The sequence below is a fragment of the Ursus arctos genome, unplaced genomic scaffold (assembly GCF_023065955.2).
Source record: "Ursus arctos isolate Adak ecotype North America unplaced genomic scaffold, UrsArc2.0 scaffold_28, whole genome shotgun sequence".
NCBI lineage: Eukaryota > Metazoa > Chordata > Mammalia > Carnivora > Ursidae > Ursus > Ursus arctos.
Window position 1 is genome coordinate 8,002,955 of NW_026622963.1, and position 288,358 is coordinate 8,291,312.

Here is a 288,358-nt window from a genome sequence, read left to right on the forward strand (position 1 = left end):
TTCTGAAACTAGAATTTGACTGCCAATCTTAGACTTTGAAAGTGATAGTGTTAGCCAAGTGCATACATCCTCAACACGGCCAATACTGACCCTAAGAGGGCAAAATTGGTTTTGGGTGTGTGTGTGAAAAAAGTAATCTTTTTACGTGTGAAGCACTGATACACATACAGTACATAGATATACAGTCTATCTGTGGTAGTAAAATTTCATTGGTGGTAAGTGACTAAGATGGAAAGGTTTAAAAAGGTTCCTTAGGGGCTGAAAATGAAAAAAAAAAGTTGAGAAATACTGCTCTCGTGCTAAGCTTAAAAGACAGCTGGTAGATGAGCTGTCTTGCAATAGATTATTTCCTGTATCACTTCCTGTATTAGACTGTAAGTTTCTTAAGGATAGGAAGTGGAACCTGTTTTGTATTTTCAGTAACACCTACTACAATGGTTTATGTTCAATTGCATTCAGCAAATATATATTTAATTGAATTAATATGGAACATATCTTACCCTCCTTGTACCCAAGCTACTGCCCCATAAAACCTAAATGCAATGATCAAAATTAGTTTAGTAAAAGCAAGCAACCTGACATAGTCGCCCTCACAAAAATCTTAGGAAAAAATACATAACAAACTTCATATAAAGAGTGAAAAATCTTAGCATAGTAAGAGAAGCACAGATCCTGGAAACAGAAAGACTGATCAGGGCTTGATTTCTAGCTCTACCATTTGAAAGTTGTGAAATCTTTAGCCAAGTTACCTGAGGAGGAAGGAGGAAGGAGAAAGGAGGAAGGAGAAAGAAAACCAAAAAGAATGGGCAAAAGGAAAGAAATATAGAAAGAATACAGAAAAGAGACAAGGGCATTGCTAAAAGTCTTCTATACACCCTAAATTTCAGGTATGTTGACCTACTGGCAGTTCCCCAAACAGGTCATGGCTCCAATATTCCATATCTTTCACACTGATACATACTCCCTATTTCCAGAACATTATTTTTCCACCAATATTCAGTTCAAGCCACACCCTCCCCAGGAGGCCCTCCATGACACCCTTGTTTGCCTTCCACACTGAGATGCCTATCTTCTTGCTCCCCTAACATTCAGATCATACTTTATTATAGTGCTTATCATATTGTAATGTAATTAATGGTTTACATGTCTGTTTCCCTCACTAGTCTGTGAGCATCTTGGGAACTGAAATGGTTTTATCTTCTTATTCTCAACATCTAGCAGTGCCTAACATACTTGGTGAATGAACACTGGGTTTGTTGAATTAACTAGTAAAAATATAGGCATGCAAGAGAAGCACAGCCACATTTTTTCAACAACTTGATAAGGGCCTGTGCTCTTCAAAGAGCCATCGCTTTAAAATTGACTGAATAAATTCTACTTCGGAAAACAATACTGCACCATATGTTCGCTAACTAAAATTTAAATTAAAAAAAAATAAAATTGGCTGAATAATCATCTTTGTGTACATTCTCAGGTCTAAAATGAAACATTGTACATTTCTCTGTCCAATAATGATAAACGTAATGAGTCTTTCACATTGTCAGTTGTTACAATCCAGTGAGAAAATCCTACTATTATTCCTATCTTTTTAGATGGGAAAACAGGCTCTGAAGTGGTTATGTAACTTGCCTACGGTCATATACTTAAGCGAGGTTTCTTCTTCTGGAGCCTATGGTGCTGTCACCCTATAGCGCCTCTCAAAGTTAGCTGGGTGAGAACGTTCACCTGCGTACAACATTCCTCTGCCTGACCCTCTCCACCTGCAAACTCCTACACACACTCACCTAGAAGAAAACAAAGGCTCAAGATCATACATGCAGTTTGTTATTGTTCAACAAAAAAATATGTCTGCATATACCCAGCTCAGTAACTATGAAATAACACTTTGGGACTATTCCATTTTAATAACATTTTGATAGAATGCTATGATTTTCATTATTTTATTGACCTTCCAGATTCTTTAAAATGGGAATTCTGTTCAGTGCTTCAGCATTTGAGTGTGTTAAACCACACATGCAACATGTGAAATTATCTTTTCATGAAAGCAAAACGTGAAGCTGCTTATAAAGACTTCTGGGTGAGAAGTCATGTACCACAGCCCTCCATTACTACCTTACTGATGCTGTCTGTGAAGGTATAGTTGGAAAGACAGAATTGAAAAACCGGTTCCTGCCACATTGCAAAATAACCATAAGGAGTGGTGTCTGGTTCCTGGAGCTAGAAGAGGTGACTCTGCCTTTTAAATCATGGTTATTGCCTCAAACAAAACAGATGGGAAAAAAACCCAAACCAAGTGAGAACCCCCCGCCCCCATCCCAGAAAGGAAAACTTTTCAAAATGAAAAGCTTTTTCATTTCTGAAAGCTTTGGGGCCAGGTGGGCCTGTCAGGTGCTGCTGTTCCGGGGTCCCCTGGTCACTCCGATCTTTAGGTCCTTGAGGCATTTCCCTTTGGCTCCCTGCTGTAGTCCTTTACCCATTCATAACCTGGCAGCGTTGTGTCAGTTGCGTCCAATTTGCTGAATGCCAACATCAAGCCTCTCTTGCCATAAAGTGTGAGAAACTGAGGTACCTCTGAGGATGGTATTGCCCTAGAGAAACCCTAGATCAGGAGAGCTGTGGGAAACATGCACAGTGGGCCCCCTCCTCCTCCTCCACACAACTTTCATGCTTTCATAGAGACCTAGAATTAACAGGTAAGAACACCAACGATGATATAATGTTGACAAGATTCAACACATTTGCGGTAAGAAGCCAATTGGCCTACAGCTTTTGGGTACTATTAATTCATTACAACATTATCAAAAACTTGGAAGTTTGTTAGGAATGGGAGATACATAGATTACTCATGTTCTGGGCATCAAGTGCCAGGTTTGGAATGGCTTGGAAAAACAGCAGCCTCTAAACATGTGGATTAGGTGCTGGTAAAGAGTGGCTAGGAAGGACGTCAGGCAGAGGGAACAGCAGATGCAAAGGCATAAAGGTATGAGAAAGTCCGGCATACAATGCTTTCTTAGAACACCCCCGTCTAGTGACGTCTGTCTTCTTTAAACTGCTTTAGCATTTACCACCTGCAACATTCTTCTTGGTCTGTGATCTCTCATTGATGCACGGTTACCATTTTTATAGTTAACCTGTTCATTTAAGTCTCTTCCCTTTAAGTAATTTGATTTCTTAAGCGGCAGCCTTCTTTTTTTTAATCTCTCCAGAATGCCATTGAAAGGTACTTTGCACTTGGTAAACACTAATAAATAACTATTGATTCATCGACTAAAAAAAATCATGACTTACATATTTTGTTTTCATTAAAAATGCTAAAAATTGTATCTATAAGAATAAAGCAGAACTATGTACATAGAGGATAACACATCTACTTATTCACTATTCTATTTTTATGACCTATTTCCAAGTAGGAACAAACATCGCATACAGTCAATGTTTACACTGACAATCTGGACAACTATAGGCTTGATAAGTAATTACTCCATTATAACAAATACAAAGGCACGTTTTAGAACAGGAATAAGATCTTATTACAGTTACTGAGAATTACATGGTAAAAACAGTGGACTTGAACTCTGAAAACCTGGATGTGAATCAAACCTCTGTATCCATTGTGAACTTCATTTTTATTATTTTTCATATTTGAGCCTTTTTCTTTATTAAACAAAGTTAAGAATTCCAACTTCACAAGATCGTAAGGACCAAATTAAAAACATACACACATCTACTCTGGCATAGAGACTTAATAATATATTTGTTCACTTTCTGCCCATTCTTCGTCCATTCATTCAAATACATCCATAAGGCAACACAACAAACTAGAAATACTGCAAACCACAGAGAAGCATTTCTTTGGAAAACTTTTGTTATAAACCCACTTTTTTTGGGTGCCTGGGTGGCTCAGTTGGTTAAGCATCTTCCTTCAGCTCAGGTTATGATCCCAGGGTTCTGGGATTGAGTCTCACTCAGGCTCCCTGCTCCACAGGAAGTCTGCTTCTCCTTCTGCCCCTCCTCCCACTTTTTCTCTCAATCTCTCTCTCTCTCTCTCTCTCTCAAATAATAAAATCTTTTAAAAAATAAACCCACTTTTTTCTTCAAGTGGTTAAGTCATTAGGACAAACATGTTTCCTTTTGGGGGATGATCATTTGCTATTTTTTGCTGGAGTATAAGCACACATTAAGGCCAAATTAACGTGTCTTGCAATTACAGGGAACACAGACACTATGGTACATTTTGTATACTTGCCTAATTGCACGAGGGCATGTACTCTCCTTCTAGTTCCAGCATTATCTTACTACCTGTTGTAGATAATTACTTTCATAAAATCTTGAGTTCAATAAAGAGTCCTTAAAGCGTTATTCCGGAAGAAAGATAGGGTAGAGAAAGGGTTGCAGTCAGGAATCTCAGGTTCTATTTTGGTTATTAATATCTCTACCAGACTTCTAATGAAGCATATAACCTCAGTTTCTCTAAGCCTTATTTTTACCACATAGAACTGGTATGATAAGGGGCACCTGGGCGGCTCAGTTGGTTGAACGTCTATCTGCCTTCAGCTAAATTCATGATACCAGGGTCCTGTGATTGAGCCCTGTGTCAGGCTCCCTGCTCTGCAGGGAGTCTGCTTCTCCCCCTCCCTTGGCCCCTCTCCCTGCTTGTGCTCTCTTTCTTAAATAAATAAATAAATAAATAAAATCTTAAAAAAAAAGAACTGCTATGATAAGATCTACCTCTCAACAATGATGTAACGCTTAATTGTGGTTTGTAAGTACACAGACAGATGTTTTTAACAAAACGTAAGATACTCAATCAGCTTATTAGTATCTGCACTTTTGCTAAAATTTAATCTTAAATTTATATTAAAGTTAAAATTGAATTTTTTTAATACCTGCCTGGTAAAGCACAAGAACAACTAAAACATTTTTTAAAAAGGCAAAAAATGCTGCATTAAAACAAACTTTATAAACAACATGATAAAAGTAATTTTTCTATTTATTTTTGGAAATAGTGTTTTAATTACTTTATGGAAAAATATTTGGAGAGATGCCAGGTAAGGTGACCAACCATCCCAGTTTACCTTATATTTCCCAGTTTTAGCACTGAAAATTCCACATCCCAGGAAACCCCTGTTCTGTACCTGTTGGTGTTGGTTCGCCCTAGTGCCCTGCCATTACTAGAGGCCAAAGCTCACAGCTCTGTGTATCTACCCTCAGAAAAATTCCAGGATGATTTTAATTTCTATGTATCTGAAAAGCATTTGTATATTCTTCTTATTGGAATTTCATTCGTACTATTTGGTAAGCATATCAGTATTTATGGAGTTTTGCTCTGAGTAGACATTTAATAAAGTATACTAACATCTTTTGACCTTATTAGGACATGGGGGTAACAGGAGTACCTAATTACCAATAGCTATTCTTTTGGCATCAAGAAAGTATTAACTTGTCTATTTTTTTTTTTCAAGGACCTTGTCTTGTTGTTTACAATTACAGTACTTCTACCCAGCAATCACCACAGCTGAGAAATTAGTATACCGACAATACCTTTAAGATCAAGTCATTTAAAAAAACATTGTATGTGGGTCATCCCTTGGACAATTTGGGGCCAGAGAGAAGTTGTTATACTGGTTTCCTTAAATAGCACTATAACCTAACCTGATTCCAAGATAATCTCCAAAATATCAATGGAATGAGTGTCGCTGAAAATCTCGTTATGAAGGTTTATCCATGAATAAGAGGCCCCAAGATTCAGAAGCCCTATGAGGTTGCCCATGATATTGACCAAAAAAGAAGGTATGACACTATGGAGAAGATTTCTGAGAAAAAAGCAAACCAATATTCTTCCTCAGAAAAGGAGGATGATTGAGGCCATGTGCATACTTGTATAACTCAAAAAAAATCAATTAAAAGGTTATAAATCCAACTGGCTGTAGTTTTTCCCACAAGATGCAAGGTGACTTATGACACTTTTTTAAAGTTCTAATTTTGTGAGCCTGTAACTATGAGTCAGGGACTGTGTCAAGTGCTTTAAATACATTATTCATTTGATACTCACAAATAATCCTATGAGAATAGGAATTATAATCCTTCAAATCAAGCTCAGAGAAGTTCCGTAATTTGGTCAAGGTTATAGACAGCAACTGAAGGGGCATAGGCAAATTCAGGTCTGTTTCCTCCAAAGCCAAAGCTCTTAACCTTTAGCCTATGCTGCTTATCAACATTGTTGACATAAACTCAGAAACTTCTATCTTCAGCCCTGCCTCCCCTGATGACCTTCTGTCTTGTACACTAGTAGGTATAACTGCCTATTCAATATCTCTACTTGGATGTCTAACAAGCACTTCAAATTTAACATGTTTCAGTAAATGGTACCTCCATTCACCCAGTTCCTCAAGCCCCAAATCTAACAGGCATCCTTGATTCCTCTATCAACCCCACAGTCAAGCCATCAGCAAATCTATAGACTTTACTTTCAGATTACACCTGAAACTACTTCTCATCCTCTCTACTGTCACAACTCTGGCCCAAGCCGTTGTCATTATTCACCTAGACTACTGAGATAGCCTCATAATTGGTCTCTGCTTTCATAGTCCATTCTCCACAAAGCAGCCATAGTTCTTATTTTATTTTAGCCACAGTTATTTTTTTAAATGCATATTATATTGTTTCATTCTTCTCCTTAAAACCTGGTAATGCCTCCCTTTGCAATAATGTAAACTTAAGCTACAAAGCCCTGCTGGCCCCCTGCCTTGATAGGCCTTCTCTGATTTTATCCGTTAACATTCTCTTCTTTGCTCAGCGTGCTTGTCACATTGGTCCTTATGATTTCAAATTTCTCTGTGATGTGAAGTTATCTACTTTGAGAGGATTTGGAAGGTCAGCAGTGGGGGTTTGAGAAAACTGGTGAAGGTTTGCAAGAGTTGTCTAGAGAGGGAAGACAATTCAGAAAAATTTAACAGGATTGCTGAATGGTATTGATGGTTCAGTGTGCTTGATTGGAATTTAATGATAGAATGCACATGATTATGCAAATACCTCCAGTAGTGGTCAGCTGCTCTAGTACCAAAGGGGACAATAAGGATGGTAGGATTTATTCAAGGTAGGGCTAGGATGAAAAGAAAAATGGGGCAAAGGACTTGAGTGTACTCACAAGTGTTACTGAATTTCCCCCCAAATATGTACAATGGGGGTGGGGTAGAGAGAAGGGTTGCTAGTGTCCTCACCTTACCCCAGCTGTGACAATAACCTAGAACTGCTATGTAGAAACAGAATCAAAGGACCAAAACCTACCAGCATTGATGTTAAAAGCTTTAAATGATAAATTCTGATTATTTTAGGAAATCTGATTATTTAAGCATTTACAAAATTGACAAACTGGTAGAAGCTTATTTACATTATAAAGGCATTTTTCCATTAAAAAAAGCAATTTCCAAAGGGAATCTGTCGTTTTAACAGTAAGATTTGTCAGTAAATTAGGGATTCAGATTTTTAAAAATGTCTAATCTGGCCAATCCTTCAGGGTATCCCAAAAGGGTGCTTTCTTAGGCCTCTTCCCCCTTCAGGACACTTCTTTGGTTCTCCTGACTTACTTACAAAGATTAAAGTCCACTCTTAGATTGGCATACAATACTCTTACTGTCCTGGCCCCTAAATTGCCTAATATTTTCCCATTTACCCTCCTGGCACTACAAGCTGCTGAAACGAAAACACTTTACACATACTGTGCTTTTGCTTCTGTTATTCTCTCAGGCTAGGTCATCTTCCCTACCTTCTCTGTTGAACTCCTAGCCATCAATCAACATGCAGCTCACACAGTACATTTCTAGTTAAGAGACAAACAGTGTCTCTCTGCTATATTTGGTCCTTGTAGAGATTTCTATTACTGCTTGTCTTGGGTTATATTACAATGCATTTTATATACTCTGTAGTACCTAATCCATATTATGCATTATAAAGCATTTTTTATAATTGATGTTTTAGGTCATCCAGCCGCTGAAACAGGGCGTGTTCTGTGGTCTTGGTCAAGTCCCTTCTCCTTTGAGCCTCAGAAACACAATGGGTACTGTGGCTCCGTGAAGATGAGAGAATGTACGCAGAGCCCTTACACGATGCTCCATTAAGGAAAGCCATGACTGTTTACACTGTTTAGGGCCCTCAATAGGTACGTTGCTGCTGAGCTGAGTTCAGGAAACGCTTCTCTAAAATGACGTCACTATCAGCGACTTAAAAACCACGGCACGTCTGTACCGATGTACAGAAGCAGAACTACTTAAAACGAGGTTCACCTGTCACCCAGTTCACAGGTTCCGCATGAAACGGATTTCCATTTAGTAGCTCGGGCAACAGGAATTTTAGCTCAACAGCCAAGGACTTCCCCGAATTACTCCAGGGCGGGCGGGAAGTGCCTCTACCGCCCGGTGGAAAGGCCACCTTCGCTGGATTCAGTGAGGGCGCTGCATCCCTATGGCCTGCGTTAAAAACCACCACCGGGTCCAGGGGCCCTTCTCTCGGTGACCAGGAGGCCGCACCCTTCTCAGGAACAGGATTCACTGGTGTCGGTCCCCCGAGAGACCGCAGCCGGAACCGAAAAGGCGATTCCCGCGGTGCCGCGCTCCCGGGGACAGGCCGGGCCGTGGGGTCTCCCCGCTCTCCACGCAGGGGCGGCGGGGCGGGGCGCAGTGACGCCAGGAGGAGTGACGCGACGACGCAGCGCGACGCGGTGACGCACGCCCCTTTGTTGGCTCAGTAGCGGTAGCGGCGGCCGTGGAGGTGGCGCTGGGGACTGTTTTCTCTCGGAGGCCGGAGCGGAGCCGCGTCTGACTGAGGCGGGCGGCAAGCGGCCCCCTCGCTCCCTCCCTCCCTCCTCCGCGCCCTCCCCGCCGCCGCCAGCCGCCAACCGCCAACCGCCGCGCCCGGGGAGGAGCCGCGGCCCGCGGGGCCGGAGCCAGGCCTGCGTCCGGACATCAGCCGGAGCCGGAGCGAGAGCCGGGGCCTCGGCGTCCCCGCCCTCTCCCCGCCTCAGGGCCAGCGTCCGCCGGGCCCTCGCGTGTCGCGCCATGGACTCGGACGAGGGCTACAACTACGAGTTCGACGAGGACGAAGAGTGCAGCGAAGAGGACAGCGGCGCCGAGGAGGAGGAAGACGAGGACGACGATGAGCCGGACGATGATAACCTGGATCTGGGCGAGGTGGAGCTGGTGGAGCCCGGGCTGGGCGTCGGCGGGGAGCGGGACGGACTGCTGTGCGGGGAGACGGGCGGCGGTGGCGGCAGCGCTCTGGGGCCCGGCGGTGGCGGTGGCGGCGGCGGCGGCGGCGGCGGGCCAGGGCACGAGCAGGAGGAGGATTATCGCTACGAGGTGCTCACGGCCGAGCAGATTCTGCAACACATGGTGGAATGTATCCGGGAGGTCAACGAGGTCATCCAGGTGAGGGTGGCCGCCGCGCTGGGTTGACCTGGCCGGACCGGGGAGCAGATTCGGCTGCCCGAGGGGCAGGCCCGGGCCTGGTGCGCAGCCCAGCCGGGTGCCTCCCGGCCCTGTCTCCTCCGCTGCCTCTGCTGGGGATAGAGGGTGTCGAAAGCAGACATTCGCCGGTTAGCCGGGTGTGGGGAGGTGCGCTGGGGGCGGTGCTTTCCAGGTCCTGCTATGGCGGAGGCCTCCGGCCGCCTAAGACTTCTCTTGCGGGCAATTCCTGCCCGTCCCTGGGCCCGGTGTCCTTCCTCTGGCCCGAGGAGCGCCTACAGGGGCGGGGCGGGACGGAGGTGGGGTGGAGAAGAGCAGGAAGAACGCGGCCCCTGAGAGGGTTACCCCGGCCTTCAGTCTCGGTTGAGCACTTTTGGAAGAGGTTGGAGTAGGCCTAAGAGCAGTTTGGTGTACGGTTGCCCCAAGTGGGCACCAGTTAATAAAGAAATGGATCTTCTTGGCAGTCTTAAGTGCCTACTTAACGGTGGGGGAAGGGAACTGTTTCTCGGAAGAGGTGCTGATGGGCCGCCTTTTCCGATGGTGAGGCTTCTGCTCTTGTCTTTTTTGTCTTTGCTGTTTGGGACCTAATGCTACTTTTTCATTGGTAGTGTATGACTTACTTGAAGCTGTTGGAATAGTTACTGCAGATTGCATACCCAGCCTTGCAGCTAAAACAACAAAACGCAGTGTTACTGTCTAATATTAGACAAGACTCTATTGTGAGTGAGAAAGTAGGGGCTTTCTGCTTCTGGACTCTTTTCTCTGATAAATTTTATTTCTTGGTGAGTTAGGCTTGGCTTAAGTTAATAACCACAACTTATTTAACCTCGTGGGCCAGATTTTGCATTTTTGAGCTTTAGGAAGTCCAAAGTTTACATTTGGGGAAAAAAACAGTTATGATGAGGGGTCAGGGATACGATTGAAGAATAAAAATGGAGTCTTGATTCAGTGCAACTTTTAGAAAACAGTAGTTACATGTGAGTAAACGATATACAGGAGCAAGTTACTATTGCCTTCTTGCATGTTAGTCATTACTTTTTCCCCCCCTTGAAATTAATTGGCTAATACTGGCAAATTGGCAGTAGTATGTCACTGCCTACTTGTTCAGTTTGCATGATTAACAGATTTTTACAGTATTGTCTAGTAAGGAACACTTCCAATTGAGCCATCTATTTTGGCTCCTTTGGAGACCCTGTTTTGAATAATAGTAAAAAAAAATAACTGTGATATATAGTGGTACTACTAAACAGTGGATGTCTCAAACTTTCATAGGGATACTGCAGTGTAAGGAGGAAATTGAAGGGATGTAAAAGGAAGATAAGTTTTATTGCCCTTTTTTCTGATTCTAAAAATAAGACAGTTCTTAGGCCACAAAGTTGAGACTTTTTTCCTTTTTTGAGGAAACTTTATTAAGAGTTTAGAGTAAAACCTTGAATTCTCTTTGTTTACCACTACAGTATATAAAATCGGATGTTTTCAAACTTACCTAGTTTATTGATATGTTAATTAGGTTTTTAAAAACTCATGGATAATGACTATTTATTATTTAACTTCTTTGTTTTCATGTAGTAGATCTCATCCACCTTTCTCAGATCTTAGGTGTGTCTTAAGCACTGAGGCCAATCTTACAAGTTCTTTATGTCACTTCTGGAACAGAGATGTAGCTAATACATATGACATCATTCTTTCTTTCTTAGTTTAGGGGAGAAAGAATAAACGCAGATGAACTGAGCTAATAAGGACCACAAAATACCAGGGTTTTTTTTTTTTTTTTTAGGTGTGTCCATGCCTGATTTTTGAAAACTGTCTTTTCCTAGTTGACTTCATGTTAAGGATGCTCTTAAATGGAATTCCTGAATATATAAATATTATTCCTTGTTAAGTTTCTGTTTCGAACTACCAGTAAATCAAAGAATAGGATTTATCCCAGGTCGTCTTTTCTCCAAATCGTGTGCTTCCTGGACCTAAACTAGGCTTTGGTCATGGTATGGTTTTTTTTATGTTAGTAGATTTGAACTTAAAAAGTTAAATTGGTGATACATGCATACTCTAAGAAAAAACTGACCAGGCAAGGGGAAAAAAAAAAGATGAGATCTACACCAAGAGAGAGACACAAAATTTGAATTGTAGTTATCTTTCCAGACCTCTGGGTGAGCTATACATAACATTTTAATAACAACAGAGTCATACTATAGATTCTCTCTCTGTTTTCAGTAGATAAAAGCAGGTTACAAAAACAGAAGGCATCTCAACTTTGTCTTGTTAATACCTCTTTCCATTTCCAGTGTTTACATGATTATAAATCTAAACTAATTTGTTTAATCAGTCCATTTTTATTGGCCTTCCTTTTTATTTTCTAGTTTCTGGCTTTTAACTTTGTTGGGAATATCCTCATAGATAAATCTTTGAATGTTTTATTTTCTTAGGATAAATTGAATTGCTGAGTCAAATGATGTGCTTATTTTCAAGGCATTTGATCCGTACTGCCTACCACATTGCTTTCAGAAAGGTTGTGTTAGTTTTCCCCCACCAGTCAGTGCTTGATTAGGATAAAATAATCATCATTTTAAAAATTTGCTTCTTAAAAAAAGGATGAAATAGAACTTTTATTAACATGTTTCTTGGAGATTGGTATTTCTTTTGTAAATTGCCCTTTGCTTTTGCTCATTTTGCACCCTTTTTGGGATTTTCATCTTTTATTGATTTATAAGACCTCTTTATATTCATTGAGGTTTTAAAGATCAGTTGTCTAGGTTTTTCAGTTTAAAAAATTAATGTTTAATGTGGCAATAAATTTTAAGTTTATCAAGTTAAAAATCCTTGTTTTACTTCACATTAGAGAACTTACTCTTAATTCTAAAACATTTAAATCCCATGCTCCCCAGGGTTACTTTCCAGTGTGAAATCAAGTATGTTACTAGTGAATTTGAAAATAAATTTGCAGGAGAAAAAGATTGATATGTGAAAAGATTGCCAGGTTAATTTTTCCTTGGGAATTGATTACTACTTTGGGGAGAGTAGTTCTGGGCAACAGTAGATTAATATTGTTACTTGTAGATATCTGCAGATTAGTTTTAGCTTTCAAATGAGTTAACACTTTTTGTTTTAGAAGACTCTTGGTTTTCTAGCTTTCTGTAACTCTCTTGTTATAGTTTGTTTAATTTGGCTTTGTTATATTTAAATCCTTGTGGCTACCTAGATTATCTTGTGAACTTTCAAGAAAAAATCAGGGGTTTTCTTTAACCTATACCAATGTTAGAGAAGTGCTTAAAGCCCTTAACTCACCCAACTGTATTTACTTAACTAGTAATATTAAACAGTGGCTTTCTAATGGAATTGCTTTAGCAGCTTGGTAATTTATTAAACACCACACAACTCTGCAATTGAGGGACGTTTAAACTTGCTATTTTGTGTTTCCACGTTATTCAGCTAATGTTAGTTGTGCTTGTGTATGTATGCCAGTCACTGTGTTAAGTAGATTAGAGGGCATGGTTCTTGCCTAAGGAGCATATAAAGGTGGGGAACATAGAGGTCCTTGGGCTTCATTCCCAGGGATTGTTGTTCATTGGTAAAGTCTGAGTTGGAGCCTGAACATTTATATATTTTTAGCCACTCCAATGATAGTTCTCAACCACTGGAATAGTCATAGTTCATCTACTGTCATGATTTTGACTCAGGGAGAATGAGTAGAGTGAGAAGGGCAGTAACCCTTAGGAATACCACTTTTATTTATTTTATTTTTTAAGATTTTATTTATTTATTTGAGAGAGAAAGAGCGAGCACAAGCAGGGGGAGCTGCAGAGGGAGAGGGAGAAGCAGGCTCCCCGCTGAGCAGAAAGCCTGATGCGGCTCGATCCAGGACCCCAAGATCATGACCTGAGCTGAAGGCAAACGCTTAACCTACTGAGCCACCCAGGTGCCCCGGGAATACCACTTTTAAAGGATGTGCGGAAGAAGAGGAGCGTGAGCTGATGGGTGTGAGTGGTCATGTGGGTGGGTGTCATGCTACTGTAAGATTTATTATGCTAAATAACCTGTTTTAAAGACAACAGATATCTCATCCTTACAGGGGAAATAATCTGGTGGCTGTTGAAGTTTCTAATTTCATTTCACCTGTTTATTTAGTTGAAAGACTTAAAGAACTTCTAAGGTGAGGTTTCAAGCATAAATTGAGAGGCAGTATATGCCAGCATATTGGCTTAGGAGTCAGTTCTAGCCCTGGCTTTTCCTCCAATTGGCAAGTTTTGTTTACATCTCAGAGCCTTCAGTTTTTTTTTTTTTTTTTTTTTTTTTTAATTTGGGAAGTAGTTAAGAGAGTTGAACTACTAGATTGGCCTTTTTTTTTTTTTTTACATTGATGTTTGTTTATCTAACATCCTTTTAAAACCTTAGTAAATTGGAGATGCTCATTGTTTCCAAGAAATGAATTCAAGTATGCAAATCAAGATGAACTTAAATTGGTTAACTTATTTGAGTAGGGGGTGGAAGAGAGACAGGAAGGGGGGAAGAGTGTGTATCTTGAAGTTGTTAAAAGTGTTCGGTATGGTTTATTTCTCTTGAACTTCTGTCTCTTTCCACCTGATCTCCTTGAACTTAACTTGAGCTATAAGTTTTAAATTATATTAATTTTGGTTAAATCGCTTATGGTATAGTCCTGTGAATCAAACTCTGGGGGTGGGGTCCAGTAGTCTGTTTAAATGAGCATTCCAGGTGATGCTGATGCAAGCTAAAGTTTGAGAACCACTGCCCTAGTTGAAATTTAACAGTGTTTCTCCATGTGTTATCACTGGTGATACAACAGAAGTGGGCTAATGGTGGAAGGCAGGTTGTTTAATGAAACTAATAAAAGGAAAGTTTCAAGAGCTTGGATAGCACTTGCTGGGCTAATAGAGTTGGAGAAGATTTGTCCAGCAGAAATAACTTTACTCAGTTATTTCAAATATGCAAACCAAGCTAAGTGGCATCTTACATTCTAGGTTGGAGCACTTGGTTTTCCTTCCACTTCTTTTTCCACTTCCTTCCTTCCTTCTTTTTTTTTTTAAACAAAAATATTTGAGTTTCTTTATTTAATATGTTGGACAAAGTACAAGGTTTTGGATACTGTAAATGCCCCTGCTCAGTACTGTACTAAATAGTGAAGAGAACATGAGAAGACATTCTCAAGGAGTTGATGATCTCTTTGAATTTAGACACTCAAAGCTATTAGGTCAGAAAGTCGTTTCAAATGCTGAGTGGATAGTAATGTATTCATGGAAGAGAAATCTGTGGGTGTTATCTGGAAGATGGCTAGGATTTGGAGAGATAGGAAAGAGGGATAGAAAGCCATTTTAAGAAATTGAATAAAGTGAGAACAAGGAAGGTATCTGGATAATGGTGAGGTCCGCTAAAGTAGAAGAGAGTTTATAAATTGTGGGTGATAGTGTTGCAGAAGCTGGGAGGTTTGATACTCTGAAGAAAGGTAGGCAGAAACTATCAGATTAGATTCCTTTATTTTGGGTTTTGACCTGTGATAGCTGTATTAGTTACCTTTAACCCTGCATTTCCAAAACTTAGTGGCTTAAACATAACACTATCTTACAGTTTCCATGGATCATGATTCTGGCTACAGCTGAGCTAGGTACCTCTGGGTCAGAGTCTCTTGTTAACCCTGTTAAGACTGCAGCCAAGGTATCAGCTAAATTGCAGTTCTCAAAACTTGAGGAGGGGAGGATCCCCTTCGAAGCTCAGTCATTTGGCTATTGTCAGGCCTCAGATTTTCACTGGCTGCTGTTGGCCAGAGACACAAGTTCCTTGCCATGTGGGCTTCTCCAGAAAATGGCTTATAACACAGTTTCTTTCCCTCAGAATGAGGAATCTGAGAGCCCCCAAGATAGAAGCCAGTCTTTTTATAATTTCATCTCAATTGACATCCCTTCGCTTTGTCCTATTCTACTTGTTATAAGTGATTAACTGTATCCACATACTCAAGAGGCAGAGGTTACACAAGTGTGAAGACTAAGAGATGAAGGGATCCTTGGGGCCATCTTAGAGGCTCTACCATCACATATATATCATTTGGCTTCGTCAAGAGGTGAATGACAACCATTGTATAATGCTTATCTATCCATTTAATTTATATACAAATGAGAGGCGTAGTTTGGATTTTTAATTATGAATTAACTATAAATTATTTGTATTTGGCTTTGCAGAGTGTTATAACTTTAAATGATAAGCATTCCTAATTTTCAATGGCTAAGATTAAAAGAATAGTTGCAGTCTTTTAGAATTGGCAGGAATTTGAGATTCTTCAGTCCACTAATTTTTTTTTTAACTTTAGCTACATCATGCAATCACCTGGGGATTTTTTCACATTTTTAATTGGGGTTGCAAGAAATAATGCATAGCATAGCGATCCCACATAGCCTTTGCTGATTTTTCTACAATGATACCATCTTGGAAAGCTGTCACAGTCAGTATATTGATATTGATGTGGTCTTATTCAGATTTCTTTCCCTGAGTTTTTTTTTTAAACGTAGGCACTTAGGCCCCACCCCAGACTAAGCAGTGGGTCTCTGGCAGTTTGGACCAGGCATTGTCATTAAACAGAAATTTTCCCTGGATTATTTTAATGCACACCCAGGGTTGAGAGCCCTTGTTCTTGGTCGTTGTCTCTAAGAATCCTCTCAGTAACATTCCAATCTCTGCTTAACTACAAATAAATGACAGTGAGCTATTTTGTGATGTAGATCATTTCAGATTTAACTCTTGATTTTTTTTTTAATAATTTCTTTTTTTTAAAAAAGATTTTATTTATTTATTTGACAGAGCTAGAGATAGCCAGCGAGAGAGGGAACACAAGCAGGGGGAGTGGGAGAGGAAGAAGCAGGCTCCTAGCGGAGGAGCCTGATGTGGGGCTCGATCCCAGAACGCCGGGATCACGCCCTGAGCCGAAGGCAGCCGCTTAACCGCTGTGCCACCCAGGCGCCCCTCTTGATTTTTTTTTTTAATGTAATTAAAATCTGCTGCTATTGTAACTTTCATCCATTGTTCCTAGGGTCACCCTTTGGGTAAAGTTGATTTTGTTTTTTAACATACTTTCTGTTTTGGAAGCTTTTCTCCCTAAAGTTAATCAGACCCTCTTCTTTCTTCCTACAACAGTGAGCCTATATTTTTGAAAAAATGTACATTGCCTGCTTTTCTATTTTCTGTTAGCCACTTTCTTTTAATAGGCATAGTATCACAGACCATAACTTGGCTAGGACCTCAGCAATATACAGGTCATCCTTTGTATGTCATCTTACTATTACTGTGTAGCTTTGTTAAATAGCTTAATTATTCCTATTAAATGATGGGATAAGTATAAGAATGAGAATTTATTTGGGCTGACATTCGATGATCACTTGTGTGAGAATGATCTATAAGCAGAGGCTTCTAACCTGGGACGGCTGTATCTTTTGGGGCCTATGGAGATGGTAGTGGCAGTTTTTTGCCTTATTTTCCCCCAGTGCTTAAAAAAACCTAATATATTTAAAACAGAGCAAAACAAAACTGCCCAAGTGAATTAAAATGTGGGCCATTGTTGAGTTTTCGTTCTAAAAGAATAGCACATTTTATAGTCATTAGAGTTGTACAGTCATATGTAGGAATCTGAATCTTTGCTTTATTACTAAATTTTCATTTAATCAGTGATTGGAGGTCATCTGACTTTATCTTGAATAATGTCTCATTTCTTGATGTATCTTGGTGAATAGTAGATGCCCAGTTGGTATTTGAGTTAAACTGATAGGTAGTTTGTATCTCAGAAGGCAGTTTAAGAAGTTCTTACTGAAATAGCAGCTGCTCTGTCAGATTAACTTTTCAGAGCTCTACTTTTTTTCATTTTTAAAAGTGAGAATGCTAGTATTAAGGTCAAAAGGTTGTGAGGATTTGAATGAGAAATGCCAAATACTGTACTGGAAGTTTTTCCATGTAATTTTTTTCTTAATGTAAACATCATTCAATAGCAGTTTTCATTTTTGCTACGTTCCATTTAAAGGAAGTGTCAGAAGTGACCTGACACTTAATACATTTTGGCAAAAAGTACAGAAGATAATGAAGTATTAGGTAACATTTCCTTATTACTAAGACATTTGTTTAGACAAAGCTAAGAATAGCTATAATCCCAGACACTTCTCCCCAGGCTTACTTTGCAATCTCCTTTGAAACTGTCATACTTCTAATTCAAATGTTAACAGATTCCAATTACTTGGTAATATATCCTTTCTCTTAATCACAATTGTACATTTTTTTAAGGGATTAAGTATAAGCTAGAGACTAGGAAGTATTTTCTGATTCTTAGCAAGTATTTACATGTAAAAACCTGTAAAGTGTGACATTTTGAACAGGTATTTCTCTGAAACCCATTTGAAACCCAAATTTACTACATTCTGTCCTCAAGGCTCTTCTTTCTTTGACTAATTTACAAGTTAACTGTTCTTGGAATTTGAGAGTCACCCTTAATTCCGTCCCCCCCCCACCGCGCCGCATTTCCCATATCCAGTTAGCCCTGATCAAGTTACCTGTAAAATTTGTTATTCCTGTTCTTTTTACTAACTAATCCTAATCTAGGGCCTCTTTTTATTTGCCTCATTGTCTCCAGGGTCCAGTCTATGTCATACTACCAAATACAAATGTTGTAGTCATTTTCCTGCTAAAAAAAAACTTCATTGTTCACCCCTCCCTCCACCCCTTACTATTATAAGTCTAGTCCAGATTCCTTTATATGGCATTCATGGCTTCCTCATCTTGTTGTCAGCTGATTTGAGTGTCAGCTGCTGCTGTTCCTGATTCTCCTTTCTCCCCCAACTGCACCACTTAGAATTTCTTTCTTTTTAATGCTCTGTGTTGGGGTTATAATTTCCTAATATATAAAACACATTTGTGTTTTCTTAGATTTGCTCATGGTCCTCCCTCTTCTCCCCTCGACTGCATGATGTACTCCTATTCACACCCTGCTTAGATATTACCATATCTCTTGCCAGGTCCCTCTTCTCTACCTTTCTAGTGCTTCCTTATCTTTGTTTGCGTGGCACTTCATGTGGATGTTGGCATAGCCTGCATGAGGTTGTAATATAGCCATCCCAGTACCCAGGTCTCTCCAGTTAGCTGGATATGAGGGTTTTGAGAATGAGAGCTGAATCTTCTGCATCCATAGCATGTAGCACACTAACAGCCTTTGCCATAGTAGGAACTCAGTAAATACTTGAAGTTTGTCCTTGCCTAGTGAATGTTTGCTTCCTCAGTTTCCTTTATCATAAACCAAAGGGAGCCAGGTATGATTTTCTTCTGGTGCTAATAAGTTATTCTATGATTTGTAGGTAATGCCCAGTGATAGTGTAAGAAGCAAGAAGAAAAGTGTTTAAATTCCAAGAGGACAAGCTTTTTAAGCTCTCTGAATATATACTGACACTTCTGAAGTTTATTGTTTGCATGTAGTTCCCTGGCACTTTATATGAACTGACAGTGATTTAAAAACAATGGAGTCACGAATGCTGTAGTTCTCAAAGAATGGTCCATGAAAGCAAAACTGTTGTATGATAATGCTAAGACTTTTGCCTTTTTTAATGTGCTGACCTTTGTACTGATGGTGCAGAAAGCAGTGGGTAGGTAAAACCATGGGAATCCTAGCACAAATCAGATCAGTGGCACTCAACCATACAAGCAGTCATTGTATGCTTCACCTCTACACACGGTGAAAAAAATACCATTTTCACTTGTTCTGGATGAAGTAGTAAAAGTTACTAGTTTTATTATATCTTATCCCTTAAATACACATCTTTTTCATAGCGTAGGTGGCAAAATAGGCTTAGGTGGAGATATGCATGAAGCACTTGGGCATACCAAAGTTATGGTGGTTGTCTTGAAGATAAACATTCGTGCAGTTTGATTTGTGAGCGGAAGAAGCTGCTTGTTTGATGGAACACCATTTTTTCTTGAAAGAATGACTTAACTGGTTTTTTTAGGCAAATGGCAAACATATGGTGAATGTCTCCAAATGAATGAAATACACCTGTTATTTCTAGGAAAACTGCTTACAGTATATTGCCAATGATAACTTTTTTTAAGTTTTTAAGTGAAAATTAGAATTTTGGAAAACTTCTGTTTGCCACTGTGAGACTGACTGCATCCTAATACTTAAAAACTTCTGATGAAATATTGTGTAAGAAAACATAACAATATTTGGAAGATCATTTTAACTTAATGAACCTGTATTTTCCAGATGATCAATTTTCCATTGACCAATTATGGTACTTCACAATCATGCATTGGTAAGTGATCCAGTCACAGTACAAGATAGACCACTAGATTTTAATATAAGAATATGAAAAGTTCTTTGACATGGTTTAAAATTCTTCCTTGAAAACAGCCTTTAAGAAACAACCACTTTTTGAATTTTGGTGTAATATCAAAAAGAATATCCATAGTTAACTGAAAAGCCAATGAAAGTACTCCTCTTCTTAAAAAAAATTATTTTTTAAAGTAATCTCTATACCCACTGTGGGGCTCAAACTTAAAACCGCGAAATCAAAGTTGTAGGTTCAATCCACTAAACCAGCTGGGAGCCCCTAGTGCTCCTCTTTTTTCAAACTACTTATTTTTATGAAGGCACATTTCCTTTATTCTTCAAATAAAACAACATAGCCAAGAGGTGCACCTGGGTGGTGCAGTCAGTTGACTGTTGGGTTTCGGCTCAGGTTGGGACCTTGAGGTCTGGCCCTGCCTTGGGCTCAGTGCTCAGGACAGAGTCTGCTTGGGATTCTCTCTCTCTCCCTCTGCCCCTCCCGCTCGTGCTCTCTCTCTCAAAAAAAAAAAGCAAACAAACAAACAAAAACACATCCAAGAGACTGAATGCGGAAGCAGATATGAGAATCCAGCTATTTTCTATTTAGCTAATAAAGAGACTTTGAAACATGTGAAATAGTGCATTCTTCTCACCATCTTTTTTGTGTCAGAACATATAATTTTCATTAAAGTGTTTTTTGTATTAATCTACAATGGGATCTATTACTGTTAATGAGTTAATATTTTAAAAATTCTGTTTTACTAGCTAACATGATAAATATTGATAGTTACAACTCACATAAACAAAACTCTTTGGTGTCCTTAATAATATTGAAGGTGAAAGTAGTTTTTGAGACCAAACAGGTTGAGAATTGCTGCTCTGATCTTCTGAAATATTTCCGGATCGTTAAGAAAACTTCATTTAGGCTTGCAAACAGGAGATAGAACTAACCACACTATTTGAATTTATTATAAATTAGCAATGGTTTATAAATTACATATTAAGTATTACTGATTAATCAGAAACTTTTTTTTATAAGCTATGTTAGATGCCCTGGGGGGTATTAACAGAATATTAGCCCCTGTTCTTAAAATCTAGGAAGTGTGAATCGTAAAATATGACTAGTAGGGGAAAGATGTTGGAAGTGGGATGAGAGGCTTAATTTTTTCAAGGAGGAGCCAGTAGGTATACCACTCAACATATTCCATTTGTTAGTTTGTTTATGTTTTGATTTCTTACGTTAGAATGGAAGCTGTGTGAGAGCAGGACTTGTTTTATTCATTGCCGCAGTCCCAGCGCCCAGAACACTACCTGGCCCATATTGGGTACTTAGTAAATATTTCTTATGTACTTTTATTTCAGTTCCATTTTTGAAGAATATTTTGCTAAGTATATAATTTTAGGTTGTAGTTACTTTCTTTCAGTACCTTAAAGAGTCTGCTGTTTTCTGGCTTCTGTTGTTTGTGGTGGGAGGAAACTTAATGAAGTCTTTAATCTGAGTGTTTGTGAGATTTTTTTTTTTACTTTATGTCTAGTGGTTTTCTTTGTGTTTATCTCCTTTTGGGTTTTCAGATCCTTTTGAATCTGGGGGGATGATGTCTTTTTATCAATTCTGGAAATTCTCAGCTCTGCCTTCATCGCCTTTCCTTCTGAGACTCCAGTTACACATATATTAGAGCTTTTTGTTATGTGCCAGATGTGTTCAGTGCTCTTTTGTGTATCTTACATTCTCTTTTCTCTGCTTCAGTTTGGATGATTTCTGTTGATTTATCTTCTGGGTCTCTAAATCTGTCTTTTCCTTTGTCTGATCTGCTATTAAACACCTAATTAGTTCTTAATTGCCAATATTGTATTTTTTAATTCTAGAGTTTCCATTTGATTCTTTTTTGTAAGTGCTAATTTTCTGGTGACTACTTTTTCGTCTGTTTTCTCCAGCATAATGATCATTTATTCTAACAAGGTTTGTCACCAAACTCCAGTAACTGTTAGTCTCTTCATATATTTTTCCCCCTCCTAGTTTTCAGTCATGTGTTTCCATCATTTGACATACTTTTGATTGCATGCCATATGTTGGGTATAAAGTATTTTAGAGATTCTGGATGACGATAGATTTCTCCAGAGAGGATTTTCATTTTTCCTTCTGTTTGGTGGTTAAAGTGGTGAATGATGATCTTATCCAGTCAGGCTGAGTTCTTAGCCCTGTTTAGTGTCAGTCTGTCTCTGATCTGCCTCTGGCCCTTGAGAATCTCCAACTAAGAACCTGCTGTATTCTCAGCAGTCCCTTCCCTAGGGATCTCAGACTTCAATCATTGACTCCCAGCCAAGACTGCTGGAAGCACCACTCTGATTTCAGAGACTTTACCTTTAGGTTTTTAGTCTTGGCCCCGTTTTTAGTCCAGGGATTCAGCAGATGTCCTGAGGAAAAGACCAACCATTCCTCCATTTTTTGAGATATCCCTCAAGTTCTCAGCGTTAGTTTCCCTTTTTGGCTGTAATAAGTTCCCACAAACCTAGTGACTTAAAACACAAATGCATTATTTTACAGTTCTGAAAGTTAGAAGTCCAAAGTGAATTTCACTGGGCTATCTCACCCACTTTTTCACTTCTGGAGGCTACCTGCATTCCTTAGCTTGTGACCCCTTACTGGATCTTCAAAGCCAGCAGCATAGCATCTTTAAATCTCTCTTTGACTCTTATACTTTTGTCCCCTTCTTCTACTTTAAAAATCTCACATGCGTTTCTTTCACTTTATTTTATTTTAAAATTTTTATTTATTTTTAAGTAAGCTCTACTCCCAACATGGGGCTTGAACTCATGACCCTGAGGTCAAGAGTCCGCAAGCTCTACCAACTGAGCCAATCAGGCTCCCTGTACTTTCTTCACTTTGAATGTGACTTTTTGATTATACTGGGTTAACCTGGATAACCTAGAATAATCTCTTTATTTCAGGGTCAGCTGATGACCAGTTTTAGTTCCCATCTGCAACATTAATTAATTTCCTCTCACCCGTAACTTAACATTCATAGATTACAGGTATTAGGATGTGAACATCTTAGGGGGAACCACTATTGTGCTTGTTTCCACAATTTATAAGTGCTCCCAGGTAAAAGCCACCAGATTTATAAAATCGCTAGTTCCTTTAGCTCTCTATTGCCTTCAGACAGATGATATCTGGACATTATCTGGCTTTTCAAGTTCTGGGTGGGAGTGCTGGTTTACCTCTTGGCTATTCTGTCCTACCTGGAAAGGGAACAATAAATATTTAAAAACTCAGTGAATATATTCTTAGTCTATGAGATTTGTCTTGAGGATTTTGGAAGCCTGCATTCCATGGGAGCAAGCAACTACTTTGTGGACTGTAGAATACACTTTTTTTATTTAATGATTTTTTATCGTATTATGTTAGTCACCATACAGTACATCCCCGGTTTCCGATGTAAAGCTCAATGATTCATTAGTTGCGTATAACACCCAGTGCACCATGCAATACGTGCCGTCCTTACTACCCATCACTGGTCTATCCTGTTCCCCCACCCCCCTCCCCTCTGAGGCCCTCAGTTTGTTTCTCATAGTCCATAGTCTCTCATGTTTCATTCCCCCTTCGGATTATCCCCCCTTTCTTTATCCCTTTCTTCCCCTACCGATCATCCTAGTTCTTATGTTCCATAGATGAGAGAAATCATATGATAGTTGTCTTTCTCTGCTTGACTTATTTCACTTAGCATTATCTCCTCCAGTGCCGTCCATGTTGCAGCAAATGTTGAGAATTCGTTCTTTCTGATAGCTGAGTAATATTCCATTGTATATATGGACCACAACTTCTTTTTTTTTTTTTTTAAAGATTTTATTTATTTATTTATTCGACAGAGATAGAGACAGCCAGCGAGAGAGGGAACACAAGCAGGGGGAGTGGGAGAGGAAGAAGCAGGCTCACAGTGGAAGAGCCTGATGTGGGGCTCGATCCCGGATCGCCAGGATCACGCCCTGAGCTGAAGGCAGACGCTTAACCGCTGTGCCACCCAGGCGCCCCTGGACCACAACTTCTTAATCCAGTCATCTGTTGAAGGGCATCTCGGCTCCTTCCACGGTTTAGCTATTGTGGACATTGCTGCTATGAACATTGGGGTGCATATGGCCCTTCTCTTCACTACGTCTGTATCTTTGGGGTAAATACCCAGTAGTGCAATGGCTGGATCATAGGGTAGCTCAATTTTTAACTTTTTAAGGGACCTCCACACTGTTTTCCAGAGTGGCTGTACCAACTTGCATTCCCACCAACAGTGTAGGAGGGATCCCCTTTCTCCACATCCTCTCCAACAACAATTGTTGTTTCTTGCCGTGTTTATTTTTGCCATTCTAACTGGTGTAAGGTGGTATCTCAGTGTGGTTTTGATTTGAATTTCCCTGATGGCTAATGATTTTGAACATTTTTTCATGTGTCTGTTAGCCATTTGTATGTCTTCATTGGAAAAGTGTCTGTTCATATCTTCTGCCCATTTTTTGATTTGTTTGTTTCTTGTGTATTGAGTTTGAGAAGTTTTTTGTAGATCTTGGATACCAGTCCTTTATCTGTAGTGTCATTTGCAAATATATTCTCCCATGTAGAATGCACTTTTGAACTTGGATTCCAGCCAGAAAGTGTGACATTTTCTTTTTATTTTTTTCATTTTATATATATACACAATTTTTTTTTTCAGGAAGTATGACATTTTGAAGATTGGAGTAAGGAATCTGTCTGAGATGTGTGAAAATAACAGTATGGAGGGGATAAAAGACCTGACTCACTAATTTTTATGTAAGGGGAGATTCACATAGACAAAAGTGGTAATAGCTGACATTTGTGGAATGCGTTAGGTGTTTTCACATGTATTAATTTGTTATAAATCCCAGGGAAATAGCATTATTTCCATTATACAGATGAGTAATTTGAAGTTAGAGAAGCTGAGAAATGGATTTCTCTGTCAGAGACTGGTGGGGGTCCTTGAAACTGGGTCTCCTTGACTTTTAAGCTTTTTCTTTTTTATTCTTTCTTGAGATTTTATTTATTTATTTGAGAGAGAGAGTGCAAGCAAGCACAGGTGGGAGGGGCAGAGGAAGAGAGAGAGAGAGAGAGAGAGAGAGAGAGAATCCCAAGCAGGATTCTCAGGGCTCTGAGATCATGACCTGAGCAGAAACCAAGAGTCAGTCACCCTACCCACTGCACCACCCAGGTGCCCCACCTTTTAAGCTCTTTCTGCTATACTATTTTCAGATTTTAGTTGGACTATTTGAGCCAAATTCTTGTACTGTTTTCTTTGTATTTGTGTACAGAAACTTTATAGTACTAAAATGATTTTTCATTGTAGCTAGTGACTCTGATTTTAGATGAATCACTTATATTAGTTATCTATTGCTGCATAACAAATTACCCCAACACTTAGTGGCTTAAAACAACAAACATTTATTATCTCATAGTTTTGAGTGGCTCAGGGTCTCTAATGAGGTTGTAATTATCTTGTCAGCTGAGGCTGCAGGCTTGGTTTGTGCTGAAGTGCTTTCGGGACGGCTCCCTCAGTGACTGTTGGTACATGGGTCTCTCCATAGGGCTATTTTAGTGTCCTCCCTCCTCCAGAACAAGTAATCAAAGAAAGCAAGACAGATGCTGTGATGTCTTCTATAACCTAGCCTTGGAACCCACTGTAGGAGGGGTCTAAAATGCCAGGAGGAAAGGATCATTCAGGGCATCTTGGAGGCTAGTTACCACAGATACCATGTGGAAAGGAAGGGTAAAATATAGGAATACGGCTCTAAGGCTAGATTTTAGTTCTGGGATTATGAGATTTAAAAAAATTGATGCTACTTTTTTTGTTGTTGTTGCTACCTTTAATGAGTAATAAAAAGTGAACTTGAAAGCTCTCCAAACCTGGGTATAGAGCAGCCAGCCTCCTTTGGTGTAATACAGTAGATTTACCAAAATCCATATCTAAAAACTTCTTCAATATGTGAGACAAGTATTTCTAAAACTCTTTTTTATTTGTTTTATTTTATTTATTTATTTGGAAAGAGAGAGAGATAGCAACAGAGGGTGCAAGCCAGGAGGAGAGGGAGCAGCAGACTCCCTGCTGAGCAGGGAGCCTGATGTGGGCCTCCATCCCAGGACCCTTTTAAGTACATGATAATTTTGTCTATTTAATTCACATTTTGTAAAATTCTTGTACCTTATAGTCTAGGACTAGAGTCTAGTCCTCCTATCTATATTATTGTGTGACCTTAGACTAAATCAGGCTCTGGTCTGAATCTTCCCTTACATAAGAAAAGATTTGGATTTGATGATTTCTGAAGTTCTTACCCAGTTATCAAATTCAAGTGCAAGTGGAAAAAGGTAATTGGTGTGGATGCTTTCAAGATAGGAAGCTAAAAGACCAAACCTCCTTTCCATCTGCTCTAATGCCACTGTCCATCTTGAACTTGTTCCTCTTAGATTTTACTATTTCTAAGACTATTATACATCTCCCTGTCACCGTAATGTGCCAAATCAGTACTTACCTTTTACATCTATATGCCTCCCCTCAGTACATGTGCTTTACAATAGGTGTATAAAGATGAGCGGAGAACATTTCTTTCCAGGGCTCCTAATCTAGGAAGGGCAGACATGTACGTAAGTACTTGATTATAAAGGCAATAACTCAGGACCCTTCATGTTCACTTTTATCCATCTGTAGCCTGATCTCAATGATCTTCTGTTTCTGGACTTGCCCTGGCCTGGTTTTCAAAGTTGAGGTTCTTAGTATATTGCCATTACTCAGAAATCCCACAACTTACCAGTTTGTCTTTTGAAGTATTATTTTTATACTGGTAAACCCTGCTGTGTTTCACTGTGTTTGTGTCAACCCACTTTTGCTGCTTGGATAAGGAAAGCCCTTCCTTCCAAAGAGATTTGTTGGTTTTTAGGAGAGAAGCAGAGTAGTGACTTCTGTGTGGACAAATAGAGTCTTGTTATAACTATTAGAAGTTATTAGAAGCCTCTCTCTGGCAAAATAGAAAAACCCAAAGAACATGAAAAGGGTGATAGTGATAGAAAGTGGGGCTTTGTGACAGTATTATGGTCACCACAGATTTCTCAGGAAATGCTTCATATTTCCTTTTTTTTTTTTTTTTTAACAGGGTGGTCATCCTTTTCAGTTTATGACAATGTCAAAAATGTTCATACTTGGCCTTAGTTTATAGTCTGAGAAAGCATACCAGATCTTTTTCATTTATGATAAGCAATGGCGTGGAACTGGGATAGGAAATCATGCTTATGAGAAACCTTTTTTTTTTTTAAAGATTTTATTTATTTATTTGGCAGAGCTAGAGACAGCCAGCGAGAGAGGGAACACAAGCAGGGGGAGTGGGAGAGGAAGAAGCAGGCTCCTAGTGGAGGAGCCTGATGTGGGGCTCGATCCCATAACGCCGGGATTACGCCCTGGGCCGAAGGCAGACTCTTAACCACTGTGCCACCCAGGCGCCCCTATGAGAAACCTTCTTAAGCCGAGGGGTTGCATTGACTAGGTTACAAGAGGACACGTATTACAGTGAAAGATTCCTCAGCATGATAGATTAGGCTTTTCATAACTCTTGGTTTCCCTGTGCGCCTTATCTGCCATTTCTTCATACTCACCCTGGCATAGCAAAGTAATGATGTGAAGTTTTTTCTTTTTGCCTTTCTATAAGTCTTTTCCTTTGCTTTTGATGCTTTCCCCTGATAAACTCTTTCATACTTTTAAGACCCACTTTAAACATCATTTCTTCTTTGAATGCTTACCTGTGAGTGGGTCTCAAAATTTTGTACATATTTTTATTTAAAAATCTCTTATCTCTATTGTTTATTCTTCTACTAAATAGATTCTGCAGTCCTTGAGGGTAGGATCATTGTATTAATTTTGGCATTCCCATTGACCAGCACAGTTCCTGGAACATAGCTGTTAAACAAACATTGACTGAATAGTCAAAATTAAATATGAATGAATTTTCTTATTGATTTTATTATTGATAAAAATTAGTCTTGGTACTATTCCTTTTTTTTTTTTGGTCAGTTCACATTCCTCTTGACTTCACTGACTTAACTCTTCTCATTCTCCAATATGCTTTCCATTTTTTGTTCCTAACCAGTTATTTAAGAGAATGTTAGTCATCACAACTGTTCTCTGAAGTAGATGATATTTTTGCTGTCTTATGGGTAAGGAAGTTTAGAGGAATTGAATAACTTGCCAAGGTTTTTATAGCTGGGGTTGAAACTCAATATTTTATATGATTAAATATAAAACATGTATAAATGTAGGGGCGCCTGGGTGGCACAGTCGTTAAGCGTCTGCCTTCGGCTCAGGGTGTGATCCTGGCGTTCCAGGATCGAGCCCCACATCAGGCTCCTCGGCTAGGAGCCTCCTTCTTCCTCTCCCACTCCCCTTGCTTGTGTTCCCTCTCTCGCTGGCTGTCTCTGTCAAATAAATAAATAAATAAATCTTAAAAAAAAATGTATAAATGTAAAACATGTGAATGTTATTGTCTTGTGTGCTGTGTATTTTCTGTTTGTCTCTCTAGATCACTATACTTTTCTCCATCCAGCTCTGTGCTCCAGGAGACTGACTTGTACAGACTGAGTCCGATGGGCTCTGACTTGTGACTTCATTGCTAGGGCCTGTGAATTCAAATAAATAATAAAGAATGGAATAGAGTCAGAAGTCTACTACATGCCCCATTTAAACTTTACAACTTACATATGTACCATCCTCAAAATATCAAGCCATAATTGCTGTTACAACATTTACTATTTTGTAGTCCAGTGTAAGCATTTAAAAACACAGGTTTAACATCAAATAATTCTTTTTTTTTTTTTAAAGATTTTATTTATTTATTCAACAGATATAGAGACAGCCAGCGAGAGAGGGAACACAAGCAGGGGGAGTGGGAGAGGAAGAAGCAGGCTCGTAGCGGAAGAGCCTCGTGTGGGGCTCGAACCCATAACGCCGGGATCACGCCCTGAGCCGAAGGCAGACGCTTAACCGCTGTGCCACCCAGGTGCCCCTAACATCAAATAATTCTGCTACTTGACCTACGTTACAGAATGCATTTATACTATGCAAAATGCATTCATGATTTACGTATGAAATTACAAACTGAGACCAGTGGTCTGCAAAGCCAAACATTTGGAAGAATAACATTGTGAAATTGTTACAGATGCACAAGATAGCAAGTGCTTGATATGTTTAAAGGGAGAATAACTGACTTGACTCATTTTGCTCAATAATAAGATAGTTCTTTTGTGAAGTTCTCAGAGGAGCTTATTACTGAAGCTATTTAAACGCATGTAAGGAAATGTCTGTCTTTCAACCTACTGTTCATCACTTCAGTTCTTAGGAAGTGAAAACTTGAGTGGGCCTCAGATTGTTATTTAATGTGGAAAGGAAAGTGTGTATATAATTTTATTCACCGGTTTAACTGACTTTTTTAAAGTTTATTTATTTTAGTAATCTCTATACCCAGTGTGTGGTTCAGGCCCACAACCTGAGATCAAGAGTTGTACGCTCTTCCAGCTGAGCCAGCCAGGTGCCCCTTAACTGACTTTTTAAATGTAATAATTTCATTTCACTGGACCTAAATGTTTTATCTGTTTTTTGTTGTAATCATCTCAATGTGTATTGCATTACTATAGTTAGTAGCTGGGTCCTTGGAATATATGGCAGTGTCTGAAGATTGATTTATAATGTTGCATTCTACCCTACTATAAAGCCTAAAGGGTGAAAGTAAGACTGTAAAATTCACAAAGATTTTGTAGTCATCCTTAGGAATAAAAGTATAACAAATGAACAATAGCTAAAGAATAATGGGGGTGCCTGGGTGGCTCGGTTGGTTAGGCATCCCTACTCTTGTTCTCAGCTCAGGTCTTGATCTCAGGGTCTGAGTTCAAGCCCTGCATTGGGCTCCATCCGTGGAGCCTACTTAAAACGAACAAACAAAAAGAATTAAGGATGGCAGTAAATTTACCTAATCTTTGTCTCATACCAGAGTCAACACTGTTTTTGATTCACACAGAGTCAGATTGACAAGGATGAAAAGGGATCTTAAAGGTTGTTGTGGCCAACCACTTACTAAGCACTAGCTCCCTGTTAAGTGGTCCCTCACCCTGTTCTTACAGTGACTTAAACACTCACAGCCACTTCTAGAAGTGAGTGCATTTCATATTTGAACAGCTGTGATTTCCATTTTCTCCATATGTTAATAGTCTCTCTGTAGCTTTTTTTTATTTGAAGCTACCTGGTTCTTACCCTTCCTCCTGATAGCATATCAGAGACTACCAGTGCATTAAACTATATCCAGACTAACATTTTTTTGTGTGTAGAATCCAGAATAAAGCTTCTGCTTTACTTCTTATGGATTGTTGATTAGGAATATTACTATGCACTGGTATTTTGGATTCAGAGTTGTGCGTGTCTGCTCAAGAAAGTTACATAAGGTGGAATACTACAGCAGCACATGTACCCTGTTCAGTTAAATAAATGCCAGAGAAGGCAAAGACAGATGTGTTTATTCATACCCTCATTGTAGACATTGGAAGGTTTTGTAGTAACAAGTTCATCTTTTCATCTTAATGTTACCATATAATTAATCGTGTTCTATACATTTATTCTGACTCTGCATATATAAAAATAAAGGCAGTTGCTAGACAGTGTTAACTAGTTAGCCCTGAATAAAATGTTTTCTACTCCCTTTTTTAAGCTCCTGGGTCAGATTAAGTGAAAAATATCCTGAAATTGCAATGCAGACTTATCTTTATAATTATAATCAGGATTTTCTTCATTCTGTGTAACCAGCACAAAATACAGAAGTAAGTTGCAAGCTGAGGTCAATGTGACTGAACTCAACTCCATAACCTTTGATTTAAAAAAAAAATTCTTTTAAAGATTTTATTTATTTGAGAGAGAGAGCGCGTGAGCGAGCGCTCGAGAAGGGGGAGGGTCACAGGGAGAAACAGACTCCCTGCTGAGCAGGGAGCCTGATGTGGGGCTCCATGACATGGGGCTCCATCCTGTCCTGGGACTCTGGGATCATGACCTGAGCCGAAGGCAGACACCTAACCAACTGAGCCACTCAGGTGCCCCTAAAAAAAAATTTTAAACAACCTCGGTATTCTAAGATAGTTGATAAGACTTTCTTTAGGATTTAAAAAAAATATATTGTTTGACTATACATGTATTTTCTTGGCTTAAAATTCAAAAAGTACTAAAGATAAAGTAAAGAATCTCCTACCTTAATATCTTCACTACCTGGTTTACACCCACAGAGGCAATCACTGTTATTAATATCTTCATTTTTAATACTTTTCTCTTAAAAGTAGAACCTCCACCCTTCTAACTTGATGTTTATCCTCCTCTTGAGACCCTAAATATCTTGTTAGGATTATTTTATGAATTTCTGAGGCTGATTTTTTTTTTCTCCCTGTCTACAAAGTTGTTCTATTAATTTAGGAACAAAAAAAAGCACTGTGTATTCTATGACATCTCTTTTAATAATCACTTTGGAATATTTAGATCTGCAAAAGCCTGTGAAAACTGAAACAGTGGTCTGGGTAAAAGCTCATCTCCTACCCATCTTTTTCTGGTAATAAGAAGAACTGGAAGGATATGATGCTTTCCCCCTGAATATTCACTTTCTCCATTTTCTCCTATTGGAACAGGTCCACATTCTTTTATTTTTTTTGAAGGTGTGTGTGTGTGTTTGTGTGTGTTTGTGCATGTGTGTTTGTGCATGTGTAGCTACCCAGCTAGCCAGGGCCTCTTGTGTTCCACTTCCTTGCATTCTCATTCGACTATACTTTTGAGGAAAATGTAATGTATAAAAATGAGTCACACATATAGACTGTTCAATGTCCTACAATTGTAGAATATTTCTTATTCTGATTGTATAGTTTAGTCATTTAGTGAATGAATTTAATCAATTTAATTTTTATTAAAATGAAGTGTCAAAGATTAGACACCTTTCCCCTAGCTCACTTGTGTGTCAAAGCTTGACAGTTCCAGTGTATGCTAACCAATCTTTGAAGAGAGATTTAAAAAGTAGTCTCTCTAGGTCTGACTGACTTCCTAGGGAGGCTGCCAGTGCTCTGGCTACCCCATGCTTCCTGATTGAGAGAGGGCTGCCTACAATTGTTTTAAGAAGGGATTAGTATGGGGGCGCCTGGGCGACTCAGTTGGTTAAGTGTCGTACTCTTCGATTTTGGCTCAGGTCATGATTTCCGGGTTGTGAGATGGAGCTGGGCGTTGGGCGTGGAGCCTGCTTAGGATTCTCTCTCTCTCCTCCCTCTGCCCCTGCCCCTCTCCATCTCTTTAAAAAAAAAAAAAAAAAGGATTAGCACCACCAGAACTACTCATTTCTATAGTGTGACATAAACCACATAGATGAAATTGGTTTTCCAAATTACTATATTATGATAAAAGTTGAAGAACCACAATAGAGTTGTGATAAGTATGTGCATGCAGCCATAAGCTAAGGAAAAAGTTCATCCAGTCTGAGAATGGACCTTCAGATTCTTGCTGCTGTGTCTTTTAAGGTTATTTGCTCAATTAAAATGCCTTCAGAACCCTAGGATATTTGGGAGTGGGGGCATTTGTTTTTCTAAATTATGGGATTACAGTGGATGGGAAGGAATGCTGCGTGCTGAGAATGGATTTTTCAGGAATGCCCAGGTGTTTCTTGACTGCTAAAGGCCTCACACGTATTTTTTTTTAAGATTTTATTTACTTATTTGGGGGGGGGAGTGACAGAGAGAAGCAGACTCTCTGCTGACCAGAGAGCCTGATGTGGGACTCAGTCCCAGAACCCTGGGATCATGACCTGAGCTGAAGGCAGATGCTTAACTGAGCCTTCCAGGCGCCCTCTCACATGTACTTTTTAAAAAATTTTTTTGTTAGGTTTATTTTAATTTCAGTATTTCAGTACAGTTAACATACAGTGTTATATTAGTTTTAGATATACAATATAGTGGTTCAACAGTTCTATACATTACTCAGTGCTCATCATGATAAGTGTACTCTTTAATCCCCTTTACCTATTTTACCTAATCCTCTACCCACCTCCTTTCTGGAACCATCAAGTTTGCTCTCTGTAGTTAAGAGTCTGCTTCTTCGTTTATCTTTCTCTCTTTTTTTTTTCTTTGGTTTTCCTTTTTTGTTTTGTTTTTTAAATTCCACACATGAGTGAAATCATATGGTATTTGCCTTTTTCTGACTGGCTGTTTCACTTAGCATAATTCTCTTTACCTCCATCCATGTTGCAAATGGCAAGATTTCATTCTTTTTTATGGCTGAATAACATTCATGTGTGTGTGTGTGTGTGTGTGTGTGTGTGTGTGTGTATCACATCTTTATCCTTTCACCTATCAGTGGATACTTGGGCTGTTTCCGTAACTTGGCTGTTAACAAATACTGCTGCAATAAACATAAGGGTACATGTATCCCTTTGAATGAGTGTTTTTGGCTGTGGGGGGTATATATCCAGTAGTGTGATTACTGGATCATAAGGTAGTTCTATTTTTAACTTTTTAAGGAAATTCCATACTGTTTTCCAGAGTGGCTGCACTAGTTTGCACTCCATCAGTAGTGCACTAGGTAGGGTTCCTCTTTGTCCACATCCTCTGCAACACCTGTTGTTTCTTTTGTTTTCAATTTTAGCCGTTCTGATAGATGCGAGGTGATATCTCATTATATTTTGATTTGTATTTCCCTTATGATGAGTGATGTTGAGCATCTTTTCGTGTGTCTCTTGGCCATCTGTATTTCTTTCTTGGAGAAATGTCTGTTCATGTCTTCTGCCCATTTTTAATTGGATTATTTAGTTTTTGGGTGTTGAGTTGTGTAAGTTCTTTATATACTTTGGATATTAACCCTTCATAGGATATGTCATTTGCTGATATCTTCTCCCATTCTGTAGGTTTATCTTTTAGTTTTGTTGATTGCTTCCTTTGCTGTGCAGAAGCTTTCTGTTTTGATGTGGTCCCAATAGTTCAGTTTTACTTTTGTTTCTCTTGCCTCAGGAGACCTATCTAGAAAAAAGTTGCTACGTGCAATGTCGGAGAAATTACTGCCTGTGTTTCTCTTCTAGGATTTTTATGGTTTCAGGTCTCGCATTTAGGTCTTTAATCCATTTTAAATTTATCTTTGTTGTGTATGGTGTAAGCCAGTGGTCATTATTTTGCATGTAGCCATCCAGTCTCCCAGCCCCATTTGTTGAAGAGGCTGTCTTTCTCATTGCATATTCTCTGAGGCTAAAGGGATCTTAAACATAATACTTCACTTTAATTGTGAACATTAAATAAGTTGAGTACTTGATTTTTTGCCAATTGATATTTCTTTAGCTGCTACACTATACTGGGTGAAAAAAAATATTGGACAACTCTTTAAAGAGGCATGTATAAATAAGTTAAAATACAGTCATATGTGCGGCATATCACTGACATATATCTGTCATACAAGGTCAGAGAAGGAATGCTTAATTTTTTTTTTTTCTGGGAAGGACTGATAATTCCTGGTGGAAATGGATCTGAAGCTAGGTTTTGAAAAACGAATAATCATAGCTCACTAGGCAGGTGGGATAGGAGAAGCCATCCAGCCAGAGGAAGAGAAGGAATAGAATGTACAAAGGCAGAGGCTGCTAATGGTCTGGTGTGGGAAGTAGTTTGGTAGGAGCTGAGGCTAGACAGGTAGGCAGTTTATGAAAGATTTTAACGTAGTACTAAATGAGATGCATTTATCCCCTAGGACCTAGTGAAACAAATTAATGTAAGATTAGTGTTTAGAAAGACCACTTTGATGGCAGTATAGGGAATAAATGAGAATAGGATGAGATTAGGAAGCAAGGAGAGTAGCGAGAAGTCTATTACAATAATTTGAGGAAGAAATATTTGATGATGTTAGCAAGGCTGGAATAGAGAGAAGGCATTCAAGCAATTAGGAGGTAGAATCAGTGAGAATTGGTGAATTTCATTAAGAGACAAAATAGCTTAGTGGTTAAGTCTTTGGCATCGTATATAGAGCTAAATTCAGGTCCAGCTTTGCTTTTTATCAGTTTTATGATTTTGTGTCAGTTATTTAATTCTCTTATTAATAAATTCTCTTTCCTCATCTGTAAAATGTGTAGTTAAAAAGTAGTTTAGCTGAAACTTTAAGCAGCCTTCATTTAACTGACTTCCAGATTAATTATTCCTCTCCATTCCCTCAATAAAACATTTATTTGATGTCCATGGGAAGCCCTCAGCTTGTTGACCTTCCTAGATAAGCAAGAGTAAATAAAAAAGGAACCAGTCACAGTAGGCCTCATACTTTATGATGCTCCCCTCCTTTTTTTAAGATTTTATTTATTTAGAGATAGAGAGTGCACTTGCGCAAGCAGAAGGAGAGGTAGAGGGAGAGAGACAGTCTCCAGCAGACTCTGCCCTGAGCGCAGAGCCCAACATGGCACTCGACTACACAACCCTGAGATAATGACCTGAGCTGAAATCAAGAGTTGGACTCTTAACCAACTGAGCCACCCAGGTGTCCCAAGGCCACTTTTATGAAATGTCCCAAATAGGTAAAGCCACAGAGACAAAAAGATGAGTGTTTGTCAGAGGCTGGGTAGAGAAAGGGAGAATGGCGAGTGGCTGCTAATGGGTATAAGGTTTCTTTTTGGGCTGATGAAATGTTCTAAAATTAATGGTTGACAGAACTGTGTGTCACAGCTCTGAATATAATCAAAACTACTGATGTACATACATACTTCATAAAAGTGAATTTTATGGTATGTGAATTATATTTGAATAATGTTATCAGAGAAAATACTAATATACATACCACATTCACATTTCTGCAATTTTTTTTTTTAAGATTTTATTTATTTATTTGACAGAGAGGCAGCCAGCGAGAGAGGGAACACAAGCAGGGGGAGTGAGAGAGGAAGAAGCAGGCTCTCAGTGGAGGAGCCTGATGCGGGGCTCGATCCCATAATGCCAGGATCACGCCCTGAGCCGCTTATCGACTGAGCCACCCAGGCGCCCCCACATTTCTGCCATTGTCCAATATGTCATTTTATAGTTTTTCTTCTTCTAGTCTAGGATTCCATCCAGGATCATGCATTACATTTGATTATCATGTCTAATTATCTGCTTATGTTTTTGAGAGGTTACAAGAAATGTATAGATCCCTTGGAAATGAAAGGGGAAATGTTTCTCCTCAGTCTTTCTTAAACATGGAGAAAGAATCTACATTATCTTAGATGCATGCATGATAAAATGTTTGATTAAATTAAAATGACTTACACAGATCTAAGCTTTTAATGAAGCTTAAGCAAGCTAGCATTTTGAGATATTAAGGTGTGTTTTAAAAATAACTCAGAAATTTCTTGAAGTGTGAATACTTGTTTGAATGTATTTGAAGTAACAGGAGGACTCTATAAGTAGATTTTAGAGATACTGTTGGTAATTTTGTGTGTGTTTTACTGTATCTTGGTAACTGGCCTAAATGATACTAATGTATTCCTTTAAGCCCCCAAAGTTGTGGTGCTAGCAACCATTTTTACATAGAAAGACAGGGAAATGTAGAATGGTAAAATGCCGAAATATTACTTTTACTTTGTGATTCCAAGTATACTTTAATCACATAGACCTTGGTATTATAGAAGTTTTCTGCATGTAATAATTGCCTTATTAATTTTGGCATAGAAAGTCTTTGGATGTGAAAAATTATTTTGTGTTAAGTAGTGACTACCTCTGAAGAAATTGTGTGGCATGGTTACAGAAATGCCTGCTCTGTAACTGTTGATGGTATTAAAAATACTGATTATTTTGCCTATTGCAGTGGAACTATTTCTACTTGAAAGAGGGAGCGATATGGAAATCAAAAATAGTTTATTTGGGTATGTGTATGGGATGATTGTAGGCCTGAAGTTCAGGTATTTTGCTTATAGAATATAGGTAGATATGTTCTCTTCTGGTTTCCCCCTTCCCTTTATATACCTTGATTTTAATTTTTATCAAGTCTGTCTATCTGGCCTTTGCCGCTGTGGCCCATTGATCTGTCCATCTGTCTGTTACAGTGCATATTGGGTACTTCCAGAAGTATGAATTCAGTGATGCAAAGGACAGGCGGGCTGCAGCAGCAAAGGTAGGACAGAATCATTCCAAAGACAAGTCATTAAAGGACCATTAAACACATATATGTGCAAGCACATTTTGACAGCACATACCTCATTATTTAAGGGCACACTGTTTATCCTGTAAATCTTGATGACAAGCGTGTTCTGACATGACAAATTTGATATATCCACTTATAAAGGGCACAGTTTTATTTTTATTTTTTAAACCAGAATCTTACTTGGCATTTAGGCAACAAAGTAAATTGGTGTTTGCCACTATCTTTAAAAAAAAAAAAATGCTGAATAATAGAAGAAATGGTTAAATGGAGGATATTAATGTTACTTGCTTGATTCATGGACCTGATTGATTTTCAGAAACTATGATGACAGAGGACCCATTGGTAAAACTGTGGGAGAAAAAGGAGAAGGAAAGCTAGATTGATCTGGCCATGTGTGTATATTTTATATGTCCAAATCTGGAAAATTTTTTTGGAAATAATCTAAATTTTCCAGATTGTTTAACTTCTATGAGGAAGTTTAAGGATTTCTGTTTAAATATTTGTACCATTTGCTTAGATATTTGTATCCATTTGCTTGCAAAATGATAGCGGTTACAATACCAATACCTGGCTTCTTTCTTTTTTAAATGCTGTGTTAGAATGAGAGAATAACAGCATTTTTTTATACTGAATTCTAAGACTAAATCAGAGGCAAGCTTTAAGAACTCAGGCAGTACAATGCAAATGTTTGAAGAAAAAGAAATGGAAAGCTTACATATAAGGTAAAGTATGAGGTTGCTTATTTATATTATTCTAGTATTGGCTGACAAAGTGAGCTTCTAGGGATAGCCGAATGATACAGATATTTGCGTCATTTTCTTTGTTGATATGCTTCTAGAAGGAAGGGGCTATGTTTTTCTAAATAGGTTAATATAGCACTTTTCAAGGCTTCTCAAGTGAAAAGGGAGACACAGGTTTGTATTTGGTTTTCAGTGAAGATTGCTGGATTTTCAAAATGACTATAAAACCTAAGATCTCAAGTAGCCACTGCTTAAATTCTGACCCCAAAGGCTGAGGTTAGTAGTTAATACTATAATGAGCTGTATCCTACATTGAGAAGAAGTAGTCTGCTTTCTCTTAAATGTGGAAATGGATTTTGAAGTTTCATGGTATACCATAGTAGAGGTTTTTTGAATCAATTGTGTTGATGTGTTTTGGGGTTTGAGAGCCCCCTTTTTTTTTTGGTCTTGGAAACCTTTTTGGTTACCTTTTTTACTTTCCTATTTTCATATTAGCCCCTTCTTCCAAATGTATTTTATGTATTTCATAGTCTAGATTGTAAATCATTGTTTACCTTGTATAGTATGTCAGTATTAAAATGAGTATTTGTCACATTGTATAATTTCTTTAAAATTGTCCAATCTAGATCAATATAAAGCAAAATAATTCTGAATTTTAGAGACCTGGCTTTCTTCTAATCCTGACTCTGCCACTATTTCAGAAAGAACTTCTACTTTTCAGTTGTTTTCCCTTTTAAAATGGATGCTGGTGGTACCTCTACAAAATTTGGTTAATGTCTTTTTGAAAAGGGATTCTTAGGGTGTGAAGTTGGGAACTGTTAACTGGATATATCATTGCTAAGATTTGATTTTTTAAAAAAAAATAGTGTACTTATGTCAATAAATGTCAATCTACAATTGAAATATTTTAGAAGAAAAATAAATGGGTTTTATTGATGCTCTTTCCTGCTTCCTGCTCCAGTTCCACTTTATTCTGTAAGTTGCAATTTTTTTCCTTCAGTATTACTGTGGATTTAAATATTGTTTGTACAGTATTTTCTGATATGAACATATCAGTTTGGCATTTTTTCCACCCTGTATTGTGTGTCTCCTTCCTATTGTTCCCTTCCTTTTCCTTTCTTGACCTAACCTAACCTTGGAAGTGGGTTTGCTGGACTTTGGGTAAAGACATTTACAGTTTTTATAAATACGATGGAACGTTTTCAAAGGTTACTGAGTTTATCTTTACACCAATAGTGTGTGAACTGTCATTTTCTTTGCACGTTTGCTGACACTATTAAGAATCTTAAAATTTTCATTAGCCTGATAAAATATTGCTTGGTTTTATTTAACATTTTTCTAAACTGTCTTTTCATATCCTTTGCACCTTTTCTTAATGAGTTCTTAATGAATGATTGTTACTGTAGCTCTTTTCTCCAGCTTGTTGTTTTAAACATGCATGTGGTAACAAATGAAAAAGTTATTATCATCTCCAAATGATTACATTTATAACTTTAATATACCTCTTTCTTTTCCATTACCTTTTGACATTTTCTTCTTCCTTTCTTCTCTCACCTTTGATAACCCGCTCTGTGCCACCTATATTTTTGTTATCAAAGTCCTTTTGATTTGTGATCGTAGCCAAGTCTTAATTTGCTAATAGCTTGATTTTTTTTTAAGTGACACTATTGAACAATGTTCGTTTTATGACAGTCCAAGCAGTATATTAGGATTATTACTTTTTTTCTTTTTTAAACAGGCTTAATGCCAAATGCTCTGGACCTTCCAGAGAACAGTGCTTCCGGTGTGAAGGTCATTTGGATTGTATTGACACTCTCCTGGAGCCCTCCCTCCTGCTCTTCTAATCAGGATGCCCTTCCCGCTAAGCCTCTTACTGTACTCTTGAGTTGGAGCCTCTGTTTCTTAGATCTGTGTCTTTTTCTTGATTTAATCTCATTTGAGGGGCTACATCCTTAATTTAACTCCCATGTAACTTTTCCTATGATACTATTTGTTGTGGCCCTGATGGTGTCTTTAATTTGCCTTCAGATTTGGTCGGTGGATGATTCAGCTGAGAAAGTCTAGATTGGAATGTTTATGAAAGATAACTGCCTTCTGCACTTAACTGTTGCTGTTAAGTCCAGTACCAGTCTGCTTCTTGTTTCTTGATGACTTTTTAAAGTTTCAGCCTTTTCTCTTTATCCTTGGTTGTCTGAAGAGATGTGTTAAGCGTGAATCTTCTCATTTTGTTGGGCCTTGGTAGACACTTTCAACTGGAAGACTTGTGTCCTTCTAAAGCTTAGGGAAATGAATTTTAATACTGCTTTGGTAATTTTCTTCTTTGTCCTCTCTGGAATTCCTGTTATGATTGTTAGAAACAATGGATAGTGGCTTAAATAAAAATGATGATAAAATTATATAAGAAAGATTGGAGGGAAGGTGAATGTTAAGTGCTGAATCTTCATCATTTACAAGGATGGTAATAGTTAATATCTAAAAGAGAAAGAGTAACTATCTGAACAAAAGCATATTATTTAGGATAAAAGTAGTAAATACCAGAAGAAACAGGAAAAATAATTTAAAATGCTTGCCTCAGAGGTTTGGAAATCAGTAGTGACTGAGATGTGGCAGGGAGGATTGTTAAACCTTGATGTTATAATTAACATCTAAAACTATGCACATACACTAAATTAAAAAAAATGTTTAAACAGAGGTGCCTGGATGACTCGGTTAACTGTCTACCTTCGGCTCAGGTCATGATCTTAGGGTCCTGGGATAAAGTCCCATGTCTGGCTTCCTGCTAAGTGGCCCCGGGGGGGGGGGGGGAGTCCTGCTTATCCCTCCCCCCTGACACTCCCCCTGCTCATGCACATGCGTGTACTCTCTCAAATAAATATACACATTTTAAAAAATGTGTTTTTTAGAAAAATTATTTATTTATTCATGAGAGGCAGAGGGAGAAGCAGGCTCCCCACGGAGCAGGGAGCCCGATGCGGGACTCATCCCAGTTTCCTGGGGTCATGGCCTGAGCTGAAGGCAGACGCTTAACTGACTGAGCCATCCGGGCGCCCTAAAAAATGTTTAAACAGTGAATCAATGCAACTCCATTATCAAAGGTCCACATTTAGTGATATCGTTCTTCTTCCCTTCCCCCCCCTTTACTTTTTTGTTGTTTTATTATGCACTATGTTAATATACTGTGTAAACTTCTAGCAGGGGTAGATGAGCATAACCAAGTCATTTTTCAACAATCAAGAAAATTCTTGCTTAATTGATGTTCTCCAAACTCACACAAAAATATGGAGCACTTCCTGAATTTGCATGTCATCCTTGCACAGAGGCTCTTTTGTTTCAATTTTTGTATATGTGCTGCTGAAGTGAGCACTGCTATCTGCGTTCTTTAAAATCCTCTCAGCAAATATATGTAGAAGTGTTCTCAGTCTGGGCATTATAAACTTCATGAAGGGAGGAAGGTTCCAGTTGTATATGCCACATGTTACTTTTTCATGATTCTTAGTCATTGAGCCTGTGTATTTTGAGAACAATTGGAAGGAGAACGTACTGGAGATGTACATGGCCTGTTACAGCTTGGTTATAAAACTTCGTTTAAATGGTACAGAAGTATATTTGTGTACCTCTGTATATAGAATAGAAATGGTCTATTTGTTTTTTTTTTTTTTTAAAGATTTTATTTATTTATTCGACAGAGATAGAGACAGCCAGCGAGAGAGGGAACACAAGCAGGGGGAGTGGGAGAGGAAGAAGCAGGCTCATAGTGGAAGAGCCTGATGTGGGGCTCGATCCCATCACCCCGGGATCACGCCCTGAGCAGAAGGCAGACGCTTAACCACTGTGCCACCCAGGCGCCCCTTTTTGTTTTTTTTTTAATTTATTTTTTTATTATGTTCAGTTAGCCACTGTATAGCACATAATTAGTTTTTGAGATAGCGTTCAGTGATTCACGAGTTAAGTGTAACATCCAGTGCTCATCACAGCATGTGCCCTCCTCAATACTCATCACCCTGTTACCCCCTCCCCCCACCCTCCTCCCCTCCGAAACCCTCAGATTGTTTCCTGGGGTCCATAATCTCTCATGGTTCATCTCCCTCTCTTATTTCTCCCCCTTTGGATTTCCCTCCCTTCCCCTATGGTCCTCCATGCTATTGCTTATGTTCCACATATGAGTGAAACTATATAATTGTCTTTCTCTGTTAGACTTACTTCACTTAACATAATTCCCTCTAGTTCCATCCATTTCGTTGCAAATGGTGGGTATTTATCATTTCTGATGGCTGAATAATATTCCATTGTATGTAGGTACCACATCATCGTTATCCATTCATCTGTTGAAGGGCATCTCGGCTCCTTCCACAGTTTGGCTATTGTGGACATTGCTGCTATGAACATTAGGGTGTATGTGCCCTTTCTTTTCACTGCATCTGTATCTTTGGGGTAAATACCTAGTAGTGCAGTTGTTGGGTCATAGGGTAGCTCTATTCTTAACATCTTGAGGAACCTCCATACTGTTTTCCAGAGTGACTGTACCAGCTTGCATTCCCACCAACAGTGTAAGAGGGTTCCCCTTTCTCCACATCCTCGCCAACATTTGTTATTTCCTGTTTTGTTAATTTTTGCCGTTCTAACTGGTGTAAGGTGGTATCTCATTGTGGTTTTGATTTGTAAGAAGTGGTCTATTTCAAGGTCATTTGGATTTATGGCTACTTTTTGAGCTCGAAAGAAATGTACAGTGGCTTTTTTTAATAGGGTCTTTCTGAGATACAAATTAAAACTTTCTATATTCCTTTAAATAAGCATTATGATTTTCAAAGAATCTCACTTATGGTTATATTTTACAAATTCTCGTGTACCATATACACATATGTAGAGTGTAAGTAAGAAATAGTGAATTACTAATCAGAATCCTACCACGTACCAATAGGTATTTTGATTTGCTATGATGAGAAAGGAGGAAGTACTAGTTCAAATACTGTACTGTTAAAATTTGCTATTAAGAAGTAGTTGGGGATGTGTATGTATCTATTTTTTTTGAAGTGCTTCCAGAAGAAGAGATAACATTATACAACACTCAATATTCATTTCACTTTGCGGAACTAATTCAATTTGGTATGCCATCTTTAGGTAGTTTGGAGATGGCTAGTGTTTGTGTCAAGTGAAGTGCAGTACCCTGAGGTCGCTCAAATGTTTTGGTTGTGTGTTTGTGGAACTTTGTCAGTGTGTGCCACAATAGCTATGTATAGAATGCTAATACTTCGGGCTTGACAATTGGAACCCAGAGGTGAGCTTATGAATAGATAACTAAGAAGATTCTTAAATAATTCTCTAATAGTTCTGAACTACTGCAAAAATAGTAAAGTAACATAAGGTGGTCTATATAGAATCTTCATTTATAGTTTAAATTAACTCCATTATGCCAAAGTAATTTGGACTTGGTAGTTACCTGGTTCTTGGCCTTTCCTTTTGGTTCTTATGCTTTTATCTATAGGATTTTTTTCTCCCCTCGAAAGAGTACGTGGAACTTTTTCACCCTTAGGAGACTGAGACCCAAGAAAATCTTACCTTGCATGGGGCCTCATGTAATGGTACATGTTTAAAACCAGGGTTATGTTTGTTGGAGGTGACTTGGCTCTTGATCAACTAGATGCTGAAGCATACAGTGCTATGTAAAGACAGTGTTTTCTGATGAAAAGTAGTTTTACCCACCCTTCATATTAATGTATCCCTTTCATCACACGTCCCTGTTTGGTTTGCAGTTGAATTTTTACAGAATAAACCAAATGATTACACACAATGATAGGATCCTTTCTTCTTTTTACAGAAACATTTTATTAAATTCTGATTAAATTCTTGACATTCTTACAGAGGTGAAATCTTGACTCTCCAAATTTGAGATGACATAGAAGGAAGTAATTGCCTTCATAAAATGCATGTACAAGGGCAAGTGGAGAAAGCAAAGCCAAATTTGAGATGTTATTGATGGTAGTTCACTAAATGCATTCATTAACAAGTTTTGGTACATCAGGATTACATTTGTACTTCAAATGCATACCTCAGCAAAATTTCAAGTTAAGTACCATGGATCTACAGAATTATATTTGGTCAAAGCTTGTCAGTGTTAAATTTTCATTTTAATGAATCTCCAGGGGTAGTGAGTTAAACTGAAATTTTTGCCGAAGTAATCTTCCGAGAAGCATTTCCAGTGGGAAAGTCTCTTAACAACATTACCTTCAACAAATTCCCCCTCTCTTTTGCCTTCCTTCTTAAGGGTAGCTTAGAAGTACATATTTGAAGCGGGAAACTTTGAGGATTAGTGTTCTTTAGTTGTAAATTTGTTTTAAATGCATATAGCTTTTAAGCCATTTGGGAATTTTGTGATTATTTTCCTCAATTCTCCAAAGTACCTTTCTGTGCCGTGTTAGGTTAGGAAGCCAAAAACTATTTCTCTTTTCTGCCACTGTCCCCCCCCGCCCCGCCTTTTTTTTGTTGGGTTGTAAGAATGTGAGATTTTTCTGCAGTAGCAGAAATGTAGCAGTGCATTGTCCGTTCTTCATCTTTCTGCAGTATCAAGAGGTATTTGTGGCAAAGGCAGCAGCTAGACTGTTTTGTTGTGTACGTCACCTGGCTTCCTGGGTATCTAGAGGCAATTGTGGCAGTGGTAGTGATGACTTCCTGATTCCTGCTTTCTAATCCTTGGATCACAATCATCTGCTATACTTAAATTTAGTGGTTCCATTGGTGGCTTAAGTAGGGAGAGCTCCTTGTCATTCAGTGTGTTGCGTTCTGGTGTCATTCATTATAGACATAGCCTTACAGCCCCACTGCTCAGTCCTTCTACCGATTAAGCATGAATTCCTTTTATTAACTCCCCCTTTGTTCAAGATACCTAGTTTGCGTTTTTGTACTCTTTACCAAACCCTGAATGATCAAAGTCAAGAAGAGCATCTTTTGGTGACAAATACTGTTCTATTTTGTATATGGTTCTGTATGAACTTTGGGTACATAAAGAATTTATTCTGTTGAATGTCATTGACTAGGCATTAATTATATTGCAGTTTTTAGTGACTCTTAGTGTAAAGCTCTCAACATACTTACATACCTTTTAAGAGAAGAAAAATTATACCTGAATTATACATGATAATTTCTTAAAGAAATTAAGTATTTAATTAAATCTACAAAATTGGAAATGAAACCTTTCATAGTATAACCAACTCTCAGAACTTTCTGCAGTTTGTATCAATGCTTGTCAGTTTCACTGTACGTGTACATCACCTCAGGAACTTTTGAGAGTCTGGTTGAAATGATTCAGTAGATGTGGATTGGGACTTAGGATTCTGAATTTCTTTCTTTCTTTCTTTTTTTTTTTTTTTTAAAGATTTTGTTTATTTATTTGACAGAGATAGAGACAGCCAGCGAGAGAGGGAACACAAGCAGGGGGAGCAGGAGAGGAAGAAGCAGGCTCATAGCTGAAGAGCCTGATGTGGGGCTCGATCCCATAACGCCAGGATCACGCCCTGAGCCGAAGGCAGGCGCTTAACCGCTGTGCCACCCAGGCGCCCCAGGATTCTGAATTTCTAACAGACTCAGGTGATTGTGATTTTGTGAACTACAGTTTGAGAAGCAAGGCCTTATACTGTTTATAGTTGGTTATTATAAAAGTAATAAATACTCTAAATTTCTGTTCATATCATTATAAAGTATAAAAAAAAACCCCACATTTTTTCACCCCATTCCCAGACCAGCCTCCAGGGATGGTAACTCCAGAGCAGCTTTAATGTAAGTCCTTCTAAACATTTTATTACCTATTGAGTATGTCATAGAACTTTACCCAGGGGTGCCGGGGTGGCTCATTCTGTTAAGCAACTGCCTTCTGCTCGGGTCATCTCAGGGTCCTGGGATGGAGTCCGGCATTGGGCTCCCAGCTTAAGGGGAGTGTGCTTCTTCCTCTCCCTCTGCTCCTCCCCTCCGCTCATGTTTCCCTCTCTCAAATAAAATCTTTAAAAAAAAAAAAAAAGGACTTATTTTAACTAAAAAATGGAATATTGTACATTGCTCAGTAACTTCCTTTTTTCACTCAGTGAAGTCTCGTGGATATCCTCCCATGTCAGTGCTTACAGATCTTTTTTTTTTTTTTAAAGATTTTATTTATTTATTCGACAGAGATAGAGACAGCCAGCGAGAGAGGGAACACAAGCAGGGGGAGTGGGAGAGGAAGAAGCAGGCTCATAGCGGAGGAGCCTGATGTGGGGCTTGATCCGAGATCGCCGGGATCACACCCTGAGCTGAAGGCAGACGCTTAACCGCTGTGCCACCCAGGCGCCCCTGTTTGTTTGTTTTTTATTGCATAATATTCTAAGTATGGATGGCATAATTTATAGGCAGTCCCCCTTTGGAGAGATGTAGGTTATCTTTGCTTTATTGCTTTTCCAAATAATGTGCACGTGAAATTTCTTACTCTTCCCTTCTACACTTAACATATTTTTTAAAAATATTTTATTTATTGGGGCACCTGGGTGGCTCACGATGGTTAAGCATCTGCCTTTGGCTCAGGTCATGATCTCCAGGTCCTGGGATTGAGCTCCACTTCTGACTCCCAGCTCAGTGGGGAGTCTGCTTCTCCCTCTGCCTCTGCCTCTCCCCCTGCTTTTGTCTCTGTGTCTCTCTCCCTTTCAAATGAATAAATAAAATCTTAAAAAAAGGAAAGAAAGAAATTATAAAAAAGATTTTATTTATTCGACAGAGAGAGCGCAAGAGTGTGAGTGAGCACAGGAATGGGGAGTGGCATGGGGAGAGGGAGCCTGATGTGGGGCTTGATCCTAGAACCCTGGGATCATGACCAGGGTCAAAGGCAGATGCCTAACAGACTGAGCCACCCAGGTGCCCCCCTCCCCCACTTGCATATTTCTGCAGAGTAGGTTTCTGGAAGTGGAATCTTTAGATCCTTTCCTAGGTCATGTGGGTTTTTAATTTTGATCAGTTCTGCCAAACTACTCTCAAAAGTTGGATTTCCCTAACATGAAATATTTCCCTTACTTTGTCCCTGGATATTATAAATTTTTAAGATCTTAGCCATTGTGGTAGATTAAAAACACTTGTTGTAATTAAGGAGATTGAATATTTTCTTCTTTTTCAGCCAATTGTATTATTAAAATTCATAAACCATCCATTTGTGTTGGATTGTTTTTTATATAGACTTGTATGTTTGCTTATTTACTGTTTATTGTAGGTGTTGCAAATACTTCTTTCTATACAGAAGTTTTTATTTTTTCTGGCTTTTTGGTTTCTAATATTAAGGCATTACAAAGCAAGTGTGTAAAATTTGGATCATCAGCAGCTCTCAAGGAGCTCTTATAGATTAAACTAGATGGAAACATAATGTAAAAATGAGGCCATTTTTTTTAAGTTTTTATTTAAATTCCAGCATAGGTAACATAGTGTTATATTAGTTTCAGGTGTACAGTATAGTGATTCAGCATTTCCGTACATCACCTGGTGCTCATCACAGCAGGTGCACTCTTTAATCCCCCCCATAACCATCATTTTGTTCTCTATCGTTAAGAGTCTGTTTCTTGGTTTGCATTTCTCCCTTTTTATTCCTTTTGCTTGTTTTGTTTCTTAAATTCCACATAGGCATGAAGTCGTACCACGTATTTGCCTTTCTCTTACTGTCTTATTTTGCTTAGCATAGTACTCTCTAGTTTCATTCGTGTCATTGCAAATGGCAAGATTTCATTCTTTTTTTATGAGCCCATTTTTGTGTAGGAATATTGTCAAACTGAGTGTTGAAAAGTATAGCCTGTTAATTCCATTGCAGATCAAATTCTGAGATAAATGAAAAGCTGGACTCTTGACACTTTTCTGTGAATATTAATTGGGTTAAAAAGTGGTTTTTTGCTGTTTCATCTTAGACTACTCTTTTATATTATGAAACCCATTCATTTAATATTGAACTTTCTCCTAAAATAAGAAGGTTGTATATTGAGACCTTTCAAAAAATAGTTGCCTCCCCACAATACTAATCATAGGAATGTCATTGAATAACTTGATTAATTCTACCAGGAGATTCTGTCACGCTTTTATTTTTATTTATTTATTTTGTAAACACACTCTCAAACGTGGGCATCTGCATACATGTGTACGTCTAGAATTGTAGTTCTTCACCTTGGCTATGTAATGAAATTGCCAGGGAGCGTTCAGAAAATTGCCAGTGCCCAGGTTCTTCCCTCACCCTCATCCTCTGATGTATTTGGTGTGGGATGTGGCCTGCCAGTTGGGTTTTTAAAAGTTCCTCATGTGATTCTAATGTGCTACCAAAGTTGAGAACCGCTTGATTGAAGGATGGAGGATGATAGTGCTTTGATATTAAGGCCTCAGCTGGGAGAGTTGCCATATTCACACCCACTTTTTAAAAACAGAACTTTGTAGTTACTTTCAAACCATATACTGCTGCTATAACCTTAGAATGTAATTTTCTTCAAATTACTACAGTATTACCCTGCTGTGTTCATATTGGAGATCTATATATACACTTTACTTTTTCGCAGCTCCCATAGTTGGAAACTATTTAGAGCAGTAGTTCCTGATTCTGGCTGCATATTACTATCATCTGGGGAATTTTAGGTACAAACGTTGGGTAGGGGTGCATGGGTAGCTCAGTCATTTAAGCATCTGACTCTTGATTTTCCCTCAGGTCCTGAGGACTCTGCTTGAGATTCTCTCTCTCCCTCTCCCTCTGCCCTTCCCCCCTGCACGTGTTTATTCTCTGTCTCCAAAATAAATGCATCTTAAAAAAAAAACAAAACACCTTTGGGCGAGAAATTCACATACCCATGTCCCATTCTAAACAATTGAATCAGAATTGCTGTGGCGAGGTCCAAGTATTTAAAGTTCCTCAAGAGATTTTAATATGTAGCCCAAATGAGGGACCATTGTTTTAGAGTTTACCACTAGAGAATATGAGAGATTTCAAATTGTTTCATTGCCGTAAAAGTTAAATGTGCTCCTTCTAGTACGAATTTTCTAATTATATTGATTTTGCTCGTAACTTTTTAAATCTTTTTGTTTGTTTATATCTTAAAAAATGAGGACCGCCAGTAAGAATAGGATGAAGAGTTATTTCAACCAAGAGTTTGAATTGACTTTCTACTCAATTAATCAAGAATTTTGGTAGCATGCATAGATGATTCCTCTCCTTTGATTGGGCCCCAGCCTAAAGCAGTTAAATCAGAATCTTTAAGGGTGGTACTACAGCATAAATTTTTTTTTTTTTTTTTTTTTTAAGATTTTATTTATTTATGTGACAGAGAGACAGCCAGCGAGAGAGGGAACACAGCAGGGGGAGTGGGAGAGGAAGAAGCAGGCTCCCAGCGGAGGAGCCTGATGTGGGACTCGATCCCAGATCGCCAGGATCACGCCCTGAGCCGAAGGCAGACGCTTTAACGACTGCGCTACCCAGGCGCCCCTACAGCATAAATTTTTATAAAATTTTTCTAATATTCAGATTTTACTAATCTGTTTCATCGTGTGTCAAATGACATAATCTCTCTAAACCTCATCTGTAAAATGTAAATAATGCCTACCTTGTATAAAGTATTGGTGTGAAGATTAAATGAAATATGATGTATATAGAGTGCCTGGCACTGGATAATTTCATGTCTGTGTTCCTTCTATTCAACATCGTTGTTTTGACACTTAACTGTACTTTAAACAGTCAGAACTCCATTATAGATGATCCAGTGTAGGTTAAATTACTTTTATAACAATATTTTAAATTTATATTTTAATTTATATAAAATTTATACTTTCGGGTGTACAGTTCCATGAATTTTGATCAGGGCCTGCAGTTCTGTATCTGCTACCACAATCGACATATAGAACAGTTCCATAATGGCCTTCTTAAAAATTCCCTCCTGCTACCCCATTTGTTCAAAGCCTCTCCTGCTCTTAATTCCTGGCATCCAGGGATTTATACACCATCCCTGTAGTTTTGTTTCTTCCATGGTGTCATATAAATGGAACCATACAATATGTAGCCTCTTGAATCTGGCTTCTTTCACTTAGAATTTGCATGTTAAATTTATTCATATTGTTGTATGTATCAGTAATTCTTTTTGTTGCTGAGTAGATTATGGATATACCACAGTTTCTTTAACCATTCCCCAGTTGTGGGATATTTGGGTGTTTTCAGTTTTTGCCAGGTAGGCATAAACCTATATAACTTTGTTATATAGGTTTTTGAGTGAAGATAAGTTTTCAGGTAAATTCTTAATAATGAGTTTTGGGGCTTGTAGTAAGTATATGTTTAACCTCATAAGAAGCTGCTGAATTTTGTCCTGTGGCTATATTATTATGCATTCCCATCAGCAGTGTATGAAGTTTCCGCTTATACCATGTATTCTGCATCACTGGGGTTTGTCTCATAGGTTGCCTCCCCCCCACACACACACATTCTGGTAGGCTTGTAGTGGTGACATTGTGGCTTCAATTCCTGTGTTCAAATAACTAATAATGTTGAGCATCTTTTCTTGTTCTTTTTCCTGCCTCTGTGTAGATTTTCTTTGGTGAAGTGTCTGTTCAAAGCTTTTGCCTATTTTTAAGATTGGATTTTTGTTTTCTTATTAGGTTTTAAGAGATTTTAAAAATATGTATTCTAAATACAAGTCCTTTGTAAGATATAATTTGCATATACTTTCTCCCAGTCTCTGGCTTTTCTTTCCATTTTCTTAACAATGTCCTTTTCATTTTGGTGAATTCCAATTTATCAGTTTTTCTTATGGATTGTGCTATTGTTATCTAAGAACTCTTTGCCCAAACCGAGGCCACAAAGATTTTCCTCTAGAAGTTTTATAGTCTTGTGTTTTATATTTAGGTCTGATCCGTTATTAATTTTGTGTAAAGTCTGAGGTTTAGGTTAAAGTTGATTTTTTTTTTTGGTATATAGATGTCTTGATTATTCTAGTGCTGTTTTTAGAAAAAGCTCTTTTCCTTCCTTTGAATTGTAGCATCTTTGTAAAAAGTCACTTTGCCATATTTGTGTGGATCTATTTCTGGCTTCTGTTCCTTTGATTGGTATATCTATCCTTTTGCCAGTACTATAGCTTTATAGTATATTTTGAGATCAGGTGGTGTTCTGTTCTTTTCTTAATAATAACAATTTATTTGTTTTTCAAGTTTTTGTTTAAATTCCAGTTAGTTAACCTACAGTGTAACATTAGTTTCAGGTTTACAATCTGCTGATTCATCTCTTCCATACAACACCCAGTGCTCATCACAAGTGCCCTCCTTAATACCCATCACCCATTTAACCCACCTCCCCGCCAGCAGCCCTCAGTTTGTTTTCTGTAGTTAAGAGTCTGTTTTCTGCTTTGCCTCTCTTTCCCCCCTACCATGTCCATCTGTTTTGTTTCTTAAATTTGACATATGAGTGAAACCATATGGTATTTGTCTTTCTCTGACTGGCTTACTTCTCTTAGCATAATACTCTTTAACTCCATCTAGGTAGTTGCAAATGGTAAGATTTCATTCCTTTTTGTGGCTGAGTAATATTTGTGTGTGTGTGTGTGTATGTGTGTACACCACATTTTCTTTATCCATTCATCAGTCAGTGGACATTTGGGCTCTTTTTTCATAATTTGGCTATTGTTAATAATACTGCTGTAAATATTGGGGTGCATGTATCCCTTTGAATCATTATTTTTGTATCCTTTAGGTAAGTACCTAGTAGTACAATTGCTGGATCATAGGGTAGTTCTACTTTTAACTTTTTGAGGAACTGTCATACTGTTTTCCAGAGTGGCTGCACCAGTTTGCATTCCCACCAACCTTGCAAGAGGATTCCCCTTTCTCTGCATCCTCACCAACACCTTTTGTTTCCTGTGCTGTTAACTTTAGCTGTTCTGACAGTTGTGAGGTGATACCTCATTGTAGTTTTGTTTTGTATTTACCTGATGATGAGTGATGTGGACCATCTTTTCAGCCATCTGTATGTCTCCTTTGGAAAGATACCTATTCATGTCTTCTACCCATTTTTTAAAACTGGATTATTTGTTTTTTGGGTGTTGAGTTTGGTAAGTTTTTTAATAGCTTTTGGATACTAGCCCTTTATCATATATGTCTTTTGCAAATAACCTTTTCCCATTCTGTAGGTTGCCTTTTAGTTTTGTTGATTGTCTCCTTTGCTCTGCAGAAGCTTTTTTTTTCCCCCCAAGATTTTATTTGATAGAGAGCACAAGCAGGGGGAGCAGTGGAGGGAGAGGGAGAAGCAGGCTCCCCAGGGAGCAGGGAGCCCAAGGTCCCAGGACTCTGGGACCATGACCTGAGCTGAAAGCAGCTGCTCAACCAACTGATCCACCCAGGTGCCCCCAGAAGCTTTTCATCTTGGTGAAGCCCCAGTAGTTCATTTTTGCTTTTGTTCCCCTTGCCTCAGGAGACAGATCTAGTAAGAAGTTGCTATGACTGATGTCAAAGAGGTTGCTACCTGTGTTCTCTAGGATTTTGATGGTTTCCTGTCTCACATTTAGGTCTTTCACCCATTTTGATTTTATTTTTGTGTATGGTGTAAGAAAGTGGTTCAGTTTCATTCTTATGCATATTGCTGTACAGTTTTCCCAACACCATTTGTTGAAGAGACAGTCTTTTTTTCCATTGGTATTCTTTCCTGCTTTATTGGAGATTAGTTGACCATATAGTTGTGGGTCTGTTTCTGACTTTTCTGTTCCATTGATCTGTGTGTTTGTTTTTTACCAGTACCATACTGTCTTGATCAGTTGGTGTTCTTTTCAAAATTATTTTGGCTATTCTAGTTTCCTTGCTATTCCATATAAGCTTTAGAATCATTTTGTTGATACCTACCAAAAAATCCTACTGGGATTTTGATTGGTATTGAGTTGAATCTATAGATAATTTGGAAAGAAGTGATATTTTAATTATATTGAGTTTCTCAAACCCATGAAGATAGTATCTATCCATTTATCTAGGTCTTTTTTTATTTCCTTCATCAGTATTTTGCAGTTTTCACCATATGTTGTTATATTTCTATCTAAATATTTCAAATTTCAGTGCTATTGTAAGTGGTTCTTTAAAATTTTTTTGATTTCTAGTTATTCATTGGTTGCTGCAGGGATTATAATATAAATATTTTAACTCTTCACATTCTACTTAGAATTAATATTCTACCACTCCAAGTAACACATAGAAGCTTCAAATCTATATAGATTACTTTTCTCCCAATGCCTTTTTATTATAGTTGTCATATGTGTCACATCCTATACCTTTAACCCTTTCCCCCACCATTACATGTTATAATTTTTGGTCTCAGTAATTTTATATGTTTTCAAGAACATAAGAGGAGAAAAATAGTCCCTAATATTTACCCATTTACCATTTCTCTTGCTCTTTTTCCCCAAAATTCCATGTTCCCCCCGGGATCATTTCCATTGCACCTGAAGAACTTAGCATTTCATTTAGAGCAGGTCTGCTGGCAATGAATTCTCTTAGCTTTTTTTTTTTTTTTTTTTTTTTAAGATTTTATGTATTTATTTGACAGAGAGAGACAGCCAGCGAGAGAGGGAACACAGGCAGGGGGAGTGGGAGAGGAAGAAGCAGGCTCATAGCGGAGGAGCCTGATGTAGGGCTCTGGGATCATGCCCTGAGCCCAAGGCAGATGCTTAACAACCGAGCCACTCAGGCGCCCCCCTTTTTTGTTTGGTTTTTGTTTTTGTTTTTTGTCAGAGAATATCTTTGTCTTCATTCCTGAAGTATACTTTCACTGAATATGGCATCCTAGGCTGACAGCTTTTAGTATTATCCCACAGGGCCCTGAGAGACTTTTTTTCCCCCCAAGATTTTATTTATTTATTTGACAGAGTGAGAGAGCACAGAGGGAGTGGGAGAGGGAGAGGGAGAAGCAGGCTCCCCACCGAGCAGGGAGCCCAGTGTGGGGTTCCATCCCAGGACCCTGCCTGAAGGCAGATGCAGTTAGCCACCCAGGTGCCCCGAGAGAGACTGTTCTTTAAAAAAAAAAAAAAGAAAAAGAAAAAAGAAAGATTTTCTATTAAGTTTGGATAATTTTTTATTGATATATCTTCAAGTTCAGTGACTTCTCTGTCATCTCCTTTCTGCTATTGAGCCTGTCCAGTAAACTTCGTGTTTTTTATTTCTAAAGTTTCCTTTTGATTCTTTTTTTTTTTTTTATAACTTCTTTCCTAAGAATTTGTGTCATTGATTTTAAGGTGTTCCATTCTCACCTAGCGGATCATGTTTTTAATAGTTGCTTTAAAAATCTTTGGTTTTTCTAATATCTGGGTCATCTTGGGGTTGGCATCTATTAATTATCTTCTCCCTTGAGAATTGGTCAGATTTTTGTTGTTCTTGAGATGTGTGTTAATTTTTGGATTCTGTCCTGGACATTTTGAATATTATCTTGTGAAACTCTCCATCCTGTTAAATTCTTTAGAGAGGGGAGGATGTTTTGTTTCAGTAAACAAGTCAATCTAGTTAGGTTATAACTGTGCATGTTCTTTCTCACTTTATATAGGTAGTGGTTCCATTATCTGTTCAGTTTTCAAAGCCTTTGCTGTGTTGAGTTGCCCTTCCATTCCCACATACATTGATCTAGAATTTGGGCAGTGATTTGTATTATAGTTCTATTCTGAAAGCCTCTCCTGTACTTTAGCCACGTTCCACATGTGCATAGCTTGCAGGTGACCCCAGGTTCGTATGCAGAATTAGGGGTCTACTCCTCCATCTTTCTCTTCTCAGTGATTTCCCCATCTTTCTCTGACTCCTAGAGGCCCTTTTCTTTATTCCTCTAGCCAGAAGCATGGAGTTCTCTAGGTTTTAGTTTCCAACCTGTCATGCCTTGAGGTGAAGTGGCAAGAGAAAAAAGAAAAGAATAGGGATTCCCCCAATTTTTTTTTTCACAGCAGGGCCCTCTTCCTGATTCTTCTATTCAGAGCAGTGGATTTTCTCTTGTCATTCTGAAGCAGCGTAGTTTCATGGATGAGGCTGGCCTCAGGCAAGACTTAGGGAAACAGGAGAAGAAAAAAAAAAGTATTTCTCCTACATCGTTAGGAGCCTTTTGCCATAATCCTCTAGCAAAAAAGATGCTCTCCTTTCAGTTTTAGGTGCTCATACGCCTGCTACAACAGTTTCCCTGTTTGGCCCATTCATGGGTCAAAACCAGGAAATAAGAGATAAAAAACAGGATGCTCACCACCACCTTATTTGTTGTTCTTCACTTCCCTCCCCAGTCTGCCTGCTGTTTAATTTTAAGAGTATTTTGTCCAGTTTTTAGTTGTAATCAGTGGGAGAGAGAGCCACTGCAGTGAGCTTATTACTCCATCTTGGCCAGGACCGTAAGTCATATTGTTTTGTTTTTAAGTAAATTAACATTATTGGTGTATGACTATATGACTAAATATACCCTTTTAAAGTATATAGTTTTGAGAAATGTTTTCCCTCATATAACCAACCATCACATTCAAGAAATAGAACATTCTCAGAAAGCTCCCTTCTGTCTCTTAGCTTTCTGCCATCCCCTCATCCTGTCCTGATACATCCTTTGGTGGAGGATGTAAAGGATATTTAGACATACGATTGGTAGTTAAATGAGATCTTTAATATTCCTTTAGGTTCTACTACAAGGAGTACGTGAAAGAATATTAGATCCAGATTGTCTTAGGCTAAAATTCACTTTTTCACTTAATTAACTGGATAGTATTGGGTAATTTTTATAACCTCCAAGAGTCTAGTCATGGTTTTCTCATATTTAAAATGGCAGGTAAGTGCTGTCTTACAGAGAGCTTTGAGAATTATTGGGGTATATAAAATACCTTTCACAGGGCTTGGAATACAGTAGATTCACATTATGTGTTATTCCCCCATTACCTTTCCTTATATGCAGTGCACATAAATGACTTGAGCCAGCTACATTGAAATAGTGACCCAAATACACTTACTTAGTTAGTATTGTGAAATATCTCCTGCCCCATAGCATAGACCCTGGCAGAATATAAGTATTTTGGCATTATCATTTCAGTGTGGTTTAGATGAATTTTTTTCAGTCTATCCTATTGGGAAAAACTTTTGAGCATCTACCTTTGATGTAATATGTGCATGAGCCACATACACCTACACAGGAGTTTTTGAAGGATGAGATAAAAAAGTAGAAAAATTGTCATGTTTTCTTCATCCTGAGGGAATGCTGGTTTAATTTTCTGAATCCCTTGGGTCATGATCACATTTGAGGATGCCCTACCCCAAACCTATTAAGTAGAACTATGGGGGTGGACCCTAGTAATCTGTGTTTTAACTGAACTTTCCATAATAATTTTTGATGAGCCAGTAACAGGTTTGGGAACCTCTAGATAGGACCAATTTTTGATACTAGAACTCAAGCACAGAAAAGACACTACAGCAACATCAAAGGGCATCAGAGGGCATTTGTCCTCTTCTGCCTTTTTACTCTTTGCAAGTTGAGACTCAGCAACTCCTGAAACATTTTTCCCAAGCACTCTGTCTACTGGCAGAGAACACAGTGTGTTTGGGTGCCACAGAGTTACAGTCACACAATTCTCATGGGTACTACTGGACTTAATTCTCCCAATTGGTAGGCTTATTGCCTTTATTTTACATATGACTAAACCTAAATGAATTTCAATTGCCGGCAAGTCCTGTTGTGAAAACCTGTTTGCAAACAGAGTTGGGTTGGGTTGAGGGGGTTGGGGTGTTAATAAATTGTTGAACCACATTTCTGAGAAAGAGCTGGACAAAACAGTGTCTGTATATTCTTTACAAATAAACCTAAAACAGGATCAGTTAATAGGGTTTTTTGGGGGGGTTTTGTTTGTTTGTTTCACATATTAACTCTTGTAAAGTGGTGGTGTCTGCCAAATGCTATGTTGAAGGAGGATTCTTTACAGAGTCTGGGCCCAAGAAGCAAGGAGTACCTAAATGGATTAGCAAAATGTGTCTAGAGTGGATGAATGAGAGTTACCATGTTTGCATCTTTAAAGATTTTTGGGGAGGTATTCAGTGTATGTGATTTTTTTCTGTGACGAATTGTATTGTTCCATGACATTATTTTTATACAAGATTACTTTTTAATTAAATCAGTTGTTAACTCATACTGTGGTCTAACTGTGGTGACACAAAAGTAGTTTTATACAGAGATCCTGTTTGAAATGTTATTTGATGTAATAAAATTATACATGACCTACAAATAAGCAGATTCAGGTTTGAGTTCCACCTCTGACATTGTAACTAGCGTTTAAGTTAAAATTCTGTACCCAGATAGTAACCTGGCTAGTTTCATGAGAAATGGAAATAAATACTAATGAAATTAAATGAAAGCAAACAATAGGACAGTTAAGTTTAGGTTCATTTCATGCTGTCAGCCTTTCCTTCTAGAAATGAAACTGCAACCTCAGATTATACTCTGTAAATTATTACCTGGTAAAAATACTTTGGATTTTTCATTAAATATCTCTGAAGGACCTTATGGCTTATAAATGGTTTAGACGCATTTGAACCATTTAATACAATAAGGTATTAGAAATTTTATTGATTAGAAATTTTGTTGATTAACAGTGACAGTCTGCTAAATCTTAATTGTAAAATAGTTAATTTTAATTAGTGCTGGATTTAATAAGTAAGTTTTCATTAAATTTCTTTTTGGTTTATTAAAATTTTTTTTTTATTTTCAGTTAGCTAGCATTTAGTACGTTGTTAGTTTTTGATGTAGTGTTCAATGATTCATTAGTTGCATATAATACCCGGTGCTCCTGACCACACTTGCCTGCCCCCCTTAATACCCATCACCTGGTTACCCCATCTCCCCACTCCCCTCCCTTCTCTAACCCTCAGTTTGTTTCCTGGAGTCCAGAGTCTCTCATGATTTGTCTCCCTCTCTGATTTCTTTCCATTCAGTTTTCCCTCCCTTCCCCTGTGGTCCTCCGCCCTATTCCTTAGTTTGAGTAAAACCATATGATAATTGTCTTTCTCTGATTGATTTACTTCATTTAGCATAATCCCCTCCAGTTCCATCCCTGCTGTTGCAAATGGTGGGTATTCATCCTTTCTGATGGCTGAGTAAATATTCCATTGTATATATGAACCACATCTTCTTTATCCATTCTTTTTGGCTTATTTTGAATTCTGCTTTAGAATCCTATAGAAACCTGACAAATTAGTATGGCAGGCTATTTTTACATAGTCTTGATCTTACAATTAAATTTTGTATTTTCTTTGTAGAACAAAGAAATAACAGGAAAGGAAATTTGGGTGGGATGAAATTAAATTCAACCTAAAATTCACTAAATGTCAATGAAGTACTATTACCTTAAAATAACTTTTTTTCCCCCCTTCTTTAGAATCCAGCAACTATCACAAGAATACTCCTTAGCCACTTCAATTGGGATAAAGAGAAGCTAATGGAAAGGTAAGGAACTATATTGTCAGCTTTGTACTTAGAAGTAACCGAGAAAGCCTGTTGAACTGAATTTATAAGAAGCATATAAGGAATTGATTTATAGACAAGTATGTGAAAAAAAAACCAGTGTGCAAGTAGTATGTGCTGTAATTTCTTATATTCCTCATCTGTAAATTTTGCAATAAACTTAGTGTTAAGGGAACTCAGGCTTATTGTTCCTTTTATTGTGGAGCTAAGATGGGGGCTCTCCTTCAATATCTTCAAAATTACATCCTCTTGAGTACTGAGAACTAAAAATGTGTTTTGAAAAAGTGGTTGAGGGCACCTGACTGGCTCAGTTGGTGGAAAGTGCAGCTCTTGATCTCAGGGTCCTGAGTTCAAGCCCCATGTTGGGTGTGGAGCCTACTTAAAAGAAGAAGATAAAATACATTTTAAAAAGTGCTTGATACAGTCTTCAAACATATGAATAATATCTTTGATTAATTACTTAAGATTTTCTTGCCCATAAAACTTAAAACCTATGTTAAGCATATTAATGACATTTATTCAGTAAAAATAAGTTGCTCAGGGTATCCTGACGAACACAATAGCAGTATGGACTGGTTCTCTGGTTTCAAGATTATATTCCATTGAGTATTTTTTCTATTTTCTCTCTGAAAATGTTTCTAGTTCTAAAAGGGAAGAAATTACAGGACTAGTGAAGGACGATATTAATGCCATTCTTAATTTTTTTTTTTCTTCTGTAGATTGGGAATACTTGTTAAGGTGGTAGGGTGACAGCCTATATTTATTCTATCAGCCGTATTCTTTAGTCTAAAGTTAGCAATCCTAATTTTAATAAAGAATAACACTAGTTGTTGAGAATTGAAAACCCAAATATTATGAGAAATAAATGGAAAATACTTCCCATTTGATTTTAAAATTGAAAGAACTTTGCAAAACAGATATTAAATAATACCAAGAAGATTGCTCAATTTTTTTTAAAAAAGATTTTATTTATTAATGTGTCAGAGAGAGAGAGAGAGCACAAGCAGGGGGAGCAACAGGGAGAGGGAAAAGTAAGCTCCCAAGACTGTGGGATCATGACCTGAACCGAAGGCAGACGCTTAACCCACTGAGCCACCCAGGCATCTTCATTGCTCGATTTCTCACACATTGCACACCAAATACAACTTAATAGTAACAAAAAATAGTTCTTAGTTATTGAGCCCTTTGTGTCAGGCATTATTTCATTTAATCCTCCTTATAGCTTTATAGTGTTAGAAACTATTATCCCCACTTAATTGATATGGACAGTAAGGCTTAGGGCTTAATATATTTATCTCAGTTTTGTAACACAAGGAGTTAGCACTCAAACTCAGGTTTGTTGGACTCCAGAGCTTATGTTCTTAAACATATATAGCTTTCCCAGGGTTCATGCAGAATAAAATGCTCCTGAGATTGCCCCCACCGCCCCCTGTGGATCTGACCACCTTTTTTGAAGTCAGTGGTATTTCTTAATTTTGGTAACATTTATTTTCTGGCTTATTTTATGACACTTCTGTTAGGAAAGGGAGTTTTCATTATTTATATCTGATATTCTTCTAGTGAACTTAACAGTTTGTTTCTTATTAATGTATTTCTCCAAAGAAAATTTTCTCCTATAACACTGTTGACACTGCTGAAAGCATTTTCAATTAAATACTGTACTTAGATGTGGTAAGTATGATTAAAAAATAAGCTTGGAAACTTTTATGTGTGTGTGAACTTTTCAGTTTCTTTTTGTAATTTCAGGTTTTTATATATTCTGGAGGTATGTTATTGGGTACCTTTAAATCTTTAAATAGTGTTTTAAATGAGTTTCACATTATACGCTACATTTGAAATTAGCACTGCCATACTATGATTACTAATATGTTTAGATTTAATTATTGCCACTGTAAGTTGTGCTTTATATTTATTATGTTTTCTGTTTGGTTTTTCTGTTTGCTTGAGATCAAGTTCTCTTTCTCTCCCCCCCCCCCTAATTTCAGAGTTACATGTTTTATTTCAGTTTTTCTAGCAGTCACCTTTATAAACATTTTTACTAGCATATATTTAACTTTTTTTTTCTTTTGACTAGTCTCTTGCATCCCACTGTATTCTCCAAATTTATCTTTTTCTCTCCAAAATATATCTTTAGTCATTTAAGTCATATGTATTAAATTTTTAAGGGCTCTAAGAGAAATCCTTAATATTCTGAAATTTTGGGTAGTGTTTGAAAGCATATTCAGTTGGGCCCTTTAAGTCTGAGAACTAATATTTTTGGTTTGGGGAAATTCTTAGCTATTATTTCTTCTCCTTTTCTTGATTCTCTTAATGCTTTCTGGAATCCCTGTTAGTCACATGTTGAAATTTCTGGATCCCTTTTGGAAGTTAATTTTAACTTTTTTCAAAATGTTTTTTCTACTTGTCATCTTTGTCTTTCTCCTCTGGTCTGTGAAGTTCCTCAGGTTTATCTTTAATTCACTAACTTGCATTTCTTTTTTGCACCCATTCTGCTATTTAGCCATCTTGATTGTTTAGTTCAACAGTATCCATTTTATTTATTTTGATAACTCAGTTCTTGTTTTGTGGATGCTCTCTTTCCCTTATCTCCCTTGGCACATAATTCTTCTCACCCTAATGTGTTTTTTTCTAGACTATTTATCAGTAAATAGGATTTAAAATTTGTATTGATATATGGTGCCTTTCAGAGTATGTTATTTTCAAACTGGTCAAATTTAGGATATAATGAATTCCAGTAAAAATCAATATGCGTTCTATTTTCGCACTTTCAAGTAACTCTTATTATCCAAAAATGAATTATAACTAAACAGTGACAGTACAAATGTAGGATATGGCTAAAGAGATACAGGGGAATTTGTAGGCTTAGGGTCATTATAAGAAAAAGAGGTAGAAAACAAAGCCTGTGAAACAGGAACTTAGAAAAACACAAAATAAACCCAAAGACAGTAGAATAGGTATTTAAGATAAAAGCAACATAAATGAAATAGAGAGCAAAAATACCTGAAACAAAAACATCTTTGAAAAGGTTTTTTTTAAAGGGAAATTATCAAGAGAATGAGAAACAAGCCACAGACCTGGAGAAAATATTTGCAAAAGATATCTGATAAAGACTGTTATCCAAAATATACAAAGAACTCCTAAAACTCACTAATAAAAAAAACCCTGTGGGCAAAAATTTGAATAGACACTGCATTAAAGAAGATATGCAGATGTTAAATAAGCGTATGAAGAATACTCAACATCAGATATTATCAGGGCATTGCTGATTAAAACAAGGTACCACTGCATTCCTCTTAGAATGTTTAAAATCCAGAACACTGACACCCCCAAATACTAACGAGGCTGCCAAGCAACAAGAGCTCTCTCATTGCTGGTGGGGATGCAAAATGGCATAGCTGCTTTGCTTCCAGTTTGTCAGTTTCTTACAAAACTAAACATACTCTTACCATAGGATCCAGCAGTCACACTTTTTGATATTTACCCAAATGAGTTGAAAGCTTGCGTCTGCACAAAAACCTGCACATGAATATTGATAGCATTTTTATTCATAATTGCTAAAACTTGGAAGCAATCACGATGTCCTTCAGTTGGTGGGTGGACGAATAAACTGTGGTACGTCCAGACACTCGAATGTTATTTAGTGCTAAAAAGAAATGAGCTATGAAGTCATGAGAAGAAATGGAGAAACCTTATTACTAAGTGAAGGAAGCCAATCTGAAAAGGCTACATACCATATGATTCCAACTATATGACATTTGGAAAAGGCAAAACTACAGAGACAGATCAGTGGTTGCCAGGGGTTAGGTAGAGGGAAGGATGAATATGTGGAGCTGAAAGGATTTTTAGGGCAGTGAAACTATTCTGTATAAAACTGTTATGTTGCATATATATCACTGTACATTTGTCCAAACCCATAAAATGTACAACACAAAAGTGAACCCTAATATAATCTCTGGACTTTGGGTGATAATGATGTGTCAATGTAGATTCGTTGATTCTATCAGATGTGCCGCTCTGGTATGAGATGTTGATAGTGGGTCAGATTGTGTGTGGGGGGGTGTGGCAAAGGGTAAATGGGAATGCTCTGTACTTTCTGCTCAGTTTTGTTGTCAGCTAAGACTGCTTCTAAAAAGTAAAAGCTATGTTGAAATGGGTGAGGAAATAAACCATTGGCAGATATGATGGGGGTAAGGGAGAAAGGCACAAATAAACAACATTGGAAATAATGCATAATTATAGATAGGAAAAATATTTCAGAATTATAAATGAATACTGAGTATCACTTTTACCAATATATTTGAAAGCTTAGAAATAGAAATTACTTGTCCCCCAAGAAGTAGAAAAATAACCATGGAAAAATGTAGTAAGTGTACCAAAAGATCCCTCTCCTTCTCCAAAAACCACTAGATGATTTTATGGTCAAGTTTATCAATAAGCCATCAAGGAGCTGGAAGTTTCTATTGAAAATTATTTCAGAACATAGAAAAAGAGAAGTCATCTTTAATTCCTGTTAGCCAGATCAGAATACTCCTTGTTACAAAATTTGAGAAAGACTGCATAAGATATAAATCACCTTTATTATGAACATAGCTGTTGAATTCATAAATAATATTTAATAAAATGAAAGAATTAATGGTCTCGTAGGATTTCTCCTAGGAATGCAAGAATGGACACCATTAGGAAAAAAATAATTCATCTATAGTATTTACTACTTTTTAACAGGGTAGTGATACCCATGATTTAGAAAAAACAATTTTTAGCAAACTAAGAAGGTAATTTCTCAAAGTTTCATGAAGGGTATCAACTAATAATCTACAGCAGAATTACCCTTAATTTTGAAACGTTGGAAGGATGTTCAATAAAATCAAACAGGGTACTGGCTGTCACCAGCATATAAATGTACTAGAAGTTCTGGTAAGTAAAATAATACACAGAAAATGAAATAAGTGGTATAAAAATCATTCGGCGATGGGAGGATTATGGATATTATGAGATTTTTCTTTATACTTTTATGTATTCTGTGAACTTTCTTCAGTAATCCCAGAAAAGTGTTACAATAACACATTAACTATGTAATTCAGAAAACAAGCACTCATTTGTAATGAAAGCTTTTATTTAAAAAAGGAAGAGAAATTTTTGTAGACCATATAATATCTACCTAGGAAACCCCAGAGAATCAACTGATAAACTATTAAAGGGGTTGCACATTAGAATCACCTGAGAACTTTAAAACACACCAATGCCGAGGCCCCTTTCCGTTCTTTCTCCTTCCTCCTCCCTTAATATAATACCCTTGGAAAATGAGAAGAAACCCAGAATGTAAGGAGGCTTAGCTTCAGTGACACTGTGTATGCATCTTCCTGTCCTTGAGTATAAATATGAAGGTGACTCGTATGACAATCTTGTAACAATTTAGGATCCCAAGAATCATAAGAAAAGTTAGGCAGTGTGGCCAATAATTTTGTTACATAGCTTGCTTTGTTTATTGATTGATTGATTTAAAGATTTAAAGATTTATTTATTTGAGAGAGAGAGAGCACAAGCAGGGGGAGAGGTAGGGGGAGAAGCAGGCTCCCCGCTGAGCAAGGAGACCGAGGACGCAGGGCTCAATCCCAGGACCCCAGGACCAGGACCCAAGCTGAAGGTGGACATTTAACTAACTGAGCCACTGAAGCGCCCCTACATAGCATTTTTTAAAAAATCGTACTTCTCAGTTGGTAATACAATATGTTCAAATATCATTTTCTTTTCATTTTGACATACTTAAAGAGAAATCTTATCCTAGGCAAAATTGCGAAGTACTTCAAATTCTGTCCTGTCTCTCTACTGTCTTTCCTCATTTCCATATACCAGGCATATTAATTTTTTGTTTGTTTATTCATTACAGAGCCCTAGTCCCTGCCATGGAGGAGGAGCTTACGATCTAGTGAGGGCCATAGAGTTATAAGTAAGATTTTTGCCAGTAATTCTTATTTGCCCCCAGACTTCTAGTCCATGGTTTAAGCCAATTTGTCCTGACCACCCAAACAAGTAATTTATTCTTTTAAAAATACATTTTGGTGAAGGCGGTGAGGGGCTAATGGGGAAGGGACTATTTAAATTTTTTGGTGTTTTCTCTTTCATAGCAGCTTTCCAGACCTTTGCCATTTTCTTTACTACCCAGCCTTCTACATTTTTACTCTGTAAGTTAATTTCTTTTCTGTTGTCTAAATTAAATGGAGTTTTCTCTATTCACTGGATTTCTTCCCGTGCTCCTCTACATGAAGCAAAACGCAACAACTCTATCCGCCCTTTTCCTTCTAAACTTTAAAGGCTGATCTTTCCATCTGGGCTTTGAGCTTATGATTTTTGTGGGATGTTGCTTCCATTATTTCATCTGTCTTATCTTGAGCCCTCTCCTTTCCTGGTATATCAGGGTTTTTAGTTGTAAATATACTTGAAGAGGATGGGTGAAAACAACAGTAAAGACTGAGAATCATCCACTAAATGAAGGCTATGCGTCCAGGGAAAGTGCCCAAATCATAGTGTCAGCCTATTTGAGTAAATGTGCTATTGCTGTTGCCATTGGGCACAGGCATCACAGCTCATATCGATATTGGGCATGTGACGTCACAACTAGTATTTCTGCTGTTTTGGCCTCTGAAAGCTAAATGTATCCTACCCTTTTGACAGAATGAATTCCTCATCAAATCTTCTTTAAGTACTGTGCTTTTCATAAACTGTAGGTTACCCTGCTCCTGCTAGGCCAGAATCCTTTCAGCAGGAGAGACTGGGAAAGTGAGTTGTCCTTTTTTCCCTTTCTTTTTACGACAAGACTTTTTTTTTATTTTAGATTTTTTAATTATTACTATTGAAATACAGTTGACGTACAATGTTATGTTAGTTTAAGGTGTACAACATAATGATTCAGCAATTCTATACATCACTTAGTGCTTACCATGATAAATGTAGTTACCCTCTGTCACCATATAATGTTATTATGATATTACTGACTATATTCCCTGTGCTGTACTTTTTCATCTCTATGACTTAACTCATTTTATAACTGGAAATTTGTACCTATTTTGCCCATTCTTCCCACCCACCTCCCCTGACAAGACATTTTAAAAAATCCAGTTTCTGGGCGCCTGAGTGGCTCAATCGGTTAAGCTTCTGACTCTTGATTTCGGCTCAGGTCGTGATCTCATGGGGAAGTCTGCTTCTCTCATTCTCCCTCGCCCCCTGCTCATGCTCTCTCTCTCAAATAAGTAAATCTCTAAAAATCCAGCTTCTGTCTGCCTTTCTATTATCTTTATTTCTGTTCTTATATTTCAGTAGTACACAACTTTTAAGATGTCACCAAATTCATTTTTGTGTTGACTCAACTTTGCAACTGTTTTCTTTGTCTGACATTAGATATTCTGTGGATATCTATGTAGGCTGTTAGCTACAAAGCCCTAGGGAGCACTTCTGGAACTGTACTGTCATTGGCCCGTGCCTGGCATGCCTTCCATATTTTCCCTTTTCCTAATTGTTCTTTAAAACCCAACTTATGGGGCGCCTGGGTGGCACAGCGGTTAAGCGTCTGCCTTCGGCTCAGGGCGTGATCCCGCCGTTGTGGGATCGAGCCCCACATCAGGCTCCTCCGCTATGAGCCTGCTTCTTCCTCTCCCACTCCCCCTGCTTGTGTTCCCTCTCTCGCTGGCTGTCTCTATCTCTGTCGAATAAATAAATAAATAAATCTTTAAAAAAAAAATAAAATAAAACCCAACTTACACTTTACTTCTAAGATGGCTATTCTTATTTCTCAAGACAGTTAATCACTCTTCATTGGCCTTTTTATATGTATTTAATATTTCAACACTTCTGTTAGAGTTGTTTGTGCGTAAGAACTATCTTACTCATCTTTCATTGCTAGTACATAACACAATTCCTAATATGTAGTCAGTGTTTAGTAAATATTTTAGTTCAACCATTTCTAGGCTTTACTTTTTGTAATATGCATGTAATTTCTGTAAATCATGACAAGCTTGTAAATCAGATTTCAGTATGTCAGGAACTAGAGAGAACCCCCCCCCCCGTCAAGCTTTTTTAGTTGATAACAAGTAAAAAAAGAAAATCAGTATGTTCTCTATAAGGTGGGTGTGATAATTGGTATATTTGAAGTGAGGAGAAATATATAGGTGGTTGATGACTCACTGCTTTTCATGGATAGGTGTAATCAAAGAACCTTGAAGATTGATTTCAATGCAGACTATGTTGCAAATAGCTTTCCAGCTTCCATTCTGAAGCCACCATTTAGTGAATAGTTACTAGAAACAGTACTTGTATGTTATGATGGTATGGGACTTTTCTCAGGAACATCACTAATAATACATTATTTCACAGTTAACTTCTGGGATGTGAAGAGTAAATTTGGTTTGTCAGAAACCAGGCTTTTGTCATGGCATTCATCAGTCTTCTCTAGTGTAGTGGGTTTTTATTGTTTAAACAGTTTAGGTGTCATCAGGGAACATGTATGGAAAGCAGCAAACGTGCCTTCTTACTAATATTATGGTGGTTAAGAACATGGGATCTCTGCTCCACTACCTCCTAGCTGTATGAACTTGGAGCAATATTCTCCATTAGTTACTTCATCTGAAGTTATTTGTTGTCCTTAGTATCCCTGCTGTCTTACTACTTCATAAATTTCAAGAATGTTTTTGAATATCAGCTGTGTAAAAGACATTGAGCAGAGGTTTGGTGATGAACAGGTACACAGAACAATGTATCATACACCATTTTACCCTTAAGGTACTTAGAGATAAAGCTTTAAGGGAATACATAAAAGGTTATTTCTGGCTCAGGTAGGAAAGGATTTGTTGATGAGATGGCATTTGATTGGGCTTCGGAGGGCAGGCAAAGTGGGAACCTGGGCATTTCAGGTTCAGGAAACAAGTTGGGGGAAGGGGGTAGTTTAAGGAACATATGTTGAGTGGTAATGAGATTTAGAGCAACTGGAGTACGTGAAAGATAGAAGGAAGATGATGGGGCATGTTTAATAGGAAGCACACTATGGACCTTGAATTCTAAGCAAGTGAATTTGACTTTTCTTTTCCTATTAAGTGGAAAGGTTTGAAGGTGGTTTTATGGAGAAATGTGGTATAAGGGCATTATTGCAGGAAAAAGTTTAGTGATAATATGAGCTGATTCTCTATTGGCAGGATGTCCCATTGGAAAACTTTTTTAATAATCCAGGTGAAAGGAAAATGTTGGCTTGACTTAGGATGGTGATGGTTAATTGAAAGCAGAGTATAGGTGGAAGAGATGTTAAGGTGAACTGTGACAGAGAAAATATGAGACTCTGGGAAACTTCTGGTAATTTGGACCATTCTATCCACTAAATACAGTAGAGAAATCTATGTGATATTGAAACATCTTTTAAAAATCAAGAATATCTGGAGCACCTGGATGGCTCAGTCAGTTAAGTGTCTGCTTTCAGCTCAGGTCGTGATCCTGGGGTCCTGGGATGGAGCCACGCATCAGGTTCCTTGCTCACTGGGGAGCCTGCTTCTCCCTCTCCCTCTGCTCCTTCCCCCCTGCTCATGCTCTCTTCATGCTCTATCTCAAATAAATAAAATCTTTTTTAAAAATTAAGAATATCGAAGAATTAGTAGAATAGGAATTAGAGGGTTAAAGCCTAAAAGAGGGGCGCCTGGGTGGCTCAGTCGTTAAGCGTCTGCCTTCGGCTCAGGGCGTGATCCCGGCGTTCTGGGATCGAGCCCCAAATCAGGCTCCTTGGCTGGGAGCCTGCTTCTTCCTTTCCCACTCCCCCTGCTTGTGTTCCCTCTCTTGCTGGCTGTTTCTCTCTCTGTCAAATAAATAAATAAAATCTTAAAAAAAAAAAAAAAAAAGCCTAAAAGAATATGGAAATCTAGTGAGATGAGCCAAGCATTCCAGTCTGCTTTGCACTGGAAGTATATTCTGATCTAGGAGAGGTAGCTAAGAGTAGCTAAGGTAGCTGTGATTTTTATTGGCCCTTCGGTTAGTGGGGGGAAAAGTTGGAGTCTTAGGCACACCAAGAATGAGGATTAGGTAAACTAGCTCTTCTAAAGATTAAAGATAATATTCATGTCATCTGGGTGCCCCAGAAAACCTTAAGCCTTAAATGTAGATTAAGATGGTCCTAGACTGTTAATGTATCCAGGCACTTGACAAACAAATAAAAACCTCTTCTAGGAAAAGAACATTAAGGCCTCAAACTACTTCTCCAAATTATTTTTTTTTAATTAAAACATAACAAATTGGTACTCCAGATATTAAAATTGTCAGAACTGGATCAAATGGGTATACCATCAACAGGGAACTAAAAAGTATGAGCTGTCTTAAAGGTATGAAAAAGAATTTTTTCTTCTTATTTATTTTTAATTTATTGTATTTTATTTTTTCAATTCATAGTTCCATTTCTATCTGTGCAGTTCATATGGGTATGGAACCAGTGTCAAGTTAAACATTAAAAGCAGCTATTGAAATAAGTCAAGTGTTAAGTGTTGAAACTGTTTGTTAGGAGGCATGATCTGGTTCCAGCAAGGTTAGGAAAACAACTCGAAAAAGACAGAATTTCTGTAACTAAACAAAATAAACAATATTAACTGAGTGAATTAATTTAACAGCAGATTGGACAAAGCTAAAGAGAGGCTTAGTATACTAGAAGATCAAAACAAACCACTATCTAAATTACGTACTTACACTAAAAGATGGAAAATGCAGAAGAGAAGTTAAGAAATGTAGAGGACATAATGAGAAGATCTTACTGAGTTTTAGGAGAAAATGAGCCAAAGGTAGTATTTGAAGATATAATGGCTGATAATTTTCCAGATTGATGAAAGAAGAAAATGCCACTGAATTTAAGAAGCCCAACAGTTAACCATGCATAATAAATACTATTTCATTGATTCTAAGGTCTTTTATTGTGCTAAAAATTTGAATGCATCTTTCAATCGATGGCACCTTGCAGTCCAACAAGATTGAAATACTGACTTATGTGAAAATTTTCCCATTTCACTTTCTGGTAAGATCATGAAATTTCAGTACCAAAGCATTTTAGATTTCATGAAGTATGGTAAAAAGAAATCCACATTTTTTTTGAAATCCACATTTTAAAACATAGTACAACTACAGAAACAACAGCAAAAATAGGCAATCATAAAAGCAAGATACAAGGAGTAAAAATTTGTGTACATCTATTATGTATATAGAGAAAAATATATAGAAAGTGTATATTATACTTACATATTCTTTTTAGAGAACAGCTGACTTAACAGCAACAGTGGAAGATGATACCTCAGTAGATTGAAAGACAAATGTCAATTTAGAATACTGTGTTCTTGGAAAATGTTTTCATAAACAGTACCGTCTTTTAATTAATATAAACACCTTTATGTTGTAACTAACCTTTGTATTCTTTTAAGTCAACATTCTAAGTTCTGTTAGTGTTGTTGAAGTATCAAATATGCCTAATGTTATTTAAGCAACTATTTGAATATTAAGGAGGAAATTGTGGAATGCAGTCTAAGTTGTGCTTAAGAAGTAGAGTTTATAAATGAATCATCGAACTTTACATCAAAAACCAGGGATGTACTGTATGGTGACTAACATAATATAATAAAAAAACATTAAAAAAAAAGAAGTAGAGTTTATAACTTTAAATGCATATATAAGGAAAGTAATGAACTAAGCTTTCATCTTAAGTCTCAACTAATGAGCTAGACGTGTCACAGTAGAAGACGAGCGATACAGTAAATTCAGAGAAATTACAAGAAGAAATAAGAGCAGAATTTAATAAAACAGGAAAGAAACATACAGTGTTTCTTTGGCTGAAGGAGCCAAAAGATTTTTTTTAAAAGACTGATTAACATTGATACCCAGATGAGATTAATCAAGGAAAAAAAGGTACAAATAACTAGTATCAGGAATGAAAAAGAATGTCACTTTGAATCCCGCAGATATTTTTAAGAAACTTCTAAGGTATTATGGATAATTGTGTCAGAATTTGAAATTTTACATGAAATGGATAAATTCTTAGAAATTTGCAATTTACTGAAATTGACTTGAGAAATAAATAGAAAACCTATATGAGCTATCACTATAAAGTGAAATTTTCTGTAAAGAAAATAAGTCCAGATGGATATACTGGAAAATTCTACCAACACTTCATGAGATAATAACTCCAACCTTACATTCTCTAACCTTGGATTCTTTTAGAAGACAAAATGAGGATTCCGCATCTTCATAAGGCTGTCATAACTTTGATTTCAAAACCCAACTAAAACATTACTTGTCAGTTTCTTTCACTTACACAGATGCAAAAAACAAAGCCCACAATATTTGTGAATTGAGTTCAGCAATAGATAAAAAGGATAATAACCCAGCCTGAACAACTCTGATTTATCCCAGGAATCCTAGGTTGGTTTAACCTGGAATAATTCAATATGGTCACTTGAACAAATTTTAATAAGAAAAAACGTATCAGTAGATACAGAGGAGCAGTTCCAAAAAATCAGTCATCATTCATGATTTTAAAAAGAAGCCGTTAGGAAAATAGGCACAAAAGGGAAGTATGTTAATCTAGTAAATTTATAAAAACACCTGTAGGAGATAATCATAGTTCATGCTGAAATGTTGAAAAGATTTCAGAGTTTAAGACATGGGTATCTGTTATTTTCACCTCTGTTCAGCATAATGCTGAGGATGATCCTAGCCAGCAGTGTAAAGTATCATAGTTGTAAGGGAGATGATAAACAGTTAATATTCACTGATGATATGAATTGTGTACGTAGGAAATCCAAAGGAGTCTACAGATAAGTTAATTTAGAAAGACCTGTAAAAATGTTTTACTATTTTTTTTGTTAGTATTTACACATATATCTTTGACCCAGTAATTCCACTCCCAGGTATATACGTAGTAGAAAGAAATATGCACATCTAAATTAAGTGTGCTCATAGCAGCATTATTCATAATAGCTCCCTCCAACCTACAAAACAACTCAAATGTCTATAGATAGGTGTATAGTTACGGTATATTTCTGTAATAACTTCAGCAACAAAAAATAAATTAGAGCTGCAAGTGACTACATAGATGAATCTTTAAAAAAAATCATATTTAGTGAAAGGAAGAGCTCTAAATACCTATGTCCTATATGATTTTTGTTTATATGCAATTTACAAACAGGCAAAACTAAGCCATATTGTTTAAGGATGCATATTAGGCGGTTAAACTATAAAGAAAAAATAGGATAGTGATTATGTCTTGGAGAAAGAAGAGTTTGTTAATGAGAAGGGATGTTTGGAGTGTTTCTGAAGCACTAGCAGTATTCTAGTTCTTGTCCTGGGTTGGTTATACACAAGTATTTGCTTTATAACAATTTGTAAGCTGTCCGTTGATATATATGTGCTTTTCTAGAATTGTGTTATATCCCGATAAAAATAACTTTAAAACACACACGTACGCATAGGAAAAGGAACAGCCTTAAAAGGGAAGGTCCAGTTTGCTTTCTGGATTGTTTTAGGATTAATAGTACCTTTGCTTACCTGTAAGTAAATCAACATTTTGCCAAGACAGTTTCCTCACTGCCTTCCTGGCCTCTGGTATCACATCCGTCCTAAACTTTGACCATATCAACTCATTTTATGAACATCCACTACCTTTCTGGTTCCTACCACATCAAAGCTATACCCTCTGACTTTTGAAAACCTTTCATACTTTCACTCTGTTCTGTATGTCTATACTTACTCCTCTACACTCTCTTAGGACACCCTTGACTATTCAGGCCCCAGTTTTCTCAAGAGCTATATTTTAAACTCAGAGAGCACCAATAATATTTCATTCTGGGGTTGTACTAACAGACATCATGTACAATTTGTATCATGTGCAACTCATCTGATGCCCCTAGGACACCTTAATCTCCGAATTGAAGTTAGTTGCTATTTTCTATACTTAACTAGCATTCTCCTCCCACCTCTTGTACACTTAGTGTGTCATATTGAAATAGCTGTCCCATCTCTTTCCTTCACAGCCGTAAACACTGCCACTGACCAGCACAGTTCCCACATACCGTTACTTAATATGTGAGGGAACTATGTAAAAATGGATATTAGGGGCGCCTGGGTGGCACAGCGGTTAAGCGTCTGCCTTCAGCTCAGGGAGTGATCCCGGCATTGTGGGATCGAGCCCCACATCAGGCTTCTCTGCTATGAGCCTGCTTCTTCCTCTCTCACTCCCCCTGCTTGTCTTCCCTCTCTCGCTGGCTGTCTCTATCTCTGTCAAGTAAATAAATAAAATCTTTAAAAAAATGGATATTAAATATATACTGTCTTGTATTTTGATGCCTTATTCTTAGTTTTAGCATAGCTAGATTTTAAATACACTTTTTTGGTTTATAGGTGCTCAACATTTACAACCTGAGGACTTCCATTAAATATATTGAGACATCGTTATCAAAATAATAAAATGATATCATTTTAAAATATCTTGTATATATTTTTCATATTTATCTTCAGTTGGAATCAGATCCACTATTGCATGAAACAAGTAGCTTGTTTCGTTTTACTAAGTTGTGCTGCTGTTGTGTGGCAGGAGGAAAGAACATTGAGCAGAGCAGAGGGTGTAGACGTTTCCCTTACATGCACATATTTGGGCAGAGGGCACAGAAGCCACTGTCTTTGTTTTCTTTGAAGTAAACAAATCATTTTAGAAAATAATATTGGTTCTTGTCATTTTGGGGGCCATAGTCTCTTTTCAGAAAATAATAAAAGCTTCGAAGCTTTTCTTCAGGTGGAGGTGTGGAGAGTACACATGTGTAAATAAGTTACAAAGTCTTGGATACCGTAATGTTCTTGAAGTTTCCGAGGCTTTAGGTTAGAATTTGGTAAATTGAAATAATCCTAATCAAGCCACGAACGCAGACAACTACCTGTGAGGGGAATAGTCATTAGTTTTTTCTTAAAATGTCTGGCATAGTTTCATAGTTTGTGTAAGAATAAAATTGTATTTCTCAGAAAAGCCTTTTGATTAGCAAAATGTTGGTAATGGTTAAAGCTGGATGATGGGTATGTGGGAGTTCAATTTACTGTTCTTTTGGCTTTAGTATATTTAATTTTTTTTGGTAACGGAGTGGGAGCCTTTTGGGAAGATGACATAGATTATTGTGTTTCTGTTACAATTGTGCTAATTCAGGCCTAGAAGGAGTTATCTTACATCTGTTTCACTGAGGTTCATTTCTTAATATATTTGCTTTCATCGTGGCTCAGAACCAAAAAGGATAAGGTATGAAGAAACAAATGGCAGAAAGTTTCTCAAAAATGATGCAGTGAGATAAAAAACAATGAAACCTTGCCATTTGCAGCAACATGGATAGAGCTAGAGAGTATAAGTCAGTCAGAGAAAGATAAATACATATGATTTCACTCATGTGTGGAATTAAGAAACAAAACAAAAGGAGCAAAGGGAAGGGGGGCAAACCAAGAAACAGACGCTTAACTCTAGAGAACAAACTGGTAATTACCAGGGGGGAGGTGAATGGGGGATTGGGTGAAATAGGTGATGGGTATTAAGAGGGCACTTGTGATAAGCACCGGGTGTTGGATGGAAGTGTTAAATCACTATATTGTACACCTGAAACTAAATTACACTGTATGTTAACTGGAACTTAAATAAAAACTTTTAAAAATTATGTAATAATGGGGCACCTGGCTTGGCTCAGTAAAACACGTGACTCTGGATCTCGGGGTTGCGAGTTCAAGTCCCATGTTGGGTGTAGAGACTTTAAAAATGGAATCTTTTTTAAAAATAATACACACTACAATTTTTGTACTGCAACTTAAACTGTTTAGTAGCTTCTTTGTCAAGTGCTCTTTTGCTCAGCAGTAAGCAAGCTCAGGAACGTGCTGGTTTTTTTATTAGGTTGATTTTCTCATAGAAGAGTCTTAGAATCTCAAAAAGTATTTTTAAAAAATACATGACCAGTATGTTTATTTAGCTGTAAACCACATATAATACATTAATATTAAAATGAGAACTAAACTTATTTTTTAGATTAGCATTAAAAAAAACCCCACAAAACTTTAAAACAAGTTCTTATAGATATGTGTAAGTCCTCATTAGATCTTTTTTCTTATGAGGGCCAAAAGTCTTCCTTAGAAAAAAGATTTTCTATCCCTAAGTCCTTACTTTTCTATCCATAAGTTTTAGTTTTCTGGAATTCTGAACTTTACCTGGTAGAGGTTCATATGTGTCTCAGTCATTTTACATTCTAACTTTATTCCTTCTTTTGAGAAAATACCATTAAAAACCACATTCTACTTCAAGAGCCCTTTTTTAAATTTAAATTTTTATCAAAGTAACACAGTTTTTTAAAAGTCTAATAGTTTTAAGGATTTTAAGTGAAAACTGTTACTCCAGATCTTCAGTTTTAGTCTCATTCCCTAGAAGAGGAAGAACTGTTGACTTTACTGTATCTTAACAGTGTGCTTATACTACTCTACTTTACTGCATCCACTGGCTTCTTTCTATGGAATATGAGGATTAAGCTTTGAAACTAACGTTTATATGTGGGAAAGCCTTCTCTCAGTGTATTTTTTTACTCTGTGGTTCAGTTGTACTGTTCTAAGACTCCTTTTCCTACCCTATCTATTATTTTTGCTTTTCATAAGTATGATCACAGTTCTTACTCATCCATATGATTTAAACAAACTTAAGCTGTTCCTTTGCTCCTTTGACATTTTTGCCCAAGTATACCTTTTCTAAAAGTAGAAATATTACACCATTAGAAGCAGGTTAATAGGACCTAAATAGTAGTTGAAATTGCAATTCCTGGAAGAGATCTCGGTGTCACAGACCTTTTTAGTGCTTTATCAGAACTATAATTAAAGGTATAGGATAATTGTGACTGTTCTGTTGCCTTTTGAAATTGAAATCTGGTACCCATAAAATGCCATACGAGAATACTTTAACAAAAATGATTTGGTTATTTGGAAATAAAAGTGTGTGTACATGCATGTTTATACATGGACATATATAACGCATTTTTATAGGTTTTCGTGTGTGTGTTTGTTTCCTCTCAGACTATAGCAATAGATAATCGACTTGTTATAAATACGTAATGGGAACATTAAAAATCTGTAAGGAGGTTTGAACTCTGAACAGCTAGGAATATACAGTACAAAAGCACACTATATAACTTTGAATTAGCTTAACCTTTTTGCTTTTCTGATTCTGTTGTGAAAATAAGTACTTCTTCAACAGTGGTCTTTTTATGAAGTGTGAAGCTGTAGAGGCGCGTTTAAGATAAACTCCTAGTGGCAAAATTAAATATTGAAGTGGCAAACAGTGATGCCACCATCATTCAGAATTCAGAAAGAAACAATAGCCAGCTATGTACCCTACCAGCCATGTCTCCTCCCCCCCACAATTACACACAGTTCTTAGGCCGTAACTGTTAGTGCCTTAAAATTTAATTAAAATTGTTCGGTATATTTCTGTCTAGAAGTCAAGTAAAATGAAAAATTAAGATCTAGATATTCTGGAAAATTGACTAATTAAGTGCCAGTTTGCTTACCCGTATTTTGGTGAACATGCTGAATGAGCAGAAAACCCTAGAGAGAGAAGAGGATTTAAAATCTCTACTGAGAAACCTCTCCAGTTGCCCTTCTAACAATCTTAATCTAGAGAAATCTAGGCTGTGTGGTAGATGAGGTGGGGTTACTCTAATTCTTCCCTTCCCCGATTGAGGAAAGACTGCACTAAAGGAAAAACCACACTGCTATTCTTATTTTTATTTTCACTTCATTTTTATTTTCATCAAACGAATAGTTTTCTCAAAAGGGTGGGTGGCAAGAGTTGCAGGAAAGGAGGGAAGCAATAAACTTTGCAGTTATTTAGTAAAGTCACTGAAGCAGAGAAATATGTCTTAACTGATTAAACTAGATACCTGAACAGCAGTGCTTCACACTGAATCAGTCTCTTCATTTTGGCCTGTTTCACATGAGGGAGGATGTAACTAAAGGAACTTTCAAATAGTGAGCAGGTAAACAAAGTATGGGAGTTAAGAATCCACCCATATTCCTTGAAACTTGACCACTATCTCACACCATACACAAAAATAAACTCCAAATGGATGAAAGACCTCGATGTGAGACAGGAATCCAAAAATCCTAGAGGAGAACATAGGCAGCAACCTCTACGACATCAGCCAAAGCAACCTTTTTCATGACACATCCCCAAAGGCAAGAGAAACAAAAGATAAAATGAATTTATGGGACTTCATCAAGATTAAAAGTTTCTGTACAGCCAAGGAAACAGTCAGAAAAACTAAGAGGCAGCCCACGGAATGGGAGAATATATTTGCAAATGACATTACAGATAAAGGACTGGTATCCAAGATCTACAAAGAACTTCTCAAACTCAATACACGAGAAACAAATAAACAAATCAAAAAATGGGCAGAAGATATGAACAGACACTTTTCCAATGAAGACATACAAATGGCTAACAGACACATGAAAAAATGTTCAAAATCATTAGCCATCAAGGAAATTCAAATCAAAACCACACTGAGATACCATCTTACGCCAGTTAGAATGGCAAAAATAGACAAGACAAGAAACAACAATTGTTGGAGAGGATGTGGAGAAAGGGGATCCCTCCTACATTGTTGGTGGGAATGCAAGTTGGTACAGCCACTCTGGAAAACAGTGTGGAGGTCCCTTAAAAAGTTAAAAATTGAGCTACCCTATGATCCAGCCATTGCACTACTGGGTGTTTACCCCAAAGATACAGACGTAGTGAAGAGAAGGGCCATATGCACCCCAGTGTTCATAGCAGCAATGTCCACAATAGCTAAATCGTGGAAGGAGCCGAGATGCCCTTCAACAGATGACTGGATTAAGAAGTTGTGGTCCATATATACAATGGAATATTACTCAGCAATCAGAAAGAATGAGTTCTCAACATTTGCTACAACATGGACGGCACTGGAGGAGATAATGCTTAGTGAAATAAGTCAAGCAGAGAAAGACAACTATCATATGATTTCTCTCATCTATGGAACATAAGAACTAGAATGATCAGTAGGGGAAGAAAGGGATAAAGAAAGGGGGGGTAATCAGAAGGGGGAATGAAACATGAGAGACTATGGACTATGAGAAACAAACTGAGGGCTACAGAGGGGAGGGGGGTGGGGGAATGGGATAGACCGGTGATGGGTAGTAAGGAGGGCACATATTGCATGGTGCACTGGGTGTTATACACAACTAATGAATCATCGAGCCTTACATCGAAAACCGGGGATGTACTGTATGGTGACTAACATAATATAATAAAAAATCATTATTAAAAAAAAAAAAGTTGTGGTCCATATATACAATGGAATATTACTCAGCTATCAGAAAGAATGAGTTCTCAACATTTGCTACAACATGGACGGCACTGCAGGAGATAATGCTAAGTGAAGTAAGTCAAGCAGAGAAAGACAACTATCATATGATTTCTCTCATCTATGGAACATAAGAACTAGGATGATCGGTAGGGGAAGAAAGGGATAAAGAAAGGGGGGGTAATCAGAAGGGGGAATGAAACATGAGAGACTATGGACTATGAGAAACAAACTGAGGGCCTCAGAGGGGAGGGGGGTGGGGGAATGGGATAGGCTGGTGATGGGTAGTAGTGAGGGCACGTATTGTATGGTGCACTGGGTGTTATACACAACTAATGAATCATCGAGCCTTACATCGGAAACCGGGGATGTACTGTATGGTGACTAACATAATATAAAAAAAAAAAAGAATCCACCCATATTCTTGAGCATGGTAGTCCTTAATTAAACTATCATAATTAGAAGGAAAAAGCTTCTTTGTTCTTTTAAGGAAATTAAAATAAACATAGACGTGAGATGAGAGATCAAAGATGAATTGGTAAAGCAATAGAACAAGATAAAAAGGAAGTTGATGAAACTAAGAAAAGAGGGATAAGTAGTAACTTAAAACCACATTGGCAACAGCAAGAAACAGAGCAGATACTATGGAAAATAAGGTCATAAATCGGGAAAAGGACGAAGAAGGAATTAGCAGATGGTAGACACGGAAGACAAATTAACAAAGACTAGTTACAAATCCAGCAGGGCACAGTCTTTTTTTTTTTTTTTTTAATATTTTTTTTTATTATGTTAGTCACCATACAGTGCATCCCTGGTTTTTGATGTAAAGTTCGATGACTCATTAGTTGCGTGTAACACCCAGTGCACCATGCAATACGTGCCCTCCTTACTACCCATCACCAGCCTATCCTATTCCCCCACCCCCCTCCCCTCTGAAGCCCACAGTTTGTTATATGTGGTTTCTCTCATCTATGGAACATAAGAACTAGGAAGATGGGTAGGAGAAGAAAGGGATAAAGAAAGGGGGGGTAATCAGAAGGGGGAACGAAGCATGAGAGACTATGGACTCTGAGAAACAAACGGCAGGGCACAGTCTTAATAACTAAAAAGGATCTTGAAGTGATTGAGACCTGAATGGCATTTCGAAAAAAAAGTTGAATGCTAAGATAAAGCCTACAGAGCTACTAAATTTCAAGAATGAAGAAAGAAAACAAAATTATATATATGCCAGTTGAAAAAGGGTTTGAATTATAAAATGAGAAAAATTAATTTTGACCACAGACTTCAATAACAACAGGTACCAGAAGGAAATGGATGCTGTCAATATAAAGAAAATTGGGGTGGGGGGGTGGCACATTTTGGCCAAAGTAAGCGTTTGAATCATGTCTGAGTAATTAGGTAATCAGGTTAAGGAACAAAAAAGCAGTTTTAACCATTCTTGAGAGGAAAGCTATATGATTTAAAAACAATGTATGTAATTAGTGAAACAATTACATAAAATGACTATCAACTAGGAAGAGCTTTACCTGTTCGTATTTAGTGTTAGCTTCATATGCTTTCTACTTTTCAAATAAAACTTGACATCTTAGGTTTTCTGAGAGATAATTAGGAGGAAAGCGTTTGATTTTCTGCTCTATATGTTTTGATTAGCTGAATCATCAGTGACTTTAACCTTATATGAGTCCCACTTTTATAATACGTTGACATTTTGATTAATAATTTGATCATTTCATTGAAACATTCTGTAGTTATTTATAAATAGATATTAGTCTTAGAGAGTGATGTGATTTGTTCTCATTTGAGTGTTTTCCTGGAGATACAGTAAGTGCTTTGACACAAAATCTGAACAAGACCTGCATTAAAAATAATTGGAAATCTCCTTTGAGTATCACTTATTTTTTAACTTGAGAACCTCTTGTTTTTATGTAAAGAACATTGTAGTTATTGAAACCTAGGCTTTATATTGAAACCAAAGTATTTGACCAGATTTTTCATTAATACTTTTGCTAGTTATATTGATTCACAAATTGAAAGTTTTTGTATCTTTTGCTTTTCCCTTTAGAATGTTAAGATATTTTAGGAGGCCAGCAACCATGTCTCATCTGGATTAATGGGAAATACTGTGCTAAGTATTTGCCACTGTCTTCTGTCAAGAAATTTGCAAACACTTGAAACTCTATGGATAGTATTTGGCATACCATGTTCTTGATATCTTAGATAGTGAACTACTTCTGTATCTTTAGAAACGTTTTATGAAAAGCTAAGTATATAGATTATTTGATATATGAACATTTTAAGATACACTTTTTTGTTTCCTCCTTCCTCCCCTTTACTAGTAAATTAAAAATTATTTTGAAAGAATATTTAGAAATGAAATCTGTTTCGTAGAATGAGACACATGTAAGTGATTTGTGGGGTAAGGTACACTTTGTAGGTAGTTTACTTGCTAATATATTTAAGCTGGTGTAACTAAAATTATTAATAAAATAATTTGTATAAAATATTAGTCTAGCCTTTTAAAATACCATTACTTTTCATTAAGGTACCACTAGCGATAGTACAACTTTCATTCTTAAGTTCTAGTTGTAGTACTGTTAAAATACTAATAGATTAACTTCCCGGGACAAAAACAAAGTAAAAAAATACCAAAATAGCAACAAAATTTTAATCTGCTTTCACACACACACACACACACACACACACACACACCCTCTATTTTGCTACAGTTTGTAGCCATACACCTCCTTTCCTCCGAGCAAAAAAGGTTATGATCTGGGTTTATTTTAATTCAGTTCATTGCTGTTCCCTATAGGAAATCAGATTTTTGGAGAGCTCTAACAGTGTGCTATTGCTGGGCTCTCATCCTTTCTGTTTAAATAATGCAGGTACTTTGATGGAAACCTGGAGAAGCTCTTTGCTGAGTGTCATGTAATTAATCCAAGTAAAAAGTCTCGAACACGCCAGATGAATACAAGGTCATCAGCACAGGATATGCCTTGTCAGATCTGCTACTTGAACTACCCTAACTCGGTGAGTATCTGGTAGTTTAAGGCTAGCACTGACTCTCTGTTTCAGAGGGTAAATCAGCTTAAATTTATTTAAACAAAGGAAGATCTGGGAGTCTGGGATTGTATTGTAGTAAAACAGTAACCTATCAGAATATTAGGATAAAGGAAAGGAAGAGAAAAAATAGAGCTTGTTCTTTCCTCCTCCTCCCGTTTGCTTTTTAAAGCAGCAGCTTATCATTACACACCTAAATTTATTCTGAGTTTATTTTACTATCATGGGGGAATTGTTTAATAGGTGGGCAGTGAGTAGAATTACTTTTCATCCAAAATAAGATAGATTTAAAACTAACATTTTAAAATAAATATCCAAAACACTAATAAAATGTCTTTAATAATATTTTACTAGGGAGCTTTCAGGATTTTTCATAACAGAAGAGTTTCACTTATACAGATCAATTCTAATGGAGATTCTTAAATATAGCAAGTGGTGACAGAGTTGGAACAGATACTGGGACCAGTTAATTGAGTGAAAGTATCCCCCTTAAAACCTATTGAATTTAGACGATTTATTTTGGTGTGTCTAGTGAAGAATTTTAGGCTTAGACATGATATTCCTATGAAGGCCTTACTTTATTAGTAACTACAAGAAAATATTATTTGTGGCATAAATGTATTTAGTCACTTGGAATTCACCTCTTTAAGATGTTTCAAGATAGCTAAGAAATAACTTCATTCTCTTAATAACTATCTTATTCGTGTTCTCTGCTTTAATAGTTAAGCAGCTCTTTCTAATTAATTACTATATACAAAGTCTTTGTCACCAGTATTATATATATTAACACATTGAAGGTTTGTCATTGTTTTTCTTAGAAGTCTATATATGTATCTGTAGAGGCCCATTTCAGTGGAACTAATTTGTTCACGTCCAAGTGCTTAGAAAAGAGGTTTTTAAGGAAAGTTAATTAAGTGAGAAATAGAACAATGAGTTAAAATAACTTTGTAGGTAAAGTGTTGAGTTGAATTTCCAAATTCTCAAGTTTTGATTGTAGTTCGGATGCTAACTATTTGGCTTTGTGTAATTATTAAATCTCACTGGGTCTGAGTTATTTTTATCTTTCAAATGAGTTAAGTAAGATACTCTTTCAAATCTGTACTATTCTGAGAATTGTATAACTTGCCTCTCCTTTAAATCACAATCTTGAGTTGAGTATTTAAAAAAACAATTAACATTACTATTAAAAATACATTAAATTCATGTTTTGACCATTTTATTTTCTGTCTTTAACAAATTCTCTATGCCAGGTGACATTTGTATAGTTCATAAAAGTTTCTGTGAAGTAATCCTGAGACCCAAAGAATTTGTCCCAGATTATATGGGGTTTCCTTATTCCCAGGCATTTCTCTGCTCTATTATAACCAGCTCCTCCCTCATTTAAATCTTAAATGTAATTTGAGTACTGAAGCTAGCTGCTTACAAATATCCCCTATAACTTTCTCAGTGCCCTTGGTATTGTCTAAAAGTCTTAACAAATTAGAATTAAAAATCACAACTGGAGATTTTCATTGTAAATTTTGCTTGCACTGTAACTGATGGTAGAGAGCCTACTATTCATTAATTCAATGCACCAGCCCTATTCTAAGTGTTAGAAACATAATGGAGAATAAAGGCATAATGCCTGCTTCAGATAATTTACAGATTAGCTGGGTAGATAAGTAAAATGACATATTCAGAAAGAAAGGTAAGCACTTTGATAGGGCATGATGCTGTGGGAACATGTTAGACACCTAACCCAGTTTTAGGTCGGGGAGAATTTCCCACAGAAATTGACCTGTGAAATAACCTCTGAAAGTGTGGTAGTTAGGTGAACCAGGAAAATAGAGCAATACAGAAGCCAGAGGAAGACAATGTACCTCCAAGAATGGTTAAAAAAAAAAAAAAAAAAAAAAAAAACTGCAAAAAACCTTAAAAGAATTGAAAAGTGAATTTGGAATTAACAACATGAAGTTTACCAATGATATTGGAAAGTTGATTTAAGTAGTGTGGTAAGATGAGAAACCACACTGCATGTGCTAAAGAATCATTGACTTGAAGATGGGAAAGGAAATGGAGACAATAAAGATGAACAAATTGCTCTTTAAAGGAAGGTTGGCTATGTAAAGAATGACAGGACAAGAAAGCAAACAGCAACATGGGTTGGAAAGTAAGTTAAAGAGTTACGGAAACTGTGCCAAGCGTTATAAAAAATGTAGTGTGATAAAACTAGGACTTCTTTTCTCATGGTTTTTAGACTAATACAGAAAGATAATTTTAATCTCTTCAGTTTTGCAAGTAAATGTCACCTGAGACTCCATTAAAGCTTTAATTGGATGAGTTTTTTTTTTTACCTTTGTTAATACAATTCCCATGTTTCAATTTCCACCACTCTCTTCAAACACTCATACTTGCCTTTTATTAATGTATATCTTCAATACCTTTATCCTTCCAGAAAGCAACTTTAGCTTTATACAGTACCACATGCAAACAAATTTTTTAAATAAATGGTTTGATAGCTTAGTTTGTAACACTTTGGAGTTCACTATTGTGGGTGATCTCTTCATTAAAAACAATTTCCTGAGACTTTGGGGGCACTTTTAAAGTTCATAAATTCCCCACCCCCACTCCCTTGTGTTGAGGCCAATTCAGGAGTTTCTTAGCCCTGGCAACAGTCATTCACTTTATAATAATGTTGTTTCGAATTAAAGCATAAGATCTAGCTTTGCTAACCACCCTCTCCCCACTTTGCTAGGGAATGCGGTACCTCATTTTTATGAAGTAAGTAATTTGTACAGTCTAAGAATCAGATATGTTACATAAAGGCAACTTTGAAGATTGTGAGGCTGGTCCACCCTCCCATCCCTCACCCCTTAGGCACTTCTGAATCTTTGTGCTGGGAATCTAAGTCCGATCCTGTATTCCTTTTTAACTCATTTCATTTTACGGATGAGGGAACTGATGCCCTGATTATTCAGTTTTTATAAACGAAATGGCTTTAACTTAAGAGATTATATGAGCAACTTCTGATGGAGGAAAGATACTTCTTAACGTTCTTACTGCTGTTTGACATGAGTTGCTGTGTATGTAAAATGGCAGGGATAGATGAACGCTTTAAGAGTGTTTATTCTTTCAGTTCTTTTTTTAAAGGACCATTTCTGTTTTAGGTAATATTTCATGTATTTTTAGTGTGTTCTGTGTCAGATTTGTTTATGAATAAGTTTGTTGATAAGTAATCCAATCCCTTGAGTCAGGGACCCAAGTAGGTAAGCGCAAGGTAGTAAGGGAACAGGTATGTGAAAGGAGGAGGGAAAGGGAAATGGAACGGGATGGTGATACCCAGATAAGTCCATGATAATGACACCATTCTTGAGCACAACAAATGTGTTTATACCACAGGTTAGTTTTTGCTTTATCTTTAGATATACGTGTGTGATTTATTGTTCTAATTTATCTTATTTGGTATTGTTATCTATCTAATTAGAAGAATTATTGAAAAAGAAGCCTTTAAAGAATAAAAAGCTTTGTTTTTTTTCTTATAATGATCGCTGATCCAGAAGTTCCAAAGGTAGAGGTGTTACTTGCAGTGATCATTTGGTAACCATTGTGACCTCTAATCTCTCAATCTCAAGGATTCTTATTTGAAAAAAAGCACATGAGGATGCATATGTGTTTTTAAGTTGTGAATAAAACATTTTAGAATTATTGATCTTTTACGCTGCTCTAATTGTCCTTTGTTTTTTTTCTTATAATGATCGCTGATCCAGAAGTTCCAAAGGTAGAGGTGTTACTTGCAGTGATCATTTGGTAACCATTGTGACCTCTAATCTCTCAATCTCAAGGATTCTTATTTGAAAAAAAGCACATGAGGATGCATATGTGTTTTTAAGTTGTGAATAAAACATTTTAGAATTATTGATCTTTTACGCTGCTCTAATTGTCCTTTACAGAATGCTCCTTCCCATTATAGTCTTGAAAATCAGATGCTCTCCATTAGTGATCTGACAACAAGTTAGTGCCAGATCTCCTTCACCAGTGGGGAGTAATGAGAATAGATTCTTTTGTTTCCTAGATTTCTTTTTAATGGATGAGAATATTGGTTTCCAAAATATTTACCTTCACTTGTTCTGTGAATGAGTTAGAATCCTTGTCAATCTGAATAGCACCATATTTTAAACTGAGTAAATATTTTCCATGTCTGTTTCTGGGCCTTCTTTATATAGTTGATGTGCTGTAGTATAGAATTTTGTATCCTATTTGTATCTGAATGTCACAAGCAACATCAGAAATTTCATGAGCATTTTCAAATAACAGCTAGTTAGAAAATGGAATGAAATTAAAGGTACCACTTAATTTGAGCCACAAAAAGAATAAAAGAGCTAGAAATAAACTTGGCAAGAAATGTGAACGATCTATTATGAAGAAAACCTTAGATACTAAAGGAGATTAAAAAATGAGTTGAGTATTTGGAGAGAGAGAATAATAGTAAAATACTGAAAAACAAGACTAGATGGATGGGGGTAAGGAGGAACTAGTCCTACCAAATACAAGAATGATCAGTGTAGTGGAACAAGATAGAGTCAAGTATGTGTGAGGGAATTTGGTGTATGTAGAAGAGGGCATTTCAGATAAGGTGGGTTCGAGAAATGGTATTGGAACAACTTGGTTGCCATTTGGAGTAGAATCTTAAATTCTTTCTTAACTCTTTATATTAAAGTTAATTAATTTAGAATCCAGATATTTTAAAACTAATACACTTTGCTACATACAAGTAGAGATCTTCTTCATGGCAACAGAATGTGAGCATTCAGATTTGAAACAAAATATTTTCTACACTTAACAAAGGGCCAGTTTTCTAAATAGGTAAAAATCCCCACTGAATCACTAAGGAAAAAAATAAACCCAGTGGAAAAATTGGCAAAATTGGATGAAGAGAGTGCACAGAAAAAGAAATATATAGTCTTAAATCTTCTTTCAGATGTTTAAACTTCACTCATAAAATAAAATAAAACCAAAACTAATGAAGTTACTTCATTTTGACCTGCTAGATTTCAAGAATCAAGGAGTTTGATAATATACCATGTTGACAGGGTTGTTGGGAAACCAGGTTCTCTTGAACAGTATAAACTGCTACAGCCTCTTTGAATGAAGCTTGGTAATAATCTGTTAAAGTGTAAATGTATACTTGTTACAATGTCAGTCGTACAGATTTGTCCCACGATGCATTTATTTGCATGGTCACAATGATGTATATATAGCCAGTGCAGTAGCATAGTGGCAAAAAGAATAGTCTAAATGTCCATTAATGGTGGACTGCTTAAATAAATTATGGTACCTTCAATACAGACTGTAAAAAGGGGTGGACCCATGTGTACTAATGTAGAACCACGTGAGGAATCTATTAAATAATAATTAACCAAGATGAAAGTGTGTGCTGCTCTTACTGTGTGTGTGTACCTGTGTACGTTAGAACATCTCTGGCAGAATATGTAAGATATTGAAATAGCGATTACTTTCCTGAAGTAGAGGACAAGGATGGGGATAAAGGAGACTTATTTTTCAGGGGCACCTGGGTGGCTCAGTTCATTAAGCATCTGCCTTTGGCCCAGGTCATGATGCCAGGGTCTTGGGATTGAGCTTGCGTCAGGCTCCCTGCTCAGCAGGGAACCTGCTTCTCCCTCTCCCTCTGCCTGCCGCTCCCCCTGCTTGTGCTCTCTCGCTGTCTCTGTCTCTCTCTGTCAAATAAATAAATTTGTTTTTTTAAAAGATTTTATTTAAAAAAACGGGAGACTTATTTATCGACATAAACTCATACTATTAAATGTTTTTACCCATGAGCCTGTATTACCTATTCATTTAGAAAAAATTTAGAGTAAATATTGTAAGATATTCTTAGTTGAAACTGGTGACCATTATTTGTATATTATAGAATATACTTCATTTAACTATCCCTCAAATTAGTAGTATTTCAAATCATGTAAATAATGTAAGATTAGACCTAATGTTACCATTATTCTTAGCTATCTGAATAAATCTTTTGGTTTCCATAAGATTTTACTGATTATCTAGGTAAGCTACATTCCATGCAACTCAAAAGTCTGTATTTGTGTAACATTTTTTAATACAGCTTTGAGATAAAATTCACATACAATACAGGTTACTTATTTAAAATGGTTTTTAGTATAGTTACAGAGAGTTGTGCAGTCATTACCACAGTAAATTTTAGAACATTTTCATAACCCCAAAAAGAAACCTCGTCTCCTCTTAGAGTCACTACCCCTTGCCCCTCAAGCCACTCAACCCTAGGCAACCACCAATCTCCTTTCTCTGTGAATTTGCCTGTTCTATACCTTTCGTATACATGGAAATCAAACAATATGTGGTCTTTTGTGGCCGGCTTCTTTCATTTAGCGTAATGTTTTCAAGGCTTGTCTGCATTATAGCATGTATCAATACTGCAGTCCTTTTTATGCCTGAATAATATTCTTTCATATGGATATTCCACGTTTTGTTTATCCATTCATCATCAGTGGACATTTAGGTTGTGTCCACTTTGGGGCTATTGTGGATAATGCTGCTATGAATATTTATATACAAGTTTTTGTGTGGAGCTATGTTTTCATTTCTTTTGGGTACATACCTAGGAGTGGAATTGCTGGATCATGAGTAACTCTATGTTTAATTATTTGAGAAACTGCCACAGTGTTTTCCAAAGCACCTGTACTATTTACATTCCCACCAGCAGTGTATGAGGGTTCTTTCTCCACATCCTTACCAACACTTATCTTTTTTAATAAAGCTGTCCTGGTGAGTGTGAAGTCATGTCTCATTGTGGTTTTGCTTTACATTTCTCTGATAGCTAAGGATTTTGAGCATCTTTTCATATGCTTAATGGTACATGACATATTCTTATATTTAATACGAACTTGTCTGCCTTTCCTAAAGATTATAAGTATCTACTGTAGTGCATTTCTCATTAATTAGGTATTTTGTGTTAAATGTATTTTCATGTCTAAGTTTCACCACCAAGAAGTTTATTTTAGGAGCCCAGCTAGTCTTGTCAAATTGGACTTTTTAGCCACTATGAGAAATGTGACCTAATAGAGACTTATTGAGTCACTATGTATAGTGATTTTTCTGATAATGTCTTTTAAAAGTCCGTGTATTATTTTTGTTGCAGTATTTCACTGGCCTTGAATGTGGACATAAGTTTTGTATGCAGTGCTGGAGCGAATATTTAACTACTAAAATAATGGAGGAAGGCATGGGACAGGTAAAGATGCCAATTTGATTTTTAGTTTCATTGAATTTCCTACAGTGTTTAGACCCTTGCAGAAATATAAACAGGTGAAGCATTCTGGATTATGAATTGCATGGGGAACTTTTTTCTATATTAAGACTAAAAGATAATTAAGGCTTTTTTTCTGTTTACAATGTGGCAGTCCAGTTAAAGATACAGTTCAGGTAATGTTTTCTCAGCAGCATTAAGATGTGTGTATATCAGGCTAAACTTGTTGAGCCATTTTGTCAGGTGTCTTGCTTGTGCCTTTCAAGCTTTATATTGAGAAACCAATTATTCAGGTCAGCAGTTCTAGTTACCTTATGGGGATAAATACACACACACATTTCCTTTAATAGAAAGGGAACAATTAAGATTCTATAAATGTTTAGGTATTCTCAACCTACTGAAGTGCCTGGCGATGGTAAGCATTCAGTAAATATTTATTGAATGAAGACATAGTTTAAATTTCAATCTTTTTCAGACTATTTCGTGTCCTGCTCATGGTTGTGATATCTTAGTGGATGACAACACAGTTATGTAAGTATTTTTGATAGATTATGCATGTTGAATATTGGGTAGTTGGTTAAACCAAATTAAATTTTGCTCAAACCTCAGAGGAGGTGGAATTTTTAGTCTGAAGAGACTTTCTAATCTACATTCCTTTGTAGTACAAAAGCTCATTTCTAATTTATTAGTTAAATGCCCAGACACTATTCTTGTTAACATATGGCAAAATACTGGGCAATATATGATAGCTAGATTTTAGTAAACCTTGGAAGTGGAGAATAGGATATGTTGGTATGTCAGTTGAAGTCCTGTGGGAAACAGATGCCAAGACAGGGTTAAAAAGGGAAGGAGATTTGTTGTGGGATAGCATCTGTGCAGGTTAAAGAGAAAGGAGTAGACACATTTTGGCTCAGGTGTGACACCTGTTAAGAGACAAGGAAGAAGGATTCAGTAGGAAGAGACTCCGACTATGGGGCAGCTGTGAGAGTCTCTGGAAGCTCTGTGGGGAACTCCACTCCATAGATTGCTTATAGATGAATGAATGCCCCAATAAGCAGAAATGGCTGGGCCCTAATCCCCTTCCAGGCTCGGTCATTTACTGGGAGCTACCCAGGGGGAATGTGGCCTCATTTGGAACATTGCTCCCAAAGGCACTACATCTGGAAGTTGTTGGCTAAGTTCTCTTGTGAAAGGCTGTCTTATGAAGGGAGAAAGAAACTTGAAGAAAAAACCATAGATTTTAGTCCTGAACCTGTGGTGATATCCCAGTTGTTTAGTTCTTGAGGCAGTGCTGTTTCATAGCCTCAGGCTACCTAATTGACTCTACTTGAGGAAGATAAACAGATTGAGGGCCTGAACTATCTACAAAGAAATCATGTAGTTAGTACTGGATTAATTGCCTATACAGAAGGGTTTGTCTCTGTTTAAGCACTGGGATTTGAAGGTAATAAAAGTAAAAATAGCCATGGTCTTTAATGAGCAGATTTCCTAAGCTACCTAATAAAGCCATAAATTGACTTAACCAGTACAGTTTATAAAGCCCACGGATTCCAGTTTATTAACCTCAACCTACTTTGGTTTACCAAAACATATTTACTATCGCTTGCTGTCAGCTCTGTGTTAATACTCTTATCTTTCAGTGAACATTTTTTCCGTTATTATTCTAAGCTAGCAAAAATAAGTTATGTATAATCTTCAAGAACCACCAGTTGTCTATATCTTATCCCCTGATACTTTGATCCCTTGTGTTCTTTCATCAATACATCAGTTTCATCAGTACATTTAATCAGTATGGGTCACTGTATCTTTTTATCATTACACAAACCTTTACTTGGGAGCAATAAGATACATTTCCTTCCCCCAAGAGGTTCATAATACTAGAAGCATGTATAAAGTACAGTAAGAAAGAGGCAAATTATTCTACCTGAAGAGTTTTTTTTTTCCTTAATATTTTCTTTATTTAGTTAGTTGAGAGAGCGAGTGAGCAAGGGAAGGAGCAGGAGCAGGGGGAGGGGCTGAGGGAGTGGGAGAAGCAGACTCCCCACCCAGCAGGGAGCTATCCCAGGACTCCCGGCTCCATCCCGAGACTCCAGGATCCTGACCTGAGCCAAAGGCAGATGCTTAACCGACTGAGCCACCCAGGTGTCCCCACCTGGAGAGTTTAAGGAATAGTATAAATGGGGTAAAAATTTGGATTGAGGGAGTAGGGGGTAACACTGCTTAAAGAAAGAATACCAATATTTTAAAAAATATTTCATGAGCTTTTCTCTATTAAGTATTCTGTGGTGGCTAGAGTAGAGAGTAGCAGGTTATTAGAGACGAGGATAAAGGGACCTTGACAGTTTATGACTTTCATCTTAGAAGGTTATTAAGACTGTTACAATAAGATTTATATTTTGAGAAATACAGTGTATTTGGCGGGTACCTGGCTGGCTCAGTCAGGAGAGCATGTGGCTCTTGATGGGGTCAAGTCCCACGTTGGGTATAGAGATAACTAAAGATAAATAAACTTAAACAAAAAAGAAAGAAATATAACTTTGGTAAAGTGGAGGATAGTTTAGAGTGGGGAAGCATTTGGATAGGGAGATGTGGCTATGAATTTATGAAATTTTTTTGAGGGAAATGAAGTAAATATTTTCAACACATAAGATGAATGTGGCTAATATCATAATGGCTCCTACAAATCAAGAAGATAATCCTATGGAAAGCAGTTCACTGTGAATGAAATTTGAGGGGCACCTGGATGGCTCAGTCAGTTAAGCAGCTGCCTTTGGCTCAGGATTGAGCCCTGTGTCAGGCTCCCTGCTCAGTGGGGGTCTGCTCCCTCTCCCTCTGCTGCTCCCCCTGCTTGTGCGCCTGTCCGCTCTCTCCTTCCCTCTCTCTACTCTCTCTCTCTGACAAAGAAGTAAAATCTTTAAAAGAAAAAGAAAAATTTGAATGCTAATAAACATTAGCTAATAAACATTATGTAAACTACATAAATGTAAATCAGAATTTGATACTCCAATTTTAAAAAGTTGTATTTTTTGTTTTGTTTGCATTCGGGATTGGTAAGAATTAAACAGTTTGGTAATACGTAATGTGAGAATATAGTACAGTAGAGAATACAAACTGTTGCAACCTTTTTATAATGCAGTTTGACAATTTCTGTAAATTTATGTGCTCTTTGGCCTTTCATGCACTAGTATCACTTTGAATATGTCATTCTACTGCCTTCATTGTTTCTGATAAGTCAGCTGTTAATCTTATTGTTCCCTATTTGCTACTTTTTAAGATTTGCTGTGTCTTTAGCTTAAGACAGTTCAACTTTGGTTTATCGAGATGTGATTCTCTGTATGTATCCTCCGGGGTTTCTTGTGCTCTTTAGATATGCAGCCTGGCACATGCGCAGAAAACTTGGAGAGAATACGTAATAAGAGTATTTTAATAGTGATATCAGTTAGGGCTTGGGGATTAAGAAGAGGGATTTTTATTTTTCACCTTATATAGTTGTATACTGTTGGTATATATCTTCCATTTTCTTCCTTATAAATAAATAATATTAGAATTTAAGAATTTAGCTAATTAAATGAGAATTTAAGTGTTTAGTCTTTTTTTTTTTTTTTTTAAGATTTTATTTATTTATTTGACAGAGATAGAGACAGCCAGCGAGAGAGGGAACACAAGCAGGGGGAGTGGGAGAGGAAGAAGCAGGCTCATAGCGGAGGAGCCTGATGTGGGGCTCGATCGCATAACGCTGGGATCACACCCTGAGCCGAAGGCAGACACTCAACCGCTGTGCCACCCAGGCGCCCCTAAGTGTTTAGTCTTAAATAGTAACTGAAATATGCTTAACATTTTTTTTCTTAGTATGAAAGAAGTAGACTCCTTCACAGTCATGGTATTATAATTTTTAAATTTTTGAATTTGATAGATTAAAAAATAGTTTCTTGTTTTAATTTGAATTCAACTCACTTGGAACTTGAATTGAACCTGAAACCAGATTCTTTCCCGAACACACATTCTTCTATAACCTTCTCAAGTTGAAGCTAGCTTTTCCCCCCTATATACCTTATGGTCAGGAGGCGAAGTCATTGTCCTAAGCCCTTAGTTTCTCTACTTCAGTTTAAAATCCATGTATATCCTTGAGTCCTGTGTTATCCAGCGATGTTGTAGTCCTTTCTGCTTTTATTCACTTCTTGGGTCGCTCCCGCTTAATTATGGTGTTAACACCTCACTCACTGTCTTTCTCCCAAGGTTTGCTGTCATCCAGTGTGATTTCAGTGTCCACATGTATAGTCTGTTATTCTATACCCTAACCCTGTGGTTCTCAGAGTATAATCCCCCAACCAGTAGCAGCAGCAGCATTACCTAGGAACTTGTTAAAAATGCACATTCTCAGGCCCAGATCCAGACTTACTGAATCAGAACCTCTGGGGATGGCGTCCAGCAGTCTGAACAAGCTCTCCTGGTGTCGTTCTGATGTATGCTTAAGTTTGAGAACCGCTGCCATAGCCTTTCATTTTCCTGATGTATTCATTTCCAGTAAAATTCCCTTTACCCAGATACCAACTCCCAAGGCCACCTCCCTAGGCCTATTCCAGATCTACTCCAGTTGTCTTTGCCAAACCATCTTTTTCTGCATCTTCCTAAAATAATGCTCCTTGGGGTTCTAGGTTTCTTCTCACTTTATACACTGTCCTTAATCATACATTGGACGCAGATTTGTATGTCCAGGTTAACTCTCTCTTCTGAGCTTGGAACCCATATATCCCACTGCCTATCAGGCATCTTCATATGTATATTCCTCGGGTTTTGCCTTGTTCAGTTCTCCTATCACCGCCGCCAAGCTCATTCTTCTGGCTGCTCAGTATCAAGAAATGGTACTACTAGGTGTTAAAGACTTGCCTCAATTAGAAACCTGATGATATCCCTGATTCATTTTTCTCCTACATTTCCCGGAGGGATCCTTACACCACATCCTAATTAGTCTTCAATCCATCCATTTCCCTCTGTACCTGGTCCAGGCTGTCATCTTCTCTTAGCTGGCAGTCTATGACTGGTTCCTGAGCGATTCCCTTAAATTGTTTCATCACCTTTCATTTCTTCATTTCCATTCTGTATTGCTTACCTGTGCAGCTTCATCTCAACTTTCTCACATGCTCTTTCCTAGCAGTGTGAAACTTGGCTTCTTGAAAGTACTGTGCATTTTATTTGCATTTGGTTTGGTTTGACTTTGTTTGCTTTTTCTGTAAGGTCTCTTGACTTACATGCAATACTCTTTTCCTGTTTTGCTCTTTAGTTCTGTTAACCTACTCATCCTCTCAGTCATTCTCCAGGTCTTAGTTTAAATTTGCATTTTGGTTTGGGCAAATAGCCTATGTGCTCCTTAACTCTCCCGTATTTCCCTTACTATACATTTTTGTAATTGCGTGTATTCGCGTCTGTATTCTTTCTTAGACCATAAGCTGTATGACACCAGGTTCCCTGTTTATGTTCACTAAATGCCTATTTTCATTCAGGATGTGTGTGTGATCTTAAATGCCTAAGATCAGTTATTTTGTAGATTCATTTTTTTTCTTCCTTAGCAATGGGTATGTAATATGCATGTATCCTTGAATAAGTAATTGGAAATATATTATTCTCTCTCGCTTTTATAAGCGTATGTCATTATTATATACTTCAGTGATGGATTTGTGCTATACCATCTAGGCTATTTGGCTAAGTGGGTCTCCCCTACACTGTGTCCTCATATAGTTACACTTCCACAGTCAGGAGAATAACTGGATACTCTGAGAATTTTTCTTTGTCCTGAGATTTGTCCTTGATGTTTTCATGAGACTAATGAAAATCATTTCTCTAAATTATTTATCACTTGAGACCCTATAAATACTCATCTATTTTTATTCCTCTTAGCACTTGGTTATTTTTTTAATATGGTTGTTTTAGGGCCTAAATTTCTTTTCTATGTATAGTTTCTTTGTTAATCTTAAAAGGTAAACTTGTATCTATTAAGTCTTTGAATACCTTCAAGTAGTAGTATGTAGTCTCATCTTGACTGATCATTGATAGTGCTAGCACACATCTGGAATTGTGGTGTTCTAATTCAACATCCAGTGAGGTGTCACTAAAAAAATTTATGATTTATTTTCATATATGGAGGTTTTAGAAACAAACAGATGATGACAGGAACTCATTGTTACTTCTAGTAAAATTACACCAAATGCTTTTACTTTGAGTTTCAATGATACGTAAGATTTTTTAAAAATGAATCTTAAGATCATGGTATAGGTAATATATTCCTCTGTTGGCTAATTTCCCACCTGTCTGAGAAGGGCAGAAATTTTTCTTTTGAAAAATAAACTGTTCTATTTTTTTATTTTTAAAATTTTTTATAAGCACTCTTATCCATCTTTAGTACGTTTGTCTTTGAACACTTCTCTACATTCAATACAAAATAGATGTTACATCCATTCCCTGAAATAACTCTTCTCAAAGTAGAATGCAGGTAGCACTCTTAGAGCCATTGTTACTGCATTTGATTTTAAATTCTCTTCTAAATGCCTTATGGAATGAATATTACATACATGCAAAAATAAGTTGTTTTAAATTAGATAGTATATCTTTAATGCTATTTAATAGTTACTTCCTGTTCCATCAACAGTAAGCAGTATATCTTAACTCCTTACTGTGGAAGGTGAAGAAATTGATGCAACTTTATAGTTATTTTTTTCTATTCTGGAACAGATTCTTTCATGTTTTGTCAATAAGTTTATTCACAAAATTGCAAGCCAGTACTTTTGTAATATTATAACCACATAAATATTACATCAAGTGGTTGAATGGATCCAGAAAGAAGTAAATGTAGTCTTCTAAGTCAGTGCTGCTCCAAGAAGAATATTCCTAATGTCTTAATCAAATGGTTATTTTTTATTCTAATGGTATCTTAAAGGCCACAAATACAGTTATGAAGCTGCCTGGACCCTTAAGTGAAGTCATACAGTTTGTACCATCTGAGGCCAAGAGACAGACTAAACTTTCACATGTGTTAATCTCAGTACTATGAGAATCTCATCTTTTACAGAGGAAAATCCTCATTCTTAAGTACAGTAGGCTCAGTTTGCTGTATTGTTGATTTTTTATTTTACTTTTTTATTAAGTTCTCAAATATATTGACTGAAGTATGTAAAGTACATTAACTTTAAAAATATGTTTGTTTTACTAACCACCCAGATCAAGGTATAGAACTTTTCCAGTACCCAGAATGTTCATCCTTATGCCCCTTACCAGACAGTGTCCATCTCACCCTTGTTCCCTGTCATGCTTTCTGTCACCATCAGTTAGTTTTGCCTGTTCTTGAGCCTCATTTAAATGGGATCACGTAGCATGTAGTCTTCTTGTGAGTGTGTATCTACTTCAGTTAACATAATGTCTTTGAGATATGTGCATGTATTAAGTATGTCTGCATGTTTTTAGGTTTGTTTGGGTTTTTTGTCATTAACACTAATGTATTTCATGCTCCTAATAGTAGATATTTGGAGTTTTTTTGTTTGTTTGCTTGGTTTTGACTACTGTGAAAAGGCTATAAAGAATATTCTTATATGTGTCTTTTGGTAAGCATGCACTGACTTCTTTTGAGTATATATTCAGGAGTGAGGTTTTAGCTTCAATAGATCCTGCCAAGTAGTTTTCCAAAATAGTTGTGTGTGACTGCTTTACTCCTTGCCCATATTTATAATCACTAGTGTTTTAAATTTTATCCATTCTGGTGGGTATGTAAGGATATCTCCTTATTGTTGTAACTTATAATTCCCTGGTGGGTAATGATGTCAGACACCTTTCCATTAGCCTCCTGGATATCTTTTTTTATGAAGTGCCTGTTCAGGTCACTTAAGATTTTGTTACTTCGTTGCTTTATAAGAATTCTTTAAATATTCTGATAGTCTTTTGTTAGAAAGATATATAACTACTTTCCCTTTTCTGTCTCAGTGATTTTTGATGAACAAAAGTTTTCATTTTAGGGGGCGCCTGGGTGGTACAGCGGTTGAGCGTCTGCCTTCGGCTCAGGGCGTGATCCCGGTGTTATGGGATCGAGCCCCACATCAGGCTCCTCCGCTATGAGCCTGCTTCTTCCTCTCCCACTCGCCCTGCTTGTGTTCCCTCTCTCGCTGGCTGTCTCTATCTCTGTCGAATAAATAAATAAAATCTTTAAAAAAAAAGTTTTCATTTTAATGGCATCTAATTCATCATTTTCCCCTATTTGTGATTATTGCTACTTAGATCTTTTTTTTACCCCAAGGTTGTATCTTTTTTTTTTTTTTTTTAAGAGAGGGATAGATGGGGGAGGGGTGCAGGAGGAGCAGGAGAGAGGGAGAAAGAGAGAGTCCCAAGCAGGCTCCATCCCCAGTGCAGAGCCTGAAACAGGGCTCCATCTGACCTGAGCTGAAATCAAGAGTCAGATGCTTAACCATCTGAGCCACCCAGGTGCCCCAAGGTTGTATCTATTTTTAAGGCAGTCCACAGAGACATTATGGAGAATGCTTTGATAACATGTGACATTAGAGTTATATGTCTCATAGGGGAATAAATTGAATGCCTCCCATCATTTCCCACAGTGAAACAGAAGAGTACTACTTTGGTATTCTAAAGTAGGAAATGTAGTACAAAAGCTTATAGAATACTGTCTTTTAAAATACATGCTTAAGGAAAAAAAAATAATAAAATAAAATACATGCTTAAGGGATCAGAGCTCAAGTTCATACTGAAAGAATTTCCTAGTCTCATTGAAATGCAAAGTGAGATAGTTTATCAAATTTCAGTAGTCCATAAGGCAAAGTATATAGACAGAGGAAGTTACTAATGATGATTATTTAAAGTTTTGAAAATATTTTTGAACTATAAATGTAAACTTAATATATTGAAGGGAGGAAGAAAAATGTGTGGGAGGGGTGCATGAAGCTGGTTGTGTAGGGCCTTATAGGCCATTATAAGATCTTTGTTTTTTTTCTGAGATAGAGCCATGAGAGGATTCTGAACAGAAGAGTGACATGGTTATAGAGTTGCTCTGACTGCTGGCATTAGAAAGAGACTAAGTAGGAGCAGGGAGGTTGGAAGACTCTTAACAGCAGTCTGGATGAGAGAAGATGGCAGTTTGATCCAGGGTGGTAATAAAGGAGGTAGGAAGAAATGGTTGGATTTTGAGTTTATTTTCAAGGTCAAGTCAGAATTAGAGAATGGAGTATAAGAGGAAGAGATGATAGTAAATGTTATATTTATTTTTAATGACCAGAAATTGAGCAGATTTATTATAAAGATGTTGATTACATTATCATAACCCTCAACCCAAATATCCAAGGAAGATGGAATGTAACATAACCATTAAAAAAAGGTTTGGATATGGGGGGTACCTTATTTAAGTTTTTTTTTTTTTAATTTGTGGATTATTATAATGCATTGGAAAATGCCTATAATCTTAGTGAAGAAGCTAAGATATAAAGTTATATGTAGTACATTCTCTATTTAAAATTATATGTCTGTGTGGCTCGGATGGTCAAGCATCTTTGGCTCAGGTCATGATCTCCAGGTCCTGGGATCGAGCCCCACGTCGGGCTCCCAGCTCAGTGGGGAGTTTGCTTTTCCCTCTTCCTCTTCCCCTGCTTGTGCTCTCTCTGCCTCTCTCCCAAGTGGATAAATAAAATCTTTAAAAAAATATGTATATATATCCAGGGTGCCTGGGTAGCGCAGTTGGTTAAGCATCTGACTCTTGGTTTCGGCTCAGCTCATGATCTTGGGGTCGTGAGGTTGAGCCCTGTATCAGGCTCTGCACTCAACACAGAGTCTCCCTCTGTCCCCCACCCCCACCACACGCTCACTCTCTTCCCTCTCAAATAAATGAAAATAAATATTTTTTAAAAAATAATAAGATAATATTATTATCTTAATAAGATATCTTAATATTAAGATAATAATAAGATATATTCTACATTTACCCCCCCAAAAGAGGAAAAGGCCCAGATTATAAAAATGTTAAGTAGTTATTCCTCCTGAGTGATAGAGTTGTAGATGATTTTTATTTTCTTCTTTATATTAGTCTGTAATTGGCCTGTCAGAAAGAAAAAAAAAAGCCCTTTTTACAGAAAAATATTTTATCGTTAGTCCTAAATTGAAGCATAATGTTGATTTACTCAGGATGCTATATCAGCATAAGGTGTGGTTTACTGCTTGGCATACTAAAAGAAATCCTTGTGTTTAAAGTCACCTGGTTTCAAATCATAACTCTCCAGTTAATTCATTTGTGAAAATAGAATTATCCCAAAACTCAAGGGTACTTAAATGCATCTGACGCTTTGCTCATAACGTATAGTAGGCTATCAGTAGTCAATATGTTTACCTTCATAAAGAGGTGCCTTCTATGAGAGTTGGTGTAATGACTATTTTTGATGTAAGTGATGGCAGTAGATCTTTGTCAAGAGAAGTAGTTTATCAATAGCCAGGACCACTCTTGTCTTCTTGAGAGTACTTATTCTCAAGGGTAAGAGCTCACTTTCCTATTCTTCTCTATCACAAGATAAACTATGACCTACTAACTGAGACCTAATAACCTTGGTCTAGTAACTATGGCTAACCTTTGTTCTCACCAGGTAGTCTAGATCAGTTATAAGAAATCATTGGCTTTTGTCAAATCAGAGAAGCATTATGAGTAATAGAAATAAAAAGTGTTTGGGAAATCAGGGCATCTGACTTTGGGTCTCATTCTTTTCTTTTTTTTTGATAGAAATTTCACATCACATAGTATTTACCATTTTAACTATTATAAACTATACAGCTTAGTGGATTTTCATAATGTTGTACAGCCATCACCACTATCTAATTCCAGAACGTTGTCATCATGCCTAAAAGAATTCCCGTATTCATTAAACAGTCACTTCCCATTCCCTCCTTCCCCTAGCCCTGACAATCATGTATCTGTTTTCTGTCTGTATGGTTTTGCTTATTCGGGACATTTCATTTAAATGTCATACAGCATGTGATCTTTTGTGTCTGGCTTCTTGCACTTAATGTAATGTTTTCAAGGTTCATCCATGTTGTAGCATGTGTTGGTACTTGATTCCTTTCTGTGGATAAATAATATTCCATTGTATGGAGATTCCATATATTATTTCTTCATTCATCAGTTCTTGGACATTTAGCTTTCTTCCATTTTTTTTGTGGAAATATTTGTGTTTTTATTTGAACATTTATGTGCAAGTTTTTTATTTGAACACCTGTTTTTAATTCTCTCGGATATATGTACCTAGGAGAGAATTGCTGGGTCATATCGTAATTCTGTGTTTAAACTTTTAAAAAAAATAAAAAAGATTTATTTGTTTATTTTAGAGAGAGAGAGTGTACTCTAATGTGTGCATAGGGGTGGATGGTAGTGCAGAGGGTGAGAGAAAACCTCCAGCAGACTTCTGCTGAGTGTGGAGCTTGATCCCACAACCCTAGGATCTCATGACTCAAGCCGAAACAGAGTCAGATGTCCAACAGACTGAGCCACTCAGGCACCCCCTGTGTTTAACCTTTTGAGGAATCACCAAAAACACTAATTATTTTTAGACCTCAGTTCCAACGTCCCTGAAATGTGGAGGTTTACTCATTTAAAAAATATTTACTGGGGCACCTGGGTGGCTCAGCCATTGAGTGTCTGCCTTCGGCTCAGTTCATGATCCCAGGGTCCTGGAATCGAGCCCCGCATCGGGCTCCCTGCTCGGCGGGAAGCCTGCTTCTCCTTCTCACACTCCCCTTGCTTGTGTTTCCTCTCTCGCTGTCTCTCTCTGTCAAATAAATAAATAAAATCTTTAAAAAAATAAAATAAATAGAAAATATTTACTGAACACGTTCTACAGGCCAAGCAGGTATTAGATACAAGGGATTCTTTTCATGGAGCTCATGGAGCTTATTGTTTGGTTGGGGATAAGGGAGCATGAAGGCAGATATTAAACAAATGATTGCACAGATAATCTTTAAAAAAATTTTTTAATTTAGGGGCGCCTGGTGGCTCAGTCCGTTGGGTGTCTGCTTTCAGCTCAAGTTGTGATCCAGGGTCCTGGGATCCAGCCCCACATCGGGCTCCTTGCTCAGTCAGGGAGTCTGCTTTTCCTTGTCGCTCTGCCCCTCCCCCCGACGACTCCTCTCTCTCTCTCTCCAATGAATAAATAAAAATCTTTAAAAAATTTTTTATTTAAATTCAATTTGTGTAACTTATTATTAATTATATTTAAAAACTGTATTAGTAATATACTGTATTATTAGTTTCAGGGGTAGAATTTAGTGATTCATCAGTTGCATAGAACTCCCAGTGCTCATTACATCAAGTGCCCTCCTTAATGCCCATCACCCAGCTACCCATCCCCCTACCCAGCTAGCCCCCCTCCAGCAACCCTCTTTGTTTCCTATAGTTAAGAGTCTCTTATGGTTTGCCTCCCTCTCTGTTTTCATCTTATTTTACTTTTCCTTCCCTTCTTCTATATTCATCTGTTTTGTTTCTTAAATTCCGTGTATGAGTGAAATCATATGGTATTTGTCTTTCTCTGACTGACTAATTAGCATAATACCCTCTAGTTCCATCCGCGTCATTGCAAATGGCACGATTTTATTTTTTTGATGGCTGGGTAGTATTCCATTGTGTGTGTGTGTGTGTTGTCTTTATCCTTTCATCTGTCGATGGACCATCTTAGCTCTTTCCATAGTTTGGCTCTTGTGGACATTGCTGCTATAAACATTGAGGTGCAGGTGCCCCTTTGGACCACAACGTTTGTGTCCTTTAGGTAAATACTTAATAGTGCAATTGCTGGGTGGTAGGGTAGTTCTATTTTTAACTTTTTTTTTTTTAAAGATTTTATGTATTTATTTAGGGGGGGAGGCACAATCAGGGGCTATTTTTCACTTCCATAATATTTTCCAGAGTAGCTGCACCAATTTGCATTCCCACCAGCCGTGTGAAGTGCTCCGCCTTCTCCACATCCTCACCAACACCTGTCGTTTCCCGACTGGTTAATTTTAGCCATTCTTACCCATGTGAGCTGGGATCTCATTGTGATGTTGATTTGTATTTCCCTGATGCTGAATGACATTGAGCATTTTTTTCCTGTGTCTGTTAGCCATTTATATGTCTTCTTTAGAGAAATGTCTGTTCATGTCTTCTGTCCATTTCTTTTTTTTTTTTTTTTTAAAGATTTTATTCATTTATTTGACAGAGATAGAGACAGCCAGCGAGAGAGGGAACACAAGCAGGGGGAGTGGGAGAGGAAGAAACAGGCTCATAGCGGAGGAGCCTGATGTGGGGCTCGATCCCATAACGCCGGGATCACGCCCTGAGCCGAAGGCAGACGCTTAACCGCTATGCCACCCAGGCGCCCCATGCCACCCAGGCGCCCCCATTTCTTGACTGGATTTTTTAGGTTTTTTGGGTGTTGAGTTTGATAAGTTCTTTATAGTTTTAGATACCAGCCCTTTATCTGATAAGACTTTTGCAAATATTTTCTCCCATTCTGTCAGTTGCCTTTTAGTTTTGTCGACTGTTTCCTTTGCTGTGCAAAAGCTTTTTATCCTGATGAAGTCCCAGTGGTTCATTTTTGCTTTATTCTCCCTGCCTTTGGAGACTTGTCCACCAAGAAGTTGTCTGGCCAAGGTCAAAGAGGTTGCTGCCTGTGTTCTTCTAGGATTTTGATGGATTCCTATCTCACATTTAGGTCTTTCATACATTTTGAGTTTATTTTTGTGTATGGTATAAGACAGTGGTCCAGTTTCATTCTTCTACATGGGCTGTCCAATTTTCCCAACACCATTTGTTGAAGAGATGGTCTTTTTTCTGTTGGATATTCTTTCCTGCTTTGTTAAAGATTGGTTGATGATAGAATTGAGGGTCCATTTCTGGGTTCTGTATTCTGTTGCATTGATTTATGTGTCTGTTTCTGTGCCAGTACCATACTGTCTTGATCACTACAGCTTTGTGATACGGCTTCAAGTTTGAAATTGTGATGCCTCCAGCTTTGGTTTTCTTTTTCAGCATTTCTTTGGCTATTCTGGGTCTTTTCTGGTTCCATACAGATTTTAGGATTGTTTGTTCCAGCTCTACACAGATAACTTTCTGATTAAAATTATGACAGATTTTATGACAGGGAGAGGTATAAGATGCCGTGAGAACTGAGCAGGAACTGGTGTGGGTAATTGTCAGAAAAGGGCTCCTTTAGTTTAACTGTATATTAGCTGAGTTAAATAAAATAATATACAGCATCTAATATTTATTGAGTGTTTACTATTTGCCAGGCACTGTTCTAGTTCACAGCTCTTATTTCTGCTATCCATTTTTACAGAAGAGTAAACTGAAAAATGGAGAGGTCAAAGAACTTAACCTTAGTTCATAGCTAGTAAGTGTGAATCCAGTATTCAGTAGGCTATCCCATCTGAGCCCACTTCCTTTTCAAGAGAGGTAGCCCTATGCAAAAGCTTCTGAGGAACGGTGATACCCGCTATTTTGAAAGAATACAAATGTGACAGTACACTGAAAGTAGCACAGGACAGGACGGTGTCTTGTGGAAGGCAAGCAGTGCTATAAGAAGCTCAAGAACTCGATGGGGCCAGAGTATACAGAGGTTTCTTGTCTTTTGTGTTCACATTAGATAGTTTTTACTGGTTTTGTCAGTGGTTAACTCTTTTTCTGTTTTAAAGCCATTTTCTTTAAACACTCACAGGAGTGTTTACCATTAAAACTAATAAAACTTAAGCTTCAGGATTCTTTACTTTCATGGGTTCCTATGAGTTCTAGAAATTGTTATGAATATATAGAGTGTTCTAGGTGGACAAGGGAAGCCAGGTTGAAGTCAGTAAACATCTCTGGTAATTATCAACATATCTCAGAAGAAGGCCCTCAAATTTGTATATAGCAAAACCTGGATCCATTTCTTGACATTCCTGTCAACATCTCTTATTTCACACACTGATTTTTGGGAGGGCATCTTGGGGAAGTTGGCTGTGAATTGCTGTCTTAGGGCAGAGTAAGAAGACACTGAAAGGGCCTAAACTCCACAATAGTATGTCATTAGATTGTAATAACAAACTGGGTAAAAATGGAATATTTTGTGTGTAAGAAACGCAGGGATGGGGGTTCTACCAAAATAAAACTACAGAAACTTTCAGATTGTCATCTTGATTTCTATAGTTATATTTGTTGATAGTCTATATGCATTTTAGTATTTTCAATTTAGGGCAGTTTTTGGAGCCACCACATTGAAGTTTTATTTCATAAATGTGGGAAAATACTCTTGGCTGAGAACTTCCTAATAAACTACTTTTATTCTTGCTCTCAGGCGCCTGATCACAGATTCGAAAGTTAAATTAAAGTATCAGCATTTAATAACAAATAGCTTTGTAGAGGTAAGTGATTTCTCTTAAGTTTTCCTTTTTTTAATAAGAGGAATTATTTATTAATAGATACAATTAGTTTTTCTTATATGAAACACTCTCGATAATAAGTAAGACCTAAAGGTCTTGGATTATGACCATATGCTTGGATTATGGACTTTATTCATGAGGCATACCAAACCCCTTTATTCTCAAAGGAATGTGACAAACCAGTAAGTAGATGTCTCTTCATAGATCTAGAACTTTGGTGATAAAATTATTTTTACAGTATTCTTCCCTTATTACTAGCAAAAAATTTTAGCTAGTTATTAATGATATGATGTTCAGTCATGCTTGGCAATTCAACCTTGCTGTATCTGTGCTTGTTTTAGCTTCCCTTACCAGTAAGCTTTGTCAATAAAGAGAGCTATAGTTATTTTTTTTTTTTTAAGATTTTGTTTACTTATTTGAGAGAGTGAGAGAGCACAAGCCTGGAGAGAAGGAGAAGCAGGCTCCCCCCACCCCCCAAGCAGGGAGGCCAATGCAGGGCTCGGTCCCAGGACGCTGGGATTATGACCTGAGCCGAAGGCAGACGCTTAACTGACTGAGCCATCCAGGTGCCCCTGTGGTTACTTGTTTTTATCAAATGTCTTTCTTTTATCAAATACAGAGGTCAATAAACTATGACCTGCCTGTTTTTGTAAATATTTATTTGAACATGCCCGTGTGTTCTATGACTTCTTTTGTGCTATAGTAGCAGAGTTGAGTAATTGCTACAGAGGCCATTGCGGCCATCAAAAACAAAAATCTTTACTACTTGGCTCTTTATGGAAGATGTTTGTCAGCCTCTGTATAAGATCATCAATGTAAATTGGTATTTTAATTCTACAAAGTAATTTTTATTTCTGTTGAGATTAAACTGAAGGTCAGATCTCCTAGAACACAGCATATTTTAGGAATGGTGTATTTTTAAAGTGGTCAATAAACTTGAATTCTGGTGCAGTGTTACTTGAGCCATGTTTTGTTTCATAATAAAAAATACCTTGAAAGTTTTACTTTTTTTTTTTAAGAACTAAATGTGTTTCCATGGTTTAGGGACCGACTTTTGTTCTAAGAAGACACTTTTATGGTCAAATATAGAAATTACTTGTAAATTCTATAGGTTCTAAACACCTTCCCCTAAGTATGTTGTTTTCTTACATCTTTGAAAATTGCCCTAAAGTAGAACCATAAACAAATTGATGCTTCTTAATGATCACAAATGGTAATTATTTTAAAGTTTGTCAGTAGGATTTTGAAGGTAGAACCAAGAGACAGGTCACATATTTAGAAAAACAGGTCTTCAAGGGATCTGTAATCTTAGAAAAACAGTGCGTCTAAAAGCATTACTTTATGAGACTACTAAATATTGGGGGCAGGTTTTTATATGCTTGTGTTATCATCTCTGTCTTTGGCTCTTGCAATGGAAAAGTGATGTGAGTTAATTGCTTGTTATACTAGGAAATCTTGAATCATGATTTAATTTGCTGTCATTTTTTATTTTCTAACTTGGGTTTCAGTGCAATCGACTGTTAAAGTGGTGTCCTGCCCCAGATTGTCACCATGTTGTTAAAGTCCAGTATCCGGATGCTAAACCTGTTCGCTGCAAATGTGGGCGCCAGTTTTGGTAAGCAAGTGATTTCCCAAATTGAAATAGTACACATAGCTTTTCTATTTATTCTTGGTAGTAAAATAGTAGAAAACTTTTTTTTTTTTTTTTTTTAACCTCAGGTAGTGAAGTGGGTGATGTTGTTCCTCTGACTTTTTTCTTATGGGGAAAAAATGCAGCTATAATCACATTTTCTTGTGTGCTCCACTGGAACTAATACAGGAGCAAACTTACAAATCTGAGACAAGAACTTAGTTCTTCTCATTTCTGATGGACTGCTTATTTTGTCAGATTATGTTTGGTTCCTTTATGGTTCTTGCTCTGTTTTCAGGTTATCTCTTAGGAACTAAAATACACAGGATTATTTTTCCTTTGCCCTGACAAGTAATCTTAACTCCTAGAAAGAAAATGTGCAGATAAATTTGGAAAGATCAAACATGGTTGATTAGATATGCTTTTTAACCAGCACTTTCCCTGTGGTTCCTCTGTCCCCAGCTTTCCTGGTAACCTCCATTCTTGGAGTTTGTAACATACTCTTCAGCTTTTGAATTTTAGAGTTGACTTAATAGAGAAGTTCCAATACCACATATTCTTATTAGAGAGTTAAGATGATTTTCCATTTTCCTTGTGGATCTTTTAGGAACAAGAAGACAATCAAGCAACCAAGTAGCTCCAAGAGCTAGCAAATAGACATTATATTGATATTCCATACCATTCTTTTTTTTCCTCCACAAACAGCTGTAGAATTAGACTTATGCAACATTAATACTAAGTATTTCCAAAAGGAGCAGGTAAACTCACAGAGATTAAATATGTATGGAAATACATGCTGTTTTGGTGAAGATTAAATATATATTACTGTTTGAGTTTACCCTATAGACAGGAGGTGCAGTCTGACTATATACCTACTGTAAAACATATTTTTAGTTGATACCAAAATACAGAGAATAACATAGGTGAATACTTAGTTAGCTATTAACCGAGCTTACACAAAGTCAGTATTTTGTTTTCGTTAAGAAATAAAACATGACAGATTCATTTGAAGCTCCTTTTTGTTCCCTTCTCCATCCTGTTCCCCATCTTCTTTTCCAGAAGTTACCATTATCTTTGACTTCATTTAAATTGATAGCACTTTGTTCCTCTGATTTGTAAAGGATTTTTGGCATTCCTGAATTACTTGATTAGCTAGTCAACCATTCAACAATTATTTTTTCATTAGCATTTGTATTCTTAATTTATACTTCCTTAAATATATATGCCATGTGCCTAGAATACAGAAAGGAATTAACAATTAGTATATTCTTAGAAAATATTTAGTCACACTCTTTTGTTTTATACCTTGCTTGGCACAGTTTATCTCTACAGGGCTGAGGTTCGTTTGTTTGGATGTGACCTGTTTGCTTCCCAAATATTTACTGTGCATTAGCATTAAATTATGTAATTACTCTACAAAGTCAGACTTTTACTCTTCATTTAGGGTGTTGAGATTTATTTTATGCTGATAAAGCACTGGTCGAAATTTGTTCAAAATAGTGAAAATTATTTGTTTGGCTTGAATTAAAGAATGTTTACAGCACAGAACTATACATATATAAAACGATCAGAAAAATACAGATGTGATTAAACTGAATTTTTTGTCTTAACAGTTTGGTGGCTGTTTAGAGAGTCTTTCTTACATAATTGTCATCAGAGCATGTCTTCATGCCTATAATCATTTCTTCATTTTACACACCACAATACATGCTGTTCTAACACTAAATTCTAAATAATCTACTGTGGAATAATATAAATTTGGCTCATGCCCTTGTATTTGCCAGTCACTAGAAACTGATGAAACCATTGAGAAACTATAAAACATGAAATGGCTTGTTTGTTTACTTACTTAATTCTTTTAACTCTTGTGTTACTTAACAGCTTTAACTGTGGAGAAAATTGGCATGATCCTGTTAAATGTAAGGTGAGTTTGTCTGGCATTTTCATTTTTAAGTAATGTAATAGAACACTTCGGAGACTTGATGACTGAAAACCAGGGCCCACAATTTCGTTACTCATTTGTAGATAGAAGATTGTGTTTTTCCTTTCTATTTCAGATGATCATTGCAAATATGAAGCATTCCTTAGGAATAAGTCTGCTCCTGATGATTATCAGGATAACAGTGGTTAAGGCATCTCCCTGGGGAGGCTTTGTAATTAGCTAAGGGGAATGACACATCTTGGAGCTGGGCTTCTCATCAAGCTCTAGGTTTCCCACTTGGCTTCAGCCAGAGAAAGTCGTCCTTTGGTGGATTTTATATATACTGGATATGAGAACTACAGGATTCCCTTGGTTTAAAAGGAAGTAAAACCAGTGATAATCTTGTCCTTTGCCTTTTACATTTAAGCTTCACTGTATTTTAATGTTGAAGTAATTTGCTATCCTTTTTCTTAAGTCTTTTGTTGTACCCTAACAGTTGTTGTTTTCAAACAGTGGTTAAAGAAGTGGATTAAAAAGTGTGATGATGATAGTGAAACCTCTAATTGGATTGCAGCCAACACAAAGGTTGGTATTTTCCTTCAGTAAACTCTTAGTAATGAAACTGTTATAAGAATATGTGCATTAGCAAAATAAGTAAGTTTACCTAGTTAAGGACTTTGTTTTACCTTTTCCTCAGTTAAGATTTGATTTTTTTTGGGTTGTTTGGGGGCTTGGGGTTTTGGTTGGGTTTGTTTTTTGTTTTGTTTTGTTTTTTTCTCCAGAATGCTGATTTTTTAGTGTTCAGGTGTATTTTATTGAGCACTACTGCAACATGCACAGTACTCTTCTTCAGAAGTTTTTGTTAGGAAAACATTGGTTTCCTATAGAAGAAAAAGCTGACAATTTTTCTACCCAGGGGTTTGATAATGCTTTTTCATTTTATTCTTGCCTGCCTTTTAGTATACAAATATAGAGTTTATTCCACCTAGCTTAGTTTTATTAGGCAAATTTACATTTCTGCCTTTAAAAATTCTCCAGGGTTTGGGGCGCCTGGCTGGCTCAGTGGTAGGGCACGCAGCTCATGATCTCATGGTTGTGAGTTTGAGTCCCACATGGGGTGTAACTCCTTCCTTCTTTCCTTTTTTCTTTACTTTGCTTTGCTTTCCTTTTCCAGTTTCGTTTTCTTTTCTTTCCTTTTTTCTTTTCTTTTCTTTTCTTTTCTTTTCTTTTCTTTTCTTTTCTTTTCTTTTCTTTCATCTCTGCACCCAGTGTGGAGCCTGAATTCACACCCCTGAGATCAAGAGTTACACACTCTACTGACTGAGCCAGCCAGGGGCCCCTCCTTAAGGAGTCAGTCATTCTTCAGAGCAGTATCAAGAGTAACTGAGTAGCTGTTTTATTATGTAGCTGCAGTGGGCTTAACATGTTTGAGATCTTTAACATACTAAATTTCTAAAATATGATTTAAGAGACTTGATTCCTAAGAACTAGTTTTGGGGGTAATACAGATATCCCTTGTTCTGTTGTTTTTATTTTTGAAGTACATTACTGCTCCCGATACTAGTTTTAAGAGTCAGTCTCTTTATGACTGTGCACCACTTCTTTAACCCTAGACAGATGTTTTGTCCTGCAAATGGATGTAGTCTTGAACGCCCTTCTTTTCTATCACAAAGTAATAAGCATATGTTTGAATCCCAACTGCATACCCAGCAATTTCTTAATAGAAAATTATATAAATAACCAATCTTTATTTAATTCAACCTTATATCCTATCTATATTGGAAATGACTAGGATGATGAGTTGTACTGTTATTCATGGACTCTTCATTTATAGTATTGCCTTTCCCATGTGAAGGTGCTGCTCAATTTGACTAGCATTAGAACTTTCCATCACCCAGTCACAGGACAATGATAATAAGGAGTGTGTAAACGAGGGAGGCCAGAACACACAATTTTATACCATAAGTATCCTGTCGTACCCAGAAAGATTAAAACCTGAATGTATTTGTATCTCCCAGAAAGCTTTAGTAGTGAAATAGTCTTGTCACATAAGACAAATGCCTGTGCCTTTGAGGAATGTGTGGTTGAAATCAGTATTTTTGTGCTCTCTAAAATTATCATGGTAAAGATAACCCATGTCTCTTAAAATTTTTCTGTGTTGTTAGGAAGTGGTTACTTTTGTTGTTGAAAATTTTCCTAGCCAGTCATACTTTCTTGAAAATTGATTTTCCACCAGATGTGTTCATTAAAGTCTTAGAATCCTTTAATATGCTCTGTAAAACTAGTATTTAGAATAGGGCAGTTGTATTTTCATTAAGTAGTTTGGTTAAAGTGTAGCTCTCTTTCTGCATCTAGAGAAATCCCCCAAATACTCTGAACCCCCAAGATGTTTAAAATAAGGAGTTCAGGGTGCCTGGGTGACTTAATTGGTTAAGCATTGGAAGCATCGGACTCTTGGTTTCGTGATCTCAGGGTCCTGGGATGGAGCCCTGCCTCACGTTGGGTTCCTAGCTCAGTGGGGAGTCTGCTGCTTCTCCTCGGGGGCCCCCCCCCCCCACTGCTCCTGCACACATACTCTCTCTAAATAAATAAATAAATAAATCTTTAAAATAAAAAAAATAGGGAGTAGAGGGTTGAATGTGTTTGATTTGGTTTAGAAAGTAGATTATTAAGGAAGAATGGCAATTAGTAATAACAAAGTCATCTGCGGATGCCTGGGTGGCTCAGTCGGTTGAGTGTCTGCCTTCGGCTCAGGTCGTGATCCCAGGGTCCTGGGATCCAGCCCTGCATCAGGCTCCCTGCTCAGCGCTGAGTCCCTCTGCCCCTCCCCTCTGCTAATGCACACACTCTCTCTCAAATAAATAAAATCTTAAAAACAAAACAAAGTTATCTGCTTGGTAATTTTGAGAAAAACTGAGAGTTTTTCTCTTGAGAGGTTTCAGAAGCCTTTGTTATTGTTATTTGCTCCTTAAACAGATTTGCAGATTATCAGTGGTATCCTAACATATTGAGAGCTTAATATTATGTGGTTAATTATAACCCAGAAATATAGAATGAAACATATTTTAGACCTGGAATTTGCTTCTTTGGGAAGATGTAAAATATCTTAATTGATTTCAGAGATTTGATTTAAAATGTATAATTAGAAATTGCCTTTTACCTGTTTAAAATGACTATAGTTTATGGGCCAGGGTAGTCTGTTTCACAAAGGCAGAATTATGTAAGTAATAAAATGGGTGATACTCCCCCCCCCCTTGTGGGAGTTACAGCATCAAACAAATGCAGCAAAGATATAAGCTTTACATCTTATTTATAGTTTCATTAAAACGAGTAAGTTTGATTTTCTAGATTTCTCCAAAAGAAAAAAAAAAAACCCAATAGACCTGCTGTAGGGTAATAACTAGCTCGTTAGTAACCAAGAATATGACACAGACTTGGAGAAAGCTGTGATCTCTAGCACAGTTGTAAATGGACCACCACGAGAAAGATTTAAAACAAGGGTATTTGAGGGTGCCTGGCTGGCTTAGTTAGTGGATGGAGCATGTATATGACTCTTGATCTCGGAGTTGTGAGTTCAAGCCCCATGTTGAGGGAAGAGTTTACTTAAAAACTACAACAACAACAAAAATAAATAAAACAAGGGTATTTGATAGAAGAAAATTGGGAAGTTCAGTAGCCACCAAAAGAATTTGTCTATCTTACCCATCCTACTTGACTGATTCTTAAAGCTGAATTGCTTGGGCTTGAAACCTGACCCTGCCGTTTGCTACCTGTGTGACCTCAGACTAGTGTTTTTATTATTTTTCTCTCCCTTAGTTTATTCATCTGACAAATAGGATCACTATAAGGATTATGAGTTAATGCATATAAAACAGCGAGAACAGTATGTGGTATACAGGAAGTGCTCAGTAATTATTTCTAGATGACACTGGATAGTTAATTGTATTTACATGAACGAAATGTTTTAACTCCCGTAAAACTATTATTACTACGTGTATGGTTAAAAGTACTTTTATGTTTTTGTCCCCATCCCCACTAAAACATCTTTTAATTGTTACATATCTTAATAGCCAGTAATAATGATAATAGCTCATTTCTAGTGGTACTTACTGTATTCCACACTGTTCGGAGTGCTTTACGTATATTAATAACAATAAATGTGGTATTTAAAAATAAACCAAATCTAGAACTGGCTTCTCTTCGGTGGTAGTAATACAACCTAGTGTAGCATTGACACCAACTTTATAGTTTCTCTTCATAGGAATGTCCCAAATGCCATGTCACAATTGAGAAGGATGGCGGTTGTAATCACATGGTCTGTCGTAACCAGAACTGTAAAGCAGAGTTTTGCTGGGTATGTCTTGGCCCTTGGGAACCACATGGATCTGCCTGGTAGGTTGGGGAAATGAAGGGGAGAAAGTGTTCACATAAGATGTAATATATGCTGTGAAGTACAAGGTTTCTACCTCATGGAAGTCACCATCTAACTTGGGAGCTAGATAAATGAATATAATATGTGATCATTCTCAAAAGTATATGCAAGATGTCCGGAGAGAGGGATAAATTAGGCATATTTCACAGAGCAGGTAACAATTGAGAAGAATTTTAAGGGGGATTAAGAGTTCATTATTTGAAAGTGGTAGAAAAAATGTTCAGGGCAAAAGGAGCCTCATGAACAAAGGTAGAATGCTGTGAAAGTACATGACTTATTTAGAGAAGAGTTGCATTGTTGAATATGTCTGTCTAGGCAGTAGTTGAAAACTGAGAGATATTGGCAAGACCCAACCTGCAATTGTGTTTTATTTACCTTTGTATGCTGTTAGACAAATATGTGTCCCAAACTTTAAAAATTGGAAAATTGCTCAATGCAATCCAGATTTTTAGCCTTTCTTCAAACATAGGAACAAACCTGCATTCCTGCCTGGCAACACTCGCCTGGAATTGATTAGTAGCCCCTTAGATGGGGCCTTTCTAGTTTGATATAGTTCCCCAAGATTGAATCTTAAGGGCAGTTGCATATATCATGATTGCACTATATTTAGAAGGTGGCATCACTTTTAGTAGAGATAATACATCTCTGTTCTGTGCATATTTCTAAGCAGTTTGAGAAAATACAAGTTAGACTCGTGATGCCTTGAGCTTTGAGAAAAAGGGGAGCACATCTCCTGGTAAAAATGAAAGTATTTCTGGGTGTTATAATATGCAGATGACCCATTTCACTAATTTGTGTTACCTGCTTATTGGCATTTCAGTTTGTGGCCCCTCTTAAGTTGTGGAGCATAGGAAAAGAGTTAGAAAGTAGACTGGGACCTGAAGTGGTTTGGATATTATCAGAAGGATTTTAAGTGGGGAGTGACCTGATTAGATCTGTAGTTTAGAAGAGATGGCTCTATATTATGTGCTTTACATACATTACCTCAGAATTGTGGCTACTTCGCAGAGAGTGAATGGGAGGGGAAGACATTGCTGAGGCAGGACAGGAAGAGGATCCCCCTCAAGACAATGGCAAGTCTTTCTTTTAGTTTCATTGGAACTTTTATTAGTTTCAGTAGAGGAATAGTGAGAGGGATTACTTGCCTGAAATTAATTCTGAATTAGGTAAGACTAGTTGGTTGTGTGGAAGTAAAGTGATTTTGCCACTGTCAAAACGAAGGAGAAAAGGGTATTGAGTGTTAGCCGGACAGGCACTCCAGACTTTAAGAAGCGAACTGGGGGATTAGACTATTCCCAGAAACTAAATTCACTCTGGTACATTTAAACCAATAAGCCTAATGAATGGAAAAGAAGAGCTACTAAAAGATATCTTTCTTGTTAAAGATACATTTTTTAAAGAAAGATTTTTATTTGTCAGAGAGAGAGCACAAGCAGGGGAAGCAGCAGGCAGAGGGAGAAGCAGGCTCCCTGCTGAGCAAGGAGCCCAATGGGGGGCTCCATCCTAGGACCCTCAGATCATGACGTGAGCCAAAGGCAGATGCTCAACCGACTGAGCCACCTAGGCGTCCCAAACATACATTTTTTCTATGTAAGGAAATCTCTGATCATAGCTCAAATTTTAAAGAACCTGTATTGAAAACTGAACAAAGGGGTGCCTGGGTGGTTCAGTCAGTTAAGCATCTGCCTTCAGCTCAGGTCCTGATCCCAGGGTCCTGGGCTTGAGCTCCACATCGGGCTCCCTGCTCATTGGGGAGCCTGCTTCTCCCTCTCCCGCTCCCTCTGCTTGTGCTCTCTCTTTCTCTCTGTCAAATGAATAAATAAAATTTAAAAGAAAAGAAAACTGAACAAAAACAAAACAAATAATGGATACAGGAGAATGAAGAATGGCCCCGACGAGGGTTGTCAGAAATGTTTCCTGTGTCTTGGCTTTACCCAGAGCTAACATTGCAAATGAATCATGCTGTGCTTCCTTATTTAATCTGAAAATGCCTCAGAATCCTCAAAATAGCATTTCAAGTAGCACTATCCATCATCTAAATTAGAAGTATAGATGAATTCTCCTTGCTTTCCTGGCCTTCAATTCCTTTATAATTATGAGTTGAGGCTTATAAATATCTTAAAAATATCAAAAGGAGGGGCGCCTGGGTGGCGCAGTCGTTGAGCGTCTGCCTTCGGCTCAGGGCGTGATCCCGGAGTTAAGGGATCGAGCCCCACATCAGGCTCCTCCGCTGTGAGCCTGCTTCTTCCTCTCCCACTCCCCCTGCTTGTCTTCCCTCTCTCGCTGGCTGTCTCTGTCTCTGTCAAATAAATAAATAAAATCTTTAAAAAAATATATCAAAAGGAAAGTTTTTAAGGATATATTAGATAGGAAGAAGAGGTAATAGTAGTTGACCAGTAGAGGGCAAGGAGGAGCCGATCTTTGGGCTAAATTGAGTAATTTTGGTAAGAGAGGATTATAACAGCTATCTGACTAGTGAATTGTGGTCTGGGTTTTTTAAAAACTGAAAGATGAGATCAGTAAGCCATTATTGCTTATTTTACTGAGTACTTGAAGAAAACAGCTACCAAAAACTGAAAGCAGACAAAATGTAATCCCAAATTTGTAAAGTTTGTGATTGATTCCACAAATTACACATGAACCACATAACTTTTCTCTTACATCAACTCCTCAAAATCAAATGGTGTTATTAAGATGATGGATTAGGGAGTGTTTTGTAGACCTCAGCAAGGTATTTCAGTGTGAGCTGAGAAGTTTGTTGCCTAGGCTATGAATACACACAGGGATCTTTGGGATTAATTGAATGTCCATTTCTTGGAGTTACAGGTAATGGATTTGAGTCTTCCTAATGGAATACTTCCCAGGTTTGCTGAAAGGTTTTGTCTTTAATCTTTTTTATTTGTGTAAACTGTGTACTGCTTTTCTGGTCAGTTTTACTGATGACTTTCTTGCACTAATTAGAGAATCTTGCATACATTTTAGGGTAACATCATAGAAGGATATTAAATAAATAGGCCATTAAAATCCTGGAAAACTTGACCAGCTGGAACAGTGAGTCCAGTTTAACAAGATTTAAATCAAATTCAAAATTCTTCCTTTAGATCTAAAAGGATTACTGTTAAAAAGATTCTGAAGACATGACTACAGCATGTGTACAATACAGTCCATAATTAAGGGCATGGCCCTCAGTTGGGAGACAGACATGTTTAATGCTTAGCTCTGAAACCCTAGTTATGTGACTTTAAGTATGTTACTTACCTTCTCAAAACTTAATTCTTTCTCTGCTCAACAAGGATAATCACGTTTCATAAGGTGGTTCAGGGGATTGAATGTGGTAGTACATTTAAAGGCTTTAGTAGTGAGTGGGTGATGTGTAGTAAGCACTCAAGTATCAGCTGTTCCCGTAGTGTAGACTCCCAGAAAAGCAGAGGTAGAGTTCATGAGAACAAGGGAAATGCCAGTCTGTTCATCTCCACTCTGAGCTGACTTCTGGGCATGTTTCCCCTGCTTCTCATTTTGTGCATCATTCAGTTTTCAGGGACTCTTGTAAACTCGAATAGCATGTAAAGCATATAGCACAGCAAGTGTTACGTAATAGTCCATCAACTATTGGTTCTCTTTGGTTTATAAACATAAGAAGGTGAGTAACTGGAAAAACTGGAAATATTTGGCTTAAATAACAGACAACCTAGGAAATAAGACCTCTTTCTTCAAAAACTGAGGTAGAGGTTCAAACTGCAGGGGCGCCTGGGTGGCTCAGTCAGTTAAGCATCTGCCTTTGGCTCAGGTCACGATCTCAGGGTCCTAGTCAGCAGGGAATCTGCTTCTCGCTCTCTCCCTCTGCCCCTCCCCACCACTCCTCTCTCTTTCTCTCTTTCCGTCTCTCTTTCTCAAATAAAATCTTTAAACAGAAAGTTCAAACTGCAGTCAGGAATGGAAGTTCTAGAATGACAGTGTTTTCTAATGATTACAAGTGAGCTGATTTGGAATGAACTACTTCAGGAGGTGGGAAATCCAGCACCACTTTGAATTCCTTTCAGTCTTATAATTCTGTCGTAATGGTGGAACCCTGGGCATTTTAAATACCTCAGTTTAGCTGTATGAAGAAGAGCATTGCTTCTAGATAATCTCTGAATCCAGGGTAAAATTCTGTGATTTGTCCCCTTTTCATTGATTTTTGGCCTTACAGAATCCTCTTTAATTTACTTTAAGGTACAACTGTAACCGCTATAATGAGGATGACGCAAAGGCAGCAAGAGACGCACAGGAGGTAAGTACATTTATTTTCAGGTGACAGTTGAACAAGAATGTGCTTACGTGTTTATTAGGGAATAATTTAGCAGAAGTTTTCAGTTCCGAAAGAGTTGTGGAAAGACATTCTCGTAAATACTGGGTATCTGTGTACATTTAGAAAGGGAATCTTATTTGTAGCATTCCTGTTTATAGGTTTGTTTGCTTTCTTTTAATTAGTCATGTAGCACTGTTCTGGGTTTCAGTAGTTTTGGTGTCAAGATTTTCTCACACCAGAAGGAGTCTAGAGAACAGTGTTCGTTAAATAGTTTTGCTGCTGTTTATATGCATTCTTACTTTTTTTTTTTAACCTCATTATTCATCAAGAAGTGGTAAGGATAATAGATGAGCTGATTTAGAATGGACTGCCTCAGGAGGGGAGAGTTCCCTATTACTGATTAGGGATAGAACTCACTGTTGTAGAAGGATTCAAACACTAGGTGTGAATTACCTCCATTAACACGTTGAGTTCCTCTCAGCCTCGTAATTCTATGGTAATTATAGAATCCTGGAATTCATTCCTTACGGTCACCTATTCCATATTGTAATTCCCTAGGTGTCCCAAAAATATTCTTTTCAAATGGTTTTTCTTACTAGGATGCCGTTCAAAACATCTGTTGCTTATTTTTTTACTTTTTCTATGTTTCTTTAAAATTTATTTCTAATTAAAAATACCGTAAATACAAAAGAATATATACGACCTAGTCTGTCATATTGTTAGAAGTGAGAGTTCTGTGTCTCACTTTTTAAAAAAGCTGGAAAATCGTACTTTGTATTTATAAATGATGAGTGGTGTTTCACAAATTCTCACAATATCTGTGATCCTTTTAAGGGGGAAAAAAATGCCCACAAATTTCAATGTTGATTTAAATTATATTCATTATAATGTTACTTAAATATATACAACTATACAACCAAACCAAGAAAACTACAAAACCTGTGAGACTCAAGTTAAAGCTAATTTGGCGGGTAAATTGTGTTGAAATTAAATTACTATTGATAAGCTGCTGGATGGCCCGAGTTTTTTTAAATTGAATGTTACTATGCTACTAAGTGCCACGAGGCAACTTGTTTTCCCACTGACTTCTAGATCTCAACTATTGCAAATTTTTATTCCTGTAGTGCATCATGACTTGGTTTGATCAGAATTTATCATTGATGTATTCTCTTTCACTTTTCCTCATTAGCTTAGTACAGTTAGTTAATGTTGCTTAATTCCAATTTTAGCCATTTTACAAATGTAAGACCTGAAATAAAACTTTGGTTCTTAATTACAAATTCATTGAGACGATCCCAGAGTATTTGTGTTTGTTTTCTTTAAGTTGTCATCAGATTTTAAAATACGTTTAAATCCCATGGTCTGTTCAGACCAGATCATTTGGCTTCTCTACCCCACTCCCATTGAGTATGCTTAGACTACAAATTGAGATGCATCACCCCATGTAGTTTTAATATAAAAGTTCTATACTGAGAGTCATGCTTTCCAGCCTCCCATTTGGACTTGATTCTACTTTTGTATTTTTTTGTTTAGCTCAGTTTGTCATTGCATTTCTTTCTGTTTGTTTGTTTTAATCTTAGCCTTTCTCTCTTATGGCTTTCTCCTTCTGTTTTAAGCAGTCATGATTGTTTTAAATCTTGTTGAAGAAACCATAAATTTCTCTAAAGTTTCTTCTAATTCTGGTAATAGTTATCCGGAGTCTACAGAGAAATGTCCTTTTTTTCTTAAGCTGCATTATATTTTTGCTAATTACCGTGGTGTAGACTTTTAGTTGTTACTTCTGAATGAAGAATAATCTAGCTAGATCTAGCCAGATATGGTATTCACCAGTAGAGAAAGTATAGGAATTATTCTTGGCCTCATTTGGGTGCTGGTAGAATCTCTTTCTGAGATCCGCAAGGAGGGTGGATTATTGTGCATAGCTTCTAAGCTAGCTTCTAACATGTAGATTCTGGAGGCTAGACCACGTTATTTTTCTAGGTTACATCTTTTGGACTGAACTAGAATCCTCTGATCCTGTGGGTGTACAGAGAAAAATTTTATATGAGTGGATTTATTTATTTATTTAGTGGGAGCCATTCGTCCCAGAATGGAGCACACCATTGCATGCTCATCTGGCCTCTTCTTTGCTCACTTTCCCTACTCCCTTAATCTGGCATAGTATTCACTGGGAGTTGTAGCCTTAAGAAGTACTAGAATGTTGGCACGCAGTCCAAAAAGAACATAAATGGGTAGTTGAATGCTTTGGAAAGGTGTACCTGTGTTGTAAAAAGTTGTTGACTTAACATACTGTGCCATGGTGCTGATCGTAGTGGACGTTTGGATTTTCTTATTTTCTAGACCAGGAGAGTCAGTATACTTTTTCTGTAAAGGACCAGATGGTAAATATTTTCATCTTTACAGATTATATAGTCTCTTTACAACCATTCAGCTCTGCCTTTGATCTTGTAATGGTAAATCAGCTGTAGACTCATATGAGTAGGCATGACAGAGTTATGGACAGAAGTTGAACAAAGTTCCAAGTTAACTTTATTTACAAAACCAGGCAGCTGCTGGATTTGGCTCACAGGCCAGAGTTTGCTTATCCCTGTTCTAAGCTCTAAGCAGTCAGGTTTGTTGCTTTGGATTTTTTTCCAAAGTGTTTTCAGGTCATCACTCAGTGCATTTCTCAATCCAGGTTCTGGCATTTGATTTAAAAGTTGGTCTTATTTGCAGTGGTGGAATGGGTTCATGTTGAATTTTAGAGGTATTTTAGTGAGAAGCTGTTTTAGAATTACTGAATCATTAAATCAGTCACTAAATCAAATCAGCTAACATATATTTTAATATGGTAGTTTAGATTTTCCATTTAATCTTCGAAATTTGACAGGCTTGAAAATGTTAATGCTTGAGGGGAGATAAAATGCCAAGCAGATTATTTTCTACATATTAGATTTTAGACATAATTGGCATTAATTTTTTGATTAACATATTTAATAACATTAATATTACTGCTTTTTAATCTAATAACAATGACATATAATTGGCATAATTTACCAGTGTATAAGCATTGATTTGACACCTCTCTGATTCTTGAGTAGTAGTAATAGATTTTTTGAGATGCTTCGGTGTTTTATGATACTGGATCATATGATTGGCTAATTATGTGGTTCAGAGTTAGTATTTCTTTTTTTTTTTTTTTTAAGATTTTATTTATTTATTCGACAGAGATAGAGACAGCCAGCGAGAGAGGGAACACAAGCAGGGGGAGTGGGAGAGGAAGAAGCAGGCTCATAGCGGAGGAGCCTGATGTGGGGCTCGATCCCATAACGCCAGGATCACGCCCTGAGCTGAAGGCAGACGCTTAACTGCTGTGCCACCCAGGCGCCCCCAGAGTTAGTATTTCTAAGCAGGAACCCAACCATAGGGCCTAGTAGTGTCTGTGCTATTTGCAGTCTCTGAGACATAAGGAGAAGAAGAGGAGGTGACAGTTAAAAGGAATATATAGGGGCGCCTGGGTGGCTCATTCGGTTATGTGTCTGCGTTCAGCTCAGGTCACGATCCCAGAGTCCTGGGATTTAGTCTCACATCGTGCTCCCTGCTCAGCAGGGAGTCTGCTTCTCCCTCTTCCCCTCACCTCCTCTCTCTCTCTCTCTCAAATAAACAAACAAAATCTTAAAAAAATAAAAGGAAGAAATACATATGTGTGGTAAGAAACCCTTTCATAGTGGTTTCATTTAATAAATGTTTAGTAATCATTTTCTGCATATTAAGCACTAGAGATAACAATATTACTTTTTAAAAAAGTCTATCTCTAGAGATTTACAGTATACTGTGAGAGACCAAGTTGAATTACTTGTTCAGTCTGATTAATAATATAAAACAAATCTAGACAGATATCATGTTTCTTTGGTAATACTTCATGTATCTTTAAAACACTTTTAATATAACTGCAATACCATTGTTATCTTTGTGTATATATTATATGTTTTTAAAGCAATACTTTGTTACTACCATTAATTATCCAGTGTTCAAATGTCTCCATTTATCTCATAAATTTTCTTTTATAGTTGGTTCAAATCAGGATCAGGATCCACACAGGTCCACAAATTGGATTTGATCGTTATCTTCTGAGTAGTCTCTAATCTATAGGTCTACCATTCCTTTTCCCCCTCCACATTGCCATTTATTTGTTGAGGAAACTAAGTCATTTTGTACTGTAAATTTTTCACATTCTGGATTTTGCTCATTGTAACTCCCTGGTATCATTTAATAGGTTCTTTTATCCCTGTATTTCCTAAAACTGGTGGTTAAGTTTAGATACTTGAATTCATACTCAACTGGGGAGTGGGAGGGGCACCTACCTGTCGATACTGAAGACTTCTTTGGTATTATGTGAGGAGTTAGATGATGTCTGGCTGCCTCTCTGTTGTTTTCCACTTTAAAATGTTGATGCTTCTTACTTGTTCACCTATTGCATACCGCAGAACGTGCCATCCAGTAGAACTTTCTATGATGGAAATGCTCTTTATGGCCACTGACCACAAGTGGCTGTTGAGCACTGAGGAACTGAATTTTTTATTGTGGTTTAAATAACCACAGGCGGCCAGTGGTTGCCATATTGGGAAGTACAGCTATAGGATATTCCTAGCAGTATTAAATAACAAAAGGTGGCAAGAGATGTCTGTCTGTTCTGATTCTACCCTAAATTCCTATACGGTTGCATCTATAAAGATGGTATCAGCTTTCGTGTGTATTATAATTACATGTCCATAATTTTTCTTAATGGGACAGCGATCTAGGGCAGCCCTGCAGAGGTACCTGTTCTACTGTAATCGCTATATGAACCACATGCAGAGTCTACGCTTTGAGCACAAGCTCTATGCTCAGGTGAAGCAGAAAATGGAGGAGATGCAGCAGCACAACATGTCCTGGATTGAGGTGCAGTTCCTGAAGAAAGCAGTTGATGTCCTCTGCCAGTGTCGTGCCACACTCATGTACACTTATGTCTTCGCTTTCTACCTCAAAAAGAATAACCAGTCCATTATCTTTGAGGTAGGAATAGTTACTGAGTGGGGAAAGAAAAACCCAGTGTCATTGGACTGCTTGGTCTTTCATAGATAAGATATATAGAGTTTTAGAGGTTCCTATTTGCTTAGAATTCAGATTTCTTGTCCTAAACTGCATTCAGATTGATGTGGTTTAGCCAGCTAGTGATTAAGTGTGCAGGCTCCAGAGTCAGCCCTGAATTTGAAACTAGCTCTGTTGACTTAGAGCAAATTACTTAACGTTATCTATGTCTTATTTTTAAATGAAGATAATACTTCTCAAGGATGTTAACAAGGTTTAAGTGAGACAATACATGCATATTGCTTATATAGCACCTGGCACATCAGAAGTTCTCAGTAAAAGCCTTTATTCGGGCAAAACTAATATATGGTATTAGAAGTTCATATGGTGGTTACCTTTGGTGGAAAAGTAGTGACTAATGGGAACTTTTAGCAGTAAAGGTTTTTCAAGTAGAGATGCTCACTTAAAATTGATGCATAGGGGCAGCTGGGTGGCTCAGTCAGTTAAGCATCTGTCTTCAGCTCAGGTCATGATCCCAAGCTCTTGAGATCGAGCCCTGCGTTGTGCTCCCTCACTCTCTCTCACTTGCTCTCTCTCAAATAAATAAATAAATAAATAAATAAAATCTTTTTTTTAAAAAATAAGATTAATGTATAATAAAAAAGAATGAGATCTTGCCACTTGCAGCAACATGGATGGACCTAGAGAGTATAATTCTAATTAAATTGATATCACTCATATGTAGAATTTAAGAAACAAAACAAATGATCAACCTAAGAAAAAACAAGACCAAACTCCCCCCCCTTTTTAAAGATTTTATTTATTTATTTGTCAGAGAACGAGCACAGAAACGGCAGGCAGAGGGAGAAGCAGGCTCCCTGCTGAGCAAGGAGCCTGATGTGGGACTTGATCCCAGAATCCTGGGATTATGACCTGAGCCGAAGGCAGACGCTTTACCGACTGAGCCACCCAGGTGTCCCAAAAAAAACCCACTCTTAAATACAGAGAACAAACTGGTGGTTGCCACAGGAGAGGTGGGTGGATGGATGGTGAACTAGGTGTTGGGAATGAAGAGGTATAAACTGCCACTCACAAAATAAATTAATCACAGAGATGAAAAGAATAACATGGGAATATAGTCAATAAGATGGTACTAATGTCTTTTGGTGACAGTTGGTGACTACACTTACCACAATAAGCACTGAGTAATGTACAGAATTGTTGAGTCACTATATTGTACACCTGAAACTAACAAACTGCATGTTAAAAAGTTGATGCATAGAACATTGATGACCATAGATGACTAGACAATAACCCTGACTAGCAGATGGGAATTAAATGGGTAAATGTACAGAACTAGCCATAGCAGTAAAGGATAACAATTTCAATCTTCCATGCATTGTTCCCTTAGAAGAAGTAGTGCAACCAGTTGTAAACAGGAATGGGTTAATATTTTTTCCTCAAGTTTCCCCTCTTTTTGTTTCAGCAGATAGCAGTTTGCAGAACTAGAGTAGGTCCAAAAGACTTTTCCTAATGCTTTTCAGGATTTTTTTTTTTTATTGCTACTAAAAAATTACCCTGGAAAAGAGAACAAGTTGTTAGAGGTGAAAGTGATAAAGAGCTTACAGGTGCAGAAACCACCTGTGAAAATTACAGAATCAGTGTTGAGAGCAGTCTGTAGGCAAATAAGCAGCCAAGATGGTGTATCTTTTAGCTTTCATCTAAGCCAAAATTTGCTATGTATTTTTCCTCTTCTCTTGCAGAATAACCAAGCAGATCTAGAGAATGCCACAGAGGTGCTTTCGGGCTACCTCGAACGAGATATTTCCCAAGATTCTCTGCAGGATATAAAGCAGAAAGTACAAGATAAATACAGGTGAGATTTCTTTACCAGTTTTTGAGAAAAGTTTCTGCCCCTATGCCTTAGTGGTGAAGTTAGATGATAGTGAAACTTGGATTTAGCATATTCAGTAACAGTGTTGTTGCCATTGCTTCTGTCTTTGGGGCAACAAATTGCAGTTAGTAGTGATAGTCAAGCATGTATCCCACTGGCTGGTTCTGTTTCTTCCATTTAGCTTTATCTACTTAGTTACCACATTGTGAGGAAGAAAGAACCTAAGAAAGGGCAAGTGGTTATTAGGAGGGGGGGGTGAGATTAGGGTGCTGGCTCTAGCCTGGGAATTCTGGGGATCGTGGCTGTCGACAAGTGAGCTAACCAAGCTTTTTTAGAGTGTTTACTACATTTGTTTTTTCTAAGGAGAGGATTACTTTGTCCTAGAGGTAGAGGATACTTCAAAATGTGCTGCCTCTTAAGCTAAAGATGCAAAATGCTTGCTTTCTCAACATGGAGCTATTTCCCCCAGTGTTGTTTCCTGACAGATACTACTATCTTTTCAATGGTAGTAGAAACCTTTGGGCATTTGGAAGACTTGGAGATGTAGTCCCAAGTAGTATTTTCACTTCCCTTAGTCAACTATAGCTACTACACTGTGTTTGTAGTCACTTTCACAGTTAACAGAGATTTTATAGATGTGAATCAGTAATCCTTGAAATTATTTCTTTCTGAAACTGTTATCTGTGGAATGACAGAATTGAATCAGATGCTTTCTAAGGGCCTTCGGAATGTCTAACATTTTATTACTCTAAAATTAATTTTCAAAACTGGGAATCACAACTTTTGAAGAACACCTCTTTAAAATTAGAAAACGGTTTGTTGTGTGCATCTAGACCTGAAAATGTGCCTGTTAAAAAAAACAAGTGCTTGTTCCAAGTCTGGATAAACTGTAGGAGTGCCTTTAAAAATAAGTAAATAACCTCTTTTTTTTATTATTGGAGGCTGACAAATTTTTTTTTTTTTTTTCTTTGCAGATACTGTGAGAGTCGACGAAGGGTTTTGTTACAGCATGTGCATGAAGGCTATGAAAAAGATCTGTGGGAGTACATTGAGGACTGAGAATGGCCCTGCATAAAATGAACTCTGAAAACTTTACCATCTAGAGTGCTCATGCAATTAAAACAAAACAAAACAAAACAAACACAAACAAGGAGGCACTAAGCCTGTTCTGACACCTCTGGTCTGTAGTACCAGAATTCTGTTTTGTTAACGGAAAGTTTAAGTAAATTATATTGTAATAAAAAAAGGTAGATAAACCATTGTACAACAGTATTCTAGGCCGCCAACAAAAGTGTGACAGACACACTAAAAGCCCTCCAACTTTAACTTGTAACGTAGCTTCATTCTCAACGCTGACTCCTTTTTTTCTTTTTCTTTTTCCTGAGTATAGTACAGTTAAAATTTAAAACAGCTCCTTGACACTGCTTTTCATGTCCAAACCAGCCATTTTGTTGTACTTTGGTAAAGGACCTCTTCCCCTTCCTCCCCTACACATACAGATACACCCACACACACAGACTGACTCTCTTTCTCTCATACCCCAAGGTCATGAGTGAATTAGTGAATTAGTTCCTTGTGAAGAAAATTCTTGGGGCGGGGAAGGGGGTAGGCAGCAAGAGGAATTAAACAAAAAAACAAAAAAACTTTGTATATGACTTTTAAAACAAGAGGACAACACAGTATTTTTCAAAATTGTATATAGCGCATATGCATGGACAAAGCAAGCGTGGCACGTGTTTGCATAATGTTTAATTACAAAAAATATTTATTCTTTAAAAATCTTCAAGATTATGTCTATTTGCTGTGCATTTTCTTTCAGTTTGCTTTATCTTTCCAGGGTTGAGGGTTGGGATAAAGGTGTGTTGGTTTAGCACCTCTGGAAGACCTAACTAGAGCTCTTTGATTTTCCTTTCCTGAGATTACTTTGCCCTTTCTCATTTTGATATGTCCGTTGCTGGCCATGGGCCTCATGCCTTGAATTCCAGCTCTTGATCAGGGACAGGGAGGTCAAGCTCTGACTAAATGCCATGGCCTGATAAGGGCTGCAACAGGGAGCTTTTTGCTGTCGTTCAAGAATGACCCAGTCCCCAACCTCCTCCTCACTCCATGGCCTCGTTCATCTACCTAAGCCTTTGTGCGCCCGTGACATGCACACACCTGAAGGCTTCCTGTGCTCCCTGTCACATCCAGAGGAAACATTTCAACTTTTTTCCTTTTTTTTTTTCCCCCCTTAATTGCTGCTTTTGAGCCTTTTTGAGATTTTAGTTATGGCTCTTCTCTCACCCCTTCTTTACATTAGGGTGTCAAATAGAATGTTTTTGCTTTAAATATAAATATAAATAAATAGCCATTCACTTAGTTTCAGATTGTGAATTTAAAATGGCAGATACTGAAATTGCTTGTGTGTGTTGCTGTGGGTTCAGTTTGAAGGCAAACACCCCTAGAACATAATATTCCCATCTAGTGCATTTAAATAGAAATCACTGAGTTTGCTTCTTTTCTATTGTCAGCAGGTAGAATTAATAATGCATTTTAGCTGTGATGTCCATTTTTATGAAATTTCTACTAAAAGCTATGTTAAAAGTAAAGGATGGTGGTGGTTTTATTAACTATATACCTGTTTAGGCCATTCTGGCTGTGGTATTTTTCAACAGGTCAGCATCCCTAAATCTGTCAGTTTTATACAGGAGTGCAGAGTGAACTAGGCAACTAGATCAAGAGGTCTTAATATTAAATACCAGTTTTCGTGACCTCTTTGTCTTCCTTTAAATGGCTTGCGCCTAGGGAGTGTTTACCATTTGTGAGGCAGCTTTGTCTGCTCTTGCATTGTACATCTTATTACTCCATTGGGAAGTAGGTTCACTTTCCTCTGGCCTTTTGCCTAAGTTAGGCTTTGCTGAATCAACCCTCCTTTTCCTTTTAGAAAAAGGTTGTTACATGAGATGTACTTGCAACTGTTCTTTTCCCATCAAAAATCAGTGAATGTTTGCTGAGTATATTATGCTGCTTCGTTAAACCACTTGTCGCTTTAGGATCAACTTCGCCCATACCTTTTATCCTCTCCTCCCTTGCCACGTCAGGTGCAAATCTGAGCTCAGTGTCTGCTTCTTCCATAGTCTCTTCTCCTCCCCTCTCCCCCATCATTCATTCGACTTTATTTTAAATGACTGCATCAATCTTAAAAGACATTTATCAAAACTAAGGAGATTTTTTTTTTTAACAGAAAGCTTGAATGAGTTCCTTTCCCTGGTAACTTTGAAAAGCAGCCAGAGTTGCTATCTAGATGTATGTGGCTCCCTTATAATGTTTTGTGTACGTGTGGTGTTTTTAAAAATCTTACCAGTTAACTGCAGTATCTAGGCTTCAGTGTCATAAATCCTCTTTACATGCTCCCCTTGCAACAAGTATCCAGAAACAGTGTGCACTTCATAATATCAGCCCCCATCCATGGAGGAACAGTGCTTTTTAGAGATGCTTTTTAGTTTCAGTGTTGGCATATTACCTAAGGGTATTGCAGTTGTGGGTGCATTCCCTAATTTGTATGGATCAAGGTGAACTGGCCTTTTCTGAACTTCCAAGCTTTCAACAGCTATCTCCATATTTGACAGAATTCCCTGAGTTAATTGCTTTCATTGTTAGTAGCTTCAGTGACCCCAGCTGGGATAGGCAAGCCATATTGTATGACAGCTTCCCTATTTCACCTGCCTAAGTCTTTTTGTCAGAGGGCTCTATTCACGGTAAGCACCAGGGTCTCCTTGTATTCTTGAGGGCAGTTACATTGTCTTTTGAAAGTGCATGCTTCATTTGAACAATTCATTGAGCAGTAGATGGACTTTAAATGATTTTCAATAAAATTTTGATCCAAAGCTCAGGATACACACAGTGGTAAAATTGAGTAGCATATAATATCATCAAACTCTAAATTCTGTGTAATTTGCTGCAACCCAGATTGTATGTGTTTTATGTGTGTTTAAATAAATATATTAAATACACATGTGTATACATACACACATATATAACAGATCCAAGATTGACTGACTTGATTTGAAATGGTTGAATCTGCAGTGTAAAATGTGGTTCAGCCATGATTAGGAACTGAAATTTAGTACAAGAGAGAAAAGGACTTGATGTAACAAAATCTTTTAGCTACAAATCCCGGTATAGAGCACTTGGGGGTTGGGTGGGGGCGGGTTGGTGAGACAATCAGATCGGTAAATTGATTAAATGCTCCTAACCCTGTAATTTTGTGCATAGAGCACCCTGTGCTGTGGAAATAACTGTTCTTAGATTTTCATTGTAACTGGACTGTTCAGGTTGCCCAGAGGGAAAGAACATTCCTAATTCTAATAAAATAAACTTTTATTTTGTTATTCCATTAGTTACTTATGTTTATTTTTATAGTTAAAAAAAAAGATATATTGGTGGCCCAAGTCACCTGTTTTATGTGCCTTATTCACTGTTCCTACTTAATATAAAATGATGAGATTTGGTTCAGTTTCTTTGCAGGGAACTGTGAATGAGACCATCCCCCACAATTAACTTGGTTAATAAAGCCTTCAGAGCATTTTCTGAAAGCTTTCCAATTTCTGTCTTGAACATTGAATTTAAATTGCTCTTTGTGTTGTAACAATGACAGATGCTCAGATTTTTGTCAGTTTTTTAAACAAAATATTTTAAAAGTCATTTAAACTCCCTCACATTGCTTCCATTTAGCTCACTCTTAAAAGCTACTAAGTATCTCCTGTAGGGATGGAGGGAGAGTTTTTTCTTAGACCCCATAAGTCGGAGATCTCCATCATTGATATTCTAGCCAAATCCAGATTTTAGGACTATTTAATTTGGTTTTATTTGGATCTATACTTATGAGAGTTCAAGTATCACTTCTATCTTCAAAGCACTTTAACTTCTATTACTGTCTAGTAGAGGTGTAAACAATTGCTGTTTTACAAAAGAAGAAAATAAGGCTCAGTGAGGTTAAGTAACTTGCCCAAGATTTCAGTTTCTTCTATCTGGGACTCGATCAACATTGTACTACCTCTTTGTATATTAATTTGGTCTCAGAATGACCTAGCATTCAGTACCAGGAAAGGTGGCTCTTAACTACAGCATTGTGCTTTTAACCACGTAAAAGACTATGTAAATGCCTGTCACTGCTACTGTTTGAGGAATGTTATGTACTATCTCTGATCTTTAATATGTTGATGCTGTTTCAACTAATGTGGCTCTGTTTTGCTCAATCAAGTGAAACCAGCCATGGGAGAATAGCCCTTCCCATCTTGCTGATTAGGACAGTCCTCATGGGAAGACTATTGCATGTGATAATTAAGAGTAAAGGTTCAGCATTATTTGATTTGATAAAGTGGCCAAGCAATTTGCAGTTAATTGGTCTAGTTATTTGAGTGAATTTTTAATATAAAGAGTTTTGGATAGCCTACTGGAACTTGTTACAAAATTTGTTTTATAAGTGATAACTGAAAATGCACAAACAGCTGAAATCTACTTGTTCTCAGCATTTCTCCTTCGAACTGGATGGATGGCATTTGGGGCTTTAAGAAGATAAGTAGTGAGCATTATGGGGAAATCTTGGCTCTTTCAGGAACAGGAAAAAGTGTGGACCCCTCAGACTTTGTCAGGTTTCTTTGGGGATAAAGTTGGTGTATTTCTGGTTCATTTTAAGGAATTTGCTTCTTAAACTCCCAAGATGAGATCGCTAACTTGGAAATGCTCAACTGGAAATAAATAGTGCCTATTGTAGGAGTAAACAGACAACTTCTGAGTTTTAATTTTTTGCTTATTGTGGATTTAAATCAGTTTTTAAGGCAACTGTTGGTCTTTCTCTAGGCAGTAGCAGGTTGGGAAAAATATTATGAAGTTTTTTTTGAAAAGCAGTTTTCAGACTATGTTTAAACCACAGATACGCTTGTTTAGGGCCATTTTCAGAATAGGAGCCAATTAGTATATAAATGAATCACACATTGATATGTAGCAGCTCTGACAATACCAAAAGCACAACTTTATTGCAGTAATCCAGGGGTGTCATGTAAGACAGGAATCTCAAAATCATATCTACAAGAGCCAGGTAAATATTTTAATAGGCTACTGTGGGTTAAGTGCTCTGAGAGGAGCATGTGAAATACACATTACGTGAATTCTCAATTTTGAGATGTTAGTAGTTCCAATATTCTTAAATGTCGATCAAAGGAAAACTACACTTGGGCCATACCGTTTTTCACTTTGTGTTAATCTTGTGTTTGTTACTGAATGCCACTTTGCTTCTGACACACTGGCATCACTAAGCAGCAGAACAAAAACTAATGCCTCGGTTGCACCCCATGGTGATTATGACTAAATCACTTCGGTTGTGTCCTGGGCATCAGTAATTTGTAAAGTCCTATCCTTACCCCCATCCCTGATGATTATGCAACACAGTTCGAGACATGCAGACTAGGTTGGGACAGTTGATCTAGACGTATATAGTTTCAAGGAGGGAGTGTAGGTGAGCTCTCTGCGTCATAAAGGACAATGTACCTGTGGCAAATTCACAAGCTCAGGAAAGGGCTATACTGTAGGCCCCAGCCGAGTGGGTTTTGTGGATTGGTGTTCTAAGGGTCTAGTGCGAAGTGTGTAATATGTTTTTTGTCAGTTTTCTGGTATGTGGTCCACCTTGGAGAAAATAATTCATTTCACAAAATGAATTTTGAACAGTAGAACTGACGAGCAGAGTAGAAAGTTCACATCAGTTGTTAATATATTCTCTTCCCAAGGGAGAGAAATCTGGGGAGTAAATTAGTGTAGAGTCTGAGCAAAGGTAGTTGAATGGTTATAAGCAAAGCTGTCATTAAGCTGTTTGTGCCAAGTCAGTGTACAATTCCACTTAATCACTGAGAGTTAAATTCAGAGCATTTAAGAGTCTTAAGTGTCTCACTATTGGTTTCATTCTTGTGTGTTAAAACAGTGGCTTTTCCTGTTTTTATTCCCAGTGTGATGTAGGGGAAAAAATATCAATATTTCTCAGCCATAGTTTTTTATGGGCTTTTCTTTTGTAAAATGAGGATACTAATAGCTATAACTTGCTGAGTGCTTCTTGCCAGATGCCTTATATTACTGTATCTTATAAGCAGCCCTAAAACAAAGTAGACATTGCTATTCTCTTTTATAAATGAGAAAACAGGTTCATAGACGATTAACTCCCTCAGAAATTAGAGTTTATGGCAGGGTCGTGCTTGTCTAATTCCATGTGTTCATTCCATCATGCTCTGTTGTCTGTTTTATGGGGGTATTGTGAGAATCAAAGAAAATTAGTTGGAAAACAAAGCCTAGTTACAAATAATAAGCATACTAGTACTAATTTAGGGGGGAAAAAAAAGATCCAGAGCTGTCTCATAGACTCCCAAAGGCAAGGTGAGTTTGGATACAGGAACTAAACTGGCATTGTGTGTCATCTGTACATCCACATTCTAACAGCTTCTGCTTTTCCTGTCGGCTACTCCACAGGTAGCCCCAGGTGTTACACATTAACTGTGCCAGACAGATGAGAGAACCAGACAGCTGTGGGCCGGGATCATCTGCACGAATGTGGCTCCCGAGAGCTTACCCCTACGGGTTGGGAGGCAGATCTTGGGAGGAGGTCATGGTTTGCTAGCTGCACGTCATAAAGGGTGTCTTGGACAAAACCGAAATGTCCTGAAATTTTTCTTTTTTAAATAAATGTAAAGAATTAGTATATAATAGACAATTACGGCTAACTTATTTAGTGTTTACTAACTGCTTCAGGTCCATATTGTTTAAACTCACAATCCTGGCTGGCTCAGTTGGAAGAGCCTGTGACTCTTGATCTCAGGGTTGTGAGTGTGAGCCCCATGTTGGGTGTAGAGCATACATAAAAAATTAAAAACAATCCTTTGAAAGAGTTACCGTAACCATTTTATAAGTAAGAAAATAGAAGCTCAAAAAAGGTGGGTAATTTTCCTGAGGTATTCCTTTTTTATATGGCAGAATGAAAAGTCAAACCTAGAATCCTTCAGTGAATACCCACGATGTCAGGCACCGTTCACTAAAGGTACAGTAGTGAACAAAGAGTCTGCTGGTTTGTCTGAAGTTGTCAACCCTGATGCTACATGAAGACTCAGTGGATTGCCCAAGGTCCCCCAGACAGTGGCAGAGCTTTTAACCACTACACTGTATTTCATCACACTAGCTGCTTCAGATAGCCTGGCCAAAAGTACTTGCTAAGATTACATATACTGGCTCAAGGATTTCCAGCCTTAGATTGCCCTGGAGACTCAATGACCCGTTCTTATTTTTGGCTCTTCTCTATTCAAAACGTTTCTTTTGTTGTTAACCTTAAACACTCTACTAAGAAGGACCGGAAGTATGCCTTTTTCTGCCTCACATTTGAGAACCACCCTAGTATTTTAATGTGTTAAGAAGCATGCTTCATATTCTCAAACCCTTTTCAGAAGGCCAGTCTTGCGAGCTGAGGACTTGGTTTCCTATGCACAGAGTAACATTTCTTGGCGTGGTATCTTCTTTGGCACCTGTATAAAAGTTTGGTATTTGCTTTTCAAGCTACCTGCTTTTTGCCGTGGAGTATTCAAGTTACTTTCAGGTTAGGAGTTTTGAAGGTGATCATAGGAATAAAAATAATTCTGTATAGTAGACAGTTAATTCTCCAGAGGGCTCTCTAGGCTGAACACTTGCTTTGTAGATTTTAGATTTCCTTCTGATGGCTGAAGTTGGTTTCTGTATATATAAGAACAAAGCTGTGCCCTAGAAGCCACGAAGTGTGGGTTAAATGGCTATTTTTTAGAATTGTGAATCTGGGGGTTGTACAGTGAGGATTCGGTTCTCTGGAATCAATGGGCCGTGGTGGGATTCCTGAGTGAGCAAACACGCAGAGTAGGATTTCATCCTGTTTGCTGAGGGACACAATCTAAAAACACCACTTACTGAATTTCCCAGCTTACTCTTGCAGGGAGGCTCCCTATGTGTACTCTCTCTCCCTCTGCAGGTCCCGTCATCTGCTCAGAGGGAGAATAGCGTAGAACAATAGCCAGCATTTATGGAGCACTTCTTGTGGGCCTATTTGGGCAGTAGACATTCTGATGGAATGCTCTAAAATTGTAAGTTCTTGCGTATGCTCTCAAGTCATTTATAACCTAATTGCTGGTCTTCCTGGTATGAACAAAGTTGTTTGCTCATTAATAAATTCCTACCATATGACCCTGCCTTGTGGTTCATTTCTGCATAACTAGGGCAAATACTAAAGAGTTATCTGATAAGGAAGCATAACCTGAGTGTCCCAACAGCTTGGGGAAAAGATGCCTGCTTTAGATAGGAAATGAGTTTGTATCCAAAAATCCTGCAGCTGGTTTGGAGCATTGTAAAGGTCACAGCTGCAAATATCAAAGAATGGGCTTAATGAAGAGTGATGGTGTTCTACATGCCTTTGAAGAATTAATTTTTACCTTTTTTTTTTTTTACTAGCTTGCAATAGAGTAGGTTAATTATTGTACCGTCTGTTCATGTTAAATCATATTAGGACAAGTCAGTGCCTTACGATGGTCAAATGGTTGCCCACTAACCAATGGAAATAAACTGTTGTTTCAGCAAAATTGCTCCACAGATTCTAAATGCTATTTCTTTGGGACACTCAATTGTGTGTCCTTTAAGATAAATTCTATAAACAAGGGCCTAGTCATGAACAGATGCTGAGGAGAACAAATTGGATAGGCCAGTAAAGGTTTGGAGACAGATGTTCCCGGAATAGGAATCCTCCACTTGCTTTTATTTTAAACTGATACATAGAAATCAATATATCATAAAATGCATACATCTTACATGCTAAGTTTGATGTTTTGACAACTATACACCTGTGTGATAACAACCCAAAAGAAGATATAGAACATTACCATTAACCCAGACAGTTCTCTTGTGCATTTTTGAATAATCTCTGCTCCCATTTCTACTCCAATGACTATTTGCTAGTTTTTATTATTAAAGATTTATTTTGCCTGCTTTTGGACTTTATAGTGGAATAATATGTATTTTTTGCATCTCTTCTTTCACTTAAAATGCTTTTAAAGAGTCAACAATACTGTACGTTTTGGTAAATTATTCTTTATTGCTAAGTTGTAGTTCATTCTATAAATATACCACAATTTGTTTATCCATTCTCCTATTGATGGACTTTTAGGTAATTTCCAGCTTGGGGCAATTATAAATAAGGCTGCTATGTATATTCTTCTGTAAATTTTAAATTTTGTTTTGTGGATACATGTTTTCATTTCTCTTGGATAAATGCCCAAGAGTAGAAAATTACTGAGTGACATGGTAAGTGTATGTTTAACTTTTTAAGAAACTGCCTTCCTATTTTTCAAAGTGGTTTACCATTTTGTGTTCCCATCAGTGATATACGAGAGTTCTAGTTGCTCCATATCTTTGTCCACATTTACTGTTGTTAGTGTTTTTTTTTAATTAACCATTTTAGTCAGTATGAAATAACTCTGATTTTAATTTACATTACATTTCCCTTATAATTAATGATGTTGAGAACTTTTCATATGCTTACCTTACATTTGTATATCTTTCATGAAGTGTGATGATTTTTCTATGAATTCTGGATATGAGTCCTTTAATGGATCTATGTGCTGTGATTTTTGTGGTGTTTGGTTGTAGACAGTGGGTTATCTATTCACTTTCTTATTGGGATATTTTGATGAGCAGGAATTTTTATTTTGATAAAGTCTATCTGATCAATTTTTTCTTTTATAGTTTTACGACCTCCAGGTCACAAAGTACATATTTTCTTCTAGAAGTTTTACGGTTTGGGGTTTTACGTTGACGTGGATCACAGACGGTCTGTGATCCATCTCAGTGGTTTTAGGCTCTACATCTTTGGTTTGGAGTTTTACATTTAGGTACATGATCCATCTCAAATTAACTTTTATGTTCAAAATGAGGTTTATTTCAGCATGGATATCCAGTTTCAGCAGCATTTGTTTTAAAAGATTTTTCTTCACCCATTAGATTGACTTGGCATCTTGGTTGAAAATCAGCTGACTGTGTGGTTATTTCTAGACTCTATTCTTTAATCTGAAGAACTTCTTTCAGCATTTCTTGTAGTTTCTCTGGAGGTGAATTATCTCAGCTTTTATCTGTTATAGGATATTTTTATTTTATTTTTGTTTTTGAGTGGTATTTAATTGGAGGTGAGGTGGGGTTGTTGCCCCCCCCCCCATAGAATTCTATGTTGACTTTTTCTTTCTTCTTTCAGTACTTTAAAGAAGTCATTTATTTATCCTCAGGTCTCACTTGTTTCTGGTCAGAAGTCATCCTTCATTTTTATTTTTTTATCTGTGCATAATGTAGGTTCACTCCCCCACTGCCCTCATGCTTACATCATTACATCTGCTCTTTACCTTTGATCTTCAGCACAATGACTAGAGATGTATGGAGTTTACCTCATCTCTTGGATCTGTGTCCATGTTTTTCACTAATATTGGATATTTTTTGTCCATTATCTCTTCAAATATTTCTCTTGTTCCACACTCTCTCACCGCTCTTCTCCTTCTGGGACTCCAGCCACACATATATTTGATGATTTGATATTATTCTACAGATCTCAGATAATCTTCCCCACATTCTTTTCTCTTACTGTTCTCAGTTTGGATAGTTTCCCTTTAGCTGTCCTCAAGTTCCCTATATGCTTTCCTGTTAACTCCATCTAATGAATTTTTTGTTTCTGTTATTGTATTTTTCTTTTTTTTTAAATAAACTTTTCTTTTTAAAGTAAACTCTACATCCAATGTGGGGCTTGAACTCACGATCCTGAGATCAAGAGTCGCATGCTTCACTGACTGAGCCAGACAGGCGCCCCTGAAATTGTATTTTTCATTTGTAGCATTTCATTATGTTTATATAGTTAACATGTGTCTGCTAAAATTTCCCATTTCTTTATGAATGTTGTCCACATTTCCACTAGATTTTTTTTTTTAGCATTTTCATCATAGCTATTTAAAAAAACCCTATTGATTCCAGTATTTGGCCTCCACCAGATTTTTTAGCATTTTAATCAGAGTTATTTTAAAGATCCTGATAATTCAGCATCTAGGTTTTCTCTAGTTCCCGCTTCTATTGAACATTTCCTCTGTTACCATGGATCTCATTTTCTTGCTTTTGCACATGCCTTTGATTTGATTGTATGCTGGACATTTTGCACAAAAAACAAGAGAAACTGAAGGAAATATTACTTACCTTCAAAATGGGGCATACCCCTTTTTCTTTCAACCAACTTGAGTAATGGCTCAGTTAACCTAGGTCTGGGCTTTATTGTGGCTTTAGTTTAATTCAGTTCACCATTAGCTTTAAATGTTTTGAAGGCAGAATCAGCACTTTCCCTTCAGTAAGTCCTGGGTTTGGGATATTTGCATGATTCCAGAGATCTGACTTAGCTTCATAGCCAAGTCATCAATCAATCTTTGGAAATGTGAGAGATCTCAATGCAGACAAACGGACTGTAGCTGCCAGGTTCTTTTGGTCACTGGCATGACTACAGGACAAAACCTGTAGCTGTCAGGTTCTTTTGGTCACCAGAATGGAGCATGAGGAGGTATTTCTCTCCGTTCCTGTATATGCCCTACCCTAGTCTTTTAAGGAGTAATGCCCACAGTGCGTTGGGGATGGATCTCTCAGCTCTCCTGCTCCACTCTTAACTTTCAAGAATGCCTCTGATGGATTTCTCAGTGTTCTTCCTTTGCTCCCTCATTTTTAAAGCATATCTTGCACTTGGGAGAGGCTCCATTTACCTCAAAGGCAGGACTGATCTGTCTCAACTCTTCTTCTATTATCTCCCGGCTCCTACTTTTCATCTATTATCTCCCCATTCTTGGTTAAGATCCAAGAGATAAGATTGGTGGATGGGTTCAGGCTTTCTCTGTGGATTTGGGTCCTCTTGATGCTAATGTCATGCCTGTCTCTATGGGCCTGTTAAAATTTTGTTAAATTTCAGCTGGTTTCTCTTTATTCCCCTATGGTGGATACCTCTTCCCAGCATAGTTCAGCCAGGAATATGAGCAGCCATGGGTCTTTCTCTCCTATGAAGGACTTAGCACTTTCTGGAGGTTGGTTCATTTATGTTTATGTCCTTATCTTTCTGATGGGTTTTAAAAGATTTTTGATCTTCTAGCTAATCTGCCCTTTGCTTTGTTTGCTAGGATGGGAGCTATACCTCTTGTGATTTTCAACATCCAATCAGAAGTGAATTCCAGGAATGAGAATTTTCAAAGTGGTTTCATTTACATATTTTATTAACTAGTTATAAAATTAAAAATAAATGGATAATAAAAAGTCAAATTTTGGGGCACTTGGGTGGCTCAGTCGGTTAAGCGTCTGCCTTCAGCTCAGGTCATGATCCTGGAGTCCTGGGATTGAACGCCTCATTGGGCTCCCTCTGCCCTTCACCCTGCTCGTGCTCTGTCTCTCTTGCTCTCTTTCAAATAAATAAATAAAATCTTTTTAAAAAAGTCAAATTTTATTCAATGGTAAACAATGAAAAATAAGTCATCTTCCCATTCTATTTCCCATAGCCCTCTTTACTTCCTGTACAGAGACAAAAATTATTACCAGTTTCTTACAATTTCTTCTCAAAATTCTATTTACAAAATATGATTATCCCACCACCTTATTTTTTTAAGAAACAGGAGCATACTATATGTTTTACGCTTTACTTTTTTTCATGTAATTATTTCACCATCTTGAAATCTTTTACAGGCTATAATACGTGTTAGTATGGATGAACTTTGGTTTACATAAACAATCCCTGGTGATTTGAGTTGTTGCCAGTATTTTTTCTCACAATGCAACGTATATTCCTTTGCTCACATTCACTGTTGAGTATATCTGTAGTATCAGGAATGGGTATATTTAAAATGCTTCGTGAAGGCTCCTGGAGCTTCACATTATTTTACAGTGTTTAACTAGGTGTTGGCTGGCCCTTAGGAGTTGGTGGTATGGGTTTTGGGAGGACCAGTACCACAGAAGAGGCATAAGGTGCTGTGCTAGAGAGTTGCCTAGCAGGTGGCGGCAGAACAAAGCTGGCTGTTAGTCCCTGTCAGTGTAGCTTTCTTCCCTTCCTCCCTCCCTCCCATCCTCTTTTCTTTTCTCTTTGGGGGGTGTAACTCTTTCTTTATGTATATATTGGGGATGTTAAAAGTTACTGATGCGTGATTCCTCTCCTGCAACCTCAAGTCCTACCATGGGGGAGAAAAAGATGAAAATCATTTTGTCTGGAATGCCTTAACCAGCTGTAAGATTGAAATGATCCTGATAAGTAAAATTACATCCAAGGAGGATTTCTAAGGGAAATGAAGACTCATTAGTTATATAAGAATCAGTGTCTATGTGATTCTGGGATCTTCCTGTGAAGATGTTATGTTTTTTGAGGAATTTGTTCCTAATTACCTATCTAATTAAAGCACATTAAACTTAGTTATTGCAATTTGAGAAACCAACATGCTTTCTCATGAAAAAGGCCCATTCACAGAAAGTGCTCCATCTTTCTCCTAAGATCTGGGATCCAAGGAGAGATATATAAACATATGATAGTAACAACTTCTATTTATTTAAAACATAGGCCTAAAAATGTCATGTAGTCCTCACAGGACCCCTTTCAGGGAGATTTTATACATTGGAAAGTGTGCTTATGAGCTTTCCACCAACATCTGCTTCCCTAAGACTCCCCATCTCAGTAACTGACTGTACTATACATCCATTTGCTTTCAATGTTAGAAACCTGATATCTATCCCTCCTTCTCTCATTCTCCATATCCAATTCTACAGCACAGGAAATTTGTTTTACCTCTTAACATCCTTGAGAATCCATTCACTCTAGTCCAAGCGAACTATTTCATTGTCTTTTGTTTGCAGTATCCTTCAGTCTCTCCTAGGTTATCAATTCTTGTCCCCCTCTTGATTCATTTTCCACTCATTAGCTAACATGAACTCTTTATTTTTTTTAAGTTTATCATTTTTTGAGTGTCTCTACACTCAATGTGGGGCTCAAACTCATGACCCCAAGATCAAGAGTCACATGCTCTTCTGAGCCAGCCAGATGCACCTAACATGAACTCTTTAAGTCTGACCATGTCACTCTTTGCTCAGAACTCTCTTAAGTGCCTTCCCAGTGCCCTTAGAATAAAATCCTTCACATGAGTTCTGTGGATCTGCACCACTAGTCTTTCCTACCTCTCCACCTCTTGCAACCAACTTCCTTCCCCTTCCTTCTTTTCAGCCACACTGGTCTTTTTGTGCTGCAGACTGGCCAAACTTCTTCCATCCTCAGGGCCTTTGCACAAACTCTTCCTTTGCCTTAGGATTCTCCCCAGGCCTGCCCACTTCCTCATCCCTGTTCCCCAAGCTAATGCCTTATCCCCTAGATTTCATTTAAAAAAATCTCTTACCCATGGAAACTTCTCTGTCCAAACAAGTCTATATTGGGTCTCCCTATTATTTGCTCTTTCTACTCCATATTTCTCCTTATTAGCATTTACCACTCTTCTAATTATACAGTTATGTAGTTCTTTTCATTTAATTTTATTTTCTCTAATTGGAATAGGTAATACATCCACTTGGTAAAAAATTCAAATTGTACACAGGTAAGAAGTCTCTTCTCTTCGCTGTCCCTCTAATACCCAGTTTTTCTCCTTACTAGTAACCACTTTTAGCATTTTGAATATCCTTCCAGAGATATTTTGAGTAGACAAGCAATTATGTACATAATATTCCTCTTCATTTTTTGCCTTCTATTAACACAGATACTATATACATTTTTTCTGCACTTTGTTTTTGTCAGTTAATAATGTATCTTGACAATTCTTCTATGTCAATATGTAAATAGTTGCCTCTTTTCGTGTACCAGATAATATGGGCTTACCATAAATTTTTAACCTCAATTATTAGGCATTGAGGTTGTTTTCAGGCTTTGGTTATTACAAACAATGCTGCATTGAATAACTTTGTATGTAATGTCATTTCCCGCAAATATACCTGTAGAATAAATTCCTAGAATTGAAATAAGGGAATTAAAGGTTATATGCATTTTAAATTTTAGTAGTTATTGCCAAACTGCTCTCACTGGAGGTTGTATCAATTCACATTCCCACTAGCACAGATGAAAAATGCATGTTTCCTCACAACTATGTTAGTGAAATTTTTTTTCTTTACCATGTAAGAGGTGGAAAGTATCTCTTGGAAACTTTAATTTGCATGTTTTTTTTCCTTGCAAAGTTATACTTTCATGTTTAACAGCCATTTGTATTTATTTAGTGTACTGTTTCTTCATAAATTTTGCTTATGTTATTAATGTCTGATTTCCTCTCTCTACTTTAAGGTTGGTGCTGTGGGTGCAGGGATCTTGTTAGTTTTGTTCATTACATACTAGAATGAATGAAGCTCCAGAAATGACTGGCTCATGTCATGCAGTAGTCAAGTTCACGACTCACGTTTGACTCCAAAGCCCATATGTATTTCCATGATCACTCACGGGAAAAACTAAACTTTTAACTCACCACACTAGGGGCAGATGGGTAATGTAAAGCGGCTTAAGTGTATCAGGAAGTGGATTGTGGCAAAATGGCGAAAACTATGTACAGCTGCAGCGGTTTTTCACATCTGTTTTACTGACATTTGGGAGTGGAACCCCATTGTCAAATCTTTACATGCCCCGAGGCCGGGTTTCTGGCTTTCTTGTGAAATCTCCTGGTTTTTAAATATTTCCCATCAAAACAAGACTGCCCTCACACGCAGCCCACGGACAGCAGATTTGCAAATTCTGGCGTAGAGAGTGGGAGTCTGGTGAGGCGAATACCCCAGACAGTGACAGCTAAGCAACGAGGAGGTTTTGGGAAAGTCGAGAACGGGGTTCTCTACCCTAGGGCTTGGGGGCCAGGACTACCGGAAGGACTGAAATAAACGCAAAGTGGCGGGAGGACTGGGCGGCCTTCCCAGCTGTGTCTGGCCATTCCAGCCGGCGCGGTCGCGAGTTTCTCCAGCAGCGCCCAAGACAACGTCGTGGGGGCGGTCAGGGGTTGCCCGGGAGGAAGAGAACTGCCTAGGTATTCCTTCACCCGCCCATCTGCGTCAAACCGTCCGTGAAGCAGGATCCAACCTTTCCAGCTTTCCTGAAGACGCCCCCAAGTGAAGCGTTCGGCCCCAGGATCTCTTTAGTTCCCGTCTCAGGCCCCTCCCAGCTTCCTCAGTTCCACGACTTCCGTTTGCCTGGTCGTCTGGGAAACAGCCAACTTCCGGCCGCGAAGCGGTGGGCGGAGCCAAGATGGCTGAGGAGAGACTCGCGACGGTGAGCGCCGAGATTCTCCTAGTGTCCCAGCTGCCCGGCGGGACAGGGCCGCCCCGGGCGGAGCAGAGAGGCTAGGCAGGCTTGTGGGCGGACTGTGTCCTACGCAGCTGGCCTTGGGGAAGTGCGGAGCCGGGTCTGGAGCCTCTCGGGGTGCGCGGGGCGACAGGGCCCCGCTCCTGGGAGGTGGTCCGCCTGGGCAAGGCTGACTTCTTTGCAGCGCGGGGCCTGTGCTGGGACTGTGGTCCCTCTTGGGGTGCGCTGGACGGAAAAGGGAGATTTTCATCAGAAACGGCTCTTTTGCTAGTCCCATCTTTTTTGTCTCGCGAGGTTTGGAAAGGAAGCACTACCGTCTGTGCAGAGACCGTTTGTGTTAATCCCCAGGATTAGGAATTGAATATGACAAAGCCTGGAAACTTTGAGCGTCACTGCCTTCTGCCGGTGGGTCGGGACCATGTTTTCTCTGTTGTAGTTTAGTTTAGGAAAGTGCTGTTTTGGGATTCAGCTGAAGCCTGAGTTAGGTATTAATTAAACTCCACAGAGCTGCCCGGATGAATTCGGGTTGACCCAGTGGTAGTTATTTGTGAAGTGTATATTTGTAATTAGATCTAATTTCTGCAAAGTTGTAAATGTGAAACCTTGTCTACTTTGTTTTACTGTTGGGTTTCAAAGCATATTCTGCTCATTTGTTAGAATGACTTCAGTTGTTTATTTGGAATGTATTGCCCTATGAAAAACGCCCTGGGAAACCTAGGAGACAAAATAGCGGTTTTTGGCTGTTTTACAGCTTAGTTTTGGCCGTTAAGGAGCAAGGCCAATGGTAATCTGTCAGGGGGGTTTGTTTTCTATTCTCTTTTCATATCCAGAGAAGTCAAATTATTTTTGGTGTAATCACACAACTCTGAATACAGGGAAGGAGACCCAAAGCAAAGACTTTTGTTAAGCTACAAGTTAAAAAAAAAATTAAATAGCATGATTTGTGTTACTGGGTTTTAGATATTAGAAACACATCAAAGAAAATACTTTACCTACGTAAATTTAAGGTACACCGGTAACACAATGCTATAAATACTATAAATATTCTGTAGTGCTCATTGCAGGTAGAGATAGGTGTTCATAAATAAATGTGAACTTGATTTTTATGGTGGCAGAATTGTCCTGTACTTTTGAATCAAATAGTGTTTTAAAGAGAATGGCTGTTTTGTTTCAATATGACTTTAGCACTTGAGCCTGAAGTTAACTGATTATTTTCATTATTGTCAAGTTTATTGCTAACAGTGCTGTATTTGTAGTAATTTCATCTTTTCACTTTACCGCTACAGGGAGATTTGAATTTCTGCCCTTTTTGGAAGTGATCTGGTATATTGTAATAAAATTAAAAAGGCCCAACAGTCTCGTTCACTCAATCAACAGACTGGTATCCCACTGAAATAAAAGCAAAATATAAGCGTGTAGTACAAGGGTATTCATTGCAGTATTGTTTATAGTGGCAAAATGCTGGAAACAAGGTGAATACGCGTTAATAGGGTAATAGATGACATCTGGTACTTCCATTCTGAGGATTATTATGTAGCCATTAAAAAGTGTTAGAACTATTTATGTTGATGTGGATGGTATTACATTTTTAAAAAGCTAGTTGTGGAGTGGAGTGTTAAGCAAAACTGAGTAGTCTTTAAAGATCTTACTGGCTTTATTCAGTGGTTTATGAATCAGGCAGCATTCATTCTACCAGCCAGGAGCTCTGAAGTGCTGTACAAAATGGAAGGCTTTCATAGGCAGAAAGGAGTGGGAACAGGGAAGTTATACTAGACAAAAAGGTTGCTTATTGCAAGGTCACTTTCCTTTAGGTGATGCCAGGTGTCTCTCGGGCATATTACCTCACTAATACTTATTGGGTGATTTTTTTTTTAATTGAGATTTTTTTTTTTAAAGGTTTTATTTATTTGAAACAGAGAGAGAGAGAAGTGCAGGCAGAGGGAGAGGGAGAAGCAGGCTCCCAGCTGAGCAGGGAGCCCAATTTGGGGCTCAATCCCAGGATCCTGGGATCATGACCTGAGCTGAAGGCAGACGCTTAACTGCTGGGTCCAGCCAGGTGCCCCCTGATTGGGTGATTTCTGATTGACTGGTTTAAGATTCTGTTCCTGGGAGAGGTAGAAAGTGTAATTCATTCATTCTTGGTTTGTTGACATGGTACTTACCATAAACAACACCATTTTGGGCCTTTTTTCCTTTTTTTCTTCTTTTAAGTAGGCTCCACACCCAGCGTGGAGCTCAATGTGGGGCTTGAACACGTAACCCTGAGATCAAGACCTGAGAAGAGATCAAGAGTTGGATGCTTAACTGACTGAGCCACTGCGGCACTCCCCTTTTTTGCTTTTTAATGAGTATATTGTGTGATCTTAATTTTGTGGCATAAAAGCACATAGATCGGTAGATATGGGTATATAGATGTGGAGGAGAGAAGACTAAAAGACTTGAAACTGAGAGAATTTTGAACAAATGCATAAGTAAAAATAAAGGCTTTGAGGCCAGGAGACATCCTACTAAAATGGAATAAACCTAGTCTAATGTGGGACACACAGAAATTCTAAACTACCAAGGACTATTACCAGTTAGTTCCTTCAGAAAACTGGGGACTGATATTTATATTTTATTTAAGAATATATAAGAAATGATTTAGAGATCTTAAAAATAAAAGCAAATAATACTGCTTTCTATGATTTATACTTAGAAATTTTTTTGTAACTCCCTAATTCCCATTATTCAATGTATTTGTATATATACCTATTTTTCTTACTGTAAATTTAAACCTTGCAGAACGGAAAACAAAGATTACTATTGTATTGGCTCAGATATAGTCCTAGCACATATCAAATATTACATGAATATTTGTTAGATGAATAAATGATCACAGAACTACATAAAAATGAGGAAAGAACCAGAAGGACGTAATGAATTCTACATACATCCCAGCTATAAATGAGATCAAGTGGGCTAATAGAATCCTTTCTGTCTCAAAATGTTCTAAAAGACTTTTTGAAAAAGAGACTCTCTAAAAAATTATAATTTATTTTAATTCACCTTAATGCAGAAAGGTTGCTGACTCATGAAGATGCTTTTTGAGCCCTTAAGATTTTTATTTATCTATATTCTTAAGTAATCTCTATGCCCATGTGGGGCTGGAACTCAGAACCCCAAGATCAAGAGTTGCATGCTTTGCTGACTGAGCCAGCCAGGCAACCTAAGCCTTTAAGGTTCTTAATATGTTCCCCAAAGTTTAAGATTAAAGTACCCCAGTTAGGGATACTTGGGTGGCTCAGTTGGTTAAGCGTCTGACTCTTGATTTCGGCTCAAGTCATGATCTCAGGGTTGTGGGATCAAGCCCTGCCTTGGACATGGAGTCTGCTTGAGATTCTCTCTCCCTCTACCCCCACTCGTGTGTGTGCTCTCTATTTTTTTTCTTTAAAGGTTTTATTTATTTATTTGACAGAGAAAGCAAAAGAGCACAAGCAGTAGCGGGAGAGGGAGAAGCAGGCTGCTAAGCCACCCAGTCGCCCCCGTGCTCTCTCTAAATAAATAAAATCTTTTAAAAAAATCCCAGTTAGATAAAAAATAGAGTTCTTTAGCATTTTAAAAACAGCTTTGTTGAGGTATAATACACATACCATAAAATTCACCCATTTTAAGTGTACAGTTTGATCGATTTTAGTAAATTTATATACTTGCACAACTAGTAAAATACTGCCACAATCCACTTAACTCCATCACTCCAAAAAGTTCCCTTGGGTCCATTTGCAAGCAACTACTCTTTACTCCTAACCCCAGCTGCCACTGATCTGCTTTCTGTCTCCATAGCTTTGCCTTCTCTACAATTTCATGTAATCACACAATATGTAGTCTTATGTGTCTGAATTTCACTTAGCGTGTTTTTTAGGTTGATTTATATTGTACATAGAAGTACTTTGTTCCTTTTTATTTCTAAGCAGTGTTCCATTGTATGAGTATATACATTTTGTTAATCCACCAATTGATGGACATTAAGACTGTTTTCCTGTTTTTGGCTATTACGAATAATGTTGCTGTGAATCTTTGCATGGATATATTTTTATTTATCAGGGAGTGAAATTGCTGGGTTGTATGGTAAGTGTATGTTAATAAAAAAACAAAACTGCCAAACTTTTTTTTTTTTTTAGGATTTTATTTATTGATTTATTTTAGAGATAGAGTGAGTGGGAGGAGGAGCAGAGGGAGAGGGACAGGCAGACTCCGAGCTAAGCGTGGAGCCTGATAGGGGGCTCGATCTGGCGATCCTGACCTCAGGGCCCTGAAATCACGAACTGAGCAGAAATCAAGAGTTGGAAGCTTAACTGGCCGAGCCACCCAGGCACCCCATGCCAAACTTTTCTAAAGTGGCTATATACCATTTTACATTCCCACAAGCAGTCTGTGAGGGTTTCAGCTTTCCACATCCTTGCCTTGTTAGTTCTTCATATTGTCAGTCTTTTAATATTAATCTCATTCTAGTGTATGTATAGTGGTTATTGTGGTTTTAATTTATATTTATATATTTATATTTATATTTAATTTATATTTAATTTATATTTCCCCAATGGATAATGGTATTGGGTATCTTTTTATGTGCTTATTCATCCATTTCTCTTGGGTGAAGTATCTTTACAGATTTTTTACCCATTTTAAAATGGGTTGTTTTAGTGAGATTTCTGTATTTGTTAAGTCAAGATAATAAAATAGCTAATAGTACAAGTATGTATTCTGCTTTATTTTGAGGATTTTTTTTGTTATGAAGTATATCTTAGCTCTAAAAGAATGAATAAAAGGTTATAGGCAAGTTTTAAAGAACAGTATAATGGAAACTTGTGTTTCTACTTCACAGGTTAAGAAATGGGTCATTAACAATAACTTTGAATCCTAAATGTGTCTTCCCTTACTGCATTTTCCTCTCCCATCAGAAGTATATCTTTCATCAGTTTTATGTTAATTATTCTTTTGCTCTTACTTACAGTTTTGCCATATTTAATACCTCTAGATAACATATTGGTTTTAAGAAATTGTTTATTCATTTTTCAATGCTGTGTATTATCCCATTAAAGGAAAATACTATAATTAATTTACCCATTCTAATAGACAGAGATCTGAGTTCTGATTTCTCCAGCTTTAATGAGGTACAGTTGACAAAGCTGTAAGATATTTAAAGTATACAGTGTGATCATTTGATACACATCGTGAAAGGATTCCCACCAAGTTACTAACAACACATCCATCACTGCACGTATATACCTTTTTTTTTTTCGTGAGAACATCTAAGTTCCACTGTTTTAGCAATTATTCAATACAGTGTTATCAACTAGAGTCACCTTAGGCCTTATTCATCTTACAGCTAAAAGTTTGTACCCTTTTACCAATGTCTTCCCATTTCCCCTACCTCCCACCCTGGCAATCATTTTTCTACTCTTTGAGCCTGTAAGTTCAACTTTATTTTTTCCTTCTGATTTTTAGTTTTTTTTTTTTTTAGTAAATTTTTAAAATTTACTTTAAATAAAAGTAAGCTCTATGCCCAACATGGGGCTTGAACTCATGACCTTGAGGTCAAGAGTCACATACTGTACTGACTGAACCAGCCAGGAGCCCCTTATTTTTAGTTATTGAAAATAATGTTATTGTGAGCAGGGCCAGGGTAAGGCAAGTGAGGTGCTTAAGGTGCAAAATGTAAGGAGTAAGAATGTCTCAAGCCTGTGAACATTCTTATATATGTCTCTTAATCTAAGAATTTTTCCAGGGTATTCCTAGAAATGGATTGTTGATACATGGAGTAGGTATATCTTCAACTGCATTACTTATGGGAAACTCTGAGGTGGTTTTAGCAGTTCATGCTTCTACCATCAGTTCCCATTGCTTACATCCTTGATATTGTCATAGCTTTAAATTCTGTCAATATGGTTGATAGGAAATGAAGTCTTAATGTGATTTTAACTGACATTTACCTGATTATTAATGAGGTGGAGCAGCAGTGGTTGTCTCTTTTCCTTTTCTGTGCAATGCCTGGTTCATATGTTTTGCTTCTTTCTTTCTTTCTTTCTTTCTTTCTTTCTTTCTTTCTTTCTTAAGAATTTTTACTTATTTATTTGAGAGAGAGCATAGTGAGCAAGAGAACACAAGTAGGAGGGAGGGGCAGAGGGAGAGGGAGAAGCAGGTTCCCTGCTGAGGAAGGGGCCTGGTCGGGGGCCCCATCCCAGGACATGACCTGAGCCTGAAGGCAGACGCTTAACTGACTAAGCCACCCAGGAGCCTCATGTTTTGCTTATTTTTCTACTTTGCTGTTTTTCTTACTGTTCTCTTTTTACTGTTTGTTTTGTAGTTAGTTATAGTTTCTTTCTTTTTTTTTTTTTTTTAAGATTTTATTTATTTATTTGACAGAGACAGCGAGCGAGAGAGGAACACAAGCAGGGGGAGTGGGAGAGGAAGAAGCAGGCTCCCAGTGGAAGAGCCCGACATGGGGCTCGATCCCAGAACGCCGGGATCACGCCCTGAGCCGAAGGCAAACGCTTAAGACTGCGCCACTCAGGCACCCCTGTAGTTAGTTATAGTTTCTGGCTGTTAATCCTTTATCTTTTTTTTTTTTTTTTTTTGGTTTTGTATTGCAAATATCTTCTCTTAGTTTTCTATCTTCACTTCCTTTTTGGGAACAGCAGTTCTTAATTTAATGTCGTTGAATATTTAGATATTTTCTCAATTGGTTTGTACTTTTATATCTTACTGAAGTAATCCTTCTCTATCCTATATTTTTTTCTAAAGGTTTTTAAATTTACCTTGTTCATTTAGTCTTTGATCTATCTTAATTCATTTTCCTGATAAAATGCTTTTTTTTTTTTTTAAAGATTATATTTATTTGTTTGACAGAGAGAGACAGCAAGAAAGGGAACACTATCAGGAAGAGGGGCAGAGGGAGAGGAAGAAGCAGGCTCCCTGCTGAGCTGGGAGCCCGATGTGGGGTTTGGTCCCAGGACCCCAGGATCATGATGTGAGCCGAAGGCAGATGCTTAATGACTGAGCCACCCAGGCACCCCAAAAAGCTTTTTCTCTTGAAGCCTGTTTTGTTTAATGTTAATATTGCTACCTTAGTTATCTTTTTGTTTCCTGGTTTATCTTTTTCCATCTTTTACTTTGCTTTTCTTTGCCTGTTTTAGATGTCTGTATATAAATAGCATAGATCTAGATTTTTAAAAAGATCCATCCTGATAATTTAACTGGAGAATTTCATTCCTTTCTCCTTCTTTTCTTGCTTTTTTTTCCCTGAGTTTCTCTTTTTTCTCTCTCTCCTCTTCTCATTTCATTACTTGTTATATACTCCATTCTTTAGTCTTCCTTTAGTGAGTACACAGTTTTCTTTTTATAATACATATTCAACTGAAAGTTCAAATTTAAAACTCAGTAATGGAAGGGATTATCAAATGTTTTATTACCCATTGTCTTCTGCCAGTTCATGCTACTGTTGTTCAGTTTTGTAGTTTTTATGTTTCTCAACACCACAAATTATACTTCTATTTGTTTTATTCAGTCAGTGAATATTTAGAATACTTCCATATTTTGCCAATTCCTTTGCTCATTTCACTCCTTCATTCTGGGGTTCTTTTCCTTTTTCCTAATGTATATCCTTTAAAAGTTTATTTAAACAAAACAATTTTTTAAAGATTTTTTTTTAAAAGTAATCTCTACACCCAACATGGGGCTTGGACTTAAAACCCTGAGATCAAGAGTTGTATGCTCTTCCGACTGAGCCAGCCAGGTGCCCTGAAAGTTAGTTTTGATAGATGTAAGAGTTTAGATCTGAGGTTGGCAAACTATTTTTGTAAAGGGCCAGTAATAAATATTTTGGGCTCTGTGGTCCTGTGTCTGTTGTAAGTAACTCAACCATGCAGTTGAAGTGTGGAAGCAACCATAGACAGTAAATAAACGTGTGTGTGTGACTATGTTCTGATAAGATTTTATTTTAGATACTTAAATTTGAATTTTATGTAATTTTCAGGTGTTACAAAATTTTAAAAAATGTAAAAACTTTTATGAAAAATGTAAAAACAGGGGTGCCTAGGCGGCTCAATCGGCTGAGCGTCTGACTCTTGGCTTTGGCTCAGGTCATGATCTCATGGTCCTGGGGTTGAGCCCTGCATCAGGCTCTCCACTCAGTGTGAAGTCTACCTGCCCCTGTTCGCACAAGTGCTCCCTCCCCTCCCCTCCCCCAATAAATAAATAAATAAATAAATAAATAAATAAAATCTTTTTAAAAAATGTAAAAAACATTCTTTGTTGGCCATATAAAAATGGGCAGGATTTGTTTGACCTGCAGTCCACAGTTTGCTGACATTGTGTTAGATTAACTTTCATTTTACTTGGCACCTGAGACATGGGAGTGATTTTTCTTACAATGTCTTTATGGGTTATTATTTCCCATTTTTAATTGTTGAGAAGTCAGCTGTCAGTCTAAGTGTCCTTTCTGTATAGCTTATCTGGTGATACTTTTCTTCTTGGTTGCTTTTAAGAACTTATTGTCTCTGGTGCAGGTCCTTGTGATGTATGCTAGTATGGATTTATTTCCATTTAACCTGGTCAGGATTGGTTGAGCATTCAGAATCTAAAGATTAGTGTCTCTCATTACTTCTGGAAATTTTCAGCCATTATTTTTGCTTATATCTTACCATATCATATGTAACATAGGAAGTAGTTATAAGACAAATCCATTTGAAGATTTTCTGCAAAGTTACAGTATAAGATAGTATTTTTTATATTCAGTAATGTCCCTTAAAAAAAAAAAAAACCAAACTCCCTTCTAGTGGTGCCTGGATGACTCAGTTGGTTAAGTGGCCAGCTCTTGATTTCAGCTTAGGTCATGATCTCAGGGTCCTGGGATCAAGCCCCACATCAGGCTCCGTGCTCAGCAGGGAATCTGCATGAGGATTCTCTCTTCGTCTCCATCTGTTCCTCCCCCTGCTCATACTCTCTCTCTCTCTAAATTAAATAAATAAATCTTAAAAAAAAACCCACTCCTGGAATTGAGTGCTAGGTAATTTCTGTATAGATGACCTCATAAACTTCTTTTTATCAAAGTTACTACTTTCTTGGTTTGGGTGCTAAGATGTATAGTATTAAGTATAATACTAATATGTAGTGTCTTAAGAGCTTTGTACATTTATTTGTGCACATTTTATGCATTATAATTATATATTACACAGGGTGTCTGGGTGGCTCAGTTGGTTAAGTGTCTGACTCTTGGTTTCCACTTGGGTCATGATCTTGGAGTCATGGGATCAACCCCCACGCAGGCTCCTCACTCTGTCTAGAGTCTGCTTGAGAGCCCCTCTCCTTCGCCCTCCCCCCACCCATGCCCCCCCAAATAAATAAAATCTTAAAAAAATATATATAATTATATATTACACATAAGTATATATTGTAAATATGCATTATACATTATTAATAGTTTGGATAGCAAAAGTTGACTTGACATTTGCTTTTTAAACCATATTATATTAAAAAATGGTTTTTAATTTTTCTTTGTGCCTGTACATAGTTATGGATTAATCGCATGATTGGAGAGCTAGTGGTTATGGTTGTTTGAATGCCTTTTTAAGTTAGCAAGATTTATGGTGATGCTTTAACATAGACTAATTTCTTTTCAGAGGACTCCGTTTCCTGCTTCTGTTGAATCTCAGAAACCCCGGCTGAAAAAAGGTTGGTACGCAATTTCATTCTTTGTTCTATATGCATTAGAGCTTTTAAAAACGTGAGTTTTGGAGAAAAGCAATAATAGTCTAAATATTGCTCCATACCTAGCTTTTATTTTATGGCGTTGTTAGATATTTTGGGATTGATTTTGCCTGTAAATATGTTTAAATGGGGCTTTATTATTACGTAAGTGTGTATTTTCTACTTGCAGAAAAAACACTGTGAAGTTCCCATTGTACATATCAGGCCTCGCATAATCTCATATCTATGTTAAGTAAGTGCAAGGTTTTATGAAAATTGAGTCTGTGAGGACTAGGTAAGGGCATATACTATGAAAAGCTGCATTTAAAGGTCTGATAGAGCTATGTTCTATTTTATTTAGAGAAATAACTTATAAAGTCTTAGGAAGGCTTGCATCAGATTGTAGTTTACTACATTGGATATTCTGTCAGTGTCTAATAAACATGTCTGATGCCTAACAAACTTAACACCCTAACTTTTTATTTAGCAGAAGAGACCATCTATTTTATTATTTACCCATTTATTTATTATTTTCCAGATGAGGAAACCAAGGCTGAGGGGAAGGGGCATGACTTGCTCAGGGTCATGCATATGTCTGCATTATGAGTTATGGTTAATAGGCAATACATCCTTTTGCAGCATGTGTTTTCCTCTTGTCTGCTAAGATTTTTAAATTTCATTTTGCCAATAAATTGTTTAGCCTACTTGGGGCATTTCTGTTCCTCTTTGAAATTATAATACAAGTTGTTGGAAAATATGATTGCCTTCAGAATTTGTTTTCAAAGAGTTTTTCAGGAATACATCTTCATTGAAAGAGCATTACGTCTATAACGTAGATTATTTGTGAAGCTTAGGTGTTTCTTCTAGTATCTGACATAGTTGCTAATATTTCTTACATCATTTCTGGACATGAGAACCATCTTGCTGTGATGTCTGTCACTTCGTTTATTCGCCGGGGTGATTTGGCTAGTTAGGTGGGGCTAGTGGGTATTATGATTGTCGCTCCAGTGTTCTTTCCATGCTTCCTCCAGAGTCAAACTCCATGGTTGGACTGACTCTCAGTCTAGGAGAGCTGTAATTAGTATATACCAATCAAAAATTGGCACGTGCCCAATTCAGGCTAATGAGATACAAAGCTGATAGCTATGGGGCAAAGGGTCACATTTGACACGTTATGCTATAAGAAGTAACAGTGCTGTAGTGCCCTTTCCAATCCTTTCTTCCCACCTTCTGATTTGTGTGATTAAACTTTAGTTTTCCCTGTTCCTCAATCCCTCATACATGAGTACTTACCCATTTCCAGGACCGATGATAGGTATCGGGGGAAATATAAAGATTAATAGGGCATGGATTCTGCCCTCAGGAATTGACAGTCTTCAGGGCATATAAGATATAAGCAAATTATTGAAGTGTAGTATGTGCCTTCCAGTTTTTTCAACTCTTTTCATATGAAATGTCTAGAACTCTTTTGTCATTATTGCTGTAGTTTTCTGGTGAAATTCATTGTTCCCCTTGGAAGTATAGAGTTCAGGACTAAACAGAGTATTTCAGTGTCAACAAGGCCAAGTCGAACGTCTGGAAGGTAAAAATCTCATTGGGATCTTTTATTTTTTTTAGTCCGGTGTAAAGTTGCATTGCCTTTTGGTCAACGATTTTACACATTTGCAGTACCACTATATTTTACAGTTCCAGCTGTATCATTCACGTAGAATACAATGACTACGATGTAGATGATACCTTTGGAGTTGTGCAAGGTAGTGATATAGGCACCTAAAATATCGAGGGTATAACCTCTTATCCTGCCCTTAATTTCTGGGTTCCACAGCCCAAGATTTTCTCTGTCAATATGGTGAATTACATTGAATTTTTGGAATGTTGTACCAACCTTTGAATTCTGGGATAAACCCCACATGGTCATGATGTATTAACCTTTTTATATGTTACTAGATTCAATTTGCTAATTTTTATTAAGGATTTTTGCTTCTGTTCATGAGGGATGTTGGTCTATAGTTATTATTATTATTTTTTTTTGCAATGCTTTTGTCTTTTTTTGGTATCAGGTTATGCTGGCCTTAAAATAAGTTGGGAGTTATTCCCTCTTCTCTTCCTGGAAGATTTTGTATAGAATTGGTATTATGTCTTTCTTAAATGTTTGCTAGAGTGTGACAGTGAAGCAGCGTAGGTCTGGATCTCTCTTTGTTGGAAGGCATTTAAGTACAAACTCAATTTCTTTAATAGATATGGGGCTATTCAGATGATACATATTTCCTTAGGGAGAGCTTTGGTAATGTTTTTCTTTCAAAGGAATTTGTCCATTTCATCTCAGTTATCAAATTTATTGACATGAAGGTCATGATACTCGTGTATTTTCCTTTTAATGTCTGTAGGATGTGTAGTGATATTCCCTCTGTTCCTGATTTTGATGATTTATGTCTACTGTCGTTTTTTTTCCTTGATCAGCCTGGCTAGAGGTTTATCCATTTTATTGATCTTTTCAAAGAACCCACTTTTGATGTTATTTTTTTTCTCTCTTTTCTGTTTCAATTTCATTGATTTCTGCTCGTATCTAGTATTGTGTTTAATTTGCAGTTTCATTTTTCTTTTTGCAGTCCTTAAGGTAGAAACGTAGATCTTTGGTTTGATATCTTTCTTCTTTTCTGTTATAAGCATTTAGTACTTTACATTGCCCGCTAAACACTGTTTAACTTGTTCATGTAAGTTTCAAATGTTATGTTTTAACTTTTATACAGTGCTGAATATTTTAAAATTTCCTTTGTGTTCCCCTTTAACCCTTGTACAATTAAGAAAGGTATTGATTAATTTCCCTATCTATAGGAATTTTTCCAGATTTTTTTTTTTGTTATTGGTTTCTAGTTTAATTCTACTTACGGTTAGAGAACATACTTTATATGGTTTGTTTTATGGCCCAGAATGTGGTCTGTGTTGGTGAATATTCCATGTGCCTTAAAAAGAATATGTATTGTCCTGTTGGATGGAATAATCTATAAATGTCGGTTAGGTCAAGTTGTTTGATAATGTTGTTTATCTATGTACTTATTGATACAGATATTAATATCCTTACCAAGAAGATACTGATATCCTTAATGAGAGAAGAGTGTTGAAGTATGCACATGTAATTATGGGTTTGTCTGTTTCTACTTAAAGATCTATCAGTTTTTACTTTGTATCTTTTGAATATGTGTTGTTGGATGCATAGACATTTAGGATTGTTTGACTTCTTGATGAATTGGCTCTTTTATCATTAGGTAATATCCCTCTTCTCTTCCTGATACTATTCCTTATTTGAAGTCAGCTTTGTCTGATGATAATAGAGCTGTTCCAGTTTTGCTTAGATTAGTGTTTGTATGATAATGTATAATTTACCTACAATCAAATTCACCCCTTTTTTAAAGTATAAAGTTCTGGGAGTTTTGACAAATGAAAATAGTCATGTAACCACCACTACCACCACAATCAAGATATAGAACAGCTTAATCAGCCTCAAAAATTCACCTTGACTTTGTAGTAAACCCAGTTGCTGGCAATCATTGATTTTTTTTCTTCCTATAGTTTTGTCTCTTTGAAAATATCATTTATTTATTTGTTTGTTTGTTTTTAAAGATTTTATTTATTTGCTTGAGAGCGTGTGAGCAAGAGTGAGTATAGAAGCAGGGGGATTGGCAGGCAGAGGGAGAGGGAGAACCAGGCTCCACAGGGAGCCGGATGCGGAGCTTGATCCCAGGACCCTGAGATCATGACCTGAGCCAAAAGCACTGCATGGAGCCCTGGGTGTTATACACAAACAATGAATCATGAACACTACATCAAAAACTAATGATGTACTGTATGGTGACTAACATATAATAAAATAAAAAGCAGCCACTTAACCAACTGAACCACCCAGGTGCTCCGAGAATATAATTTAAATGAAGCATAACATCATATAACCTTTTGAGTGGCTTTTTTCGCCTAGTGTAATGTTTTTGAGATTTATCCATGTTGTTGTGTGTTTGAGTTTCTTTTTATTGATGAGTAGTATTCATTTGTATCGGTATACTGCAGTTCATTCATCCATCCATTCACCAAAGGACATTTGGGTTTTTGGCTATTACAAATACAGCTGCTATGTAAACATTTGCCTAGAAGGTTTTGTGTGAACATATTTTTATTTCGTCTGTGAAGTGTCTTGGAATGGCATCACTGGATGGTATTGTGAGTATATGTTTAGTTTTATTGGAAATTGCCAAAGTGTTTTCCAAAGTAGTTAAACCATTTTATATTTCCTTCTACAAAGTATGAATGTTCCTTTTAACTCATAAATGATTTGGGAAATAGTCTCTCCTTTTTAATTTTCTGGAGAAGTTTGTGGAGAATTGAATAATTTCATCCTTAAGTATTTGTTGTAATGTTTCTGTGAAGCCATCTGGGCCTGGAGTTTTCTTTGTAGAAATGTTTTCAGAAACACATTCAATTTATTTAATAGAGATAAGGCTAAACAGGTTACTTAGTTCTTCTTCTTTTTTTTTTTTTTTTAAAGATTTTTTTTTTATTTATTTGACAGAGATAGAGACAGCCAGCGAGAGAGGGAACACAAGCAGGGGGAGTGGGAGAGGAAGAAGCAGGCTCATAGCGGAGGAGCCTGATGTGGGGCTCGATCCCATAACGCCGGGATCACGCCCTGAGCCGAAGGCAGACGCTTAACCGCTGTGCCACCCAGGCGCCCCTACTTAGTTCTTCTTAATTGAGCTTTGGTACTTTATTTCTTTCAAGGAATCTTTTTAATTTCATCTAAATTGTCTAGTTTACTGGCCTGAAGTTCACAGTTTTTCTTAACAGATATTAAAAATACCATGAAAAATACCATGAAGCCTCTATAATTAAAACAGTATATTACTGGTACACGATTAGAAGATAAACCAGCGGAGGAGCGCCTGGGTGGCACAGTCGGTTGAGCAACCAACTCTTGATTTCAGCTCAGGTCCTGGTCTCAGGGTCGAGAGATCCAGTCCCATGTGGGTTCCATGCTCAGTGCAAGCCTGTGCTTGTCCTTCTCCCTCTGCCCCTCCATCTGCTTGCATGCACTCTCTCTCTCAAAGGAATAAATGAATTTTCTTTTTGAATAAATAAATCTTAAAAAAAAAAAAGTAAGTAAGAGAAGCTGTGGAAAAAAACCAGGAAGCCCAGAAATAGACTCAAGTACATTTGGCAATTTATTTATTTATTTTTTTAAAAAGATTTTCTTTATTTGAGAGAGAGAGAGAGAGCACAAGCAGGGGGAGTGGCAGAGGGAGAGAGGGAAGCAGGCTCCCAGCTGGAGCCCAACTCGGGACTCAGTCCTAGGACCCTGGGATCATGACCTGAGCCAAAGGCAGATGCTTAGCCGACTGAGCCACCCAGGTGACCCTACATTTGGGAGTTTAGTATATGATAAAGTGTATGGTGTCTCAAATTACTGGAGCAAAGATGTATTTTTTAAATAAATGGTGCTGGGACAACTGAATAGCCATTTTGATAAAGAAAAAATTAGATGTATACTTCACACCATACACAAGAATAAACTCCAGATGGGTCAGAGATCTAATCTAAACGTAAAATACCTAACCATGCAAGTACTAAAAGAAGGTATTGCCAGAGGCAATACAAGATTGATAAATATTACCTCATAAAAATATTACCTCATAATTTCTTTTTTGCTTGGCAAAAGGCACAATAAGGAAAGACAAAGAGGAATAATATAGTGGGTGAATATATTTGCAACATATATCACATATAAGTGGCTAATATCCCTAATATATAAAGAACTCTTAAAAATTTGGGGTGGGGGGCGCCTGGGTGGCACAGTCATTAAGTGTCTGCCTTCGGCTCAGGGCGTGATCCTGGCATTCCGGGATCGAGCCCCACATCAGGCTCCTCCACTGGAAGCCTGCTTCTTCCTCTCCCACTCCCCCTGCTTGTGTTCTCTCTTGCTGGCTGTCTGTCTCTGTCAAATAAATAAATAAATAAAACTCTTTAAAAAAAAAAATTGGGGGTGGGGGAAGAAAGACCAAAAACTCAATTGAAAAATGGATAAAACACAGTCACAATTTACACACATACACACACACACACACAGTAAGAATGACCTTTGGGCACATGAAAAATATGTTCAACCTGACTCAGAGTAAGAGAAATTAAAATTAAATCCATACTAAGGTACCATTTCTCACCTATTAGGATAGCTAAAATTATAAAGTGTGAGTACACATCCAGTTTGTGAGGCTGTGGGAAACAGGCACTGTCTTACATTGCTGGTGAGAGTCTCAATTGTTACGGCTATTATGGAAGGGAATTTGGCAATATCTAATAAAACTCTATGATCACATTTCTAGGACTTTACTCTGAAGATAATGTCTCTGACAATAAACAAAGACTTATTAACTCTTATTCTTTGCACCACTGTGATTGTAAAATATTGGAAACTTAAATGCCTGTAATGTGAAGAGTGTTTGAGTAAACTGTAGTCTAGCCACATAATATAGAGTACTATGCCGCTTTTAAAAATAATAAGATTAATGTGATTTGATATAGAGTGATTTAGAAGATAAATCATTTGTCTTAAAAAAACAGTACAAATGAGTAGTTGCCGTATGCTACATTTTTATAAGAAGGAAGGGGAAATAAAAAATATGCATGTGCTTATTTTCACAAAAAAGAAACACCAGAAGGATGTATCAGAATAATGAGATTGGCTGTCTACAGGGCCTTGTATGGAAATGCCGTGGAAATGATGTGGGGGGTATGACACTTCTTTAGGTATGTCTTTCTGCGTAGTTCCGACTTTTGGAATCATTTATTATTTCAATAAAAATTGGGAAAACAAAAGTCTTAAAAATAAAATGCTAGCAGAAGCAAATATACTATGGTTTATTGGAGTTAAGTTTTCTTACTGTTGGAGAAGGGAGTTACATAATATAGAAAGGGGAGAGGTGAGATTAAACCCTAATAGATTGGATTGGAGTTGGAGGTATCAGTATTGAAGGCATGGCTTTTAATATAGATACAGAGTTACAGAACATGTTTTTTCCCCTGCTTCTGTCCACTGAGAAGGGTTAGCAGCAGTGACACCCTAGTAGCCATGAGCATGGTTAGTGCCCAGATCTTAGTTTCTATGTAGTGTTCTCCAGTAAAAGGAACCAGGGTTCCTTAGAGAAATGCCTAATTCCTTGAGTAATGCTAGGAGAGTACAAGGTGAACCTGGGATATCTTGTGCCAGAAAGTAAAGAATGGCTTACAGAGTGATGGAAGTTTGTCATAAAGATACAGAAGTGGGTTTGAAGGGTTTTCTCTGGCCATTGGCCAGTTCTGGAGTGATTTAAGCCTCCAATGATATAGCAATGGATTATAACACATGGAATAAAATAAGAATACACCAGTGCATACTGATAGAAGTATACTAATAAGGAAAAGCTCTTTCTTATAAAATAGAATGATAACTAGTAAGGGTAGAATGAATGATAGAAAATTACCATTTGGCAACCATCATAGCAATACTTGATTCATGCAAGACTCCTCAATGGATGCTAAACGAGTAAGTAAAAGTTTGATGGGAAACAGGATATTTACATAAGCCTCTAAATATCTCTCCATAAGATAACATTTTAATTATAAAGTAGTAATAACTTCATAGTGGAAACATTTTCCAGACACTACCTCGACCAAGTGATATAAGTTAAATATCACGGTAATGGAGCAAATCAGTATCCTATGCTTCCTAAATCACTGTATGGTATTCTTGCCAAAATTAACACCTTCAATCTAATCTTGAAGAAATACTAGATGAGCCCAAATTGAGAGGTAGTCTACAAAATAACTAGCCTGCATTAAAAAGAAAAGTGTCAAGGTCATGGAAGGCAAAAATTAAAGAAGACTAAAGAGACATGACAGCTAACTGTAACATATAGTCCTAGATTTGATTTTAGAGCAGAAAAACATGTTTTTTTTTTTTTAAGTTTATTTATTTTTAGTAATCTCTACACCCAGTGTGGGTTTTTGAACTCACAACCCTGAGCTCAGGAGTCACATGCTCTTCAACTGAGCCAGCCAGGTGCCCCCAGAAAAACATCTTTTAAAATATTTTAAAATTACAGGTGCCTGGGTGGCACAGTCAGTTAAGCACCCAACTCTTGGTTTCGGCTTAGGTCGTGATCTCAGGTTTGTCAGATCGAGCTTCGCGTAGGGCTTTGTGCTCAGTGCGGAGTCAGCTTAAGATTCTCTCCCCCTCTGCCCCTCCCCCCTGCTCTCTCTCTCTCAAAAGTAAATAAATAAATCTTAAAAAAAATATAGAGTTCAATGGTTTTGGTATATTACATTATTTTTTAAATTGTAGTAAAAAATATATAATCTAAAATTTAACCAATTTAAGCATACAATCCAGTGGCATTAGTTACATTTACAATGTTGTGCAACCATTGCCACTATCTATTTCCAAAACTTTTATCCCAAACAGAAACTCTGTACCCATTAAGCAATAATTTTCTGTTGTACCTTACCCCCTAGTCCCTAGTAACTTCTCTTCTCCTTTCTGTCTCTATGGAATTTGCCTATTCTAGATATTTGATATACTCAGAGTCATACAATATTTGTCTTTTTGTATCTGGCTTATTACATTTAGCATAATGTTTTAAAGGTTCATCTATGCTGCAACATGTACAGAATTCATTCTTTTTTAAGGCTGAATGATATTCCATTGTATGTGTATCTCACATTTTGTTTATGCATTCATCTGTTAATGGACACGTGTAGTTTCCAACTTCAGGCTGTGTGAGTAATGCTGCAGTGAACATTGGTGCACAAATTTCTGTTTGAGACGCTGCTTTCATTCCTTTTGTGTAGATCTAGGATTGGAATTGCTGGATCGTACGGTAATTCTATGTTTAGTTTTTTGAGGAAATGCCAAACTGTCTTCTACAGCAGCTGCATGTGCAAAGGCTCCAATTCCTCCACATCCTTGCCAACACTGTTATTTTCTGCTGCTGCTTTTTTTTAAAAAAAATAGCTGTCCTAGTAGGTGTGAAGTGGTATCTCATTGTGGTTGCCATTTACATTTCCGTAACGATGAAGGGTATTGGGCATCTCTTCTCGTGTTCTTATTGGCCGTTTGTATATGTTTTTTGTAGAACTGTCTATTCAAATGCTTTACCCATTTCTACATTGGGTTGTCTTTTTGTTGTTGAGGTTAGGCCTATTTTAATAGTGATCGATTCATGTCTTTTTTTTTTTTTTTCTTTAAAAGATGTATGCTTCAGTTATTTCAGGATTTTATTTAAAATTTTGATTCTAAGAACCTTATAGAGTACCATTTAGTTAAAAAAAAGCCAACATTCTTTTCTCTCTCTTTAGTCTGAAGAGAAAGATTTAAAGGAATTGAGAGTCTAGTCTTGATTTAATTTTGGAAGTAAAGTTTTAGCTAAGCATTACCCTCTTTTTCCTCTTGTCTTAAGTAACATGTAGAACTAGACTGATGAGTAAGTTGTTTATATTTAAAAATTTCCAAGGCAGCCTTGTATATGCAGGAGAAATATGCAGGTATGAATTGACATAATAACTTCTGAGTAGAAGTTTTTCAGTAAGTATTAGGAACTGTAAAAGTTCATATTATTTAACTTAGTACTTCCCGTTCTAAGAATCTATCCTAATAAAGTATCCTCAACACATAAATGATTTTTTTCTTAAGCAAAGATATTCATTACGGAATTATTAATAGTAGTTCATTGGAAACAATCTACATATTCAGCAGTAAAACAAGGCTAAGTGATCATTCATTCATGCAAGTAAATACTGCGTAGCTATTTAAAATAATGGTTATTTTTTAAAAGCAGGATTTAAAATTGTCTTCAGATATTTTTCTTAAAATGCACATATGAAAAGATTAGGAAGAAATATGGTAAATTGATAACCATGATTATCTGTGAGTAGTGTGAACATGTGAGGTTTTAATTTTTTGTTGTTGTTCCTTTCTATATATTTAAAACTTCTATAGTAGGATGTATTTTTCTAAGTTCATATATATATATATATATATATATTTTTTTTTTTTTTAAGTAAGCTCTGTACCCAACATGGGTCTTGAACTCATGATCCCAAGATCAAGAGTTGTATGCTCTACCAGCTGAGCGAGCCACGCACCCCCTAGATTTTATTTTTAAACTGCCTAAATATTTTAAATACATCAGGCATATATGAATCTATTCTTATTCTAAAAAGTTTGAACAAGTTCAAGAAAGCTAAAATACTCATTAAATCATCATCCAGTCCAGAGTTAATCCTTGTTACCAGTTAATGTGCTTTATTTAGACATTTATATGTATGTGTATATATGTATACAATATAAATATATAGTTTACTGCTGTGTAGGTGTTTTATATAAATGGTAACTGTCCTATTTTTTGCTAGGTTGGTATGTCTTGGAGGGCTTTCCATGTCACTAGGTCAAAATCACTTCATTATTTTTGAATATACTAGTCCATACTGTAGGTATATTATAGTTTCTTCTCCTTTTCGAAACATTTGTTTCTAATTTTTCACTTTTTGGTATATTGGACATCTGGAAAGAAAAGTATGCACATTTAAAATTTTAATAACTCTTTTTTTTTTTTTAGATTTTATTTTTATTTATTTGAAGAGATAGAGACAGCCAGCAAGAGAGGGAACACAAGCAGGGGGAGTGGGAGAGGAAGAAGCAGGCTCATAGCGGAGGAGCCTGATGTGGGGCTCGATCCCATAACGCCAGGACCATGCCCTGAGCCGAAGGCAGACGCTTAACAACTGCGCCACCCAGGCACCCCAAAATTTTAATAATTCTGCCAAGTTACTCTCCAAAATGGCCATTTATATTTTTACTATTAATATGGCATACCTACAGCATCTCTCTCTCTCTTTTTTTTTTTTTTGTTGATGTCCACAAAATAATAGCAGTAAGCAGCGTGGAATACAGAATTGTAAGATGGGTCTGTTCATCTTCTTCAGACCTTGTTTTACATAAGTTGCTTTCAGAAGTAAATAACAGAAAATCCAAGTTAAAGTGGCTTAAATAATAAGGAATTTTTTCGGCTAATATAAGAAGAAGTCTAGAATTAGATTGGGCTCTAGGGTTGGTCAGGCAATTCAACGATACATGAAGCCCTAAGTTCTTTCTGCCTTTCCACTCTGCTATGCAGTGCCTGCTTTTTCCTGAATTAAAGCTGCCAGTAGCATTTGGCATCCATTTTTCCAATGCCAGAGATACGGTCTGGCTTCCGATGGTTCTCTTTTAAAAATAAGGAAGCCCCCCCCCCCCCCCCCCCCCCCCGCCAGAACCTCTTAGGAATTCTCTTTTCATTGGATCATTCATAGGCCTGCCAGTCATGGGCAAGGGAGATAGGATTACCATTGATTAGTTTAATTTAATCAACTGATAGGGAGTGAATTTTGAGGAGTCAGGGTGATCATTGCTGGTTGCAGAGCACAGACAGAGAAGTAAGTGGTTTATGGATACACAAATGAGGATGCACAGGAGGCTGTCAGTCTGTCCTCCCTCTGGCACAGTGTTGTTTTCGGAATCACTAGCACTGAGCTTTCTTCTGTTTCTGTCATCATCTTCGTCGTCTGTTTTTCTCTTTGTGTTTATTCTGACTCTTTGCTTGTAGTGCTGCTCCTGATTACTTTTACTTTCCTTTGCCTTTTATGATAAAAACATTTTAAATAGTGTAAATATCTGAATCACACATTTTATATTGTACAGGTTTGTAAAAAGATTGACTCTGAAGAATAGAATATCAGAAAGTAGTTTGTTTTGTGTAAAAGCTGGTTTAATATTACTCAGTACTTTCTCTTGAATTCTGATGTCAAATTGGGCTTCCAGTTAAGGTGGTGCAGTAAACTCAAGTTTTGGTCACTCCTGCTCCAGATACAGAGCAATAATGAATAAAATGTGAGTAGAAAAAATACACACAGCCAATTTGAAGGAAATTGTCTTTAGGCAAATAGACTGTTAGAGAAGAAGGAAAGGATAATGATTTTATTTTAAAATTTTATTTTATTTATTTTTATTTTAAAATAAAATCAGAAAAATCAACATAAGTTCATCATAGAATTGGAAAACATAAGGGGGGATATAAAGAAAACAGGATAAATATCAACCTTAAGAATTAATGAACTTTTTTTTTTTAAAAGATTTTATTTATTTATTTGACAGAGAGAGAGACACCCAGCGAGAGAGGGAACACAAGCAGGGGGAGTGGGAGAGGAAGAAGCAGGCTCATAGCGGAGGAGACTGATGTGGGGCTCGATCCCAGGACTCTGGGATCATGCCCTGAGCCGAAGGCAGACGCTTAACGACTGAGCCACCCAGGCGCCCCAGAATTAATGAACTTTAATTGAGAAATTAAAAATTAATATTTTGAACAAAAAGCTTTCACATTTCACTGTGAAATCCTTAGGTGTCTTATTAACCTGTAGTTTAGATTTTCTCAACCTTGGCAGTATTGACATTTTGGGCATGATAATTCTTTATTATGGGAGATTAAGCTGTATGTTGTAGGGTGTTAATGGCATCCCTAGCCTCTACCTAGTGCAAGTTAGTAGCGCCCAGTTGTGACAACCAAAGGTCTCCAGATATTGCCGTATGTCCCTGGGGTCCGAAATTGTTCCTGGTTGAGAACCACTGCTCTGGTGAAACAGTACGACACTTGAAGGTAGAAGGCAGGAAGCTGATACATTTAACATGAAGAATTCACACAGAAGTTGGATTAGCAAGCAGAAGGACTTCATCTGAACAAGGAGTAGTCGAGGGCATTTTGACTGAGTCTCTGAGTCTGGATTTGGATGCTGTCTCCCAACCACACCCCGCCCCTCGACCTGAGAGGCTCATAATCCTCGCTTGACTCTGGTCTTGAGGATGGTGAGTGCCAACTGTGGAAGGGGTAAATGACTTTCAATTTGGGATTTTTGTCCAAATATATCTCAACTTTTTCAAGAACAAGGAACTTCTTATTTGGAATTGTTTATCAGAATTACTTGGTGGTTCTGAGAAAATAATATCCTACACGGGGCTACTTAAGTCCTTTTATTTTTCCCTATGGTATGACCTCAGGTGACTTTCTTCTGGCTTTCAGTTGAGGACCCTATCCATCATTGAGGTGAGTGTATTGATTTACTTCATGGGTATATTTCCTTTCTTTAAGGAGTTTCCATTGGAGGCCTTTTCCATTTGGGGGTGGCTATAGCCCAGGATAAGTTTTATCTACAACCTGAGACAATATATTTACTTGTGAGAAAGTTGGTCTTAGCTTGAGGTTTGTTTTCAGAGTATTTTTTTTAATAGAAGAATTTCTTTTTATTATGGCAAAATACATGTCACATAAAATTTACCTCTTCAACCATTTTTAAATGTACAATTTAGTGGCATTAATTATATTCATTGTGTTGTACAACCATCACTACTATCTATTTCAAAACCTGTTTCATCACCCCGAACAGAAGCTGTGTACCTATTAAATAATAACTCTCCATTTGTTCCGCACCTCTAACCCCTGATAACCTCTGTTCTGCTTTGTTTCTCTGAATTTGCCTCTTCTAGTTATTTCATATAAGCAAAATCCTATAATATTTGCCTTTTCGTGTCTTGCTTATATTCCACTTAGCATAATGGTTTCAAGTTTCATCTGTGTTGTAGCATGTTGTACAGAATTCCGTTCCATTTTAAGACTGAATAATATTCTATTATATGTGTATACCACATTTTGTTTATCATTTTCTTTGTTGATGGACATTTGGGTTGCTTCCATAGAGTTTTTTTCTTTTTAATATATATTTTCTAAAAATTTTAGGTAGGCTCCTTGCCCAACGTGGGGCTTGAAATTAAGAATGACCCTGAGATTAAGAATGACATGTTCTACTGACTGAGCCAGCCAGGCACCCCTCCATGGAGTATTTTTAATGTGTCAGTAATTCTTTTTTTTTTTTTTTTAATTTATCTATTTATTTTAGAGCGGGGAGAGGGGCAGAGGAAGAGAGAATCCCAAGCAGACTCCCCACTGAGGCCAGAGTCCGATGTGGGGCTCGATCCCATGACCCTGAGATCAGATCCTAGTCAAAACCAAGATTCAGATGCCCAACCCACTGTGCCACCCAGGTGCCCCATAATGTGTCAGTATTAAAGACTTTAAAGGTTGTGGAGGTTGGGAATGTTACAGATATTCTGGAAATATGTCATTTTCTACAGACTAATCACTATATATATTTGGTTCCCAGTAATGATTTTATAGATATATGCTTTTGACTTCATTAATAACATTCCCCTTTCCTCTATTTCAGTTCTTGTGTATACAGAATTGTAGAGTTAGAAGGTAATGTGGTTGTTGTCTAATTCAGTTTACAATCCACGTGAAATTGCTCTCACAGCATCTTTGATAGACAATTATCTCACTTCACTGTTTCTACTATAAGAGTGAATGACTTTATTGATTTGCTTTTTGAAGAGATAATCTTCATTGTCTCCATATCTTTAACTCTGTTTTCTTAGTCTATCGTAATCTGGCTTTTGCCCTACCACTCCACTGATTAAATTGAACTGAGCATTGGCATTTTTTTTTATTGTGGTAAAATACATAGAACATAAAATTTATCATTTTAACCATTTTTAAGTGTACAGTTTTGTGGCATTAAGTACATTCACATTGTTCTGTAACTGCCACCATCATCCATCTCCAAACTGAAACTTTGTACCCATTAAACAATAACGCCCCATTACTCCCTTCCCCCAGCACCTGGCAGTTATCATTCTACTTTTTTTCCTTTTTTTTCCAGTTTTATTGAGGTATAATTGACATATAATATCGTATTAACATTAGGTATACAACATGGCGATTTGATAGATATGTATATTGCAAAATGATTACTGCAGTAAGTTAACATCTGTCTCATATAATTACAAAATTTCTCAGTGTGTGTGTGTGATAAGTTTTAAGATCTCTTCTTTTAGCAACTTTCAGATATATGGTTACAGTATTGTTCACTTTAGTCACCATCCTGTACATTACATCCCAGAACTTATTGATCTTATAACTGGAAGTTTATACCTTTTGACTCCCTTCATGTGTTTGCCCACCCTCCACCCCCACCTCTGGCAACACCAGTCTGTTTTCTATGAGTTCAATTTTTTTTCTTTTAGTTTCCACATATCAGTGAGATCATACAGTGTTTGTCTTTCTCTATGGCTTTATTTGACTTATCATAATGTCCTCAAGGTCCATCCAATGTCATGAATGGCAGAATTTCCTTCCTTCTTTATGGACGAATAATATTCCTCTGTGTGTGTGTGTGTATCACATTTTCTTTATCCAACACTATTCTACTTTCTATCTCTAGGAATTTGATTAGTCCAGGTATATGTCATATAAGTGGAATCATATAGTATTTGTCCTTTGTGTCTGGCTTATTATATTTAGCAATAATATCTTCAGGGTTCATCCGTGATGTACATGTGTTGGAATTTAATTCCTCTTTAAGGCTGAATAATATTCCAGTGTATGTACATACCACATTTTGTTTATCCATTCAGTCAGTGATTGACATTTGAGTTGATTCACCTTCTGGCTATTGTCAGTAACGCTGCTATGAACATTGGTGTACAAGTGTCTGTTTGAGTCCCTGCTTGCTTTTTCATTTTTTTTCAAGAGTTCAGCTTTTTATTGAACATGTTATAAAAGAGGTTTAGTCAGATAGACCACAGCGCATGTTATCGGACTCCTCAGGTTCTTCTTTCTGTGCTTCACTTTCTTCTCCTTACCTGAGGCTGCAGTGGGGAAGGGGGCAGGTGTACCACCCTTCACTACAGATGAGGCTCCCCTGTGGACGATGGCCAGAGCCTTTGCACACGAGCCTGGTCAGAGAGGTTTGGCATTTACTTTGGCTGTGTTAACGAGAGCGTTGATCTTAACCTCTGTAACTGTCCCTCGTCATTGTACAGGAGGAGGGCCCAGGAGACGCAGGTGAAAGTGTTGGACTGGCAGCTGCTGGGCTGTCGGCAGGATGAAGTGAGGGCTTTACCCCAACATGGCCTTAGTTTCCTTGGAAGGACTAAGTACTTTAGCAGCAAATGCAGAAACAGGCTCCCTGCTTTCATTCCTTTTGGGTATATACTCAGCAGTGGAATTGCTGGATCACATGGTAATTCTGTTTGATTTTCTTGAGGAACAATGACTTTTAATTTAAATGGAAGTGCTAGTAAGATCTACAAATCTTAAGTGCCCAACTCTCTCTCTCTCTTTTTTTTGAGAGAGAGAGAGAATGCGTACATGAGTGGGGGGGGGCAGAGGGAGAGGAAAAGAGAGAATCTCAAGCAGACTCCACACCCAGCACGGAGGCCGACTCAGGGCTCGATCTCACAACCCTGAGATCATGACCTGAGCTGAAACCAAGAGTCGGATGCTTAAGAGACTGAACCACCCAGGTGCCCCTTAAGTGCCCAATTCTTGAATTTTGACAAACATATATACTCATGTAATCATTACTCAGAACGAGTTAAACATCTTTATCACCCAGAAATTTTCCTCATGCCCCTTTCCAGTCAGTCCTCCCTTTAATTGTGGGAGTCACTCTGATTTCTGTCCTTAGAAATTAATTTTGTCTGTGCTTGAAGTTCATTCAGGGGGAATCATAATATGTACTATTTAGCTTTAGGTATCTTTTCCTCAATATAACGTTTTTGAGATTCATCCATGTTGCTATAATGTATCGGTAGTTTTTTTTTATTTTTTAAAAGTACTGTCTAATGTTCTGTTGTATGACTTAATATACCATAGTTAATCCATTCTCCTATTGATGAACATTTGTGTTGTTTCCAGTTTTTGACTGTTCTGTAAAAGCTTCTATGAACATTCATTTACGTATCTTTTTATGTGTGATGGCATTTGTTTTAATTTCTCAACAGTAAGTACCTAGGGAATGGAATTGCTGGTCATATATAAAGTGTATGTTTTAACTTTATAAGAGATTGCCACAGTGGTTGTGTAATTGTATACCCCCAACCAGCAATTATGAGATTTCTGGTTGCTATAAATTGCTTGGTACTGTCAGTCTTTTTCATATTAGACATGCTGGTAAATATGTTGTAGTATCTTATTGTGACTTTAATTTGCATTATCTTTATGACTGGTGATGTTGAACACTTTTTCATATACTTACTGGTCATTTTTTTTTTTTTTTGTAAAGGAAATGTTCAAGGCTTTTGCCTATTTTTAAACTGGATTGTCTGTTTTCTTGTTACTGATTTATAAGAATTCAGTATTGGGGGTACAAGTTCTTATTCTGTTATGTGTATTGTGATTCCCCCTCCCCGACTGATTCTTACCTATTCGTTTTCTTTTTTTTTTTAATGTTTTTTTATTATGTTATGTTAATTAGCATACAGTACATCCCTGGTTTTTGATGTAAAGTTCGATGATTCATTAGTTGCGTATAACACCCAATGCACCATGCAATACGTGCCCTCCTTACTACCCATCACCAGCCTATCCCATTCCCCCACCTCCTTCCCCTCTGAAGCCCTCAGTTTGTTTCTCAGAGTCCATAGTCTCTCATGCTTCATTTCCCCTTCTGATTACCCCCCCTTTCTTTATCCCTTTCTTCCCCTACCGATCTTCCTAGTTCTTATGTTCCATAGATGAGAGAAACCATATGATAATTATCTTTCTCTGCTTGACTTATTTCACTTAGCATTATCTCCTCCAGTGCCGTCCATGTTGCAGCAAATGTTGAGAAATCGTTCTTTCTGATAGCTGAGTAATATTCCATTGTACATATGGATCACATCTTCTTAATCCAGTCATCTGTTGAAGGGCATCTCGGCTCCTTCCACGATTTAGCTATTGTGGCCAATGCTGCTATGAACATTGGGGTGCATATAGCCCTTCTCTTCACAACGTCTGTATCTTTGGGGTAAACACCCAGTAGTGCAATGGCTGGATCATAGGGTAGCTCAATTTTTAACTTTTTAAGGGACCTCCACACTGTTTTCCAGAGTGGCTGTACCAACTTGCATTCCCACCAACAATGTAGGAGGGATCCCCTTTCTCCACATCCTCTCCAGCAATTGTTGTTTCTTGCCTTGTCAATTTTTGCCATTCTAACTGGCGTAAGGTGGTATCTCAGTGTGGTTTTGATTTGAATTTCCCTGATGGCTAATGATTTTGAACATTTTTTCATGTGTCTGTTAGCCATTTGTATGTCATCATCGGAAAAGTGTCTGTTCATATCTTCTGCCCATTTTATGATTTGTTTGTTTCTCACGTATTGAGTTTGAGAAGTTCTTTGTAGATCTTGGATACCAGTCTTTTATCTGTAGCATCATTTGCAAATATCTTCTCCCATTCCGTGGGTTGCCTCTTAGTTTTTTTGACTGTTTCCTTGGCTGTGCAGAGGCTTTTTATCTTGATGTAGTCCCACAAGTTCATTTTATCTTTTGTTTCTCTTGCCTTTGGAGATGTGTCATGAAAAAGGTTGCTTTGGCTGATGTCGTAGATTACCTATTCATTTTCTTAATGTGTTTTTTGATGATTTTATTTTTTAGAAGTTTTAATTTTGATGAGGCTGATTTATAAGTTTTTTTCTTTTATGATTAATGCCTTTTGTGTCTTGTCTAGAGAATATTACCCTTAGTCGCAGAATGAGTTGTGTGCCTCCTCCTCTTCTGTACTGGTATTGTAGAAATTAATTCTTTTGGTGGAGGAGGTATTTACCTTGATTCTTTACACTTCTTTAAAAATCGGTACATAGCAAATATAAAGAAAAGTGCATAAATCATAATTGTATATATAGCTCAATAAATTTTCACAAGGTGAACGTATCCATATATCTATCTTGATTAAAATATAGTACATCATCAGCATCCCAGAGGCTCCCTCGTGCCCCCTGCCAGTTATTAACTACTCCTCCCAAAGGTGCTTACTTACATCTAACTTATATTATGTAGATCAGTTTTGCTGCACTTTTGAACTTAATATAAACAGAATCATTTAGTATGTACTTAAAAAAATATCTTGGGGCGCCTGGGTGGCACAGCGGTTAAGCGTCTGCCTTCAGCTCAGGGCGTGATCCCGGCGTTATGGGATCGAGCCCCACATCAGGCTTCTCCGCTAGGAGCCTGCTTCTTCCTCTCCCACTCCCCCTGCTTGTGTTCCCTCTCTCGCTGGCTGTCTCTCTCTCTGTCAAATAAATAAATAAAATCTTTAAAAAAAAAAAAATATCTTTTGTGTCTTTTTCACTATTGTATAGTATTCTATGAGGCTGTGCCCTAGTTTATTCAGTTTACTCTTTATCTAGTTTGTTTTTAAGATTTTTTTTATTTATGAGAGAGAGTGAGAGAGTGCACCAGCGGGGGAGGGGCAGAGGGAGAGGGAGGAGAAGCAGACTCCCTTCTGAGCACGGAGCCCGATGCAGGGCTTGATCCCAGGACCCTGGGATCATGACCTGAGCTGAAGGCAGATGCTTGACTGCCACCCAGGTGCCCCTATTCAGTTTACTCTTGATGAACATTTGGGATACTTTCATTTTAAGGTGTTATGCATAATGCCACCATGAAGTTATTCAGGTACAGGTATGTACCTAGCAGTAGGATTCCTTGGTCACCGGGAAGGGTAGATTTAGGTTCAGTAGATATAAGCAAACAGTTTCCAAATATGTGTAATCCCTTTTGTGTGCATGTACACATGTGCGTTTGCCCCCATGCTTGTATAGGTAGAGAAATTCCTTAAAAGTAGGGGCACCTGGGTGGCACAGCGGTTAAGCGTCTGCCTTCGGCTCAGGGCGTGATCCCGGCGCTATGGGATCGAGCCCCACATCAGGCTCCTCCGCTATGAGCCTGCTTCTTCCTCTCCCACTCCCCCTGCTTGTGTTCCCTCTCTCGCTGGCTGTCTCTCTCTCTGTCGAATAAATAAATAAAATCTTTAAAAAAAAAAAAAAGAAATTCCTTAAAAATAAAAAGGCCTGTTCTGCTTTTCTTATCATAGAAAAACTTTTAAATCTTATTTAATTTTGTGTTGCTAAGTATATCTAGTTGACAACACAAATACATTTTAAAATTGGAAAGTCTTTTATGATTGGACAGAAATTTGGTGTAGTTTTAATCCGGAGAGATTTGGGTTATAGCCCTGCCTCATTCATTAATTAGGTGGTGAATGTGAGCAAATCACTTAGCCTCTGGAGTCTTAATTCCCTCATCTGCAATGTTGGAATAGTCCATGAGTTAGTTATAGGACTCGCTAGCCTCATGGGAACTTTCAGTGGACTAATAGGGGAGGAAAACACTTTGATGTAGATATATATAAAATATATATAAATAAATTATTCTGTATGCTTATGGAATATATCTAATTCACATAAATAAGTATAAAAATAAAACATTTATAAATAATGTGGGAGAATACATACACACACCTGCACACCTTAAAAGGGTAAATGTAATTGTTAAATTTTGATTTGAGGAAGTAAAATAGGATATGTAGTAAAACCATAATTGATCTTTTTTTTTTTTTAATAAAAGATTTTATTTATTTATTTGACAGAGATAGAGACAGCAAGCGAGAAAGGGAACACAAGCAGGGGGAGAGGGAGAGGAAGAAGCAGGCTCATAGCGGAGGAGCCTGATCTGGGGCTCGATCCCACAATGCTGGGATCACGCCCTGAGCCGAAGGCAGACGCTTAACCGCTGTGCCACCCAGGCGCCCCTATAATTGATCTTTTTATATGACTTTTTCTTTCTTCCTCATCTCTTTTAAGCTCACAAGAAGTGACCAAGTTGTATAGCAAACAGTTTAAGAATAATAACTTTTTAAAAGCCAGCTTCTAGCATTTATCCTAGGGTGAGTACTGACTTGGTCCAGTCTCCTCCTCCATCATCATTTATGGACAGAGTTGATGCTTCTGCTGATCCTGGGCCTGTTTGCCCTCAGATCCATTCCGCACCCTTCCTTTAGTTGCTGTGTTTTGTGAAGAGCTGACCCTTGTAGGCTTCTTTCCTTACCAGGCTCCTGTGTCAGCAGTTGCTGTCTGGGTTAGCAAGTGGGAGGAACTGGAAGGAGATTGGAGGGCATGAGGAAGAAGAACCCATGGTTTTCCTCTCTTTCTCTCTGCTTGGAGAAGTTGGAGGAGGGGGGTGGTCTCTGGAAGCATCTCTTCTGTTGCTTCTGCCAGTCGGGCCATCTTGTTTTTAGTTTCTTCCTGGTAACTTCAGCCTTGGATACTGGTAGCAACACATTTCCTCCCCTTTTCCTTCCAGGTGGCAGCAGCGTTTTGCTCCCGTGCTAACCTCTAATTTGTCTCACGTTCCCTGTTGGGCCTCTCATTTCTTTCATCACCTGTTCACTGCATTGAAATCCCTCTGTTTTAAATTCTCAAGTGGTTTCCATGTTCCCTTGTTAGACCCTGACTGATACAGAGCCCAGATTGATAGTAATAAAAATATCTTACATTTACATTAGTTTCAAGATTCATTCTCTTTTTTAAAATTCCAGTACAGTTAACATACAGTGTTATATTAGTTTCAGGTGTACAATACAGTGATTCAGCACTTCCATACATTACCCAGTGCTCATCAAGATAAGTGTACTCTTAATCCCTTTATCTGCTTCCCCCATCCCTCCAACCTCTGGTACCATAGATTACCATAGGTGGCTTGTCTTTTTTCCCCCCTTTGTTTGTTTTGTTTCTTAAATTCCTCATTTGCGTGAAATCATAAGGTATTTGTCTTCCTCTGACTGACTTATTTCACTTAGCATTATACTTTTTAGATCCATCCATGTTGTTGCAAATGGCAAGATTTCATACTTTTTAATGGCTGAGTAATATTCCACCACACACACACACACACACACACACACACACACACACACACCATGTCTTCTTTATCCATCCAGCTATCCATGGACACTTGGGCTGCTTCCATAATTTGGCTCTTTTTAATACTGCGATAAACATAGGGGTGCATGTATCTTTTTGAATTAGTGTTTCTGTATTTTGGGGGCAAATAGCCAGTAGTGGAATTAGGAGATTATATGTATTTCTATTTTTAACTTTTTGAGGAATCTCCATACTGTCTTCCACAGTGGCTGCACTAGTTTGCATTCCTACCATCAGCTCACAAGCGTTCCTTTTTTCCCCACATCCTCACCAACACTCGTTGCTTCTTGTGTTGTTGATTCGGACGGTGTGAGCTGATAGCTCACTGTGGTTTTGATGTGTGTTTCCCTGATGCTGAGTGGGGTTCAGCATCTTTCCGTGTATCTCTTAGCCATCTGTCTTCTTTGGACAAATGTCTGTTCATGTCTTCTGCCCATTTTTTAATTGGATTATTTTTGGGATGTTGAGTTGTTCAAGGTCTTTATGTATTTTGGATACTAACCCCTTACCAGGTGTGTCGTTTACAAATATCTTCTCCCATTCAGTAGGTCGTCTTGTCTTTTAGTTTTGTTGGTTTCCTTTGCTGTCCAGAAGCTTTTATTTTGATGTCATCCCAATAGTTGATTTTTACTTTTGTTTCCCTTGCCTCAGGAGATTTGTCATATCTTTCAGTGTCCCAAATAATATATCGAGGTAGAAGAGTGTTATAGATCCTATTATAACATGAGGAAATTAGCACTTATTGAATGGCCACTTTCAGATTTTTCATAATTTTCCACTGAAAATTATTATTTTTTAAAGATTTTATTTATTTGAGAGAGAGAGAGATCACAAGCAGTGGGGAGGGGTAGAGGGAGAAGCAGACTCCCCGCTGAGCAGGGAGCCCCATGCGGGGCTCTAGGACCCTGGGATCATGACCTGAGCCAAAGGCAGATGCTTAATGGACTGAGCCAGAGCGAGGCGCCCTCCACTGAAAATTATTGAGGGAAAAACGGAGTCCCAGAGAAGTTAAATATTTTGCTGTAGGTCCCAAGAAGGCTGGTATTGAATCAGGATGGGAATTCTACATATAAAAATCATGTGCTATGTGTCTGCTCACCCCGGAAGAGATCCTTTACCAAAGAAGGCTTCACTTATAATGTACTTACAAAAGTGCTAGTCATTTTAGAAAATTTTTCAACTGAAAATTCAAAGCACAATAATTTTCTGCTCAGCCTTCATATGTCCGGGATGCTATTCCCTAGCATTAATAATCAAAGGGACACTACATCAAAAACTAATGATGTACTGTGTGGTGACTAACATAATAAAAAAAAAATTTAGCACGTTCAAGCAAAAAAAAAAAATTTGAGTTAGGACCATTACTAAGAGAATTTGGCACCTAGGGCAAACTACAAGGGAGAAGAATTCTTGCAACTGTCATGTTTATTTGGTTATATAATTGTTCCATGTAGAAGTCTGGTGCACCCTTAGAGGGGGAAACAAAGAGGAGAGATGTCATAAAAGAGTAGAATGGGGTCAGGAGAAGAGAAGGGCCAAGGGAGTATGGTTGCCAGGTTGTCAGCCTTCCACCCATACTGCCTTGGTGATGGTGGAGGGGCCACGTGGGAACTGGAGATATGAACGTGGTATTTGTACGACAGCTGAAAGGCATCACCTTGTCTTCGTTTCATCAGCTGGCCACCTGATGTCTGTGGCTATAGAGGCTCTTGAAGTGTAGCATCAGAGATGACCACCTTTCTCTGCTGTAAAATAGAGGAGGCTCCACTTTGCCTTTACTATGCCTATCTTTTTTAGAGGATCTTTCATGTAGGTAATTCTCATAATACTTGCGAAAGCATGTAAGAACCAGTACCCCTGTTTGTAGGGAACTGGAGTGAGCAATGATTTGGAATGCAAGAAATTCAGTTTACACATTTACAGGTAAATTCTAACTATAGACTCAAGATTTATAGACTCTTTCTAAGGCATCCAGAATTCCCTCATCTTTGAAAAATAACTAAAAATACATATACTAAAAACAACAGCAACAACAGCTAACACTTCTAGGACTTATTATGTGCCAGAAACTGAACCTCTTTATATATGTATTGTCATTCAGTCCTCCCAGCTCTCAGGGTATTTTATTCCTTGACCCTCCTATTTAAAAGTGTAACCCCTTACCCTGTACTCCTTGTCCCTTTTCTCTGCTTTTTCTCCATAGAAAAATATCACTCATATATGACTTATTTTATTATCATCTCTCCCTTCTGCTAGCACTCTCTGACTCCCCCGCGAACCCTGTCCCCACCGATTTAAGTCAGGAGGTCACTTTTCACTTTTGTACCCTCAGTGCCTGGAACAGTACCTGGCACATGGTAGGTGCTCAGTGAATATTTGTCGAATGAATGAATGAGTCTCTATTTTATAGATGAGTTAACTGTACATTTCCCAAGATCGTACAGTAATAGGACAGTTATGGGGCACTGAAATGATTTCTGAAATCTTTGATGAAGCTAGAATTCTCTTAGCTTTTAGACAAACTATGTCTCCAGGAGTGTGAAATGACCTTTAAGGCTTTGGATTTGATGATGCCTTCCCTTCTTCTAATCCCTAGGTCTTCCTTTCATGAGCCTCTAGGCTCTTAAGCTGCCTTGCAAATTGAATATTTTTTTCTCCATTTTTCATCCAGGAAACAGAAAAAATTACTCATCTTTTATTGTGAGATTTTAATAGTAGCAAAACTCAGATTTGCATTTTATGAATTTTGTCTATAGCCCAAAGTTGTAGAAGCAGTGATACTTAGTGATATTTTAAACTCAAAGGTTTCAGTGTCTCCTTTTACTCTTTACCTTCAGAGGGTAGGTGACGGAGTGGTAGGCCGTACAAATGAGCCTTGGCCCAAGATTACTCCATAAGCCACTAATCTCAGAGCTACACTTACAGTGTGTTTCTTTACCCACCTTACGTGCATGCGCGTGTGCGCACACACCCCTTCACCCCCACCCACCTCTTAGTGATTTGTGTGGCCTTTAATAAGAAATATCATTCTGGAGGTGGTGAGGCAGAACATGAGTGGCTGAGATCTGATGACTGATGGGGCTTGAGGAAAGAGAAGGAAGGAAACAAAAGTCATCAAAGAACCTCAAATAGGCCCTTGCTGACTAGAAGAAGGGTGGTCCCGCTCAGAGTATGGGTTATTGGAAGATGAAGAGTCAATTGCTTAACATTTCACCTTTTTTTTCCTTCCTTCTGGCAAAGAAAACCATATCTATACTTTCATAATTTTATCTTATAAATTCCATTGATATTCCCTGTTCTGGCTCCACTGACTCTGGGTCACAGTAAGCTTTTTTCCCTTCCTGTGCTTTTATGGACCTATAAATCTTAGGTTTTCTGTTGATGTGTCTCCTAAGGTTATGGAACAAATGATTACAGATAATCAGAAATCATTCCCATCTTGTTTCCTGCTGTATGCTTTCTTTTACATTTTTAAAAGGGAATATTTCAATATGTTTTAAAGTGCATAAAAAAATAACGAACCTCCATGTACTCACTGGCCAGATTTAATAAATAAAAACATTTAGTCACATATCCTTTAGAGATTTTTACTTTTTTTGAGAAATTAAAGCATTAAAGAGCTAAGTCTCCCCCCCTTTTTTAAGAGGGGGGGTCGTGAGTGGGTGGAGGGGCAGAGGGAGAGACTCTTAAGCAGGTTCCACACCTAGTGCGGAGCCCGATGTGGGACTCGATCCCATGACCTGAGATCATGACCTGAGCCAAAATCAAGAGTTGGACGCTTAACTGACTGAGCCACACAGGTGCCCCTGAAATCTCCTTTTTAACTTTCCTCCCTCCTTCTTCCTCACCACTGTTCTGAGATTGGTGTGAACTCTTTTTTTTTCACAGAAAAGTAATTTCTTAATGAATTTTTACCCATATTTTTAAACTTTTGAATTCAAAGGGATAGTAATTCATTTTATGGTTTATCATAAATTGTTTTCAGTGACTCCGATAGATTTTTGTCATTGTTGCCTTCTCATTCCTGGGCAGCAGTAAATGTTTTTTACCTTGCTATTGCTAGGACTGTGTTGAACTAGTTTTGGTCCTCTGATCTATCCGATGGGACATTAACTGTGTTATGTATTTTTCGTTGTTAATATTCCTGAAATACCTTTGAGAGAGCCGTCTTTTTCACCTTCAGTAACCAGGGAGAAAGAAAGAAGAGACAAAGCATGGTTCTGTTTTTTTTTTCAGGCCAAGTTATGATCTGAGAAACTGGCATGATAAGCCACAAAAACTGAGGAGAAGCGTATATTCAATGTGTAATAGTAGGACAAGTATCTCTTAATTTAAAAATCTATACACTTTTGATGCATGATGTCCTTGTGGGCAGCCAGAAGAGTGGAAGCAGTATGCTTGCAGTTACATGTGAGCACAGTGCTTAAGGAGAAAATCTAATAACGACTCTGTTTGTTTTGTCCAAATACCCTGCCCAGCTCAAGAGTTTCCGATTTTGGAGAAGCAGAACTGGTTGATACATCTCCACTATATCCGGAAGGATTATGAAGCATGCAAGGTGAGCGGTTGTAAGGATAGAGACCATGAGAGTTGGGCTTTGTTAGGCAACTAGAGTGTGTCACACAGATTTGTGGCAGTTTAAATCCCACTGATAACGTATGAGTTTCTGCTTCCCCACACTTTGTGCATTGGTTAGCTTTTGCTATGATAATGCTGCTTAACAACCTCAAAATTTCAGTGGCTTCCGACAGCAGACATGTAATTATTGCCTGCTGGGCCTTCAGACGGGCTGTGGCTTGGCTGGGTCTGACTGCAGGCTGGGGTCAGGTTCAGGTGTGTTCCATGTGTCTTCTCATTTCAAGACCAGGGTGAAGGAGCGGTCACTGTCTGGGACTCGTTGGTGTCTTGGTGGATGGCAAATGTTCAACACAGCATAGTATTTAACGTTTTGATCTCAGGATACGTAAAAAAAAAAAGAAATTTCATTGAGGATTATAATTCTCTTATTATGGTGAACTTGATCATCATTTGTATATTTCAAAAACTATTTGTATTTCCTTTTTCTCTAAACTGTATCTTTGATACACACTTGCTGGCAGACAGTAGTATTAACATGCAAGATATATCCTTCATATTGTCTTTTTGGCATTTGGAACTTTGTATGCTTCTAAGGTTGTGGTCTTAAATTTTGACCTGTGGCATTTGTGCCTATGGCAACACAGAACTAGCAATGTTTAGTACCAGCATGAATCTTAAAAGGTTTCTTTCTTTCCTTCTGTGATATTATCCTTTTCTTGTTTCCCTTTTCCTTTTTTGACAACTTTTTCTGTTTCCTATTTTTGGCTTCTCTTCCTCCTCTATTTCTTAAGAGTTGGGGATGTTCCTAGGCCCCTTTCTCTGTGCATTTCATACATTTCCTCCTGGTCTTCAGACCAATGTGATACCTACTGATGCTTCACAGGCATTTCACGTTCAGCTTTTTTTTTTTTTTTTAAGATTTTATTTATTTATTTGACAGAGAGAGACACCCAGCGAGAGAGGGAACACACGCAGGGGGAGTGGGAGAGGAAGAAGCAGGCTCCCAGCAGAGAAGCCTGACGTGGGGCTCGATCCCAGAACGCCGGGATCACGCCCTGAGCCGAAGGCAGACGCTCAACGACTGCGCCACCCAGGCGCCCCTCGTTCAGCTTTTCTGTAGCTGAATTTATCTGCTTTCCTCCAAACGTGTTCCTTCCCTTGTACCCTGTCGCAGGGATAGCTACCATCATTCACCCATCTTGACTGTGTCAGAATCCCCTGACCGATTTTACCTGATATATTGTAGATAATCATTATGTTCTGGAGATCCTTATCTACTATCTCTTGAAATTGTCCACTTTCTTCTCTCTCTCGGCCTTAGTTAATTCCCATCATTTTTGTTAAAATTACTGTAAGAATTCTTACACCAATCTTGCCTCCTTTCCATCTGTTTTCAGCAGTGCTCCAAAAATGGCTTTTCTGTAAAGCAAGTAGAATCGGGTTACTTCCTGCTTAAAACTTACCAAGATTCTCCCATTGCTCTCAACTTTTTTAGCATGGCATTTGAAGCCTTTTTCTCCCTGACTCTCTTAGCCACCTCAGCTTCTCCTCCAACCCCTGCCAACACAGGATTTTAAAACTGTTGACTCCAAAAAGCCTTCCTTGATTCTCTAAGTTAGACTCAGGTGCTTGTTCTCTGAACATCTCATCCTGAGCTTAGCCTGTCACAGGAGGAAGGTAGAGCCTGTATTTTGCTATCAGAGAACCCCTAGCATCTACAGTGATGGCTGGAAATGTTTTCGTATTTTCCTTAGCTTGCCGAGATTCTAGAGAAGGGTTGGCAGACTTTTTCTGTAAGGAGCCAGATGGTAAATATTTTGGGCTTTGTAGGCCACAGTCTCTGTTTCATATTCTTCATCTTCTCTTTTTTTTTATAACCCTTTAAAAATATGCAGACTACTCTTAGCTTGAGAGCTTTACAAAAACAGACTGTGTGGCTCATAATTTGCCTGTGGGCTATAGTTTGCCGACCCTGTTCTATAATAAGTAACCCCAAAAGAGAGGAGATTTTTTAAAAATTCCAGATGAACATTATTAGTAATTATTGTATTCTATAGATTTCTTACATATGCTCCTGCCCATGTCTACCTTTTCTTTTCTTTAATTTTTAATTTAAATTCAATTTAGTTAACATGTACTGTATTATTAGTTTCAGGGGTAGAATTTAGTGATTCATCAGTTGCATATAACACTCAGTGCTCATTACATCAAGTGCCCTCCTTAATGCCCATCACCCAGTTACCCCATCCCCCCACTCAGCTCCCCTCCAGCAACCCTCAGTTTGTTTCCTGCAGTTAAGAGTCTTCTATGGTTTGCCTCCCTCTCCGTTTTCATCTTAATTTATTTTTTTAAGATTTTATTTATTTATTTGAGAGAGAGCACGAGCAATGGGGAGGGGCAGAGAGAGAGGGAGAGCAGACTCCCCACTGAGCAGGAAGCCTGACGTGGGGCTTGATCCCAGGACCCCCTGGGATCATGACCTGAGCTGAAGGCAGACACCCAACTGACTGAGCCACCCAGACACCTCATCTGTTTTGCACATATAAGTGAAATCATATGGTATTTTGTCTTTCTCTGACTGACTTGTTTCGCTTAGCATAATACCCTGTGGTTCCATCCACATCATTGCAGATGGCAAGAGTCCATTCTTTTTGATGACCGAGTACTATTCCATTGTCTATATATACACCACATCTTCTTTATTCATTCATCTGTCAGTGGATATCTGGACTCTTTCCATAGTTTGGCTCTTGTGGACATTATTGCTATAAACATTGGGGTGCAGGTGCCCCTTTGGATCACAACGTTTGTGTCCCTTGGGTAAATACCTAGTAGTGCAATTGCTGGGTCATAGGGTAGCTCTATTTTTAACTTTTTGAGGAACCTTCGTATTGTCTCCCACAGTGGCTGCATCAGTTTGCATTACCAACAGTGTAAGAGGGTTCCCCTTTCTCTGCATCCTCACCAACACCTGTTGTTTCCCGAGTTGTTAATTTTAGCCATTCTGGCTGGTGTGAGGTGGTATTGCACTGTGGTTTGGATTTGTATTTCCCTGATGCCGAGTGGTGTGGAGCATTTTTTCATGTGTCTGTTGACCATTTGGATGTCTTCTTTGGAGAAATGTCTGTTCATGTCTTCTGCCCGTTTCTTGACTGGATTTTTTGTGTTTTGGGTGTTGAGTTTGATAAGTTCTTTGTAGATTTTGGATACTAGCCCTTTACCTGGTATGTCATTTGCAAATATCTTCTCCCATTCCATAGGTTGCCTGTTTGTTTTGTCGTCTGTTTCATTTGCTGCGCAAAAACTTTTTTGTCCTGCTGAAGTCCCAATAGTTCATTTTTGCTTTTGTTTCCCTTGCCTTTGGAGACATGTCTAGCAAGAAGTTGCTGTGGCCAAGGTCAAAGAGGTGGTTGCCTGTGTTCTCCTCTAAGATTTTGATGGATTCCTGTCTCACGGCCCATGTCTACCTTTTCTTAAAAATACTTCAAGACACTGAACTACTGTATTTTTCTTCCTCTTTCAGGCTGTTATCAAAGAGCAACTTCAGGAGACTCAGGGCTTATGTGAATATGCTATCTATGTCCAAGGTAAGACATGTGTTTCTTCTCTTCTTGGTAGAGAAAGGCATACTTTGCCTAGGTTCTGAAAGAAGTGCAAACTACCTATGAAACACTTTAAATTCAAATGTTCTACAAAGGTCTTATTCAGTATTATGTTGTTTGAAACGAAACATAATTCTTGTGTGGGATTTGACCTCAGAAGTGACTGGTTCTGTTAAAAAAAATTTTGCTGCTCTCCTTCCCCCCCATTCTGTAGTGTCTGGCTAGTGTTTTCAGAGTGGATGTTAGGGTCCCTGCTTCAAGTCCAGAAGGGGCTTCCAGAAGGGCTTCTTGTAGTCAGCTAAAAGAGATGAGGAAAGGCTTGAGAATTTTTTATAAGGGTGTTAGGATGAAAGGAAGAAGCCTAGAGGTGTAGAGGGTAAAGCAGAGAATAGATGGAATTTACCAGAAACCAAATGTAAGAACCGGTGACTGAAATTTTACTCTTTAGCATCTTTAGTTTTTCTAGGAACTTTTCTTTTGATTCTTTGGCGTAGATGAATGGTTTTGTTTACCACACATTGGATCGGTAGCCTTCAGATTAACGTACAATTTTCTGAAGTAATTGGTAAGATATTGATATCTCTAGGACGTAATGGTAAAAAAAAAAAAAAAAAAAGCTCTTTTATTCCCAGTATTACAAGTTCTGGACTCTCAGTGCCTCATAATACTTAAACGTGTAACTTCTTCTGAAAATTTAAGCCTGGGAAGAATTAATGATTTGGATTGGTTGTTATACTGGAAACCAAGTCCGAAATATTCGTGCATTTGAGGCCAGAATCTCCTTGATTGCCCTTTTGCCCTGTCTGGGTATACTCTGGAAACCGCTAGATGGAAGTCTGAGTTATCATGATAAATAGAGTGTTTGATGGGGAAGCCCAGGAATGTCCTTATCATGAGGAAGTTGTGGGATAATTTGCAAGGCACCTGGTTATCTGCATGGTGGATGCCGGGATTAGAGTAGGTAGGTTTGAGAGAGCTTATTAAAAAAAGTTTTAAATTGTCAACAACTTTGCTACTTGTTTCAGCCTACCTGAGGTCATATCTGATTGTGTCAAAGATACAATTATCCAAAGGGTTTCTTTGGTATGGTTTCTTAACTCCCTCTTCTCCAGTTTTTCTGATAACAGACACTGTTCTCCCCAGAATATGATGATTTTTACTGTGTTTTCCGTCTCTTGGCAGCATTAATATTTCGCCTGGAAGGAAATATCCAAGAATCCCTAGAACTCTTTCAGACGTGCGCTATTCTCAGCCCTCAGTGTGCAGATAACCTCAAGCAGGTGGCGAGATCTCTGTGAGTATCTGCGGCCTGCAAGCCCCGGGGTACCCACAGAGAACACTGTAGAAGGCGTTTTTCTCAGGCAAAGGCTGCTTCTGGCAGCCTGATCCGCCTGATACATAGAGGGAGAGTTGCCCAACAGGGATACTGGGATCCACTTTTGAAGAGTGGATTGATTTTGAAATTTGAAAAAATGAGTTAACGATGAGAATTTCAAACATTGTATAGTGTAGCGTGATGGGGGAAACCCGATATTGTTTATCGTATAAATAGCGACATCTTGTTCCCTTAGTCCCCTAATCTTACTGGCAACCTGTAGAAATTTTTTCATCTGCTGTTCCGACATGTAGTGTAATAAATACTTGACATAGTTCGTATTAGTAAGTGTTTGTCGAGTGGAGGCCCAGACAGCTCCTGGGTGCAAACAACCTCCGCTCTTTATAAGCTGTTAGGTACACTGACAGGTTTTCTACTCCGGAGCCATAGTGTCCCATGGGGTTCCAGCCCCACCTTCTTACCTCCTGTCATTCATACCTGCACTGTCTTTGCATAGAGGCCCGGACTGCCCTTGCCTCTCTTTAGAATTGTGACCCAGTGTCAAGGCAGGAGATTTAGTCTTGGAAGGGAAGGGGTTGTCCCTTAAGTAGATGGTGATGATGAATGCTGGCAGCCCTTGCTTAACTGGTATATATATTTTAGCTCGTTTCTTTTTTGTTCTACATTTGTGGTATGTTGCAGAAAATAAATTACAGAAGACTTTCACTAAAATTGGTGTAGAGTGAGTCCAAGACCCTGGGACAGCGATCAGTGCAGCCCCTACCAAAAAAGCCTCTGTTATTGATAAGCCAGCCTCGTTGGCCAAAACAGCACAGACAGCTAATAGGGAAGAGGCTTCCAGAATTCTCTCCTGGACAGAATATTAGTCAAATGAGGGACTAGTGGAGTTAGTCCTGTAAAAGCTTTGAGTTAATAATTACAGAAAATGTATCTCTTCCCCAGATTTCTTTTGGGAAAACATAAAGCTGCCATTGAAGTATATAACGAAGCAGCTAAACTGAACCAGAAAGACTGGGTAAGTAGAGAACTTGAAGTTCTTTGTTATTAGTGACATGCTAATGGTTCCATTTGTCGTATGGCTGTCTTTTGTTATGGATACTGAATACCTACATGCCCAAAATATCTTTATTTTTTTTATTATTATTATTTTTTAATGTTTTTTTTTATTACATTATGTTAGTCACCATACAGTACAGCCCTGGTTTCTGATGCAAAGTTCGATGATTCTTAGTTGCGTATAACACCCAGTGCACCATGCAATATGTGCCCCCTTTACTACCCATCACCAGTCTATCCCATTCCCCCACCCCCCTCCCCTCTGAAGCCCTCAGTTTGTTTCTCAGAGTCCATAGTCTCCAATGCTTCACTCCCCCTTCTGATTACCCCCCTTTCTTTATCCCTTTCTTCCCCTACCGATCATCCTAGTTCTTACGTTCCATAGATGAGAGAAATCATATGATAATTGTCTTTCTCTGCTTGACTTATTTCACTTAGCATTATCTCTTCCAGTGCCGTCCATGTTGCAGCAAATGTTGAGAACTCATTCTTTCTGATAGTTGAGTAATATTCCATTGTATATATGGACCACAGCTTCTTAATCCAGTCATCTGTTGAAGGGCATCTCGGTTCCTTCCACGATTTAGCTATTGTGGACTATGCTGCTATGAACATTGGGGTGCATATGGCCCTTCTCTTCACTACGTCTGTATCTTTAGGGTAAACACCCAGCATTGCAATGGCTGGGTCATAGGGTAGCTCAATTTTTAACTTTTTAAGGGACCTCCACACTGTTTTCCAGAGTGGCTGCACCAACCTGCATTCCCACCAACAATGTAGGAGGGATCCCCTTTCTCCACATCCTCTCCAACAATTGGTGTTTCTTGCCTTGTCTATTTTTGCCATTCTTTTTTTTTTTTTTTTAAGATTTTTTATTATATTATGTTAGTCACCATACAGTACATCCGTGGTTTCCGATGTAAAGTTCGATGATTCATTAGTTGCGTATAACACCCAGTGCACCATGCAATACGTGTCCTCCTTACTACCCATCACCTGTCTATCCCATTCCCCCACCCACCTCCCCTCTGAGGCCCTCAGTTTGTTTCTCATAGTCCATAGTCTCTCATGTTTCATTCCCCCTTCTGATTACCCCCCCTTTCTTTATCCCTTTCTTCCCCTACCGATCATCCTAGTTCTTATGTTCCATAGATGAGAGAAATCATATATTTGTCTTTCTCTGCCTGACTTATTTCACTTAGCATTATCTCCTCCAGTGCCGTCCATGTTGCAGCAAATGTTGAGAATTCATTCTTTCTGATGGCTGAGTAATATTCCATTGTACATATGGACCACAACTTCTTAATCCAATCATCTGTTGAAGGGCATCTCGGCTCCTTCCACGATTTAGCTATTGTGGCCAATGCTTCTATGAACACTGGGGTGCATATGGCCCTTCTCTTCACTACGTCTGTATCTTTGGGGGTAAACACCCAGTAGTGCAATGGCTGGGTCATAGGGTAGCTCAATTTTTAACTTTTTAAGGGACCTCCACACTGTTTTCCAGAGTGGCTGTACCAACTTGCATTCCCACCAACAATGTAGGAGGGATCCCCTTTCTCCACATCCTCTCCAACAATTGGTGTTTCTTGCCTTGTCTATTTTTGCCATTCTAACTGGCGTAAGGTGGTATCTCAGTGTGGTTTTGATTTGAATTTCCCTGATGGCTAATGATTTTGAACATTTTTTCATGTGTCTGTTAGCCATTTGTATGTCATCATTGCAAAAGTGTCTGTTCATATCTTCTGCCCATTTTATGATTCGTTTATTTGTTTCCCGCTTACTGAGTTTGAGAAGTTCTTTGTAGATCCTGGATACCAGTCTTTTATCTGTAGCATCATTTGCAAATATATTCTCCTATTCCGTGGGCTGCCTCTTAGTTTTTTTTGATTGTTTCCTTGGCTGTGCAGAAGCTTTTTATTTTGATGAAGTCCCACATGTTCATTTTATCTTTTGTTTCTCTTGCCTTTGGAGATGTGTCATGAAAAAGGTTGCTCTGGCCGATGTCATAGAGGTTGTTGCCTATGTTGTCCTCCAGGATTTTGATGGATTCCTGTCTCACATTGAGGTCTTCCATCCATTTGGAGTTTATCTTTGTGTATGGTGTGAGAGAGTGGTCAAGTTTCATTCTTTTGCATGTAGCTGTCCAATTTTCCCAGCACCGTTTATTGAAGAGACTGTCTTTTTTCCACCGGATGTTTTTTCCTGCTTTATCAAAGATTAGTTGCCCAAAGAGCCGACGGTCCATTTCTGGGTTCTCTATTCTGTTCCATTGGTCTGTGTGTCTGTTTTTGTGCCAGTACCATGCTGTCTTTGTGATCACAGTTTTGTAGTATAGCTCGAAAACCGGCATTGTGATGCCCCCAGCTTTGTTTTTCCTTTTCAACAGTTCTTTGGAGATTCGGGGCCTTTTCTGGTTCCACACAAATTTAAGGACTATTTGTTCCAGTTCTTTGAAAAATGTCCTTGGTATTTTGATCAGGATAGCATTGAAAGTGTAGATTGCTCTGGGTAGCATGGACATTTTAACTATGTTAATTCTTCCGATCCATGAACATGGAATATCTTTCCATCTTTTTGTGTCTTCCTCAATGTCTTTCAAGAGTGATTTATAGTTTCTAGAATATAGATCCTTTACGTCTCTGGTTAATTCCAAGGTAACGTATGGTTTTTGGTGCTATTGTAAATGGGATGGATTCCCTAATTTCTCTTTCTTCAGTCTCATTGTTCGTGTATAGAAATGCAACTGATTTCTTTTTTTTTTTTTTTTTTTTAAGATTTTATTTATTTATTCGACAGAGATAGAGACAGCCAGCGAGAGAGGGAACACAAGCAGGGGGAGTGGGAGAGGAAGAAGCAGGCTCATAGCAGAGGAGCCTGATGTGGGGCTCGATCCCGGAACGCCGGGATCACGCCCTGAGCCGAAGGCAGACGCTTAACCGCTGTGCCACCCAGGCGCCCCAGAAATGCAACTGATTTCTGAGCATTGATTTTGTATCCCGCCACATTACTGAATTGCTCTATAACTTCTAATAGTTTGGGAGTGGAATTCTTTTGGGTTTTCCATATAGAGTATCATGTCATCTGCGAAGAGAGACAGTTTGACGACTTCTTTGCCGATTGGGATACCTTTTATCCCTTTTTGTTGTCTGATTGCTGTTGCAAGGACTTCTAGTACTATGTTGAATAATAGTGGCGAGAGTGGGCATCCTTGTCGTGTTCCTGATCTTAAGGGAAAGGCTTCCAGCTTTTCCCCATTGAGAATGATATTTGCTGTAGGCTTTTCATAGATGGCTTTTATGAGATTGAGAAATGTACCCTCTATTCCTACACTCTGAAGGGTTTTAATCAGAAAAGGATGCTGTATTTTGCTTTTTCTGCATCTATTGAGAGAATCATATGATTTCTGAATTTTTGTTTCTGAATAAAATCTAAGACACTGATAGATTTGCGAATGTTGTACCACCCCTGCATCCCAGGGATGAATCCCACTTGGTCTTGATGGATAATCCTTTTAATGTACAGTTGGATTCTATTTGCCAGGATCTTGTTGAGGATTTTGGCATCCATATTCATTAGGGAAATCGGTCTGTAATTCTCTTTTTTGTTGGGGTCTTTGCCTGGTTTGGGGAGCAAGGTAATATTGGCCTCATAGAATAAGTTTGGTAGCTTTCCTTCTGTTTCTGTTTTTTGAAATAGCTTTAGGAGAATAGGTATTATTTCTTCTTTGAATGTTTGGTAGAATTCCCCAGGAAAACCATCCAGGTCTGGAGTTTTATTTTTTGGAAGATTGTTTATCACTGACTCAGTCTCTTCATAATTAATTGGCCTGTTTAAAAAATCAGTTTCTTCCTGTTTCAGTCTTGGTAGTTTATGGGTTTCCGGGAAGGTCTCCCATCTCTTCCAGATTGTTTAATTTATTGGCATATAGATGTTGATAAAAGTTTCTAATAATCCTTCCAATTTCATTGGTGTTGGTTGTGACCTCTCCTTTTTCATTCATAATTTTATTAATTTGGGTCCTTTCTCTATTCTTTTGGATAAGTCTTGCCAGTGGTCTGTCAATGTTATTAATTCTCTCAAAGAACCAGCTTCTAGCTCTGTTGATCTGCTCTACTGTACTCCTGGTTTCTAATTCGTTGATTTCTGCTCTAATTTTGGTCAACTGCTTCCTCGTGCTTGGATTAGGCCTGTCCCTCTGTTGCTGTTCCAGCTTCTTGAGGTGAGAATATAAAAACTGCATTTTAGATTTTTCTATTCTTTTGAGTGAGGCTTGGATGGCTATGTATTTCCCCCTTAGGACTGCCTTTGCAGTATCCCATAGGTTTTGGACCGTTGTGTTTTCATTCTTGTTGGTCTCCATAAATTGTTTAATTTGATTTTTGATTTCCTGGTTTATTGAATCATTCTTGAGCAGGATGGTTCTTAGTCTCCAAGTGTTTGAGTTTCTTCCAAATTTTTCCTTGTGGTTGAGTTCCACTTTCAAAGTGTTGTGGTCTGAGAATATGCAGGGAATAATTTCAGTCTTTTGGTATCGGTTGAGACCTGTTTTGTGTCCCAGAACATGGTCTATTCTTGAGAATGTTCCATGGGCATTAGAATAGAATGAGTATTCTTTGGTTCTGGGGTGTAGTGTTCTATATATATCTATGAGGTCCAACTCGTCGAGTATGGCATTCAAAGCCTTTGATTCTTTGCTTAGTTTTTGCAAGGGTGTTCTGTTTATTTCTGATAGTGGGGTGTTGAGGTCCCCTACTATTAATGTATTTTTATCTATATGTCTCTTTATTCTGGTTAAGAGTTGGCTTGTGTATCTTGCTGCTCCCCTGTTGGGGGCATATATATTTATAATTGTCATATCCACTTGTTGGATACATCCTTTAAGAATAATATAGTGCCCTTCTGTGTCTCTAACTATAGTCTTTAGTTTAAAATCCAATCTAATATGAGAATTGCTACCCCAGCTTTCTTTTGAGGTCCATTGGCATGAAAGATGGTATTCCATCCCTTTACTTTCAGTCTGAATGTATCTTTGGGTTCAAAATGAGTCTCTTGTAGACAGCAAATGGATGGGTCATGTCTTTTTATCCAGTCTGCAACCCTGTGGCGTTTTATGGGAGCATTTAAGCCATTCACATTGAGACTGATTATTGAGAGATATGATTTTAATGATGTCATGTTGCCAGTAAAGTCTTTGTTTGTATGGGTTGTGACTTTCTGTTCTGTATCACTCTTGGGGCCTTCTTACCTTTATAGAACCCCCCTTAATATCTTCTGTAGGGCTGGTTTCATGGTTATAAAATTGGTTAATGACTGGCGATTCTGGAAGGTCTTTATCTCTCCATCAATTCTGAATGACAGCCTTGCTGGATAAAGGATCTTTGGCTGCATGTTTTTCTCTGAAAGAACTTTGAAAATGCCCCCCCAACCCCTTCTCTCATTCCAGGTCTGTGTAGACAGGTCTGACGTAATTCTGATACCTTTGCCTTGGTACGTGAGAAATTTCTTTGCCCTGGCCGCTTTCAGTACTGTATCCTTGGATCTAATATTTGCGAATTGCATTATGACATGACGTGGTGTAGGTTTGTCATGGTTGAGCTTGGGAGGGGTCCTCTCTGCCTCTTGGACACGAATGTTTGTTTCCCTCACTAGATTAGGGAAGTTTTCAGCTACAATTTGTTCAAATATCTCTTCTAGACCTCTGTTTTTCTCCACCTCCTCGGGGATGCCGATGATTCTGACATTGGAACGTTTCATTGAGTCAGTAATCTCCCGTAACCTACATTCCTGAGTGTGGATTTTTTTGAGTCCAGATTCTATTTTAGCTTTTTCTTCTACTAACCCATCCTCCAATTCGCTGATACGTTCTTCTGCCTCATTTACCCTGGCTGTCAGAGCCTCTAGTTTTCACTGCATTTGGCTCATAGAATTTTTAATTTCTGCCAGATTCGCTCTCATTTCCGCCCTTAGAGATACTATATTCTCATTAACATTTTCGTTAATACTTTTTTCAAGTCTGCACATCATCTTGACCACTGTTACTCTGAATTCCATTTCTGATAATTTGGTTACATCCATATCCATTAGTTCTGTGGCAGAGGCCACAGACTCATTGTCTTTTCTTTGCTGGGGGGGACTTCTCCTTCTCGTCATTCTGATGAGGAGAGGTTGTGGGGTTGTCCAGAGCCCAAATTATTGACCAGGACCCAGGCCGTGCACCCTTGTTCTATAGGGATCTTAGGGATGTGGGCTTCTTGATTTTTCAGCCTGCCTTCTGGGGGAGGGGCCTGCCGCGCCGATACTCAGGCAACCCTGTTTGGGTAGAGTCTCCGTGTCCCCTGCGAGGGGGGATGGGGATGGGCACTCTCTGAGCCGGTGTTTCCAGGCTTTTGTTCTCTGGCGGCTTTCCCTGGCGGTTTGCTGTGCCTCTTCTGAGAGTCAGAGCAGCAGCGGCCGAATTTCAGCCTCTGTCACAGAACAGAGGGATTGCAGCCCGTTCTCTACGAATGTTCTGGCCACTTTAACTCTGTTTCTGTTGGTGCTGCTCAACCCTGCAGCGTCCCGGGATGTGCGCCCCACACCCGGCGTCCCAGCCCTCACTTCCAGGGCCGGCGCGTCTCTGTCCTTTGTGTTTCTAACGCCGCCAGCCGCCCCGCGCACGCTCTGGAAGCTCCCAGTCTCAGTCTGGATCCAGTGAGCGCATCGGAGTTCCGTGAAAAGTCTGGTGGCGCGCGCTCCCGGCTCACGGTCTCAGTCTGCTGTTTTGCGGATGCCGTCTGCGAGTCCGCCCGCTCCCCCGTGCAGGTGGCTACCGCTTCCCGGCGCCCGAACGCGGTGGCTCCCTCCCCCTTCCGTTTATCTTCCGATATCTGTGCACAGTTTCATGGCTCCCCGCTTCGTACCTCAATACTCAGCGCTGGAGATGTTCATTTGTAGAGATCCAGATGCGTCTTCCTGCGTCTCAGGCTGGTTCCGTGGTTGTTTAGGCTGGTCTGGTACCTATCCAGCTCGACTCAGGGGACCGGCTGAAAAAGGGGTCCCCTAGTCCTCCACCATCTTAACCCCTCCCTCCCAAAATATCTTTATTTTATCCTCACTTGATTGATGATTTAACTAAGCATAAGATCAAAAGTCGTGTTGCCTCATAACTTAGCAGACATTGCTGCCTGGTTTTCTGGCAGTCTCTTAACAGTCTGATTCTTGTTGATAACTCCACTTTTTTCTCTAGAAGCTTTGAGGAGTTTCTCTTTATCATTGGAGTTCTGAAATATCAATCATAGTTGTCTAGAAGTGTTTCTTTTCTTTTTCCCCCTCATCTGTGGACCCTCAGTTGGCTTTTCTGTGAGAATCCTTGCCCTATTTTGGGTCAGGGAAATTTTGTTTGAGTCATTCTTTGATTTTTTTTTTCTTCTCCTCCATTATCTCTTTGTTATCAGTTAGGGATTATAACTGCAATAAGAATTTTGACTAAACATTGGCTTTACCAATTAGGGGTTTATTTTTCTCATGAAACAAATCCAGGTGAGTAGTTGCCAGCATTGACTTGGTGATCCAAGGACGTCAAGGCTGAGGCTTTTCTTCAGGGTCACAAGGCGTCTGCTGCAGCTCTAAGATCACATCATCATTCCAGGCAGGGAGAAAAAGGAAACAACAAAGAGAAAAAGACATAGCCTGTATTAGGAAAGTATAGCTTTCCCAGAAATCCCCAACAGACTGCCACTTGTGTGACATCAACCTCCCCCCCTTTAAGGAAGGCCAGGAAGTGTAGTTTTTACGTTGGACACATTGACACTATAACGTTAGGTCTGCTGGGAAGGACAACAAGGAGAGTGGCTATTAACCAGCGGCATCTGTTACCCTGTTTTCCATTGTATTAAACGTGTTCTGTGCTTGTTCCCTGTGGCTCTGACGTTGCATCTCACGTATTCCCCCTCCTTGTCTTTTTGGTGTACATTCAGGGACATAGCCTCTCCATGTCTCTGACTCTTGAAGTTTTGTTCTGCCTTCCAGAATTACCTTTGCCTTCCTCTGTAAAGGGCCTAGTGAATATTTTAAGCTTTGTGGCTTCATATAGTCCCTATTGCAGCTACTTTAAAGTTCTAGTGTGAAAGTTCTGTAGGCAATGTGTAACAAGTGGTCGTGGCTGTGTTCCAGTAAAACTTTATTTACAAGAAAAGCAGAGGATGAATTTGGCCCACGGGCCAGGATTTGTAGACCTCAGCAGACTGGCTCCAGTGACGTATATTCCGTCTCGGCGGCCTCCAGATTGCGTTGTTGGTCCCCGAGTCCACATCACCTAGTCAAGTCCCAGGTTCCTAGGAGAAGGAATCTGGTCGGCACACGCACACACGCACACACACACACACACACACACACACACTTCCTTCGGGGTGGAGCAGGGGCTGTGGACAGTCTCTTCTGAGAGGAGGGCAGGGGGCAGCTCTTAGAGAAGAAAGGCCTGGGGCTGGGTATGTAACCCCAAGACCCAGGAAGATCACTGTTTAGTCTGCTTTTCTCTCTTATAATCTGAGTTTTTTGCATATTATTTTTACATATTAATACCCATTTTGTAGAATTAAATGTATTTAAGTGTGAAATCTAGGAGAAACTACCTGTAGTGCCATGTCAAATGCACGCTTTGCCGGGCAGTGACTGTTTAGATGCCTGTCGTTTCAGTCACATAGTAACTGTGGGGTTGACACCTGTGCTGTCTCACTTCCTTTTGTGTGCAGGAGATCTGTCACAACCTGGGAGTCTGCTACATTTACCTGAAGCAGTTCAGTAAGGTACCGTGTGGGAATGGCGGTGGCGGTTGGGCGCCGGCTGGGGAGCCCCCTGAGGAGCCCCCTGAGGGGCCGCTTGTTGCAGGGGTGCCATCGCTCGTGGTGTAGGGTTCCTGAGAAGTGCTTGTGGGGATTCTGGCAGCAAAAATTGAAAGTGCCAGACATTTATCCCCATATTTATTCTCATTTTTCATCCATCTGCTTTTTTTCTGTTTTTTTTTTTTTTCTTTTTCTTTTCTGATTTTAGCAAGAAAATGACAAACTCTAGAAATATTATGAGGGAATAGCAGTTGAGTTGCTTCTCTCCCCTCTTCTCTCCCGTCCTTGGTGTCATTTTCTAGTATAGAAACAAATGTTCAGTAAAACTTAAATATCAAAAAGTGAACCCTTCGGTCTTGAAAGTGTAATCACGACTGTGTGAGCTGTCTTATGGTCTGATGGCAACTGATTGTAGTTTTTAAGGTTACTGGAAATGAATTTAAGTTTTAAGTGGATTTGATTTCTGACAGTTACTGTTTTTAATGTTATTTTCCATGTAAGAACTTACATTTTTAGTGGGTCTCCTTAGGTTTCCTGGGCAGATCTATAGTGTTTTATGCTTGCTTAGGAGAGTTTTCTCCTCAGAGAATATTCCACGCAAGTGCATTTCTATTCATAGGATTATTCTGAGCCAAGGGAGAGGTGGGATTGGTCTTTGGCCAGAGCTGTACTGAGGAGAATTATATTTAGATTTTACTGTAAAGCTAACAAACAGAGCAAATATAATACTTGACATTGATGTAAATACTTGAGTCAATGAATGACTTAAAGCCCTTTTGATCATCGATTAGGATAAAGCTCTTCTAGAGCAAGGAGTTTGTTCTGTTAGCGCCGGTATCCTTAGTACCTAGAACAGTAGGTACTCAATGGATACGTGCGGAGTGAATAAACGAGAACAGTCCATTCATTCTTTATCAAAATATTGGTGAGGAAAATGAGGTCCACCCCAGGGAAGGTTGTGCGGTTGGTCAGCGGTGCAGCTGGGATCGAGTCCAGGGCAATGCTGTATTCTGTACTATGACACTCCTTTGAATTATAAAGTATGAGTCATGGGTATGAATATCAAGAAGCAGAAGACACTCAGAAAGGTTAATCATCTTGTATAAAAAACTCTCCCATGTGGCTCCAGAGGCAGACACCTCACGTTGCAGCTGTCCTGTCAGCAAGCAGTTTCGGTGTGTTTTAGTGTTTTTGGGTGGTGGGGGCTGTTTGCTGAGATGTCCTGCTCCTGCCTGAGCACCACGGGAGTTCTGTCTTTACGAAAGATACACCAAGCCATTGTCCTTTCATGGTAGTGATGTGGTTCTCTTTACTCCATCAATCTTGTTAGGCACAAGACCAGCTGCACAACGCACTCCATCTTAACAGGCATGATTTGACTTATATAATGCTGGGGAAGATCCATTTGCTGGAGGGAGACCTGGACAAGGCCATTGAAATCTACAAGAAAGCAGTGGAGTAAGTATGTCTGTTTTCTTGAAGGCAATGAGAAAATAAATGGGAAAGACATAGGAACCCCTAAGCTTAAGGCTGATTACGGATTACCGTGACGATTACTAGTTGTGTGAGTTAGAGTAAAGCTCAAGCTAAGGTTAGAAGCTCCCAGTGGCTGGCTTCCATAAGGAAGACCGTGTTTCTCACCTGTCAGTATGGCTGGAGGAAGGAGCGGATAGATTTTGGAGTCAGCTGGTAGACTGCCATTGTGGTTTTAAACTTTACAGCAGATCTTGTTTCCAGAGACATTGGGGCCAGAAATCTTCTGATTCTTTAATAAACGTGTGGCCTTTATTAGCCTGAGACCAATATCTTGTTTTTTTAAAATGTCATTAGGGTAGGCCAAACACCTGTTGATAATGGAACTGACTGGCTTTCCCGGGATGGTGTTCCATGTTTCTTCTCTAGGGACACATACTAAGTTGTCTTTTTTGTGTAGGGTCTTGTTTGTTTTAAGTGGGATAGCTGTAGCAAAATGTCTCATTGTTACTTAACAGGATGTGTGGCCACAGTGTAATTAGTCTGATAATTAGTCTCTGAAATAAACTTAGATTTTTGTTAATTACCTTTGTCTTTTACCACAGCTGTCACTTTTCTGGTTATACTAGTCACAACGCTTTTCTGAATTTTCTTCAACCACATTTTGTGTCTAAAAGGACATAAAAATGCCTTGGTTTGAGGCACGTGGGTGGCTCAGTCGGTTAACTCATGATTTCTGCTCAGGTCATGATCTCAGGATTGTGAGATCAAGTCTCTTGTTGGGCTCCGCACTCGGTGGGGAGTCTGCTTGAGAGTCTCTATCCCTCTACTAACCCTCCCCACTTCATGCTCCCCCCCCCCCCGCTAAAATAAATAAATAAATCTTTAAAAAAAATCCCTTCATTTGTTAAGCTACAAAAGACTTGTCAGCAAGCGGCTAAGTTTATAGGGACAAGTGGGAAGGAGCCCATGTAGCATATTTTAAGCTTCTGTGGTGCTGGGTGGAAGCCTTGATCCCTGACTTCTGCCTTTTAAAGTTGTCACTTTGAGATTAGCTCACAGAAATCTGGAGGGTCACATCCTTCCAGGGGCTCATCAAGGACTTAAGTCAATAAAATTCCCAAGGGAAAAAGGGGACAGTGAGCATTTGGAACCTCACTGAGAATGGAGACCATTGTTTATGACCCATTGCTTTGGAGATGGTAGTCATGATTTGGTGGGGGCCCAGGGGGATGCCACCAGAATCAGGGAAGTCACGTGATTGGTTTATGAGAGGGAGGTGATCAAAGTGGATATTTACGGTTGAACTGAGTAAGCTCTGTTTGGCCAGCTCAGGCTTCCCCTGCCTGGGGCTTTGGTCCCTCTGGTTCTGGTCTCCCCATAGGTAACCAGTGCCCCACTCATTCCTTAGAAGCGGGAGACGCTGTTCCTTGCCTTTTGGCATTTTCACTGATGAAACTGCCGATGACCCTACAGACAGAACATCTCAGTTCAGTGTTGCTTGGGTTTTGTGACAAAGGCAAGGATCAGTGAGGGATTGGGAAAGCAGATAATCTTTTACTTAAGTCAGTGTTTACTCCCCAAAGCCAATGGCTTTTTCCTTGAGCCCGTATGTGTCTTCCTTCTTTTTTTAGTTTGGCTATTTAGTATGGCTTTTTGTTTAATGTGGAGAGCAGAGCATGAGGGCCGCTGGGATCCTAAACAGGAAACTCTGCTGGCATTGTCTGTACAGTGAGACCAGAAAAACAAAACAAAACCACCCCACAAACCTACGCGAGGGAACTGGCCACAACTGTGTGTTTTAGATGGACGTGATTTATGGAGTGTCCATCTTTAATTGTCTCTGTATAATCAGGACAGTCACACAGAATATTCCGTAGGTGGTTCTTAGGACTTTGGCCCTAAGGAAGGGTCCTGACAAAGGAGTCTGGATTCTAAGTCCCATTTCCTTTGTGCTGAGCAATCCAACCTGTAGCCAGGGTTGAGAAGACCAACTTTTGAAGGAAATTCCCAAATCACCTTCAGGAATTCTCACGGGTGTCTCCAGGGGCTGCACGAGGGCGGGCCCGCAGGCAGGGGTCTCGGTGTCTCACACACATTTTGTTTCCCTCTGAGCGCTCTGTGCGGGGCTCTGTGTTGCAGGTTCTCGCCAGAAAACACGGAACTTCTCACAACTTTAGGACTACTCTACTTACAGGTAATGAGCACTGTCCTCACTCAGGCACTGAGGTTGGCAATGCTTTTGGGTTTGTATGGAGTGTGGCGTCCCTGCACTTTGATTTTACTCTATCACATTCTACTAAAGGTCACAGGAAGCAGGTGAACCTTACTTTCTGCATTCGATATTCTTTGTCTGCCAAAGGAATGAATTTTCTGCATTCGAATCAGACAAATAAGTCTGTTCGAGGCTACTGCAGTTCTCATTCTTACCCATTTAAGGAAGGGGCAGATACGGGAGATAATTGGTGGGGGCTGGCTTCGTGTTGCTGCGGGAGAAGCTGTGAGGCAGGTGGGCACGGGCAGGCCTGGGGCGGAGGCCGTTTCTGTAGCTACCTCTTCCCAGCCCGGTCCTACAGGAAAGAGAAGGCAGAGCCAGAGCGTGGTCTAGAATACGAAGTCTCCTTTCCGCTCCACGTTTCCCCGCGTGTGAATGGCTTTCTTTTAGTGCCTCCACTTCTCTATACCAGCCTGCGGGCCCCCTGAGGCTCTCTCCCTGTCCCACCCCCTGACAAACTCATTCCCTGCTCAGCTGGTCCACCAGCTCTGCCTCTAGGGTGGCCTTTCTGTCTCTTGTTTTTCTTGAAAAGGAATCAGGAGCTTAACCCTGGGCCTTCCTGGGCTTTGGCTTGGAGGCTGGCCCCTGGGCAGGATGCTTACCAGCCCATTTCCTGCCAAGGAGGCCTGAGTGGGAACCGCAGAGTGTGCCAGAGGCGGGTCGGGCAAACAGATACTTGGACCTTCAGGGGACAAATCAACAAATATGGGGATTTTTTGTGTTCTTTTTTTTATCTCGTATCTGTAGCTCTTTTTTTGTCGGGACAACCAGAAAGCCCAGGTGTTTCTGTTCACGGTGTGGTTGGCCAGACTCCTTAACTGCTGTCTCCCCCTGATGTAATTCTCTGGTTTGCTTTTTCTCCAAGCTCGGCATTTACCAGAAGGCATTTGAACACCTTGGAAATGCACTGACTTATGACCCTACCAACTACAAGGTATCGTAGGCTGTCAAATCCCAGAGCCTTCACACAGACGCTCCCACCGCTGCCTGAGGTGACCTGGCCCTAGAAAGCACTGTGGATACCTAAGAAATTACCTTTTTCTTAGAAAAATTATAAACAGACATGGCCCTTCTTATCTGAATGTATTGTAAAGTGCTAGCGTTCTGCTTCTTATTTTCTACAAGTGCACATCTGCTGTCACAGGCCTGTCACACAGTGACATTGTCGCGCCGGTGAAGGTCCGTGTGTTACTCTGGAAATGAACAAAGCCTCTACAACTACTGTCCGAGGAGATTCTGGTGAAGTGACTGCTGGGTTCTTAATGAATTTGCGAGGACAACTCTTGTCCAGATAGAACTTTGGGGCTGAGATCGTGGAGTGGATGAATGTCACGGAGGGAGAGGCAGCAAAACAGGCTTTGACGAAGGGTGCGGGCCTGGTCCTGTCGCTTCTGTCACGGGAGGCGTGTTAGGCTGATTCCGCCAGCTCCCGCCTGGGCGCCCTTCCTCGGAGAAATGAGAGGGCTGGACTGCGGAGGCCTCAAGCCTGGGTGGTGCCAGAAGGAGCTGGACCTTAAGTGGCCAAAGACAGCAGTTTCTGGGTTATCTGGAACACTTGGGGTACCAAGTAGGGCCATGGGGGAACAGATACAAGGCTGTTTTTTTACTGAAAGGGCCTTGACTCTGAAAAATTGACTTCCTGGACTAGAAGTAGGAAACAAATGAGCCAGGGGAAGTCACTGACATTGTATCTTTTCTTTTTCTGTACTGTGCCAGAGAAAGCCACAGCGGGCGCGGGGACATTCCTCCCGAGCGTTTGTTCCGAGAGCTCGAATATATTTTCTGTGGCCCGGAAGAAGCGTGTATGTCCTGTCCGTGCCGACGGGCCTGCTGAGTGCACAGAATGGCCGCTTCACTGCGACAGCCTTCGGGGAATGGCTTAGTTACCAGTTTTTCATGTCCTGTGTTTTCAGGCCATCTTGGCAGCAGGCAGCATGATGCAGACCCACGGGGACTTTGATGTTGCCCTCACCAAGTACAGAGTTGTAGCTTGTGCCGTTCCAGAAAGTCCTCCGCTCTGGAATAACATTGGAATGTGTTTCTTCGGCAAGAAGAAATACGTGGCAGTGAGCGTCTCCTTATCTTCCTTGTTTGTGTTCACACACGCAGCTCCTGGGGCTGCCAGGCTTGCCCCAGCCACTCATCGAGTGCCCCCTCTCCCCTGCAGGCTATCAGCTGCCTGAAGCGAGCCAACTACTTGGCTCCCTTCGATTGGAAGATTCTGTATAATTTGGGCCTTGTCCACCTGACCATGCAGCAGTACGCGTCGGCTTTCCATTTCCTCAGCGCAGCCATCAACCTCCAGCCGAAGATGGGGGAGCTCTACATGCTTTTGGCTGGTAAGAGACATTGGTGGGGAGAGCCCCTCTGTAGTCTGTGATGACGGAAAATGATCTAGAATCATATGAGGCCAGGGTTTAAATGTGCCGTAGAAGCCATTGCCTCGCAGATCCCCCAGGAACCTCGGTGAGTGTCCTGGAGCTTGCAAAAGAAGACAGGATATCTGGTTGCTTCTAGCTTGGGGGCGTTTCACTCAGAGACCAACAGGTTAAATCAAGATCGTCCCTAGTTCATCTTTTACCAGTTGTTTTCCCTGACTTGACAATTTATTTACAAATGTATAGAGAGAGGGAGAAAAAAAAAAGAAAGAGTCCAACTAAGTTCCAGATACCATTGAGTGTTAAGAGCTTGGGCTTTAGAAGTGTCCTCCCTCCACTACGTACTGGGTAGATCTCAGAGTAGAGAGGGAGGATTACGTAATCAAATACCAATGAGTATTAGCTACTGGTTTTGTTGTCATGACATAATTGGTCTATTATTAATGTGTTACTATAACATGAAAGTACTAACTAATATTCTTTCTGGGGGATATTTCTCCACATGCCAGACTTACTAAGTGTAAGCCCGAAAGCACTTTCCATATTCTCACGGACAGTGTGGTCTCCAGGTGGGCTTTTTAAAATCATTATTGTGGGGTTCTTATTTCTAAGAGGAAGGCTGCAAAAGCAAATTGAATGGTGGTTCGCTGGGGGCTGCCCCAATACGAAGCGAGCTCGTTCTGATGGGGACGCAGGAACGGGGACACCTGGGCCTCCTCTGAGGCATGAGCGGCATTTCTGACTTCACAAAGTGGAGGTGGCCTTCACACTGCATTTTGAAGGCTTAACTGGAGTTCGCCGGCATAGCGTGGCCGAGGAGCAGGCAAAGGCCTGCAGCCCGGACCGGCAGCCGCGGGTGGAGAGCAGTGGGGGGTGGTCAGGAGAGATGGTCTGGGATGGCACGAGTGGAATAAAGAACTCTGGTCTTTATTCTAGAGGCCGAGGTTTTCCAGCTGTATTCCTAGATCTCTTTCGTGTCCGGTGGAAGTGAACGCATGACTGGTGGGCAGGTGGAGTGGGCCTGGCTTCCAGACAGCTCTGTTTTGCTTGGTTTTATAGAACAGGCTTCCAGAAAATCCTGATTGAAAAGGAGACCGTGTTCTGTTGCTAAACAAGTGAAGGATCAGGGTTATGGGTAATGGAGAATCGCTGAGGATTCTTAAGTCAGTGGTGACATGGTCCGATTTGTTTGTAAGTCAGGGCGACCCCTGGCAGCTTTGTGGCAAGTGGATGGAGGCAGGTGGGGACATTGCTGTGGGGATAAAAGCAAGCAAGCCTGAAACAACTTGCACCTGAACGACAGTAGTGTCAGAAAAGAGAGCACAAGAAGCAGGATCCGCGGCTGACCGTGGGGAGGGGCCGCGGGAGCCGATGACAGGGGCATTGAGGCCGAGCGACTGTTTCCGTAGCTCCAGGAGCTGAGAGGGCAGAGGAGGACTTCAGTTTGGGGACTGGATGAACGGTGGTCTTGAAACATTCCTTCTGTGTTCTACGCTGGACTCTCCAGCCGCGGGGCCCCCTTTCTTTGTTGCAGTGGCTCTGACCAATCTGGAAGATCCCGAGAACGCCAAGAGAGCCTACGCAGAAGCCGTGCGCCTGGACAAGTAAGCCGCTCTGTTGGGAGTGGCGGTGGGGCGGGCTGGACTCCCCAAAACCACCAGATGGCGCCACAGCCCCACTGTTGCTGTCCGAGGCCTACCTGTGGAAAGGATGTGGGCCCTCAGCTCCCGTGTGTGGCTCCCGTGCGTGGCTCAGCTGGAACAGACACGGGCCCTTCAGCCCGGGGTTTAGCAGTCAGGGGGCCAGAGGAGGGGCTGGCAGCGGGCTTGGGTTGCCGACAGCCACGGGCTGGCTGGAACAGCAGATGGGACTCGCTTCGTTTAAGATAAACTTAATTCTCCTGGGATGAATTCCACGGCGTCTGCCGGGAGGCAGGCTAGGGATCCCCTTCGCGAGCCTGCCCCGACGGCCCCGTCGAGGGCTGGGATGTCAGACTTGCCCCCACGAGCTCCTGCTTGGCTTGACCTCTGCTTCTCCAGAGGTCCGCAGAGCATGTGCTCTCACCTTGCTGGAGAACGGAGAAGTTTCTGTTTAACCAGCTTTGGTTTTTGTGCACTGAGAAGGATTTCTGAATGAGCGCGGGTTGCAAAGCCCACGCCCCACAGAATCCGTTTGCCGCAGGTGTAACCCGTTAGTCAACCTGAACTACGCTGTGCTGCTGTACAACCAGGGCGAGAGGAAGGGCGCCCTGGCCCAGTACCAGGAGATGGAGAGGAAGGTCAGCCTGCTCAAGGACAGCAGCTCTCTGGAATTCGACTCGGAGGTGTGTCTTTTATTAGGTCCCGGGAGGCTGTCCGGGGACTTTTGAGTCAAGCCCAAATAATCCAGATACAAAGTATTCTAAAGGTTCGTGCCTGTTTTGGCTTTGATGTTCCTGGCAGCAGGAAATCTTCGGTTAGTAACAGCCTGAGGAAAATCTTTCCTAGAAGAAAATAGGGGAAAGTCAGGCTGACTTACGTTATTGATATAATACAACTGAGTTGAGGTCTCTTTGCAGCTTCCTCCCGCTTCTCCTCACGTGGGGAAGGCCGGAGGGTAGCCCTGTAACGCACCACACTTGAATCGTGGGGTTCTGAGATCCTGTGTGCGTGCCCTTGCCGTCCACGAAGGGGACTCTGTCTTCTCTGCTGTTGGAGAATGATTTCCTTGCAGTAAATACTAACTCTCTCACATACCAGTACCGGCAGACATGATTTTGGCTAAACTCCCAGGTGGAAGGCCTGGGAAGAAGTGGGTAGGTTTGTCTCTGCCAGTGACATCTGTGACTCTTTTTTTCTTCCCATGTGGGCACAAGATGGTAGAGATGGCCCAGAAACTGGGAGCTGCCCTCCAGGTCGGGGAGGCACTGGTCTGGACGAAACCAGTTAAAGATACCAAGTCAAAGCACCGGACCACTTCAACCAGCAAAGCTGCCGGTTTCCAGCAGCCTCTGGGCTCTAATCAAGCCCTGGGACAGGCGATGTCTTCCGCGGCCGCACACAGGAAGCTCCCCTCAGGTAGGGGGCTACACACAGCTCCACGGAGTCCTCGGTACACGCGCACGCGCCCCAGAGACGTGACGGCTTTAAGTGAGGCTTACACTTTTCCCACTCAGAACACATCGAAGTAGTGTTTCCTGGAAGGGGAAACAAGCCATATGTTGGCCTAAGCGGCACTTGCTTTCTTAAGGCAAGTTGTGCAGGAGGGAACAGCTACTGGCAGGCGTAGGTGAGTGGTTAAAGTGCGGGGGCCTTACCCTGTTCGGGTTTAGCGATCCACGACAGTGCCTTCTGTTGCGATAAAGCAGGGAGAATTAAAGCAAGGCTGCCTAAGTCAGCATGGGGCAGGTAATCGAGGATTTTTTTCAGTGAGTCACTGAAGGCAAACTGGACCGTTGCTTTAAGTCTAACTTCATAGCTGCAAAAACAGGCCACAGTCCCACTGATCCTAGAAGATGCGAGGTTTCTTTTTGAAATCTGACACTAAAAATAATGATTTCTTCCAGCATCGTGGAACTGAGAACTCACACTGTTTGTTCTGTTACCAGGTGCAGGGACGTCCCAGCTCACAAAGCCGCTATCTCTGCTTCCGGAGCCGGAGCCCACCGCGGAAGCACATCCGGCCGAAGCCTCGGCACAAATAAGAGAAAATAGGAGTAGGATGACCCCAGAGTAGGGGTGTCTTTGGTGAGGATGTAGCAGATTAGGAAAGGTCATGTGACAAGGAGGCCAGCGTGTTCCTTGGGAACCAAGGGACACAGGATGTGTTACGATCGCAAGGAGCTGCGGCCGATGCGGCCTCCCGCTAGCCCGTCAGCCCGGACAGGAGAGGCCCCGACAGGCCCTTTAAGCTTAAGTGCGAGGCTCGTGGCTCTGGTCTGTAGCTCCAGGAACCAGTCGGGCACATGATGCTGTTTGCTTCTGAAATGACTTTCACCTCCTGGATGACTGACCCCTTCCTCTGTGGAAGGAAAGTCTGCACGACCTCTGCTCCGGAGTCCTGCTACGATGAAGCCTTGGCTTAGCGGAGGCGACCCGCAGGCTGTGGGGCTTGTCAGCCCCGAAGGCAAACACAAATCTTGGATTAGTAATCCAGCTCTAACAGTCTACATTTAAGGGCGAAAATGATGAAAAAAACCTCTCTAAATTGAGGCCCAGCCTGTTGGATATTCCGGCTGCATCTGTCCAAGGGAATCCAGAACGAGTCCTGTATCTTGTTCTTGAGACGTGAGAGCGTACGTAGAGCCAGATCATGTCAGTATGATGAGAGGTGGGGGTGAAGGGCTGGGCTGGTATCAGCACCAAGGATGAAAAGGAAAAACAAAAGAGCTGTTTAATTTTATGTGAAACAATCAGTGATGCCCGTGGCCAGATGCTCAGTACGTCACCTATATGTCCTTTTTAGAATGAAGATTATGTGTCGTCATCCCTTTGGGGAAGGTTTTACTTAGGTGTAAAAAGAAGAGATCACAATAAAACCTTTTTAAAAGAACCTGTGACGCGGTCTTCTCTTAGCTGCTTCCCAAACGAGTCTGGAACTAGAGAAGGCACCTCAAGGCCAGGTTCGGGCTTAGGGCCAGCAGAGCGTCCGCGTGAGGGCCAGTCCCCACTTTGCACCTGATGCGCCCTATCATCACCAGAACTTGAAGGTGAGCACAGCACACCTATCGCCACACCAAACTAAGGAGGTTTTTGTATCATGACTGGCTCTGTTTTGACACTGAGGCGGCAGCTAAGTGACAAAACTGTGGTTCTCGCGTCTCAGACACACGGCAGCGTAGCGGCAGCAGCTCCCTTGCCCCGCGGCAGGTGTGGCAGACCCGGGGTCTACACCCTGAGCGGCGGAGAAAGCTCTCCTCTCTCTCGGCGTGGAGTCTGGCGTGCCTGTGACACAGAGATAGTAAGGGTATAAACTCAGAGGAGCAGAGGGGGCTCAGATCAACGGGAGCCGGGGGCTGGAGGGAGCGGGCAAGAACAGACCGTCGCGTGGGCACGTGCCGCTGGGGAGACGCACACGAACCAGAGAAGAGGACCATCGGGGGGGTGCGGGGGGAGGGTTGTGGCATCTAGCTTTAGACAGGTTTGTCTTTGAGACATTCAGATGGTGAGAGTAGACACCTGAACAGCCAGATTTCAGGTGTGAAATCTGGCTTGCAGGTAAAAATGCAGGAGTAACTTGATTTGGGTGATCGCTGAAACGATTTGAAAGGAGATTTGAAAGATCACAGATTTGAAAGGAGTCCCCAGACGAAAGCTAGGAACAAGACAATGGGGGGACCGAAAACAGGAAACCAGTATTTAAAGGGAGAAGCAGAAGAGCCCATGAAGGAGACAGAAGCAAGTGACAGTGATAGAAGAGACAGACCCAGGAGAGGCGTGTTCGGGGAGGCCAGGGAAGGACAGGTTCAGGAAGGGATCGGTCTCCCTGAGCCCTCCCAACAGAGTGACACTATTACCCCCTCTCTGAAAAGGAGGAAGTGGAGGTTGGGAGAGGTAAAACGAGTTTTCCAAGGAAAACGGCAGATCAGGATTTGAACCCAGGTCTGGATGCAGAGCTCCTGCTCTTAACTGTTATCCGTGTATTCATAACATACCTTTTTCTTAATTTTTTTTTGACATCTCTAAGCTACGTGATTCATCACAGTTTTTTCAAATTGTCACAGATCTCCAAAAAATTTTCCAGCGCATTTACTGAAAAAAATCCACATATAAGCGGGCCTGTGCAGTCCAAGCCCACGTTGTTCGGGGCTCGGCCGTCCTAGGTCACACCTGCCCAGTCTCTGGGGCATGTGGATTTGCAGCTTCCCATGCCCTCTGGTGAGAAAGGAGCTCTTCTAATGTCTAATATGGGAGTGGCTCATGTCATCACAGTGTTTCACAGTATTAGGAAAATGAGGCAAAGTACATGATCACAGACACAGACGTGGTTTTAGATGGCTTGAGCGGAGGCGGGAAATCGCAAGTATAAACTAGTATATGGGAAAAGTGCCCTTTCTACGGAGTAATATTAGTACAAAACTGCATTCCAAAGACAGTAAAGCTTTGGAATGTATGATTATAATCATTTTGTTTTTGAGAAGGAGCAGGGAGGGGCAAAGGGAGAGAGAGAATCTTAGCAGGTTCCACACCCAGCATGGAGCCCAATGGGGCTCGATCTCAATGCTGAGATATGACCTGAGCCCAAATCAAGATCGGATGCTTAACCAGTTGAGCCACCCAGGTGCCCCTATGATCATTTTGTTTTTAAGGAGGAATCATTATTGTCTGATAATGGCAGAGTAGCTCATGTTGGACCAATCCTCGAAAGATAACAAATATAAGTAAGGAGCTAAATATAAAACACTATGTAGGTTTAATTTTTTAAAAATGCTATGACTGTTCCAAGAAAAAACTGTGAGGTTTACATGTATAGCTGTAAGGGAGGGGGTACATCGAACTTGAGGATTGGAAGGTTTAATTTTTTTTAGATGTATTTACTTGACAGAGGGGGCTTGGGGCAGAATCTTCAAGCAGACTCCCCACTGAGTGCAGAGCCCGACACGGGACTCGATCCCACAACCCATGAGATCATGACTTGAGCTGAAACCAATAGTGGGGGCACTCAACCGACTGAACCACCCAGGCGCCCCTACGATTTTATTTTTTAAAGTAATCTCTACACCCAACACGGGGCTCAAACTCCCGACCCTGAGATCAAGAGTTGCACACTCTTCCGACCGAGCCAGCCAGGCGCCTCTGGAAATCAAAATTCGAAAAAATATTCAGTCAGTACCCTCCTCCCCTAAAGGGCAGGACGGAAAGAACCAAGGAACCAAAAAGAAAAAGATGGGACAAAGACAAAATAAATAGCAAGATGTTAAATGTGAGTCCAATCATGTTCATAATTACATTAAAACGTAATTAGACTTAAAAAAGTAACTGGACTGTACTCTCCAAATAAAAAGTAGAGAAAGGATAAACAAATCTGCCATGGAAAGCAAAAGGATGGAACAAACACCATTCAAGCTACAGGCCTGAGTCTGGAGAGCTCTATTAATGTCAGATAAAGTAGACCTCAAAACAAGGAGCCTTGCTGGAAATAGAGGGACATTTCATAACAATAAAAAGTTCGATTCAGTAGAAAACACATAACAAATACGGATGCAGCTAACAGCATGACTTCTAAATACGTGAAGTAAAAGTCGATGGAATTAAATCCACAGTCTTGGTTGGATGTTCGCACTCCCTCTTTCAGCAATTGTTAGAACTGGACAGTGAGTGTAACAGCACAAATAAACCACCTCGACTTAACTGGCATGTACAGAACACTACGAGCTGTAACTGCAGACTACATTCTCTGCAAGTGCTCCTAGGACGTTCAGCAGGACAGACCATGTACTGGGCCATACGATAGGGCTCAGAGTGAAAAGACTGAAATTTACACAATATGATCTCTGACCACAGTGAAATTCTATTAGAAATTAATTAACAATTGTGTGTCTTCTTTGAAGAAGTGTCTGTTCATGTCTTCTGCCCATTTATTGACTGGATTATTTGTTTTTTGGATGTTGAGTTTGAGAAGTTCTTTACAGATCTTGAATCCCAGCCCTTCATCCATAATGTCATTTGCAAATATCTTCTCCCAAAACAAATAATCCAGTCAAGAAATGGGCAGAAGACATGAACAGACACTTCTCCAAAGAAGACATAAAAATGGCTAACAGACACATGAAAAAATGTCCAACATCACTAGCCATCAGGGAAATACAAATCAAAACCACAATGAGATACTACCTTACACCAGTCAGAATGGTAAAAATTAACAAAACAGGAAATAACAAATGTTGGCGAGGATGTGGAGAAAGGGGAACCCTCTTACACTGTCGATGGGAATGCAAGCTGGTACAGCCACTCTGGAAAACAGTATGGAGGTTCCTCAAGATGTTAAGAATAGAGCTACCCTACGACCCAGCAACTGCACTACTAGGTATTTACCCCAAAGATACAGACGTAGTGAAGAGAAGGGGCACATGCACCCCAATGTTCACAGCAGCAATGTCCACAATAGCCAAATTATGGAAGGAGCCGAGATGCCCTTCAACAGATGAAGGGATAAAGAAGAGGTGGTTCATATATACAATGGAATATTACTCAGCCATCAGAAAGGACAAATACCCACCACGTGCATCGACATGGATGGGACTGGAGGAGATCATGCTAAGTGAAATAAGTCAAGCAGAGAAAGATAATTATCATATGGTTTCACTCATATGTGGAACATAAGGAATAGCGTGGAGGAAAACAGGGGAAGGGAGGGAAAACTGGGAAGAAATCACAGAGGGAGACAAACTGTGAGAGACTCTGGACTCTGGGAACCAAACTGAGGGTTACAGAAGGGAGGGGGTGGGGGGATGGGGTAACCGGGTGATGGGTATTAAGGAGCGCACGTGTGGTGACAAGCACTGGGTGTTATACGCAACTAATGAATCGTTGAACACTACATCAAAAACTAATGATGTATTATATGTTGGCTAATTGAACATAATAAAAAAATTAATAACAAGATATGTAGAAAACCCCTAAGTATTTGGAAACTAAACACACACTTGTAGTAACTCATAAGTCAAGAAAGAGATCAAAAGAGAAAATATTTTGAATAATGAAAACAAATCACAATTTGTAGGACTCAGCTAAAAGTAGTGCTTATAGGAAACTTCTAGCTGTAAATGCTTCTATTAGAACAGAAGAAAGGCAGAAAACCAGTGATAGAGGTTTCTACCTTAAGCTGGAAAAAGAAGAGCAAAATAAACCCTAAATCACTACAGAGCAGACAAATATTAAAGATCTAAAAAGCCAGAAGTTCTATTAAAAAAAAAAAAAGACAAATCCCCAGCTAAACTGATGAAGGAAAAAGGAGGAGACAAACCAGGACAGAAGATATCAGGAATGAAGAAGGGGCCAGCACTACAGATCCTACGGAAGTGAGAAGGATCAAGGAACATTATGAACCATCTATAACAATAAGATGGACAACCTGGGACGCAGCAGACATCTTTGAGAAAGAACATACTGAACTTGAAATGAAATATAAAGCCTTAATATTAAAAGTCCTATCAAAGAAATTGAATTTGTAAATCAAAACCTACCTGAAGCAAACTCCTGGCCCAGATGATTCAGCTGGCAAATTTTATTAAATCCAACTTTACAAAAATTTTTTGAAAATAGGAACAAAAGCTTCTCAACTTGTTTTTATGAGGCCAGCATAACCCCGATATCCAAACTGGACAAACACATTACAGAATAAGGAAATGATGCCCGTTATTCTGCATGAACATGGGTACAAAAGTCCTTAACAATGTATTAGCAAAATAATATTAGCACATAAAATCTGGCAGTATATAAAAGGTTACTATATATATCATGACCGAGTTGGGGTTATCCCAGGATAATTTTAAATTTAATTAACTCTCGGTGTACTATTTGAAAATCAAAGTACTTTCATGTGTTAACAAAATAAATGAGAAAAGTCCCATGATTTCAGTAGCATACAGAAAAAGCAATTTTTAAAAAGCCATCATAAAACCCTGGCAAATCAGGAATAAGAGGTAACAGCAACTTGACAAAAGGCATTTATGGAAAAAGGTGCAGTGAATATCACATTTAGTACGAAAACACTCAACACCCTGCCCCTAAGATCAGGACCAAGGCAAGGACGTCCACTTTTATCACTTTTGTTCAACGTTATACTAGAAGTTCTAGTCAGTGCTACAAAGGCAAGAAGTAAAAAGGTGTAGCAGAGAGAAAACTTCACAAAGGACACGGTCGCTGATGTAGAAAACCTGCGGAATCCCAGAGTAAAGGAAGGCACCACGAGGGATAACTGGGTCTGGCAAGGTCAGTGCACAAAAGGTCAATGATACTGTTATACGCCACCAAGGAAGAGTTTGAAAATGAAATTCCAAAAATCCATTTACAAGACTGTCAAGCACTACTGACGTGAAGTACCTAGGAGTGAACTTACACGTGTTAGCACCTGTACCCTGAAAACTACAGAGCATCGCCGTGAAAAAGACCGGGAGAGAAAGCTAGGCCGTGTTCACACGCTGGAAAACTAACTCTCGTTGACGTAGAAATTCTTTCCAAATAGGTCTACGGATTCCTATCACAAGCCCAACGAGTTCCGGGGTAGAAAGTGACAAGGGTTCTAAAATGTGAGGAAGATACAAAGGACTTGGCATGTCCAAGGTGATCTTGAACCAAGTCGAAGGACTTACACTCACGACCTCACTGCAAAGCTTGGCCGGAATAGCAACTACGCGGTACTGGCATCGGGACAGACAGACAGATCAATAAACAGACCTACACTTACACAGTCATTTTCGATAAAGGCATGAAAGCAATGCAGCGGGAGAAGGAAAGTCCGTGTCAGAACCACCGGGTAGCTGTGTAGAAAAAAGGGAGTCTGATCCCAACCTAACACCAGCCACAAAAAGCCACTCAAAATGGAGTATAGACCGAAGTGTAAAACCTAAAACTGTAACGTTCCTAGAAGAAAATAATGAGACTAAGGCACGACAGGAACAGTTCAGGGCTTCAAACCAGTAACCAGGAAGAAAATGAGTATCTGTCTACAGGCTGCAATATATAAAGAACTCCCACAAATCAATAATAAAACTAACCACCCAAACAACAGTATATACAAAAGCACCCAACTGGAAAAAAAAAAAGAGTAGGCAGATTTGGACACTTCACAGATACATGAATGGCTGATAAACATGTAAAAAAAAAAATGCTCACTACTCATCATCAGGGAGACGCAAAATGAGACTATGGTGAAATACCACCACGTACCCTTCGGAATGGCTACAATCAAATATGGACACCTCCGAATCTTGGTGCCAATGGAGAAGCCACCAGAACTGTCACACAGCATTGCTGGGAGTAAAATGGTTCAGGCACTTTGGAGTGATGGGAACATTCTGTATCTGGCTAGGCATTTGGGTTAGACAGGCATATGCATTTGTCAAAACTACCAAGTGGTACACTTGACACCTGTGTAGGTCCACGGTAGGAAAATTTTTGCCTACAAGACCCCAGAGTGAAATGTTAAGTTATCATTGTGGTAGCTTTTCAAGGTTTTAAAAGAGTCCTAAAGAGACCCAGAAGATTGCCTGTTCAGTTCGGTACTGGTAACTGACAATGACTAAGCTTTTAAATACGTGCCAGGTACTGCGCTAAATATTTTGCACAGCAGTCTCCTCGATCATCAAGAACCCTAAGGAGAGGGACCACCCCGCACCCCGTTTTACGGATGAACGAAGTGAGGCTCCGTACAGGTAGTACGGCCCTTCATACAATACCTGCCACCTCAACACCCTGCACAGAATGAGCCTCCCCCCCACCCCCCACCGACTAGCCAGAATAATGCAAACTCAGTCTGCATGATGGAGAGGACGATTTTTGGCCAAATTCTCGTCTCCACAGTGTTTGGTGCGCCGGCGCTTTGCCCTGGGTGTTAAACCATTTCAAGTGAATGTAAGAGCGAGTGCTGGAACATTTGTAGGGAGGCTCATTTCTCACTTTTCTAGTCGGGCGGATTTTCCCATGGGGAAACCTTTGTAAAATACAGTTCCGAGCTCGGGGGAGAGGCCTGCGGCCACGTGTGCGCTTTCTCCGGTCGGCTCACTTCCACGAAGCCTGTCCCAGGTGCTAGAGTCCCCGCTTCCCGGCAAAGCTTAGCTGCCTTCTCGAAAGCGTGGGACGTTTGGAGGGGCCGTGCACATTCCCAACTCCGTGCAGCTCCGCAAGGAGGAATTCTTGCCCTAAGAGCCTGACGCGTTTTGATACTTTGGTGTTAACCACCGAACTGATTTGGTGACTACAGATACTTCAGGACCCATCTTTTGAAAAACGCTGCTCTACGGTACGTGCTGATTTACTGACGTCACCACGCGGACGGGAGAACGTGTACGTACTAACGGAGGGGAGAGCAGACGGCACCGGGACAAAGAAAACGTCCTGCGGGAAACACCCCAGTACTCTCAAAGTCTTGGGTTTACAACGGAAGTTGAGGAGTTACTCTAATTCTTCTTGGGAACACAGAACTCTCTTCTCACTTAGGCCTTTCTGATACAAACAGGCTAGAAGCTCGGTGCTTATTTTAACGGAGCTTGGACACAGAGACTGATGAGGCAGCAGCCAGAAATTTCCTTAATAAGCTACTTGCTTTGAATTTCAAGCTCTAGGTTTAAATTCTCTTTGAAGGAGTGATCAAGCCTTTCCTTCTTACCTGTAGCGGGGAGGGGGAGGTCATACATGCAGAACCTGAGGTAGCTCTGAGGTTCCAGAAGCACCTCTGAGCCAGGTGGGAACTGCCCCCGAACTGGGCGGGCCTGCCGGCAGCTGCCACATTTACACTGCTCTCCGAACAACTGAGAAGGCCCACCGCCCTCTCTCAGACTGCTGTTGGGTGGCTTGGCGACTTGATACTACTGTCTTCTGTCGCCTTAAACCACCAGATGACAGCCCTATCGCCTGGGCTCAGTGCGAGGGACCCAGCGGTGGGGAAGACAAGAGAAACCCCTCAAGAGCAGAGTTAACATCGAACTCATATCCTCGTCAAGATCAGAATGAACAATACTGTATGTGGTTCCGCGGTGGTGCTGGGAGACACGAAATCAACCACACGTGGACTTCGGGTTCCTGAAATGTAAATTGTTTTAATATATTTAAAAGCACACAGAAGTCTCCTTGACTTATAAAAAAATAAATACATACATGACAGATTTATTCATGATCCTGGGGCTCTGAAGAGGTAAAACTTCCTAATGGATGTGCTGTGTCAGAGCAGAACAAACATGATCTGTTACGCACGCAGAAGCATATTCCAGTTGTAAATGCAAACTCCTTCAAGGATCAGAATGAACAAAGATCCGTCTTGCGCGGTGGAAAGCGTGCGCAGAGCCAGCGGACGAGGCTGGGTCCCGGCTCGGTGGGCTCTGACCAGCCAGCCTGCGACCCCGGGTGCCAGGGCAGGGGGCGGAGCCCGGCAACCCCCAAGGCCTCCCCGCAGGCCAACCAGGCTTCTGAACGCACGCAGAGCCAAGGCCTCCCCCAAAGGCTGCACGAGGCTGTGACCGTGACGCACAGGAGCGATCGTTTTGTCCTGACCTGTGGCTCTGTCTTAAGTTTGAGAGCAGAAGACTCAGAAGGTGTGCTCGCTATTTTCACTGTAACACTGAGTGGAAATCGTGACCCTGCCCAGGAGCGCGGGGCTGAGAGAGAACACGAGACGCTGGCGCTGGGCTTCACTGGAGATGGGAGCACGGCCGCGCGAGCGTGCGCTCCCGCACTGGGCAACGGGGACGTGCTCTCTCCGGCGGACGTGCTCTCCAGAGCCAGCCTGGCCTACACTACTGGACAACGCTGCATAAACGGGGACATGGGAATCAAGTTTTACCCCTGTAACACACAACATAAAAGAAAAATCCAGTCTCGTTAGTAGATAGCTAAATTCTGATTAAAACCTGAAATGTTTTTGCGTAATCATCAATAGGCTGGAATGTATCTGATACGGTTGAATCTGTTGTTTCTTTGGCTATCTTTCAGTTAGATCTAGAAACTGTTTTGACACCCCTCCATCTTTTTTTCCTGTAGTTCTTAAATTGGGTAGCTCTCCTTCAGAAAAATTACCCACAGCCACCTTCCTAGGAGTGAGGACGGGCTTCTGAATAGAAGAGGCCTTCGGCGGAAATGGCATCTCCAAGGCCCACTGTTCGAATGGGATCTTTACACACCAGTACTGGTGTGAAGTGGAAGGATATCCCCTCCCTGTGCCACTCCGCCACTGGCTCGTTGGGGTTTATTACGATCCTCGAGCCCGCCTCCGAATGGGAAGTTGTGAACTCGCGGGGTGCCCGCAGGGACACTCGGCTGGCGTCTATGGTTTCTGTTGCGCAGGCCTGCGTCCCGGCCACGCGGGCTCCCGCGGCCACGGCGGCCAGCTGGTTGGCCCAGTGTCCGTCCACAGTTGCCAGGATGTGGTAGACCAGCGTGTGGAAATGGATCCTGGTGAGGTCCGAGGCTCTGCTCTTACTCCGCCCATGTTCCTTCAAGATCCAGAAGAGGATGTCACTGACCATGCCCACGTCGGGGACGCCATTCCAGGAAGAGAGAGAGGAGTGGGGTCCCGATGCCGCCTGGCTGAGGAACAGCAGCTCCTGCTCGTTCAGCCCCAGGGACGTCACCGCAGGAAAGACCTGCTAACGGAAACACAAAGGACGTCTCTTTCTGATGGACACCCAGCTCCTAAGAGGCCCGAGGACACAGCCCGTGACTACGGTCAGGGAAGGCAGGACGGTGTCTTTCTTCCTTCCCTGGAGACTCCCCGCCCTGGAAGCACGTGCCGGGGAAGTGACGGTCACAGGTCACTGCTTCCGCCATGACACCTCTAACCGCACCTTCATTATCACTTGGGATAATCCCAGAAAGTGGCAGTGACACTGCTGTGGACTCGGTCTTCTGTTTTATTCACTCAAAGGGCAGAGGGGCACCTGCTTCCTATTTCTGTCCATGTGCGCGCCTGAGGCTTTGCACGCCTTCTGGTGGGACGGGGCTCTCGGTCCCCGGACGCCAGCAGGCGCCGTGCCGGGGAAGCAAAGGCCCTGGCAACATGCAGGGCCACGTGGTCCCGTGGACACAATACCAAGAAACGGGGAGGAAGTTTCCTGTTAGAGCTAAGCTCTGTAAGCAGGTGTGGGCTCGGGAAGGCCGTATTTAGTCACACGGTGTGCAAAGGGCACGACGGGAGCCGCTGAGCCGTCTCAGTCTTGAGGGGAGCCACTCTGTCGACCTCACTCTGACTTGGCTCTTCTGCCCTCGGAGCCAGAGAACCGCACACGGGGAATGTGTGAGGGAGAGGTGCCCCCGGAGGGAGGGAGTGTGGAACGGGTGTGTGCATGCGCGCGTGTGTTTGTTATTTGAAACCAGCGGCCCGCACCTTTGCTCATGGGACAGCACCTCCGCTTACGGCACGTGCTGTAAGGCCCGGAGCGGGCGGCCTTGTTTTATCCTGTTCTTACCGTAACCCGCTCAGAGCGGGAGGAATCGCCTCCATTTACCAGATAAGGGGACTGAGGCTCAGAAAGCTTAAACAGATACACAGAAAATAAAATAAACACGGCTTTTTTAAAAAGTGGAAAGCTGACCTTAGAAGAGAAATGCAAATTAAAACCTCTGTTGAGAAACACCAAGTGCGAACCCCGCCGTCAACCGCAGACTATGGGTGGTGACTGCCTGTGTGAGTGTGGGACCAGGCGCTCACGGCGGCGACACTGAGGGCGACACTGCGGTCGGCGGGACACCGGCAGTGGGGAAGGCGGTGGCTGTGTGTGGCAGGTACCTGGAAACTCGCCACATGCTACTCACCTTTGCTACAAACTTGAAACTGCCCTAAAAAGTAAAGTCTATTCAAACAACCCACAACTATTCTCAACTATTTTTCACCCATCAGATTGGTCAAAGAATGTGCGTCTCTAATCCCGTTCTGGTGGCAGGTACGAGGAAATGAGCGCTTGTGAAGAGCTCTCGTGCAGGTGAACGGGCCCAGCTCTCGCGAGGGCATCTTGGCAGCACTCAACTTACAAAGGCCTTTCCTGCTCCACCCGGCACCGTGCTCCTGCGACCTCATCACACACGTACCGGCTCACAGGGAAATGAAAGTCATGGACAAAGTTCTCCGCTGCACCTCCGTCTGGGACAGCAAAGGCCAGAAACCAAGATGCAGGGGTCTTAACCCGGGAACCCGTGCAGGGTGAAGAACCTGGGGGCCCCGCACGTTCCCTTTCATCACCTGGCTGTGAAAAGACAGCATGCTCCCCAGTGATGACAGAGAAAAGGCCTCCAAAATCCAATCAGTGAGAAAAAGCACCGTGCAGAACAGTCCATATTCAGTACACTGTGCTGTCTTTGGGGATAAAAGAGACCAAACCTTAAGGATGTACTCCCACATCTGCTTCTGTTTGTACAGTGACTCTGGAGTAAGGATGAAACCAAGAAGATTCCTAACGGCGGGTACAGGTGGTGGGAGGGAGACTTCACTGTGTATCTTAGTATTATTGGGGTTTGAACCAGATGAATATATTACCCATTAAAAAGGTTAAATAATAATACAATAAAAGGTTACATAACTTGCTTAAGTGCATAAAGCTAGAAAGTGGCAAAGCTGGCATTCCAACCCCAGCTTCCAAAGCCTGTGCCGTGAAGCACGTGCTCCTGGGTCTGCTCACCGCTGCCATCCAGGGGCAGGAGTCCCAACACCTGGCTGCCCGGTGGTGAGGGAGTGAAGCTCCCCCAAAGTTCCTCTCCTCTGAGCTTCCGGAAGTTCAACTGAAAGCAGCTAAGCTGGGCCTTCTGTTTTCTCCTTTGGGTGCGACCACAAAAACCATTCATGTCCAACTTCTCCATTCCAGGAGAAACGGGACGCTGCCGTATTTCTAACCCAGTAGGAGATCCTGTTCCAGAACGGCCCTGGCTCCTTATCTGGATCTCCGTGGACCCAGGTCTGAGTGATAGATCACCCACACCTCAGTGAGCCGGCCCCTGAGCCCCAAGAGCTGGCCCCACTGGACAAGGGTGCTTCTCTGCGAGGCCCCCCGGGCTGAGGGCCCCAGAAGGCCGCACATGCCGCCCCCGTGGTTACCTGATGCACGATGCTCCTCATGAGCTCCTTGTTGGTCATGCTGGCCAGCTCGAGGTGAACTGGAATGCCAGTGGGGAGGTCGGAAATGGAGGTCACGACCTGCCAGGAGAAGAGCGCAGCGGTGCCATTAGAAACAGAGCTCACACGAGAGGGAAGAACGGGTCAAGGCCAAGAGGCGGTGCCTTCGGTCACTGCCTTTTTTGCATCATGATGAAAGCTCTAAGCCCCGGGGTCACCACAGCCTCCAGACGAGGGACGCTCTTGTGGACATGGAGGCGCCGGGGTCACAGACCCTGGGGACCAAGAAGCACCCCTGTGCGCTCGGGGGGCAGCCTATTCCTGGGGGCCTACCCCGAGGAACCGCAGCACAGCGGATGTGAAGAAACACGACACACGACACAGAGCACGCAGACCACACACACGGCGGCTGGAGCCACACGCAGCGTAGCGCGGGGCGCAGAGGCTCAGGCAAGAGGAAGCTCCACCCTGTCCTGCTCACGCCCGCGCCCGGGGGAGTACCGGGACCGAGGACCAGGCAGCACGAGCTGCAGACGCCAAGAGCGGTGGGAACCTGAGGACAACCGCTAGCCGAGGTCAGCGAGAGTCCGTGACGGTGCTATTACCTCCAAGAGCCTCTTCCTCTGGAGCTCCTTGCTCTGTCCCTCCATCATGTGCAATCCCGAGAGGACCACCAGGTCTGGCTGAAACTCCTCCAGGCTAGACACAAACACTTCCAGCATATTCATGGCCCCGTTGGAGAGGTCGTGGGAGAAGATGAATCGGTTGGCATGGGGAGCTTTTAACTGGCCCCACTCCTCCCCTAGAAAAGCCCAGTCAACACAATGGGAAGAAAAGGAAGAGGCTTTAAGTCTCCTAGCTGTGGGGGCTGGAGGGGGCCTCACTGGAGCCCCGGCTCTGGGCAGGCTGGCTTCCGGCCGAGGGGAGCCCAGCTACGATGGCCTAGCCAAGCACGGCGCTGCATCCAGGAGGATGGTGGTCAGTAAAGAGACAAATCAACCAGACCCCAACCCCAGCCCAACAAAACAACAAACACAGCATGGGCGCTCTATGCCTTTGTCAACGGGCTGCCAATGAGTCCCAGGAGAGCTCTACTGCTGGCTGAGCTCTCACATACAGGATGCCTGTGTTCCTTCCCGGTTACAGAGCACAACCTCCAAATACCAGCATCCAGTGCACACCGTGCACGTCCCTCCATACGGACACGCTACCTTTCTCGAAGCACTTCCCACCTCACAGCCGGGCCCCGAGCACCTTTCATGCAGCTGGGACCCACGGAGGCTGGAATTCCACGAGTTAAGCTGACTGCAGCCCCACCTCCCCGCTGCCCACTCGTGCTTCCCCGGCATTTGATCCAGAAACTACCAGCGTCTGGCTGCTCCAGCCTCCTCTGAGCGAGCTGCTTTGGAATAACGCCTGCTCGAGACCAAGTTCAAGTGCTACTTCCTCCCGAGGTGGCTGCTGCGGAGGTGCATTTTCCCTGCTTCGAGCACCCACAGGTTTCCCTTCACGTGGTTTGGGGAATATCGTTTTGCTCTGAGCTATGTCTTCTACGGTTCTGAAAAAGGATTCAAGCTTACGCCATTACTAAACTTTTCACGCACGTGCGCCGCATCTCCCCAGACAGACCGCCAGCTCTTCGACGGGAACACTGTCCGTCTCCGATGCTCAAAGTACCCGGCACAGGCCCGCAGGGAGGGCCCGCTGCTCAGCATCTCCCCAACTGAGCCGGTCCGAGGGAGGCTACGCCCACCCTTGGCTGGGTCTTCTGGTGGGGGGAGCAGGTGGGGATCTCCACCCACAGGACTGGCTCTCCCCACAGGCCCTGCGTCAGAATCTCCTGGGGAGCTGAGTTTTCAACGTGCAGGCGGTGAGGCCCACCGAAGGAGATCCTGATGAGCACGTGGGTGGAGAACTACCCACGCAGGCCCCACAGCGGCCAAGCATTTGAGAGGCGTGTGCTGTGGCCGGGAGTCCTAAAGCAGGGCAGGTGACAGAGGCCTCCCCCGGTTCTCCTGATGAAGCCTCACCACTCTTTCTTCTCCCGAGGCTTGGCAGCAAATCTTGAAACTCAGTCAGCGCAAGGGCCACCTAGGCTCTGCAACTGCTTAGATGACTCCCCCTGCCCCCCAACCAGCATGGAGGTGCTTCCGGAGACCGAGGGGCAAGGATTTAGGATCCGGGTTTATACGGCTTTCCCTCCAAGTAAAGAATCCATGTCATTTACAAAATTAGAGTTCATACACTGAAAGCTAGTTTTTCACTGGTTTCTATCATAGTTACTGGACATTCCCTCAGAAAGCTTTTCCCCAAGGCAGACAAACCACAGCAGAGGGTTTCCTCATACTGCAGGCTGACTTGCTAACTGCCGCCAGCAAACTGTCCTTCCTACAACAGGCCTCTCTGAACAGAAGCCTTGCCTCTCCACGGGGAGTGTGCGTGCGTGCGCCGGGCTTACTCTGGACCAAGGATCACGACTGCCAGAGCCCACCTTTCCTCTACCGTGAGTTCACTTTACTGAATCCAGTCCTCTGAAAAACATTTTATATGTGGGTCATTTACATAAAAATCTATGAAAGCAGAAAAAGACATTTCCTATTTACTAAACCCCAACACCATGGTTATGTTGGTTACAATGCCACATTCCTTTAATTCCTGGTCCATGTCTTATCATTTGTCCAAAGAAACACCCAATAATGGTCCACGCCGCTGAGTGCAACACTCCGACCCTGTTTTATCTCCAAAGACCCAAAGCGAGGGCGGCCCCCCCTGCGAAGCCTTTCCCAACTCTGCCAACCCCAGCAGACTCGGCTGCTTCCTCCCCTGGGCCACTGTTGGTACCTCTTAAGGACGGGGCACATGATTTTGTAATCATCTGCTCAAGAGCCCATGCCCTGCAGTGAGCTGTGAGCTGAGCACAGGGCCCGCGCCTTCTGTCACCAGCTGGTCCTGCCTCACACCGTCCCCGCATGCAGCGTGTGAACAAATGAATGAGCAAAGAACAAGCGAATGAGAGGAAAGACTGAGGACTTCGATGGCCTGTGACAACAAAGAATATGGGTATGACTCCAAATCCAACATCTTCCCCACCGACAAGACTCCGCGCAAGGGGAGAAATCCACATCAGAGTCCTCCCGAGGGCAGGACCTGGGACTGCCCCTCCCGGAGCGAAGCTGCTGAGCAGCGCCTGACTTCCGCAGGAGAGCCACGCGGCATTCCAAGTAAATGAATCTCCTCAGGGAAAAAGTGAGAGAGGCAAAATAAATAGGCCTCTGCAAGGCAAAGACAAGGAGGGACGTGGAGAGCTGCTCCCTGGCTGTTCCCACGGGACACAGGACATGGAGCGAGCGGCCTGAGAGGCGAACCGACTGGAACGCAGACAGGGAGAGCCTGGAACCTCAAAAACCCCGTTCTCACAGAGCTCGGAAAGTGTTTCTCCGAGCAGTCCCTCCTCTCCATTTACCGTCCTGCCCTTCGGCCACTAGGTCAGCAAAACCCGTGTGTGACTCAGTGGGTCCCCAGCCCAAAGCCTGAAAGCAAGCTTCCCTGGGCCAGTCTGGCAGGGGAAAAGGAGGAAACCATCAGTGACGAATCCTCTATGGGAATTTATTCATCTACATTTGAGAGAAGCTGGGGATGGATTTCTGTGAAGACAAGTGATCTGAGGGCTTCTGCCACCAGACTAGGTTCCCTCCAGGGGTCAGTGAAAATGTAACTTCACGTAAAATTTCATGGGAGGCCTTGCTTTGTACTAACAAAAATAGGCATAAAAAAGAAAAACTAAAGTGTGGGGTTTATAAAACCAAGGATGGAGACAGTCTCCTTTCAAGACAAGCTGTGCCGTCTGCTTACCTCCACACGAGGCACAGCTGTCAAATCCGACAGCAAAACCTGGTTGAAGAGAGCAGTCTCTCGCCCTGCAGTCACCAGGGAAGACGATAGAAACCAGAACCAGGAAGGTCCCCAGGTCATGAGGTGAGCGCCGGCAGGGTGCAGGGAGAGGAATCTGGAACTGGCGGCAGCAGCACCTCCAAGGCACATCTTTAGCTCTTCTAGACCCTTCCAGTCAACGGTCCTGTTCATGCCTTTCACTGAAGGAGCTCACGGTGCTTCTGAACCCTTACCACAATCTTCAAGCAGTAAGAACTATCATCGTGAGTTTCTGAGAAACTCAAAACTTGCGTATCATTAAATGTGAACTGCCTACTGCAACGTTCTGTCCATATGTTCAGACCAAGCGCTTCCGAACTTCCTGATTCCAATAAGCACCCAAACGAGAACCAGAGACAGACAATTCTTTTTTTCCGCACAGAGAAAAACGTAGCTTTCAAGAAGCGCTCTAGTTCCTATCGCACACTAATTACTCTAGTAGGTGAGGTTCCCTTCATCGACTTGGAAGCAGTTCACCGAAGCCTATTAAAGTGGAGCTTTAAGGGACCAATTAGTCTGTTGAGATGCTGGAGGCTTTAACTTGAGTTAATAATGTGTTGAGTCAGAAATTCAAGAGTCTGAGTTCTGAGCAGAGGAAAGAGACCACAGCAAATATGCAGAATTAAATAAACAGAGTCAAAATATGTTTAGGCAGTTAGGATTCTCTAGGAATCAGAACTGTAGTCTCTGAGACACACAATCCGCTGGGAGACGCCGGAGGGGCTGGATTTGGACTGATGAACCCTGGCACGCTGTATAATGGGAAATAATGTGAGTGTCGCTACATACAAACACTTCCACACCCAACGGAAAATAAAATGCTTCAAAGGAAGTTTGCCAGAGGCCTGGAATCAATCCCAACCAGCTTGGAACAGCTGGCCAGAAAAGCCCGGGGCAGAATCCAGCACAGCGCTGAACAGATGTTTACCTGCCCTTCTCTTTCCTTAGTAATACAGAAAAACTTTGTATGTGTGTGTTTAACACATTTTCATTTTTACTCAAGATGCCGGTTTTCCTAGAGCCTAATTTCTCTTGGGTTCAGATCAGTTCTGTCTGTAGATCCTGGAATTTTCTTCACTGTTCTAATACTCTCTACTCTTGAGACCATGGCCAGTATCAGCTCAGCAGAAGTGAGAGGAAATCTTCAGTAAGGCAAGAAAGGGTCCTGCCAACTCACAAAGATCAGCTGCGACCAGTCACACCCCAATCTGACAACACGGTCCCCTGTCCGGTCTCACACCGTTACTTACTCATTGCTCTTACCTGCTTGATATTCTAAAATTAGGTGGAACTCATCCACTTCCTGCAATGACTGTGGAGGAACAAATACGTTATCGTCAAGAAGTTCATGCAGCTTTGGACCAACTGGACCGCAAAGAAGAACCTGGAGACAAGATATAGGAAATCTATCAGGAGACCTGTCCCTTTCCCCATAGAACCTATACAGTAACCGAAAAGGTACATCCACGCCACTTCTATGCATTTCAACAAAAAACTGACACCCCAATCTAATGTTAAAGGCTTTTGGTCTGGAGGTCTGTAGCAGAGGGGCTATTAGCAGGGCTTGGGCCTCTGGAGGGAATGGCCACCAGAAATGCGGGGCTGACAAAAACCCGAGTCATACCTGTTAGATACCTACGTAGCTGTGGGATCTCATACACTCTTCAAGTGACTGAATATTTGTGTCTTCCGCCAAATTCCAATGTTGAAGCCTAACTGCCAGTGTGACAGTATTTGGAAATAGTGCTTTTAGGAGGTAATTAAGGTCAAATGAGGTCATATGGGTGGGGCCCTAATCCAGGAGGACTGGTGGCCTCATAAGAAAGGGAAAAGGGAGAGAGAGAGAGAGAGATCTCTCTTTCCAAATATACCCACTGAAGATAAGGCCACGTGAGGACACACCAGAAGGTGGCTGCAAGCCAGGAAAGAAGCCCTCACCAGAAACTGGACCCTGTTGGAACCCTGACCTTGAACTTCCCGGGCTCAGAACTGTGACAGAATAAACTTGTGTTGCTGAAGTTGCCCAGCTCATGGCATTTCGTTATTGCGGCTGTCGAAGCAAACGAAGACACATCCCGCCCCCACTTTCTTTACTCACTCATCCTACGTAGGCAAACAGTTATGGCCCGTTGTCTGCTCGGAGCTGCCAGATGAAAACAATTCTGCTTGAATTTTACACAGTATAGAAAAGAGCCTCAGGGTCACAATATGCCGCCCCCCCAATCACAGGCCCTAATTTGTGGGATCAAGCTCCCTACTGTACTTGGCTGTTATGTGAGCAGGAGAGCCTTCCAGAGATGGGAATTAAAGAGCACCTCGATTCAGCAAATTGGAAGGGAGGTGCTCTGAAACTTTCCCTAAACCTTTTCTTCAATTCCAACCCGGGCCTCTCCCTGGCTTTTCCTTCTAGAAGTCACCTCACATCTACTGCTGTTCCTCAGTTCCAACCAGCTGCTGCCCCTGCCACCCCAGCTCCGGACCCCACTCACAGCCAGGCCAACGTGCTCCACACCACAAACAGTGAGGGCTCGGACAGGGATGCGAAGGAACGTCCTCAGAGATAGTCAACACCACTTCGGATTTAATATGCCCCACCCAGAAACTTCAAAAGGCATTCTACTTGCTAATTAACTGCGTGTCTGTACAGCTCCCGCTTTACTTCTTTTCTCTAATTCCTGGCCAGAACTTCAGCCTCCAAGATGAGAGACCACGGGCCAAATTTACTCTCCTGCCCAAAACAGCAACAGAGACAGACAAGGTATATGAAACAATGGTCTTTACAACATTTGGACACAACAACAAAGGACAGTGATCCCTAACAGGAAAAAAAAAAAACCGAACTGAGTTAAGACCTACAAATGCCGCAAATTACGGTAAAGGAGTCCCCAGATACACAAAATATGAAAGAGTTCATCGTCAGTAGACCCAGACTATAAGAAATGTTAAAGGAAATCCTTCAGGTAGAAGTTAAATGATACCAGATGGAAATAAAGATCTAAACAAAGGAATGGGGGCACCAGAAACGGTAACTCTGGGTAAGTACATAAGATCTTTCTCTTATTATTTAAATCTCTTTAAAAGATAATCAACTGCTTACAGAGCAATATTAACAACCCAGGATGAGGTTTATGACACACACACAGAAGTAAACCGTATGACAACAATGCTATAAAGACCAGAGAAGACAAATGGAAGCATCTACTTACTATCAAGTCCTTAGATCATACATGAGATATGGTATCACTGACACCAGATCGTGATGGCTAAAAACGTGCACTACAGATCTTAAAGCAACCACTAATAACAAAGAGTTATAGCTAATAAGCCAGAAGATAATATGAAAGCACAGAAAGTCAAAAGAGTGCAGAAAAAGAGGAAAAAGGGAAGATAAAGAGGTGGGACAAACAGAAAACAAAGAGCAAGATGTCAGACTTAGACCTAATCTAATCTATTAACAGACACATCCAGTACAAATGGCCTAAACAGCCCAATTAAAGGAGACTGTCAAAGTGAATTAAAAAGCAAGCCCCAAATATATGCTGCCTACAAGATATATATTATTTCTTAATTATGAAATCTAAGTCACCATTTTATTTACTTTGAAACAAACTAGTATGTTGTTGTTTTTATCTGGACATATTATTACTACTATCATTTTAATTTATTTTTTATTGAAGTAAAGCTGACATACAACGTTACATTAGTTAAGTGCACGATACAGTGATGCAACAAGTCTATGTTATCTGTGCTCACCACTAGGGTAGCTTCCCCTGCCTCCACACGACACTGGAGCAATACCACTGACTAGCATAGCATTCCCTATGCTGCACCCTTCATCCCCATGACTTTTTCATTCCATAACTGGACACCTGTACCTCCCACTCCCCTTCATCCATTTTGCCCATCCTCCCACTGCCCTAAAAATGCATTTTAAATATAAAGACACCAATAGGTTAAAACGGAAAAATGGAAAAAGATGTCACACTGACACTAATCAAAAGAAAGCTACAATGGCAATTTTAATCAAAACAGATTTCAGAGTAAAGAAGATTATGAAATGATTTTCTTTATCTCTGGCAATGATAAAGAGGTCAAGTCATGGAAAGGATATAACAATCATAAATGGTTAGGTATGCACTTAATGACAGGGCCTAAAAACACATGAAGCACAAAGTTACAGAACTGTAAGGGAAATAGGTAGGTCCACAACTATAGATGAGGACGTTAATACTTGCCTATCAATAACTGATAAATCAAATGGACACGAAATCAGTAAGAAAACAGAAGACCTAAACAACACTACCAACCAACTTGGCCTGACATTTACAGAACATTCCATCTAACACCATCACACTATACGTGCTTTTCAAGTGCACAAAGAACTTTACTAAGATTAGAAGTGCCTGGGTGCCTCAGTTGGTTAAGTGTCTGCCTTTGGCTCAGGTCATGATCTCAGGGTCCTGGGACTGGGCTCTCTGCTCGGCAGGGAGTCTGCTTCTCCCTCTTCCTCTGCACACCCCCCCATTCTCCATGGCATGCATGCGCTTGCTCTCTCTCTCAAATACATAAATAAAAATCTAAAAAAAAAAAAAAAAAGAACTTTACTAAGATATACCATATTCTAGGTCATAAAAAAAAGTCTCAATAAATTTAACAGGCATCAGAGAAGCATATTCTCTGACCACGATGTAATTAAAATAGAAATCATTAGCAGAAAGGTATCTGGAAACACCCCCAAGTATTTAGAAATGAGATCACACACTTATAAATAGTTCATGGAAGGGCTATCAAACAGCCCATCTCAAGAAATCACAGGGTTATTAGCACTTTGAATTGAATGAAAAGAAAACTACAGGGTATAAACATCTGTGGGATGCCTCTACAGAGGTACTTAAGGGGAAATTTATAGCACTAAACACCTGTATCAGAAAATAAAGTCTCAAATCAATGACCTCAGCTTCTACCTTAAACTAGAAAAAGAGCAAGTTAAACAACATGAACAAAACTAATGAAATACAAAAGAGAAAAACAATAGAGAAAAATCAATGAAACCTAAAGCTAATTATTTATTGCAAAGATGAGCAAAATTGGTAAAACTCTAAGCAAACTGATGGGGGGGGCGGAGATCACAGGGGAAGTTGCAGAGATGAAAGATCACGAGCCCACCTCCTCCCACAGACACGCCGAGCTGCAGCAACATATAGAGCGACTCTCTCTGAGAACCACCTGAAGACCAGCAAAACACCTCTTCCACACCGAAGACGGGAAGAGAAAGACATACTGGGAAGGGCAGAGGGCACAGAGTCTGGCTGGGAACCAAACCCCCGGCGTCCTGACCCACAAGTGGGAGGGATATCACAGGTGTGGAGGCCCTCCCTGAGGGGTTCAAAACCTACACCGGGCAGCCCCTGCCCTAGAGATCTGCACTGGCAAGAGGAGCCTCTATGATGTCTGGCTTTGAAAATCTCCTGATAGAGTTCAATTTAATTAATGGTCATAGAGATGTTCACTGAACTTGGGAATGGATGAACTCAGTGCAAACTTCAACAAACAGACAGAAAATATAAAGAAGAGCTAATCAGAGCTGAGCAATAATTGCAATGAAAAATACACCAGAGGGAATCGACAGCAGATTGGAGGATGCAGAAGAATGGATCAGTGCTCTGGAAGGCAGGTAGTAGAAACCATCCAAACTGAACCTCAAAAAGAAAGAAGAACGAAAAAAATGAGGACAGATTAAGGGACATCTGGGACAGTGTCAAGCGAAATAACATTAGCATTATAGGGGTCTCAGACAAAGGGACAGAAAACTTATTTGAAGACATAACACTGAAAACTTCTCCAGCCTGGGGGAGGAAACAGACAGCCAGGTCCAGGAAGCACAGAAACCCCCAACAAGATGAAGCCAAGGAGTTCCCCACCAATACACATAATAATTAAAACGTCAAAAATTAAAGAGAAAAATCTTTAAAAAGCAGCAGGAGAAAAGAACTAGTTATGCACAAAGGAACACCTATAAGACTACTGGCTGATTTTTCAGCAGAAACTTTGCAGGCCAGAAAGGAGTCATATGATACACTCAAAGTGGTGAAAGGAAAACACCTATGACCAGAGATACCAAGGATATGGTACCCTGCAGAACTGCCATTCAGAAATGGAGCGATAAAGAGTTTCCCAGACAAACAACAGTTGAAAGGAGTTCACTACCACTAAACTGACCTTATAAGAAATGTTAAAAGACTTCTTTAAACAGAAATGAAGAGGCCATAACTAGAAGAAAATTATGAAAGAAACAATCTCAGTGGTAAAAGCAAACATACAGTAAGGCGGTAGATCAGTCACTTACAAAGTTGGTGTGAAGGTGAACAGACAAGAGTGAAATCAACTAAATCTATAAAAACTAGTTAAGAGACACATAAAAATTTTTAAAATGTAAAATATGATGCCAAATAAATAAAACATGGGGGAGGGGGAGTAAAAATATAGTGCTTTTAAAATGCGTCCAACCATCAACTTAAAATAGACTGACTACTATATACGTGGGATGTTCCATACGAACCTCATGAACCGCAAACCGAAACCTACAACAGATACACAAAAAATAAAGCAATCCAAGCACAACACTAAAGAAAGCCATCAAATCACAAGAGAGCAAAAGAACAGAGAAGAACTACAAAAACAACCAGAAAACAACTAACAAAATGGCAATAAACACATACCTATCAATAATTACTTCAAATATAAATGCACTAAATGCTCCCATCAGAAGACACAAGGTGACTGAATGGATGAAAACACCAGAACCATCAATACGCTGCCTACAAGAGACTCACTTCAGCCCTAAAGATAAATACAAACTGAAAGTGAAGGGATGGAAAAAGATATTCCATGCAGATGGAAACAAAAAAAGCTGGAGTAGCAATATTAAATGAGATAAAATAGACTTTAAAACGAAGACTATCATGAGACAAAGAAGGGCATTACATAATGATAAAGGGGCCAATCCCACAAGAGGATTTAACAATTATAAATACCTATGCACCCAACATAGGAGACCTAAATATATAAAGCAAATATTAACAGACATAAAGGGAGAAATTGACAGTAATACAATAACAGTAAAGGATTTTAACACCCCACTTACATCAACGGATAGATGACCCCAACCAAAAATCATAAGGAAAGTGGCTTTGAATGACAAATTAGACCAGGTGGACTTAACACATATATACAGAACATTCCACCTATAAATAGCAGAATACACATTCTTTTCAAGTGCATATGGAACATTCTCCAGGATAATTCATATGTTAGGCCACAAAACAAGTCTCAATCAATTTAAGAAGACCAAAATCACATCAAGCATCTTTTCAGACTACAACGGTATGATAACTGGAAATTCATTCCAAGAAAAAAAGTGGAAAAAAACAACCACTGTGGAGGCAAAACAACATGCTACTAAACAACCAATGAGTCAACAAAGAAATCAAAGAGGAAATTAAAAAAAATACCTTGAGATGAATGAAAATGGAAACACAGTATTTTAAAATCTTTGAGGCACAGCAAAAGCAGTTCTAAGAAGGAAGTTTACAGCAATACAGCCTACATCAAGAAATAAGAAAAACTCAAATAAACAATTAAACATTGACCTAAAGGAACTAGAAAAAGGATAATAAACAAATCCCAAAGCAGAAGGAAGGAAATGATACCAAAGAGCAGAGCAGAAATAAATGAATAGAGACTAAAAGAACAACAGAAAAGACCAGTAAAACTAAGGATTAGTTCTCTGAAAAGGGAGAAGTGATAGACTTTTAACCAGAGTCATCAAGAAAAAAAGAGGGGACTCAAATCAATAAAACCAGAAATGAAAGAGAAGTGTCACAGCTGACACCACAGAAATACAAAGGATTATGAGACTACTATGAAAAATTATGTGCCAACAAATTAGAAGAAACGGACAAATTCCTGGAAACTATCTTCCAAGAGTGAAACAGGAAGAAACAGAAAGCCTGAACAGACCAATTACTAGTAATGAAATTAAATCAGTAATCAAAATACTTCCAACAAACAAAAGTCCAGGATCAGAGGACTTCACAGGTGAATTCTACCAAACATTTAAAAAACAGTTGTAATCTCTTTCTCAAACTATTAAAAAAAAGAGAGAGAGAGAAAGAAAGGAACATGTCCAAAGTAATTCTACCAGGCCAAAGACACTGATACCAAAACCAAAGACACTACAAAAACAGAAAATTATAGACCAATATCACTGATGAACAGATGCAAAAATCCTCAACAATATATTAACAAACTGCATTTCAAATACATTAAAAAGATCATTCAGACTAGCCTCAGCAATCAGACAACAAAAAGAAATAAAAGGCATCCAAACTGGCAAGGAAGAAGTCAAAGTGAGGTTTGCTGGAGGAAGGGAGGCAGGGGGATGGGCTAAACGGGTGATGGGTATTTGGAGGGCACTTGTGAGGAGCACTGGGTTTTGTATGTAAGTGATGACTCATAGAATTCTACTACTGAAACTAATATTACACTACATGTTAACTAACTGGAATTTAAATAAAAACTTAAAGAAAAAGAAGCACAACTAAGAATGATGGATAAAACAAAAATGAAAAAAAAAACCAACAATAACAATAAAATTTCAAATGTGCATGTTCTGGCAAGATAGCTAGAAATCCTGACTCTAGAAAATGAAGAATCTAGACATTAAAAACAACCATTCACCACAACCAAGTGGGATTTATTCCAGGGATGCAAGAATGGTTTAATTTCTGCAAACCAATCAACATGATACACATTAACAAAATGAAGGATAAAAATCGTATGATCATCAACAGATGCAAAAAAAAGCATTTGACAAAATTAATATAAAAACTTTCAACAAAGTGGGTATAGAGGAAACATAAGTCTCCATAATTAATGCCATCGTATATGACAAGCCCACAGCTAACATCATACTCAGTGGATCAGGAACAAGACAAAATCAGGAACAAGGCAAGGATGCATTTCTCACAACTTTTATTCAATATAGTACTGGAAGTCCTAGCCACAGCAGTCAGAGAAGAAAAAGAAATAGAAGGCATCTAGACTGTCAATGAAGAACTAAAACAGTCATTACTTGCAGATGACATAATACTATATACAGAAACCACCAGGGACTCCACCAAAAAACTGTGGCATCTAATAAATGAATTCAGTAAAGTCACAGTACACAAATAAAATAAATATACAAAAATCCATTGCATTCTATACGGCAGCAAACTAGCAGAAAGAGAAATTAAGAAAAAAAATCCCATTTACAATTGCATTAAAAAGAATAAAATGTCGGGATGGCTGGGTGGCTCAGCTGATGATCCCAAGGTCCTGAGATCGAGTCCTGCATCGAGCTCCCTGTTCACAGGGGAGCCTGCGTCTTCCTCCGCCTGCTGCTTCTCCTGCTTGTGCTCTCTCTCTCTGACGTATAAATAAATAAAATGTTAAAAAAAAAGTGAATCATTAAAATGTCTAGGAATCAGTTTAACCAAGAAGGTGAAGGACCTGTGCTCTGAAAACTGTAAGACACTGATGAAAGAAATCAAAGAAGACACAAATAAATGCAAAGATATACCATGCTCATGGATTGGAAAAATTAATATCGTTAAAATGTCCATATTACCCAAAGCAATCCACAGATTCAATGCAATCCCTATCGAAATACCAATAACATGTTCTCACAGAACTAGAACAAATAATACTAAAATTTATATGGAACCAGAAAAGACCCTGAATAGCTAAAGCAATCTTGAGAAAGAATAACAAAGCTGGAGGCTCACGCTCCCAGATTTCAGGCTACACTAAACAATACTATAGTAATTGAAACAGTATGGTATTGGCATAAAAAAGATCAATAGAACAAAACAGAGAGCCCAGAAATAAACCCATGCTTACACGGTCAATTAATCTATGAAAAAGGAGGCAAGAATACACAATGGGGAGAAGACAGTTTCTTCAATAAATTAGTTGAGAAAACTGGACATCTACATGCAAAAGAATGGAACAGGGCCAATTTCTTATATCATATCCAAAAGTAAACTCAAAATGGATTACATTTAGGTCTTCTAAATCTAAGTTCTGAAACCATAAAACTCCCAAAAGAAAACAGACAGTAAACTCTTGGGCATCAGTCTTAGCAGTACTTTTTTGGATTTGCTTCCTCAGTCAAGGGTAACAAAAGCAAAAATAAACAACTGAGACTCCATTACTCTAAAAAGTTTTGCATAGCAAAGGAAATCATCAACAGAATGAAAAGACAACCTAATGAATCGGAGATAACTGCAAATGATGTATCTGATAAAGGGTTAATATCCAAAATACATAAGAAACTCATACACCTCACACCAAAAAAACAATCTGACTTAAAAAATGGGCAGAGGACTGAAAGAGACATTTTTCCAAAGAAAATATACAGATGCCCAATGGACACACGAAAAGATGCTCAACATCACTTATCATCAGGGAAATGCAACGCAAATCAAAACCACAGTGAGATCACCTCATGCCTTTCAGAGCAGCCAGGATCAAAAAGACAAGAAACAACAAGTGTTGACGAGTTTATAACAAACCATTGTGCACCACTGACAGGACTGTAACAATTTGGGGCAGCCACTGTGGAAAACAGTACAGAGGTTCCTAAAAAAAAAAAAATAGAAATAACATATGATCCAGCAAACCTACTTCTGGGTATTTACCCAAAGAAAATGAAAATACTAATTCTAAAAGATACAGTACAGTTATGGGATGCCTGGGTGGCTCAGTTGGTTAAACATCCAACTTTTGGTTTCAGTTCAGGTCTTGATCTCAGGGTCATGAGTTCAAGCCCTGTGTTGGGCTCCATGCTGGGCATGAAGCCTCCTTACAAAAAAAAAAAGATGTATGTACCCCTATGTTCACTGCAGCATTATTTACAATAGCCGAGATATGGAAGCAATCTAAATATCCATTGACAGATGAATGGTTAAAGAAGATTCGGTGTATATCTACAATGGAATATTACTCAGCCATAAAAAAGAATAAAACCTTGCCGTCTGCGACAACATGGATGGGCCTAAAGGATATTATGCTAAGTGAATTTGATTTTACTTCTATGTGGAATCTAAAAAGCAGGACATATGAACAAACAAAACAAAATTCCTAAATACAGAGAACGAACTCATAGCTGCCAGAGGGAGTGGTGGTAGGGGGATGGGCAAAATGGATAAAGGGAATTAAAGGGTACAAACTTCCAGTAAAAAATAAGTCATGGGGACGGAAAGCACAGGAAATATAGTAGAAAATTTTATAATATCTTTGTATGGTGAAAGATGATAACTATATTTATCATGGCAATCATTTTATAATGTACGTAAATGTCAAATCGCTATGTTGTACATCTGAAAGTAATATAATATTCTGTCAACTGTACTTCAACTAAAAAAAAAAAGATGAACTTCCCAGAAAAAAATTACCCAGATCAAGAACGAGAGAGATAATATCACTACAGATTCTACAGATCTTAAAAGGATAACAGAATATTACAATTAATTTTATGCCAATAAATTCAACAATTTAGATGACATGGACAAACTCCCTGAAAGATAAAACTATCAAAGCCCACTCAAGGAATACAAAATCTGAATTTCTCCGTATCTATTAAAGAAATCAAATTTGTTGTTAAAAACCTTCCCACATCAAAAACTCCAGGCCTAGAGGGTTTTGCTGGTGAATTCTACAAACATTTAAGGAAGGTATCCTACCAATTCTACATGAACTCTTTTTAAAAAATACTGAAATATTTCCCAACTCATTCTATAAGGTCAGTATTACCCTGATACCAAACCCAGGCAGACATACAAGGAAAATACAGACCTCATGGAAACTGACGCAAATTTTTAAAGCAAAATTTTGTACACTGAATCCATCAACACATAAAAAGGAAAATATATCCGAACCAGGTGTGTTTTATCCTAAGGATGCAAGGTTGGTTGAACATTTGAAAACCAATGTAATTACCACATACCAGACTGAAAAACAAAAACCATTCAGCCATCTCATAGATGCAGAAACAGTATTTGACAAAATCCAGTTATCTATTCCTAATTCTTGGCTAACTAACATAAATACATTTTCTAAAGGCACTCTTTACCCCTGCAATCTGGCTTCTATTCCACCATCCCACCAAATCTGCCTTTGCTATATTTATATTCACCAGGGTCTACTACTTTTTTTTTTTTTTTTTTTTTTAAGATTTTCTTTATTTACGTGACAGAGAGACAGCCAGCGAGAGAGGGAACATAGCAGGGGAGAGGGAGAGGAAGAAGCAGGCTCCCAGCTGAGGAGCCTGACGTGGGGCTTGATCCCAGAACGCTGGGATCACGCCCTGGGCTGAAGGCAGACGCTTAATGACTGTGCTACCCAGGCGCCCCCACCAGGGTCTACTTCTGAGACACAATATAGCATGGCCATTAAGAGTGTGGATTCTGGAGCTATACTACTTGGGTTCAAATCCCAGCTCTATCCCTAACTGGGTGTCTGACCTTGACCAGTTATAACTTCTCCCTGTCTCATTTTTCCTATCTACAAAATGAGGATAATAAGACTTCTGTTATAGGACATTATGAAATTAAATGAATTCATACAGTGCCTGACATATAGTAAGAACTATGTTAAGTGTTAACTATTATTTTTATTATTACCTTTGGAAAATACTTAGTCCTTAATCTCTGGTTGATCTCAGACAATCACTTTGTTGAGAAGCCTTTCAGCAGGTTAAACTAAATCCAAGAGAGTAGTATAGGGTGGTGAGGTCATGGCAGAGCCGGAGCTTGAATCCTGGCTCAGTCAATTCCAGGCTAGGTATCCTGGGGCACATCACTTAACCTTTCTGGACCTCTTTTCTCATGTTCAAAGGGGTCATAATACCTTACTTCTTCAGATTGTTGTGAGGACTGTGTAGATAGCCCTTTTCTTTCCTCAATCTCCTACCAAAACCAGACTTAACTCTACCAGGATGTCTTCCAACTGGACTGGTCCTGGTCCAGCTTTTCCAGAAACCAAGAGCAAATGCTGGCCTCTGAAGAAGTCAATATTGAAAGGTCAATCCTGTATTCACCCAGAACTTCTTGGGTGTTGTCCTCTCAGAGGCCAGAATTACTTCTCAGGGTCATGAGGATGGCCTTTTGGGGACCAGGATTCTGATGGGAAGAACCTGGGCTCTAATGAGCTTATAACTGATCTTCTCTTCTATCCGTCAACTGGTGGTATTTCTGAAAGTCAGTCCTGGAATTTCTAATCTCTATTTGGGAGTGAATTACTACGTATAAAGACAGTGGCTGCAAAACTGTATTTTCCACCCTTATGTTTCATGAGAACTTTCTCGTTAAAATGCCACTGTTCACACGTTAACAGGCTCTCCACATCTAGGCATATCCATCTCTCGGAGTACAGTGTGGCTCTACATGCGCTTTCTCCCCTCGAACAGCTGATCCTCTATCTGTATTTCTGGGTGTATCTCTGGGGTTTTGATTCTGCACCCCTGACCCGTTTCTATTTTCAGGCTGGTTCCCCCAAACTTGAGGCCTATTCATGGTTCCCCCCTCTGTCATTGGTAGCCACATCTATTCTGCACTTCTCAAGTTTACTCTGGAATCATCTTTGTCAAGTCTATCTTCTTTGTCCTCACACACGGTCTAGCACCAAGCGATTCCACCTATTTCATTTTTTTGAGAGAGAGCGTGTGCACGTGCACATGCATGGTGGGAGTGGGGCAGAGGGAGAGAATCTCAAGCAGGCTCCACACCCAGCATGGAGTCCAACATGGGGCTTGATCCCGCAACCATGAGCTCATGACCTGAGCGGAAGTCCAGAGTTGGATGCTCAACCGACTGAGCCGCCCAGGCGCCCCTCAAGTGATTCCATTCTAGTAGGCTTTAGATACATCTGCTTCTCCCCTCTGGCTGCGCTAATCCAAACCTTAAACATTTTACAGTAGGACGAGTGCAATAACCTCCTTGCTGGCCTCCCCCTTCAGACCTATTCAGCTCATAGCAGAGAACCTTCTTACTCACATGTTATTTTGAATGTAGCAGTAATTTTTAACTCTGTTTAAACCAAATGGTTTAAGACTTGAAGAACCCCCCCGCCCCCCCGCCCTCCACCTAGAGGCCTTCACTTTCCAACGCTCTGGATCCAGGCTCATCAATACAACCAACCATGTTTTCTCTCATTACCACGTGCTTCCCAGTCCTAGGTACTGATTCCACAGGCCACATCCTCTTAACCGTCACGTAACACAGTATTTAAGAATGTGGGTGCTAGGGTCCTAGGTCAGAATAGTTCCATTTCTGATTAGCTATGACCCTCTCTACGCCTCAAGCTTCATGTGGAAAGCAAGACAATTACAGTACCAACCACAGCACCAACCGGCCTCAGCTGTGGCCAGGACGAACTGAGCTCATCTACGTAAAGCACTGTCCCGCACACAGTAAGCACTGAGGAAGCAAGAGCTGTTACAACTGTCCCACTACTACTATATTGCCTCCTAACAACAGACCTAGGGTCTGGCACACACGAGGTGGTCCATGAGTATTTATTCTTGCTCCCAAAATTATTCAAACACTAGTGAAAGATAGGTTTTAATCTGGAAATTTGACCTACCTTTAAATCTGAGTTGGCTGCAAATTTCTGTCCAATTAAAGCTGCATTTCCTCCTACATAGTGCTGTAAGATAGTTCAAAGTTATTAGACAGTAAAGCAAACCATGTTACCTAAGCTTAGTAATTTTTTAATTTATTGAATTTATAGTCCTTTTTTTTTTTCCCCCAAAAATTTCAGGCTGCGTTACAACAATGACACACAGACGAAGTTTTAATAAAATCATTAACCTAGGTTAACAGACAATGAATTATAAGCAAAGGTGAAAAAAACCAAATATGCTAACCATGAAAATTAGTATAACTGCCTTAACTGTAGATCTAATCTGGCCTTGAGCTTCCAGGAAGCCAGAAGAGATAAAGGAAACATGAAAAATGTGGACAGATCTTATCTTCTGCGCCACAGTCCTACTAAAATGAGTGTATGGTTGTGTTTCTCTCCTAAAAATCATTCAATAGATACTACAATGAACTGAACTCCCACTCATAAGTGAGGCACACAGGCCTTTCCCTATCTGCCCCCCACCCCCTGCTCTTTTCTACCCTCCACACCTGCACTTCCCTCCCATGCCACGCCTGCAGCTCTCTGAGCCTGTCTTCTTCTGTTTTTGGGCTTTTCAGCACATGCTGTTCCTCTCTTTCAGATGCCTGGCCCTTCTCATGCACTGGGAAATCCCCGCTTCCTTCTCAAGAATCAGCTGCACTCACTCCTCTACCATGCCTGCGTCCCTTTCCCCACTGCCACCTCAGCCTCCACAGCCACCCCCCCAGACAGGATTACACATCCCTTGCTACCTCTATACTGGAACCCGCTAGAGCCCTGGTCCACCTGGACTACTGTCATCTGGGTACACGACTAGTTCCATCAGGGCAGGGCTGGCTGTCTTCCTACAGTAAGTGCTCAGTGAATGTTTGTTGCTAAATTTCGAGAAAGATGTGTTAGAAAATACAAAGGCTTTCCTGGGAGCGAGCTAAGTGCAATGGGTCCTAATGTAGAACGGTGTCCCCTCAACACTGCCTCTTTCAGCTGCAGACCTGGCGCTGGAGAGGCAGACAACTCAAGGCTGGGATTCCGTGCTGCTGACTAAGGATGGAGTCATGTGCTTCGGACACCTGACAGGCAGGGGATAAAGCTGATGCTCCATTACGAAAACTGAGAAGCCTAACCCGTACTCTTGCCCGAATGGACCGCCACCATCTCGCCTTCTAGGCCTCGGCCACATGCAAGGCACAGACTAAATTCAATTCTAGGTTCTAGACACCGCTTTCATCCTAAGCTTTGTACTGACCAACCTCCAGGTTCAGGTAAACAGTAACTGCTTCCTGTAGGTCAATTTAAAGCTTTTTGTGATATAGAGGCTAAAATTTGGTCTTTTCACATGTTAGCATGAATTTTTATTTGACTATGATGGCCAGAAGAACGTACTAAAAATCTTGGGGGGAAAATATTAAGATTCTATGAAGTGGATTTTAGGTTTTTTATGTAATAGTTATTAACTACTATTTTATCAATCTGCTTCTAGTTTAAGGGAGTTTGAAAAGACACCAAGTGAAGTGTTGCCCTCATGGAAGGTAGGGAGAGCATTTCAGGTCTCATAATTTTAAGAAATAACTTGGACAATCAAAAAGCTAGGTGAAGTGTTTATAGAAAAACTTTTTATTTTTTTGCATTATAAAACAAAAGGCAGGATCAAGGCAGAAGAGAATAGAAATTGAATTAATGGTTCAAATACTATGATCATAAAGACTTTTAGCAGCAGACTTGTCACCATGTTAGAACTATTGAGATTCTTTCCTAAGAGATCAGAATCTCACTAGTGAGCTCGGCTGTAAAAATGACTGCAGCTGACATTTTAACAGCTTGCTGTCTGCTTTACAAACTCAGCCGGGTAACGCCCGTGCCCACTTCTAATGTTCAAATGGGAAGCTTCAAAAGCAAAAAGAACTTCAAAACCTTAAAAGTTCTCAAAATAAAAGTGGCCATAAAGAATGGCCTGTGAAAGGTACCAATTAAAAATGGCATTAAGAGCTCCCCAGCAAGAACCACATCCAGACTAGGGTGACTAGCCAAGGGAAGCTTTTAGGTGAGTAGGGAGAACTGGGGGGGGGGGGGGTGGAGAGACGCTGAAATAAACAATTAAAATTCAGTCTCAAGAGGCATGGCGGCATGTGTAGCAGCAAGTATGCTAGGGTGAGGGCCTAGGTTCTCCAGCCAGCACTGCCTCTTACTCTATGTGAACCTCAAGAAAATATCTGGACCATGTGGGCCCCAAGGCTTTGTTTATGACCACATGGGCCTCAGGAGCCCTAGGCCTGACAGGTTCTACCCCGTAAACCAGGGGTTCTCAAAACAAGGTCCTCAGAACAAGAGCATCAATGTATTCCCTTCTAGAAGGGAAATAAATTCTCGAGTCCTACCCTACATCTGCTGAATCAGAAACTCTGGGAGCAGGGCCCAGGAATCTGTTTCAATAACTGCCCCCCACCCCAAGTGACTTTGTGTTTTAGGTCTGAGAACCACTGATCTAGACCAGCGCTTCTCAACCAATGTGATTTTGCTGCCCTCCTCTCCCCAGCCCTGAAAACAACTGACCACGTCTGGAGACATTTTTAACTGTCACAACGAGGGAAGGAGGGGAGTGCTGCTGTCTGTCATCCAGTGGGCAGGTGCGAGAGATGCTGCTGACCATCTCGCCATGCGCAGGACAGCTGCTACGACAAGAATTATCCAACCCAAAGCATCAGTAATGCTGAGGTAAGGAAGCTGGCTCTGGGCCACCAGAGCAGAGGGGAGGACCCAGGACTCCCTTACCCATGCAAAAGCTACGAGTGCTTTGTGTGTTTGGCCTTACTCTCCTGCTCAGGAAGGACTCAGCCATGCTATGATTATTCCATGTTATCAGCCACAAGCAATATCCAAACAAGAGTAGGCATCTTTCCTACCTTCACCTTGGGTAATATGAAAAAAAGAACAATTTGATGGATGAACTAGAACCAAAATTTTAGTACCTATGCTTCATAAATGTTGGCTGAATTGAATGGACTAGAAACAGCAGAGTTAATGGAAGTTCAGATACACAGTTTGACAGAAAGGGAAAACACCGCACAACTGGATTCCCAACAATCACCCTCCAGAGAGCCTAGAGGAAAAGCTGCTTGGTTGCTTCTAGGAATCTTACAGAAAGATACCTTTCCCCACCTTATCTTGATTTATTGCTGGTGAACCAAACAGACCTGCGCTCCTGGGAGCTCTGATGCAATCTGGGCAACGTCACGGAAAGCCTCCTTATCGCTAAAGAAGCGCTCAGCTGCGGCTCCCTTCCCCATGAAGTGAACGAAAGCTTCTTCCAGATCATTCCTTGAATGCAGAATGGTGTGATCTTTCCCATTCCCAGGACTCCGGCCAAGCGCCTGCAAGAGCTTCACCCCTGAGAGCACTACATCCACACAGGCATTGACTCTGGAAGGAAGGAGGGAAGAGTCAGCGTGAAAGAAGGAAGCAGAAGCACCGGGGCAGCCGGTGTGAACAACAGAGAAATGTTTCCACAAACTGTGTTCAAACAGAAAAACCGAGGAGGTGGATCTGAAATCTGAACTGGGAAATAAATAGCATATGGCGGGAAGAAGGTTCCTTTATCTGGACATACGTCTTAGGATCAGAACACAGGACTCTTTCCAACAGGATGGCAAACTTAGTTTTTTCCTTAAAGATTTATTTATTTGTGTGAGAGAGAGAGAGATGCTGAGCAGGGAGCCCGATGTGGGACTTGATCCCAGGACTCTGGGATCATGACCCGAGCTGAAGGCAGACGCTTAACCAACTGAGCCAGCCAGGCGATCCCAGGATGGCAAACTTTTACGCTAGCTACAAAGAGAAAACAGGTGCTCAGCATTTCAGAACAAAGCTATCATGATAACACAAATACAGCATTTCTGAGAAAATGCTGGCAGAGCCACACTGGCTGGATTCCTCCTGGCTTTGTGACTTGGGCAAGTCACTTTAATTTCCGGTTCTCAGTTTCCTCATTTATAAAATGGTGTAATACGGGTGTTTGACTCATCGAGCTGTTTTGAAGATTAAGTTAATATATGCTTAGGAACACTGCTTAGTGCAAAGTAAGCAAAATATAAGTTTTGGTCAAAAGCCAAGTATCAGATACCTTACCCCCAAAGACACATTAGGATGGTGGTAAGATACACTACCTAATGTCTAAATACTCCTAGCTCAAACTCTTCAAGAGTTAAGTGGTGCCTTAAACACTGAGGCACATCTGCAGTCTGGTAACATTCATCACTTGCCAGGTATTCACTGGACCAATCCATGACCTTTAAAGGGCTTGTAAGAAGCCAATGCTGCACCACCTGGTTGGCTCTGGAATCAAATTATAAAGCACTATGGTTGTCTGGCATGGCCTCTATGGTGTGCACAGAAAAGTCCTGGTTTATATTTTTAATGTTACTTTGCTAAAAGCCATCCCTTAAAAGAGAAGGGTCGAATAATTTGGGTACCTAGAGGAGGATTTCCTGCCCCCTACCCCACAGTCACCTTTATTCCTGCCTCTGCCTACTGGGGATGTCATTCTTGCCAGTGGGGCTAGACGACCACACAGGCAGCTCAAAGCCTGTGAGATGGCCAAGGCTCACAGCAGGCCAACAAATAGCTCCTGGTGATAAGGACAGCTGGGCTTCCAGGGTAATTCTGAGCAGCTTGAAAGCAGAAAGTATACTCATCAATAAAGAAGGCCCAAAGGACTGGATTCTAGTGTAGAATATAGCTACAATGCTTCCCTTTTAGTCTCTTAAAAAAAAAAAAAAATCTCTTGGAAGTGCCTGGGTGGCTCAGTCGTTAAGTACCTGCCTTCGGCTCAGGTCATGATCCCAGCGTTCTGGGACTGAGCCCCGCATCAGGCTCCCTACTTAGCGGGAAGCCTGCTTCTCCCTCTCCCACTCCCCCTGCTTGTGTTCCCTCTCTCACTGCCTCGCTCTCTGTCAAATAAATAAAAAAATCTTAAAAAAAAAAAAATCTCTTGATCTGGAAATTAACACACGAATTTATTAATGGTGGTAGACTCTAAGAAGAATGAGACTGGGCAAGGGAGAGGAATTTTATTTTTCACTAGATGTATTTCTGATTTTCAAAAGCATGTATTACTTTTGTAATTAAAAAACAATACAATTTTTTTTTAAAGATTTTATTTATTTATTTGACAGACAGCCAGCCAGCGAGAGAGGGAACACAAGTAGGGGGAGTGGGAGAGGAAGAAGCAGGCTCTTAGTGGAGGAGCCTGATGTGGGGCTCGATCCCCGAACGCTGGGATCACGTCCTGAGCCGAAGGCAGACGCTTAACCACTGCGCTACCCAGGCACCCCCCCCCCCAAAAAATACAATTTTTAAAAGGTTCGTATGGAGGCTAGACATCACTCAAGCATGGTTTACAAGAGCAAGGAAGAGACACATCTCTCCTAGTGACACAAATTGACTGCACCCACATCATAAGGATTCTTTAATTTTTCCTCTATGGATCCCGTGCTTTTAAAAAGATTTTTGCCCCCCCAAACAGCATTTAAATACTCAAATTTTCTTATTCTTTTAAAACGAAGATACATATACACTCTGGTCAATTGGAAAGGCATAATCTAAGAGTTACTATGCTTTTCTGTGCATAAAACACATCGACATTCACATGGCAGGTGCTTCATGATGTTTAGAATACATTCCTTTCACAGCCCTACTGATCATAAACCAAGCATACCTTTTAAACTGGTCTCAATTCCACCTCATACAGGGTGTTCTTTATTTCTACTGGATGTAATATTAGCTGTCTAAAGGGCAGACTCATAATAGGAATACTCTCCCTGGCCCTCAGATTCAAGTAGGCTCCCGAGTTTCAGACAGCGCAAGTTTGGATAGTGAGAGACACTATTTCCACCCAACAACCCTATCTAGAAAATGTTTTCCCATGGATTTGGGTCCTGAGTCTGGAGAGCAGAAGTTCAGACACTGAGGGATGCCCACCCACATTTGAAAATAGCAGCTTGCACAAACACATCGCCTTCATCTCCAGTGATATGGTGAGACCCTGAACACGGGCTGATTCTTTAAAGAGGAGAATGGAGGAAGTTTGTAGAAGTTACAAAACAAGACAAAACCAAAACACCCCCATAACCAAAAGGAACAACGTTCAACATATTTTGCAACACAAGACAAAACGCAACAGAATTTTGAGTTAAAAATATGTAACTACCATAGGAACATTTTCCACCCCTCCCTTCATCATGTCATGAATACTAAGGGAAAAAAAATCTTACAAAGGAAAAAATTTTATTCAGTAGCTTTTAATAATAAAAAGATCACTGAACATCTACGTGCCAGATACCACACTAAGAACCTCTCCATGTGCTTTCTAGTTACACTTTAACCAGAGCAAGACTCTTCCTCTGCTCTTACCTCAATTCAGTAGCATCCGAAAATGTAATCAAGCACATTACCTACGGTGCTTTATTCTCAGGGGAATTAAAGGGAGGGAGGGAGCGAAAGAACCAGAAGACAAAATTATGCTCACTTGACTTTAGGCAGAATTTCACAGTTGAGTAAGAATTGTATAAAAGATTATAATGTGAGTTTAGAGAAAACGAAGACACAGATGAAATAACTGAAAATAAAGAAAGGCGACACACGCTGAATGTCCAAACAAGAGGAAGGGCTGGAAGGGTAGGGGAGCCTGGGCTTCCAGGCGTACTGCCAGAGGCTCTTGGGGGGTGGGGGGAGGGGGCACAGTTCCCCTTCTAGACTGCAAGTTCTTTAAAGGCAAGGATGGTGGTTCTCATCACCTCCCTTCTATTTCACTATCTGTAAAATGTTTCCTTAGGTTCTTCCTAGCTTTTGAATACTATACCTAAGATACTGCAACAGGTAATCATAATCACCATAAGATGCAGAATTACAGAGGGGCGCCTGGGTGGCTCAGTCATTAAGCATCTGCCTTTGGCTCAGGTCATGATCCCGGGGTCCTGGGATCTAGCCCTGCATTGGGCTCCCTCCTTGGCAGGAAGCCTGTTTCTTCCTCTCCCACTCCCCCTGCTTGTGTTCCCTCTCTTGCTGTGTCTCTGTCAAATAAATAAAATCTTAAAAAAAAAAAAAAAAGAAGATGCAGAACTACAGAGAAGAGAAATCCAAAGGGGAAGGGGAAACGGACCCTGGGCTGAACTCTGGATGGCGCTCTGGGCAGAGAAAGAAGCCTGGTATTTATGAAGCAATGAATATAAGGCAGGCATTTTCAGACAGACCACACCAATTTGCAAAACGTGGTAAGACAGGGAAGTAGTCACTCTGCTTTCAGCTGAGAAAAGTTGAAACTGGGGGTTGACTACCATTCCAAAGGCCACAACTGGAAGAGCCTAAATTGCAACCCAGATTTCTCTGATACTGAAGCCCTCCCTGAGAGCACGCAGAAGCGAAGATGCAGATGAAGGGGTTAACTGTGTGTCCGGATACGATAAGAATGTTGATCTAGTTAGAATGGAGAGTTAAACAGAGGAGTAGAGTAAGGTAGGTTTCAAAGGTGAGGGTGAAGCCAGGTACTGGGGAACGAACATTAGGTTCTTCATTCACCCGATGGGTCTTCCGCACCAAAGTCCGATTTTAAAGCAGGCGGGTGGCACATCTTAGAAAGATGTGGTAGCGCGCTCCTATCCTTTACTTCTCCGGGTCCTTTCCACCAGCCCCTTACACACTGGTGCCTCCCACAATTCCACCCTTGCCATTCACCTTCCTTTCTTGTTCTCTTCTGGTGTGATCGCATACACTCTCTGACCTCGACCTAACTACTGGCATCTTCGAAGCCTGCAAGCCTGCTCCTCGATATCTACTAAACTTCAGCCTGTCGGCGGCTGGCTCCGCTTCATTTGAAATCCCACAAGCAAGCACGCTGCCCCTCCTCTGAAATCCAACCCGCTATCTTCCAACACAAACGTGTTCCTTTTTCTCAATCTCCCTTACCGCAACACTGTGGCATGAACACAGGAGCAGGCTTACCTTGTGCCTCTGGTACTTGACAGCTGTGTAATCTTGGGCCAATCAATACTTCTAAGCTTTGGTTTATCTGTAAAAACTGGATGACGATATTTGTATCTACCTACTTAAGGTTGTTAGCAGATACCCGATGCTAAAAACTTGCCATTTTGGACCGCCTTTCTTTACCACATTCAACCTATGAGCAACTCGCACGGCTGATGAAAAAAGGCTCTTTTCTCCCTCACCCAGACCCTGAAATCGCCTCTTAACTAGGGTCAGGATCTCAAGACCTTCCGTCTTATGAACCATACTAAATTGTATATTGCGAGAGAGTGTAAGTGGATACGTGTGTGTGTCCTTCTAGGAAGGTAAACCACAACACCCCGTGCCCCCAAATGAGCTTCCGGTACACTTACTGTAACTTCTCTCACCCACCCCTTGCATATCCCCATCTTTAGGCTAAAAATCCTTTTGGGTAATGAAAAATGTTACCAGTGTGTGTCTGTTACCCACACAAATGATGTAAAACTGTCAAACGGGTTAGAACCACTTCTCAAACCCACCCTTTACATTCCCACTAGTTATTCTCAAAAAGAACTTAGCCTCATTTACCTGCTTATAAACCTTTACTGCTTTCCTACCACCTACCCTGGTATAAAGGGCCCTTCTCAGCATCATTTACTGACATCTCTCTGCCAGAAGTTCCTTGCCCTCAAAACAGGGCTAACTTGCTGTTTCTCAACTACGTGTTTCACATTTGGTTCACTCTGCCTAGGTGGACTTATTCCCTCACCCCTGGGTGAAGAAATTCCATCTCTTCTCCAGGGCCTACCCCATGCCAAGTCACTACAGCAGAATATATTTCCCAAGATGAACACAAGATGCTCTATCCCACATGTTCTGTTTACAATGTGACACTGACACCCTTCCCATCAAAGCGTGTTCTGAGTCCCATCCACTTGAAACCAGCTGCACCTGGGACCTGGGACTGCGGTAGAAGTGATGCTATGTGCTATTAAGATTAGGTCATAAAAGGCATTAAGGCTTCTGCCTGGTCATCAGGACATTCTGTCTTCTTACCCTGCTGCGAGAGAGCTACGGAGCTGTAGTGGACAACCACGATCAACCTTTAATATGATCCCAGTCCCAGGCACCATCTGACTGAAACTGCATGAGACGTCAAGTCAGAACTGCCTAGCACAGACTAATCAAGCCTCAGAATCATAAGAGATAATAAAATGACCATGTTTCAAGCTGCCAAGTTTTGGGGTGATTTGTGATGTAGCACTAAATGGAACATCACCTTCTCAGATAGAGATTTTTCCAGAACCTCATCCTGGGAAGAATTAGTAATCCTTTGGGACACAAGGCTACCTTTTTTTTTTAAACCACGAGTTCTGCAAAAGCACTTTTCCTAATTGTTATCCACAGCACTGTGTGCCCCTGTCCCCCATCAATTCATATGTTGAAGCCCTAACCACAAACATGACTGTTTTTGGACACAGGGACTATTTAAAGAGATAATTAAGGTTAAATGAGTCCATCATCCAAGAGAACTAAGGTCCATATAGTAAGAGGAAGAGACACCAGGAGTGTGCATGCACAGAGAAAAGTCCATATGGGTACGTGGCGAAAAGGTGGCCATCTGCAAGTCAGGATCTTGACCTGAGACTATCAGCCTCTAGAACCATGAGAAAATTCCTGCTGTTTAAGCCACCCAGCCTGTGGTATTCTGTCATGTCAGCCCGAACACTAATAACGAATATATCTGTTTTTAACAAATGAGGCCGGGACCTTGCTTCACCCATTTCTGCATCCTCAGAACTTAGCACAGACCTGACACATACCATGTAGTTGCTGATATTTGCTGAATGTGCATAAAGCCAGGGAGGACACTTAAGAAACTGAGAAGGAGGGGTGCCTGGGTGGCTCAGTCCATAAAGCATCTGACTCCTGATTTCAGCTCAGGTCATGATCTCAGGATTGTGAGATCAAGCCCCATACTGGGCTCTGCACTCAGCGTGGAGTCTGCTTGAGATTCTCTTTCAGCTTCTGCGCACCCCCCCCCTTGTGTCTCTGCACATTCTCTCAAAATAAATAAAATCTTAAAAAAAAAAAAAAAAAAAAAAGAACGAAACTGATAAGGAAGTGGGTGAAAGGGCCTGAACTTGAAAGAAGAGGTAAAAGGAGTTATATCTGAAGAAAAGATATGCTGATTAAAAAAAAAGTACTACGGTGTGCCTGGCCGGCTCAGTACATGAAGCATGCAACTCTTGATCTCAGGGTCAAGTTTGAGCCCCACACTGGGTGTAGAGATTACTTAAAATAAATATTAAACAAAATACTAACATTTGCCTGCTCTTTACAGAAGACACCATGCAAGACTACACAATTATTTCGTTTAATCTTCAGGGTAACTTTGCTCTACCTTACCCTTACCCCCCCTCACAAAAACTAGCAGAGTACTTTGTAGAAGGTCTGCTTTTGTATGGTGCTTCGGAGGTGATGGCAAGATATTTAAGTCGAACTGTGACAGGGTTTAAAGTTAGTGTGAAGGGAACAATGAGAAATACAAAGAAAGGAGGCACTGTGAGTTGGGAGAACCGTAAATATGCAACATCACTGAAATCAGGGGAAGAAGAGTTGCAAAGAAAAGGGCATGTTTAGGGCGTGGAAGACTGTAGGGAATTGACAACGAAGACTAAAAAAAGGGCAGCTGAATTGAAAATTAACAAGTCACCAGAGAGCTTTGAGAAAGTAGTTTCAGTAGAGTGGTGGTCTCCCAGACCACGGTGTTAAGAAAGGAGAAACAAGGGAGAAAAGTCGGTAGCTAAAGGTAGTGACCACACCACTCACTCACGAAGTTCAGAAGAGGGTGAGTGTCCTCAAACTGGTAAGACCAAGTGTCTTTGACAGCAAAAAGGCAGTCGCCAAAAGAGCCGAAACAGGAATGAAGGAGACTGGCACATGAGGGTGTCAGGCTGCGCGGGATTTGCAAAAGGCTATTAGGCTGGTCCCATCGAGATGAGAGAAGGGCGCAGAGACCCGGCAAGAGGAAAAAGCAGTCTGCTGAGTCCGAGCAGCAGTGACAAACAGGGCTGGTCCCAGATATCCGACGCTTCTCGCCAAGGAGGCAGCGTGGACACCAGCGCCGAGGAGCCTCCTGGGCGACGTCTAGGAACCCGTTTCCGAGCGGCTCTACCTCCCAGCTCCCCAGCCGCCCGAACTCCGCCAAGGCGGCCCTCGGAGGCCCGGAGCATCCGCACCTCCTGGAGAGACCCAGAGACGCAGGCCCCGCAGGCACTCACCCCACGGCCACGCGGCGCCAACGCCGGGCGGGCCGTACGATGAGCGCGTCCCAGGCGGCCGCCAAGCGGCCCTCAGGGGAGCTGGGTCCCGCGGGCGCGGGCGCCAGCTGCAGCGAGCTCCACAGCGAGCGAAGCGCCGAGCCGGGCAGCTGCGGCTCCAGCAGGAGGACACAGCCCACCGCCAGCGCCAGGAAGCCGGCGTACGCAGAGCCGCGCCATAGCGCCATGGGGACGGACGCGCCGCACCGCCGGCCCGCTCCTTTCCCGGCCCGCGCCTCTTCCGTCTCGGCGCGCGCAGACGTCGACACGCGCCACGTCACGCCTGCGCGCCGCAGCCCCCGAGGGGCGGGCTGGGGGCGGGGCTCTGCGCCGCTGCCGGGGAGCCAAAGCTGGCGCTGGGGGGCGCGGTTGCACGGCCCTGGAGGAGGTGGGACAAAGGCTAGAAGGCGGAGCCGGGCGCGGGCGCTGGGACTCCAGCCGGACCCCTCTAGCCGTACGACAGAACAGGCGGATTATGAAGAAGCGGGCCAGTCTCATGCTAATCTTTGAGCCGGTCAATGGCCGCATTAGGGTAGCGCCTACAGTGCTCGGGGGGGGGGGGCACCAATCACACTCCCCCTCTTTTAATTCGTCCCTCCGCGAGTGTGTCCATCCTCCACCGCTGGCTTAACTCTAACTCTTTCTCCCCGGGGGAATTAGCTCAGCTTGCAGCCGCGGCGCAGCGAGCCCCTGGGGGCACGCGAGGCGGAGGGATTCCGCTCGCTCTCGGGTGGCCGAGGCCTTGGGCCGCTCGAGGCCTATGACAAGACGGGAGAGCCCACAGTGATCCTCCTCGTGGGACGACCAGAGTCAAACCTTAATATAACCCTCGTGGGGGCGCTGTTCCCTTTAACAGTATCAGAAAAACGCGCAAAAGCACACAATCTTGTGTTATGGAGATGATGGACTTGGGTTAAGAAACACTGGCTTCTCCTCTTTTCTGTTGGTGATAGGGCTTTCAGCCTGGGAAAGTTCGGTCTTCCTCGTTGTGACCCTTCTGTGTAGAGCCTGCATTAAGAGCAGTGAAGCTTGTCTTGTTGCCAGCTTCTTCTCAGCATCCACATGTACCGCCTGGTCTTCTTCCCCGGCCTGTTCCTTTTTTATTTTATTTTATTTTTTATTTTTTTTTTAGTTCTGCTGGCTCCTGACCTTGGCTTTGTCCCGATTTTCCACTGCCCCTGACCTTTGGACTTGGCAATGAAACTTTATTTCCCTAGATTTGGTCTTGAGCAATAAATAGCGTTCATCACCCCCCTCCTCCCCTCCAGCCCCAAATCGTACACTTCTCCATCCTGGCCATCTACCTTCCGCTAGCTCGTCCCACCCAGCCTACCTGATTATAGCCGCCTTTTCAAAGGAGATGTTCACACAGGAAGATATTTGGGCTGCCACGTGAAAGAAAGAAGCGAAGAAACCAATGAGATTTGTGTGGAGCCATGAAACTGTCTTCTCTAGAGTTGCCTTTCCCTTCTCTCTCCTCGGGTAGACATGTCAAATCAGTTCCTAGAGAAACTGCTCTCTCTCATGGCCCCCAGTGGGCATGTTTCCCTACCACCCGGAGAGGACCAAACCAGCACCTATCTCAAAAGCAGGGAATTCACTGACAATTTGGACCAAGAGCTAGGAGTCTGTAGCTAGTTTTGTTTATTTGTTTTTTGTTTTTTTTCCCGGACCTACAAGGTCACATAGGCTTAATGGGCAGATAGAGTTAGTTAAATATATTTCCAAGGTGAAGTTTTGGAGGAGCTCAGGAAGCTGAACTATGGGAGGTCTATGGAGCAGACAGGCCTAGAGAAACGGGGGAATGCTCCACACCAGAGTGATGTGGAGAGAAAGCTGCCTGGGCCTTCCCTTCTGGCTCCCAAGATAGCTGCTGAACTGCCAGCACTTTCTTTGAACCTACTTCCGCTTCTTTCTAGGCTTGCCAGAACTCCCCTGCCACTCCCTCAGTTTTATTAAGAGATAATTGACATATCAATTGACATATCAGTTATAACACTGTGTAAGTTGAAGGTGCCCAACATAATGATTTGATACATGTATATATCGTGCCACGATTACCACAGTAAGTTTAGTTAACATCACTACCTCTCCTCGTGACAAATTTCTTTCTCGTGATAAGAATATTTAAGATCTACTCTCAGCAACTTTAAAATATATGGTACTAGAACTTTTGATTTAGGGGCGCCTGGGTGGCACAGCAGTTAAGCGTCTGCCTTCGGCTCAGGGCGTGATCCCGGCGTTCTGGGATCGAGCCCCACATCAGGCTCCTCCGCTATGAGCCTGCTTCTTCCTCTCCCACTCCCGCTGCTTGTGTTCCCTCTCTCGCTGGCTGTCTCTATCCTGTCGAATAAATAAATAAAATCTTTAAAAAAAAAAAAGAACTTTTGATTTAGCCACAGAGACAAAACAGCAGCAGCTGAAACAAGATGGAAGTTTATGTCTCATGTAAAAGTCCAAATGGGGTGCTGGTACTGTAGCAGCAAGCATAGCCCCATCTGCTGCTTATCGAGGCTGCTCCGGGGCACTTGCTGGTTGGTGGCTCAGTGTAGCCTTGTGTTGTGGGTGGTGGCAGGGCTGGACAAAGGGCCCAGAGTCTGGACCTCAATTCCAACTGAGAACAGCAGGAGCTGTAGGAAAAATATCAGCTACACTTGCCAGTCGTGGCAGAATCTGGTGTGACTTAATTACTTCTCAGTCCTCATCAAGGACTCAGGGGCAAGCAGTCAGCTCTTTGGGTATTACAGTCCCCCTTGAAATATCTCCTCAATGAAAAATAGTCATTTCAGATTCTGGTCATTATCTATTTAGACAGTCTGGAATACGTTGCAAGCTAACTGTTTTTCTAGAGGTCAGGTTTCTGGGGGCAATTATACAAAAGAGCCTTGAGTGGGCAGCCGTGGCTCCATTCCCTAGGCTGAACAAAGAGAATAGTTCTGGGCAGGCTTCAAGACACCCCTTCCCCCACTCAAATTGCTTCCAGACATGGCCTTTGCTTTTGATTCTCTCTCCTAGGACCTTGAAATGAGAGAAAAGAGCAATTTGTTTCCAGAAAATTCAGAGGCAAATGGAGGCTCCAGGTGTCCATCCAAGACCCTGACTTGGAAGGCCAAGTTGCAGATCCCATATTTATATAAGAATTAGCGGAGTCCTATCAGTTCCCAAATTAGCCTGAGGTTTTGGCTTTGACATAAACACAAGTCAACACCCCTCCTGTGATCTGAAGGGTTTTAAGGAGCAAGTTTGTTCCCACACTGGAACAGAAACTAAAGCGGTACCAAACAGTCCTTATGTAAGCCAGGCTAACCCACTTTTCCACAGTTCCAGGCCTCTGGGGTTTCATCCAAGCTGCTCTCCGAAGTCTACACTGTGTCAAGGCCTTTGCTGATGCCAGGGACACAGCCCACCAAGGCCAGCACCCAAAGGCCAGAGTCAGTGCACAGCTTGGAAGGTTATAGAAAACTCTAAGGAGGGGCACATAGGTGGCTCAGTCGGTTAAGCCTCCAACTCTTCAACTCTTGGTTTCTGCTCAGATCATGATCTCAGGATCCTGGGATCAGGGAACCTCCCCCCCCCCCCGCAAACGCCCCCGTCCCTCAGTGGGGAGTCTGCTTCTCTGCCTCTCTCTCCCTCTCCCTCTGCCCCTCCCCAAGCTTGAGCTTGCTCTCTGTCAAATAAATAAATCTTTTTTTTTTTTTTAAAGAAAACTCTAAGGAGACAAAAGAGAAGGAACAAAGGATCCTAGTATTTGAAAAGAGAAAGTTTTATGTCTACAGCCACAGCCCTGGGCAATCAGACACCCCCCTCCCTCACTTGCCATCAGGGAGGACACTAGAAGAGCTAGGAGGATGGATTGCTGAACACAGATTGGGGCAGAGAACTTCTTAGTTTTTGAGGGTGTAACAATGTGGTGGCTGTGGATTTCCACTTTGGGATTAACTGCTTTGGACCAGGAGGAAGTGCAGAGCGTGGGAAAGTGGAAGGGGCAGAGCTGTCTGGGCTTTCTATGTGGCAGGGGCCTATGAGCTTCATAGGGCAAATGAGCAAGGGGGCAGGGTGAAGCATAGGCCTGTCCCACAGTGCTTTCTTGGATGTCCCACACTCCTGGAACAAAGCTCTCACACTGGCTGCTGTGGGCCTTTCCCACCCACGGGCCCGCTGGCTTGGTGCTTCTCCGCAGGCTGTGTGAGCCAGCTCTGTGGAAGGTCCTGCAGCATGGGACAGCCATCGGATTTGGGTTCTGTCGTATTTACAGTCTATATTTGGAAGGCAATGGAAAGTTTGCCTTCTAACTGTACTTCCTTCTTGAATCAAGAACCCTAACAATTCTAGAACCACTTAGCCCAAGAGTTGTTTTCCAAAAGTAAATAAAGGAAAAAATACAAGGAAGCAATAAACATTCGACTGGTATGGCACGCCTGGGCTGCTCTGCAGTGGCCAGGGCCCGGGCTTGTTCCATCTTCTGCTCTGCCGCCTGTAGGGTGACAGCATAGAGGAGAGGGCATGCCAGGATAAAATCGGGGTTCTGGAAGAAAGGAGAGCTGGTGAATAGATGTTACAAAGCAATCAACACCTTCCACTCCAACGGAAAGAATGTGGGATTGGATGCCTGGTTTTAAATCTCCACTTCTGCCACCCGGTGTCTGTGTATCTCAGGCAGTCATTTAACCCTTCTGCCCCTGTTGCCTTACCTGCAAAGTAATTCCTACTGGACCAAATGGTTGTGAAAAGTAGACATATCTTTTTTTTTTTAAAGATTTTATTTATTTATTCGACAGAGATAGAGACAGCCATCGAGAGAGGGAACACAAGGAGGGGGAGTGGGAGAGGAAGAAGCAGGCTCATAGCGGAGGAGCCTGATGTGGGGCTCGATCCCAGAACGCCGGGATCACGCCCTGAGCCGAAGGCAGACGCTTAACCGCTGTGCCACCCAGGCGCCCCGAAAAGTAGACATATCTTAAAAGAGCCTAGCGCAGTGCCTACTACACGTTGATACATGACAGAAACACTCCCTGCCGTGGCCACGGTGGGTTCCTAAGAACTCTCTTTGATTTTCTTCTCAGCCCTGCTGGTCTGGCATTTTCTCACTATAAAGAGGACAAACATCTTTACATAGATCACTGTGCCGTGACCTTTTCTATTTTTGGCTGTTCTGCATCTATATAATATTCCACTGAATAAAAATACTAGAATTTATTTGCTCAGTGTATAGTAAGGAGAACATTTGGAATTTTCCCAGGTTTTTACTATTATGTATAATATTGCCGTTTACAATGCTGACGCACACGTATATACATTTTTTCAGGGTGTAAACCAAGAGTGAAATTCCTGGGTCATGTGAAATATCCGTCCTCAACTTTACTAGGTAATGTCAGACATCCTTCCAGAGTGGTATACCAGTTCACCCGTATGAGACTGCCTGTCGCTCCACATATACACCAAAAGTTCTTAAAGGTTTGTCATTCTGGGGGCACCGGGGTGGCTCGGTCAGTTAAGCATCTGACTCTTGATTGTGACTCAGGTTATGATCTCAGGGTCGTGGAGCCTACTTAAGATTCTCTCTCTCCCTTGCCCCTCCCCCCCTTAAAAAAAGCTTTGCCATTCTGTAGGGTGTGTAGTAGTGTCTTATTATGGTCGTGACGAAGTTTTTGTTAGTTGCAAATACCTTCTACCCCTGTCACTTGTCTTTTTATTCTCCTTGTAATATCTTTAGTGAATAAAGTTCATAATTTTATTTTTTTAAAGAATTTATTTATTTATTTGACAGAGAGAGAGCAAGCATGAGCTGGGGGAGGGGCAGAGGGAGAAGCAGGCTCCTCCCTGAGCAGGGAGTCCAGTGTGGCACTCGATCCCAGAACCCTGGGATCATGACCTGAGCCAAAGGCAGACGCTTAACTGACTGAGCCACCCAGGCACCCCTAGAGTTCATAATTTTAATGCTATTAATAGTTTGTTTCTTTTTCTTGCTGCCTTTCCCTTTGTCATCAGTGTTTTTTGTTACTTGTTTAAAAAAAAAATCTTTCCCTACCCAGGGTCATGAAGATATTCTCCTATAGTTCCTTCTCAGAGCTGTATGATTTTGCATTTCATGGTTAGGGGTTTAATCCACCTTGGAACTGATTTTTGTGTGTTATGGGAGAAATCCTCACAGGTACCCAATTGACCCAGTGTATTTTACTGGCTATATCTCAATGACCTGCATTCCCACCTCTGTCCTATATCTAGTGTCCATATATGTGTGGATCTGTTTTGGGGTCTTTATTCTGTTTCACTGGTCTATGTATCCTCATATCAGCACCTCATTATCTTGATATCTGATAATGTAGGTTCTTACACCCTATTTTTCAAGAGCATTTTGGCTATCCTTGGCCCTTTCTCATTCCCATATACATTTTCAAACTGACATATCAAAAACAAACGAACCAGTTAGGATTTTGATCAGTTTCAGTTTGAGGAGGATTGCCATCTTTACAATAGTGAGTTGTCCAATCTAAGACTGTTACAGATCTCTTCATTTACTTAGACCTACCTGAACGTCTCGCAGTAACATTCAACTTCAGGGTAGAGGCTTTGCATATCTCTAGCATTATTTATTTCTAGGCACATAATATTTCTTTTTTTTTTTAAAGATTTTATTTATTTATTCGACAGAGATAGAGACAGCCAGCGAGAGAGGGAACACAAGCAGGGGGAGTGGGAGAGGAAGAAGCAGGCTCACAGCGGAGGAGCCCGATGTGGGGCTCGATCCCAGAACGCCGGGATCACGCCCTGAGCCGAAGGCAGACGCTTAACCGCTGTGCCACCCAGGCGCCCCTAGGCACATAATATTTCTTAACCTCATTATAAAGGGAAAATTGACATATAGTAACCGCACAATATTAGAGTGTATGATTTGATAAGTTTACCATATTTGTACCTTCACTACAATCAAGGTAATAAACATACCCATCACCCCCAAAAGACTCATGTCGCTTTGTAATCCTTCCTTCCCAAACATCCCCCTCCCTACTCTGTACCCAGGCATTCAGTAATTGGCTCTCTGTCTTTATAGATCAGTTTACACTTCCCAGAATTTTATATAAATAAAATCATACAGTATGTCCTCTGTTTGATCTGGTTTCTTTCACTCAGCATAGCTGTTTTGATACTCATTAGGCTGTCGTGTGCATCAGGAGTTGTTTTAATGAATTTTTTATTTTGAAATAGTTACATATTCACAGGAAGTTGCAAAAATAGTGCAGAGGTTCCCTGTACCCTTTACCCAGTTTCTTCCCCATGATCTTTGCATGCCTGGATGCTTTCCATCACTAATATCTCTGCTCAAATACGGCGTGCTCAGAGAGAGCTTCCCTGACCAAACAATATAATCTCATCAGCCTGTGGGTCTCTACCACCTCTCCCTCTGTTCTTTTCTGTCTAGAACTTATTAACCACGGACTTTTCTCATTTGTTTATTAATTTGTTTGTTTATTGTGATCTCTTCCTATTAGAATATGAATCCTGTGAAAACAGAGACCTTGTCTGTCCCAGTCAGTGACTAGAATAGTGCTTGGCATCGATAAATAACTGTTGAATAATAAAATAATACATCTTCCAGCAAGAGCATAATACGGTTATTGTTCTCTCTATTTTACAGATGAGAAACTGGGTTGGGAAAGATAAAGTGACTTGCCCCAAACCACACAGTTTGTGGTAGTGGTGGTGGGGATATTGGGCGCTGAGATTTGAATCTCTGATTTATGAACACACTACACCCTCTTTAAAAAATTCTGAGACTGGAAGCAGGGCAGAATGAAGCTGGTTGCATCTATGTCCTTCTATGGCAGTAACCCTTCTTTATACCTAGACTCAAACCATAGACTCAGACCCTAGTGCCCAGGCCAGGAACAGCTAACGTCCCAAGTGGTCAGCCCTTGGAGTCATTGGCCTCAGCAGCAGTGGCAGGGCCTGCAAGCCCCACTTGTGGACTCCCCTACCTCCCAGAAAGAGCAGGCAATTAATTTCCTCCAACCCCATTCATCCTTATGGGTTGTTTTTTTAAATGAATTAATCTGGCATTTATTTCCAAATCTTTTTTTAAAGAGGTATTACAGTTCATTACCATTTATTGCAAACAGATTTCTTTAAACAAGTCGTTCCTGATGCTGAAATTATAATGCATGTTTTCTTTTTTAGTTTTTGGCACTATTTACTGTTCAGAACAATAGAGAGCAGCTTTTAAAATAACAAGTGGATAGTACTTCACTGGAAAAATAGAATAAGAAATAGATTTTACTTTTATAGCCCAAATCTACATATTTTTAGTTAAGGTTATATTAAAAAGTTAATTTCCAGAAAAGATAACAAGCCTACAGGCTCATGATGAAAGTTAGCTGGATTTTCTTGAGAAATGAAATTAAAACCAGACAGCACTGCTCACTTTTCAGCAAATTCTGCTTTGCCAAGTTTTGAAAAGGAAAAAGCCTAACGTAGTTTTCAGTGTTGTCTCCTTGCCTGGGAGAATCTGGAGGACTTGCTGCTTTCTGACAGCCTACTTTGTCATCACTGCTCCCAGTCACAGCTGAGTCTGTCAACATGATGGCTTCTCAAGCTCGCCACGCACAGCCCAGAGCTCAAACCCGGGTTGGAGTAGGTAAATCCCCTGCCTCTTTGACGGAGCTGTGGATGTCAGACTTTGCTCTATGCGCTCCAGTCAATATGCATGAAGCTAGTACAAGAAAGGAACCACATCACTTACTCACATCTGAGAACTTTCTGGAACAAAAATCTGGCACATCAGTCGGTTACTTTACCCATTACAATTTGAGCGAGTACCCAGTAGCAATTTTTCTTCCAGAACTTCTGATCTGTTGCCAAACGTATGATCCATCAGTTGGGTCATGTTGCAAACCGTGTTATAATCAACACTTTGGAAAACGTATCATCACTGTCATATTCTTCAGAAGCAGCTCTTGGTGACCATGATTCCTGTGGGGTCACGGAAAAGAAATGTCCCAATAAATCCCCTTTCCTACTTTCTTGATCCAACTTTTTAGGCTGCTTTCTCCTTCCTGGGGTGGGTAAGTGAACCCTGGTTAACTTAAAAAAACAAACTGTAAAAACAAGACATGTTCAGTGTATATGTAACTTTTAGAAAATACCGAAAGATACAAGTACTTTAAAAAGCACCCTTGATTCCACTGATCAATGTTAATTTTTTGATGTACATCTTTGTAGGCTTTTTAAAAAATATTTTATTTATTTATTAGAGAGAGAGTATAAGCAGAGTATAAGCATGGGGAACAGCAGAGGGAGAGGGAAAAGCAGGCTCCCAGGGAGTCCCACCAACGAGGCATGGGGGTGGGGGTGGGGGGCTTGATCCCAGGACCGTGAGATCATGACCTGAGCCAAAGGCAGACTTTGACAGACTGAGCTACCCAGGCGCCCCTACAGACTTTGTTTTTTTTTAATGTGTACTCATAGCTACACACATCTTCACAGAAATGTTATTTTATTATTATATATGTTGTATGGTAACTTAAAAAACAATATAATGAACGTTTGGATATATCACCAAAAATTTTTATCCAACATGATTTTTCATGACTGCTTAGACTATTATTTACCCAACCTGCAGGTAGAGAGACTATGACAAATTTTGACTAGTACAAACAATGAGGGATGAACAACATTCTCATTGCAAAATCTTTGCCGTTTCTTTACTGCCTCCTTGGGATTGAGTCACACAAGTGGAACGGCTTCGTCCAAGGGCAGACCCCGCGCAGTTGTCAGGTTTCCCTCGAGTAACGCACTCCTGTCTACACCGCAGCCCAGCCAGCCGGCTTAGGAAGGATGCTTTGGCTCCGAGGAATCCGGGAGAGAGGGCGCCTAGGGTGCACACCAAGCCACTGAGTCTGTGGCCCCACCTAGGCCTTCTAGGGCCAAGAAAGGGGTCTCCAGGCGCAAAGAGAGGAGCACGGGTGAGGTTGGGCCCATGGAGGGAGTCACCACCTCTTTTCCCTGCGCGGCACAGGATCTGTCTTTGAACCTCGGTTTCCTCATCCGCGGAATGCCGATGGAGTCCCTCGGTGATGGCAGTACGTGGATGCAGCGCCTTCGGGGGTGCACAAAACACAGCCCCGCCTGGGAGCGCCCAGGCGCCTGCAGGGGACCGAGGACCAGAGCCAGGCCTGCGCCGGGAGAACGGCTCCGGGCCGGCAGGGGGCGCCGCGAGCCCACCGCCCAAGCCGCAGCGGCGGGGGGCGGGGCCACCGAGCCACCGGGGGAGGGGCTGGAGCCTCGCTGCCCGGGGTTCGCAGGCCCGGACCGCGCGGGGTTCTCATCTCGGGGGATTTCTTTTCCCGCGCAGCAAAAACGCCAGCAGCTTTACAGGCCCGCGTTTGCAGGCCTTGGCTTTTCCCCTCCCCGCTCAGTCCAGAGGCCGCCGGGCAGTTCCTGGGCTCCAAGTCTTTGCTCCAGGGTTTTCAAATCTCCGCGGGGAGGCCGCCGCCTCCAGGGAGCCTTACCGGACTCCCCCAGGGCTCAGGGGGGCGTAGCGCTCCTGGTTCTGCGAGTGTGCGGCCCACTTCCTGCGTTGGGCTGTCTCTGAGGATGGGGGCTTTGCTTCCCCACCGGGACTCGAGCCCCTTGTCGCCGCAGGCGAACGCCCCTCTGCTTCCGGCCCATCGTTAGAAGTGAGGGGCCACCTCTTCTCCTCGCAGGGCGCAATCAAGGGTCCGCAGGAAGGGGCCACGCTGCGTCCCAACCCTTTAGCCGCTTTGCTGAGGAGTGCCTGTGTCCCATCTGGGGTGTAGGTGTGTGTTGGGGGGGTATTTCTTCATTTGTGCGGGAGTTTGTGCCTGTTGGCAGGATGTTGGTGCCTGTGTGACTGTACGTGTATTTGTAAGAAAGCATCTTCTAAATTAACTATATGTCTATATGGAGTAAGTGTTCAAGTGGAAATGGAAAGGATTCTGATCCTTGTTATTTAATGATGTAGGTAAAATAGCCAAGGAATCTCAGGGCTGGGGAATAGTGCTATATTCGAAACTAAAGGCACCTAACCTTGGACAAGTCTCTTCCTCCACTGGTCTGCATTGCCACTTTGTTAAAAGATAATTGTTTAAAGGGAAAATCTCATATTAATATAAAATGAACAGGTGTCAGATTTTAACTCCTTAATTAAAGAGAGAATAAATAATATGTTAAAAATCAGTTCAAAGGACAATATAAAGACCAGATGCACATACCCGTCAATCAGGAGTAATGAAATGAATTTGTTAATTGATAAAAATTGGCTTCTTCCACGGGGGGGGGGGGGGGGGGGGAGGGGATCAATTGCACTGCCACCGGCCAAAATTTATTTGCATTGCTATGGACACTAATCATTTGTATTATTTTCCGTTTTCCACAGCTCACAGACTCAAGACAAAAGTGGAGACTACCCTGAATTGATAGCGTAGAAGGGCACTTTTCTCCCCATTTCAGAAGCCTCTCACACTTTTTCCTGGCAATTCATACAACAGGGTTGGGTTACATGTTTTTCAAAGTTTTTAGTAGTAAAACTCTTTTTCTAAGTGAAATCTTCCAGGAAATCCTAATATATCAATATATATCTGTACATATGTATTTTAAATCTCAGTTAAAATAATTTATTATACAATTAAGACACGCTCATTGTAAAAATGTCAAGTAGTACAGAAGGTTACTAAATAAAAAATTAGGGGCACCTGGGTGGCTCAGGGGGTTGAGGTTGCCACTCTTGATTTCAGCTCAGGTCATGATCTCAGGGCGGTGGGATGGAGCCCTGCCTCGGGCTCCACGCTGGGCGTGGAACCTGCTTGGGATTCTCTCTCTCCCTCTGCCCCTCCCCCTTCTCTCTAAAAAAAAAAACCCTTGGTCCTCGGTCTCTTCTTCCTTCTCCCGCTCCCCTTTCAGTTCCAGAGCTACCTACTATAATAGATTTCAGTGTACTTCAGGAGACACCCTCTACACATATACAAACATACGGTTTTTAAAACACAAATGGGATAAAAACAATTTCTTCTTCTGCACTTTACTTATTTTTCAATTAAGATATACCGTGGGCACATTTCCATGTCAGTACATAGAGGTCCATCTTATCATTTTAAATGGTAAGTAGTATTCCAGGGTATGATCCCCTCTACTTATTTGGCTAGTTCTCAATTAATGGATATTTTTTGGTCCAGTTTGATGGTATTATACACAAATGCTGCAGTGAACTTCCTTAATCAGTATTTTTGGGTGGTGATACATCTATATTTATCTATTGATAAAACTTTAGGCGTGGGATCACTGGGTTTAAGGGCAGGTGCATTTAAACATTTTGACATATACTGCCAAGTTACCTTTCCCAGAAGTTGTAATCATTTATTTTCCCCCCTGCCAAATGGCATATCTTTACATCCCCACCAACAGTGGGTATTATCAAACTTTTAAATTTGAAAGATTTTACATCTGATAGAGGGAAATGGCCCCTCATAGTTTAGTAGTGTACTCTTCTCCAGTTCTCTCTAGCAGTTAAAAATCTTCCCCTTGGTGAGAGGCGCCTGGGTGATGAAGTCGATTAAGCTTCTGACTCTTAATTTCTTCGGCTCAGGTCATGATCTCGGGGGTTCATGACATCCAGCCCCGACATCCTGCTTTGTGCTCAGCGGGCAGTCGGGGAGCCGGCTCCAGGATTCTCCCTCTCCCTCTATCCTGCGCCCTCCCCCCATGCTTGAGCATGCGTGCTCTCTCTCTCTCTCAAATAAAATAAATAATCTTTAAAAAAAATCTTCCCCTTGGTGAGAAACTGCTTCATCGTTTGTGTGGCTTTCCTCTGCAGAATAACTCACGTAGCATAATTTGGCATAATTTGAAAAACCCTTGAGCTAGACTGATTCCCTAGGACCTCATTCCAGGAGGCCGATTCTCTGGAAGTGGGTGTTTGGCTGTACTCTGGGGCAGTGTAGAGCGTGTGTGTACCCCGTGTGTCTGCGTGCATGATAGCGTTTGAGTGCCAGTGCATTCATGCCGGTGAGTGCACACCTCTCCTTGGCTGTGGGGAGCAGAGACCTCCCAAGAGCACAGGCTCCCAGGGGATCAGTGTAGGCCCGAGAGATCTCTCCCAGTGGGGAAAGAAGAGCAGCTGGACCTTCTGTGACCTAGTACCATGAGTGAAAACGGGACTGAGGACAGTGGCAACCTCAAGCTTTCTGTCTCTCCTGCCTTCCTCTGCTTCTGCCAGGCTGCTACTCCCTGCTCCCCGCACACCCATAAACTTGCCCGTGGGCCCAGAGCAGCCATCCCAGTCTGACTCTGCAAGCCTTTCAGCGGAAGAGGCCATTGCTGCCTGGAACAGTGACTCAGTTTCTCAAGAAATTAACCAGTGTGACTGGGGGAGAGAAAATAGCCACCAGCAGGGTCTGCTGGCAGGGGCCGAAGTCGTAATTATAAATCTGCTTGGTGACATGCTCCATTGTTTAGGAAGTGGCTGGAAACTTAATTCACTGTCCACCGGCAGTGCCAGCAGTGTGTCTAGAAGAAAGAGGAGGAGCTCAGGAGGGAGACAGACATGGGCTCCAGACGGAGCTCGGCCACTCATTAGCTATGTGGTCGAGGGCCGGTCACTTGATTTCTCTGAGCCTCATGCCCTCATCTCTAAATCGAGGTTAACGATGCCCACCTTGTGAACTCACCGTGAAGACGAAGGGAAATAATCCATGTAAGGGATCTTAGTAAGTACCTCAGTCAACGCTCCCCTGAGAGTGACATTTTGATAATCACACCCTTCAGAATGAGGATCTCAAAGAACATCCCCAAACATCAGAATCAGAGGGGGTCCTTCTTCCTTTGCTGTGCCCATTCCATAGCAGCCTGGTGTCTCTGTACCCTTGTGAGAATGGCCAGATCTGGCTCTGCCTACCTTCCTGTGTCGCTCACCGCTATGCACCTTTTTTTTTTTTAAGATCGTATTTTTAAGTAATCTCTACGCCCAACATGGGGTTCGAACACTTAAAACCCCAAGATCACATGCTCTACTGACTGAACCAGCCAGTTGCCCTCACTTTTAATTTTAGCCACATCCGCTGCGTCACGCCTCGTGTTTTTGGTCACGCAGCTCCATCAGCCGGAGTGCTTTCCCCACTCCACTCCACCTGGCAGATGACGACTCACACCTCAAGGCACATCAGGGCAAAATATATATTATTGTATCTGGCATAGCTGGCCGCTTGTCTGGAATAGAGAGTCACAGTGGACTCCTACTCCTACCTTATCATATACAAAAATACAATTCCACATGGATTGAAGGCTTAAAACATAAAAAGTAAAATATTAAAACTCCAGCAAGACAAATCAGGATGCAGTACTAGCACATACTACCGGAGTGGCCAGTGAAAAAGTCAGATGTGACCCTGTATTGGGTGGATATAGAGCAAGGAGCTGTCTCTTGTGTTGCTGACGAGGGTGTACTTGGTACAACCACTTGGGAAAACGGGTAGTCGCTATAAAAGCTGAGCATACATATTCCCCGTGACCCCAAAATTACGCTCTTGGGTAAATACACAACAGAAACGCGGACACAAATTCACCAAAAATACGTACAAGAATGTTCATAGCAGCGCTATTTGTAGTAGCCCCAAGTTGGAAGCAACACCCAAATGCCCATCAATAAAACAAATTTAAAAAATAGTAAAACAAGTAAAAAATAGTAAAATACAATAAAGTACGGAACACTTACATCAAGGAATACTGTGCAGCAGTGAGAAAGAATGAACTACATGAAAGAATCTCGCAAACATAATGTGCGTTAAAAAGCTAGACATACCAGAGTCCGTATGACGATTCATTTGAAGAAAGTTACAACTCTAGCCTATGCTGTTAGAAGTCAGGGTAGAGGTTAATTTTTAGGGAGGGTCATGACTGGAAGGAGCACAAAGGAACTTCTAGGGTGCTGGAGAGGTGACGTTTCTTGATCTGGGTCCCGGCTACGTGAGTGCGTTCACCTTGTGAAAAATCATGAATCCATAAAAATACATGCACTATTTCATAAGTATGTTATACTTTGACAAAAATTTTGGCAAGGAGGTTTCATATAAACGAGGGGTTAGAAGGCCTTCTCAACCAAGGCTAGAAATCTAGGAGATCAAAAAGTTAGATGTTTTTGCATATGCATATATATATATATTTAAAGCATTTTTATGGCAAAAGATACTGCAAGCAATGTCAAAAGACAAGCAGTAGACTTGGAAAAAAATATTTGTAATGGGGGCGCCTGGGTGGCACAGCGGTTAAAGCGTCTGCCTTCGGCTCAGGGCGTGATCCCGGCGTTCCGGGATCGAGCCCCACGTCAGGCTCCTCCTCTATGAGCCTGCTTCTTCCTCTCCCACTCCCCCTACTTGTGTTCTCTCTCGCTGGCTGTCTCTATCTCTGTCAAATAAATAAATAAAAATCTTTAAAAAAAAAATATTTGTAATGAAAATGATAAAGGTCAGAAGCTGTAATATGCAAAGAGCTATCAATTGATAAGATAAACAACCCAATAGAGAAACAGACAAAATGATACAAATAGGAAGTTCAGAGAAGAAAAATAGCCAACTGTATGGAAAGATGTTCAAATTCATTAGAATTCAGTGGAATGTAGATTAAAGTAATAATAAGATACTAGTTTGCACCCACCAGACTCGCAAAATTAAAAAGAGCTTCTACATCAATTTTATGGGGGGGGTGTTCTTAATCTTTGCTGGTGGAGATGTAAATTATTACAGCCATTTTGGAAATCAATCTGGAAAAATCCATTAAAATTAAAAATACATATGCCCTTTGACCTAGCAATCCCACTCCTGGGAATCTATTCCGGGGAAATAAAGGCATCCACCTAAAGGCCCGTATACAAGGGTGTTTACGGCAGCATTGATCATAGAGGGGCGCTCATGATGCGAGTGTGCAGACACACACATACACACCCAGCCGGGAAACAAAGCAAATACCTCGCAGCAGGGAAGTGGTGTAAATGGTGGGGGTCTCCCCTAGGGCTCATAGTCCAGAGGCCTGGGGTAAGCTGCGATCTTCGCAGTCCCCGGGAGGTCTCCACCTGGAGCAGCTGTGGATGCCCCGTGACTCCTGCCGGTAGCCAGCAGCGTTGATTCCAGAGCAGGATTCGGAGGGATGATCACCTGTGTTAGAGGCATTCCTCAGCTCCTCTTGGGGGGGCCTCCAGGATCAAAGAAGGGACCCCAACAAAGGAGGACTGTGGGGGTGGCTATTATAGACATTCAAGGCCGGTCACACCTACAGTGGCTTTTTAAAGCCAAAGCCAGGCAAAAATTCCTACTGATTGAAGGGATCAATTGCAAATAATTATTTCTAAAAACATGTCTCCATCCACCCGCAGCTCTCTGTCTTAAGTGAATTAAAATGTATAGTGGGGGCACCTAGGTGGCTCAGTTGGTTAAGCATCTGATTCTTGATCTCAGCTCAGGTTTCAATCACAGGGTTGTGAGTTCAAGCCCCGAGTTGGGCTCCACGGTCGGCGTGGAGCCTCCTTAAAAAAAAAAAAAAACCAAAATTTAAAATGTGGAGTGAACTCACTAAGCTCCAGTCAGCTGTGGGGCAGCCCTGGCCTAGCTTAGGAAAGCAGCTCTAAATAGGCCTCTACGCTAAATGGAAGCCCACATAGCATGTGTGCAAATATTTAAAATTATAAACCAAGCCAATAAACTCTTAAGTAAAAATATTTTATCCTCCTGCCTTTAAAAATATGCCCTTGTGGGGCGCCTGGGTGGCATAGCGGTTAAGCGTCTGCCTTTGGCTCAGGGCGTGATCCCTGGTTATGGGATCGAGCCCCACATCAGGCTCTTCTGCTGTGAGCCTGCTTCTTCCTCTCCCGCTCCCCTGCTTGTGTTCCTCTCTCGCTGGCTGTCTCTATCTCTGTCGAATAAATAAATAAAATCTTAAAAATAAATAATAAAAAAAAATGCCCTTGTAAGATCAAAAACAAATTTAAAGAGTGTAACATTATGATTTTTTAAAAAGATTATTTATTTATATATGTATTTATCTATTTATTTATTTGAGAGAGAGAATGAGAGAGAGAGAGCAAGCGAGCATGAGAGGGGGAGCCCGATGCGGAACTCGATCCTGGGACTTCAGGATCATGACCTGAGAAGAAGGCAGTTGCTTAACCAGCTGAACCACCCAGGCGCCCTGCACTATGATTTTTATATGAATAAAAGTAGGCAAGGCAGTAAAGGAGATGGAATTTAATTGTTTTTGCACATAATTGGATATTCTGTTGATTGGCTGCTGATGTATAGATAAGTAATAAAATAAAAATATACGTAATTCAGAAATTATTATGTATCTTTTTATTAACTTAATTTTTCTTGTCTTCCTCATCGCAAAATTAATTGTTATAATCAAGATTTTTGCACCATTTATGTTCTATTGCAAATTGGTGCCAAATTTGACTATCTTTTTTGAGTCATAATTCTTAGATGCTTTAAAAATTAATTTCAATTTAGAGACGGTTTCAGAAAGACGTGGGATTGTCACAAAAAATGGTAAACACAATATTCAAACTTGGAAATGAATCGTGAATTGCACCTACCCTGTTCAAATATTTTAATGGAGTTACATAAGATAAATTTATCATGACCGTCCCAAATCTTGCAAAATATTTTAATTTCACAATATAAATTTCTACCTCTTCTACTATAAATTTCACCAGCTCTTAAAGTAATATCTAGAGTCATGCCAGGATGTGACATTAGCCACACACATGACATCTCTAGTTACGGACATACAGGTTACAGTGGCAAAGCGTTAATACGGCAAAATGTTCCACAGCCACCGTGTGCACCTGTCAATACCACACTAATTCGTGAGCACCCCCTGGACCATGAACTGGAGCACACAGAGAAGCATGAAAGTGGACGTGTGCCCTCCCGGGAAATCCTACTTCACTCTGTAAGAAACTATTGCATTCATGCTATCTGAGAAAAAGGATTTGACAAGTTAATTAATTTGTCTTTTTGCTTTCTTGAGTGCTTCTGCCACTCAAACCTTCCTCTTCCTCTGAAGCAGTGTCTGTCTCCGATGTTGGCAGAAGCACAACCCGGAAACCTTCGTGACATTCAGACACAGTTGCTTCTTGCGTTGATGGCATGGGGCGGAAGACGCGGAGCGGCGCGTGGCTGGGGCCGAACGCGGGGAGCCGAGGCGGCAGGCTGTGCTATTCCAGGGCTCAGCACCAGTTCCCAGGTGCTTTTTCATTTCGTTTTGGAGTGGTCATGATATTGGGGGACCTTCTAAGGCAGGGCTTCGCCAACGTTCTGTGGCGCAGGGTTGGTTTTCAATTTTCCCATCCAATACAGACCAGTTCTTTTGTACAAATCCAATAAAAATAAATCACTAGAAAAATGAAATTTAAAAAATCCATACAAAATCCAAGGCTTAAGTTTTAAAGATGGAAAGATACAAAATTACTCTCTGTTTCCGTGTGTAATGCATCAAGACCCAGTAACAGACCATTTGTGGACTGGCGCTGGGCCACAGGCCACACTCCGTGTAGTGCTGCTCAAAGTCCCAGAAGACTGGGTAGGGACCCTCTTACCCCTCAGGGTGGTACCAGAAATCACCAGTCTGAATCCTTCCCCACCCAGTTTGAGTACTTCCCCCACCACCGTCATGTGGCTCTCAGGTTAGGTCCTCTCTTCTCTCACTGCCCTCACACAGGTGCACAACCCCAAGCTTTCTCCAGCTCCAGCCTCTGCAGCCCCTGCTTCTCCCCAAGTCATCGGTTTATGATGAGGGACCTTGAAAGACGTGCCTAGAATGAAGGCTTCTGAGCTAAGGGTCACGCTGAGAGGGTGACGTTGCCTTTGACACAGCCAGGACCTCTCCTGCACCTGGCGCTCAGCTCCAGAGACTGTTGGGTGAGGAAGTCAGGCTCATCTTCCCCGAACTGAGAGGATGTGGCTACTTCTCTGGCTGGGATGCCTGCAGATGGCAGGTGCCTTTCTGGGTTTACGACAAAGCACTCACCTGTCCTTCTTAGCGGTTGATGCTGGAACCTGGGGCTGCATTGTTTTAGTGGTCTCTGCTCGAGGCGTCAGGACTCTGCATCCAGTCAAGTGGTCATGCACATTGTTAGGAAGCAAGAGATGTTTGAACTTGAGGTGTTGAGTAAGATCAGACCAGAAAGCCGATAGTCAGGCCCCAGCCAGGCAGCTGGTGAAAGAAGGCCATGTGGAGCTGGTCATAGGTGATGTCCCCCTACGGACAGAGCACATAGAAGGGGAAACGCTCTGGGCTTTCTTAGTGGAGGTAGGAACTCCCACCTACCTGGGGTCAGCAGCAATTCCAGAGCTTATAACTTGCTTCCAGAAATTCTACGTAGGACAGGTACATGCCCCTAAAATTTATCAACATATTTTTTTATCACTTACGTATTTTTTTATAACTCAGTTCAAATTTTTTATCCTTGTCATTTCTCCTTCTTATAGATATTTTTGCTTTATTCATTATAAGCTACTGGTGATTCGTTTTTAAAAAAATATTGTATTTATGTATTTGAGAGGAGAGCACAAGCAGGAGGAGAGGGAGAAGCAGATTCCCTGCTAAGAGGGGAGCCCAACGTGGGGTTTGACCCCAGGACCCGGGGATCATGGCCTGAGCAGACAGCAGATGCTTAACCAACGAGCCACCCATGCTCCCCACTACTGGTGATTCAGTTAAGCTTTCTCCTTTAGTGTTTTGAAATTACAAAAGGAATTCAGAGGTATATGAAATGGAAATCTGTCTTCATCACCCCTATAGTCCTGTGCTCCTCAATTCTCCCAAGGGTTAAGAGTTTTTACCAGCTAACAGTGTGTCCTTGCCAATTCATGTTATGCATTTCCACACACCTGACCTTCTCATCCCTCTCCCTGGGGGAAGCAATGCCATGACCAACTCATTGGAGAGGCCCAAGTGGAGAGGAATGGAAGCCTCTGACCAGCAGCCACATGAGTGAGTTTGGAAGCAGGTCCTCCAGCCCGCACCAAGCCTTCGGATGAGACTGCAGCCCTGGCTGGCATCATGACTGCAAACACATGACAGACTCAGCAGGGCCACCTTGAGGAATTCCTAACTCTCTGAAACTGTGTGAGATAACACATGTTTGTTTTTTTAAGCTGCTGAGTTTTGGAGTAATGGGTTACACAGCAATATAATTAACATGACTTTCATTTCTAATTACGGCATCATTTTTTAGTTCCCCTCTATAACAAAGTTCTTCAAAAGGGTTGTCTATGCTCATCACTCCTTTTCCCTCCTCCCCCCCCGCCCCGTTCCACCTCATCCTATCCTCGTGCGTTAGCCAGTGTCTACTACCTGGGTGACTAGAATGTCATAGCGCAATGCTGTCTTAGGTACGTGTTGCAGACCCTGAGATGAGGATTCACGTGCAGAAGATTTATTAAGGAAGAGCCTTTAAGAGAAATTAGGAAGGGAGTGGGGGAAGCAGGACAGGGAAGAGGAGAAAGTGGAGGAAGGATGACATTCGAGGCAAAGTCCACATCTCCTACTGATCCTGGGCAGCTCTGGAGAAAATTACACCTTAAAGTGTAATTTTGGGGTGCCTGGGTGGCGGATTTGGTTAAGCATCTGACTCTTGCTTTTGCCTCAGGTCATGATGTCAGGGTTGTGAGATCGAACCCCATGTGGGGTTCTGTGCTCAGCGCAGAGTCTGCTTAAGATTCTCTGTCCCTGGGGCGCCTGGGTGGCTCAGTTGTTAAGCGTCTGCCTTTGGCTCAGGGCATGACCCCAGCGTTCTGGGATTGAGCCCCGCCTGCATCAGGCTCCTCCCCTGGGAGCCTGATTCTTCCTCTCCCACTCCCCCTGCTTGGGTTCCCTCTCTCGCTGCCTGTCTTTCTCTCTCTGTCAAATAAATAAATAAAATCTTTTTTTAAAAAAAGATTCTCTGTCCCTCTTCCTGTGTACCCTCCTCCCAATTTCTCTCTCTCTAAAATAAATATATAAATCTTTAAAAAAAGATTTAAAAAAATGTTTGTTCTGCCTCGTGGGGCACCTCAGGTGGCTTAGTCAGTTAAGCGTCTGACTCTCGATTTCGGCTCAGGTCCTGATCTCAGGGTCGTGAGATCGAGCCCCATGTCAGGCTCCACGCTGGGTGTGGAGTCTGCTTGGAATTCTCTCTCTCCCTCTCCATCTGCCCTCCTCATTTCCCCCTCAAAATAAACAAATAAATATAAAATAAAGTTTATTCCACCTTGAGGCAAAGAGCCGAGCTTTCATACTGCCATGCTAGTCAGTCTCTGTGGGCTATCCCAGGGGCACAAGCTCCCAGATAGTTCTGACAGCATATGCAGGCAAAGCAACTGCAGTGACCCAAGGGCAATAGTCTAACGATCACAGGAACAAGCTCTTGGAATAAAAACACCCGGATGGAAGGTGGGAGAGGGGCACAGAGAACCACTTAAAGGATTTAAGGAGAGCTGGGCAGAGTATAGTCAATATTGGCCACAGCAGTGCTTCTTAAACTTTAATGTGCATTCGATTCATCAGGGGCCCTTGTTAACATGCGACTCTGGCTTCATAAATTTGCGATGCGGCCGGATTCTGCATTCGTAATGAGCTTCCAGGTGATTCTCAAGCTTTGAGTAGCACTGAGCTATGGTACCATTCGTGGGAACTTCCCGTTATAGGAGCTGATCCTTCAGTGAAAGAGGTCATGCATGTCCTGTGTATCAAACCACCCTGACAACAGAGGGGTCTACGGTACAATTTACTATTCTGTGGGTTGACTGGGCTCAGCTCAGCTGTTCTCGCTGGGGGTCTCTCATGGAGTTGCAGTCCGAAGTTGGCTGGACCTGTGGTCTTCTGTGCTGAATGCTGCCACAGGCTTTTGTCAGGGAGCTCAGGAGGGGCTACTATCATGCTTTGGCGTGGCCTCTGCATGTGGCTTGGACTTCTCACAGCAGTGGTGGCTGTTCTAAAGTGTATGCAGGATTTGTGTTAATGAGATACGGTAAGACATGCGGACACGGAAATGACTGTCATGGAGGAAGACCTTTATCCCTACTCTAGATCCCTAGAAGCAGGAGGCACAGCTTGCCATGCAAGGCCACGTGAAGAAGCACCGGGGTTGGTGGGGAGGCAGAGAGGAGGGAGAGGAGAGCACATCCAGAGCCTTTACTGGGGCTTTCACGAGAACAATGGCTGAGGCAGGGTAGATATGCTGAGTAAGTTTAGGATTGGATAATTTGAATAATTTTGGTCGCTGGCGGCAGGGGTGGTCCTTCGTTGCCTGGCACTTGGCCCTGTGGTGTCTTAGGACAGGCGGAATATTGGCTTGGTGTGTGAGAATTTCATAAAGGGGATGGTTGGAAGTGCTGGCTCTGGATAGGTTGGTTTGTATATCAAAGCCACACTCACGAGGGAGGCTCTGGAAATTCGCTGACCTTGGGAGGGGCGGTCTCTCCAGGATCAATGCCAGAGCATTAAGAATAGAGAAGATCAGTAAATATGGTCAGTCAATGCGTTCTGAAAGGGATCATCCAAGAGCGACCATTCCAAGAGGCAGGAAGCAGAAGGTCCCAAGCCAGTGGAAAGCTATGCCCGGAACTGGCACATCACTTCCGCTATATTCTGTTGGTTGAAGCGGACATTGGACAACTCACGTACAAGTGGGAAATAAACTGCACCTCCTGATAGGGGTGTGGAGGGTTACTCCACAGAAGGGCAGGTGGGCTGGGTGATACTGCTGTGGCCATCTTGGGAAAGTACAAACTGTCAGATGCACATCTTAATCAGTGTAAATATCTATGTAAATATCTGACAGCGTCCAAGGGTTGGCGGATTCTCCAGGTAGAATGCTCCTGAACAAAAATATCTCAGTGTATGAAGGCTCTAGACCCCCACCAATCTGAGTAGCAGGAAGTCCAATCCTCCCAAGGGTTTCCCTCCTGGTATAGCCAGTTTCCAGGGATGCAAGTCTGCCTACAAACTACTCCTGGTTCTTGCTCATTGCTGCCCCCTGCTGGCATATCAGAAATTCAGACACTCCCCACTAGCCAGGACTCCAAACCGGTGCTCCCCACCCTCATCCCAGCCCCTGGAGGGAAAAATATTGTTTGTTATTTACAACTGTCCACTGCCTTCTAAAGAAGATGGAGCACAAAGACTAAAGGGGTCTTTGGAAAGACCTTTAAAGGGGTCAGAGGAAAGAGTCTGCAAAATCAGAGCACTGGGTGTTAGACGCAAACAACAAATCATGGAACACTACAGCAAACACTAGTGATGGACTGTATGGTGACTAATATAACATAATAAAAAAAAATGGGAAGCAAGGCAGGAAAGGGTTAAATTGCTCTGCAGAAAGAGAGGGAAATCTATAGGGGTGGTAAGAACAGAGACTGAAACTTCCGGGAGAAGGGTCTGCAGAGAGGGGGTGGGGGTTTGGGGAGTAGGGGGAGGGTGGGATGTCTATGGCTGGGAAGAAACTTGCAGGGAGAGTGGAGATGTTAAGTTTACTTTGTGCTCTGCCATGTGACCCTCTACTTCTTGAAACTTCAGAACAAAATGTCTTTCTTACTCTCATGCATTGTGCAGTGAATTTTCTTTGGAGAAATAGAGAGGAATGCTGAGTCACTGCAAGGTTGGGGAGGGGTGGATCAGAGGCTCCCACTGGGAGAGCACCAGGTCCAAGTTCAGGGTTCCATGGAGTCCTACACTGTAGTCTCCAGTCTGACCATTCCCTTCTTTAAGGACAAGAGCATTTAAAGTGAGGGCACGAAAAGGGCAGAAGGTGAGTTTGGAAGGGGAGGAAGAGACCTGTGTGGGTGGGAAATATGTCTGAGTATTTGGGAGGGGCGAGGAAGAGAGAGGCAGGAGATGATGCTGGTAAGTGCGTTAGGGCTCTGGGTAGGGCCTTACTTACCTTCTCCATTAAAGGTTCTCCCAGACATCCTAGTCAAAATCTTAGAGTAATCCAGTACCTCTCCGAGCTGCATGTGGCCCATGCTTGATTCAGTATTACATTCAAAGCAACGTAGCCCATCCTCATGCTGTAATTCCTGTAAGCGCCAATCATTCCTTAGCTTCGTCCAATGGAACCCTTTGTTCCATAGCGACGAAGTCCATCCCTCCCGAGGGGGCAACCACCACTCTGGGGCTTGGCTGGGGCATTGGGCAATCCTAGGCTTCTTGGGACAGTTTGTAGGGTATATTCTAGTGGGGGATGAACCACTGGGAGAGCAGTGTCCCATAGGCTGGTGGGAGGCCTTTTCGAACACCTCACTCCTCTCTGCCTGTTCTTGCAAAGGTCCCCACGGAGCTTCCTGGCAAAGACTTTTCACACTTTTTAACTACTTGGCAAGTGGTTTACAAATCCTTCTAAATACTAGCAGATTAGTCTGTGGAAATCCAAAACTTTAGAAAAAATTCATTGAAAGAGCTATTGAATCGAGGAGGTTTTGCTTGAGTAAATATTTTCTCTATGGAATTCTGATCTGTTCATTTAGTAATCCTAATTATGGTTTTGCTAATTTGGGGGTCGTTTCAGAGAAAGTGCTTTATTCCATCAGGAGCCGTCCCTAGGTTAAGAGGATTTTGTTTTTCATTTGTGCTGTTTCAAAGGAAATTCATTCATGCAACAGCTTTAGCTATTCTCTGCTTATGTCTGCTGCCTTGCTGCTCAAGGTTGACAAGAAAATACCTCTGGCTTTTGTTAGTTCCCAGGGCTGGTCCCTGGTATGCTCACCGCGTTCTCTCTTCCGGCCCTCCTGGGGACTCACAGCACAGATACGTGGAGGTGGGTGTGCTGCATTTTCAGGAGTTTCCATTTTCAAAGTAATGCCAGACCGTCGGAGCAGAGGCGAAGACCTGTCCGGCCTTGGGGTCCTTGTGTGTGCGGTGTCTTCTACTGGAAGCACGCTCTCCCCCGACCTGCAATCACACACAACTAGATAAACATCCTTGCACGGGCGGGCCCTGTATGAGAATGCAGGTGGAATATACACCCAGGCAAGGGTCTCTGGGCCAGAGGCTGGGGCATCCTGGTCTCACCTGCGCCGTCCCAGCTGCTGTCCCAGGTGGCTGCACCGTCTGACACTCTCACGGGTGGTGAGAATTCTCCCATCCCCCCATCTCGGCCGACACCTGGTGGTACTCAGCTTCTCTCGTTGCCGGTCTACTACATAGAAAGTAATCTTTCGTCGTCCGCCGAATTTGCATTTATTTGATTACTGACATGGGTCGAGCAGCTTTGCCAATATTCCTCGGCCTTTTGAGTTTCCTTCTCCATAAATTGTCTGGTTTTCTGGTTCTGCCTCTTGGTCTATGGAGGTGCGTATTTTTTGGTATTGATTTGCAGGGGTTCTCAGGATTTTCTAGATATCACTTCCTAGCTCTACCTTGTTTTGGACAAGGCAAATATTTCTCATCTGTCTTGCCTACTCTAATCTGGCTGCGTCTGGAGAATCACGTTTGGTCCTGGGGGCCGGTCTTCTTTCTTTCTTTCTTTCTTTCTTTCTTTCTTTCTTTCTTTCTTTCTTTCTTTCTTTCTTCCTTCCTTCCTTCCTTCCTTCCTTCCTTCCTTCCTTCCTTCCTTTTTTTCTTTCTTTCTTTCTCCTTTCTTTCTTTCTTTTCTTTTTTTTTTTTAAAGATTTTATTTATTTATTCGACAGAGACAGAGACAGCCAGCGAGAGAGGGAACACAAGCAGGGGGAGTGGGAGAGGAAGAAGCAGGCTCATAGCAGAAGAGCCTGATGTGGGGCTCGATTCCATAACGCCGGGATCACGCCCTGAGCCGAAGGCAGACGCTTAACCGCTGTGCCACCCAGGCGCCCCTCTTTTTTTTTTTTTTTTTTAGATTTTATTTATTTATTTGACAGAGAGAGAAAGCACAAGCAGGGGGAGCAGCAGGCAGAGGGAGAGGGAGAAGCAGGGTCTCCCCTGAGCAGGTAGCCTGATGCGGGGCTCCATCCCAGGACCCTGAGCCGAAGGCCAATGCTTAGCAGACTGAGCCACACAGGCGCCCCCTGGGGGTCATATTTCAAGAGACCATGACATGACTGGCCCAGAGAAGAGAGACTTGTTTTGTGAAACCTGTCACATAGGAGCCGTATCAGTGAATGGATCTTGCAGGGATATGGATTTCAGGTGATGTAAGGGAAGGTATTTCCAGTGCCCAGAGCCACCTACCAATGGAACTGTGCTCCAGTGAGCACAGGGCCGCATCAGGAGTGTTTAAACAGAAGACAGTTACTTCCTGGGGATATAGCAAGGGCTTCAAGCGTTAGATGGCTCTTTCCAGCTCTGAGATTTTTCAGACTTTTCTGAGTTCCCATGTGCTGAACGTCAGAGGAGGAATCACTGAAGAAGAGGAGAAGGGAGAGACATAATTTAAATTCTTTTCGTTCTCCTTGCTCCGCCTGCTATGACAAAAATACCATAGATTGAGTGGCTTAATTGACAATTCGTTTCTCACGGTTCTGGAGGCTGGGAAGTCTGAAATCCACAGAGAAGCAGATTTGGTGAGGGCCTGCTTCCTGGTTCTAAGACAACCATCTTTTCCTCGTGTCCTCACAGGGTGGAAGAGGCGAGGGAGCTCCCCGGGATCTCTTTTAGAAGGTGCTAATCCCATTCATGAAGGTTCCACCCTTACAATCTAATCACCCCCAAAGGTCCTCTATCCTAATATCATCTCTTTGGAGGGTAGGATTTCAACATATGAATTTGGAGACACAAACTTTAAGCCCAGAGCAATTCCCTTTTCTTTTTTTCTTAAGAACTCTATAGTCTTCGTTTTTCACCGTATGGCATGCCGCTGGCCTTGTCCTTTATAAGAGTTGTGCACACCAGCCCTTGTGCTCAATCACGTTCCCACAGACACAGGCACATCAGCAGACCCACATAGACACACACCCACACACAAGTACACGGACACAGACACACATATTGTAATTAATATTAAACGCCCCACAAAGCACACATGACTACACAGCCATATCTCAGAGATATTGTGGGTTCAGTTCTCGACCACTGCAATAAGGTGAATATAGCAATAAGTGGGTAGAACGAGGTGTTCGGTTTCTCAGCGCGTGTACCAGTTACGTTTACGCGCTGCTGTGGTTTGTTAAGCACGCAATAGCGTTATGTCTAAGAAGAGAATGTACGTGCCTTAACTAAAAAATACTTCACTGTTAAAAACACGAACTACCATCTGAGCTTTCAACAAGTTGTAGTCACCGATCACGGATCACCCTAACAAATATAATCAGCATGAGAAAAGTTTGGACTCTTGTGAGAATTACCAAAATGTGACATAAAGTGCGCAAACGCTGTTGGAAAAACGATGGCAATAGAGGTGCCACAAACCTTCAATCTGTAAAAACTGCCCTGTCTGTACCTCTGCCCCCATAGATTGTTCGTGTTCCCGAAGTGAGGAGGAACGGTTAAGCATTCAGTGCGAAAGGCTGCGCAGTCGCGGAGCCTCCTTGGTGTGGAAGCGCCATCTTTGCAGGATCGATCCTGCCAGCGCATCTGAGGGGAGCATAGCCTGAGTTCTGCAGGGAGGTCAATGTCCTCCCATAATCCAGCGCATTCCAGACGTGAGGGGCCCTTGGTAATCAAGGCCTTTCTGCAACCCTTTCCACTCCCAACCTGGTGTCTCCCAGAATAATCCTCAAGCCTTTCCTGACACGGGCTAAATAAAACTCTGGAATTTGGCCTCTTTCCTCCCAGGAAGCCCACCCACCAGACAAACTGTTCCCTAATGTAGTATCTTGGTCATTGAGCTTCTGGGTTTTATGCCTCCTTTATCCTGGCTTAGAGCTCCTTACTTTTCTAAGCACAGGTGGGTGAGAAAGTTCAGGAAGCAGAGTGTCCAGAGAGGGCTGCAGCTCCTGCCAATAATGGAACCTGCTTTTGTGGGTGGAGGTAACTCTGGGGGCTAGACTGATTTTTCCCTCCCCAGGGCCTCTGGGCCAAGTCAAGCAGCTGAGACGAACCCCATTGAACAATGGGCAAAGGATAATGACCGGACAACATATTGAGCAAGAAAAAAATTAAGGAGTATTTGAAAAGATGCTCAAACCACATTAGTAATCAAAGATATGCAAAGATATGCAAATTAAAGCAACAATGAAAAATTACTTTATACATGTTTTACTGGCAGAAGGAGGAGGTGAGTAATACCAAGTGTTAGCAGGAATGAGAGAATGGTAAAACCGTCATCACTGGGGAGAGTGTGGAACCACCTGACCCCATGCTCACTCTGCCTGCAGACACAGAGAGAAGGTGTGGCTGTGTGTTCCTTCCTGGTGGCCTTGGGGCACCTGAGCTTAAATACCTTTGAGCTGTGAAGGTCCAGGCCAACTGTGCAGAGAGATGACCTTGCTGATTGCGGAGGAGGGAGAGGGCGTGGTTCATCTTGCGGGGAGGAGCCTTCCCGAAACATTGTGGCAGGAAACCTAGGCTAGATGGGCCGCTAGAAGCCCTGTCCCGAGTGATCACCTGCTAAGCCTTGGTCTGACCTGGGGGAGGGAGAGTGGTCACCAGGTGGCTTTGTGACATTTAAGGTCCACTCAAGCTCCAGCTCTGGGCTATTCTCAGCCCCCTGAGGCCTACAGGAGGTGCTTTGAATGCAGGTCCAGACGACACTTTGAGGACCTCTTGGTTATTTGGAGTCACTAACCCATCCCCCACCTACCTCCCCTCTGGTAACCATCGGTTTGTTCTCTAGAGTTAAGAGTCTGTTTCTTGGTTTACTTCTTTCTCTTTTTTTTTTTTTCGTTTTCCTCATCTGTTTTGTTTCTTAAATCCCACATATGAGTGAAATCATATGGTATTTGTCTTTCTCTGACGGATTTCACTTAGTGTAATAAATCTTTAGCTCCATCCATGTCATTGCAAATGGCAAGATTTCATTCTTTTTGATGGCTGCATAATATTCCAACTTCATATATATACCACATCTTCTTTATCCATTCATCAGTCAAATGGACACGTGGGCTGTTTACATAATTTGGCTATTGTTAATAATGCTGCAATAAACATGGGGGTGCATGTACCCCTTTGAATTAGCATTTGTATTCTTTGGGTAAATACCCAGTAATGCAGTTGCTGGATTATAGGGTAGTCCTACTTTTAATTTTTTGAGGACTCTCCATACTGTTTTCCAGAGTGGTGGCACCAGTGTGCATTCCCACCAACAGTGCACCAGGATTCCCCTTTCTCTGCATTCTCACCAACACCTGTTGTTTCTTGTGTTGTTGATTTTAGCCATTCTGACTGGTGTGGGGTGATAGCTCATTGTACTTTTGATTTGTATTTCCCTGGTGGTCAGTGACAGTGAGCATCTTTCCCTGTGCTGTTGGCCATCTGTATGTCTTCTTTGGAAAAATGTCTATTCATGTCTTCTGCCCATTTTTTAACTGGATTATTTGATTTTTGGGTGTTGAGTTTGATAAGTTCTTTATATATTTTGGATACTAATCCTTTGTCAGATATGTCTTTTGCAAATATCTTCTCCCATTCTGTCAGTCGCCTTTTAGTTTTGTTGATTGTTTCCTTCGCTGTGCAGAAGCTTTTTTTTTTTTTAAGATTTTATTTATTTATTTGACAGAGAGAGAGACAGCCAGCGAGAGAGGGAACACAAACAGGGAGAGTGGGAGAGGAAGAAGCAGGCTCCCAGTGGAGCAGGGAGCCTGATGTGGGGCTCGATCCCACAACACTGGGATCACGCCCTGAGCCAAAGGCGGACGCTTAACGACTGAGCCACCCAGGTGCCCCTGTGCAGAAGCTTTTTATTTCAGTGTAGTCCCAATAGTTTATTTTTGCTTTTGTTTCCCTTGCTTCAGGAGACATATCTAGAAAGAGGTTGGTAGGCCAATCTCAAAGAACTTATTGCCTGTGTTCTTTTCTAGGATTTTGATGGTCTCAGGTCTCACATTTAGGTCTTTCATCCATTTTGAATTTGTTTTTGTGTCTGGTGTAAGAAAGTTGTCCAGTTTCATTCATTTTTTTTTTTAAAGATTTTATTTATTTATTTGACAGAGAGAGACAGCCAGCGAGAGAGGGAACACAAGCAGGGGGAGTAGGAGAGGAAGAAGCAGGCTCCCAGTGGAGGAGCCTGATGCGGGGCTCGATCCCACAACACTGGGATCACGCCCTGAGCCGAAGGCAGACGCTTAACGACTGAGCCACCCAGGCGCCCCTGCCCAGTTTCATTCTTTTGCATGTGGCTGTCCAGTTTTCCCACCACCATTTGTTGAAGCAACTGTCTTTTCCCATTGGATACTCTTTCCTGCTTTGTCAAAGATTAATTGACCATGTGTTGTGGGTTCATTTCTGGGTTTTCTATTTTGTTCTATTGATTTATTATATCTGTTTTTGTGCTTATACCATATTGTGTTGATTGCTACAGCTTTGTAATATAATGTTTTTTTTAAAAGATTTTATTTTTAAGTAATCTCTACACCCAATGTGGGGCTCAACCTCACAACCCTGAGTTCAACAGTTGCATGTCCAGCCAGGTGTCCCTGTAGTAGAACTGAAGTCTGAAATTGGGCTGCTTCCAGCTTTGCTTTTCTTTTTCAAGGTTGCTTTGGCTATTCGGGGTCTTTTGTGGTTCCATGCAAATTTTAAGATTGTTTGTTCTGGCTCTCTGAAAAATGCTGTTGGTATTTTGAAATAGGGATTGCATTAAATGTGTAGATTGCTTTGGGTTGTATAGACATTTTAATCATATTTGTTCTTCCAATCCATGAGCATGGAAGTTCTTTCCATTTCTTTGTGTCATCTTCAATATCTTTCATCCGTGTTTCATAGTTTTCAGAGTACAGGTCTTCCACCTCTTTGATTAGGTTGACTCCTAATACCTATCTTATTGTTTTTGGTGTAATTGCAAATGGAATCGGTTCCTTAATTCCTCTTTCTGTTGCTTCATTATTGGTATATAGAAATGCAACAGATTTCTGTATGTTAATTTTGTATCCAGTGACTTTACTGAATTCGTGTATCAGTTCTAGCAAATTTTTGGTGGGGTTTTTTGGATTTTCTATATACAGTATCATGTCATCTGCATATAGTGAAAGTTTGACTTCTTCCTTACTGATTTGGGTGCCTTTTATTTCTTTTCATTGTCTGATTGCTGCGGCTAGGACTTCTAGTATTGTTAAATAACAGTGGTCAGAGGGGACATCCCTGTCTTATTCCTGACAGGAATGATGGTGTTAGGGGCACCTGGGTGGCACAGCGGTTAAGCGTCTGCCTTCGGCTCAGGGCGTGATCCCGGCGTTCTGGGATCGAGCCCCACATCGGGCTCCTCCGCTATGAGCCTGCTTCTTCCTCTCCCACTCCCCCTGCTTGTGTTCCCTCTCTCGCTGGCTGTCTCTATCTCTGTCGAATAAATAAATAAAATCTTTAAAAAAAAAACAACTTAAAAAAAAGGAATGATGGTATTAGAATGATATTAGTTGTGGGTTTTTCATATACGGCCTTTATCATGTTGAGGTATGTTCCCTCTAAACCTATTTTATTAAGAGGTTTTTTTTTTAATATCATGAATGGATGTTGTACTTTGTCAAATGCTTTTCCTGCATCTATTGAAATGATCATATGGTTCTTATCCTTTCTTTTATTAATGTGGTGTATCATGTTGATTGATTTGTGAATATTGAACCACTCTTGCAACCCAGGAATAAATTTCACTTAATCGGGGCGAATGATTTGTTTAATGTATTCTTGGGTTCGGTTTGCTAGTATTTTATTGAGAATATTTGCATCCATGTTCATCAGAGATATTAGCCTGTAGTTGTCTCTTTTAGTGGAGTCTCTATGTTTTGGTATCAGAGTCATGCCAGCCTCATAGGATGACTTTGGAAGTTTTCCTTCCTCTTCTATTTTTTGGAATAGTTTGAGAAGAACAGGCATTAACTCTTCTTTAAACGTTTGCTAGAATTCGCCTGGGAAGCCGTCTGGCCCTGGGCTTTTGTTTGTTGGGAGATTTCTTGATTACTGATTCAATTTCTTTGCTGGTTATTGGTCTGTTCAAATTTTATATTTTTTCCCGTTTCAGTTTTGGTAATTTAAATGTTTCTAGGAATTTATCCATTTCTTCTAGGTTGTCCAATTTGTTGACATTTGTTTTTCATAATTTTCTCTCATAATTTCTTGTATGGGATGTGAGGTAAACTTTTGATGATGTTTGGGGACAATGAGAAACACGGGTGTGGTACTGGTGAAGCCCTTTTCCAGTTCATTGTCTTTCTCACTGCTTCTCACTGTTCCTCTTGGTTCTGAGCTCCACAGTCTTTGCCTTGAGCTCCCGATCTAATTGGCTTTCCAGTCCAGGGTTTAGTGAGTCAGCTTGAGCTGATAGAGAGTTCCAGCTGAAACTTGAGCCTCTAGCCCTTGGTTCAGTCAGCAATTCCTTAGTTATTTGGAGTCACTTTCCTCAGTTCCAGTCTGAAGTCCCCAGTTACTGGGGCTTGCTGGTTTAGTCCACACTGGGAATTACTGGTGTGTATCACCTTCTTTGGCCAGCTGCAGCAATATCTCTTGGTTACTGTTGGTATGGTAAGGTGCACGTGTTTGTCTCATGTTGTGTTGATAAAGACTATTGCTAGTGGGGATCTTGGAAGAAAAAAAAAGCTGCAAAAATCGTCGGGCATAAGTTGAACACTTAAAGGCTGTTAGACGGTGCCTGGGTGGCTCAGCTCAGGTCATGATCCCAGGGTCCTTGGATCAAGTCCCACATCAGGCTCCCTGCTCAATGGGGACTCTGCTTCTCCCTCTGCCCCTCCCTCTGCTCCTGCTCTCTCTCTCTCACACAAAGATAAATAAATAAAATTAAAAAAAAAAAAAAGGCTGTTAGAGCACTCACCAGCCACCTAATGCAAAGATTCCCATGTTAAGATACTGGTCACAGAATGGGTTAGATTGACAGTAGGTTGGTTACCTGTCAATCTCAAGAAAAATTTCTGGGCAATGAGGTACACTGTAGAGTGCCACACAATCCCCAGCCCCGCAACACATCCCTTTAGGTATTTGTTTGGCTCTGAGAGACCCCATTTTAGTCCAGAGATGGCTGTACAGAAATGTGGGTTAAATTCCGTTCCCACCTCAGGGGTCCTTCCAAATTGCTGCTAGCCCTCAGGGAGTTACAGTGGCTATTATGGAAAACATTTCAATAAGGTAAGATCATTTAAGAAGGGCACTTGAAAGTCACAGTTCTCAAATTATTTTTTTAAAGATGTTATTTATTTATTTGAGAGAAAGAGAGAGAGAGAGAGAACAGGAGCAGAAGGAGGGGCAGAAGGAGAAGCAGGCTCCCTGCTGAGCAGGGAGCCTAACTCGAGGCTCCATCCCAGGACCCTGAGATCATGACCTGAGCCGAAGGCAGACGCTTAACACACTGAACCACCCAGGTGCCCTTAAAGTCACAGTTCTCAAATTAAACAAAGAGGATGAGATGCCTACTTTAATTGGCATGTGGAAGCCTCCAAAGCCTTCAAAATTAAAAAATAGCTTTATTAAGGATTCACTGCAAAAGACTAGTGAAAAATTACAGACACAAAAGGGGGCGCCTGGGTGGCTCTGTCAGTGAAGCACCTGCCTTCGGCTCAAGTCATTATGCCAGGATCCTGGGATCAAGTCCTGCGTCAGCCTCCTTGCTCAGCAGAAAGCCTGTTTCTCCCTCTGCCTGCCACTCCCCCTGCTTGTGCTCTCTCTCTATCTCTCAAAAATAAATAGATAAAATCTTAAAAAAAAAAAAAGACAGAAAAGGTACCTAAAATGAAAGACGGTAAGATGGACTCAACCGCTTCTCCTCCCTTTCCTCCTTTATTTGAGCACTCATTCTAGCAATCCCTGGTTTGAATCACCTTTACACCATAAATAAAAGTCCACCACAGCCTCACAGACACCCCCATATCTACCCTCAAGGGAGGGCCTCCATAGGGACTCCACCCAGTGTTGACAAGACCCTGAGGAATTTTCTGGTAAACTGCTAAATCATTCCCTTAAACAGCCAAGGGGAAACAAAAAGTAAAATTAATTTAAAACCTCCACACTGTTTTCCAAAGTGGCTGTATCAACTTGCATTCCCACCAACAGTGTAAGAAGGTTCCCCTTTCTCCACATCCTCTCCAACATTTGTTGTTTCCTGCCTTGCTAATTTTTCATTCTAACTGGGGTAAGGTGGTATCTCAGTGTGGTTTTGATTTGAATTTCCCTGATGGCTAATGATGTTGAACATTTTTTCATGTGTCTGTTAGCCATTCATACATCTTCTTGCATGTAGCTGTCCAATTTTCCCAGCACCATTTATTGAAAAGACTGTCTTTTTCCCACCAGATGTTTTTTCCTGCTTTATCAAATATTAGTTGCCCAAAGAGCCGAGGGTCCATTTCTGGGCTCTCTATTCTGTTCCATCGGTCTATGTGTCTGTTTTTGTGCCAGTACCATGCTGTCTTTGTGATCACAGCTTTGTAGTACAGCTCGAAATCCGGCATTGTGATGCCCCCAGCTTTGTTTTTCCTTTTCAACAGTTCCTTGGAGATTCGGGGCCTTTTCTGGTTCCATACAAATTTAAGGACTGTTTGTTCCAGGTCTTTGAAAAATGTCCTCGGTATTTTGATCGGGATAGCATTGAAAGTGTAGATTGCTCTGGGTAGTATGGACATTTTAACTATGTTAATTCTTCCAATCCATGAGCATGGAATATCTTTCCATCTTTTTATGTCTTCCTCAATGTCTTTCAAGAGTGATTTATAGTTTCTAGAATATAGGTCCTTTACGTCTCTGGTTAAGTTAATTCCAAGGTAACGTATGGTTTTTGGTGCTATTGTAAATGGGATGGATTCCCTAATTTCTCTTTCTTCGGTCTCGTTATTCGTGTATAGAAATGCAACTGATTTCTGAGCATTTATTTTGTATTCTGCCACGTTACTGAATTGCTCTATAACTTCTAATAGTTTGGGAGTGGCTTCTTTTGGGTTTTCCATATAGAGTATCATGTCATCTGCAAAGAGAGACATTTTGACTTCTTCTTTGCCGATTTGAATACCTTTTATCCCTTTTTGTCGTCTGATTGCTGTTGCAAGGACTTCTAGTACTATGTTGAATAATAGTGGCGAGAGTGGGCATCCTTGTCAAGTTCCTGATCTTAAGGGAAAGGCTTCCAGCTTTTCCCCATTGAGAATAATATTTGCAGTAGGCTTTTCGTAGATGGCTTTTATGAGATTGAGAAATGTACCTTCTATTCCTACACTCTGAAGCGTTTTAATCAGGAAAGGATGCTGTATTTTGTCAAATGCTTTTTCGGCATCGATTGAGAGGATCATATGGTTCCTGAGTCTTTTCTTGTTGATATGATGTATCACGCTGATTGATTTGCGAATATTGAACCACGCTTGCATCCCAGGTATGAATCCCACTTGATCGTGATGGATAATCCTTTTAATGTACTGTTGGATTCTATTAGCAAGTATCTTGTTGAGGATTTTGGCGTCCATATTCATTAGGGAAATCGGTCTGTAATTCTCCTTTTTGAGGGGATCTTTGCCTGGTTTGGGGATCAAGGTAATATTGGCCTCATAGAATGAGTTTGGTAGCTTTCCTTCTGTTTCTATTTTTTGAAATAGCTTTAGGAGAATAGGTATTATTTCTTCTTTGAATGTTTGGTAGAATTCCCCAGGAAAACCATCCGGGCCTGGAGTTTTGTTATTTGGAAGGTTGTTTATCACTGACTCAATTTCTTCATAATTAATTGGCCTGTTTAAGGAATCAATTTCTTCCGGTTTCAATCTTGGTAGTTTATAGGTTTCCAGGAAGGATTCCATCTCTTCCAGATTGCTTAGTTTATTGGCATATAGCTGTTGATAAAAATTTCTAATAATCCTTCCAATTTCAATGGTGCTCGTCGTGACCTCTCCTTTTTCATTCATAATTTTAATAATCTGGGTCCTTTCTCTTTTCTTTTGGATAAGTCTTGCCAGTGGTCTGTCAATTTTATTGATTCTCTCAAAGAACCAGCTTCTAGTCCTGTTGATCTGCTCTACTGTACTTCTGGTTTCTGCTTGATTGATTTCAGCTCTAATTTTGGTCAACTGCTTCCTCGTGCGTGGATTAGGCCTGTCCCTCTGTTGCTGTTCCAGCTTCTTGAGGTGAGAATATAAAAACTGCATTTTAGATTTTTCTATTCTTTTGAGTGAGGCTTGGATGGCTATGTATTTCCCCCTTAGGACTGCCTTTGCAGTATCCCATAGGTTTTGGACTGTTGTATTTTCATTCTCATTGGTCTCCATAAATTGTTTAATTTGATTTTTGATTTCCTGGTTTATCGAGTCATTCCTGAGCAGGATGGTTCTTAGTCTCCAAGTGTTTGAGTTTCTTCCAAATTTTTCCTTGTGGTTGAGTTCCAATTTCAGAGCGTTGTGGTCTGAGAATATGCAGGGGATAATTTCAATCTTTTGGTATCGGTTGAGACCTGTTTTGTGTCCCAGAACATGGTCTATTCTTGAGAATGTTCCATGGGCATTAGAATAGAATGAGTATTCTTTGGTTCTGGGGTGTAGTGTTCTATATATATCTATGAGGTCCAACTCGTCGAGTATGGCATTCAAAGCCTTTGATTCTTTGCTTAGTTTTTGCCAGGGTGTTCTGTCTATTTCTGATAGTGGAGTGTTGAGGTCCCCCACTATTAATGTATTTTTATTTATATGTCTCTTTATTCTGGTTAAGAGTTGGCTTGTGTATCTTGCTGCTCCCCTGTTGGGGGCATATATATTTATAATTGTCATATCCACTTGTTGAATACTTCCCTTAAGAATAATATAGTGCCCTTCTGCGTCTCTAACTATAGTCTGTAGTTTAAAATCCAATTTATCTGCTATGAGAATTGCTACCCCAGCTTTCTTTTGAGGTCCATTTGCGTGAAAGATGGTACTCCATCCCCTTACTCTCAGTCTGAATGCATCTTTGGGTTCGAAATGAGTCTCTTGTAGACAGCAAATGGATGGGTCATTTCTTTTTATCCAATCTGCAACCCTGTGGCGTTTTATGGGATGGTTCAAACCATTTACATTAAGACTGATTACTGAGAGATATGATTTTAATAATGCCATGTTGCCAGTAAAGTCTTTGTTTGTATTGGCTGTGACTTTCTGTTCTGTATCACTCTCGGGGCCTTTTTACTTTTATAGAACCCCCCGTAATATCTCCTGTAGGGCTGGTTTCGTGGTTACAAAATTGGTTAGTGACTGGCGATTCTGAAATGTCTTTATTTCTCCATCAATTCTGAATGACAGCCTTGCTGGATAAAGGATCCTTGGCTGCATGTTTTTCTCTGAAAGAGCTTTAAATATGCTCCCCCAACCCTTTCTCTCATTCCAGGTCTGTGTAGACAGGTCTGACGTAATTCTGATGCTTTTGCCTTTGTACGTGAGAAATTTCTTTGCCCTGGCCGCTTTCAATACTGTATCCTTGCATCTAATATTTGCGAAATGCACTATGACATGACGTGACGTAGGTTTGTCGTGGTTGAGCTTGGGAGGGGTCCTCTCTGCCTCTTGGTCACGAATGTTTGTTTCCCTCGCTAGATTAGGGAAGTTTTCAGCTACAGTTTGTTCAAATATCTCTTCTAGACCTCTGTTTTTCTCCACCCCCTCGGGGATGCCGATGATTCTAACATTGGATCGTTTCGTTGAGTCAGTAATCTCCCGTAACCTACATTCGTGGGCGTGGATTTTTTTAAGACCATCTTCTATTTTCATTTTTTCCTCTATTAACCCATCCTCCAATTCACTAACCCATTCCTCTGCTTCTGCGACCCTGGCCATCAGAGCCTCTAGTTTTGCCTGCATTTGGCTCATAGAATTTTTAATTTCTGTCAGATTCACTCTCATTTCTGTCCTTAGGGATTCTATATTCTCAGTAACCTTTTCGTTAATAGTTTTTTCAATTCTACTCATCATTTTGACCATCGTTACTCTGAATTCCATTTCTGATAATTTGGTTACATCCATATCCATTATTTCTGTGGCAGAGGCCACAGACTCACTGTCTTTTCTTTGCTGGGGGGGGCTTCTCCTTCTTGTCATTCTGATGAGGAGAGGTTGCGGGGTTTCCAGAGCCCAAATTATTGACTGGGTCCCAGGCTGTGCCCCTTGTTTTATAGGGATCTTAGGGATGTGGGCTTCTTCTTTAAAGATTTTATTTATTTATTTATTTATGTGGCAGCCAACCAGCGAGAGAGGGAACAGAAGCAGGGGAGTGGGAGAGGAAGAAGCAGGCTCCCAGCGGAGGAGCCCGATGAGGGACTCCTTTCCGGAACGCCGGGATCACGCCCTAAGCCGAAGGCAGGCGCTCAATGACTGCGCCACCCAGGCGCCCGGGTTGTGGACTTCTTGATTTTTCAGCCTGCCTTCTGTGTTCTGGGGGAGGGGCCTGCCGCGCCGATACTCAGGCAGCCCTGTTTGGTTAGAGTCTCCGTGTCCCCTGCGAGGGGGGATGGGGATGGGCACGCTGTGAGCCGGTATTTCCAGGCTTTTGTTCTCTGGCGGCTTTCCCTGGCGGTTTGCTGTGCCTCTTCTGAGAGTCAGAGCAGCAGCGGCCGAATCTCAGCCTCTGTCACAGAACAGAGGGATTGCGGCCCGTTCTCTACTAATGTTCTGGCCACTTTAACTCTGTTTCTGTTGGTGCTGCTCAACCCTGCAGCGTCCGGGATGTGCGCCCCACACCCGGCGTCCCAGCCCTCACTTCCAGGGCCGGCGCGTCTCTGTCCTTTGTGTTTCTAACGCCGCCAGCCACCGGCCCGCGCGCGCTCCCGGATCTCCCGGTCTCAGTCTGGATCCAGTGAGCGCACCGGGATTCCGGTGTTCCCCGAGATGCCTGGTGGCGCGCGCACCCAGCTCACGGTCTCAGTCTGCTGTTTTGCGGGTGCCGTCCGCGAGCCCCACCCGCTCCCCCGTGCAAGTGGCTACCGCTTCCCGGCGCCCGAACGCGGCGGCTCCCTCCCCCTTCCGTTTATCTTCTGATATCTGTGCACAGTTTCATGGCTCCCCGCTTCGTACCTCAATACTCAGCGCTGGAGATGTTCATTTGTAGAGATCCAGATGCGTCTTCCTGCGTCTCAGGCTGGTTCCGTGGTTGTTTAGGCTGGTCTGGTACCTATCCAGCTCGACTCGGGGGACCGGCTGAAAACGGTGTCTCCTACTCCTCCGCCATCTTAACTCCTCCTCATAAATTAATTTTTGCAATACTATCTGGAGGTAAAAAATACTATCACACATCCACAATACATATAGAGAGAGACACATGAAACATACAGATGCAGAGACCTTGTAGTTTTTGTGACTAAAACTTTATTACTACCATTTGTGCAGAAGACCCTTAAGATCTGTATTTATCCTTGACAAGTAATCTCATGGAGGCTGTGAAGCAGTTTGTATTGTTTTTTAATGAATAAAAAATAGTCTCTCCCACCACCACCATCCCCCCCCGCACTTTTTTTTTTTTTTCAGTCTTAGGAATTGGGGATGGTCTAGATAAGAGTTCTCGCAGGGATCAGGTAGAAAGAATGCAGATTCCTCCAAGAAGGAGTTTGGTTTTCCAAGGCCAATACTTATAAGCATTTTGAGATAAAAAGGGGAGGTTTGGGGAGTGGTGAAAAGGAATAGGTGAACTTTGAATGTCTCTAAAGCCACATTTCTAGTTTTGCAGAGATGGGTGAGATAAGAACAGTTGCTCTCGATCTTTCAAACAGCTGCAACTCAAAGGATGGCACAGGTTGTGCTGCCCATCCAATGACATAATTTTTTTTAGTAAATACTTTTATAAATGCTTCAGGTTTTCCTTTCTCTCTGGGGACATAGCTTCATTTTAGCTTAGGGGAGAAGACCTAACAAAATTCCTATTAGTCTCTGAATACCAGCTTCCAATTTGGCCAACTTTTGACTACAGAGCTACTTAAAAATGTCTTTTAAAAACCTCATCAGTTTTCAGCCAGGACAAACAGCAAACATTTCTGGCAGTATTGAATACCCCCACCTTGGGTATAAGAGTGGTCCCAAAAAAGGGTGCAAAAGATAATTTATTTTTCTCTCTCCCTTCGGTATTATAGACAGAGATCTGGGAGAGCTGACTCTGGTAATAATCCTCACCTTTAGCTGACTTTTGACAGTTTTTCCAGATTCCCACTGGAAGGTTCTGAGTGGGGTTTAAAGTAGAGTGTAGCTTCAATATTTACCTGAATTTGGAAGGTTTTTTAATTAATTTTTTATTGTGTTACATTAGTCACCATACAGTAGTTTGTTAGTTTATGATGTAGTGTTCCATGATTTATTGTTTGCATATAACACCCAGTGCTCCATGCAATACATGCCCTCCTTAATACCCATCACTGAGCTAACCCATCCCCCCACCAGCCTCCACTCTGAGACCTTCAGTTTGTTTCCCGGAGTCCATAGTCTCTCATGGTTCATCTCCCTCTCTGATTCCACCCCCCTTCATTTTTCCCTTCTTTCTCCTAATGTCCTTCATGATATTCCTTATGTTCCACATATAAGTGAAACCATATGATAATTGTCTTTCTCTGCTTAACCTATTTCACTTAACATAATCCCCTCCAGTTCCATCCATGTTGATGCAAATGGTGGGTATTCATCCTTTCTGATGGTTGAGTAATATTCCATTGTATATATGGACCACATCTTCTTTATCCATTCACCTGTTGAAAGGCATCTCGGCTCCTTCCACACTTTGGCTATTGTGGATATTGCTGCTATGAACATTGGGGTGCATGTGCCCCTTCTTTTCACTACATCTGTATCAAAAACCTCCCAAAAAAACAAGAGTCCAGGGCCTGATGGATTCCCAGGGGAATTCTACCAAACATTTAAGAAGAAATAATACCTATTCTCCTGAAGCTCTTTCAAAAATAGAAACACAAGGAAAACTTCTAAACTCATTCTATGAGGCCAGCATTACCTTGATCCCAAAACCAGGCAAAGACCCCATCAAAAAGGAGAATTACAGACCAATATCCCTGATGAATGTGGATGCCAAAATTCTCAGAAAGATCCTAGCCAATAGGATCCAACAGTACATTAAAAGGATTATCCATCATGACCAAGTGGGATTTATTCCTGAGATGCAAGCGTGGGTCAACATTCATAAATCAATCAGTGTGATAGAACACATTAATAACAGAAGAGACAAGAACCATATGATCCTCTCAATTGATGCAGAAAAAGCATTTGACAAAATACAGCATCCTTTCCTGATTAAAACTCTTAAGAGTGTAGGGATTGAGGGAACATTCCTCAAATTAATAAAAGCTATCTGTGAAAAGCCCACAGCGAATATTATTCTCAATGGGGAAAAGCTGAGAGCTTTTCCCTTGAGATCAGGAACACGACAAGGATGCCCACTCTTGCCATTATTATTCAACACAGTACTAGAAGTCCTAGCATCAGCAATCAGACAACAAAAAGAAATAAAAGGTATTCAAATTGGCAAAGAAGAAGTCAAACTCTCTCTCTTTGCAGATGACATGATATTTTATGTGGAAAACCCAACGACTCCACTCCCAAATTACTAGAACTCATACAGCAATTCAGCAATGTGGCAGGATACAAAATCAATGCACAGAAATCAGTTGCTTTTCTATATACTAACAATGTAACTGTAGAAAGAGAAATTAGGAAATCGATTCCATTTACAATAACACCAAAGACCATAAGATACCTTGGAATAAACCTAACCAAAGAGGTAAAGGATCTATACTCTAGAAACCACAGAACACTTATGAAAGAAATTGAAGAAGACACAAAAAGATGGAAAAATATTCCATGCTCATGGATCAGAAGACTAAACATTGTTAAAATGTCTATGCTGCCCAGAGCAATCTATACTTTCGATGCCATCCTGATCAAAATACCAATGGCATTTTTCAAAGTGCTGGAACAAACAATCCTAAAATTTGTATGGAACCAGAAAACACCCCAAATCTCCAAGGGAATGTTGAAAAAGGAAGACAAAGCTGGGGGCATAACGTTGCCTGATTTCAAGCTATATTACAAAGCTGTGATCACCAAGACAGCATGGTACTGGCACAAAAACAGACACATAGATCAATGAAACAGAATAGAGAGCCCAGAAATGGACCTTCAACTCTATGGTCAACTAATCTTTGACAAAACAGGAAAATATATCCAGTGGAAAGAAGACAGTCTCTTCAATAAATGGTGCTGGGAAAATTGGAGAGCTATGTAACAGAAGAATGAAACTTGACCACTATCTCACACCATACACAAAGATAAAATCTAAATGGATAAAAGACCTCAATGTGAGACAGGAATCCATCAAAATCCTAGAGGAGAACATAGGCAGTAACCTCTTCAACATCAGCCAGAGCAACTTCTTTCATGACACATCCCCAAAGGCAAGAGAAACAAAAGCAAAAATGAACTTATGGGGCTTCATCAAGATTAAAAGCTTCTGCACATCCAAGGAAACAGTCAGAAAAACTAAGAGGCAGCCCACGGAATGGGAGAATATATTTGCAAATGACACTACAGATAAAGGACTGGTATCCAAGATCTACAAAGAACTTCTCAAACTCAATACACGAGAAACAAATAAACAAATCAAAAAATGGGCAGAAGATATGAACAGACACTTTTCCAATGAAGACATACAAATGGCTAACAGACACATGAAAAAATGTTTAAAATCATTAGCCATCAAGGAAATTCAAATCAAAACCACACTGAGATACCACCTTACGCCAGTTAGAATGGCAAAAATAGACAAGGCAAGAAACAACAATTGTTGGAGAGGATGTGGAGAAAGGGGATCCCTCCTACATTGTTGGTGGGAATGCAAGTTGGTACAGCCACTCTGGAAAACAGTGTGGAGGTCCCTTAAAAAGTTAAAAATTGAGCTACCTTATGATCCAGCCATTGCACTACTGGGTATTTACCCCAAAGATACAGACGTAGTGAAGAGAAGGGCCATATGCACCCCAATGTTCATAGCAGCAATGTCCACAATAGCTAAATCGTGGAAGGAGCCGAGATGCCCTTCAACAGATGACTGGATTAAGAAGTTGTGGTCCATATATACAATGGAATATTACTCAGCTATCAGAAAGAACGAGTTCTCAACATTTGCTACAACATGGACGGCACTGGAGGAGATAATGCTAAGTGAAATAAGTCAAGCAGAGAAAGACAACTATCATATGATTTCTCTCATCTATGGAACATAAGAACTAAGATGATCAGTAGGGGAAGAAAGGGATAAAGAAAGGGGGGTAATCAGAAGGGGGAATGAAACATGAGAGACTATGGACTATGAGAAACAAACTGAGGACTTCAGAGGGGAGGGGGGTGGGGGAATGGGATAGACCGGTGATGGGTAGTAAGGAGGGCACGTATTGCATGGTGCACTGGGTGTTATACACAACTAATGAATCATCGAGCCTTACATCGGAAACCGGGGATGTACTGTATGGTCACTAACATAATATAATAAAAAAATCATTAAAAAAATTAATTTATGAAAGAGCCCTCTTTAACTGGCTTAAAGAAAATTAAGTGCTTATATAAATAAAATTCTCAAAAATGTAATAGAAACTAACCCAAATGAATTTTAGGGAAAATACTCGGTATTAAAGTGTGTTAGTTTAATTAAAATAGACATATCTTCAGAGTTATCAACATTAAAATAATGCAGACATGCAACTTTTATTCTACCTAAGCTTATGGAAGGTCAAATGAGTTCATGTTATCTCTTACAAAATTTATTAGTTAAAAAAAAAAAAAAAGCTTGGGCCAATGGCTGACTTGGTCTAATGTCTCATGAAGATTTTATGGGTAATCTAAACATACAAGGAATGAGTAAATTAAATAGATGTAAGTAGGATAAAAAAATGTTAGGTAAACTTTAAAATAGATTTCTCAAATATTTTTGGTAACCCAAAACCTTAAAGTTTTGCTAAGTTAAGTTAAATGATGAGTTAAGTTCAATTCATTGACTATTCAGACAATTTCCAAATAAGATAATGTAATGAAACATTAATTATTGAACATAGGCTTATCTACTTTTTTTTTTTTAAAGATTTTATTTATTTATTCGACAGAGATAGAGACAGCCAGCGAGAGAGGGAACACAAGCAGGGGGAGTGGGAGAGGAAGAAGCAGGCTCCTAGCGGAGGAGCCTGATGTGGGGCTCGATCCCATAACGCTGGGATCACGCCCTGAGCCGAAGGCAGATGCTTAACCGCTGTGCCACCCAGGCACCCCCAGAAATGTGATTTTAACCAGTCAACACCGAACATTATTAGTGAGGTGATAGACTCCCTCTGTCCCCTCAGGAAGGGGACCTTGCCAGAACAGTGCATTCTTTGCTAAAATTTCCTTTTTATGTGTCTTCTTTCTACCTTTAAGAACGTTTCCTTTTCTACAGCTCGGCAGAGTTCCTTTCTATTTGCCAGATGGGATGCTGCCTGATTCATGAATCATTGAATAAACCAATTTGATCTTTAAATTCACTCAGTTGAATTTTTATTGTTTAACAATAATAAAAATTTGCAGACCTAGGGAGTGAAATGCTTGAAATCAGTAATCGAGATGTCTCAGCATTCCAGCCTTCT

At 40.4% G+C, this 288,358-nt stretch overlaps 3 protein-coding genes, 1 long non-coding RNA gene and 1 pseudogene across 8 annotated transcripts; 2 read left to right on the plus strand and 3 right to left on the minus strand.

Annotated features, from left to right (window-relative positions):
• The first annotated feature begins 8,744 nt into the window (after positions 1-8,744).
• Positions 8,745-126,840, plus strand: ARIH1 (ariadne RBR E3 ubiquitin protein ligase 1). 2 transcript variants are annotated; one of them, XM_026478458.4, is made up of 14 exons: positions 8,746-9,422; positions 58,042-58,109; positions 80,401-80,545; positions 87,735-87,827; positions 88,318-88,373; positions 103,172-103,238; positions 104,765-104,871; positions 106,768-106,810; positions 107,321-107,392; positions 111,069-111,199; positions 115,452-115,509; positions 120,301-120,561; positions 122,340-122,452; positions 123,445-126,840. In XM_026478458.4, exons 1-14 carry the CDS (start codon positions 9,054-9,056, stop codon positions 123,527-123,529), a joined length of 1,668 nt encoding a protein of 555 aa, XP_026334243.1. In that variant the 5' UTR covers positions 8,746-9,053; the 3' UTR covers positions 123,530-126,840. The 2 variants fall into 2 exon arrangements, with proteins under 2 accessions (XP_026334244.1, XP_026334243.1); XM_026478459.4 differs by lacking the exon at positions 120,301-120,561 and having other exon boundaries at positions 8,745-9,422.
• LOC113241040 (U6 spliceosomal RNA) lies at positions 40,951-41,042 on the minus strand (annotated as a pseudogene).
• A 12,915-nt stretch (positions 126,841-139,755) lies between the features above and the next one.
• BBS4 (Bardet-Biedl syndrome 4) lies at positions 139,756-201,538 on the plus strand. 3 transcript variants are annotated; one of them, XM_048221822.2, is made up of 17 exons: positions 139,788-139,823; positions 149,510-149,561; positions 162,685-162,730; positions 175,967-176,046; positions 179,590-179,653; positions 180,851-180,962; positions 181,947-182,019; positions 190,793-190,846; positions 192,213-192,340; positions 194,498-194,552; positions 195,496-195,564; positions 196,544-196,696; positions 196,798-196,969; positions 198,543-198,612; positions 199,190-199,331; positions 199,863-200,064; positions 200,595-201,538. In XM_048221822.2, exons 9-17 carry the CDS (start codon positions 192,270-192,272, stop codon positions 200,720-200,722), a joined length of 1,062 nt encoding a protein of 353 aa, XP_048077779.1. In that variant the 5' UTR covers positions 139,788-139,823; positions 149,510-149,561; positions 162,685-162,730; positions 175,967-176,046; positions 179,590-179,653; positions 180,851-180,962; positions 181,947-182,019; positions 190,793-190,846; positions 192,213-192,269; the 3' UTR covers positions 200,723-201,538. The 3 variants fall into 3 exon arrangements, with proteins under 3 accessions (XP_026334247.2, XP_026334245.2, XP_048077779.1); XM_026478462.4 differs by lacking the exon at positions 162,685-162,730 and having other exon boundaries at positions 139,756-139,823; XM_026478460.4 differs by lacking the exon at positions 162,685-162,730 and having other exon boundaries at positions 139,784-140,261.
• An 8,186-nt stretch (positions 201,539-209,724) lies between these two features.
• ADPGK (ADP dependent glucokinase) lies at positions 209,725-244,499 on the minus strand. 2 transcript variants are annotated; one of them, XM_026478464.4, is made up of 7 exons: positions 243,676-244,499; positions 235,588-235,813; positions 232,358-232,420; positions 218,936-219,056; positions 214,348-214,544; positions 213,725-213,823; positions 209,725-211,283 (listed from the first exon to the last, which is right to left on the minus strand). In XM_026478464.4, the coding sequence occupies exons 1-7, from the start codon at positions 243,900-243,902 to the stop codon at positions 210,732-210,734; spliced, it is 1,485 nt and encodes a 494-aa protein (XP_026334249.1). In that variant the 5' UTR covers positions 243,903-244,499; the 3' UTR covers positions 209,725-210,731. The 2 variants fall into 2 exon arrangements, with proteins under 2 accessions (XP_026334249.1, XP_026334248.1); XM_026478463.4 differs by having other exon boundaries at positions 209,725-211,286; positions 243,676-243,973.
• Positions 244,500-258,962: 14,463 nt separating this feature from the next.
• LOC130541968 (uncharacterized) lies at positions 258,963-267,719 on the minus strand. Its single transcript, XR_008956131.1, has 2 exons — positions 267,635-267,719; positions 258,963-262,971 (listed from the first exon to the last, which is right to left on the minus strand). It is a non-coding gene; the product is annotated as an uncharacterized LOC130541968 (long non-coding RNA).
• Between the last annotated feature and the right edge of the window lie 20,639 nt (positions 267,720-288,358).

Bases quoted from the DNA above. Each gene is read 5' to 3' on its own strand.
- ARIH1 (XM_026478458.4), top strand. From the start codon at position 9,054: ATGGACTCGGACGAGGGCTACAACTACGAGTTCGACGAGGACGAAGAG. The intron at 87,828-88,317 runs GTAAAGATGCCA...AATCTTTTTCAG, and splicing joins TGGAGGAAGGCATGGGACAG to ACTATTTCGTGTCCTGCTCA. The intron at 122,453-123,444 runs GTGAGATTTCTT...TTTTCTTTGCAG, and splicing joins AAAGTACAAGATAAATACAG to ATACTGTGAGAGTCGACGAA.
- BBS4 (XM_026478460.4), top strand. From the start codon at position 140,220: ATGACAAAGCCTGGAAACTTTGAGCGTCACTGCCTTCTGCCG. The intron at 140,262-149,509 runs GTGGGTCGGGAC...ATTTCTTTTCAG, and splicing joins AGCGTCACTGCCTTCTGCCG to AGGACTCCGTTTCCTGCTTC. The intron at 149,562-175,966 runs GTTGGTACGCAA...TACCCTGCCCAG, and splicing joins GAAACCCCGGCTGAAAAAAG to CTCAAGAGTTTCCGATTTTG.
- ADPGK (XM_026478463.4), bottom strand. From the start codon at position 243,902: ATGGCGCTATGGCGCGGCTCTGCGTACGCCGGCTTCCTGGCGCTGGCG. The intron at 214,545-218,935 runs GTAAGAGCAATG...GGGCTTTTCTAG, and splicing joins AATTTTAGAATATCAAGCAG to GGGAGGAGTGGGGCCAGTTA. The intron at 213,824-214,347 runs GTAATAGCACCG...TTCTCCTGGCAG, and splicing joins AGAGGAAGAGGCTCTTGGAG to GTCGTGACCTCCATTTCCGA.